This window comes from Parambassis ranga, chromosome 20, assembly GCF_900634625.1.
Source record: "Parambassis ranga chromosome 20, fParRan2.1, whole genome shotgun sequence".
Lineage (NCBI taxonomy): Eukaryota > Metazoa > Chordata > Actinopteri > Ambassidae > Parambassis > Parambassis ranga.
In genome coordinates this window covers 13029606-13317963 of record NC_041040.1, presented here as the reverse complement: position 1 = coordinate 13317963, position 288358 = coordinate 13029606, and the positions used below count along the sequence as shown (strand labels likewise).

Below are 288358 nucleotides of genomic sequence, written 5' to 3'. Positions count from 1 at the left end.
CACAGATGCTGAGCCAAGTGAGAGGAAAAAAAAAATCCTTCTGCAGCTCATCATTTTCATTGGCAGCTGGTGAACAAATTAAAGCAACGTGACGCAGGAGCACTTTTTCTCTCTGCTTTTTTTCCCCTGTGTCTCTCTCTCTCTCTCTCCTTTCCTGTTGCTGGTGCTTTCCTGCAAAAAAAAAAAAAAAAAAAAATCTTCTTGGAAGTGATGGACTTTTCAGGTGCTGGAATTGGTGGAAGGGATTTATCGCTCATGCGTGCTGCACAGCAAAGAGTTTCTCCTCTGTTCCACTCCGTCGTCCATACATTTGAGCTCCCACTCTCTGCTGCTGCACATCCTCAGTGTAATGAAGGTTGCACTGGGACAGAAAGTTGTCAAGAGTAAGAGGATAAATCATGACAGATTAGGTGAATATTGCTGCTTGAAGTGATCTTTTGCCTCTGAAAAGATGGATGACATGAGAATGGAGTAGAGAAGTGGTGCTACATGACCAAAGAACGCTGAGAAATATGGGCTATTCCATTTAGCCAGGAAATCTTTAGCACCCAGAACGCTCCTTTCTGTCTTAGCTATACGTTAAAATAGTGAATTAAAGGATTCATAGTACCGTAAATTCAAACTCAAATCATAGTGGCAGATAACAAACCCGGAAAGCATAATGTGCTAATGGGTCCTCACTAACGCTCTCTCTCCGTGTTCGGATGTCCGTTACACCCTGTTGGCTTTGTTTGTTTCTTCCTGCCCCCTACCCTTTCCTTGTCAGTGTGTGACCCCCAGCTTTCCTCTAACATTAATTGTGCTACTTTATCTCAAAGAAATGGGCAGTTACTCCACTGCCTGGTAAAAGGCAGCTATGCCTCATCTTCATGTACCTCAAATGTTTGTTTAATTAGCCCCTGAAGTCTTTGCAGACTACAGATACACCAAAGAAATGCAGAAGCACAGTTTGGTGTTGCATCAGTGCACCAGATGCAGCTTTTTAGGCTCCCTGTCAGACTTTGTTTGCATTTAACAGACAGAGTTTACTAGTTAAAACTGGGTTTTTTGTTGTAACAGAGGGAGTGTCAGATGTTTGTTATCTATTTTGACATAAATCACTCATACAGACATGTGCTTATCTTTGAGTGAACCATGGAAGTGCAGCGAAGGAGTCAAACTGACCTGCTTATGCATTTAATCACATATTTGTAAGATGTGTTCTCAGATTTATAACCTGAAACTGATAATTTTGTTGAACTGATTCCGTACCTTTTGAATTATAATGTGATTGTGTTTCCTTTTTTTTCCTGTTGTGGCTACACACCATCACCATCTGCTCAGTATTTTGACTCATCCTCTCATCTGGTATCAATAATCAGGCCACTCTCCAGCCAGCTCGGCCTGTCAGCCAAAGATCCGGATCGACACAGCGCTGAGATCCCCTCAGTTTTATAGCCACATTATAATCCATATCATCAGATTAGCTTAACGTACACCTGTTTCACAGCACTATCTTCATGTTTAATCAGCGGTCCAAGACTAAATAACAGAGTCAAAAGTTCAGTTTCATTGTGGAAGAGCTGGAAGCAGGGCTGAAAAGGATACTGTACTCCTACAGTGAGTCTCTCTCTCTCTCACACACACACAGACACACATAAACACACGCACAACTTCTTCACGTGCAGTCTACTCAAGGCCCCAGATGATATTCCCTCATTCTCAGAGCGCTGGTCCTTGTTTGCACAGTGAACCCAGTGACTTCTGGAGAGAGGTTGAAGCATTATTATCATATTATCACTGGAGTAATTAGGGCATTATTTGGGGCACATAGCTTCTCTAAAAGGGCTCGGGGTATGTTTTGAAAAGGCATTCTTTTTCAGACAGAGCATTTATTTACCTACAATATATTGTTCCAAGTTTCCCCCATGCTTTCCCCCCCTCTCCAGAGGCCTCTGAAACCTAGTGTTGATGCCAGGACAGCAGAGAGAATGAGGTGCAGTACTGAGCAAAAAGGCAAAGCAAGAAAGTAGGAACAGCACTATATAGGCAACAAGTGTTTCATTATGTTTGTGGATGGCCGAAGAATTCAAAACTCAGGAAGTGCAGGAAGGATTTGGGGTAAACAGAATTTGCATGCCTTTAAAGGCAGAGAGCATCGCAGTCAGCTGTCGTCCACCACACTGTTTTCTTTATTTAAAAGGAGAGTTTGACCTCAGGTACGGTGCACAGCGTACCGGCCTGCACAATTCAATAAGTAAGGATGGCTCCTCGCTTTGTCTGTGATTCCAGCAATCAAAGCACATGCTGTAGACTTCAGCTCAGCTGTGCACTCCACCCAAGGCTATTGTTACTGTGCAGGCAGAATCCACTGTGCACGGGAAAGTCACAGATCGACAGCATGTGGATGGATGGATGGAAAAGAGGTCTGAAGATCATGATATTTAGGAGCACTTTAAAAACGACATGGCCAGCAACAGATACTGTTTTTTCTCTAAAGGTTGACACTTAGATGTGACTTTGCTGCAAGTTAGATTTAGATAAGATCATCTTCTTCACTCTTCAGCTGCTAAGGTTCCCAGGCAACTGGGTTAGCATTACATGACAGGTGATGACACCAATACGAAATCCTCTGCAGGCCCAAAGCCCGGATGTAGTCACTTCCTGACTCCTAACATCTCATGGTTGCCTAGCAATGTCAAGGTGACTGATGAGACAACAACAAAAATGCACATAAGCCTATAAAAACACAAAATGCTCTTTTCATGTTTACATTTTTAAACAAATGAATTATGTTGTGTAATATTTTACTAGAAAGGCAGCTTGTGTTGATTCAGGCAGAGCTAGGATAGCACTTCCCTCCTGTTTCCAGTCATTCTGCTACACTGTTAGAACATCATATGAGGCTGGTATCTATCTGTCGGTATAACTTAATGTATACTACTTATTACCAAAAACAAACAACAAGCTTTTAGGTAGTATATTATTGACTTTTTGGAAGGCCGCTGTATCAGGGTTTCTTTAGGGTTGAGGGGCTGTGATGTCATGAGCTGGTTTTTGTTGGCAGAGGGGCAAAAAGAAATAGTGACATTTCAAGAGTGGTTTACATTGGTCAGGAGCCCAGGCTCTAACTTCAAGCTGTCCAGGCTGCTTTCTTCCACACACAGCTGTTAAACATTGTATCAGTGGGATATACAGTTACACAGCAAACACTGTATGTTTCACACAGTCTGCTGCTACCTTTACAGCGGGGATTGTTGACAGTGAAAAAACCTGCGGGTGAGAAAACTTCAACCCTGTGTCCCCGTCAGAAGTTCAGGAGTGGATTATTACTCCTCCCTTGTCCAAAAGAGTAACAAGCACAGTAATTAAGTCAATAAATATCAGGGTCTTCTGATCAAAGAGTGCCCTTCCGAGCTTCAATTTGATTCAAAATTAAATTCCTGCTGTGTTTAGACTGTATATATACCAAGGTGCTAATATAACATCAGCGATAAAGTGACCTCTAACTGAGCAGAGGTAGAAATGTAACTACAATACCAGAAGATCGCCCAGTTTAACCCGGAGCCACGGCCCATGTTTATAGAACAGTGACTTCCACAAACATGACCGTAGAGAATCTATTCCAGGCTGGATGTTTTTCCATGTTGTTGTCTAGATACAAGTCCGTCTGTTGTTTTAGTGCTCATTGGAATCTAAGGTGACTTTGTCCTCAGCCTCGGTCACAGGAAGGAAGCGCACTGTAAAGGCCGTAAAGGCAAGTAAAAGAGTAAACATCAAATGAGAGTGAGAGCAGCTGAGGTTTAGATTCAGCAGCATTTGAAGAACAATTTGCTGGATAATAAAGAGACAATCAGTCTCTTAACAAGTCGCTGCTCCGTCAGCTGTATACGAGGACCTGTAAAGCCGCTTCAGACAATCGTAACAAACATTATGTCGGCAGAACATACACAATTAAACACCTCTTTTCCTGTAGCCCTGTTTAGAGTGTGGGAAAAACCTGAGGGATTACTAGAAGGAGGAGGTGGGGTGTCTTTTTCTTGAGGAATAAGCTTGTGTATCTATTTTTGACATGTTACATTCCTTTGCCCCCAGATATTCTCACCCATCTATAAGACATTTACAGCCATCTTTGATGCTTAGGCCTTGTTAGACTGAACAGAGACGTGGCTGTGGTCACACACAGACATTTCTCAAGAGGTTCAGATGTCAGCAGAGAGAGAGACAGGCAAACATGAAAAATCCAGCAGGACCTAAAGTTAGAGCTTAGGCCTTTTTATGATGTATCTTTATGACAGCAGGTAACAAAAACTATCACCTGGGACTCATGAGTGAGCTGCCAAAACCAAAACAATCAATATGAAGTTTTCTGTTTTACAGTCAGCTCTATATCATTTTACAGTAGTCATGTTAACTAATATACAAACAAATATGTATTTTGCAAATATCCTAATTAGCTTTCTTGTTTGAGCAGACTGATAAAAATGAGTTGTGTATGCTAATATGAAGCTACCATATTAGCTACTTTACTGTGTTTGTTTTATCTGTCCAAAATCCAAAAATTAGAACCAATGCTAAGCTACGCTGTCTCCCATGTTCTGGCATGAGACTTATACCCCATTTATACTAAAGAAATCAATCTGGCTAGAGCGGGATTTGGGTTGTATCTGGATATACCCGGATAGTTTTTTCTGAGTAAACGTGAATCCGGATATATCCGGATTGATTTCAATCCACCTCGGAGGTGGATCTAGCCGGATTGGCTTACATCTGGCTCAGGTCTGAATGCAAATCCGGCTAGCGAATCCCGCTAGCGACGTGATACTTCCAGGTTCATGGGGACAGTGTGCGGGTCGCGTACAAAAGCCATGTGTAAACAACAAGATTTTAAATAGGTCTGAACGTATACAGCTTAAAGGATATCTGGATTCAATCTTACTCTAGCTGGATTGACTTTCTCCAGTGTGAACGGGGCCTAGGTAAATGCTAGCTTTATCGTTACAATATGCATAGAACATCTTGATGAATAAAGCAACAGGCAAATTTATCTTTAACTAAGAGACAAAGTCTGATGTTATAACTTGACTTCTTTTTCCAGGTATGTCTCGCTTTCAGTCATTCAATAGATTACCACCTAGTAAGAGGATTACCTTTGGATTACCTACACCACTGACAGTTACATGTCTTATGGCCGTGATGTATTCTTTTAAGTTATAAGGAGGTCCGGATTGTTCTGATAAGGTTCTGCTCAGGCTAGATGAGAGCAAAGAGAACAGTCTGATGCTGCCTGGTTCGTTGGCTGGGTCTGACTTTGGCTGGGCAGCCATAGAGTCAGTCTAGACAGCAGATGAGCTATGAGCTGGGCCCTGGCAGACAGGCCCTGTGGTTGGGACTCTCCTGGGCAGGGCAGGGCCTCTGGGACTCCTCTCCTGGACAGAAATAATGCATCCTCCTGGTAATTCTAAGGCGCACACATTCTAGCCTGTGATCCTAATAAGCTGCTGTATTATTGAAGAAACAGAAACAAACAAAAATCCACGTTCACTACTTCTTACAAGTACTAAATTGTAAAAATCAGTGTTGGTCAGGATTTATGATTAGACTAAAATTGTCAAAAATAGACCTGCTTATTATCAAAAGAACTTGGAGTTTGAGTCTCCAAATGTACAGTATGTGGGTGGTTTAAGACTTGATCCTTGCTTATTTGGCACCTGGTAAGAGCTTTGGTGTGGCTGCAGGCCTGCAGCTTGCAGAATTTGCGTCCAGAGTGCAGCGGTGACATCTGGTGAACTGTACCATTCATCGTTAAAGAATATGCAAAGTGTTATGCAGGATTATTTTTTATGACAGATTTTCTTCCTTGATCCTATTAGAGCTTGTTCAAGTAGCTACCTGCCAGCAAACCCGTGCAGCTAAGTACAATAACACCAGTGATACCATTGTTATACTCTCGGTTTCCCCCCTTCAAACGTCATTATTTTGGTTTATAAGGTGGTTCTGTGCTCTATATTTAAGTATGACATTCAACACTATGTCAGTAATGCCTGAATGTAATTATTTTAACCAGTTTGTAACGGGATGCATTGAGCTGGAAAAATAAAAAAAGGGGGGTTCAAAAAATAAGTATAATCTTTTCTTTGTTTTTTACAGTTCTTCCATTGTTGTTGCTCTCTGATTTTTGGCTTTGAGGATAAAAGAAATCTTAAGAAATCTGGAACTGAAGCCACAAAAGTCTAGGGAGAGTTCAGATGTCTGTGTCCTGAAACACTGGAACCCAAACAGTCTTCTCAACTCACATCTGATTAGTGAGTAATATGATATCATAAAAGAAACGTAAGATGTTAAATATCAGGCAGGCTTCTTGCGTATGTATTTATCTCGTTTGAGTGTGGCTCAATGACGTTGAATGAATAATCATCAATCCATCATTAGCGGGCTCTTGCCAAGGCCATATTTACGATGACATCAGTGTTTTTGTTGGATCCGGCTTATCAGTAAAGCTTGAGCTTTCTTGTGCTCTGTGTTCCATGGAAGTGATGGATTTTAAGTTAAGATGAAGCAAACTCTCTGTGGATTGCTGGGAGTCCCCTCTTTTGGCCCCTTGACTTCGTCATCCCAGCAGCTAACTTCTAGGTTTTCCCAGATTCTCCTAAGTCCAGTTCGGAGTGCTTCATACTTTACTGTGTATTTCCCAAAACCATAGCCAGAATCCACTCGTTATTTGGGGTCAAGGCTGGAGACACTATGGGGAAAAAAATGCCCATTTAGAGCCATAATTGTGGCTTTAGACTGGACACCCATTCTCAGACTGTTTTGGTCCTAACAAGGTGACCTCACATGTTTTGCTCCCTCCTCTCCCCCTTCCTTTTTTTTGTGAGGATTGAACCCACTGCGGCAGGTGGCATCCCTCGTAAGAATTTACAGCTTGGTTCTCCTGGTTCAGTGCAAACAAGCCGAGTTTTATGGGACAAATACTGCGAGGTCACGGTCCCCACAGTTTGATTGTACCATGACAGAGAAACATGGCTTCATTTACCCTGTGGTACCCGTCAGATGTTTTCAGAAATTTAGAATCGTTTTCCAGACAAGTTAACACAATGACATCACGGTAAACAGTCATGCCTGAACACACTCTTTATGTGTCCATTAGGTCATGGGTGTGAAGTGGGGGTTGTTGGTTGTCAGACACTTACAGAGATGGTCAGATGTGGTCGCCATTATCCTGTAACAACACTATGAGGTTGACATTTGTGGCCTTTACAACTGGATGGATTATAATGATACTTAGCATTCCTATAAAGACTTTGCTGTTCCTGTAACATTCATTCTATGGCACAACTTAGGCTATTTATATATTTCAATCAACCTTAGCTGTACCGTTTAGTGCCAGTCAACAAATGTCAGCATGCTGCCTTGTTAAAGCTACAGTGCAAAGCTTTTTGTGTCCTCCTTCAGGCAGGGAGAAGTGTTACACACTGCTGACATATACCCACAATGTGACATGGGGACTGTCTGTGGCTCAGCTCAATGGATAAGAACTTAGCTAAGATAGCTTTAACCAACAGAGGCAGTATAGTATGGTGCAGTATTTCAGTTCAAAATTGGGATGGCAAAAGCCTCATAGCATGACGCTTGACTCCTAATCCAATAAATAAATAAATACCAAATAGTCACACAGTAGTATTTTACAGTATAAATATTACTCACTGATAAAGTATGCAGAAGTCATTGTCATTGTTATGCAGCCCAAAAATTGATGGTTCCAAGTGAGAACGTAAATCTTTTAAAACTGATCACAGTTGTGTTGTTCTTCTGTTTTACACCTAATTAAATACGTTTCCAAAATAAACACACAGTTTGGTGATGACACTGTGTACAATGTTCATGATGATGAAGCCATATGTTATCTGCAGCAACAATGTGACTGTCCGTTTTTGGACAACAACAGAGTGTGTGCGGCGCAGACTTCTGTAAGGAGAGACCGAACATGTTGACAGCTTGTTAGTGTTGATGTAAGCGATGAGAGTTCATACAGTCATTTATTTCCCTTCCTCATAAAATAAAAATCAATCATCCTTTTCATTTGTCATTTTTGTGTAGACAGGCTCTTCCCAGTTCTGCTGTTTACATGAATACGAACTCGAGCAGACTATAATCAACATCCTTTTGAACCTCTCTGGTATTAATGAGCTCTGTCAAACTTTCATTCAAAACTAACATCATACAAGGAATGTTTTGTAATTCTATGCTTCTGAGTCTTTCCACATAGTAAACTTTTGTCTTTCTTTCCATAAACCTTTGACCTGTGCGGTGTAAATATGTGGGTGTGTGTCTGGCTGCTGTGGATTGTTGTGGTGGTTTTAACCTGCGTTGCATCAGTGAAATGTTTTGACTTCCTTTTTTCTGCTGGCTCTGGCTCTCACAATAATTCCAAATAGTTTCACACACTTTGGCTTATTTCTTAACAATTCCAAATCATTCTAATGTGGACGTATAGATTATCAGATGACTGACCCTTGCTCTGACATGTAGTATGTGTGGAAGTTACTTCACTTCCTATGATGCCTTTCCAGTTCATGCCCTATTTATTAGACTGGTGACTGATATTCTCCTGTTTTTCCCCGAAGTTCGTCATATCAGAAGAGAAGAAAACCTCAGCCAGGTTAGCATGAAGACCATCCAAAAGTCATCATTATTTTTGACGTCACTGTTGTGTAACTGATGGTCGCTCCTATAATCCAGTCCTGTACCTGACCTGAGCAGCGTGTGTGTGTGTAATGAATCACAGTTTTTGATGTTATTGGCAGCAGTTTTATGTTATCAGACTGTCATCTTATTCATATGGTATTACTAAAATATTGATTTGGACAACTTCAAGGTCATTACAGATATCAAGGCACACCACCCTGAAAAGGTTTTAATAGCACTTAGTGTCTCTTCCATAAAGCTGCGCTCCTTGCTGTGACAGAAATTGCTTGTTATCAACCAGGAAATTTGTCTGGGTCTTGGTAGGCCTAGGATTGGTCAGCCCTGGGCCAAAACAAATCCAACCAGCTGCTGGATTTCTGCTCTGGTTTGTTCAGCAGTGTGTATGTGTGCACCATGTATCCGAGCATCCCAAAGCCAATGCACATTTCCTGTCCCTGTTTCCTGTTGAATATCAAAGTGCTATAGAGACCCATCAAGAGATCCTGCCCAAGCTGCACAAGCAGTCAGTGTTCCCACAAGCTGCACATGGTTACAATTAACAGTGCCTTATTGATCTTGTTTTATTTCTTTTAAGTGGAGATCATCTCAAGATATAAGGCTGAACTGAGGCTACATAAGAAATGAAAATAAAGCAAACCTAAACTGCAGATATTTTGCTTTTCCTGGGATTCCAGGCAGAAGAAGCCAAAGAATTTGTAGTCCTTGGAGCAGCTGTGTGAACGTATTGAAAAACCTACAGCTGTCAGTTCAATGAAAATTAATTCACAGTGGTAGGATCCAGTGAAATATGAAATAGCCAGAGAATTCAAAGCCATGCTCATTTTTCACTGCACTAAATCAGACCATGTCTGTCATTTTTTATAACTAGTTTTTTTGTCCAAAAATGACAAAAAAAGATTTGATTACGTCGACAGATGTGAAAAAGTGATTCCACTTCAAACAGTCAGGATTATCCACGACTTACCCCGCAGCTCCCGCTGAGATCTGTCATGTCCACCGAAGCCCTGCCTCACCACACACGTCGAACCCTACGCCATTGGTAGCACGCCACCTACGTCATAACCTGATGTGGCACAGACCCCATGTCTGGGTTTAATCTGGGTGATCAATGGTTGCCAGTTGATAAATAATGTCTACAGACATACAGTGGTGCTGGATGAGGTGTTGGAATTCTGTCATTTAACATCTTTAGGTATTTAAAATTCACCATTGTTCCTACACACTTTGCACACTGCAGACATTTCTGTAAAAGCAGGTGTAACCGCAGAATGTATTAGCAGCCGCTAACTGCTACTGTAACAACAATGTGATTACTGCACCCTAATTTCTGGCCAAGTCTTCAGGCCTCTGCACTCTCCTAGTCGGGAGAAGAATCCCCAAAAGTGACATAAAGCCAAGCGGCAACCTTCGGGACTCAAACTTGAAGCCCATGCGGAAGTGTCAAAACTTGCATACTATGATAGGTTCCCTTCTAGTGTCAATTGTACAGGGGTAAATTTTTTTTAGAACTCACTTGTTTTAATTATATTCTGACTTAAAATTACGCATAATTCTGGGCATTGCTTGCGACAGGCAGTTGACATCACAGCGTGAGTTTCCTGCTTCCACGACCGCCAGCCCCCCTAAACTCCGCTCGTGCTCCCCCTCTTTGTCCATATTTGGAGTTTTGGCGGACGTAGCGCTGCCAACGTGGCGCTGCCAACATGGCGGCGGTCAGCACGTCCCGGAGCCTCCCACTGAGCCTTAAAACGGCTCTTCAGAAACAAACGGGTGACGTCACGAAGCTCTGTCCATAGTTTTTACTGTCAATGCATAAATCAGACCACCAGTGTACTTATTTACATGTTTGTCAGCATTATGTATTATTTTGTCCAAAAAAGGACTTCTGTATAATAACATGCTGACTCTACTAATCATGGAGTCAGCTTCGGGCAATCAAGGAACAGCAGTTTTTGGCTTCATTTCTCATCCCTGAAGGTTGCTGATCACAAGCATTGAGATGGACGATGCGACTCTGCCGCCATGCGTTGTACAAATTTGTCCTATCCACTAAGATGGAGGGGTGGGATTTATGACGAATACTGCAGTCATCCACCAGGGGGCCAGGATTTTCTGGCCTCAGTTTTTAAGGAACCTTAATGTTATCTATTTTTCTGTACAGTCTATGGCCACAGGTAGACCTCTTCATCTCAGACTTCAGAGTCTGGAAACAGGCGTTCAGCGTCAAACTGTGAACATACGTCATTCTCCAGACTGAAGTTCAAACATCCACAAGAGATGTAACAACAACCGACGGGAAAACTTCTGTCTCTCACTCCTTTGTTTTCATTTTAGCACACTGTTCACAAATGACTACAATTCCCATCGGCTAGCATTACACCTCCCCCTCTATGTCTATTGTTTTTACTGGATGGAGAAGAGTAGCGGTGTCCTTCGGCGGTATTTCTCAGCACTGTTTTAATGACAAACCTTTCTCTGCCCTCTGACCTGCACAGCTCAGTCCCCAGACACACAGTAGCAGAGTGATTCCAGATGGAGGAAGTCTGTGGTAAGAGAGGTGTCACTGTTTGAGCATCATCACCATAATTTCAACCCAGCTAATCCTAGTCAAACCAGCAACTGAATACCTTTGACTGGCGTCATGCTCCTACTTGCCTAAAGTTTCTATTTAAGCATAGCCATATTTCATTGAGACTCGTTTGATTGATACAGACTTGCAGACAATTGAGCCCATTAACCAAAACAGCACCAGGTGTTATATGTAAAAGAGCCAGTTTCCCTTTTCTTCCCTCCGATGCTTTATAGCTTCTGTAAAAGTCATTTCAATCAATATGCAGAGTGTGTTAAAGTCCACACTATCAAATGACTTCTCACCCAGTTACATTACCCTCTGTGCCAATAACACAGTCTCTGAACTTTCCTCAAAATTGCTCCAACAAGTGAGGATAGGCTAATGGTATAAACACAGCCATCAATAAGAAAAACAGGTGCTTTCTCAAACGTGCTCCATTCACATGTCAGGAGGATACACTTTGGCTGCCATGATGATCGCGGCCGGTCGGAGAAAGAGGTGGTCCCAACCCTGGTGACCTCAGGGAGGAAAGAGAGAGATTTCCAAAAAAACAATTCAGTCACCATAAAAATAAAAGACAAAAAAAAATGAACAGCGATCATTCAATCTGGAGCAGTCACTTCTTTCTCATTCTGTGTGTGTGCGTGTGTCCATGTTTGGCGGGAGAAATCACAGGGAATAGATTCTCTTTCTTGGACAGAGAAGCTGGCGGTGTCAACTGCTGTGAGGACACATATGCTCAAGAAATTATGTAATATTACCTACTCTTGAAATTCTACAATGAAATCAGTTGGCAGTATTGTCTTTTATTTTTTCAATGATTTTTTCTTAATGCATAAGACTCTTAAGTCACTGACATTTCCATGAATCAGACACCAGCTGGATCAGAGTTTTTTTCACTTCAGGGCAGGGTGACTTGGCTGGATCGGATACATGAGGAGTACTGTAGATTAATCAGCTTAGTGTGCGCTCAGCCTTCTTCATCCAGTGTGACAACAGGGGAAGGAAATAACAATATAATGTGAAACAGCAGCTACAGTAATTTTCCCTTACTTAGCCATGATAACATCACTGGACTGTGAATCATGTAGAAACTGTCGAATGCTTTATGTCACAAGAGACCCTGAACAATAGAAGAACACTACCAAACTTTACAGCCACAATTTGAGGGAACAAATTGCCAGATTTAATTTATTGTTGTTTAATTTATAGAGCATGTGGACACTAGATCACCCAATAGCCAAATAGCATGATGATCCTGGATAAACTGCACAAATACACGCAGAAGGGAATCATAAACTGTGCAAGAAGCACAGTCCATGGCTAACTGATGAGCATGCTATGCCCACAATCCATAGATATCATAGTTTCACATTCTATTCTGTAATTTGTAACATATAATAAAAGTCAAATCACATGTAGCAACAATTCATCCTGATGAATACATGAATGGTGGAACCAAATTTTATTACTGGTTATTATTAATTGCTCACAATGATACTCAGTCTTAGGAAATTCTGCAGCTGCACTCTACAAGAACACTTACTCATCATATTTGATCCCACAAACATGGTGCAAAAACTGTACTGAAAGTGCAGACAGCACAGCATGTAAACACAGGCCATAAATATCTCAATTTACCATTCAGCTGCATCCAAGTGGCATCTAAGTGGGAATCCACAGGCCGCTTCACTCTGTTTTAACTGGAGGATTTTGAGATTTGCTTGAAAACCTCTCCAGCTGGACACAGAGACAGCCTTTACACCAAAAACCACAAAGTGTGAAATGGATTATTTAATAAACCTCCTGGATAGATGCACCTCTATCGGGGACATTTTCAGAGACAGGGCTGCTGTATGGGAGTCAGAGTTTGACTAACAAAAGGTTTGGATTTGGTTTAAATTTCTCTCAATTGCAGCCTTTGGAAAGTTGAATTTTCTAAGAGTCCATTATTCTGGGATTGCAGCGATGTCTATCCAACAAAAGTAGTCAGTGATCTGACCTGCAGAAGAAGCTACTGACCTTGTCTTTTCTGTCACTTACATGTTGGCCAACTATACTCTCATAGCACTGAATGAAGTGAACAGTGTTAAGTAATACCACACTGTATGTTAATCATATGCATGATACTTATAACATGCTTGAAAGCTGACAAGCAACTACACAGTGTCAATAAAACCATAAACATCTGCTTTACGCTTCCATTTTTATAGATTAGGTACATAAGCTAAGCTAGCTGCCACCCTGTAATTACTTGACATGAACAGCCATAGATCTGTCTTTGGTTTAAACAGCCATTACACGTTAGCTTTTGTGTTGTTCTTCTCAGCTTTATTGCCATGCACTAGTGTCCATAGTATTTGGAAGGTCTGGAAATTCAAGGTTATGATCCAACAGCACTGAAACTAATATCTATCTTTCAAGTTTTAAGCCTAGAGCTTTTGGTTCATCTCTCCACAGCATGTGCAGTGTCAGTGACATGACCCATGTCATCAAGAACAGGCTAAGGAAACACATTCCTGGAACTCAACCACATGTGGGGGAAAAGCAGTGGGTGGTAGTGACGTAAAACACACTCAAAGAACATACTATTAAGACCCCCAAAACAACATTCCCTTCTTCTCTGCTTTCCCTCTTATCCGGGGCTGGCAGAATGGGCATATCAGGCTGCATTTCAAGCATAAAATAAGTATTACTAAATAGCAATAAATGAAAATCTGCACTGGCCTTTATTACATGATAAAAACATTAGTGTTCTCTTCTCTCCTATTCATTTAGCTCTGTCTGCTTTGTATGTTTCTGCATCTGCTTCAGTGAAGTGGCTCAGAAAAACAGAATGGACGTCACAGAGAGTATCACTGCTCACCTCAGTTCTGTGTCATTTCCAGTATACAGCACCACATGGTAGGAAACACGCTGCATCACCTTGACTGTTATAACCTTGTTGATTTGAAGAAGAAAAAACAAAACAAAACATAAAACAGATCATGTTTCTTTGTATTATTGTTGTTAACTGCAACAACAGCAACACAATGTTGAATAAATGGGCTTCTATTGAACCCAAGTGTGACCGTGACTGGCGCTTTAGCCAAATCTCTGATTCACATAATGCAATTCTGCCAGTGTTATTACAAAGAGCCATTAGAGAGATGACGTAGCCTGGCACAGAAAGTGCTGTAGTAAAAGGAAGGGCAATTCACAGCGGAGTTCACACACTCACACACACACAAGACACGTATACACGGACAGAGGAGAATGATGTTTGTTAAACAGACCTGTGAGGATTGTTGGCAAAAATCTCCCCAGCAGAGAAGCAGCGAATCACATATCAAATTTTGAATCTCCACAGAGTTAGCTTGTGAGCAACTTAACTGACAGATAGATAATCTAATCATCTGCATCCATCCATCCATTTTCTACTGCTTATCCGGGGCCGGGTCTCACTGGACACTTCTTCCAGCTCTTCTGGGGGAATCCCAAGGTGTTCCCAGGCCAGCCAAGAGACATAGTCTCTCCACCGCATCCTGGGTCTTCCCCGGGGTCTCCTCCCAGTGGGACACCTGCCCAGGGAGGCGTCCAGGAGGCATCCAAACCAAATGCCCGAGCCACCTCAGCTGACTCCTCTCGATGTGGAGGAGCCACCCTTCGAAGAAAGCTCATTTCGGCCGCTTTTATTCACTATCTAATCCCTTCTGTCATTCCCCAGAGCTCATGACCATAGGTGAGGGTAGGAACGTAGATTGACTGGTAAATCGAGAGCTTCGCCTTTTGGCTCCTTCTTCACCATGACAGACCGGTATAGCGACCGCATTACTGCAGAGGCTGCACCAATCCGCCTGTCAATCTCCCGCTCCATTTTTCCCTCACTCGTGAACGAGACCCCAAGATACACAAACTCCTCCGCTTGGGGCAGGAGCTCTCCTCCCACCCAGAGAGGACAAGCCACCTTTTTCCGGTCGAGAACCATGGCCTCAGACTTGGAGGTGCTGATTCGCACTCGGCTGCAAACTGTCCCAGTGTACACTGGAGGTCCTGGCTCGATGAAGCCAACAGGACAACATCATCTGCAAAAAGCAGAGATGAAATCCTGTGGTTCCTGAACCAGACCCTCTCCGGTACCTCGCTGCGCCTAGAAATTCTGTCCATAAAGATTATGAACAGAACCGGTGATAAAGGACAGCCCTGCCGGAGTCCTGTATGACCGGAGCAGGTCGGTATTGTAACCTTAATTAAAACATCATCTGTTCTTTCAACTCTCTGGCGGTGGTGACAGAAAGTAAGCAGACAAAACAAATCAGCCATGGTCCAAACAGAAAAAGGTTTAGTCCAAGAGACAGTCCTTTTTACAGCAGTCATCATTTGGAGACATTGTGCAGCATCATCCCATTGTTTTTAAAGAAGTGTTTAAAATATTTTCCAGTGGTCAGAGAAGCATGTAGATCTTCTTACATCATGAAGCCTCAGACTTTTAATTGAAATCCATTATGCTGAGATCAAAATGTGCGACCCCTCTGACCTCTTCAGTGGTAATGTGAATGCAGGAAGCATGCTGTTGCTGAAGATACAGTTATATTTACCCACTCACTTAGCCAGTATACTTGAGTGGAATGGAAATAAAATTATCCAGCACAATACATCATCCAACCCAAAATCAAAATACTGGTTACCCACGTTTTAGGCCAAATAAAGCTAAGCACAAATTTAATCGCCTGATATACAATCCCTCCCTTACCTCATTTCACCCTGTGGATGTTTCCTCATATAACAAGAGGCGGATTCCCCCTTTTGGACAAAATCAATGTCCAACTGTGTAGGTGTTTCCTTTTGTTTATGTGGAGTTTGACCTCAGTCAGATGGTGATGGAGTTTGTTTTGATTTGTTCTGCGTTTTCGGCCTCTACCTCTGGTCAGCCTGTCACTGCTGTCTAGGTGAGCTGTGTTTGGCCGGGGGACAGCGGTCACAGTCGGTGTTGGGGTGAGGCTCGTCTGGACAGGGCAGGGACAAGCAGCGGTCAAACACGGAATCTCTCTGCATGACCGAACTTTAAAGATAGAATGTGGGTGAGAGCGGTATGATAGTGGACACTCTGTCTGCCTGCAGGCTCACTTTGAAATATTTTTTTCTTCTGTGATCCAGTCTGTTGCATGTTCTGTATGACTACATCCAATCACACTGACACACATTGTGTACCGTATGTTCCAGACTATGTCGCATTTTTTTCATCCTTTGGCTGGGTATGCGACTTATACTCAGGTGTGAGTGACAGCCGCTAGAGGGTGCTTTAGGCTTGTCTACCTCGGAGTTGGGAGTTGGCGAAGTTGTTCAGAAGTGACACCGGGGATGAAGAATTCAATGGATTTAGTGATTTGGAGTGAGATGGAGAGTTTGATAAACTTGTTTTGTCATTTTCTTTATGCTATTGTTATCTGTATAACTGTTAATATGTTACATAAAGGACACCTATTGAGTTTGTTTTTATGCTTCATGACTATTATGGATTTTTTTGCTGGTGTGACTTGGTACTCCAGTGTGACCCATCGTCCAGAAAATATGGTAACTATTATAATATCTGACCATGTAATTTTTAAAGGACCCATCTGCATGATTTAGTGCCATCTAGAGGTGATGCTGCAACTTGCAACCAGGTGTCTCATCACTCATTCTCCCAGACACTCTATAGTGAGCAGTGTAAGAACACTGGCTGTGGCCCTTTACATTCCTGATGTTTGAGCCAGCATAGCTTTAAATAACTTTGCTACAGTGTTAATCCTTATTTTTTACATTTCCCTGCATGTTCCGTCTTTCACCGTCTTTGTGCCCTCTTGTCTTAAATGTGTAGCTGAGTGAAATGATGGATGAGATGAAGGACCACATGTTTGTGTAATCCTAAAGAGCAGCACGCACATTCCTACCTGAACAGACACACTCAGTGCAGCATTACATATGCTCAGACATGTGTTGTTGAAGGACGATAGAAATTGCTCCTCTCCAATTTACTCTCAGCAGCTGTGTTCTAGGTTATTACCTAAATAAATCCCATGCCTTACATTTTCCAAATATCATCCTGTTTGTTTAATTCCAGCGCAGGCAGTAATTCACACTCCACACAACAACACATCAGTGTGGAAGGTAAGATGACTCACAGGACTGAAATGCAGCATTTACAGTTTGTTGCTTTGAGTGCAGTTCCATATCAGTGCAAATGTTTGTTAGTACAGTGCTGCTATCCAAAGATGGACTCCTCACACCGAACCTCTAAAAGCATAAAGCCCACGGTGCAGCCTTGCAATGCTCATTTTGAATGCCATGGTAATAAAACAGAAGGAAAACATGGAAAAATAATTTTACTGACTGGAGAATTAAAGTCTCATTTCACCCTTTTATTTATTTAAATGCATTTATTCTGAACCCTTAAACATGAGAGAGGGACGAATGGAAACACTGCAGACTCTCTTCCCATATAGTTCATATCTCATAATGACAGTATCAGTTTAAAAGTCATCTGACAGTCACTTTCTACATCAGGGCCTATACAGTTTGAAGTACGCCATGCCTCCATCTGGCAGATAAGAATGGAGAGCTCAGCTTATTGTCTCTGGAGGAAAACAAAGCAGGACTATAAAAAATGGAAGATCTATAAAGAGTTTAATGTTGTGAGACCGCTGTGTCACATATAGGCAGAATGGGACACTTAAGGCTTTTTGTGTCTTTGGTGATCAGTAATGCCTCATTCTGTCACGTTGATACTCTTTTCCTTTCTTTTTCTTTGTGTCTTTATTTGTGTATTGACATGGATTTGGGGGGTTTGGTTTTGAATTTGTGTTCTCACTTCCTGTTTTATTTTGAAAGCATACACATGTGTATATCTTCCTGATTTAGCCCATGTCCTGCACCAGCAGTGTTCAATTATCCAATCACACAGCTTGGTATTTTAACATTGTGCGCTCAGTGTTCAAGCTTGTCAGCTTTTCTAAGATTAATGCTCATTGTATTTCTCTTTCTCCTGAAGTGTCATAGTTAGCCATTCATTTCCCAAGGTGTACTGAGACCTCCAAGCAATGGAGGGGGGGGGGGGGGGGGGGGGGGGGAGAGTCTCTCTCCACTTGGCTGGTGTTAATGGGTTCAGGCTACTCAGAGAAAACAGACCTTTCTAATCCTCCATGGATATGGCCATGTCAATAAAACCTTCTTCCATTTAATACCACTCTTTGTAACGGTGAAATACTGCTGAGATAGGCAGCCAAACGAGGAAGTTTAAAGGCCGTTTTATTTCCAGTCGAGGCAGCAATTCTACAGATTTTTTTTAAACAAGTCAACAGAATTAAAACAGGGCACAAATAAACAAAGTAGAGACTCTGTATAGATCTTTTTTTCACCCAGCCGATGCACTAACATTGAAATTTGCCACCACATTCACATAGAGAATAGAATCTCTTATTTGTTGGTGTGTCGTCGGACAATGCTTAAATAGACAGTTAGACAGTAGAGAAAGTGCTCGACACAGGACTGTAATAAAAAGAAAGTGCTGGTTTCCTGGGAGGCCGTTATGGCTTGCATTGCAGTCTCCTCTCTTCATTTCCTTTGAAATGTTTTGTTTTCTGCTCAAAATACTGCACCGTATACCTCCCGCTCTCCGCTCCTGGTCTAACCCGACAGACCTCCACTTCTTATGGGATATGTTGTATGGGAATATTTCAGTGGCTGCGAGCCAACGCCACCAAACATAATCAGTGGTGTTAATGGTATAACGTAAAATATGAGCTCCCTCGCTTGCGTCTGAATGCTGTGCGAGGCTCTGTGGATTGTTCGCCTTGAAACAAGTGTTTCTCATTAAGTGGAGTATTGTGCTTGGCAAGGAGGCCCCAAAAATCCTGCCAGTGCATAATCTGCTTTCCAGTGCCTGCTTAGAATACCATATATAGTTACACCTGTTATCCTGCTCACTCCTCACAGATAATCCACACAGTCAGCATGTTTTCATGTCTTTTGTTAAATTTTTACAAGTGTGCTATGCCTGATATCCTGAGAAACAAAGTGTTTCATGTGTGCATAGTTAATGGAACTGTGAGGCTGATCACAGATTGTTGTTTCTGCACAGTTTTAGAGCGTCGTCCCCAGTGACCTCTACATGTAGCCTTTTAGTGTTCTACTATTTGTTTCTGTCTTCGCTCTTGCATGGAATCAGACGGTTGGGTCTGTGTCCGTGTACCTTTGTTGGCCTTTTTTAATCTATTCTCAATGAGCAGAGGGCATATGTGGCTGTGTTTTTCTGTCAGGCTTCTCTGCAGCCACCTAAAGTTGAAAACCTCTGAACTGTTCAGAAAGGCTGTGGTGCCATATTATGAGTAAAACGCTTACATCCATTGATGACATATATATTTTTGTGTCCCACCTTGAGCTTGGGTTTGAAGTTTATTGAGTCTCTGTGTGCTCCCAGTAAAGCTTCTGTTCTGGCAGCCATCTTGAAAATTGCACATTGGTTTGTAACAGAGATGTGGAATTTGTGACACACTGACGAGAGTATTCCAGCTTTGACCCATCTCTGTAAATGGAATGTCTCTCTGAAGATAAGTGGATATTTAAAGGACTATACCATCAGTTCAAAGGTTGCAGGATCAAAAATAACTCAAAACAACACACACACACACACACACACACACACACACACACACACATATATATATATATATACACACACAGTGCAACACACCCTCTATTAAAATAGTTTCTTTTCCAACATTCATTGTCATGAATAATGGCTCTCTGTAAAAATACTTTTTGTAAGGCAACCCTGCTCCCACTCAGCTGATTTTAATCACTTCAGCTGCTGACTTGATTTTTCTGTGCAGCCATGATTTGAATTTTCCCTATTTGTACACCAACACAATAACACATCAACAAATCAGTCAGCTATTTGTTTCCAATATTTGTGTCCATCTTGCATATTCAGCAATAGCGTATCTGATTGGCCTCACTTGATTTAAATGAATGCAGCACTTAAAATTACAATAGTCCAGATTTCATCTTTTTCCTTCAGTGAAGGGAATACAGCCATTTCCTTAGAGATGAAAACCAAAGCACCATGTGGCTGTAACTTCACTGATGCTGATTACTGCACGTTCCAATCACAATGGGCACTAGTCCTGAGGGTCCGAGCATGAAAATATTATAATAAAATCACAAGATAATGTAATGTTTTGGAAATGTGCAGTGCTCTTTTTTAGATAATATCTATGTAATCTTCTCATATTGTTGCATGCTACTGGCATCCCTGTAGTCAAATGAAACTGTCAAGTTACATACAGTTAAATTATAAAGCCTTCAGAACATGAGGACATCTCATAGGAAGTTTCCACTGACTGTAAGTCAGTAAATACTGTAGATGTTCATTTCTGCTTTGATGTCCCAGCTTTCATCATCCCTGTGCCAAACACAGAGACAGTTAAACTTCATATCTCACTAAAAAAGCTGCAGAAGCATCAGGCTTCTCCACCTCCTGTCTTTCCTCTTCGACATGCTCCGAATTTCAGAATGTTCCACAGTTGAAGCCAACTGACTTATAGCTATTAACCGGACAGGACAAAACAGGGCTATAAATTTGACCTAAATATGTGTGAAAGGCAGGAAGCTGTGCAGACATCTTGCTGGTCACCTCCTCCACCTGTACACCCTCTTAGTCAGGGGAGAAGCAGGCTGCTGCTTCACATCTGCCAGAAAGATGCACCGTTGTGCCTCCAAATGCAGACCGGGCCTCCCTGAAACTGACAACACTCAATCTATCATATCTATTATGTCACTTTTGTGTGCATACATACACAAATCAGCCATTTTACCCAGCAAAGGTATATACTTGGTGATGGATGGATAAAACCCACTGTGGACTTTCACAGTGGGTTTGTGTTGCTTCGTGGTTCAATTGCTTACTGTAGTAAAGTGCTTCAATAACATCACTTGTTTTCCACTTCCACAACTGGTTAGGATTTGAAATGTTTGGGTGAAGTTGCAGGTTGTCGTTCTTCACTGTCATGGAAATGAATTGTGCCAGTCTACACAAAACAACACAGCTGCGCTGGAAATTTATATGTTTGAAATTTGTGCTGCCTGTCACAAAAAGGGAAAATATGTGTCACTGTGCACACAACAATCAGCCTGGACAGCCATCATAATTCTTTGTTTATTCTTTGAAAAGTCTTGTCTGTGTAGATTTGAATTGGATTTCCAGGGGGCATTACCAACAAACACAGACATCCAAAACAATGTGCAGTGTAGCAGGTATGCTATAAAAAATGATTAGCTATTCTGCCAAAAAAAAAAAAATGCCCATCGCATTTTAGATCAACAGTTACGAACACAGAGAGAATTTTTGCAAAGTGAGTTGGGATGGCTGTCCAGGCTACAAAACAATGATGATTTCACATCATGGAATGACAGTGGGTTAGATATTAACAAGTGTTTTTGATGGTGTTGCACACTAAAACTTGACAAATCAACAGTGTAGTAATGAACAGCTTGTTGCCATCTTCCTACATTGACTCACTATTCCATCTTGTGGTAAGGTGTGGTATTACACTAGTACAGGCTGGGTGGGTGGCAGTTCACCTTTGTCAATAACTGTGTGTGTGTGTTGATTTCCTGCCTGCAAGCTGGACGTGGTGCTCAAAGCTCTCAGGCTGGGCTTTGTATTTATGCCTGTCCATAATCCTTTGCGCAGCAGTTGGAACGACCTCCTCTAACCTTCTCTGAGAGAAACTCTGACATTCATCTGAGTCCAACTGATGCAGGACTGCTTTAACATTTTACACAAATGTAAAACCTCCTTCAAACTTTCCACACAGGTGAAAAAAAGTTCGAAAATAATTCACCTCTAATCCCTCCTGCGATCACTGCTTAATATTCATGGTTATGGCAAAGCCATCATACACAGAGATATTCATTAACACAATAAAATCTCGATGGCGTGTTTGCCTTGGCCACATCTGGCCATTCAAACAGAGATTTATAATGCGGCAGGTCCTCTCCAAACGGCGTTGGGTATCATCTCTCCTGCACAGTCGTGTTTATGCAGGCCAAGTTTAAATATTTGAGGAGCACATGTGGGGATGAATGGTGGCACAGGGTTTCATCATAAAGCTGTGAAGAGCGAGCCAGCGGGGGGTCATTTTAACAGTAGTGTCAACATCACCAGATCCCACCTCTGTCTACTCAGCAAACACTGTATCGCAGGCTGGTCGCTTTCTGGAAAGGCTAGGCGTTTTTTTTTCTCAGAACACCTTTTGATGGAGCCAACAGATTTTAGACATCTTCACTGGTTGGTGTCCAAAAATCACCATGGAGATAAAATAACAGCCATCTGATGCAACAGCGGTGACAGAACTGCTGCTGTACAAAGAGCGAAACAGCTGCTGCTCCGTTCACCAAGCTGCTCCGTCTTTGCCATGTCAGTCCTGTGTCTCCAGTCGCATTATGTAATGTCACTGTAGACTCTTGAGGAACAAATGGAGCTCATCATTTTCTCCAACAGAATCATGTGCACCATTGGTTTTGCAGATGTGATGGAGAATTCGATGATTATCACTGAAACACTGGTCATCTTTTCCTGATTGCTTAATTGCTCCTCTGGTTTGTATCATCATTTTCCTTCTACCCATGGCATTTCCTACGCTATCTCATCTTTCTCCTGCACCCTCACAGTCTTTGGATTGTCTGTGGAAGTTTCCAGTCCACACTGTTGCCGGGGGAAGCCGGGCCACATCAAGTACGCTGTCAGCTACTGCTGCGTGGGCTTCTGTTTACCCAGCCTGCCTGTCTGTGGACATCCAACGCAACACAAATCACCTCACTGTCCACCTGACTCACTTTCTGCACACAGAGTCAATCCAGGAAGAAACCCCCGCCCTCTGAGTTACATTTCTTTTTTTTGCTTCTATGCTCAGACACAGTCTTCGAGGTCAGTTACATCCTTGACCCCTCCCGTCTCACTTTCATCACCAAGCATCTTATTTCCATCCATCATTCTCAGCCGTCCATACACACTGTACCACAACCCCCCCTCTTTCTCTCTGTTTGTCTGTATGTCTGCTGGGGGTTTCCATGCAACTCTCCAAAACCTGCACCACCCCACCCAGTACTTGTGACGTAGATGCTCCCTACTGGGAAAAGTTCATGGAACTATGTAGGGAGCTGCAGATGCCCTGACACACAGTTGATTATTGTTTATTTGAATGGCAGCATACAGCTCTGTGTTAGTGGTCTGACTTGATGCCAGTCACTGTCTCTAGGGCACACCAGAGGAATTTAAAGATGCTCTAAATGGGAATACAAATAATCTACAGAGGTCTGGACTCTAATGCCACATCATCAAGGACGTCAGCCGCAGCGTGGAGTCTCATTTATCACACTGTGGTGTGCACTGCAGAGGCCTTGGTGCTGTTTGGACCTGGCTGCGGACAGACGCGTGACATTTGGGGGTCTGTTATAGCTAACACCCTTACCTGGAAGTCTGCTTCAGCCAGTCCCTCTGTTAACACAGCCATACAAGACCATTAAAGGCATCAGTGTGCTTCATATGAGGTACAAAGAATGCAGTGCAGACGGGGGTTCGCCAACCAGCATTCTTCACACGTGTTACAGATAATAAGACACCAACAAAATAATATTTGTATTTTCAAAATGCAAAAAAGCATAGTGAGGTCCCCTACTGTTTTTTATCGGCCCTATCAGTTGACCGTCTTGGCTGCTAGCAGGCAGCACAAGAGTTAAAATGACTGTTCTATCTGACCAGTGATGAATGTGAGCTTCTTTCTGTTTTCCAGTCTTAGGATTGACCTTTTAGGTCAGGTGAAAAAAGGCAAAGGATTCACTCCACCTTCACTTATGGCCACCATTAGGCTCCTTTCACTCCTCACATACCCCCCAACTGTTTTATCTTCCATGGTAAAGGATACATTTGGTGTATTACCTTCTTTCCATGCTGCTTTCTACAGACTGCTTTTTGGTGGCATGTTTGTCAGAGAAGGGGGAAAAACTGAATGTTTTGTAAACTCATTGAACTCATGTCAGGACTACGAGTTCACATAAGTGCTAAATTTGTTAAGAAAAACTGCAGATAAACAGGCTTTCCTCTCCTGCATACTGGTCTGTTTAAACTTGAAGGCATGCTTCAGCACAGAGCCCAGCTTGATTCATTGTTAAAAATGTATGTCTTACTGCTTCAGTGCTGAAAGGTTTGCAGATTTTTGTACGGTTGCCATCCATTTTTGGTTGGCCACATTTTTCATATTCTCCTCAAAGCGGGATCATTGGCATCACCTTCAGGCAAAATCACTTTAGCCATGTGTCCCCAAAAATACTTAACAGAGGTGTTTTCCAAGTCAGATCTAAAATCTGCACGTTGCAATTTGAAGGTGAGACACTTCCAACAGCCATAAACCTTCTTTTTTAGCTTTTAGTGTATTTAAGTGATGATTGATAGCTCAGGCTCAATGAGGAAACCATTTTTGTTTTTTGTTTTTTTTTAGTTTTTTCCTGGGAGCTATGGGTTTGGCAGAAAATGTTAGGTCTGTGATTCATATATTAATAAAAAACCAAGGAAGTGAGCTTTTATTCTAAATATTGGAAACATGTCCTTTACATGTATCTGTTAACTTATCAAACCCAGCTACTATACATTTCAGCCAGTGTTTAGATCCATATATTTTGTGCGGTGAGTGTCCGGCCGAGGCGCTGAGCACTGTTAAACCCGGCTGCTCCTGATAGTCATCATTGTTGTGAAGCACCTGGTTGGTTTTAAACAACTCGAATAGCGAGACGTCAGCACCAATCATCTGAAAGCAGGGTGATGGTGTCCAGCTTCCAACAGGAGGTTTATTTTGTCAGTTGGCTGAATCACTTTTGGCTGCAAATATCACTCTAATATGTAGCAGTCCCACAGCTCTGCACCACTTGAATGGAATCCACGTCATCCTGCATGCTGTAAATAAAGTTTTCAGAGAGTACAAGTAATTTGGAACATGCAGAAGTTTACAGAGTGTCCCCACTTCCCTCTCATAGCCCACAGAGATGAGTGTTGTTTGAGGAAACACTGCCCTCTAGTGGGGAATATGGATATTTCATTTCCTAACAATAATGCTCTTAAAGCTTAAATTTTATTATTTTTCTTTGACATGTTGTCAAGAGTAATAACATATCTTGTGAATGTATTTTCTTATCCCATAAAATCCTTTAAATCTTAATTTACGACTTCGACCCTTGTCCTTCAGAATAGCACCTGTGTGATACAACTCTTAAATAATGACATCATTTCGGTTTTGCTGTTTGCAGGAGTGTAATTTTTCCAGAGCTAACACACTGCTTTTGACATCTCGACTCACATGTGGCTTTATAGCACGTGTGAGGCATTTCAGCGACAGCTACACTACCCAGACCCGTGGACACTAGAAACAAAGGCCAGACTTTGCTGAAAGTTGTAAAACATGTCTGTTTTATGTGCGGTTAAACTCATGTGAAGAGGAAAAAAACAAAAAAAACGTAAATAAATAAATAAATAAATCAAAGCAGAACATATGTTAAATGTGCTGCCCTGGAGGTTCGGACGTTGACGACCGTCCAGATTCTTGGAAAAGTGAGCGTTTTGAATCTTGTTTATGTTTATGTGTTTGCTTATTACATGATGCTTGTGAATTTCAGGATTGCATTTGAATTAGAGGGAAAGTTGTTTTGGGAGCAGGTTTAATTTCAGACAGATGGTGGACTCATAGCATAGAGTCTTACATTTGCATAGAGCAAATCCATAGACATCTATTGCATTTTAACTGCAGGGCAGATAGGGACGTTCAGTACTGGTGCACTCGTTCACAGAAAGCAGACTGCAGGCTTCGAGTGTTCCTGTTTTTAATTTGCAAAACATGCAAATGTTGATGCCAATGAAAGAATAAATGAGAAGCACACATTATAGGCAATATATTCAGATTCTTGGAAACAACTGAAGTTTACTCTTTACTGATGGATCTGCACTGTTTTTAGTTATTCATGATCATGTCCGTGATCTAGTTGCATCTGATTGTATTCATGTCAGTGTTATGATTGGATCCTTATAGTTTCAGGGGAAGGGTGCATTTGTGTGCAGCCACATGGACTGTAACACAAGTTCAATGCTTTTCTCATAGATGCATATTTGCCAGATCAATCACACACTGTATAACATATACAATGTGACTATCAATGCAAAACATGCAAATACAGTAGTATGGTCCTTATGTTGATCATTTGGTGTAATGCAATGCAGCAGTTACAGTTTAAAGATGACTAATTGTGCATTTTGTGCAACCAGCAACACTAAAATTCTTTATGTTTTGTTAATATTTTTCTATGTACTTTAGCTCTTGACATTTGAATCCCTAACCACCTCATCTTCCTCAGCTGAAGGCAGTCATCCTCTTTTTCATGTAAAGAAAAGCGAGGTATGCAGCTCCACCCAGGATGCTGATCACCAGCGTCGCACCAACAATAACCGGCGCGTTCTTCCTGGCCACTCTGAACGCCACAGGAAGCAACGCGGAGATCAGGATGTTGTTGACGTGGCCCAACACTCTCCTAAAGGCCGGGCGCTCCACCACACGCATGTAGTACGTTTCCACGTTTACCCGGTTCCCATTACCCCAGTAGCGCTGGGAGAGACCGAGGAACTTCAGGCGGTGTAAAATGACAGCCAGAGAGACGTCGGCCATGCTGAAGAAGTCTCCACACAGCCAGGAGGGGCTGCCCTCCTCTGTGGGTGGAAGAGTAAGAGGATGTTCAAACTGCTCTTGTCTGCAAAAAGTAACTTGTTAGGATGAGTCACAGCTGGAGCTTTGCAACCTGACTGAAAATAATCTGTATGTCTGCCTGCAGTGGTTGCTGAGTGACAGGTGGTTACCTGGCGTTTCCTCCACCCTCCTCTGTAGCTCCGTCTCCACCTGGTCCATCACACTTTCCAGCTCATCCAGAAGCTTCTTCAGGTACTTCATGTTGTCATGGTCAAACAGCTTGGACTACAGAAGAACAGGTAAACTGCTGTTTATTACACTCATGTATGGATTGAATGATATGAATTTTCAGACTTTAATTTTATGCCTTTTTAGATTAATAAATATTTCACAAAGAAATATGCTACAACCCAAAAATCCACAGACTGAATTTACAAATAAAATGAGGAGCTGCAGTTCATATTCTGTAGTTTGCAGGATTTCACAAAATCAAACTTGGAGTGTAATTCATGTAATTTTACCCTGATTTTTGGTGCAAATTACATTAAATAAAACATTCAAACAACTTACTTTCAAGCGCCTCTGCTTAGCTATGTAAGCATCTTTAAGCTCTGGGTTCTGCTCAGCCAGCTTCTTCAGCTCAGACTGCGTGTTCCCAATCTGTGCTGTCACAACAAAAGCCAGAGTGAGCAAGAAAGATCTAAGATGAGCAGCAGCACCACTGTGTTAATGTCTTACTTTGTATGCATGTTGCAGCATATGCTGGTATGTGGGAGTCCACTGTGATCTCAGGGTGGAGGATGCAGCCATGGGTGTAGGCATCCATCTGTAGTGAGTCCAGCAGCTCTCTGTAGTGCTGCACTCTGTGATAGTATGTACTGCCTTCTTCAGGGACCAGCTTGGGAGTGCCCTCTAGAGACAAATAAGTCAGGAAGAAGAGAGAAAATGTTCATGTCCACCACCACGGGCCATGCAGAGTTCAGGAGGACTCTACCTACAACACTACTGAGGGTCTACAGGACTATGTTAGACACTAAGTGTCAAGGTAAACTGCTCCGTGCTTACCAGGTTGTCCCTCTTTTTAAGGTGATTCGTTGCAGAAAAAAAGCTTATATGCAAACCAAGAAGAAAATAAAAACAAATGAAATCATAGAAAAACGGATACATGTGAAAGACTAAAGAGTCCCTTTGTCTCACCATCATTGAAATTCTGCTCCAGATACTCCATGATCTGTGTTGGGTCACAGATGACGTTGTCATTGTGGACGAGGACCGGCACCTCACCAGCAGGATTCAAGTGCATGAACCACGGCTCGTTGTGCTCACTGAGTGGCAGGCTCACATCGTACTCCTCGCAGCTCAGACCTTTCTCTGCAATGGCCAGACGCACCTGGAAAAACAACAAGTGACAAGTGTCAGCAGAGATTAAAGCACAAGGGGTGACTGATAAGTTGGTTGCCTACGTGTGTGTGTGTGATTGTTTGAATGCTTGCACAGATGGGTAAATATCTAAAAGCATGATTCCTACAAATAAGAGATGTGTGCAGATGCATATGTTTTTTTTTCATGTGCAACTTTAGCATACTGCTAAACTGATTTTGGTTGTAAAGGGAGGGAATCTTACACTCTAGTCTGCTAGACCTGCATCTGAAGATTGTTTACATTGCTGAGTGATTGTCCATAATCTGACAAACACATACAACAGTTATACTTTACAGCTTTAGAGCATATAATGACAACATGATGCCTTCCTTAGGACAAAAACAAAACTCGTCTTGGTGCTGTAAAGTAAACAAACTGCTTAGTGTGGTTATTATGATGTGTACATTAGTTTGAATGGCTGGGATGGAGCTGTCAGCATCCACAGCAGCAGCAGCAGCATCAGCAGCCATATTTCACTGTCATCACGCCTCTGACAGGAGGGGAGCTGTCCACTGACCTGTGGTGCTGAAACGCACTCACCTTCTGGGAGTTGAAGGACTGCGTCCAGTGGTACAGCTTCAGTTTAGAGGGACTTCCTGTGGCTGCTGGGCCGCACTGCTGAGGCGCAGCTTCCTCTGAGTCCGTCTGAATAAGAGCTGCTTTCTCTTCTTGAGATTCAGAGCCGTTTTCCGACGCCATTTTATCTGTTAGTGATGATTTTAGGGGGGGACAAGTGAAGGCAGCGCACCGCATGACGGTGGAAAATAGACGCCCCCTGCTGGTCTGGAGTGGAACGAAATGTATTTGTTTTCATTCTGAGAACGGCACTGTGTAGTCACATGGTACAAGTCATTATTGTGTTGCCCCCCCCCATCTCTCTCTCCCTCTCTCTCTCTAGATGATTCCATTTCAGCCTACTATCACTACTCATCATCACATCAGTGAAAGGGCTCAATCATCCTCTTTCATGTAATAGTTGGAGTGCATTTTATTGCAAATGCATATGTTTTTTATTTGTTTGTTTGTTTGTTTTTGCTTGTAGCACAGTGTTTTATTTTGTATTTTCTCCTTAGCTGTGCAATGAACCCATTTGTGCAGCAGGGGGCGCTGTTGTCAGCAGTGTTGGTCTGCTCCAGGTTTATCATCAGCTCGTGTGGTCAAAAAGGTCACTAGTGTCAGTGAAGGTGATGATAATCATTACTTAGTTACCCCAAAAAAAGTGTGTTTAAAATTCATTATAAAGTGTTGACTCCATTATTATGATCAATGATCCTTTACAAATCAGCAGGGTCAATGTCAATCACATTTCTAAAATAGCACAATGTAAACCAAACCTGCAGCCAGTCATTTAGCTCTAATACATGGCAGCATCATACATTATCACCTCACAAAATAGGCCATAGAATACTATTATATAATAGGCAATGGCTGATCAGATTAACCAAATAAACTCACTGCTTATAATCACAGACCAATATAACTCCTGCTATTGTAATGTGGGAATTTACACCTGTGTGAACCGGGGCGCGCCTTTCAAATGTAAAGCGGACTTTGGCAGAGATGTGTCTTATGTTGGCGGCGCAGAGGCGTCCGGGCTCTTCACTGAGGGGGGGAGAAAGGAGAGTGGGAGGTCCCTGTGGCGTGACGTTGCGATTGGCCTTTCTTCAGCAGGGTCTCGATACCTCTCTCTCCCTCTGTGATCAGTGGGTGAGAGGGGGGAGACGAGCAACACACAGCGGAGAATCCGGCGTGCGCCTCCGGTAAATGACGCCCACCATTCATACCTTCACACTGACCATTACACATGCCTTTTCTATTACATGTCGGTGTCTGGAAGTGCCAATCCACTGTCCTCACCCTGTTTTTATTTTTTTCTTTGCTCCTGTAGTCATCATCTTGTTGGCTCATCCTTTTCAGCACACCACCACCGGTCCTGGATCCCCCCAACCTCGGTCCCGGAGACGCCTGAATCTGCAGCAGCGCACGATCTGCTTTATTTCCAGCCTATATCTGAATGACGGGCGGAAGGTTTGACTTCGACGACGGTGGCACTTACTGCGGGGGTTGGGAGGATGGCAAAGCCCACGGACACGGCATCTGCACCGGACCCAAGGGCCAAGGCGAGTACGCCGGGTCCTGGTCGCACGGCTTTGAGATAGTTGGGGTGTACACCTGGCCCAGCGGGAATACCTACAAGGGCTACTGGTCCCAGGGGAAGCGGCATGGGCTCGGTGTGGAGAATAAAGGAAAGTGGATGTACCGGGGAGAGTGGAGTCATGGTTTTAAGGGTCGATATGGCGTCCGGCAGAGCCACAACACACCTGCTAGATACGACGGTACCTGGAGCAACGGGCTGCAGGATGGATATGGGATCGAAACCTACGGAGACGGTGGTAAGAAACCAAATGTTGTGACTGTGTGTGTGTGTGTCGCTTTAACGGCTGTGACTGATGATGGTGTGTTATGTAGCTTTGTGTGTAGGATGCTCACTCTGAGGCTAATGGTAATACATCTCCATCTGATATGAGCTGAGTTGATGCTGAGATTGCGCACTGCGCATGGTGGTCAAGCCCATCAACATTTACCTCAGCAAAAAAAAAAACTGACACTGTGGTCTGGAACCGTGAAGGCTGAGCTGCTTTCTGTCGCTTTTACCAGGCACCTCTCTTATGGCAACTACCGGTTGCTCCTCATATGACAGTGGGAGGAGAGCGACCCCTCCTCAGTGGCACCATGCCCCCTGCTGAAGAAATCAAAGCAAATCAGTCAATTATAGCCGAACTATCACCTGCTTCTGTGTCATTTTCACATTTGAACATGGACGGCAGAGTTTGAAATGAATTTTGACTTGTTTAATACATGAGAAGGTGTTAACTTTGGTAACATGTTAAGTCATTCTGCACGTGTCCAGAGCTCACAGAGCAGGTGCATCTGTGGGGAGACAAGTGGATTTTCATACCCTAACAACTCATTATTGACAGGAATACATAAATACATCAGTCACTCTCATAGATTCTATGTGAAGTCGAATACAGCAAACAGTATGGTGGACTTCATTTGTGTTTTATGTAAAGTCCTGAGCTGACCTAACAAAACAAGTGCTTCAGCAGTACGTTAGTCCTTTCTCATTAAAAATTCTCCTTCTCTGGGTGATTTGCGAGCATCGCCGACCTTATGTTGCCGAGTAAATGCCTCACATATGATGGCTACAGAGGGCTGGGCTTTGGAAGTCAGCTGATCCCAGAGGATCTACAGAACATCTGGCCGTCTGACCCTGCAACATCCTGATAACTTGATCTGCAGGGTCACCAAATTGAACTGCAGCGCAGAGCCAGCCTGTTAATCTCACACTGTTTATCCATCTAAATTCCTGCCCGGGCTAGTATATCGTTTTCTGTTAGAATCTGACCATTATGGCTTATACTAATTGTATAGGTAAATGAGATTCGAGCCTTATTATTAAGATGAAGGTTTATAATGTGATGCTTTGAAGAAGCTACAGTAGGCCGGCTCGTCGGGCTCAGCAGCACCAAATGGGATTAATGAAGTATTCTTCTCATTATGTGACTCATAGCAATTCCCTGTCGTCAGAGGCAAACGGATGGTTGGTGAATGCGCCTACTGTCAGTGGGGGAGTTAGAGGCCGCCTGAAAATAGGCTCCTGGCTAAGTGATTCACATTCATCCCCAAGTGATCCTCAGTATCAGTGCCTTAATCAAATCTCTGTGATTGAGTTATCTATGCTCACAGTCCCAGATCTGAGTGGAAGGAGAGAAAACATTTCATTAGCTGACATACTCCTGCACCCCTACAGCAAGGCTCCTCTTTTGCTCCTATATGCAGTGCTGTTTTAAGGACTTAGTGCTGATACAGAGAATATCGGGCCAACAAAATGAAAAGTGTACAGCAGACAGAAGTGAGTGTAAGAATAGGCAAAAACTCGAGATGGGAAATCTGGCATGACTTAAAAGCTTCTGTACAACAAAATGAGCTTTAGAAGAGTTTTGAAAATGATCCCAGTGACTGTTTACACACAAGCAGCTTTCTCAGTGTGGTCTTGCTGCTTGAAAACATTGTAAATCCACCTCAGGTTGTACGGAAATAGAGGTCTAATTTAATAAATTGTGTCCTGCTTCCTGAGAGATTGAGAGAGAAACAGATCTGTGTTTGCAACAAGTACAGTAACAAGTAGATAAGTAGACTGTCCTACATTTAACGCAGCAATTGTGACATTTGCAACTACTAATCCATGTCTACCTGTTCCTCAGGTACCTATCAAGGCCAGTGGATGGGTGGAATGCGACACGGCTACGGCGTGCGTCAGAGCGTTCCTTATGGCATGGCCACTGTCATCCGCTCTCCACTGCGTACATCTTTGGCCTCCCTGCGCTCCGAGCAGAGCAACGGCACTGTGCTCCAAGACCTCTCCTCCCCCGCAGACACGCCGACAGGCACCCGTGGTGGCTTTGTCCTCAACTTCCACTCAGACAGTGAGGTGGTCACTGGCAAGAAGAAGGGCCTGTTCCGCCGGGGCTCGCTGTTCGGCAGCCTCCGACAGCTGCGCAAGTCTGACTCTAGGACCTCAATCTCCAGCAAGCGCAGCTCTGCGAGAAGTGACGCCACCATGAGCCGCATCAGTTCCAGTGATGCCAATTCAACCATATCCATCGGTGATGGCGAGCTGCCAGATGAGGACCTACCTCAGGAGGACCATGTGGATGCCACCACAACTGAGACCTACATGGGCGAGTGGAAGAATGACAAGCGTAATGGATTTGGTGTATCAGAGAGATCCAACGGGATGAAATATGAAGGAGAGTGGCTTAACAACAAGCGCCATGGTTACGGATGCACGGTTTTCCCAGATGCCACCAAAGAAGAAGGGAAGTACAAAAATAACGTGCTGGTGCGTGGAATAAGAAAGCAGTTGATTCCTCTTAAGAACCCCAAAACCAAAGAGAAGGTAGATCGGGCCGTGGAGGGGGCTCAGAGGGCCGCAGCCATTGCAAGGAGTAAAGTGGAAATAGCAGCTTCCAGGTACTGTGTGTGTGTGTGTGTCCATTCATGCTACTGTATGTGGGTGTGTACTGTGTAAACACAATAGGAGGCAGGGTGAACATCCTCAGACACGTATTTTCACCATTGCAGAGTCACACCAGTGGCCTGTTTGACAAATATCTGCTGCTCTGATTGAAGGCTCAGTCTCGTGTAAGTGAAGTCCCATGACAACAGGTCCGACCTTTATACATCATCAACAGTCAAGGCTTTTGTGTAGCCAGTGTGATCATCCCTGGAAAAGGTTCTGTTTCTATTCTCTGCCCATGTCTTTCATTCCCAGGGAGAGGGGTCAGGGATCTTATGTGTGTGTGTGTGTGTGTGAGTATGAGGGAGATATGTTTGTTCATGTGCGTGAGCTGTATAGCCATAGCTGCTCCAATGCCAAGTGCGTCTCGTGTGCCCAATAACGATACCTGCTCCCCCCTGCCAAGTATTGCTCTGATGTGGCATCTGCTCTTTAACAGGTGGATGAGACGTGACCTTTTCATTTAAAGCCTCCCTCCTACTGGGACACAGTTCAGGCTATGCAGCATCGCTTTGACATCCTCTGGTTTCATTGCATCAGGGAATTATTAAGACTGAGTGGATGTGTACAAGCTGTGAAAAGGTCTCCCCGTGCAATCGTGCATGTTTAGGTTTTTTTTTCTCCCCCTTAAGAGGTTGTACATGAGTTTGCATGTATGGAATCATCTACAGGTTATTCTATAACTCCAAAGCACTCAAACAGCTGTAGTGCAATCTTATTAATCTGTCAATCAAACAAGAAGACTCGTTAAAGAGGACCTATTATGCTTTCATGTGATTTCACGTATATGTTTAACATAATAATATCACCTGTACATGGGCAATATTTAAATGTATTTGTTATAATAATAGCACACAAATACACTAAAAATGCTATTATTCAAATTAGCACTCACTTAGGATATATTAGCACAAATATACAGAATGCCAAATCATGTTTTCAGTGATGTAAACTATATACACACACACACCTGTAACTATAAATCAGTGAGAGTGGGTCTTCTTCCACAGTGTCATGTAATCAAACACTGAAGGGTGTGCAGTGGGTTCTAAAATTAACACTATAAATCACACAATGGTCCTTTAAGATGATCTCAATTAATTATCAGGGACCCTGTCTACATGTCTACTAACGAGTCTAACCATGAAATAGATTCAATATTTTACATGAGATCACAAATATTAGTGGGTCACCTAAGTCTGTGTGGTTCATCCTCTTAGGACTAGGATCTGCAAATATTGGCAATTCATAAATACAGGTAAATAATAAAAAGGTATCTCCATGTTGAAGCCAGAGAGTCATAATTTTGTTCATTAATTCACTGTTTTTACTGAATGATTATGTATTTAATAACTTGAAATTCTTGATAACAATTGACAATACAGTAAAAGCAGACTCTATGAATAGCAGGCTTTATTATAATATCCAGACATTCTTTTAGAATACAGTAACTCCTTCCTGTGAGTGGGAAGATAAAACGCTTCATTCTGCAGATTTCAGGGATATAAGATTCACATTACATAAGGTGGATTTAGCATGTTTCATACTGAAGCTCTGCATACTGTTGTGCCACAGATAAGACCCAGGAAATTATGTGTCAGCAAAGACCTGTGATGTTAAGCTACGAGGAAAAAGAGCAAGAAAAGAAGAGAGAAGAGCCATCCGATCTTCTCTCTGGTTGTGCATTAGAGTAATAGTCACATGAGCTAATGTATGGTGCTGAAGCAACAACAGTAAAAGCATTCAAGCGGATGCAAAGTGTTTATGGCAGCAAACAAGGTCCCCTAAACTGAAGTAAGTGATCAGATTACTGGACGGTTGCGTCACGTGCAGCTAGAAATCCATCCTATTTTCTCCTGGCTGAAGTCAGAATGTCTTCTTTTTTGTTTTTAAGAGTGTGTTTTAAACAGCCAGAACAGCAGACTGTCACAGTTGTAAGCAGGTTATGTAAGTCTCATTATACAGTACAGCGCATGGCAAAAGATGCAATCGTATCGATCCAGCTCTAGTCACATGACTCCCTGACTTTGAATGTGGAGCGTACCCAGCGGATCCACAGGGGATAAGGAGGAGGGGGTGGGGTTGGTGCTAGCAGTGTAAAATGAAACAAGATGAGTGGATACATGTTGATAGAGAGGGGCAGTGAATGTGCTGAGCAAGTGGTTTCCCAAGAGTGAAGAGAAATGAATGACTATAAAGGCACAGAGAGGACACGCCCATCCCTCCCTCCCTGTGCACTACTGTACAGAAGAGCTCTCCCATCAGCCTCTGGGGTGGAGCTGATGACCTCATGCTCGTGATCAGCCCATCGATAGATAGTGTGATGCAGTGTGGAGTGGAGTTCAGTTGTTGTGCTACCCTTATCTGTGTAAAATAGCCCTCTCTTTCAGTTTGACCGTGTGTGTGTGCTGCTTTTTGTGGGTGTGTGTGTGTGTTTGTGTGAGGCCTGTGAGCTGAGATAAGTGTGTGTCACTGTGAAGTTTACAGAGTCAGGATGCTTCTCCCATAAATTGCTTCTCTTACAGATCAGAGTGGCTTTGTGTGTGAAGCACAACTATTGTTATGACCTCACAGAAACCACAGGATCATGAATACAGAAATACTCACTCTATAGTGTTAAGAATGGAGGAAAGCCCTGCTGTGCATCTCTTTGATTGCACTGTTTGCAAGTAAAAGGTTAATCAACTCCTTATATGCAGGATGAGTATTTATTAGTCGCTTTTTCTTCACTGCAATCAGCATAAATTCAGACTAATATCACATTTTATGCTTCTGCCAGTGAAATAGTTTACTATTGTTTACATTTTATTGAAAGTTGACTCTAGGTTTTCAAAATAAGGGAATAAATGTGTATATGTGTGACTTTTTCTGGAATCCAATTTATTATTAAGGAGCAGTAGATCGCTGGATGGACCAGGGGACCACTGGTGTATGGTTTGTTTTTAGCCTAGCATTCGTTGGGTGCTTTCTATACCAGCTGTTCTCTGATCAGAGCCATACCTGTTCATGCCAGTATACTACTGCAATTTACTTAATAATATAAGGAATTATTACACCTGCTTCTAGCATTCTGCTAATGTATGCTGGTTGCTGTTCAGATTACAAGTGAAGAGAAGAGGATCTTTCTCCATATAAATCTAAAAATGAGATCCCCCCCCCCTATTTTAAAATATAATGTAAAATGTCAAATGATTGTTGTAACTCTGTGAGCATGAGCCCTTTCTAATAGTATATCTCTCAAGCGCCCCCTATAGAAAAACATTCAGACAGTGAGACTCCTGGCTCTGATGCTTCTTCTTCACCTCTTTGAGGAAGCTGGTACACTAACCTATGAGCTTATCTGGCAGTATTATATCTGTGCTTTTGTCTTTTAACAAAAAAAAAGTCAAATTGCTCCTTTATATACAGTGTTATCTTTCTACGGGCACTGTTCTGCTGTCAGATGGCACAATGAATACTTTTTTGAAATCCCAGCCTCATAAAAAGATTCAAATATGACATGGTGTTCATATGAAAGTCCAAGATATAACCTGGGATTTGGTCACATGTCACTTTATATATAAAGTCAGTGAATTAACATTATATCATGTGAACTAATCAAATAAAGTGACCTGATCATATGTTAATGATATCAAACCCTCGTGAGTTAGTTAACATACAGAAACTGGTTAATCACCGAGTTGTGATTATTGATACCATGTCAAGAATTTCAGTAATGACCAAATAAATTTGATAAGGTTTGAATGTGTCAAGCAGCTGATGCTAAATAGAAAGTAGCGTAGCTGTACATATTAGCAGAGGAACATGTATACAGTTATCTATGTACTCCCTCATGCACACTCTTCTATCTATATGCATTCACTTAATCAGAGCCCAACTATCTCCACACACACTGCTAGACAAACACATACAGTCAGAGTACATGCAGTGTGTGCTACTCTGCTAGTGTGTCAGCAGTGAGTACTGCCTAAATAAGGCAAGGCATCAGTTGGCTTATCAGCACCAGCCAGGAATATATACCCGTCCTAACACTGATATAGCAACCCGCCATCTCACTCACACTATCATCTGTCCCACATGTGTGTGTGTGTGTGTGTGTGTGTCCATATAGGCTATAAACAGGGAGAACAGATTTAAAGAGAATAGGAGAAGCAGTTTGTCTGTCTGTTTGGGTGTGAGAGAGATAAGATAAGGTGGCTATCATTTTGGCAAAAGAACAGAGGGAGTGTGTGGAGTGTGTGCGGTGTGTTGGTTTCCAGGGGTGTTTGTTTATCACCTGCTGAGGGATGACCTCAGCCACTCACCACCTGCCCTTTTCGGACAGAGTCATAGATCAACATGTGAACACAATAATCCCAGCGTTCTGTACCTCGAGTAGGATCTTGGCCATGCCTCCCTTCGCTTCAGACAGGAGCGGCGGCGGCTTAGGTTCATGTCTTCTGCGGAGTTGATCTCGCCGCTAATGCCTACACTTATGCAGTTTTTACCAAGTGGCATTGCACACCTTTTAAAAGCATGCCAACTTTGTGTCTTGATGAAGTGACAACATGTACAGTAGCAAGGAGGCACGTAGCGTACAGTGAATCCGAGCAAAGCCCCGTCACACAGTATATTTATCCTCCCACATGTAGCTCGCTCCCTGTCTCATATTAATGTGTTTAACACAACACAAAACATTTGCTGACAGAGTGAAACACACACATACACACACACACACACACACACACATCTGTATAATGACCAATGTCATTACTAGCTATGAGAGCTATAAATAGTGCTGCTCATGCAATGGCACATGCATCATGAGGTAGCTGAGCAGTTTTCAAATGTCCTAATCAAATTACACCATGTAATGCAATCTGATTCTGTGCTTCACCACATTACCGTTATATGAAGTCATGGTTAGCAGACGTCAATGGAAGCAGTTAAAGGAGTGACAGAAGAGAGGACTTGCTGCTGGAAATTATCTCTGGATGTTTCAGACAGTCAACAACAAGTGATCAGCAAATATTCAAAACTGTAGATTCATGTTCTGGAATTTTCATTCAAAAATTTTATGACATTTAATAAAACAGTTCATCAGGTTGACGCCTGAAATTCAGTTTTAGCTTTGTGAGACTTTTTTTACCTTAAATTTAATTTTTAAATCATTATCATCTGTTAAATCAATTTATAGATTGATTACATCGAAATTCAAGCATTCAGGCTTGTGCGATTGGACTGTAGAGGCCTTTTCAAAGTGTACATGTAGAAAAAAAACAAGAGTGAGAGTTGAAAGCTATTTTTCTCCTCACTTCCTCCTTAATATTTTTCCTCCCTGGTGGGAGACAGTAGGAAGGCGTGAAAGAAGAATTTTGGCAGAGATCACTCCACAGCCTCCAGCAACAGGAGTTTGCACCACGAAGATACACTTTAACAAGAGGAGGAGGAGGAGGAAGAGGAGGAGGAGGTGGATGTGGAACAGTACATACAATATGTGTAAAATGAAGACCCGGATAGCTTTGTTCTGGAGTGGAGTAAAGGAGTGTGGGAAATGGGCTGGGAGTAAATGTGAGCGCAGCGCTGGGTGGCGATAGGATTGGGTTTCACCTACATGCCAAAGCGGTGCGGCTGTGGCTGTGGTTTGTAATCTCTGTGAGAATGGCACATATTTCTGCAGCTCCTTGAGAAAGACTGGGATGAGTCAGCCACACAGGCAGGCAGGCAGAAGGGTAGGGGAGTCATGTGGAGTACATGGCTTGTTGTAAAGAGGTTAACGCAGTGGTTCACCTGCAGTCATTAAAAATGTAAAAGTACTCCGTGTACAGCTGGTTTTACTCACTCTGTTTCCTCATGATGAATTTCTACAACACTGTATTGTTTCATTATTAATCAGCAAAAGGATGCACTTGACTACATGGTGCGTATATAATGAGGCTCAATGTAGTGTACTGTATCAGGCACGCTGATACGTTCCTGTTCTGAGGATTCCTCTGTGTGCGCTGATGTGAGTGAACAGCAATCCTCCTGAGCATTTACTAAGATATTATGTTAAGTCCCAGATGTACACATGTATAATTCCTGACACCTTTTAAGCTGTGTCTTTATTTATTGGCTCGTTCAAAAAGGTAGGATGAATGGCCGTTGAGGAATTACATTGCAAAATGACTTAAGGGTTCAGTGCAGGTTGACGTTGAGTGTGCTGTTTACAAGCCTGCATTGTCATGAGTAAACCTCAGAATAGTGTCCACAGCATGTAGACTGTGACGGTGTCTATTAATAGAAATGCACCGGAGAGGCTGAACATTAACTCCAAAATAACACTTCTACAAATGCTAAATGCTTCTTTATTGTATATCCCAGTATTAGCATTGGTATTTTTTCTCAACAGTTCAGTGTAACAAACTGTCCAGCACGGTATTCAGCCTCGTTTGATTGTTTACAAGCCTGCTCACATATGATTAATAATCAATACAACTCTGACCACAAACCAGGAAGCCTAAAGTCTCATCTCTTGACTAAACTTGCTGCAAATTTACATGGAGTTTAAACAGAGTCAACTCAGGGAAGCTGAGGCCTTCATCTTATTACTGAAATTAGGTGAACAACCAATCAACATCAAACATTCAAATGTACTTTTGTACAATGTAGCTTTTTAATAAATTCCCTCATGCTTTTTTGGTAATGTGTCCCTGTTAGAAAACAAAAAAGTCATTACCAGTTGTTTGTGTAATAAAATCTCATAAAATGACCATAATCTCAATTCCCCAAAGCTCAAAGTCTCATCCACCCACAGAGACTAGCAAATATTTACAAATATTCCACTCGGCAGATTAATGTTTCTGTCAGATTCATTAGTGGTTGCAGCTCTAGATTAAAATTCAGACTTTAAGACACTTGAAAATTCAGTTCGGCTGCAGGGAAGAAAGGCTCTGATGGTCAAATGTATTGAATGACGATTAAATATCAATAAAGCAACATTTAGCAATAATGTGTTGCACAGTAGATCTGCCATTTTAGTTTTTGTGAGTGAAGTAACTCTTAAAATCTGTGTGTGTGTACCTGCTTACCATGACCGAGTGTCTTTAACCTCTGGATACTGATGTGCCCCACTAAATCTGTTCAGCCACTGTGATTGGCTAGCTAGGCTGCTTTCACTCCAGATGTTCACGGATTGGATTATGGAATTATCACTTCAGTTGTTGAGTCAGAGTATTGCTTTTCCACACAGAATCTCCTCATGAAACATGCAGCTGCTCTTGTAATCACATGCAGAGGCGACGCTCCACGCGTGCACAGCCGTGTCCATGATGGAAGTATTCTAGCAGTTAGAAGGTGTGAATCTGTAATCGTCACCTTTTTCTATTATTCTCTTAGAATCCACGTGAAGATGCAGAAAGTGACCTGCATATCATTAGCTGCTGCACGACTGTGTGATTGTTTGTTTGTTTTATAATAGCTTCCTTTTTACATCAGTGCAGTTTTGTTGTTTACAGTCAATGAAATAGCCCTAACATGGAGATTTTTTCAGCTGTGAGCAGATGTAACCTAACACTAATGCTCCTTGTGGCTTTGCACTGAAAAGGAAATTGATGGTTGTGTGTATGTGTGTGTAAGTGCAGACAGTGGGGTGAATGGTGGCAGGAGATTGGAGAGAGAGAGAGAGAGAGAGAGAGAGAAAGAGAGCGAGCACAGACAATAATTAAAACTATTCCTTAAGCTCAAGTGGTTGCCAGGCAATGTGACCTTTACTCACACAGGTTCAGCCTCGGATGTTGAGTCTCGTAGTTAAATGAGACACACCATGGAGTGGCCATTGTGTGTCTGTGTGTGTTGTGTTTGTGTGGGATGCTTCCCTTTTTTTCCTCTGCTTTATAAACATTTACAGTATGTATTATTAATCAAATTTCCAAATCATTTTGTTGTGTGTGTGTGTGTGTGCGTGTGTGTGCATGTATGTGTGTGTGTGTGTGTGTGTGTGTTGTGTACGCATACGTTACAGTGGGCTGTACTGTGTGTTCATTTGCAAATTCATTAATACAGACCAGATGCCTGGTTGGACAGCTTGCTCAAGTGTCTCTGGTGGTTGCCATGGTTACTGCCTCACCGCTGTCATCATCGTGTCGACCATTTGTTGATTTTCTTTATAAAGTATCCGAGTGAAGAGGCGCTGTTAGTTTAACACTGTGTTAAATCATCCTTAGAGTACAGTGCAGCGTGGCGGCTTCAGATGGAGATGTACAATAGTTTGAGTAACCACTGTGAGGGTGTTTTAATGTTACAATAGCTGTTGCATCATTATTGTTGCAAGAGCATGGATGTCCTTTATTCACACTGAATCCCAGCAGGGCTCATTATGGTACATCTCAGCACTGTGATGTCCTTCCAGCTTCACGTGCAGGTGTGTGTGTGTGTGTTTGTAAATTAGAGCTAACATCTCATTTGCATGAGAGGTAGCTCATTTTTCTAAGGTGATGGTTAAGGGCTTTTGCATATGTGTGTTTTATCTTTGTGTAGTCAGATGACTTGACTTGCATGACAGGAGCTCTGTGTGTGTGTGTGTGTATAGGATTGGAAGGCTGTTCGTCACCACATTCCTTTGTATTTAATATAATCATAACTATTGCATGATCATAACTGGTTTAAGGGTCCCTCAGGGATGTTACTTTCCCTGCAGAGGAACCTTGAACATTTGAACATCACCGGCAACAGCTATGTGTTACGTGCATTAGTTGTAAGTTAAATTACTGTCTGTTGGTGAACTGAGTGCAGGTGCTGTGCAGGAGTCTTTCTTATCTTCATATATAAGTAGTTCTATGTCAGGTGTTTTTCAGTATGTACTTCTTGTTGGAAAGCTTCAGTCGGCCACAACAAAAACTGAATCCGTGGTCAAATCACTGTCTTCTCTGGGAGCGGTTTATCTGCCACCATTGCTCCTCCCTCCTCCCCCCTTCTTGTGTCATTAGCTGTATCAGCTGTGGCCATGTTTCACCAGCAGTGTTGACACAAAGAGTGCAGAGCTGAGGTCTGACTCCCTGCCACTGCCCTTCACCAAAACCAGAGGGATCATCTCAGTAAGGGATTCTGTGTCACACACCCCAGGACCCATATCAGCTTTCAGAGCGTAGCAGACCTTTAACATAACGATGCTGTCATGCATTTTTTTATTCACACTATGTTTTGAGAAATATACTACACGCTTATGCTCTCACATCCTCATGCAGTCTGTTAGTTGCTTGTATTTCTGGGTGAATGCCGGGCGAGGTCACAGTGGAGGGTTCAGTGCAGAGCTTGTGAATAGAGAACACCAGTGGGAGATTAGGTCTGTTTGTAATCCACAGTCAAAAATGTCAGCAGAGTTTGGGGATTTTTCCTGTTTAATCAAATCTGTTTCTACTCATTCTTCTTCTCAGAAATGAAGTCTGTGTTTGGTAACAGGTTTTTAGTCTGTCTCTATACAGCCAGTTCAGACACAGCATGAGGGGCACGTATGATAAATGCTGTGTCACTCTATGGTATATACATTATAAGTGACTGTTAAAAAAAAAAGAATGAAATGAATTAAAACCTGAACCCTCTGTACATCTCTGTCAGTTACAGACTTTAACCAATCAGATCTCAGATTGAACCTGTGACCTTCATGTACATATTGACCACAGGTTAATCTGATATGCAAATGGAACTGCATAAAAGTTACTACTATGCACATTAACAAGAAGAGCTATGTTAATATAAATCACAAAGTAAATAGTTATTTTCCAAAAAGTACAAATGTCACATAGAGTGCATCTGTAGAAGTTTCAGTTGTTTTTCTGTCTGCATCATGTCCTCTGTGTCCCTTCCTTGTACCATCTGACAGATCTGATTACGCACTCCTCCTCACTGTCCCCTGCACCCTTGTGCAGTGTTTAATATTGTATAGCATTTTCATATTGCCCAGCACTTGAACACCCACTGAACTACAAGTGCCGAAGCTTTCATAGTGTTTCTATGCTGCCGCAGTGCTTTGTGTTTGTATACCATGATGAACAAACCTTTCAGCCTTATAGGTGAAATGTGAAATATACAACAAAAAAAAGTAACAAAGATAACACAAACATAAAATGCTTTAAGTGTAATATTTCTCAGACATGACTGTATGGAAATATTCCATATACACATCAGCAAAGCTGTCTCCTCAGCTTAATATTAGCATATCTCATAGTACCAGCCACTCTGCCTCCCACCTCATTGGCTGTACCTATTGTCCCCTGACCAATGGAGCCCCTGTAATGTGAGCCCAGACTTCAGCCGAGGAATAATTCCTGAATAATTTCAGAGCCGGTTTTTAGCTAACCACTAATGGTGTTAGTCATGCTCGGGTAATCCTGAATTAGCACCAGCCAGGATTTCAATAGCAGGCCTGCGTGGATATATGTGCAGGGCCAGCTAAGTGCTAATTTGTGCAGACTGTCTGTGAGGCTGATTTAGACCTGGGGGATTGTTTGTGGAAGCAGTTTGTGCTAATGTATGATATCCTTTCATGAGCCAAATTTGTGCGCTCAGAGCAGGAGCATCGCTCGACGAGTCGTTGCTGTGTAGTAGTCCTTTTTCTTTGTTTAAACAAAGATTGTTTCTCAGATGTCACCACAGACAAGGCCGAGACTGATCATCTATTGTATACTGTACCAGTCAGCATTCCAGATACCAAGCTTGAAGTGAGGGGGGAGGGGAGGTGATGGAGAACAGAAAGATGAAGAAAAGAACGAGGGGAGGGCAGCACTTTGGAAGAAGTTTGGGGGGGGGGGGGGGGGGGGGCTCAGAACTGTGTCAGCATATGTGAGAGAGATTCCTCAAATAGGCCATAGCCTGGGGAGTCATGGACTGAAGCTTCACTCCAGGGAATGTGCACACACAGACGACAAAATCACACACAACAGGCGCACTACAATAATACAGAATACAGATGCACGCATACTGTATTCTGAGGGAGGCCGAGGTATGACAAACCTTAAAGTAGGATGCACCGTGCCGCATGGGAACTGTGGTTTGAAATTTAACCCTACAGTAAAATTAGAGAGGCTGAGATGCATACCTCAGCAGTTCAAAATACCCAGCAGTCTTCAGAGGGGCAATCTGTCTCTCTCTCTCTCTGACTGTCTTAGTCCTCTTCCCCCCTCTTATGCCATCTTCTCTACATTTTCCTGCTATCTTTCTTTCGCCTTCCTCCCCATCATCCTCAGTCTCGAACATACATTCCACAGAGACAAAGAGCATCCGCTACACTGGCTGCTAAACTGACTCAACACGTTTCACAGTATTCGTTTGTCACAGTAATGAAGCAGGCGTGGATCACACAGGGCCCTCATCAATACCATGTCTCTAATCCAAAACAGTTTTCCACCCTTCTGTGTGTTATTTTGCATTTCTGCCAACAGGTTTAAATACCTCGGTTTGTTAGGACCCATTCACAGACAGCAGCTCCTGCAGAGCCCAAAGCTAGACGTGAACAGGTGTTGTTTTATATTCAGGGGCAGATTGGCTTCAAGTAGGGAGGCTGCAGACTGTCTGACAAGTTAGAGAAACAAAAACTTTTTCAAAGGTCAGTTGCAAGTTTGCATTTTGTCGTTTACCCAGTTTTTGCCTCATCAAGGGACAAAGCATTTTAGATTTCTGTCCTGAAAAATGGTTTGAATGACTCACTTTCAACCTGTTCTATCAAGCACTTTGTCATGTTAAAATCAGGTTAAAATCTCACATTTTTCTATCATGAATAAACATGCTAATATTGCTCTTCTATGTCTTGAGATTTTGAGCTTTTTGATAAGCTATTGTTGCACTGTGCGCCCTCACCAGAAAGATATTCTGGTGAGGGCGCACAGTGCAACAATAGCAATATTAGGTCATCATCCTTCTAAGGTGAGGAAATAATAGACACCTGTAGCAGATGAAAGAAGAGCTTAGCATTGTAAAAATGTCTGAAAACTAACCCTAACCAAATGGTTTTGGTGCCTAAACGTTACCATGAAAGTTCATTCCAGTCTTCAGGTTGAAGCCTCTCTCTTGGTTTCTCTGTTTGTGGTCGTATTTTGTCTACTGCGCCCTTCTTTGTCATTTATATGAGGACGTATAAAAAATGACAGGTCAAACAGACTCTTCACTTTGGAGGCGATGCTTTTAGCTTAATTAAAAGTGTCTATATACGATAAGACACCAAGGCGTCCCTTCCGTCCCTTTCTTTCCACATGTCCATGTTTTCTCACCTTCCGTTTCACTCTTCTCCCGTCCCAGTGCTCTATCACACCTCTACTTCCATCATTCTCTGCCTGTCACCTCCCACCACCAGACATCCTGTCTGGGAACAGTCTGCATCACTTCCTCTGTCTGCCCGTGACTTCATGCCCACTCCGCTCTTAAGATCCTTTAGCTTCGCCATGGGCACGCTGTATACATTCATGACGCATTCATGCCTCCTTTCACTTGGCAACACATTTCACACATCTCAGAAATAGAAGTCTGTATGTCCTTCTGCTAGCATGTGTGTCTGCAGTATGCATGTCAGTGGTGTGATGTAACTGGAATGCTTTAATGTTTTTAACCATGAAGTAAGACCACTAAGCCTACTTTTAACACGCCAGTCAAATTCCTGTATCTTGGCAAGAAGCGAAGCTTTATGCGATACTGTTAGGAATTCTTGAATCTGAATTTTTATCAGCAGCTGCTGTGTCTCAGCCTCACTGTGTCCTTTGTCTGCGGGTGATGCAGGGACTTATTTCTGGGTCCTTCATGCATTTTAATATCTGACTGTCCCAGTCGTCAAAAACAGAACAGCCTTGGGGTCCAAGGACAGACAAGTAGTCTGAAATAGAGACATCTGTCCATTGGGGTCATTCTGACAGAAAGACAGTGGGGAGGGGATGTGTGTGTATGTGTGTGTGTGTGATGAATGTGTGTGTGCGTCAATAGCCAGATGAAGAGGGATCGAAAAGAAACAGCAGCATTGATTGAAAGCAAGAAGGGATGGGGAAATAAAGAGGGAGAGAAAGATGGATGATTGGGGTTAAGAAGGGCACCAGGCACAGCTGTCGATACTTACAGTAAGACTTTGACTGTCCATCTGAATCCTTTCATTTCTGGTTGCACTGTCATGCAGTGTTTGAGCTTCTGCTGTTCACACTGAAGGGACTGATCCAGAAGCTGTGATTGGTAGTTTTTAAATTGTTGCTTTATTTTTAAATGTTTTCAAGGCACCCTGGTGGAGACATCTTCCTTCCTCTGAACACACAGGTTGTCCTCTCGGTGCTGTAATGCTAAGCTCACATTGGCCTAAAACACATTGCTCTTCTCCCATTAGGTTTAAGAGCATTCTGCTATACAGACATGATTCTATATGATATAATGCATTCAAGAGCTTGAAACAGAACTGATGAAGCTGCTTTGAGGAGCAGTGAAATGTCTTCAAGTAATTCTAAAAATGAAACGTCATCAGAAAAACAATTTAATGATTTGAACTGTTGGGCATCTACAAAGTCCAGTTGCCTAGTTTCAAGCTGGATCATTGATCTTCATCAAGATATGATCACAAGATTAGTAAAGAGAGGGGGGGGGGCACAAGTGGGTGCCACAACAAATATAACATGTGTGTCTGTTTCCTCTGACTGCAACCATACCAAGTTCATCAATGTTGTTCTACTGTTTTTTATGTGTGTTTCCAGGACGGCCCATGCCAGAACAAAAAGTGAGGCCGCAGACCAGGCCGCCATCTCTGCTGTGCATGATTCTGAAATTGCGCGGGCGGTTGCTAGGGAGCTCTCACCTAACTTCTACCAACCAGGTAACCTTTGCCTTCACGCAGAACACATGTTTGTGTATTGTAAATCATCTTGCCTGCAGCTATCACACAGCCTGTGTGTGTTTTTTAAGGATCAGGACTGAGTAAAAAAAAAACACTTGGACTGCAGGTGCACTGAAGGGGTTGTGGGTGTCCGTCCCTTTAGTGAAATATGACACTTTTCAAATGGCTAAATTTGCCTGAGCATTTGCCTAGCTAAGCATGTGAGCATGGGAGACCAGGAGATGAAGTTGCACTCATGGCCACAGCAGGAGCTTGCAGGGGAGCAATTTCTACATTTTTAGTAGATTTCTAAAGTGCTAACTGAAATCAAATTGTGCCAAATGATCTCTCTGCGGTGTCTAAGATACATTGAAGTTAGCATGCTAATCAGCTAGCTGTGCACCATACACAAGTAATACACCAGATGGGCTAGTGAGTTCATGTTGCATTTGGTCTTCAATCAATCCAGCATGAGAGGAAGAAAAGAAAGTGTTTGTATCTAAACTGTCAGTCTGCTGCAGGGATCAGGCCTTTAATTCTCAGCATGGCTCAGCAACAACCGCTCTAAGATCTACCATCTCTGAGCAATTTAACAAAAACGAGTGCTTCTTTACACATTGCTCCTTTAACACCTCCCATATCCTTTTTTTTTTTAGATTCAGCATCCTTGAGCAACCACTTTGTCCATATTTTGGGGAACTGTGTAAACGCTGAGAGCATGGGTGTGAATAATGATGTTTGCACAGTTTTAGAGTTGTTTACACTGACTGTGTCTGTGTCAGTAATGAGCTTGTTCTGGGTGCACAAAAGCGTAGAGATCGGTGTTCTACCAGAGGTACTGAGGATGATTTGTAACACAACAATGGAGCTCTGTGTTTGTGCTGTAAGACAAAGCAGAGCCTGCTTGAAGCAGACTCCTGTGTCCTGGACGGAAGCCTTGTCTTTGCACTTTAAGGCCTCACACATACACACACACACACACACACACAAAAATCATAGCCGTGAAATATTTCTGTTTTTATGAGCAGGCCGTATAAAGCAGTTCTCATCTTTCTTCTGCTTGAAGGTTTAACAGGCACGTTGCCATACTATACAGCAGCTCACAGTGTAGGGTGTCAGCTCAACTCTGTTTAGTTCATTTACAAGGTAAGCTGAGTTTTACAAGCGATGCTCGACATATAATACTACATAAATAGCCAAGGTTGGAGTTGGTTTTGTTAAAAAGCCTGCGATGCATTTAGGGTCGAGGGTAAAACAGGAACATGTATTTCATTTTAATGTATTATTTGTGAGACAGCATATATGTCACGCACACGTTCTATTGATATTGTTTGACAATGCTAGAATAATTCGGGTGCAATGTCACAGAGTTTTTGTTTATTTATATTTACAATGTAAGATCTATACAATCCTCGCCCTGTTGCACTGGGCGCAATATATTTAGGCCTATGAGCTAGTGACCTTGGGTCCTTGCCAAAAGCTACCACAAAATAGTGGGTGACAAATAGATTGACAATGGGACTCATTCAAGCATGTCCCTTCAGTAAGCCACAGAAATGGCCAGCCCGGGCCAGAGACATCCTGTGGCTTGTTTGTGTTGTGGAAAACCGTGGTCATGCTTGGCAGGCTGGGTGATCTCTGAGTTCACAAGTCTGTGTGCGGAGCGTGTCCTTGCCTTATAAGTCAGATCATGAATGGGAGCGTGGCCGATGTCATAATAATGTGCAGCGCGGGGCAACATCTGAGCTGCAGCGTTTAAACATTCTGTTACGTAAGCGTGTAAGCCTAGCTGAAAGCCAGGCAGGCACCTGCAAATAGCCGAATGCAGTTTTCAGATATTCATTTATTTCTATTTTATAAAAAGATTTTTGTATTGTACAAGTCAGATTTTCAGTTTGTTGTCAGTACAGGGTTATGTTTGAGTGTAAGCAGTTGCCCCTATTCGCATCTTTGTGGCTAAATGACCAAAGTCAAAGTCAGTGTACAACCATCTGATCACATTGTCTATGAAGGTGTTATAGCAGATTAAAGTGCGTACAAGACATTAAAAGGAACGTGCTTGACTTTGCTTCCTGAATGTGTACCTCCACAGTGGAAATATTCTCACTCACACGCCTTAATAAACCCTCCCTGGAGGGGTAAACCCCTTGTTGTTTGTAATTGGCATTTCAGACTCATAGCAGATTATCGCTGAGATTGGGAGTGTGTACTTCAAAAGGGAAGAGAGGGTCACAGGGAACAGGACCCTGACCTCCATGATTGATTCACACACGGCACTCTGGAGGGGGGAGCAGTGGGGGTTAGTGAGGCGTGGCCTGTGGCGTGACGTTAATTGGGCTATATTTGGTTCCGATCTGTGCTCACTGGGGTCTAATGGAGACATAGCTGGAATCCTTATGCACTGAGAGGAGCTCCGTCCCATAGTCTCACCCCCCCACCCCCTCTCTCAGGGGCTCACACACAGCAGCTGTTCCTTCCTTCAGGGTTAGGGTGGGCTGATGGGTGAGAGGGGTCCAGCAGGGATCAGGCTCCACCCTGTTTGACACTGTCAAGGTGCACTTGGACCAGGTGGAGTCATAAAAGCCTGGACCTGTCAGGGCTGAAGAGCAGACGTGAGCAGGTGCTGCTGTATATTCATAGCAACAGATGCAGAGGAGGTTTTTTAGTTCATGTAAAGTTTAAAATAATGCTGAAACCTCTCATGACTTCCAAGCATACTGAATATAAACTACTAGGAGTCATTTGAAAAGTGAGATTGATTGGATGTTGCATTCATGTCATCCAGACTGTTTGCATGAAGCATGCCATGTCTCCTTCAATCACAGGTCAGTGTGTGTAAAGTCAGCTAAGTACAATAAAGGCTGACAAAGTCTCCATATAGAGGATGTGTATCACTGCATGGAGGTCTATGGGATTGACTTGCTGTGCGGTTTGTCTGTCTATGCTGGATCATAGGACCAGGATCGCTACATTACAAGTCATTTTCCCAGTGTGGATGGTTGTTATATTCAACCAGTAGTCACAAACAAAAGAGAATAGTGCAAACGTATGTGAGTGTGCGTCTGTGTGCACAATAGCAGTTCCCCTCTGCCCATCTGCCAGTGTGAGTAGGAGGAAGAAAGAGAAAATCTGAAAGGCTACAAATCCAGTTATGAATCTTGTAAAAGAACACACTGCACAGATCAGACTAACAAGCTGTGTATAACTTAATATATCAAAACTAAAATCTAACGGAATCTTCAAACAAAGAATGTCACTACCAGTTGGAAGACATGTTGTCATATTTGACATATAAACATTTAGGCCTCCAGTTTGCCTGTGGAAATGTGTATTTCTCTCCCTGTTAGCTGCTGTGTGTGTGTGTGAGAGAGAGAGGGAGAGAGAGGGAGAGAGAGGGAGAGAGAAGGCAGCAGCTAAGACCTGCCATCATTCAGGCAGCGACAACAGCCTCAGGTCAGCGTTTGATTGTCAGCTGTTTCAGGAAAAACAAGATCAAGTGGAAAAAATACACACTTCCTGTTTGATAATATACCCTTTAGACAGTGGATGTAAACTACTGTCCCCTGTGGACCTCTACTTGAACACAATGGCAACAGATGTAATAACAGAACATACTACATTCTGTCCACCACAGTGCACACACACACACACACACGCACACACACACACGGGTCTCAGTAAAGCTTTGCTCTTGTTACTCCTATTTATCTCATATTAAGGTCATGAGGGGTAGGCCGGGTCTTAAACAGCCGATCTGTTGTGTTTTGTGTGGGTTTATGATTATATGTGTCTGTGTGTGTGTGTTTGTGTGTCAGAGACAGCGTATGTGTGTGTTTTACTAAAAGTGCACTAGAGCAGAAAATGTGCTGTGGATTAACATGAACAGAAGTGACAACCTGCAGCTTAAACAAAAGCTCATATTCTAATAACCTCAACAAGACAATGCTGCTGCTGGAAGAAGAAGACAGCTGGATCAAAATACTGATGAAACGCACATCTCACATCAAATCTGTGCCCTATTTTAATGACCCTCTTAAGAAGGCTGCACGCTCAGCCCACTTGATCAATGCTCAGATGAAAGAAGCACAGAGTCATTTGGGTAATTGAGTCCATGTTCCAGCTGACCTGGCAGGATTCCTTGGTTCTGAGTACTTCTAATAAAACTTTACTTTCTTGTAAAGAGGATCTGGGCATGCTCAAACACAGCCACACAGCTGTAATATGTTGTGTGTGTGTGTGTGTGTGTGAATGCCTTCTAGTATGTTGAAACACAACAAAAACCTGCCTATTACCATGGCTGCAGACGCTGAGCGGACTGGCTGACTGTGAGGCCGGAGAACCATTCAGAAAATGCCTGGAACCCCTTACAGGAATCTGTCCCCAAACAAAGTGAAATTGCTCGGTCCCGCCCACGAAGCCCTAACTCTTAGCAGAGCCATGGTGTGAAATTAAGCTCGGCAGATATATATTAAGCCCCACAGATGTTCAAATGTCCCCCTGCCTCTTTGTAGAGGCTCTTATTGGTTTTGGCGGTTATGAAACAAATTAGGAATGCTACGCAGCTGAAAAATACTTTGAGGCTTATGAGTACTGAGGCCTGAAAAGATTCCACAATAATATGAGGTTATGGTATTGGAGGTCCCTTTTTGATATTTACATAATTGTTCCTAGAAGTTATGAGCGTTAAATCTGAAATCAAATTTGAACTTGTGTGTTTTTTTTCTTTAAATTATAACCACGGGATGCGAGGATCCTTTTCTGCTCACGCCATCTGATGTGCTTCAACAAAGCACCATTGTCCTCGTCTTAGTCACACTGACACCGTCTAATTTAGGCAAAGAGGAAAAAACATGCAAACAAAGAGCCTGATGTCTCTAATAAATATTAATTTCGCGCTGAACAAAGGGACAGATAAAGTGTCATTTTTAACAGCGTGCAAAATGCCGTTTACATTCAGATTAAAGCTTTATTATTACATCACATTAGGAGACATATAAAAGAGGCGATAGAAGCAGTAATATTATTACAGCCTCTGGAGTGATGCAGCTCCCACAGACCTAAAAGCACCATTGTTGCACCTTTCGGGTCATTATCTATACAGCCACGCTGACAACTGATGCGACGACAGGCTTTCCAGGAAAACAGCATACTGATAAATGACTAATAATGAAGACGAGCCTGCAGGGGAGGCTTCCTTTGTCAAATGGCATTTGTGACCCCGCATTAATCAGTCCATTACTATCTGTCTCACTCGCTTCCCCTGCAATGATTGCATATATAATGTTGATTCATGAATATTTCATTTGAAAGTTTTTACTATAGGCTTAAGGGCAGATAATGTTTAAATCTGAATGACAGGAGGGACTCTTCAGTCAAGCAAGAATGGACAGAATACTAAGTGTTCTCTGGTTTCTTAATCTGGGTTTTTGGACAGTGGCTAGGTCAGAAATGTCAGAATAGCAGATGGTTCGAGGGTTTGGTAATCTCCTGAGTTGTGATTGAACTATGTCTGAACTTTAATAGGACATTTCAGTATTGGCAGGTCTGTGTGTTAATAGATGCAGCAACTTTCATATGTAGTTATATACATTGTCTTGCTCTGCAATATTTACCAGTGTTAATAGAATTGCCTGAATCCTTGATGAAGCAAATAAATCCACAAGATTATGCCAATCCCAGATACCATTTGGCATAAAATTTGGGATTATTACCCTTGTCTAATGCTCAAAAATGTTTCCAAAAATGTCAAATTGTTGCTTTAAAGCACAATCAGACCATTCAGATAATCAATATTCCTTCAAATACACAATGAAAAAGTTGTAAACTAAACTAATTAGTAAGCAGAAAAGGCTCAAATCTGGTTTCTGGTTGTACTGTCATGTTTATGTGTCTTCTCTCTCACTGCCACAGGACCGGACTATGTAAAACAACAGTTAAAGGAGCCTGTGGAGATTAAAGAGGTCCCTGTGGAAAAGAAGGAAAGCTCACCGAAAGATTCTCCCCACTTTTACCGCAAAGGCACCACTCCTCCTCACTCTCCTGTGGTCAGTCCTAACGCCACACCTCCCCCCTCGCCTCACTCCAGTAAGAAGAAAGGTCAGCTCGCCAACAACACCAGCCGCAAAACCAGCAAAGAAGAAAAACCTTCTCGTAAGATAAGCAAAGAAGAAAAGATAAGTCATAAGACCAGCAAGGATGAGCGGGCTGTCAGGAAGCTGAGTAAAGAAGAAAGGCCGGCTGTCACCGATGGCCCCAAAAGTTCTCATGTGCACATCGAGGCTCCACCTAAACCTGCTAAAGGTCAGCAGCCCGTCCTGGCACCTGCTCCTCCCTCACAGCCTCCTGCAATTCCAGTCAACGGCCAGCTCCACTCCGAGTACCACAGTTACTATGTCAAAGCCCCGTCAAGGGTCCCTCCTCCACCAGACCCTGAGGAGGATGTAGAAGAAGAGCCCAGTGCCCTGGCCCTGGCACGGATGCCTCCACAACCTCCTAAATCCTTTACACCCACTCCTAAGCCAGCCCTCCTACGGGAGAGCAAGAGCGACCAGAAACTCAGGAAGCAGGATTCCCTAAAGCCAAAGAGCCTCGCAGACACAAAGAAAGCTAGCATGGAGATTGCAGAAAGCACGGAAGAAACAGTAAGTATCAGTGACAGAGAGGCTGTACGGCAAATTTAAAGTTATGTGGTAGCTAGTTGAGCACAGAGGGGAAGAATATTGTGTTTCCCTAGCTATTTACCCCTGCTCTATGCTAAGCTAAGCTAAGCTAACAAACTCCAGCCTTGACTCCACACCTATATCTGCCCAGGTAAGATGTCTGGTATCAATGTATGTGGGGTTCTGATTCATGCACCTTTTATGTAATATTGTCTTTTTTTCCTTCTTTATTTTTTGCAGGGTCCTAACTCAATCCTTGTTGCTATGGTAATGCTGTTGAATATTGGCCTTGCAATTATATTTGTCCATTTTTTGACATGATGATGCTGTTTCTCTGGTAAGTTCATTTTATCTATTGTTGTTTTTTTTTTTATTCATCCACAGACAATAAAATAAATGATCATGAATTATTGTGTTTCATCTCGCCTGTCTCATTGAGGGCACTGTTTAATCTCAACGTTCTGTTTTTATGTTGCAGTGCAACTATGGCAACCGGTACAGTTGCATCGCCAGCCTTGAAAAATGAAAATGGCGCCAGTGAGACACGGGGGCGGCCGTAGGTGTTTAGGAATCAGCATGACACCCAAAGAGAATCAGGAGGAAGGCATCACCACCAACCAACCTGTCACTGGCCTTCTTCAGGGCCAGCCCCGTGAATTAGCACACCTCTGGCTTCAATAAGAGCTGAGGTGAAAATGTCGTGTCTAGTGAGATATCAAAATATAAAAAAAAAAAGTTTAAAAATGCAAACAAACATACACAGTCTGGAAAAAAACAAAAAGAGAAGTAATTGAAACCCACACGTGTGCTGATCCAAGCACAGGCCTCTGTAGCCCACTGCCTTGGCAGAGATAGCGGTGGGCTGACGGAGCCTTGCTGGAAGAGTGTGGAGATGCACTTTTAGATGACGGGAGCAAACAGCTGCCTTTCTATTTTGCCATCTGACGTTTTGATGGGGAGATGTGAGCTCGACCTGAGGGTGCAGAGAGGAGGAGGGGGGAGGGGGTGAGGGTGAGGTGGGTTGGGCGGGTGGTGCAGCCACAGAGGGAGCGTGCTCGGGCGTTCGGAGCATTTTCTGGGGTTCACACCAACACTTGCAAGAGGAAACTGGGCACGGCCGTTGCCAGCAGTCAGTGCTAGCACGGTCACTAGCCAGTCTTACTCCGTTAACCCACACATCACTGCAGCTCTGTCAAGCTCCGTCCATTGTAAAATCAGGATACACTGCTTTGAAACACTCCCCGTGCATGGTACAGTTTGAACATTTTGTTTGTTTGTTTGTTTTTCTAATGTAGCTTTTCGTTCGTTGTTGTTCTCTGAATGTTGGTTACCTGCTGTCATACTTCTGGAAATCTTCTCTCAGAATGAGTAAATACATTAGTTTTCCCTTTTTATTTCAGTTTTACTCACTGAGCTGTAATTACACATCCATGTTACTGAAAGTGCAATATCTTTTCAAAAGCTTATAATATATATTTTGCCAAAAAAGCAAAAAAAAAACATAATAAACAATAATAATAATCCTATTTTCCATTTTCTTTTTGTCAAACTTGCATAACTTTAATATAGTGGGTTTTTTGAGAGAGATGGTGTTAATTGACAGCTGGCATTGTGATTAGAAAGGTGATTGATACTTTTAAAAGCCAGCGAGCTCTGTGAGAGGGAAGTAACAAATGTCTTATGTTATTTATGAAATCAGAAGGAAAATTATTTCGGTGTACACACACACCAGGACCGTTTTGCTTGAATTTTTTTCGTTTCTCACTCTATTTTTTTTTTTTTTTTTTTTTTTTTTTTTTTTTTTTGCTTTATTCGTTTCACTACACACCACTGAGATGCAAAAACGCGGTTCACGGACGCTGCTTGTGTAGGCCCGGCAGAGCTTTGCATGCTTGTGAGACTATAATGAGTCAGTCTTGTGTGGACAGTGGAAGTTTATTCAGGTTGAGGCCGTGAGGAATGATGTGGCTCCAGGGCGAAGGAGAGATGCCTTTAAAAAGTCTTTAACAGTAGTACTGTTTACCTCAGATGAGATGAGGAAAGGGTTTTAGGGGTGGGGGGTGGGGGGGTGGTTGGGGAGGGAGAGAGGAGGTGCCATCCTTGTCTTAACTTTGTTGTGGGGGGGGGGGGGTTCTCTTGACTGTTGTCATCACCTGAATCATGCTTTTTAACTTGCCTCATCGTAGCTGCTTGTAGTCTTTGTCGCAGGTATGGCATGAGTTTCTTTGATTTTCAAAGTGGTTATTTATATGGTGGACATTTCTTTGTCACCACTACCAAGATGAATTTATTTATTTGTTGTACAACTGATGTGTTTGTGAACATTGGTCACCATGAAATTTAAAAAAAAAAATAAAAAGGGCTTTAACATGTCCAGGTTTTCTTTTTCGCTGCAATTCTGTTATAAAGGTCATCCTTATTGACCTTTTTATATTGTTAATTATAAAATTATAAAATCAGCAGCACGTGACATTTAGACAATTCTTCAAATAGTTTGCAAAATGTCCTCATAAATACTGGAAGAAAAAACGAACTACTGAAATTTATCTGAATTTATGGTATCGACAATAAAAAGATGGAGAGCAGCGTTTAAACTGAACAGCCTGTTTATGGGATATTTTTTTGAAAATGCAACATTGCATGTTGGAGACATTTATATATATAGATTATTATATACTATTTGTAAGGATTTTTACAGAGCACAATCCAGAATCTGGTATGAGTTGGTATTTTTCTAACAATTTGCACACCTGTATTTTGACAATGAATATACCTTTGTTTGTAATTGGTAATGTAATGCACATATGATAATGTGTGACAGTGGAAAAAAAAAACATACTTTATTTCTAATTGGTTGTACTGTATGTACCATTTGGGGATGTGAAAGGCAGATGTACTTGTTTGAGTATTTTAGGAAATAACGAGGAACTGTGGGAGACTTTTGATATCTCAAGGTTCACGTTGCCCCACTGATTTGTGCAAAGTCTTTGGAGATGAAGTTATGTGTATAACAATAAAGATGTTATGCCTTGTTAAACAACTTTATACTCTCATCTGGTGTTTTCGAAATAAGACATATTTATCTTTTTTCTCTTTAGAAGTGGTTGCTGGGTTGCTTAGCATAACAGAAATCTCCAGCCTCTTTATAGGATTGCTGCTAACAGTGCCCGCTCCCTCTGGACCACTGGCATCCAGCGACGTTTGAAGATTGGAGTCCTGCTCCCTGCAGCAGGCTGAGGTTGTATAACTTACCCAACAGATCATCACATAGGTTTGTTTGTTGGGCGATTTCTATGCTAGATAAAAAAAAAAAACAACAGTACTGGCGCCCTGCTAAACACACTCACAGGCCCGACCTGTGGTGGCTAGTTGAACATGCTAACTCCACATGCAGGCAAATTTGCAACACAATACAAACTTGTTAGCATAGTGTCACAATTGAACATCATTTATGTTTTCAGCCAGATTTTGAAAGTAAACACACGCCCCTTTCTCTCGGAGTTCACCCCGAAGCCACGCCTCCCAACCATTCTGTGACTTCGGCGATCATGCACGTACCTCTCTGGTTCGCACAGAGCAGGAAGAGAGTGACAACCAGCCAACTATACGCGCAGGGGCGCCTCGTAGGATTGGCTGATGTTTTTAGCGTTTTATAGCTTTCAGAGATGATTCTTCGTTTTAAAGCGAAACTGCCGAACTAATTGGTTGCTATCGGATTGAAAACGAGAAGTTACACTAATTTAACAAAAAGTGCATCAGAATGAAATCTCCTATCCTACCTTCTCTTTACAATCCGATAGCAACCAATTAGTTCGGCAGTTTCGCTTTAAAACGAAGAATATCAATCATCTGTGGAAGCTATAAAACGTCAGCCAATCCTCCGGGACGACCCTGCGTGGAGTATTGGCTGGTTGTCACTCTCTTCCTGCTCTGCGTGCACCAGAGAGGTACGTGCATGTTGGCCGAAGTCACAGACCGCAGCTCGTCTTCAGGTAATGCGCATCCATGCGGTTGGGAGGCGTGGCTTCGGGGTGAGCTCCGAGAGAAAGGGGCGTGTGTTTACTTTCGAAATCTGGCTGACTCTCACTGAGTTTTCAAAATCTCCTACCCTACCTTTACCTTCTCATCACCTTTTTACAGTAGTCCTCTTTCAGTATTATGTCATATTAACTATATAATTACCATATCAACTCCACATTTTGAATTATGAGATTTTGGTATAAATGAGGGTTTCAGTGTGAACATTCACTGTGAATGCAACAAGCCCCAAAAATAAACACAACCCACAGACGGATTTCCATCAATAGATGGGAGGATTTCCACTTCGTCTTTATAAGAATAAATTTCTGTCTCATGTTCACTTCTAAGTATCTCCAAGCAACGGTGGCCTCATGTTGACCTTCTCATAATGAGATCCGGGGGGAAAAGACCAGGCACGGAATCAAAGTATCTTAGTCGGGGTCTCACATTATTGGCCTGCAGGTGCCCCAGTTTGTCTCGGGTCAGTTTGTACTGTTTCCACTGCTGATCAGCCGTGGATTAGTGTAGTGTTACGTCCAGCTTGCGGCACCTGGCTTCAGAATCAGCAACGCCACGTCGTGCCCTCAGCCGTGACACCGGGAGACAAACCTGCAGAGAGTTTTTCTAAATGGACGTTTTTCTAAAAATATCACGATAGCATCAAAGACTTTCTAGACTGACAGGCCATGTTGTTTGCCTGTCACAGAAATATTCTGGAGAGCATATATATTCCTGGCACTTAACCCCCTCCCCTCCATCCCCACCACCCCCCTCCCCTCCATCCCCTCCTATGTGAAGCTGAACTTGTCAGTAATAGTATAGAATATCTCTGTTACTATTCTAATGTGGTGCAGCAAGCTGGACAAGATTTGGTTGCACAAGCAGTCTTGGACAAATATAAACCAAAACCTTATAAGTGTATCCTTCCTTCTTAGAGGCCGTTTAACACATTCCAGTGACAGCTATCGTTCTGACCAGTAATCTTGTTTTAAATTCAGCAAAGATGTTGATGGATTTACCATCTAATGATTGGGGGGGGGGGGGGGGGGGGGGCACAGGAGCCAACAACAGACCAGACACTGACGTGTGTAGTTCAGTTTAGCTGGATGTGTTGAAAGCCGTCTGATGAACTTAGCAGCCATTTCATCCTGTTTATCAAGCTACGTTTAGCCAGCAGGAGGAGAACCTTAAGATATTTATCAATTATTACACAGTGAATAATAAAAACATACAAATATAAAACAGATTTCCAAATGATTCTCCTCATTCACGTATTAAATATTTTAGTTTAGTTCAGTTTGAATCAGTTGAAAAAAGTGAATTTAATACATGTAAACAATATTTTAGAGGGACTCCATAAACTGAGGCTAAGCTGCTTCCTGTCACTTTATATTATCCTCTATCAAAGTCATTTTTAAGTTAGGGTTTTTTTTGATAGAGGGTAATATAAAGTGTATAAATAATAGTGGCTTTTGACTGTATGTTAACACATATATTAACTTACAGTCAAAAGCCACTATTATTTATACACTGCTGAGTCTTAATACAGGTTGTTGTGAATTTAGGTGACATGTATTTTCAAGGAATAAATGAGTCGGCAGTATTTTTATGTGCTGTGTGACATGCTCTCTGGCTTATTTTCACTAATATGATAGCAAAAGTTTCTGGTGTGTATATTTAAAACTCTCTTGAGTGCGAGGCCTCCACCTTCTGAGTAAAATGGTTGCGCTTCTAAAATTGGATTAAGGCTCGTAAGCAGTGAGAGGGATATCAGTGGCCGGCGTTTTTTCAAAACTGTTGCTAAGACATCAGTATTAAGCAGATCCCCTTTCCATTCCTCGCATAGCTAGCCTAGCTTAGCATCACATCACAAACAGAAACAAATATAAAACTGTAAACCTGTCAATCTGTCATCTAAAGTAAACTATTATCCGAGTCTCATTATTTCAACATGCAGGACGTTTTTTTTTTTAAATCAAATCTATGCCAGTAAACACAAGACCGTCCCTGTGCTGTTTGTGTTTAGTGACATGTGAGTTATGGTTTTATCATAGATGTCTGTATGGTGACTCATTATAGTTCAAACAAGCAAGGTCTCAACATAATGCATTAGCCTCAAGCTATTCAAAGTAAATGGTTGTCACATCCACTTATCTCTGTGTTGAAGCTTTCATCCTGAGTGGAGTATGGGCTATAAAGTAACAGTGTTTACTCAGAAATAAGCAGGCGTGGATGCTTTGGAAGATTTTCCCCATCCATTATAGTCTCTTAATAGAGAGGTTATTAACATATGTTTTGTCTTATGGTTAGATTTGAACCAACTCTGTTAGTAATTTAATGACTGGATCATAATAATGCTGCTTCACTGTCGGCTCACTGTTACATCCAGGAGCATTTTTAATAAAGGAGGCAGCTCTTATGTCTCTGTGATAATAAACAGCTTGTTTACACAGTCATTTGTTTATCCAAGAAACAAATGACTCAACCACTGTGCATGAGTTTGAACAGATAATAATAAAATCATAAAATAACACTCTGTATTAGTCACAAGCTTATATCCATGAACACGTTATATTAAAACAATTAAAATTAGTCTATTAAAATAATTGTAATTTACTTGAAGATCTCTCCAACTAGCCACGTCAAGTTGCACATTGACAGGTGTGTGTGTGTGTGTGTGTCCAAGCTATCATCAAATGTTACTGTATGTGGTGTTGACATGTTGGCTGTAAAATGATCTATCATGTATAAAAGTGATTACCTTTCATTCAGTGCGGCGGTACAGCATGACATTGGTTGCTGCTGCCTCCCCCTGAGCAAAGGTTCATGGTATTAAGACCAACGTGAGAGTCACGGTCGGTGGATGTGAGTGGCTGCAGGCGAAAAAAAGGAGCAGTACGCTCAAATTCAATGTGACAACCCTTTACCCTCATTTCACTAAAGAAGTGCCCACAGACATTTCTCCCCCATCTTTCCCTGTCACTACTGTAATACTGACCTGGTTTCATTCAGGGCTTCACTACAACAGCCATTGTTGGTGAATATTGACATTTGACCGGATCAGTGGTATTGATGCTGGTGGTATTAAGAAGAGAGAAACGCTGGTTAAATGAAGGCATGTGACACTCGGCCATCCATGCAGTGAGAATCCATTTAGAGGTTTATGGCCTAAAACAGAGGGAGGCGATGCACATATATCACTGGCCACAAACTCATCAGTCTTCAGTGATGAATTGAATTAAATCCTGGTGTATCGTGTATCAACTCTAAATCTACTCATTTGCTATCCTGTAAGAGTGTAAACTGTGCTGAATGTGGCACATTTAAACACCTAAGAGCTCACTCCAACATTTAATTGGACTAACGAGCACAAAGATGGACAACAGCCTTTTCTAGCAACTTAACTGCATCCCGCCATCTCCAGAATGACACACAAGAAAGTGTGATATGAGAAAGCATAGAGGTGAGTTGTTAAAGGGATGGATGATATCACTTGGTATGACAAGAGTGCTGCTGCATGCATTGTGGTGTGTGTGTGTGTGTGTTTGTGTGTGTGTGTTAAGGATGTCATGTTCTAAGGGCCAGCAGCAGCTTCCCCAAAATAGAGCTGAGAGCAGCTGCAGCCGGGTGGGTCGTATCAGAGGGACATCAAAGAGGCTGCCGCCACCCGCCCGCTCTGATCATAAGCACTAATGGTGTAATGGGGGACTGGAAGGTCAGTGATTGTTTTTGGTAGTTGTGTATGCGTGTGTGTGTATGAGAGAGAGAGAGAGAGAGAGAGAGAGAGTCAACAAGCAACAGAGACTACTAGAACTTTCTGGAACACAAACTGACAGCATAGCTAAACCTGGTATTAATGTAAGACAAATACCAGGTCAGATGTCACCCCTGCATTCGTCTCCACTGACATCTGTGGTAGAAATAAACACAAACAATAAAACAAAGCAGACCAGAGATGTCTGTAAAAAATGTCCTCCTTTGTCCCACCTGTGAGTGTATCACAATATATCAAATAAGAAGGAACCAAAACTCCAAAACAACTTTCTGACTCTCTTGGACTCATTTAGAAAACGGCACGATTTACAGGCACACTCAGTGTTCTGCTCGTGGTGTTACAGCTCAAATGACTCTGCATCTATTTGGAAGCCTCAGATTTCAACAGTCATCACTTTTCCTGCATGAAAGAAGGATCAGGGCAAAGTCACATTCTGAGTCCGACCATGACTGCAGTATGTGCCTCCTTCCTCTCAGCCTGCTAGTGGACACTGCTGCACCTGTTTGACAAGTCTTTGTGAGCTGAAAAGCACGTCGTGTGCTGTGCTTTCTATTCTTTTAACACTACTCACACAGGTGAACTTCACTATGAGAGTAGAAATCTGCCCATTATGCTATTAAAACCTGAACTGATTACTTTTCACTGGACAGAATTTTGGAGATTGTTGTGCAGAGTGCATGTCTCTCTCTCTCTCTCTCTCTTTCTTGAATTCAGATTTATGGCCCTGCAAATGTTTCTGTCATGTCCAATCAGCACCTGCTCTCCCTTATCACAGCAAGAGACAGTCATGAAGGTTAAACTGAAACACATGCGCCCCCTATAGGATTAACAAGACAATGGTCTTCAGTCCGGTGTAAATTTGACAAGTCATAGTTGCCTCGTTATTAAATTTAGACAAATACCCCCAATCTCAACAATATTACAACAAAAGTAAAATTTGGAGATAGGTTTGTGTAAGTTAGTGGAATTAAATATTTATCATTCAGATATTGTATCTGTTTTGCATTACTTTTTATTTTTTTTATTTCGCAGTTTTGGTTATACTATCAAAAAGATTATTTAAAATATCGAAATATACCCTGCCTGAAAATCAGTTAATTGAAATAATAATAATAATAAAAAAACATGTACACGATGTACAAAAAGACAGATAAATATAAAGGGAACCACTGTTGCCTGCAAGTGAAGCTACGGAAGTCTTTTTTCTGCGGACTGCTGTTCGCACAAACTGGTTCCGGTTAACATTCAGGTTGCTAACGTTAACCGAAATACAATCTCTACTACACATTCAGCGACACGGTGGTAAGAAATATTGTTATGTGTCAATTACACGTTATTGTTAGTTATCGTGTCTTTGTCTGATTACCACTGTACGTGTTACGCAGTGAACGACCATTGAAAAATGTTTTTTGAATTGTTTTTTGATAGAGTTAGCACGCTAACTAGCGCTAGCTAGCGTAGACAGCTGCCGACTCACTTCAAAACGTTTGTTAAAATGAAACGCTTTGTCTATTGATACCGTGTACTTTGACTTAGATGGGCTGAGAGAGTTTACAGATAAAAGTATTTAGATTTGTTATAACGATTGCTACATGCGACAGATGACTACTTACTTAATGTAGCGTAAAGTGATGTGATGTTTGTCAAAAAAACTCCTAGGAATTAGGCCTAGCATGCGTCAACGTCAGTTTATTCAATATGATATTGTTTTAACAAACAACCAAACTTTATTTCATGTTTTGGAGTGTTTTTTGTGTGGTTTATCTAAGATAAGCATTTCATAGAAGTGATTTTTTATGTCTCGATATTCCCTTTCAGGATTAAAAGAAACACCAGGTCACGATGGGTAAGTGACCTAATATTAGTGTACTAATAAACATAATATTTGTTTCTTTGTCGAGTCATGTCTTCTAGTCAGAATGTGTATATATGCTGTATATGTGCCTAAATAGGTATCCTTCTTTTGTAATAAAATTGCTAATTATTGCAGTACTGGAGCATTTGACCTAACACCTGTTTGAGATTGTCAGTTTGTTCTGATTCACAGATAGTGAGGAGAGAACCTATGGTGGCTGTGAGGGGCCAGATGCCATGTATGTGAAGCTGATCTCTTCAGATGGCCATGAATTCATAGTGAAAAGAGAACACGCCTTGACATCTGGGACTATCAAAGCTATGTTAAGCGGGCCAGGTGAGGATTAAGACAAAATACTTTCCAAGAAACCGATTTTTGTGTTCTGTGTTTGTTTTGTTGTAAAGATAAAAAATAAAGCTCAGCAAATTTACTATGGTAGGTAGCAATGCATCGAGTTTTTGTAAGCATATTTAGCAACACTATTTTTTCTTTTTAGCAGCTGTCAAAAAGACAGTTTGGTATTAGTTCAAGGTTTTTCCCTCCCTCGATTGCTGCATTGCTGTCATTCTTTACACAAGTTGGAACATTTGTCCGGACCTACACACTTGACAGGAGACATGATACATTTAGACATGAACAGGAAAGACTGCATTTTAAAGGAAAGCTGCAGCTCTAAGAGTTACTGCAGTTTTAGAGGTAATCGGCAGCAAGAATGCTCATTGCTCAGGAACTTTAGGCGGCAGTGTTTTAGGGGCTGATGGAATGTCTGTGTACAAGTGTTTTTTATTTATGAATATACAGTGTTTTGGTTGTACTGTGGTGAGCTTCACTGGCTTACATCTGGATAGGCAGGAACTTAAGTCTTTAACTATTTAATCAAGGTGGCATTATATATTTAGATAGGTAAACTCTGCTTGACCAGCTGGTGGCACCATGCTCCTTTATTTTTTACTTCCTATTAAACATGGACTATGTAACTTTTTACTGAGCTCATGACTGTTAATAAGTTTTTAATACCTGTTTTTGTACAATAATTATTTCTAGTCATTGTGTTTTTTGTAAGTTTCAATTTGATGGACACTGACTTCAACACTCTATTAACAGGACAATTTGCAGAGAATGAAACCAATGAAGTGAACTTCAGGGAGATCCCATCTCATGTCCTGTCCAAGGTCTGCATGTATTTCACCTACAAGGTCCGTTATACCAACAGCTCCACAGAAATACCTGAATTCCCTATCGCTCCTGAGATTGCATTGGAACTGCTCATGGCTGCAAACTTTCTGGATTGCTAAAATTACAAAGATGATGTAAAAGCTTCAAACATTTTTTAGAATTTTTTTTTTGAATATTTAACTTGTTTTTCCATTTACTTCATATGACATGTAAAAGGATGTTTTTTTTTTTTGCTCCACTTTGTTTTTTCGTAGTTTCATTATTATTAAAGTTACATTTTAATATAATAAATAAGGATAAGGTTGGCAAGAATGTGAGAAATGTGCCCCATATGTTAAGTCATCTTTCCTCACCTCCCTCTGAATAAAAATCTATTTGGTGAGCTCTTTATTTCTAGTTGCTGCCTTATTTAGCCTAAATGTCCCTTTCACAATAAACCTTTTTGATGTGTTTTAGTCTAGCTTAATTAAACATTAAATAATTAGAGGACAACAAAGAAGATGGAAACAGTACAATACAACACATTATTTTTCACATCTCTAGTTAGACATAAAAAATGGGGATACTGTACAAACACTTCTGTTTGTAACGATGGAAGCAAATTAATTAAAGTGCTGTAACAGTCTTATTATGCATTTGACCATATCCTGTACCTTTGGACGTCCCAGAGAGATGTGGTGATGTATAACTGTCCAACCAGAGCATCTTGGACTAAACATGTAAACTTTGGGTTTAAATGTGAATTTAAGGAACCTGTGAAATTGATCTTTTATGCTCACACAGTACCTATTGTTTGTCACTTGATTAAGCAAAGGTGGATGAAATCTCTTAACATTCTTTGATGACATGCTTGTAATGTGTGTATACTATGATTTCATCCACCTCCACAAGTATCCAATGCTGAAAAGGTGCCGTGGAGTGTGTTTTACATAAGAAATGAAGGGCACAGTACATTTCAGGTGCATGCTGATTTGAATTATTTATGCCCTTGAAATCAATCACATCATGCAGTGTTCATTTCTAAATAAAAGCTGATTTGAACATGGATGTCTTGGTAATTTCTTTTTTTTTTTTTTTAGCATTTCCTGCATGATACATTGCTTTTATAATGCCTGGGTTTAATGTGGAGTCTCTTTTAAGCTAATGTCTGACTGCTTGTGTGAACCATGTGAGAAACATTCATTAGGGAGAATGGTCAAAGTACAGTGCAGACAAATGTTCCTTCAGACAGATTGGTGATGCTACCTAAAAGCCAATGAGAAGGTATAAAGTTTTAAATATTCTTCTGCTAAGAAGCTATTTTTATTAGTTACACATTTATTAGTTATTATTACACATAATTACAGTGAGTAGCAACGGCAATCAAACTATATACTATATACTACTTTATATTTTATCATAGTCAGTTTTAAAGTCGCTAAAAACACTACATAACTAAGGGGCGGCTTAGATTTTGTGCTGGTACGGTGCACGTTGATCGCTTTCTTCTGTCAAAACAACTTCTCCAGTCACGTGACTCTCTGACGTACAGTCCTCCACTCTGCGCTGATGCAGGGGGGTTTCCATCATGGCGTCGATGCAGGTAAGAATACAATTGACAACGGACGAATATTTATAATTTACCGCACCGCCAGCCTGCTTTTTGTCGGCAGTTTATTGACCACTTCATTTACGTACACATATGTTTCCATAGTAACAGTGACACTGAAGTTAAAGGGGTGACATTTATCCTAAACTGCTCAGGTTTAGCGCTTGCTCTTTGGTAGCAACACAACTAGCCCCATCATCATCAACAGCAAATCAAGGCTAGCACAGAAACTAGCTTCCTAGAACTACAGGTAGATAGCTGTGCTTTGTATTTTCTTCGCGAAAAAAACATGGATGATTATTCAAGGAGTACGTTGTCATGAGAGTTGAAATTTATTGCGATATTTTAATGTGTGTTCGCTGCCGTTGTGGCCGACGTTCACCACAACCAGCTAACGAGACAGTGCGCAGATCGAGCAGAACAGTTTCCTCCTGGGCTGAACAGGTGCATCGTTGTCATAAAAATACTGTAGATGTGTCGACTCCTTTTTAAAATATTATGAAGCGCGTTAGCTTCATAAATTAATGTATTTAGCGAAGTGGGTTTGTTGCTTACTTTTAACACATACCGGTGTCAAATCGTTTGTTTTGGGTGGAGTTTTAATGTGAATGTTGAAGGATATCCACGTTGTCAAATGCTAAAAACTCAGATATTTACTGTGGTTCGGTTATGTAAACATCTATATGACAAAATATCTGTATGTCATCTAATGTACTTGCTTTTTAAAAATTATGGTATATTGTCATGCTGTATTCAGCATTTTTGCTGGTGGCACAAACCAAAACACATTTTCTTCAACAGAAAAGGCTACAAAAGGAATTATTAGCCCTGCAAAATGATCCACCCCCAGGAATGACGCTCAACGAAAAAAGTGTACAGAACACCATCACACAGTAAGTGCTTTACTTAATATGATTCATTGGTTTCTCAGTAATCACAAGGGCCTTAGCACCTACATCTACAGTGATTGCAGAAGAAGGTCTACATCTAAACAAATGCCATGTACGGCTTTGTAAAATGTCATGGTTCATTACTAGGAGGAGGCATTGTTGTGGTGAGCCTGGCTGGTCCCACACATGTAATAAAGGTTGCTGTTGCAATAGCTGTGGCTGGAGGTAAGGCACAAAGCCTCAGCAGCGAATAGTGAGGAGGAATTGGGGTCATGGATTGGCAGCTCTGGCCCCTTACTGGAGTGTCTCTAATGCATAGTGTCACTGTTCATCCTTATAAATTATTTAATGGTTGGCATGCTGGAGTTGTGCTAAGGTAGCAAGTAAGAGAGGCTACTTAGCTGACCTTTCTGTGTGCTTGTCTTGGTTGTCTTAAAACCTAACAAACACTGTCAAACTATGTCTGATGGGCAGAGAGGATGAGTTGAGCTGTGGGTCAGTAAATTTGAGACAAATTTGTGACTTTGACCCACAACATTGACTTTGAAAGTTACTAACTTGTTTTTCTGTTCAGGATATCTTTCAATGTCACTGCTAATGCTGTTTTAAAAAGGCACTACATGTTACAGTGGTTGTGGTTATTTTAAGAAAATCAAAATGTACTATTATAAGATTACAATCAGTTGAATGTTCCTTTGTCAAGCTTCCCAACCTGTTTAGCTGGCTTCTGTGAACACTGCACATCCACATCCTTTGAGATGGTATGTGTGGGTGTGCCTTTTTGTGTTCATCTCTGAGGTTGAAAGCTCCACCCATACCTGGTTTGGGTTTCTGACATGGTGATTGACAGTATGACATATTTACGTGCATCCTGGTTGTAGATAAGTAAGATGCAACCAGCCTGTTCTTGCTTCACTTTGAAGCTAAGCTTATTTAAACATGGTGAGAAAACTGGCGACAATGTTGCTCATGTGACGGTGATAAGGTGACAACATGTTTTTAGTTTTCATAGCTTGTGTTGATATAGTACACTGTCTCTCTGTGCTGCCTATTAGATTACAATGCCTTTGAGTTGGCTATATGATAGTGCAGGTGGCTTTGCTTGACGGTAATGAGTCACCTATTGCAGACAAGGAAACCACTGCTCTAAAACACAGTTGAGTCTCTAATATGAACTCAGTTTGTCCTTTTCCCCCCACTTTCGTTAAATGGCTCAGTGTTATTTTTGTGAACTGGATCATATAATCACCAGGCTATGGGGAATTTGAGCACGTTGAGCATGATGTCCTTGGAGTCCTCTGCTGTATTCAGCATGGGTTGCATCAGGTGTAGCTCAGGCATCATGTACACTGACAGCACCTCCTTCTAGAAACATTGAGCTCTGTTCTGAGACTCTGACCAGTAGACTTTTCAAGGGTGACATTGTAAGGAGGACTGACCTCATATGTAGGTCTGAATTATCATGTGCCTCCAGGCTAGATTTGAAAGAGACACAAGACTATAAACCCGGATAACAGCCACAAGTCTCTTCGGTGTCCTATCTGCTCTGCTTGCATGAAAAAAAAATTAGGCCAAAGATTGCGATGCTGCCATCGCTGTCCCTTTTTCTTCTCTTCTGAGGTTTCTGCCATGAGTAGGCAATCCCATAAATGTTCTACATTGGACTTAGCTTTGTTTGCTTGTGAAGCTTTATTTTTTCATTGGAGGTATAAAGAGAATAGAAATGGAGGAGTGTCCTTCACCCCAAAAACCCAAGCCTCTGTAACATCTGAGGATTGAGTTGCTACCAGCCCAGTCAGCAGACCTTTGTAGCCAGGGTACAAAAGCGAAAATAGATTTTGCCCAGTAGATCAATAGAGTATCACATTATTACTAAACCACTGTCATAACCCAGCTGAATATTGAATGTCACTGGAATGAGTCAGACTAAAAGCTTTTGATTACACACTTACAGCAGAATTGGCACCTCATATTGTGTATGATTCCTTTTAAATGATAATAAGATGCAATTCTCTGCTTGTCTGTAGCTAATGTACTCCAAAATAATGACAGTGAACCATTAAAACTCATTGTTTAAAAAGGTTATAGTATAGCCACAATGAATGTCCGTTACCCACTCCAAAATCCAGAGAACACAATGTTAACTGTAAAAACAAGCATTTTATAGCTTAAAACAAAAGCCTTTACAGAAGGCTTAGTGTACTAAAGGTGGTGTTAAACATGATATCATGTAGACGCGACATGTGGTTCATCATCTTAGAGATCATTTTACAACGGTGTTACTGTGCTGAATTTACATGAAATGAACACCTATTTAGTCTTTACGTACTGCAATGCTTGTTTTTTCATTCAAACTTTATTAAAAAAAATACCCTTATTTCTAGTAAAGTGTTGATTACATTTAAACCAGAATAGATACACACAGAAGTTCTAGAAAACTAATGGCAGAAAATGGCAGAACAGTCAGTGTTATCACATAACAACACCTGTGACCCTAAAAATACGGCATCTGACGATAAACATTTTTTGTAGATCTTAGGGCACCACCTGTGTGTTTAGTTAACTTGTGTTTACCTTTTTCTGGCTTTTTTGTGTTCATTTTGTTTGTGTGAAATGCTTAACAATTTTATATTGTGCCTTTTTTAGGTGGATTGTAGATATGGAGGGAGCACCTGGCACACTGTATGAAGGGGAGAAGTTTCAGCTGCTTTTCAAATTTAGTAGTCGATATCCTTTTGACTCACCTCAGGTAAGCTAAGATGCCTCTATTATATTGTGTGTGGGGGTGGATAAATGTGAGGCATTTTGAAGCATGTGTCTTGTCCTCAGGTGGAAAAAACTAAGTAAATAGAGTGGTTAACAACACGGAGCCATATGCATTGGAGGTCCTTTGCACAGAGGTGTCCCCTTTCCAAAGAAAATCATGAATCGTATTTATCCAGTGTCTGGATGCCTGTAATAATCACATGAAACACTGTGGCTCTGCAGTTGTTAGTGGAATAAGTCTTTGCTCGGAAATGCTGAAGCCTGGACTCACTGAGTGATACCAGTACAGATGTCCCACTGAAGCCATGTTTGATGGGATTAGTTTAACACAACAGTCTTGTTTCACTGATCAGGAGCCTGCCCACCTAAAAATAGATAATGAGTCAGTGTAGAGAAAATTAGATAAACTGAGCTACTTAGCGGCTGGCCTCTCGATAAGAAGGACAGACTGACAGAGTTGTCTGCTGTTGGACTCTGCTTGGGGCCTCTAGAGGAACTTCAGTAGCAGCTGCTGCAGTGCATTACTCCATTATACATCTCAGTCATAGATGTTTGCTGTTACATTGTCCTCTATTAGTACTTTAGTTTGTTTGGTGGCTGTTGTATCATTTCATTTTGCTTTGAGTGTATTCCTGGCTGCAGATTGTGTCAATGTGTTTGAGAATATTTTAGACTTTGTTCATACTGCCAGTCCAAGTTTTTTTGACATGTACAGATTGATTTCAGAAAGTTTGTACAGCAAAAAACACACAAGCAAATTGGATGCAGACATGTGCAGGTGGTTTGAAATTGACTGATTGATTTTTTGCTGATAAGTTAAGATGTTCCTGCCTGTTCAAATCAGAAGTGTCTTTTCCAGTGGCTTACAGTGTGATTCTCATTGTGCTCCAGAGTGAAGGCAGTGCTGAGCAGAAACCATGTTGCCACAAGTAGAGAGCCATGAAGGACAACTACCGTAGTTAGAACAGCTGGTGGACAGATGGCAAAATACATTGCCTGCTGCTGACACTAAGGGTTGGCTTAAAGGAACCACCTGGAGTAAGGCAATTTATTAAGAGACATCACATGTCAGTGTAGTTATGTAGTAACCATGGCCTACATGGTTACCACAACAAGCCATGTGGAAATGCTGATGATGCAGGACACATGTCCCACACACAAATCTCACAAACAGCAGCCCTGAAGATCTAATAATTCGACTGACCTGAAGTCTGGAAGAACTTCTTTAGAACTAGTATTTGTCTCACAGTTATGGACTAATATTCATGAAGACAGCCGAAAGGGGGTGTATAGAGGCAGTATAGAGGGAGACTTTGGCATATGTGCAGGCATATGAGTATGGATTTGAAATTATGTCCACAACACATACTACAATACAAGATAAGACTGATCTGCACACCAGTCAAATCATTCTGGCACAATGTTACTTTCAATTACTCTCTTGGGCTAGCACATCTGACTCTGTTTACCAGGACACGTATTCAGCAACCTAAAAAACCCTTTGCCCTGTAAAATGTCAGGTAGCAGAAGGTATGAAAATACGAGTAGATGCAGTGTAATAGTGAGACAGAAGAACAGCATGTTTGAGAATAATACTAACAGGTCTTTCTGTTCATATCTGTAACACTCGTCCTATCACCTCTCTTCAGCCCCATGATATGGAGCCTGCACTCTCCTGTGAGGCCCTGTCCGGTGCCAGACTGGCTCAACCAATTGTTACCCTTCATCACCCATACCCCTCCTCTCTACTTTAGCACTCCAGTCTTTAAGTTCTATTCTTCTCACACTTCCTGTATCTCACCGTATAGCCCTCACACACTCACACACCATAATGATGGCTAATACTGCCCTGTACTTTTAATAGAAGTTGCCTGCTTTATTTTAAAACACGTCTCCTTTCGTAGTCTCCCATATCCATGCTGCCTTCCCCTCTCTCACCTCATCCTGGCCCCTCTGTCCTAATCCCAGAGCCTCATGTCGCTGTAGAGGAGAGCTAAGCCTGAGCTTATGCAGCAAGTCTCATTATTTTCAGTTATTAATGAAAAACCTCAATTTTTTTCAGACAATTACTTCCCCAAGTTGTGTCTGTATACATGTACATGTGTTACATGACTTTAAATGGATTACCTGAGTAAAGACTAACTTATTTGTCTTCTTTTCACGTGTGCAGGTCATGTTCACAGGAGAGAATATACCTGTCCACCCACATGTGTATAGCAACGGTCACATCTGTCTGTCTATTCTAACGGAAGATTGGTCGCCAGCCCTCTCAGTGCAATCAGTTTGTCTTAGCATTATCAGCATGTTGTCCAGCTGCAAAGAAAAGGTAACACTTCACTTATTCTAGGAGGTAAAGTTGGAGATGGGAGTTGATGTTAATGATAAACTTGCTCAACCTCAATGCTGTTTTCTGCAGAGACGACCGCCTGATAACTCCTTTTATGTAAGAACGTGTAACAAAAATCCAAAGAAAACAAAATGGTGGTATCATGGTGAGTACTTTCAACCCTTAGTTTTTTTCAGTTTGAGGACAAAATTACAGTAATTGACTGTAATTCAAAAGATTTCTAAAGTTTTGTTTTGTTTTGTTTTCATTCACAGATGATACATGCTAATGTACAAACTTTGTAATAAAAACCCCTGGAGTCCTACTGACCTACATAAAGCACTTTTTAATCAGTCTTTGAACTCTGACCTTTGACTGGAACAATGGACACCATGCGCTGGAGGCTCCTGACTGCATCCCCCTGGTGGGCAGTTGGCTGCATGTTTTAGTCGGTTGTAACATAGAAAAATAACGGAAGGTTTAGATGCACCCGAGATGGATCGTTATTTTATTTTATTTTATTTTATTTTATTTTATTTTATTTTTTGCAAAAAGGTCGTAATGCAGCGAGCAAGAAAGCAGGATGTGTAGTGAGATAATTAAAATTCCTGATTATTATTGTTACTTTTTTGTTTGTGTGTGGGTGCATTTTTAGGTCCTCGTGTTGTGCAATAATAACTGATGGATGCATGCTTGGGCCTACAAAGAGAAATCCAAATCTAATTGTCTTCTGGAAGGGATCTAACCATCAAAACCCCAAGAAATGCTTCATCTGTTTTTTTATTATTATTATTATTATTATTATGATTATATGCACTGTGAAAGTATCTAGCTTACAAAGGCACTATTGTTAGTACCTTATTCCCAAATTGCAGATGTACTGTAAGCAGTCCTCCACTTACCTGTCAGGTTTACGTTTGTATCCAGAGTACACACAGTTTTTTTTTTAACTTCCAACTTGAGACCTGGTTGCAGTTCTTCCTGCTGTTGGACAGAATGGCGGTACAGATGGGAATAAAACAGATGATAATAGAGAATAGTCATGTGATGACCTCGGCGTACATCTCCTCATACAGTTGGGCTGAACTGTTGTGTTCACTAGTCCAGCCTTTAAGATGTACAGCAGCCTCTCTTCCATTTAAAGAATGTCTGTAAGAGAACATCGTTGCATGATTCATTTTTATTTGTATGTTTTTTTTTAATTTCATGCTTTAATCTTCTAAAATGTTTGATTTTAAATGTCTTTTTTGTACTCTTTCAACTAGCTGATACTTTGAAAAGGGGGTTGTTATGATGGGTCAGTATGTTTTGGATTTTCTTTTGTATCTGTCATGCTATTTAATTTAAAACTTGGTTTTATCTCCAGAACAGCAATGAATGATAACAAGGAGAGTCTTTCTAGAAAGATGAGGCTTTTTTGTGATTCCCCCTGGTCAGAGTTTTTGGCTCAGGTACTTTTTTCAATAAAGAGATCACCTCTAAAAAGAAACCTATCAGATATTTTGAATTTAACTATATTTTCACCAAAAGAGACTGTTATGTTGTAAAACTTATAACATGTCTGAAACTATTGTACATAAGTCTTTAAATTGTTGGATGATGTGAAAGCAGAGGATGCATTTACTTTATTAGCAGAATGATAACAGGAGTGCTTTATTTCATTGGAAATTAGTTAGGAAATTAGCATCTTTTGCCAATTAGGATATGTACAGTCAGCAACAAACATGTGCGTTTGGTTTAAAAAGAAAGTTTAGTAGTTCTACAGTGGGGGTGCATGCAATTTTAAACCCTACTTTTTCTTATTGGCATCAAGCATTGTGACAAGTTTCAGTCTTTCCATAATTTATTTGGTTTATTGGATGGATATTACAAAGCTCACCTCCTGACTTAATCACTCCATTCCTAAAGAAAATGTTTATCGCCATCCAGTCAGAGATACTTGAATTTTCCATCTTGGGTTGTTTGTTTTTTTTTTTTTTGGGTCTAGCTGATTTTCTTGAATGATCTTGAGTGAATGTGATGCTACTCTATACTGTAGAGGAGATTACCACAGCACACCACTATCTCAAAAACTATATTGATAACTTAAAAACACCTATTTAACCAATGATCTTTTTATTATTAGCTTCGTTGTAAGAGGTCATGTTGGCTGTCGCTGTGCTGTGAGGAAAAAGACTATCGGACTGAAGTTATTGTGTAAATGCAGTCACAACAGCATCCGTGCAGAGACAAAAGGCCTCCACCAAGCAGGCAGTAGACCAGTGAGATTTGAAAAACTTGCGAGTGAATATGTTAGTAGGGTTTGGATGTTTTTCTTTCTTTTCTTTTTTTTTTTAAGGTTGCATTTGTTTTCCTTTTCAATGTGGTTTGAACTATTAGCTTGCAGGGTGTTGTGAGTGATAAACACTAATGAGGGTGTGTTATTTATTATTGAGATTTTTGTTCTGGGATGTGCAAGCTCCATGTAATAGGTGCCTGTTCATTTTCATAATCAATAATAAAAGCAAAGATTCACTTTTATTCAAAAGTATCCCTTTGTTTTGCATGTTAGACATTTCTTGCCAAGTCAGAAAAAGCATACATGTCTGATGGACACGGTTATGGCAGCATAATGCATCAATATGTTAAAATCTGATATATTTTCACTAATGAAAAAAAATGCATGACTTCTCATAGCCTCAGTAACACAAGAAAAAGTGGTTTGGTGGCACCATCTATTGGTCACTTCACAATAATACGTACCAGTGCATGAGGATCCACAACTCTTTTGACCATTCTTCTTATTAATAAATGCAAAATGTTTCATTGCATGTTATGCGAGCCTTTCCAGAGTTATAGCCATCTGTTATAATTCCACCACAGGCACTGTGTGAATTCTTGCACGAGGAGCTCACTGAAAGATATTGAGGTTTGTGGGACACAGTCTTAAAGATCTCTTATTAAAAAGCTCTTCAGTAATGGCTATAAACACCCTGCTATAGCAGTAACTTGTCAAGTTTAATTGACAGGTGTGTGTAAAAATTCATAATACAAAAATTATAAAAATCAACTGACAACATACAGAATGTGTTTAAAATGCATGTAACTTTTGTTTTACATTTTTTTAACACAACAAAACATAAGAAAATGTGTGAAAATGTTCATTTTGGTTCTGAATCAAAAGTTACACTGTAAGCTCTGAGGAAGCAACCCGGACCGAACCATTCTGATAACGGCGGGGGTGCCTGATTCACCCAGAATTCACCTAAAACTGACAAGCGCTGACACGGTAGCGATATGTAGTATTTAGCGGTGATACAACATAAACACAACAGAAACGTTATGTATGAAATAATAGACGCACCAATTACCAGTCTCTAATAGGACGTGATTTTATGATTTACCCAGACAATTAACATAGTCTGTTCCCTCTTCCATCCAGTTCTCTTTAGTGTTTGCCAATGTTGGAGGTGTAACTGGGGTCTGGCCCTGGACAAAGGTAAAAAATACCCTAAAATATTTGTCCCTTTGTTGCCTGATAGTCTACGAATAGTTCGTCATGCTGTCGCCAGTCTGTCTATGATATTAGAGTGGACTGAAACCCCCCAGACTTTCGTGAAGGATGGGGCCGTATGGAGATGCTAGCAAGAGGGGTGCTCGGCCGATCAGCCATGATGAGCTTCAACCGGCTAAACTAGCGCAACTGGGGGGTGGCTACAGAGTATATATTCATCAGGGGAAATCACAGTGACATATGCATGACAGCATGCATGCTTGCCCATTCTGTTGAAGTGTTTTTAGCAGCTGACATTAGAAGGAAACGCCGTTTTCTTGTTGGCAACGTTAGCTTCCTGGCTAAGCTGGGCACAGTCGAAGCTGTGAATGTAGGTTCAGGGGTTGCAGACAACCCTGTAGCTGTGCCAGTCAACCCTGCCTGCACACCGGCTTCATAGTCGACTTTCTGTAAAAAGAGTGCCATGCACGTAGGTGGCTGATTAACACTGTTTTTTTGTGTATGGCGCTGTCGGGCAACCCAGGAAAAAAGCAGTAGAGATTGTGACCCCGAGAACCTCACAGACACTGATGATGCACCGGCGGTATGAACGGGAACATGTCAATGCATGCAGTGAGTTACAGTAACGTACCACAGTGCAAAAAAACTGCATTGTCCCATTTTGCAGACAGTACTGTTGTTTGCACTTGTTCAACCGTAGCCCTGAACTGTAAGGACAGGTGACACCTGTAACCATGATTGGAGGACTAAGACCATGAATGATACCTAAAACCTGGTTCAGTTTGGTGTGTCATTTAAAGTAAGAGTCACTCATTTTGTCAGTTTTTCATTGCTTCGACTGTTCCAGGTGCAACGCCAGCATTTCATGAAGTGTCCAAGGGCAAGAAACAGAATTTCTCCACACGCCAGGGGTTTCAGTTCTGTGCCTGACCTTTTGCTCAGACCTCTGTGGGGCTGTAAAAAGAATTTTTCCTCATTTCCCCTTTTGTGCCTGCCACATATTAATGTTTGGCAAGGTGCTGAAATACAGTTTGTACCTTTTTAATTGAGTTCTTACAATTATCTACCTAGTCTGCATCCTCAGGTTGATGCAGAGCACATGGTTAAGTATTGTGTTGCTTAAATTTGCATAGCCACAGGCTGTGTGCAGTTATATTCACTAAAATATTGCATGCACCCTTAAAACATGACTGCATAGTTGGATACACATCGTTGTTTGCTTGAAAGGTCAATGTGCCTCTCTTTACTCCCAAATAAAAATGAGATTGAACTTCCATTGTCTGGTTCAGGCTGCTATCACAGGATTCTTCCTTTTTCCGGGGAGTTTGGCAGCAGTAACGTGAGCAAAGCTCCTTCAAATAAAGGTTCATTGTCTGGGTGTATTAGCTGCCAGTGGATCAGAATGTGAGATAGGCCTAGTGCTGCTCAGTTTGAGGTCTGTTCTCTGGGCTTAGCCCACACGAATGTGTCAGATGACAGTGAAGAGTTTTTAAATTGTGCAAAATGAGTGTGGTTTGCATGTGTACGTTTGATTTGATTTCTGCTCTCCCTTTCTTCCTCTTTTGTATTTATTTATTTATTTTTGTCAAACCGCTCTGTCAGGGTATTTCTAGCAAACTTCAAAGTTATTAATTGTGGTCTCTCTTTTCAGGAATAGAGCATGGCTCAAGTGAAAGTACAGACCTCAGCGCCCCTGGCTGGTCCTGGCCTCTCCCCTGGAGTTACCCCGACGGCCATGGCCAGCTCAGGATCCCTAGGTCTGCAGCCCTCCGTCAACGGCACAGGCCCGGCCCCCACACCCGCCTGCCCTGCTCCTGCAGCCGGATATGGGGACGCCCCTGTGTGTGCCACACCGCCAGGTAGGGCACCGATATGACTCTATGGACATTTTTGCAGATTAAATGTACATATTTTTTTTAGATGTTTTTACTGCAACGACTTGTTCAGTCCTTTTTTGTTGTTTCTCTTGAGTTTGCTTTTGTAACTGATGCTGTCTTTGGAAAAGAGGTTCACCCCTCAATGAACTTCCAAATGTTAGTAAGTTTTAATAAGTGAATGTTATTTTATGCTACATGCTTACATTTTCTACTTTATTATTTAAACTGGTTGCATATTGATTATATTAATTGTTATAGTTTATTTAAGATCAGTTTCATGACTATTAGTTATAGGGTGGAATCTCAGTCTCCAGACACTAAGGTCCATGTTTTTTTGGGACAAAACAAAACATGCCTGAGCACTTATCCTTAATCCTTAATTGATTCTGTCTGTCAGTAGTCTCTTGATCACATGTGTTATATTGCGTTTTTTGGACAGTAAATCCAGACAGGCTTATTAAAAAAAACTTCACGTTTCATTGCTTAATATAATCATATAATGTGATATTTTAAGACATGATACTAATTCATGCTTATGGTTTTAGTTATCATGATTTTATGTGTTCTTTTTTTAGGCACGCCCCAGGAGAACATGGCAAACCCTAAAGAGAAAACTCCAATGTGTTTGGTGAATGAGTTAGCCCGTTTCAACAGGATCCAACCACAGTACAAGCTCCTCAATGAGAGAGGTCCTGCACATGCTAAGGTGAGGTGTTTGGACATAACAGTAATCTAAACATGTGGAGAAGAAAATATTGGAATGGTATGGAGTTAATATCATAAATCTGTGTAGTAGTTTATGGTTATTTAGGGTAAAATATACACTGCATATGTATGTAAGTATATAAAGTATATGTCTGACTTCTGCCATATGGGCTCTAGAGGGATTTTGGTTAAAAACGTAGTTGCCCTTGGGTAATCTTTTCCCTCTGGGTGTCACTGTTCCAGATCTTCACAGTGCAGCTGACTCTTGGGGAGCAGGTGTGGGAAGCAGAGGGCACCAGCATTAAAAAGGCCCAGCACTCCACAGCTGCCAAAGCACTGGCTGAGAGTGTCCTTCCCAGGCCAGCACCCCGCTCCCCTAAAGTTGACGTCAACAGCAACCCAGGTATTGTACTAATCAACTGGCCACAGACAGGAATCGGCCACTTTTCACCGTGCTGATTGTGCATGCATGTGCTGTTTCTGTGTTGGAGTTGGATACATACAGTGTGACACTGTGTGACACAAAAAATATCATCTTACTTTCATGCATTATAGCTTATGCTAGTTATAAATTTCTAAAGCCATGTGCAGTATTGAAATACAGGCAGTTTTGCCTTTTTTTGCTTTGGGAGGGAATATACATGGCTTTTGAAATGTGATTTTTGTTAATGGAATAATTCAGTGCTTTGCAGCTGCAGGAGTTCAGCCCCAGGCAGCACTCTCAAGCCACATGATAATTTTAAATAGTTTCTGTTCATAACAAAGCAGATCCTTCCATGAAATCTGAAGGGCAGGGCAAGATATGTTGTATCTCTGGGCAAAATAATACCATGTAGGCTTGTCTTACCTTCTTTGCCCTCTGCGGCGTTGTAGTAATGAAGGAAGCTCTTAATGAGATTAAGAAAGTCCTGTGATAGGTTGTGCAACATCAGTAGGGAGCTGAGGGATTAGTGGTGCATGCATCAGGCAGGTAAGCATGCCTGACAAATTTTGGGCTGTAAAGCTGACATTCTCAGCTTTACACAGTGTATGTTATTGGAGTGTACAGTACGCCTTGTGCAGCCAATTTCTGCAATGTGTATGCAGTGTATACTATAAAACTGAGGCAAAACCCTGTTATTGTTGTAATTTGTATTAATTTCTGTGTTTGCATCCTCACCCATACAGGCAGTATAACACCCACAGTGGAGCTGAATGGTCTGGCCATGAAGAGAGGGGAACCAGCCATCTACAGGCCTTTGGATCCCAAGCCTATGCCCAACTACAGAGCTAATTACAACTTCAGAGGGATGTTTAACCAAAGGTGAGGACCTAAAACCGAACATTACCAGTTACTTCAAATGTGTGACATCATTGGCTGATTGTTTCAGGTATGGAGGGTGAGGTACAGTGATTGTGAATGACTTTAAAACTGTTGACCGTTGTGTGGCAGGATATCGATTATGTGAGAATGCAGCTGTCTCTCTTCACACTGGAAACTCAAAAAACCTTGAACATTTCTTTTATACACCACAAACAATCTTTTATGATAGTGATAACAACAAATCTTTTCACAGGCAGGTAACATCCTTTCTTCTCAACATAAATTGCAGCACAGCACACAATGATGAGATATGCTTGCAGGTTATTTTCTAACAGATTTATTTTTTCCACTCCTACTTTAAAAAAACAGAGAGACTTGTGTTCCTGAACTTGTCAGCTTTGTAAAAGCTTATTTTTAAGAGGTTGAGAGATGGTGGCTTAGTTCAGAGTGGCTAATGCGCAGAGGATGACATGATCTTTTGAGATTCATCCAGCTTAGCGTGGATGTGGTCTTGATATATTTTAGATGACCTCAAACAGCACTGTTTCTTTGATCCCAAAGGCTCAAATGTGTGTCAGACATGGCTCTCCACTCCATATGTTTTCTAAACTAATGAATGTGGTGCCCTCTTGGGTTCCATTTGCACTCAGTCTCTGTCAACTTTCTCTTTTTTTGTTTTTTTTATCTTTGCTGGAGCCATCCAACCATTTCCAAAACTCCATAAAAATGCCACAGAGGTGCAATTAATGATCCTCTCTCCCTCAGTGTAGGAATGTGGTTTAGCTCTGGCTTTTGGCTGCCACCAAACCCAGGTATACTCTAGCACTCACAGCGAGGAGTGAGCAAGATGACGTTTTTAGGTCTGCATAGACAGGAACATAATTCATCAAGCAGTGTAGAAAAAAATACAGTGTAAAGCTTTCTGTGTTTTTGGACAGGCATAAATAGTTATGATGTAGTTTTATTCTACTACCTTATCCTTCCAATTTTGCTGAGATGTCTATTTTATCACAGTAATGTCTGGCATTTATTTGTATATATAAATATTTTTTAAATATTGCGGAGAGTGGTATACAGTGTGTTGTACTTCTAAGTTGACTTATTTCAGGGAGCATACTGTTCTGAAACATGGCAGTGCTCATAATGCCAGTATTCATGTGGATTTCAGGACAGCTCATGAGTACCCCCAGATGGCAGTGTTTCCTTCTTTTAGAGATGTTATAACAGTCCTTTCTAAAGGTGACTGAGCACCCATTTTGTAACCTGTAAGTTAGAAATGTGGTGGTTTTATACTGGTCATTTTAGATATGGATGTCTTGTCTTAAATGTCAGGGATTTAATTACAAAGCGTTAATTATTCTAGGCAGTAAATATTGCAAAATGTGACAGAAAAGATGTACTGTCTGTTTTCTTTTCACATAAACTTTGGCTCATTAAGCTCCCTCGGTAAAGTATTCTGATGCCAAATGTGTGCAATTCATTTTTAAAAAGGGGATGCTTTGCCAGCAGAAGTCAGTGATTCAGTTGCAGTGTTGGGTAACTAAGTGTAGTCAGCAGACAGTCTAGCATCTGGCTCACATCTTCCACTATTTGATCCATGCAGGAACAAACAGGGGGGTGAAAGATGAATGTCTTTGGGGTAGTGGAGAGAATCTGTTTTCCAGCATCTGTCTGTCAATGTCATATGTCACAGTGATGAGTTTCTAAGAGACAGGCTGTTCCTCATGGTCTGTTTTGTTTTCTTATGCCACATTGTAAAGGAGGTGGAGAGGAGGGGGCTTAGAGTATGTGTCTGAAACATAAAAGACATATATCATCCCAAGGTCACTTATGTTTTCATGAGGTCTCTTTTTTCAGTTAGTCGAACCCGGATTAATGAAAGTGAGACCTTCTGAATATGAATTCTTTTAATCAGATGACTAACTATGTGGCAGAGTGACAGGCCATATCCACAATCGGTCACCTTAATGATGCTGCAGGGAAACGAAGGTTTCCACATGCCCATGTCCTTACCTATTATGATGAATAAGAGTGATCCAGAGTCATGTTGATGGAAAATCTGACCATTAAGAGGGCAGCCTGGCTCTGATCCATCAGCGCTCTAATCACCCACAAGACCAGTATTGATTCATTCAGAAAGTGCTCTGATGTGGAAATGCAGCGATAATATGAAATATGCATTTATCAGCGTCTTAATGAATCTTATTTATGGTGAAGGACCTGTGCATAATTCCTTACCATCCAAGTACATGTTTAAATCAGGGATTCATCTCCGCAGGCGTGACCACATTATTGTTCATGCACAATATTCAGTCAGTGACTGAGCTGCTGTAAATGTGTGGACATTCATCCAAAATTATTAAGGAGAAGAAAAAGAGAAAATTGTTGTTATCAAGAAATCTGGTTACATCAACCCTCTTTGTGGACAATCCCTTACTCCTGTGTTATCATTGGAGCACCTGATTCCAATGAGTCATACTGGGCTCCTCCAGTTTATCCACGGCGCTCCCAGCTTTCCTCCTGCTGCTCCTATCTCAGGGGGGCGGGGGCGCCTGCATCCTGCATTCTGTCAGAGTTGGAATTTGGATAGGACTTTCCCTGATAGAGCAAAGCTGAGCAGTCTGAAGCCGCCCACCTCCTCCCAGCCCTCATTTGGTTATGACAGTAACATTATGTCAGCTGGAAGAACAGTGGGCTGAATGACTGGGGGTGCTTTGCTCTGTGACATTTCCTTATGTGATGGTGTTCAGATATCGAGGTGGCCGTTAGTGCTTTCTCTGCAGGAAGCAGAGAGGAAGAATGGCTCACCTGTGCTGCAGTGAATCAGCATCTTTTATACGTTGTATTGATGAGGCTGTGATTCTATCCCGAGTTTATAGAACTCTTTGTTTTGTATACAGTATGTGTATACCTGCACCCCATGGTTTTCCTTGTAATGACGATCCCACCTTAAATTACTATTGAACATTTTCTGCTGTGTTTCAGTGCCATTGTTCTTAATGACCTTGTTTGCAGCTGTTTTCAATAGAATTGCTTCAATAAAACAACTCCACTCTACCTGTCCTATACAAGGAGCCAGCCAAATAGTGAGTATAGCTGGTGAATATTAGCAGATCAAGTGAAGAGTAAATACTGGACACCTCTTGTTTAATGGTAAAGGTAGCTTAGTCTCTGTTGGATTGCAAAATGGGAAAATGTTTGTGTTGCTAACATTAATGGGTTAAATGCATTATAGTTGTCTTGCCTTTTAGCTGCAATATATGGCAGTGTCCTTGTAAAAACGTTGACATACTTACACACGCCTTGATGAATTGTGTCTGTACGCATGTGCACTGTGTGTGTGCTATAATGGACGAATACTCTTCTCATGCCTTCAGGAAACATCATACATCAAAGATTCCAAGAGCACACTCAGATACAGGTGTAGATTGTCGTCAGCATCTCTCATTGGGCCATCCTGGCCCACTGAAAATCTACCCATGAGTGCTTTTCTATATTCAACATTTCCTCTCATCTCTTCCTGTGTGGAGGTATTAGATCTCCTCTGAGGTCCTCTTCACATTCATTTCTTTCCCCTCACTCACTTTCTCCCGCTCAGGTTTTTTTTATATATACCACACTGGCCTGTTGGGCTTTACAATCTCATATGGCTTAATCGGGACACTGTGTACTCTTTCGTTTACTCAGGCATTCCACAGATATGGTTTTTCTTATCCATCCCATCATCACAGCTGCCCAGAACCAAAGGGAGCTGCCAAAGCCCACAAGGTAGAGGCTCCAGATAATATAGCTTTTTATTGCATTGCTTTTTTTGAACATACACATATTTGTGTAGATCACTAAATCAGATGCTTTTCCTTAGTGCATAAATCATCATGGTGGACATGCCAGAACAAAGGATAATATGTCCTAATTGTACAAATGGGTGTAAACTCATAAAGCAGTGTTTTATTGAAGGGGGTGGAGGAGTAGAAAACAGGTCCAACATAAACAAATGCTTGGAATGATTTGTGCTCAACAGAGTCAGTGACATAGAAGTCTAGTCTCTCCTTTCATCTCTTCTCCTCTGAGTGGAGTTCTGTGTTTGCGTATCCCTGTGTGTTCTCCTCTCCTCTTTTGCCTTGATGCACTGAATTTAGGAGTGGACATGAGAACACTGGGTACAAGACAGGTTATATCAGAGGAAGCACCTTTCGTAACGCTGCCTAATGCTTAGTCAGATGACTAAGTACCGGTAGACTTCTTGAATCCTGTCTCAGGAAATTGGACACTTTTGTTGGTTTGATACTCAAGTCTTACCTCCTTTGTAGACAGGCCGTGCCATTGCCAAAGTTGATGTTTTTGACTGCGTGTGGAGAAACTTTTAGGTTGCTCTTTTATTATGGCTGTAGACACCAGTGCTGCTTGACACACATCATACCATCTGCACCCATTGTTGGTGTGGATCATTGCGTATTGATGGAGCACACACCACTGGCGTACTTTCCAGTGTTGTTGTGCATCCACTTTGCAGAACAGCAGCAAAAACACAGGGGAGTTTCTGCAAAAACAGATTCTAAAGATTTTAACCACATTTTGAACTCAGTCCACATCGCAATCACCAGTCACTGTGCTGATGTTGGATGCGGCACTGGAATATGTGACGAGTAATGCAGGAATATTGCAAATCTATTACATATTTATACTTGGTTCACTTTGGTTTGACTCAAACCAGCAGTAGACACGCAGTTGGAATATGCATAGAGTTCTTTTAGGACCTGTCATCTTGCATCATGATTATTTTCTGCAGCGCGGGGAAAGTCAAAACAAAGTTGGTTCTGTTAAGTGATGCGGCATTTCTTCTTTGGTGGTCCTACCAGCTGAGAGCTCGGGAGGAAGTAGTTTAATCAGGGCACCCATCTGTGTTTTACATCCTGTATAGTAATTGGCACTGCGCTTCTTTCTCAGCCTTAGAAAACCACACTTTCAGAATTCCGAATGAATTCAGTAAGATTAGACACAGTTAGGGATGCTCACTGATAGTAAAATAGTGAATAGTAAAAGAACCTGTTCTTTAGTATGTAGATGTAAGAAAAGAAAGCAACTGAAAAATCATCTGCAGGCATAATGGTTTGCACAGCTCAGAACAATATGGCCACAAGTAATTTGTGTTTTTCTTTTCAGAAAACTGCACAAGAGAAGCAATTAGTTTTTCCCTCTTAATGACAATGAACATAAAACAGCAGGTCACGATGTAATATTCTTAATGAGGACAGAAGGCTCTGATTTTAGACTGATCCTCAGCCAGCCATTCCTCTCAGTCAGCCAAGTCTTAACAGTTGGCACTAAAAGGGCATAGGGGTTAAGACTTTTTTTTGGCCATGTCACATAAATGCACACATGCTGCACTTGGATCACACACATTGGCAAGTTCTGTATTACTCACCGATACGTTTCTGTGCCTAAAAATTATTCACGCGATGCCTGTTTTCAGTCAGATAATTATAGAATAGACTATTTTCCAGTGGTTGATTTTATTACTACCCTAATGAAGGCAAGCCTTGTTTTTTGATCCCAGCCCATTAGTATTTTTTTGTAGCATGTTACCTGTCATATAGTACTATAAGAAACAATATTTGATGGCACTTTGCAATAAAGTCCGACAGGAGAGTGGGCAGGAGATCTGCTTAAGGTTGTGAGTTGTCATGAGCCAGGCATGGAGGGAGGGCCGCACTGATTACAGAGCTTTGCACAAAGAAAGCTTTAATCTCATGTAGAAAATTAAAACCACAACAAACAGTAAAAACAATGATTGCTGTCAGTTTGGACATTTTAATTAAAATAAGTTATGAAACCTTTGTTTTATGCACTGTGCCTGTTGACGGTAAAGGCAGTGTTATGAGTAGTCCACGAGAGACACCAGCTGTCAGCAGTACATTGCACTGGAGGATTATGAGGGAGTATATAGATTGTTCCCATGGTGAAGTATAATGAAAAGCTACAAAATGTAAACTCTGATCATAAAGAGGTACATTTTGTTTTAAATATGGGAGTAGTATTCGTTCTTTAGAGGGCTTTACTGTTGTTTTAGTCTCATGGATATAGAGTGTTCTTGTCTCTGGTGACAGTGCTGCGGTATAGCATAGTGAGTGGCTGGTTTAGCTATGCAATTTCAACGTGCCACAGGGCCTAGGCCTTCAGACCTGTGTGTTTCCTGATGCCACTGGATGTTGTAAGTGGTGTACAAGGAAGCAGAGGTGAAGCAGAGTCTGTTCTCATCTAAAAACAAACCCTAGTGGTCGCTACTCTTGCTCTCTGTGTTTGCTTTCCTAGAGCTTCAGCTCTATGTATAATGCATTGACTGTTTGTCCATCAACATGATTGACAACATGGTTAGAATAATAGGCTATATATTAGAAAATAGCTCTCTGGACAGCCCCACTGAAGTGTCACCACAAGATTTATATAATAACGTCTCCAACACTGATGGTTTGACATCAGACAAGCTGTTTAAATTCTTCCTTTCACAGTGAATGAGTGTATCTCTGTGTCACAGTTGCCTTAGGGGACATGTGATTGAATAACACCGATTGTGGCTTCTCCGAGACCGCTGCAGGTCTCACACACACAGTTACTCTTTATCCTGTTTGAATGTCTTGTTTGCACTCAAAAACACATCAAAAGGCATAAACGATTTTAGGCAACATTTTCAGAAACCACAAAGTGTGTTTTTCTTCTTTCTTTCTTCTATATACAGTCTCATTTTTGCAGTTTAAATACATTAATTGTTACACATGTTGCATTTTTACAATAGTGTGTAAAGCACTATTGACACTGTAAAGCCTGACCGTATGACTGGCAGTCAGTAGCCCATAAAAAGCATGTACAAGGCAGCATTGTTGTGCCTTTAGATGAATTCTTCTTCAAGGCATTACAGTGTGATCTCAGTGTGAGCACAGGCAACATTTTTCTCACACAACTCTTTGATACTCCCAAAAACACACATAGCTGTAAATATTGCATTGTTGTTGTGTACAAATTCAATTCATATACATAAAGACATTTGTTTCTTTTTATGTTTTATGTACAGGGGCTACAAAAAAACATTCTTAACGAGCAATTAGGGCCAATGAAATAAACCAGTACTCCACCATCCCATTTTGTCTGCCTCTCCCATGTGGATTTGGGGTTTGTAACCTCAGGCAGGGTCCAAAGAACTTTGAATACACCCCCCAGCACCATGACAGTCGATGTTTTGAACATTGTGTTTACTTGACTACGTGAGCTGTTTTCTCACACCACTATGTATTTTCTACATGAGCAATTGCGTGAGGCTGAAGGGAAGGAGAGCAATCAATGATGGACACAGGGAATGAAGTATGGAAGTTGGGAGGGAGAGAAAACAAGTAAAGGTCTGGCAGGAGATTGGAAGAAAGTGCAGCTGGTGGAGGAGTAAGCCTGTCCAAGTTTTTGTATTTTTTTCCCCCCCCCAGATCTGTGTCACCCTGTTGCTCCCAGCACAGTCCCGTCCCCTTTACGAGGCTCTGTGTGTGTGTAACTTCGTAATTCATACATACAGCTATTTATGTTAACATGTGTGGCCTCTAGATGTCTTGGTGGTCAAGCTCAGGAATGGCCAGTATACTCCCAAATTCATGTGCTGTTATTTGTCTGTGTGGTTGGCCCACTTTTTACTTTTTGTTGTTCTTTTCTGTAGCGAAGTCCATATTTTTTTCATCCTATGCTGAAGAGATAGCTGGGGCGAAATGACAATCCTCAATTGTTTGCCTTTTATTAGATTTATTTTTTTTAAATATAACACCAATAATTGTGGTAACCCATTTGTTGAAAATGAAATTCACAACCCTTACATGAAGGTAACTGCATATGGCCAAGCTCTCCCAAAACAGACTTAGTTATTTGTTATTTGCTTATTGATTCGGGTCCATATTGAATTGAGTGCATCACCAAATTTCTGCTGATTTGTCAGTTTCATGTTATAACTGTCAACCACTTCCCAGAGGTGGTCTGTTGGATTCAAATGTGGCCAGATGGGACAGAAGGCTTGTGTAGTTAATATTACACTGATCTGTGTGCTACTAGGTGTTCTTTCTTGTATATTACAGATTCCCCGCATGTTGCAGCAAAGGTTTTTATCCTTTTTTTTATTATTATTTCTCTTTTTATTTGTTTTTTATTTTTGCTGATGTACGACAGTGCTGCTAAACTGAATTTCTGTCTTTTTACAGAGCAATGACAATAAAATCTCTGTTATAGGGCAAGCATGATGCTCAGATTGGCAGTGGCATTCAAACCTTAACTGATTGGTATCTTCAGATTTCCGTTATTGGCTGATGCGGCTGCAAAGTGTGCTTATCTCAGTGGCCTTTTTGTTCAGCTTAAATCAATTTCTTCTGACTTCCATTCAGCACCGTGTTTCAATCTGTACAGCTGCTATTTTTTCATTTTTCAGCCTGTCTGGTGTCACTTAAAATCACATTTTCCCCTGAAATACCATTTTGATGCAAAATTTATTGCAACTTTTTGTTCTTTCTTTGCAGATGTTATGCATTGTGTTGCATTGCATTGCTGCCATAAAAGATGTTAGTATAATTGCAAGAATAAACGGGTGTTCTGCTATTTCTTGGTAACTACTCTAGGGTTCAAAATGACACATTAATCATGTGGAAATTGTTGTACCCTTCCACCTCTTTCCTAGGCTATTGTCAAAGCTTGTTGTGCTGCTCTCCTTTAATCAAAGTTTATTGATTTGTATGAAAAACAGCTATATATAAGAACCCATCGATGGAGGTCATCTGAAAAAGATCATGTCATGACAAACTCAAAGCCTCTTGCAGTAAATATATGGAAAAATATGCAAGAAAATATTTATTCTATATTTGCTTATTCAATAGGTTCACAGGCCCATTCATACAACAAGCACTTACACACGAAATAATGTTGTTGTGCTACATTTCTAAATCAATTTCATGTACATGGATGACGCAAGTTGATCAAATGATTTGTTCTCACCTTTGTACCTCTGAAAATCAGGCATTCGTTGAACCATGGAACTGTTTTCTCATGGCACAGCAGGGCATCTATGTCACATGGTAATTATGTACCTGCGTACATATCTTATTGACAACAAGCCTATGTGAACATGACATTAATTGTGTTTGAGAGTACCGTAAATATTCATATGATCTACCTGATATCATTTGTGATAGGTGAAAGACGACATGATCACATAAGAGACCCCTTGCATGCAGCGTCCAAATGATCAAAAGGTGGGGATGTATCAATAATTAAGGTGCACAACATCACTGTTTTGACGTAGTTATTCAAGTTAAATTATGAATATAGAAAATAGGTTTTTCAGCACCAGTCAATCAGACAAAGCTGAATACTGCTTAATTGTCATTTATCAGCTGCATCTTGAAAAACACTACTGCTCAAAGAACATGTAATATGGTGTCTAAATGCCAGTTGCTTTGCCTGTTATATGGTCACACCACAAAAACTGAACAATGACCTGGTAGACTAGATGGATTTGTCCCTTTGCCCAACCCTGCTTGGTACAAAGGCTCACTGAGGGGAACGTGGTCCAGTCATACAGAAGTGTTAAGTTGTGGCTGTCTATGCTACAATAATTGTAAATATGCTGCATAATATTAAAAAGGTCAAGGTAGGATATTAGAAATGAGCTACTCGCTTTAGCCTCAAGTGTAACATAAGAAGTAAGAAGAGAACAACTGTTTTTTACTACACAGGCTTTGGAAAGGAAATAGTTTTTCATGCCACTGAAGAAAATAGTTTCCAGCTGAAATGTCACCCTGTCATTTATAGTAATAATTGCAATACCAAATCTCCCATTTCCCAGTAGTACTGTGTGTGGGCTTGGAAATTTGACGGTGTCTATCTCTTTGTGTGTTCATGCATGAGTCTTGAATGATTAAGATGAAATGGTAACCTTCACTATCATGGCCCACATTAAAGAGAGCTGCAGGGAAGGTTCTGTCTTCAAAGTCAAATTCATTGCTCACTGCTAATTGTTGATGAGTTATCATTTGATTGAGTCACTCTCGTCCTTCAGTCATACCAGATACACATACACACAGTGTCATCACACAAACACTGTGGTGTTTTTTTAAAAAGTTATTTTTCCCACTGCCTTTAAGCTGTCTTCTTCACACCATCAGCAGGTAGTCCTGGTCCAGTTCCCTGTCTGTAGTAATAAAAAGAATAATAAAAACTTAAAAATAATAAACTAATAACACGGGACAGGCAGTACTTTTTTGCCTGTGCTTTTTGTACTGGCCTGGGGAACATTAATTTGATTTCCCTTTTTTTTTTGTCTGTGATTTTCATGTGTGCGCTCGTCTGTGTGTTCTTGGCTTACTTGCTTGTGTGTAAGCCACTACTTTCCCACGTTGTAGAGTCGGGTCTCCCACAGGCCTCCCTCCACGTCCCTCTCTTTCTCTTCTCTCCTTCTTTTCTTTCCTTTTTCCTGTCTCTTTCATTCTCCCTCCTCTTATTCTCTTTTTATCCTTCTCTCTCCCTTACTCTCTGCACCTGTACTCGGCGCTCCAGCCCCAGCTGCTCCCACCTCGGCTCAGTGCTGTTGGCTGGAGCCCATGTTGCACTTGGCATGTCCTCTGAGACCCTGGGGCCACACTTGACGTGCAAGGGCCAGGCAGGCCCCCGCCCAGGGAAGACTCCTGTGGCCAGGAGTTGAGAGCCTGCGAATGAGAGGAGGGTTGTGGGCTGGAGAAGGAACCGCTGGAATTCTGGAAGTAATACGCTGACTCACTGTTAGGCCTGCTGAGCAAGACAATGAGGAAAGGCTTGGCAAGAGAAGGATCGAAAAATGACAGATGTGCTGTAAAGAGATCTTTTGTAATAGTTACTGTTAGTGCGTTTCTGTAAGAAAATTCCAAAAATGTTAAGACTTAGCTGTCAGTGTGAGCAACACTGCTTTTGCCACAGTAAAATCTGACAGCTGGCGATATTGCAGTAAATAATTACACACCCATATACCGAATAACCCTAGCAACGTGGTACTCGGTTGGTAATCTGTGGCTGCTACATAAAGTGTAGAGTGCTTCTGTCATTTGTTGCAGTCTTGTCAAAAATACCTTAAATGTAGACATGTTTTTTGTGCTGTTACATGGACATGTAGTTAAATCACTTGTTAATTATCATCAGCAATAAAGTTTGCACTTACATTGACTGAGACATCTTGACAAGTCGTGAAATTTGAGGCTCACATTCATGCTCCCCTGGGGGTGGATTATGGTAACTTTGGGGATCTGACTTTTCATCTAGTGTCACCTTTGGGTGGAAATATGGTGTATTACCAAAAACCAATGACAGTTGTAGTGTAGTGTAGGCAGCTGTAGTGGAAACATGATCATGCTAACATGCTAAATGAATATGGTAAAAAGTTTAATATTGTGATGCATGTTGTCATTGTATTTAGTTAGCATGGCGACTTTAGAGTTAGCGGCAAGAATTGCATGGTTCTACACTATTGGAGACAGTAGACTGCTTGTAGTATGTAACTGCCTTCGCATCAGTGTATATGCAGCAGATGACTTGTTGGGTTAAGTTGGTATCCCTGCTACATATAATGATGTGCACATGTGCAGTTTGTTGCAAAAAATACTGCAAAATGCACACTGTCCTACATTTTTAAGTTTCTTGGGTTCCCCAAATTCCCACACGCACTCAATCAAGTATTAGCTTGGTTACACTGCCAAGTAGGATGTTGTGGTGTAGAAATGTATACTCAGAGAAAATGGATAGCTGTATATCTGCTGTGATTTGCTTCAGCATGTAGTGAAATAAACTTCACCATACGAACTTCATTTTTTCATTAAAGTGCCAAACATGAAATGATTTAGAACAGTTGGGAACCAGACTCCATTCAGACTCTGTTCAAGACATATTTCCAGAAGTCTGAGCTGCTGCTATCCATTTGTGTCGACCACATATGGTGGCTGTACGTCCATGTGAATATAAGAGTATATTGGCAGAGAGTAAAGTGGACAGGGAGGCGGATATTAAAAACATTGGATTTCTCTCTTCCCTTATTAGTTTTCCCACTATTTCTCTTTCCTCGTCCTTAGTCCAGCAGACATTCTCAGCCCTTCGCCTACTGACCCAGGAGGGGGTATCGCACACGCAGACCTCTAAATCTGCTCGGTGACAGCTCAGTCCGGCTCTGTCAGGACCCAAAGAAAGAGAGCGTAATCTATGTTTGGGGCAAGAAGAAAGAGCAGAGGATATATGTCCCTGTGCTTTGTTTTGCATCCCTGAGCTGAGGCTCAATAGCAAGGCATTACTCAAGTGGTTGGCCAACAGGCCATTGTGTAGTAATTGACCCTGATGAAGTGGTGGGTCTTTAATTTGGGAACGGTGTAAACGGTTTAAATTGATAACTTGGCTCATATTGTTAGAGCCTCCTCCTTCCGATGTTTTTCATTCTCTAATAACCTCTCAGTCCTGATGTGGTATATGTTATGGTAAAAGGAATTCTGATAAACATTCCTTTCTCCTTTTGCTTGGCTTATTCTAGGTACCATTATCCTGTTCCTAAGATCTTCTATGTGCAGCTGTCTGTGGGGAGTCATGAGTTTATTGGTGAGGGACGGACCCGCCAAGCTGCCAGACACAACGCTGCCATGAAGGCCCTGCAAGCCCTGCGCAATGAACCTATCCCTGAACGGCCACCACAGGTACAAACACACATACCAACCACTGTCTGAAATGTTTTTTTTTTTCATAGATGGGTGGATAAAAAAAATCCACTGAACCAAACATTTTAACAAAGAAATAAAATGCATTTTTATGTCACATAAACACACATATACACATGTGTGTATATATACACAAATATATGTACAAGTTTCAGTACATTTTAGTGATACAATAGCGATTGTGTTAAATGAAAACAGTATAAGAGGAGGACAGTGCATGTGAAGCAACTAAACTAAATGTAATGGAGACTTTCTTTCTAAAGGGTTTAGGTGCTGAGGCTGCAGCCATTCTGCTTCGTATTCATGCTGGTGTGCCGAACGGGCTGAAATTCACATAGAGGGTACTTGCAGGATTGTCCACTATAAATAAGTGTGAATGGAGCTAAACTGCCTAAATAAAACATTAATTACAATACAGTACTATTATAATACTGTACAATAGAAGTCCTGTGAACTGTCATTTAATGGGATTTAATGGAAACATATATATATATATATATATATATATATAAAGCCAGTGATTTCAATATTTGGTGTCTTATATGGTGAAATGTCCTGATACTACTTAAAATTGGTCATTATTACAATGGTTATGTTTACCAAGCACCTGTTGCTTAAGTAATGATGTGATTACATTTATATTAGTCAATAAAACTTTACAGCAGTGTAATCTGTGAACACCTAACCACACCTCCCCCAATCTTGTTTTTCTGTTTTTGCAACCACATCCCTTCAGTTCATTTGTCACCTTGCTTTCACCCCAGACGACTGCACCCCCCACCCCTCCCTATTACACCTGAAAACTCTTCCCTTAATGAAAAGCATGGAGGATTTTACTGCTATCAACAGGATGCTTCTAAAGTGTGTTATGCAGTTTTATTGCTGTTACCAAGATGGATGTGTATCCAGCTTTCATCAGATTGAATCTAAATCCACCTCAGCTCTAATTACTGTAATGCCCTGCAATCTCCATAGTTTTAGTTTGCACCTGGCATGGTTGTATGTTCTGTTCGCTGTGTCTTTTTTTGGCCCCTTTCTTTCTACCTACATCCAATGTCATTGTACCTTTCCAGAGTTTCCCTCAGGCATAGCTGTTAACTGTTGTTATCATCTCCCACCGGAAATCAAATTACCCCATATCCTCAGCGGCTGGCATTGCTGATGGTTATTCAAAACGCTTTGGCTCCTCTCACTTGCCTGTCTTGCTGTCTTGTGGCGTCGGCCTCCATAAATGAGCTCTTTGTCTGGTGTTGCTTCTGAGTCTTGATTTACAAATTGAGGCACATTGTGTCTACAGTATATGTCTGTCATTCTGTCTCTGCACGAGTGTGTGTGTGTGTTCCTACATGTATAAGTGTGAGGACGGCCCTCCGGCTAAAAGTGTTTCTTTCACCGTGGACTATCAAACCTTCATTTTGAGGAAGACCACAGGTAGATATCTGTGACGCTGTAATTAGAGTGTTTATACGCACGTAGAGCAGCAACATGTACCCCCAGGGATCACAAAACACCTGCAATTTTATACGGATACAGGCAATAAAGATTAAATACTGAAACTGTTGACTCCCTTCTAAATGCCTGCCAGTGGGTGTAGGTGGTGCTGACACTATTAAATTATAATACATGATGTTCAACAAGGCCTTTTTCAGTCCTGGAAAAAACAGATTGTTATCTCACAATCAGTGGCCGGAGTATTTATGAGGGTTTCTGAGAGAAAATTTACATGCTCAGGGCATGGCTGGTGTGAAGAACGATATATTTAGAACTGTGAGAACAGTTTTTCTCTTAGTTGTAGAGAGTTATGTTGTTCCATGCACTGGGAGCCCTTCTTTTCCGGTCCTTTCATCTAGTGTGCTTTTCCCTTTGGAAATCCATCGAGCATGATCTTGAATGTGAAAGTGAATCACTCCCTCAGGGTGTCTGTTAATATCCTTAAGAGCTATATGGGTTATTATACTTTCCCCAGGACTCTCTGTCCAGTACATCTATAAGTAGAAGTGTTATCAAAGTCACATTTAGCCCTCTATTTGTCTTTGTCGCAGGAAGGTTGCTGATCTGCTTGGTCATTCTATTTTGCAAATGAATGCACACCCACTGACACATGCAAGCGCCTGGCCCTCGGTGGCTTGTTAAGGCTGCCTTGAAAGCAGATTCATGCTATTAATCACTCAAAATGAGGATGCACAGAGAAAATGTATCCATGAATTCATTAGTTAAGTTAAAAAAAGGTTGGAAGATAAATGGATGGAGCCACTATGCACTGAGTTCCTCATGTTTATGCAATGAATGGACCAGTCTATATTTGATGTCCCCACCTGTTGCTACCAAATGGCAGCCTCCAGGTCTAAATGGAATCCATGTGGAAGTGGCAAGAACTGCAGTGTAAAATGTAAAATGTCCAACTTTACAGCAGAAAGAAATACAGCTTGGAACAAAAAAAGGTTTTGGTTTTTATTGATAAGCCTCTTTTTGTGATAACACACACAAAAGAAATAATTATATGAAAGCTCACATTTTTTTATAATTATGGCAGTGACTGCTTTGAGTGGAAAAGTTTCTAAAACTTAAGAGTCACAGATACATGGTTTTTGATTCAGTGCAGTAGGTCCAATGTGACTGCTTCCTGTAAAATTCAAGACAACTCATTGTATTAATCATATATGGTATCAGGTCACACAATATGAGGCAGGGGAAGGGAAAGAGCCCCAAGGGAAAGACCACATTCATTCAGACTTAATCAGACAAAGAGCTGGACACGAGGAGATAAAGATCAAGACAGCACGATGCATTCCCATACACAACTGGCAGCAAAAAGCCCCTTGTTTGTATGGCTGATCATATGATCTCTATGGTGTTCACTAGGTTTCTTTATCAGCAGATGGGACTGTCATGACCTACTGCATGAGTTCCATTCAGATGTGAATAGTAACCACATTTAGAATTCCTGGAGGTTTTCTTTTATCATTGTAATCTGTCTGATCTAACTGAAAAAAACTAGCTTAAAGCTTAAACCTGAGTCATCTGATGCTGTGTATGCAAAAAGTATCAAAGAGAAGAATGTTGGGGTGTTTTTGATAAAAATGTTGTCAGGCCTGTCTGGAAAATGAACATGATTATCCCAGCAAAATCTGTTGTAACATTCCAGTCCTAATCTTTTCCTTTCTTTGCAGTATGAGCCCAGTTTGAGGAGAACACAGTTCTTGATGCTTACAAATAATAAGTCTTGAAATGATAATTATGGTTCAGTCATTCTGAAATTTATTGGAACACACCCTTAAGAGACCTTCCTGTGCAGACAGAGGACCACCAGTCAGTCCTTAACCCATATCAGATAAGGACTGTGTTCAGAAAAACAGATAAGCGTCTTCTTGCAGCAAGTTGGCCGACATCCACGGTCTTGGTGTACTTTGGAAATGTTTCTGTGCCATAATTTTGGAGTCATAGTGTAGTTTTGTTCATAAGACATAATCAAAAACTATTTATTTCAGGCTTGCCAGCCTCTCTGTCTGTGTAACTGTATGTGAAAGTGAGAGAAATATTAAAGTGTAATTGTAATTCTAGCTACTGAAAAGAATGACTGTGTGAAACATTTTTCTTGTGGTCTTTATTTTACAGAGCTCAGAGCAAAAAGCAGAGACTGAAGAAGGCACTGATGCCAGCAAATCTGAGATCAGCCTGGTCTATGAGATTGCCCTCAAGAGGAACATGTCCGTCAATTTCGAGGTAAAAAGAATACACATTCATATAAGTCTGGCCATGATGATACTACTGCTGCTGTGTATTGTAACTCATACAGAATGAATAGAGAATGAGGCCACACACAGAGCATATATGTAGTTATGTCATAATGGTATCACAGAGGAAGCAGAAGGAGTTACACTGATAATCCTGTAATGAACTGTATGAGCAGATTTCCCAGCTTTGCCTCATTGTACATCCGTACAATCAGTTATCTTCATAAAATATGTGAACAGGACATGGCAGACTACTATCTCTTACAGCTTGTGGGAATTTTTGTGGGAATTCTTTTGGTGTTAATTTCCTTTTCTTTCTGGACTTGACGCAGTTCAGCGGAATGGCTTCAGTGGCGTGGTCCTGTTCTGACTGATGACTCAGTCATTAAATATCATCAGGGACTGCAAGATTAGCTTCTTTGGTAATCATATAAAGTCCTAAATATCTTGTGTGTGAGAACATTTAATCTGCATTCAGTGTCATAACCAGTATAGGTTTGTAATGATAAGCTGCTAAAGATGAGTCTTCTTACATTCATGATGTAATCAATACTTTTCTTCAGCTGCTTATTATAAGTACTAAATCAGCTCTATTTCAGTGCATTACCTCCAAAGGGCCTTTAGTTGTTGTTTAGTTTTCGGACTAAACTAACTTAAAGCAGGACTTTTACGTATAAACCAATGTCCCGATGCAGTGAAGCTAGTACCAAGTGAGTTCTCAAAATCTGGGTTCTGTGGTGGCATTCCTATGCTGAGAAAACATGAAATAAACTCTGGGATGTAGGCTGTTGCATAATCAAAGTGGACAGATTACTGATTTCTCTCAGTTGATCTCTTAAGTCTGAACTGAGCACTGCCCCGTGGACAGTCCTTTTGTTGAGTGAAGCAGCTTTCCATATTTAGTGCTTAAGCACAGTGGCTTTGGTATTCACTTTAGCTGTATTCTCATCTTTTCTGATTTTCTTTTTTAAAATAATAAATTCATCCTCTTGTTTGCTTAAGACCAAGAGGTAATTTCATTATTGAGCAACTTGAGCAGGGGCTGTTCATTCTGTGGATGTAGCCCACCTGTGGCATTTTACATCTGTGGGAAACCTTAGAGCATGTCTGATAGAAACAGGGAAACTTAGCTGGGATTTTCCTTTCCACATCAGTCCAGTTTAATGCCCAAGCACGTAGAGGAAATGAATCTTAAGCTACCTCTGTATTGGCTTGAAAGTTCAGATATGATTATTTCTGTTTGGATGGAACATATTCCTGTTCTCAGATGCCTCTGGGAAATGCCTGGGTAACCTTTAAAACTCTAAAACAAAGAGGGTTAAGTTCTTTGCTCACAGTTTTAGTTTTGCCTCAAAAGGTTCCTCTGAACATCACATGGAATCCTACCCCTACTTTTGAAAGTGCAAGCACTGCAAGAACTCCACTGCCCTTCACTTTTCTAAGCCCATGAAGTCTAACGTGTCCTTATATGACCTACTGGTTCCGTCCTCTTTGGCTTTCCCCATATCTCAGCTGACTCATCCAATATTCTCTCCTTCATCTCCCCCTCTTCTTCTCCACTCAGCAAGGTGCCAAAAACAAGGAAGGCTCAGTTTACACTGTGTGCCCCCTCCCTTCCTCCACAGAATCCCTCCCTTCCACCTCTACTTCCATCACTCCCAAAAATCACACACGGGGCAGCTGAGTGTGAAGGCTGGCGGGGGGGGGGGGGGGGGGGGGGGGGGGGGGGGGGGGGGGGGGGGGGGTTAGGGTTAGGCAGATTTGGCTGAAAGGAAATGAAGACAGGGAGGGAGGTAAGGGAGGTAAACTTTTTCACCGTGTTGACTTTGCTTGTTAATAAGAGTTTACACTACACTAGAAACATTGTCAAATCCTCCCTTTTAAAGCCCTTCCTTCTCTGTCTTTGTTCAGAAACACATTTGTTCATCAGAGCATGACATGGCTATCCTTCCTGGAACCACTTTTAATAATTTCAGCCAGCTAAATGATGAGATTTTTATCTGTTATGTCTTTGTCACTCTCAGCAATTACGTCGCTTTCATTCTCAGTCCCTCCAAAGAGGAAGCTGGGAACAGAGGATTTTAAAGGCAGAACACAGGCACATGTTTCCTAAGGGTCTCTCTGTTACATACTGTCAGCCTGGAGACAGACACACTGCTGTCTGAGCTGTAAATCAGTAACTACGGTACTCTCCTTGTGCTTTCTCTCACACTGTGACAATGAACAGTAGCTGAAGTTGTAAATAGATGTCATTATTCTAAATAAGATGGAAAGAGTGCAGACAATATTCTTATTTAATCTTCTGTTGAAAAATAAAATAAAGTGGCTTCAAATGGCAAACAGTCATATGTTTACCTGCATTGTAGCCCTAGGAGAAGTTCACACTGTGTGTCACATCTGATGTCACAAATGCATTTTGCTGCTTTATGTTTTATTATATTTATTATACATTTATTAACATATAATATTATGTTTTATATTTATCACTTTCAACCCTGAATGAGTGATGTCTGAGCACTGATTGGACTGAGGCCGAGGAAATTTGGGGCTGAGATAGCAAAGTCACAGAAGTTACCAGTGGAATATGGGTAAAAATCACATCAATGCTGATAAGAGCTGGAGCCAGTGAATACCCATGATACACGCAGAATTATTTGTCCCTGGAGTCTTGTTCACTTTCCCATTGCAGACAAAAGCCAGATGTTAGTCGGTGTTGGGGGTATTTTTGGCGTCAGTATCAACAGTAATAAGAGTGCCTTTGTCTAGAATGTCTTTTTGTAAAGAAGGGCACGGTACAAGGTGACCTGTTACCACTATATTATTCTGTGTTTATTTAAGAGGGTTTGCTTGTGCTTGTAACAAGTCCTACCTGTTGTGTAATCTAATGGCAGATTGTTTTAAATGAGTTGCCAGTTAAAGTCTGCTGCAGGTCCTGGATGGCTGCCTAGCCTGAGTTAAGACATTTCATCCTAATTCAGAAGTTAATACACCTGGTCACTACAACGTTGGACTTTTTTTTCTGTTTTGGAAGGACGGTTGGCATGGAGAGGAGGTGGAAAATCAATCCTTCCCTTCTCCTGGCATGTCATACCTTTCTGCCCCCCTCATACTCCTGATTTGTCTCCAGCAGATTCACTTTCATCATCAGTCGTTGCGTGCTTTCACACTGCCACTATCCTGTGGCAGGAGACCAAGTGTGAATTACATGTCTCTATAGGTTTCTTTTTTGCCCATTGGGTCCATTACATTCTAACTCTTTAGACAAAGTTTGGCTCTGTCTCTTTTCCTGCAATGTCACATCCCCTTTACCGTGTCTTCTTTGATGCTCTGAGAAGAAATGGAACACTCCCACACCTCCAGTCACAGCTGACACACATGCACGCACAGTTACACATTCATGCATCCTACACAAAACCATAATGGTCATCTCTCATGTGAACGCCTTTCACAGCAGCCATGTTTTCACATCATCTCATCCCTGTCCTCATTGGGGCATGAAATTACCCGTGAGTCATTGCTAGTTAGTGTCTGCTTTCCCATCCCTCTGCTACGATGAGGGTCGCCGCCACCCTGAGAGCCAGTTGGCTCATTTAATCCCCCCGTCAGGCAATATCAAACAGATGTCAGCATCAAAGAGGAACCAATCTATAAATCACAGCTTGTGTGTTGGATTGGAGGCTCCTTTTCCAAGGAGGACACAAGAGAAGAGGGTCCGGGCCAAGAACCACCCATCTTACAAGAAACAGTTTCCCTCAGGGCTTGTCCATCCACCACTCATCACAAAAGAGCCTTTCTTCCCTCTACCAGTCCCCACCATTGTCCTACCCTGCTCTCATAGCCTCCTCTTCTAGAGTACCTGAGTTCTCGCATGCACAGATCCTCAGACTGCTCAGGGTATTAATGTCTCAGAAGAGAAGGCCTCATGTTTAAAAAAGAAGAGATGAAGAGACAAGAAGAGAAGGGGATTGGGGAAAAAAAAATCAACATTGAATTACCGAAAGGTTTCCTGTGTACAACCTGATCCCTGTCATTAGGCAGGAGACGGGTGTGTTTGTGTGTTTGTTTGCATGTATGTGTGCGTGTAAATGAGTGGAAGTGCTGAAATCCCATCGGTGTGGTGTAGATCCCGTGTCGTCTGCCAGCAGACTGACTGCAGCTCGTCTGCCGCCATCCCGGGCCAAGTGTATGTGACATTGTGCGTACGGATATACGCTTTATCTCAAAGTCTTTGTTGACCATACAATATACCTGTACAGTTCACACCTGATTTCTTTCCTATTGTTGTGAACTGTTTTCATATCAGAGCAACAATTGTCTGCCACTTAGTGTGCAGGTTCCTAGCATGATACCTTTAAAACAGCAGTCAGGAAAAGAAGCAGACAACATCGTTATGGTCATTATTTTATTTTTTATTTTACCCAGTCTTTGGGGATAACCAAAATAATCAAAATATTTTGTTGGAATTTTTAAATGAATTGTATAGAAGTAGAATTTTTTTTTTTTGCTTTTTTACTATTTTTTGGGAAATATGTGGCTGCATCTGGTTAGGTGCACAAAAACAGAATCCGCCTCTCAGCACCTATACTCTAATTTATGTTATACCTCATTTGTTTTTTTCCATACAAAAACCAAAGTGTAAAATTGCCAGTTTGCTGTTTATGGGAGGTTTATGTGCCAGACTATTACTTGGCCAGAACCAATAACTTCCTGGAGTCTCTGCTCGTTGCCTGACAACTAAACAATGACATATAACAGAAGTTCTGCTTAGAATCAACTCATGGACAGCACCATCACACGATACACATCTCAGACACTCACACACTATGATGGAGAATTTTTCCTGTAACTTTTATTTATCCTTCTTTGGTATGTGTTTGAAAAATGGGCTTTTATGTGAATCTAGTCTTTGTGACAGTGGTCTTTATCCATTCATTGCCATCTTGATAAAAACACTTACACATGTCCTCTGTGACAAAGAGAGAAAGAATATTTAGTGCCTGATGAGGAGCCACAGAACCAAGGCTTCATGTCCTGCACACCCTATTATTCACTGCAGCAGCATCAGAGTTGTGTGCCTGCTAGTGTATGACCAAATCCTCTTTAAATTGTCTCAAATCTCCTTCCAAGTGACATAATCTTCACCGTGCAGCAGCCCAGTGATGTGCGGTTACTGTCAACAACACACAAAGATTCAAAACCAGGATGCATTCAGTCCCATTGAATGTTGTAATGTATGAAAAGCTGCCATGTAACATTTCCTCTTTGTGGAGATGAGCAAGACCAGAGCAGGTCTCCTGGGTGGAAGCGAGTTTGGCTGACAACTCGGGCAGCATGTGCTCCAAAGATTGCCTGCAACACACATCCGTACATACTTTGTCCTTAAACTGATTGTGCAGGAACGCTGACAGGCTAACGGGTTAACATTGACAGCAAACACAGGGCTAGTGTCAGACATGGCCAGAATCCCACTTGATGTTACTTGATGAGGATGAGATGTCACAAGAAATAAACCTTTAACTACTGTGTCTACATTATATATGTTTCTGCAAAGTTTTTGACTATGTGAGTTTATGGGCATGGCTCTGATCTATTTATTCCTGTATATTTAATATAAATAATATTTATTATATAGGCAGCTGTCTTGTTCCTTATTTGTTAAATTCAGCATTTAAGCATTTGTTTGCAGAGTTAAAAGGGTATATGCACACATTATCCTTTGTTTTCAAGCAGGTCTGGCATTAGTCTGCATTGATGTGTGAAGTATCTGAAGAATGTTCAAGGTTCCACTTATCAGTTTAATCTGCTCTATCGGTCAGTGGGTTCAAATTAACTGTTTCTAGATTGCATCTGATTGCAACAATTTGTGCTGTCTGCACCATGAATTAAGCTCAAATGGAGAGAAGCTGGAGAGCGTGGGAGGGAGGTTAAGAAAATCCAAAACACACACACACACACAGCCGCTACAGTACAGCTACAGGGAGAATGGCATTGTCTGCATTAGCTGAACATGTACTTCTCGACTCAGTAAGTGTGTGTAACCTAAATCTTCCTCCAGTATGTTTTCCTATATAATGTTTGGGAGAACCCCACCTGCTACACACACACACGCTCACACACTGTTCTCGGACTTCACAGGAAGTAGATGTGATTGCAGAAGCATGACCTAACGCCAGCCGGTGTTTGTTTTAGGTCTCCCAGGTGACCAGAGGCTAGAGGAAGGAAACTGAGCCTTCATCACTAGAGACTGTCATCTAGGAACATGTTACGCTTCATATGTGCGTGTTTGTACGTCAGTGTGTTTTGTGTATGGATAACACACGCGCATATGGGCGGGTAGCAGTATGACCATTGAGAGCAGATGTTTTGGACCACCTGGTGTAACAGCTCACAGCATACGCCACCCACACTCCTTCATACATATCATGTGACAAAAACACTTATTTATTCGCACATCATGTTTAATTTCATGTTTTGTTTTGTGGTCTTTCTTCAGGTGTTGAAGGAGAGTGGCCCCCCACACATGAAAAGCTTCCTAACTCGTGTCACCGTGGGGGAGTTCTCTGCAGAGGGCGAGGGCAACAGCAAAAAGCTGTCAAAAAAGCGTGCTGCGCTGTCTATCCTACAGGATCTGAAGAAGCTGCCCTTCATACCCACTGTGGAGAAACCTAAAACACACTACAAGAAACGTACTAAGACCATCCTCAAGGTACCACAGCCCAGATGGGGATGGAGTTTTCATTTGTATTATAACCCTGATACTAAAAAACAAAAGTTAATCATAGATTTGTGATCATTAGAATTGATCATCCCTTTCTGCTCTTAGACAGGACCGGACTATGGCCAGGGCATGAATCCAATCAGCCGTCTAGCCCAGATCCAGCAGGCCAAAAAAGAGAAGGAGCCCGAATACCTGCTGCTTTCTGAGAGAGGGATGCCCCGTCGTAGGGAGTTCATCATGCAGGTAAACAGAGGTCACGTTCAACATTCTCATCAGTTTCCTGTCTTGTAAAATATGCTGCTTCGAGGGGGAAAATAGTTCCCAGACAGGGATTTTTAGCTTATTTGGTTTAAATGAGTGGGATTAAAAGGGCTATACATGCTTAGGAAGAAAAGAAGATTAACCATTATCTGCAGAATCATGGTCTGCTGCTTAGATCAAAGGATGCTGGATGAAAAACATGGAAGGTGCTTGTTGGGACACAGAAGAGAGAATTATTTTTTGGTGGACGGGCTTGTTATGTCTTTTCCTTTTCTGAACCACTAAGCAGGTTGAAGAGATATCCACAACACAGCTTTAGCTTGGAAACAAGTGCATGTTATTAAATTATATTAGAGATCTATAATTAAATATTCTTTTTTTTACACTGTTGAGATTTTGTTCCTTTTTTCTCCTTCTCACCAACCATGCAGTCCCACCTTCTCTACCCCTTCAAATGTTCTGTTTATTAGACAATATTTCATTGATTCTGTTAAAGCTCAGAATACATGAACATCCATCTTTACAGCCCTGGTTTCCTCGGGGGAGCAGCCATGTCTTTTTTACTATTAAAGTTCGGGTTGTCTTTATTGCTGGTAAAGTGCTGCTTTCAGTACCACTGGAAGATATAAGAATGCGGTTGTGTAGTAAAGAGCCAGTATCCATAACAGAACAAAATTTCGTGGTCCTACAACAGCAGCAACCTTTACCCCCTAACTACGTTAAGGATGATTCACTGTTTATCACTAATCCAGTAAACAGAGCAAGGCCTTTGTATGGAGGAGGAATCTCATCAGATAACACAGTTTCCTTATTCAGGGATGTTTGGTGTATTTGAGGCCATGCACAAAAACCCTGTTGTTACTATTTTACAAGAAAAAAGACTGCTGTGTCTGCAAGTTATTGTGGACCTGTCAATTCGCCTGCTATGTGGTTTAGACTTGGTACAAGCTTCAAAAAGTATACATCGTGAGTGTAAGGTGGGTGTCGGATGATTTCCCATCAAAATTTGCGTAACAAAGCTTGTGTCTGCTGAGTGCGGTTAGCGGTGAAAGAGGGTGCGCCGGTTCTGCTTGCCGGGCGCTTTTCCGCGATTTTCTTGGCCAGTTTTCTCAAAACGCCTTCATAATATGCAGCTGTAATTGTTCTCTTATCCTCAAGGAGGTCAACCAGCAATATCCCCTCTGCATCCAAGAAAACAGTGGCCATCGCCTTCCCTCTTGAACGCTCCGCTTTTGCCTTGACTGGCCTACTTTGACCCCTGGGCAGCTTCTATTGAGTTTTGTCCTCGGGACTGTACTGGAGGAGCCTTGTTTCATCCCTGGTAACTTTTTTCTGCAGAAAAGCTTCAGGGTCTTAATCCCACTTGTTTAAAATTTCCATAGAAAGGAGTTCCCTTGTTTGCTGCTGATTTGGGCGCAACATCTCTAGGACCCATCGAGCAGAAAGCTTGCTCATCCCCAAACTCTTCACCAGAATTGTGTGTGGGTCACCAAAAAAGAGCGTCAGTGATTTGGCCGCTCTTCCTCCTTAGTTTCACCATAAGTTTGTCCTGGCCTCAATTTTGATGAGGCCATGTTGCTCCAGCGGTTGCTAACTTCCGACTCTCTGACTTTCTGTAATCTGTTAATAAAGTTTGTATCTCTCTGGAAGGGGGTTGCTTGAATCCACATTAATCATGATGTGCTGTGCTAAAATGTACACATTACTAATTTAAAGTGTTGTTTAATATTTGATGGTACAGAGATCACCATAATAGAAACATGACTCATAATGATTGGAGTGTGTATAAAGAGTCACTCCCAATCAGCATTTTTTTGTTTGTTTTACCATTGTTTCCTGAATGAGACCAACAGTTAACAAAGCTGCCATAGCCTGGTCAGTTTCAGGTTATACACTACAATTTAACTGCAGTCCTTCGCTCTTCCTGTATGTCTCTCTATGTCTGTCTCTCTCAGTCAAACTCTCCTTCTTTGTCTCTTTTTCCGTAATCCTCTTCTTTCATACGTAGAACAGAGCTTCTCTTAGCATCAGGCAGTAATTCAGCCTCAAACCTATTCTCCATGCCTCTTTGATACACACATTAGGCTCTGTGAGTGTGTGTGTTCTTTTGTGCAGTCCACTCACTCTTCTAAAATTTCCTCATTGTCTCCCTTGGTAAGCAGCAGGGCTCAAATGAGTCTCTGTTTTCGCATCTTTTGTCTGATCCCATCACATAGTTACAGAAAAGGCTCTGCCTTGTGTCAAACGCATTCAAGCAGACGTTCATCTTTTGAAAATTAATAAGAGCAATTGTGTTTGTTTTAGTGATTTGGTCTTTTATTAAAGCTTTCCTTCCCATTGAATGTTGTGGCCTTCTTGATGCTTTTAGACGAGTGCTTAGAAAGCATGTCAGACCACTTTGAGTAAGTGCACTGAGGGCCTGGCTGTTCACAGGCTTTGGCTCCCACAGTGTTATTTGTACAGTGTAATTGTCTGTTTGGATAACATAACGACGTCTGATATTCTCTTGGAAATTTCTGCTTACATTCTGTGCAGACAGATTTAATGTTTTGGGATTACTGAAAAACAAACACTTATTCTTGTGCCATGTAGGTTTGTGTGGTGGACTGTGAGTGTTTACAGCTGAAAGTGAATGAAACTGTGAAACTCCATTAAATATGGTCATCTTCAGCGAGTAATTTATTGTCACTACAACAAGCTGTATCTGTGCAGCCACAATTCAGCTCTTCTAAAAATCTTTAACTGTGTGTTTGCACGTCCAGGTGAAGGTGAATAACGAGGTTGCCACGGGAACAGGACCCAACAAGAAGGTGGCCAAGCGGAATGCAGCTGAGGCGATGCTACTACAGCTGGGATACAAGGCCTCCACAGTCACTCAGAGCCCCACCGAGGTACAAATTGTACTTTACCGCGGCTTATGCCACCATATTTATATTTCACATCCAGTTTATATATACATGCCTCCCACTCTGTTATGATGTATAACTGTTTATTTATTTGAGTGCTGATCAGTATAAGCACAGGAAGTTTCTTTTTCTACTGCTGTCATTACTTTAGTACTGAGGACCGCCGCTTATGATGCATTATCATTCATGTGCATTTTTATATTGCATGTAGATGCATGGTAAACTGAGAAATCTGTTGAAAGGGACAATATTCTTTATTCATATACAAACATGCTGATAGTAATGTGGTTAATCAGCCATTGTGAATTAGAAAACAATAACATATTTAATTACAACACAGTAAACTATTAAACTATTTCTGGTTTTATGGTAGGGAGAACGAATGCATGTTCAAACAGCTGATACATACACTATATAATTACTTACTACACTGGACATAGATCCATACCAAGTAGGTCACTGTAGGTTATGTAATTGAGTGTTTCTGAGAGAATTGGATTCTATTCGTGGAGCTCTAGCTCACAGAGGGTTAGCGTTGAGTCACTCAAACACACACACACACACACTGGCCACTTTTCTCCTCCTCTTGCCCTACATCGATTTCCTTCCGACCCTCTATTGCTTCTGTAGTGGTTGAAGCTTGAAAATATTTGAAATGATCAATTAATCATGCTTTGGGCCAGTGTTGAGCTTTCCCCTGTAAGTGTACTTAAGTTCTTGGTGATAACCATTCATGAATTCCAGATTGATCATATTCAAGAAATCAGCCAGCAGATGGTCCTTTATCAATGAGTTTGTGAGACAGTGAGGGTTGGTGGATGTACACATGTTAATCAGTTGTGGATGGAGTCACTCTCTTTGATACATAAAATAAATTAATTTATAAAATTTACTTCAGCAGTTCACCCAAATACCAAAGTATGTAAGGGAATCTGACACATTTAAGGCATTTTCATGGGTGCTGGAAATATCTTTCCTATGAACGCAGACACACATTCAGATGTATATTTAGGCATGTTATCAGCAGTAGGACTCTTATGCCTGCATTAAGAAGTGTGCGCACCGCCATTATTTGGTCTCATCTCTAAAGCCCCATGCAGAATTACTGATGCTCAGTCGATTTATCAGAAATCCCAGTGCTGCTGACCTGTTACGTAAGCTGTCCAGCTCCTCTGAACTGAGTATGTTTAGCAATCAACCATTGATCACCTCATTGGGTTTGTAACTCAAGGGAGCAGAATCAGATAGAGATGTTACATAACTGGGATCTCTGTAGAATGTTAATTGTTCCCCAGACAGCTCATTAGTTAGATATGTGATGCTGCATATATATATTATTCAGGCAACCAGTCCATATAGCAAAAGGATAGCAAAGCATTGTTCTCATTGAAGTAATGTGAAGCTGACTTATATTCTCCAAAGAAACCACAGCCCGGAACACACACACACTGGATATGCCCAGGTTGCAGGGGTTGACAAAGAAAATGTCAAATTATGCAAACACATTATTGAATTTCAGCTTGAGTCCTTGCTTGTTTCATTTGCTGGCCTCGTAAACTGCTGTGTTTTGTTGTCTAGGGTTGCAGATAAATGAGAGTCTGCTGATCTGGAAGCTAATTTTTGCGGAGAGTTCACAGCCCTTCTTTTACACGTTTTCAACTCAAGGCAAAATATTTAGCCAGAACGATGTTAGTGGATGACACATGTGCATAGGTCTGACAATCTGAAGCATCTCTATAAGAATTAGTTGACCAGCCACTTTAAACAAAGATCCTCTGACAACGTCAGGCTTTCCCTCCCTTCTATGGGAGCCCATGTGCAGCACATTCCCACTGTGGGTAATCTGTGCAGGGGTGTGAAGAGACTGTAGGGGTGCGCTTGTTTACAGCCATGTCATCTCAGCTGTCACACACATCAAAAATGATTTGTTTCTGTTTCACACATGTTTGTGGCTGCATGTGTTTGTGCAGATAGACACACATACCACAGCAAAAGCATCACATTTAATAAAAGCTTTTTTAGCTGCTAAACATTGACAACCCCCCTGTAATTAAGTAGCAGGCCTAAAGAGACACTAGGCTCCTTAAGCATCCCCTCCTGTGAGCGCTTGTCTCTTTGTGGAGCAAACAGTAGGAAGGAACTTGTCTGACATGCGTGAAGAAGCTGCCTGTTCAAGAATCTACATCTCTCTTACCTCCCCGTTCTCCCCCTCTCTCCACATCACTACAGATGGACAACAAAGGCTGGAATGGACAAAAGGCGTCTTTTACCGAAGCGACAAGTAACAGTGAGTATCGGCACGTCTCCCTGTGTCTCTTTCCATTTCCTTCTCCTCCTCCTCGGCGGTTTTCCATCACTCCCTCCATCCCGCAGGTGGTTTTAGCCACCGAGATGGCCCGGCGTTTAATCTCTGTGACTGGTCAATGGGCTTCTGACTGTCAGCTTAATTGGCCGTGCGTCCTCGTGGGGAGCCTGCGAATTCAGGCTCATTCACACAGGCTTACAGGGCCAGCACACAGAGGCCCTCCGGGGAGTCCCCCGCTGCCTTCCTGTGCAAAAAACATAGCCTTTCACTCAGGATTAACACACAAGCACACAGACGTGCAGATGCACACGCACACACACACACACACACACACACACATAATCCTACACAGCGAGAGAGAGAGAGAGTATATGATGTGGCAGGGTTTATGATGATATGAAATGAGGATTTATAGAAGGGAAGATATCTGCATGTGTTTGCCACATGCCAACAGTAGACAGAATAAGGAGAGCTTATTACAAGTACAGAAACTTTCTACTAGTCTGGAGTTCTATCTAGTGCTCATCTTTTCCCATCATATGTGAACATATTTATGAATTGCACTTTGGTTCTCGATTAGACATAGCTGCAGCTGCATGGGAGGGTTTGGTCATATTTTTGTGCCTTTCACAGGCACAAACTTTGAACAAAAAGTTTATTTGGGTGACTATACTACCATACCTCTATTATATAAAACCTGCACAAAGGCTGCATGTAAATATGTGAACCAAATGTGAAGAAGGCACTTTGAAAGACAGCCCTCTTAGTCATAATCTTATTATTATCTTACTGCTTACAGACATTCAACCATAGAGAAACACAAAAAATGTAATGACAATATTTATGCAAGAATTTACATGGGAATGTTACGGCCTTAGGGGACAGTTTATTTGTAGAGAAGGGCAGGACTCTAAGGACTTTTAACTGAAGAGCATAAGGATGCATTTTTTATGAAACAGCTGGTCTCCATCAGCTGTATCTGTTGTTAAGTTGGCTGTCTTGTCTGTAATCAAAATAAAAACATTCTCTCACTTCTGCCTTTACATCGGCTATTTCAAGTCTTTATAGTCTATTTTTTCTTGGTGTCCAGTGGCAGCACTGGTAAACTTCTAAGAGTTCCACATGCTGCAGGAGTATGAGTGAAGTAGTTTTTATTACAGGTGAAACAGTGCCAGTCATGCAAAGAATTTGTTGCAGATTTCCAGGCGTTGTAACATCTGATCTGGATTTGTTTTGATGTCCCACATCGACAAAAGGAGATGCAGCAAGCAGTTTTACTCCAGATAGCACACAGTAAATGCCAGCAGCCTGATAAAGAGCAGCATAGGAGACAAATGAGGAGTCTGTGAGATGTCAAGCAGCAGTGTGGAAAACAAACGGATAGCCTTATTAGATTCAAATGTGCTGTCGTCACTTGGGTCTAATGGAGGCTTTTGGCAGAGCCGCTGTGCTCTGACACGGGGTGTCCAGCTTCACTCTAGAGAGAAGAATGGATGTGATGTTTCAGCCCGCTCATGTTGAACTGTACAAAAACTGGAAAGAGTAATCCCATGGATTTGTTGTGTTGTGCTCGGTTCTGATTGAGACCCGATCCAGAATCCAGATGCGAACTGAGCCTTTCCACTCGTGTCTGTGATTTGGTCCAATTTTGGTCCAAAAAGATGTATCATCTGAATGGTGTTTGTAGATGAATGATTGTTCTCTTGGGTAAACTATTTTGGTGGTTGTGGTTTCTATGGTAGCCCAAGCTCAAGGCATTGCCCAATACCACCAGAGTAGAGCCTCTTGGGGAAACAAAGTCTTCCTTATTTGGTGACTATTCCTATTGTTGGCTTGAAGTGTGCCTTTGGTCCGGTGCCATTCCCACTTAGTTTATCTCACACTCAGCATGCGGCTTAACTATCTGCTAATTAGCTCTTTAAAATTGCTCAAACCGCACAACACTCACACGACGCTAATGTCTGAATAATGTTTATTGCATAAACACCATTTACAACTCATTCAAACAGATACAGCTGGTCTCAGTTTTCCATGTCTGTGTGTGTGGCTGTGATTTGCTGAATGGAAGATGTTTCTGGTTTGTCCTCTTTGTTTTGATTGACTATGCAGTTTATTGAATAGAAGTGAGAATAACACTGAAGCAACACCAATAGCAAAAGATGTGTGTTTTCTTAAAGAAGTTGTTTACGATGAAGCTGTTGACTGAGATTAAAATTTATGTTTACAGGTTAACACAGATAATACATTATAATTCATAATATTTAAGTCTTTGTTGTTTTTGATCAGTATGTTTTGTGAATTATTTCATGTGTTATAATGATAACACATTAAATTCTGTTTGAATTCACTCATGTTGAGCAGTCATTGCAGCAAACACTAACCTGATGCACCAGATGGTTTGTTACACAGATCCATCTGGGAAGTTTTCCATGGAAACCGTTTGGAAACAACAGGCACTTTATAAAATAAAAAATGTTTGGGAGGTGATTGGATGAAGCATCTGTCTTATCAAGTCATGGACTAACTAACCAGTTCCATCACTTCACTCTTGTCACCAATACTAGCGCTGATTGGTGCGAACCACCTTTGGACACAGCTTCAAGTCTGGCAAGATGTACATGAATCCAGAGATGAAGATAAAGTGGACTTCTCAGGAAATTTAGCCCTGCTCCCAGGTCCTGCTTTGACCTTATGGCTGCATTCAGCACCGTTGTTCTTAACATCTTACTCAATCGTTTATACACTCACATTGGAATTAGAGACTTGGCTGTATAGTGGTTGAAATGCTCTTATCTCTGACAGGCCATTTGTCTGTTGTAACTTGACTTCCTCTTTTATAATAATCTAATATATTTTATTTGTCGAAAACGAGAAGCCTTTTTTATTCTTGGGACCCTGTGCAACATAGCTAGCCATGATTTCCACTTTCAATTATTAAAGTATCACTGCAGCTGTCAGGGTTGCTAGGTGACAAGAGTTGCACAGTGTGACAGGTGGTGATGCTAAAAAGAAATCGGTCATAGACCAGACCCTTTACATTAAAATGTTCTGCTCGACTTAGACGGTCCACAGAGGCCGCACCTTGTAGTAGTTTTCTTATAGATCAGCTAGTTATGTCTAAGTTATGGTTCTGTAACAAACCCCCCAAAAAAGGAAGGAATGCTTAGGTCATCAGAAAGAGCAGCTTCCTTAGTCTAGACTCGCTAATAGAGTGCTTAACTAACTCACCCCCCTTCTGGACCCCGCTGGACATTAATTCTACAAAATGTAAGAACGGTGGTATATGGATGGACACAGATGATTTTTTTTATCCTGTTTGAGTTGGATCCTGGATTACACATATCATATCTGCCAAAAGATTATTTTGCAGATGAAAGTTTGTTGCAGAGCTGTCGGAAAATAAGTCAAAATATATGATTAGAAAGACTGCAGACCCGAATTTAGTTGAACTGCCATAGACAGATAGAAGAACAATGTTTGTGTCAGTGATGTGAATTGTGTGTGAATGAGCCTGAATTCTCTCCATAGACTGCCATTGGGGTCCTTCAGATAGGGTGTGAGCTGTTTTTTTATATATATAGTCAAATATATATATATATATATATATATATATATATATATATATATATATATATATATATATATATATATATATATATATATATGGATATTTTTTTACTTCTGGAGGGCTCTTGGTGACGGATGCATGTAACGCTGTTTGGCTAAAATTTCTGCTCAGTTGGACGTCTATAGGCAGGTGACAAGCAGCGGACAGACTATAAATCCAGCTTTAACACAGTGTGTCAATCCTTCTTTCAACTTTTATTCTTCTCTCTGATTCATTTCTTTTCCACACTTCCTTTAGACATCGCCATGTGTGACAGCCATAATTCTAGGCTGTTTTACACATTTTCCCCTGATTTATTTCTGCACTAAAGACGTTTGAAAACACTGTGAACTCGTTGTCACTCATTGTGAATTTATGTCCACTGTGGTGACAAAAAAAAAATACAGAAGCCTTCAGGATCTCCTGTAAAATAATCCAGGCTAATGAAAGGCTAAAAGGTGTTGTGTATTGAAAATGGGTTAGTTGTGTTTTTATTGTTGCTTGTACTCTTTGGTAGCCCAAGGAAACATACAGAGGGATTTCATCACGTTGTTGTCACTGACATACAAAAGAGCATTTCTACGTTATGTAAGGGCATGATGGAGAAAGTAGGTAAATGTGTCAAGGGCTGTTGCTCTGTCTTTCTGTTCTTCCTCTTTCACACACCTCAGGCACCCATGACTTTCATTGTATGCTTCATGTGTGTAAGTGTCCTTTGCCCTGTGTAAGCTGTGGAAGGCATTGCTACAACAAACAGGGTGGCTTAGAGACAGGAAGGGAGTGTAAAAGAGAGCAGAAGAAAAAGAAGTAAGAAGAGAGTGATTTTTCTTTTCTTTTATTCCCATGGGCATTGCCGCAGGGCTTTTCACTTGAGTTGCCACATTTCATTTCCTGCTGTTCATATGTGTGTGTGAGTGTGTCTGTGCATTGTGTGCATGTGTGAACTATGTGAAGGTCTTGCTCCACAGAGGTGATTTATAGCGGCGGGCTCTGGCCCTATCTGTTTTCGATCAGTCTCATGCTTGGCTCTGGCTTCCCTCCAGTGCTCCCCTGGCCCACCGGACACCGAGTCTGGGTGGGACCCCTCCGAAACTGCCTGGAACTCGCACCACAAACACACACACACACCCTCTCTCTTTCATTCCCCACTTCTCATGCCTCATTCTGCTTCTCCTCGTCCTCTCCCCTTGCTCTCACTTTATGTACACAATTTCACAATCGGTTTCCAACATCACGCACAAACACACTCCGTCACTCTTACTTATTCACTCTCACTGTCTCTCTTCCTTTGTCTCACTCTTGCTCATTCTTGCTCTCACGCTCTTGCTTACCATCTGACACCAGCTTCAAGTGCTCAATCACATGCAAACATCCTCACATGCAGTCACACAAACTCACATGGATCACATTGCCTGCCCCCCTTTTTCAATACTCTTTGTCCACTGCTGATGTCATGTTGGCTAACACCTTTCATTTTTTATGATGCTACATTCAGAATGCACAGGCCTGCAAGTTTTACTTGTGTAAATTTAAATTAAAGTTGTCATTGTGATTGGGAGGGGGGAGAAATCCTAGCTGTTGTGTCATTGCTGGCAAGTGGCAGTTTGTTGTAGTAATAAGCCTTGGATTTCTTTGCAGTTTCTTTCAGATTTTATTTATTTATTTATTTTTTTAACTCTTTGGACAGGAATGCAAACTCCTTTGTTCATAATGGGAAATACTGTCAGCAGATTCCCACAAACCTTAAACCAGTGTAAGCTGCAAGTGTGCATAACTCCCCCGTCTGTTGTATGTGTGTGTCTTATGTGTGATGGTAAATGTTAAGTCAAACAGGAAGTGGCCTGTCAGTCATGCGCTCACTCCAGCGCTTTCTCCCAGCTGTTGGTCCATATGCACACACAAACAAGCCCACAGACGTACGCACAGACACACAGACAGCTGCTCTTCCTGTCTCTGGTGACCTTGGCTGGGCTTAGAGGCTCCGCATGGGTTTCACATCCACCCATCTCCACCTCCTCTTCCATCTGAGCTGGCTCCCAGCTCATCCTTCTTTCCCTTTACATCTCTGCTTCTTCTGCTTCTCTCGCCACAAAAGTATTGAACCCCGCCCTGTTGGTGTTTCCTCCTTCCACCTGTCACAACCATTTCAGGTCAGTGAGTCCAGGAAGCCAGCACAAATGAATTAAATTTATCCAAATGGTCTGGATTGGGACATAGTCTTGGCGCGCTGTTGTGCTCAGCTGGCTATAACCACAGCATGTCTGGATTGTGCTGTGTTCTGTTTTAGAAAAGCTGGTCAGACAACAAAGTAGCTTCAGCCTATTGGATCCAAGTGACTCGGGATGTTTCTTCGAGCCACTGAAATATTCTCAGAAGAACCTTGATCCGAGACCGAAGCAGCTTCCAGGTTCTGTTGCATCTATATTTGAAGAGACGTCATAAGTGGAGCAGGATGCCGGTTAGCTGACGGTGCTGTTTCCCATCAGAGATGAAGTCATAGACACTCTGTTGATACTGGTAGATGCTCTGTTTGTGTCTCTGTGTTTGTATTTGAAAGAGAGAAAGAAAGAAAGAGGCTGTGTGTGCTTCCCAGCAGACACTTTGATAGAGCTTGGACCTGCCAAACCACAAGAAACTGTCAAGTGCGTTTGGTGATGGAATGCCAGTTTGGGAAAACACACTAACACACACAAATGGAAACAGTTAGGCACACGCATGCACAAACACACCCTGGCAATGTTTCAAAGTTAGCAACTGAGTAATGAAGGTGTACATATAACTTCATCACTTAATAATTAGAACTGTTTAAGTCTCTTCACGCTTCCCAATACCATAAAGTTGCCTCTTCCTTTTCCTATTAAAATCCATCTAATCTATTACACAATTTTTGTATTCTGTTTTTCACCTTTGGGCATGTACTTGATTTCTAATTGTTTTCTTTCTTCTTCTACCTATCATCCCCTCCAGCCCAGAAGGGTCTACTTCACCTCAGCCCTGACGTCTATCAGGAGATGGAGGCCAGTAGAAAGCAGGGAGGCAGTGCTTCTGGTCCTGGAGGCAACAACGGGAGCTCAGTCAATTACATGTCATCCAAAGAGATAGGACCCTGCTCTGCACCGCTGCCCCCAGGGCATCCTCCTTACTACAGTGGCTCATCGTCATCTCCCAGCCCAACTGCCTCCATGGCTAGAGAGCTGCTGCTAAATGGTCAGTCACCCCCAGCCGATGCCTCACTGCCTATGAAGGGAAAAAACCTGGCCTGTGGCGTCTCAGTGCAGCCAGCACAGCAGCTGGACTACCTGGCGCGCATCCAGGGCTTCCAGGTAGGATGTCACACTAGGTACTTATTCAGAACTTCTATCACATCCTGCCTTATAACATAGCTGATGGTTAGCAGGCATTATTAGCTACATCAAAGCAAAGTATCACACGATTAATCAATCACCTGCTGAGCATTTTTTCTTTTAGATATTAGGTGATGTTTACATATGTTATCACTACTGTCGAAATGGCGACCGCTGAGCTCATTTTTTTCTCTTGAGAGGTGGCTGCCAAATCAGGTGAACAGGCCAGGTATTAAACAAATATAAATCCACATTTCTGCAGAGCTGCACAACAGTTTAGTTTAATTACCCAAAACAGAAAATAACACAAACATTATTGACGCTTTGTACAATCTCTGCAAATGCATGTTATGCAGGCCACAAACTTACCAGTCATCACTTACAATTCAGTTTTGCACATGGCACTTGTTTATGCCTGGTAAAATCCCCATTACAGAGGCCTCAGGGCTGATGCAGTTGTTTCCAATTTCCACATTTATTCCACTTTTGGAATGTGGGCTTCCCATTTAACTAGCATCAATTAGGTCATAAAAGTCATCATTTAAAAAAAAAAGAAAAGAAAAAAGGTGCTGACACTAAGCGGTACAATCATACAGCGTGACAGGACAGATGTTAATATGATCATGCATATGTACCCCCTTACTTCCTTGATTTTGTCTGTTGTGATACCTGCTCAGGTTATATGAGGTTAGAGTTGGGCACAGTGGTACTGACAATCACCAAAAAAATAATTCACCGTTCTCCAGCTGTACTTGTGGACTGGTGTGTGGAGTGTAGAGTTTAGTGCAGCTTTGATAACACACTATCCGTTTTCTTGCTTCGGAAATCATTGGCAGGATGTAGGTTTAGAGCTGGAACTAAACTTCACAGGTGTTTCTGTCAGTACAGAACAGTGTTGGACACACACACACACAGACATACACTTTCTCTTACCACTCTGTGTCTGTGTTGGGGGGACAGGGAGACAACCCGGTGTCTGTTGTAATCTGTACCGGCTGATCAGCTGCACATACCACGCCACTGATACCAGCGCCTGTTCATTTAAGCTGCAGATGCTTTTTATCAGTTTGAGCGAAAACATTTTATCTTAACCTGCTGAGGGTTCCTTTGAAAGGCCTTTGTTATTGCTCTGAGCCTTCCTGTGTGTGTGTAACCTGAGAGAGCTCTGCTGCCTGGCCAAGCCCAAACACACTTGTACATATGCGTGCACACACACACTCACACACACAGCAGGTTCTGTTTAGTGGAAATGGAATTGGGCAAAGCCTGTCGGTAAGGTTTAAGTCATTGTTGTTCCCAGACTTTTCAAACTATTGCCCATTTCACTTACTTATAAATATAGTTTTTTGCATTTGTATTTATCCATAAGTTTCAGTGAAATATATGCAGAAACGTGCTTTGGTATACTCACATATTTTCATGTGCTTTTGTGTGTTCTTAAGTGAAGAATTCAGGCTGTAATTGAGACATGCGGACAATATGTGTTCCATTGAGGGGATGTTTCATATCATGTGGGTTTGTAATGAGAACCCCTGGTTGCTTACACAGCCATGTTCAGCAGGCTTATGTATTCTTATGTGTTTTTGAGGGACAAATCACCACAGATTTCAAATGTTTTTGCCAAAATATGCACTTGTCTGCTTTTTCCACTGGTCACGTAATGTGCTGCTTCGCGTTGAGGCGGCTTTCTTCCGACCACACTCGACAACAAACGAGCGCTCAGATCCACCATAAGATGTTTTTGTAGTAATTTGATAATAATCTCCTGGTCTGATTAGTAACTTTGTTTTTGTAATGTAATTGTGTTATCCAAGTGAGCGGATTACAGTGACCGCCCAACACTGGATTAAAGCAACTAAGCAAGCACTGAGGACATTCTCATAGTGTCTGTTTCATCCATCCAGCCCCACAGACAAAGGCCCGGGCCTACCTGCTAAGCCCTTCTTTTGATTTGATTGGAAAATAGCCTCTAGTGGAAGCTCTGACTGGATAAGCAACAGTGGGTTGTACTCATGCCAGCTTGGAGCAAGGATGCTGGCACTTATTCCAGTGTGTTTGTGTATGTGTGTGTGTGTGTGTATTTGCTATTAATTTGGCTAGCGTGTTGTTGGCACGGCGGGTATGTGAGCTGGAAGTAGGGCAGAAACAAAAAAGCAGGAGGTAATAGACAACACATGGACCAAGGATGGAGTACTGAGTAAGAATCACATAACAGATTCTCCCTATTTCTCATTGTCCTTGTACATTTTCTCCTTGTGTTCTGTGATGGATTGTTACCATTCAGTTTAGGGCTTTTTGCTTTTCCATCTTATTCTTAATCCTTCCTAAAAAAAAAAAAAAAAAAAAAAACCTTCTTATTTCTTCCTCTGTTCACGTAGTTTGGGAGATGTTGAAGGTTTTGACCCCGGCATTGCAGTCACCAGCTGCCCATTTATCCTGCCATCACATTGCTTAATAGAGCCATCACAGACTGCCACCGCTTTGTATTATTAACTGTTACCTCATTTAGAAACGAGCGGGGAACTTTTTTATAGAAGATCATTGATTGATGGAAATCTAATTATTTTTTTTTTCTTCCCATCACTTCCAAATGAAGCCACATCTGGACTAAGACAAATCCACTGCTTTAGACCTGATTGATTCCGTCTCATGCCTTCATACATATTTACATGAATTTTATTTTAAAACACCAATAATCAGTTGTTTGTCAAAGGCAGCTTTTCTTTTTCTGTCTGACAGTTTGAGAGACTAGAAGAAAATAATAAGAACTTTGAAATGGGGGGACAATAGTGTAGATTAATTATCAAATGTTGCCCTTTATTTATTGATTACGTAATTTATCATGTTTGGATCAATATCGAATGTAGACTGTGGTATTAGATGAGTCAAAGCCAGAAAACTGACAAAGAAGTGTACAAAACTGTAAAGAATAATGTGGGTTTCATCTTTTGTGGTACATAATATAATTAAAAGCTTCAGAGCATCAAAAGTAATCTTTGAACTTAAGGGAAAAGGTCAAAAAACAAAATGGAGCGGCTGTGATGTTCGTGTCCTCTGGCAGCGCTGAAGTTAATATGGACACATTTCTGCAGTGTAACTCACCGCATGGGCTCCAAACCCCCTCAGTTTATAGCTGAATCTACAAACACATACAGCTGTACCAGGGACATCAGATTATATTAAAATGATTGACAGTGAGTTTTATTGTTCGTTGATTAAACTTTTTATTTGTAAGTGAAAGAATTATTCGCTTCTCTATAATTGATGACATTCTGGTTTCTTGTCTTTCTCCAAATCACATTGGCCTTGTTTTGCCCTAGGTGCTCAAAACAATGAGACGCGGCACAGTGCAGTACAGTACTGTAATACTATAAGCCATATTCTTAAGTAACTGGCAGGTACAGTGAATGAGGCACCTTTTTCAAGCTGGAATTAGAAGTTACACCCCTCCTGAGGTTGTGTTCTGGTTTTGCAATGGAAAATATGACCAAACCACTTTGTGTATTGTAGCATAGATTTTATGCAGCCTGTAGAGTTTTGATGACCTGCATAAAACAAAACCTGATAGATTATTTTGTATTTCTCTCATGTGAAGTGTGGAGAAAGTGATTTCTCAATCATGAGCTCAGGGACTTGCAAATGTGCTCAGGGTTAGAAGTTAAAATGTAGTGACACGGGACATTGCAAACTCGAAGAAACAATGTCCTCTTGCACACTATGGACACAGATTAGCATACTGTACTGTCCTGTCTTGAGGTTGTGTCTAGAGGAGGTGGTATCTCCTGTATCTCTCAGTTCTGTCCAAAGCAATAACCCAGCAGAGATATCAATCAGTTGAGTTATTTTATCTAGTCACGGCAGGCTTAACTTGGGAGATGGATTTGGAGGAAAGGGAGGGACGTGCACGTTGCTGTGCTGGAATCAGAACTTTTGTGTTGGAAATCCCATGTTAATGAAAACACTATCCTTGGCGGGTGGCTGGTGTTGATATCCATTCAGCGCGGTTCCCAGGATTTCTCACACTTTCACATTGTTTGTTCTTCTCTCTCTCCGCTTCCTTCTTTGGCTGTGTAGAAAAACCACTTCAAATAGTGCCGTCTACACCTTGCACCCTGCCTGGCAGTTCCATTTTTTTTTCATCTTTCTTCTGCTCCTTCTCTGATATCCTTTCCACTGCACTCTCTGTATCAACATCAAACGCCTGATCTGGTACAAACGTTCAAAGACTCCAACAGTTTGTTTCCAACCTCTTTGTCATCATCTCATTCCTCTACTCTGTGTTTACTCTGGGATTTGCGTTAGAAAATACATTTTGGGATGGCTAATCCCAACACGTTTGATTTCTGCGGCGGGGTGATGGCTTCCAGCTGCGCTCTGCGGCATATTTGTGTGAAGAGCGATCTTCGAAAACAAGTTTTGTCGGTGGTATAAATCAGACCACTAATGCTGTGCTGGCTCGGCGCACAGTCTCTTTGCTTACATGGTGGCCCTCTGCGTGCGTGTCGGTGCGTATGCCTGTGTCTGTGTGCGTTTGGCAAAACTGAGTGATGATGTTTTTACACCACAATCAAGCCCATTTGCAAACCTTTAAATCAAATACCCTCAAGTGCCAGCACAGCATATTGCAAATTTGAATATGCAGCATAATCACTTCTCACTTGCCTTTGTTCTTTCGTATTTTGATAGTATTGATCATATTTCATGTCATTCTCAACACTAGGCAGTGAAAGTAGTTGTGTGCCAGCACAGTCTCAGCGTGGGGAGATGAAGGGCGTGTTAACCTGGCACTTTGTTTGGAATCCAAAACAATTCACTTCATTATCTCCACACAAGTTGCCGTTCTCAGTAAATCCTCTGGCCTGCATTCTCCCTCCAGTCTGAACCTCTTCTCCACAAAGTGAGCTCCAAGTGTTCTGATGACAATTTAATGGTGGAAAATAATAAACAAAATATCCTTTTGTTTTGTTTTCTGTATCCAAGTCTCACCGGACATTTGACCACAGCGGTCAGAGAACAATACAATGTTATGATATCAATGTCTTGTATTTTGTTTTCCTACTGAAGTATATTTTGGAATAATAGTCAAGGTTTTGTGCTGTGAAAATATAAATAAGCAGTTTACATCAAATTTTGAAAATGTTAAGTTTTGAGAACTATTCTACCTATTGTTAAATATCAATACCAAGCTACAAAAAAAAGCCAAAAATGCAATTATCTCTATCTTCACATTAGCTACAGTGCTACAAGACTCGGAGCAGACATAGTTTGCTTCTTAAATTAATGAAAGTAGTATAAATGTTTTGACTGGAAAACACTGAACCATTTTCCTAAATTGCAGTTTATGTAGCATTATTTCCACTGCACAAAAAAAACCCCAGTAAAACTCACTTTGTTTTGGGGTGTTGTTAACCACAAAGACTTACTGTTTGTGCAGCTTGGACTGAAGTACAAGACAATAATATACTGTAACCCCAGACTCTTCATATATATGCATAAGTTTGTAGACATGCTAGCTCAGCTTAGAAAGGTTCAAAAGTGATTTTGGAAGAGTAACCATTGTGTGACCTGTGGTCGGGGTGACCTTGACTGACTGCTTTTTCAGGTCACTCGTCTATTTTTAACCTGCTCCTGTAGAAAGTCTGTTTTGTGAAATCAAAGAATGTAGTAGTTACAATACAAACTGTCTGCGTCTTCCCTTCTTAGGACTTCTCTCTCTTTGATTCAGGCAAAGTGCACTTAAAGTTTTAAGAGTAGCAGCTTTGTTTGCCCTCTGCCTCCTTCCATTACTACGAGTGAAAGGTATATTAACAGTGTGCTTCAAACACTCTTGACCCCCGAGGTCCCCACTCAAGCGGCTTAGTGTGGACCTCTAATTGGTTCTCACCAACAATGACAGTGTTCCTCAGTTAAGTGGGCTTGTTTATTATTGGAAAGTCAACGTTATTTGACTATGCACCGCCTGCACTCAGTCACAGTGTGGAGATGTGCTCTTTCTGCAGCACTGCTTTGGTTGTGTGGTATTAGGAAGCAGATAAAATAACACACCTATGTGTTTGTTTTTGTTACTTTGACACAGTCCTCATATTATTATGAGTCTTTTGCATATGTATTTTTTAGTGTTTGTGTGCCCCATTAATTGCAGCCTTGTATTTGTAGGTGGGAACATGTTTGTGCGTTTAGCATACTTTTAGAGCACGGTTGCACAAGCGCTGATTGTGATTGCTCTTTAGTTTGTGCATGTTCATGTTTGTTCGAATAAAGAGGAGCATTGGAAGAGGAGCCATCCTGCTCTAGAAGCCAGATGTCAGAGGTCGTTCCACATTAGTGCCGCCGATCAATCGCAGGCCTTGCGTAACTCTCCTGCTTCTTTGTCTCTGAAGGAAGTGGATTAGAGGCTGTTTTCTGTGATGGGACCTGGGATGATTAGTTGGGCCTGTTTAGAATGCATGCACTCACAGATGCATGCAAACATGCACTCAAAACAGACGGGCTGGATGGGAGAATAGACTATTTGTTTTCAAGATGCTCGTTATTTTGGTTTCCGCCAAATCATCACAAATGAGTTGATTCCATAACGTTCTTTGATGCTGGCAGATTGGGCAAATTTCTTTCCTGCCTGCAGGTCAGAGTCGCTGCTAAATCCTCAGAGTAATCAGGCACTTTGACTATTTTATCAAAAAGCCACCAACAGGGAAGAACCTCTAGGCTGTGTCTGGTGACCTGCCAAGTTTAAACCAGAATCCGGCTGGTGAATGGAGTACGTCATGTTTGCTTACAAAGTCCAATATCTCATGCAGAGGAGGAAGAGGGAAGAGGAAAAAGAAAGAAAAACTGGAGTTAGGAGATTATTAAGCTCATTCAGATTGTTTGTCTGGCAGCCATTAAAGTGTCTGCACCACATTCTGTGGATGTCCACTGAACAGTTGTTGTAATGTTCAAAGGAGGTAAACCAGAAAAGAAGCTGGTGTCCTCATAATAATAATAAGTAATTACATTTACTATTACTTATTAGTGTTAAACACAATGCTGTGGTTGCACAAGCTTTAACTTGTGTAAGGGACCTCCTGACCTCTGACCCTTAGAATTACTCTACTTTGTAATTGGGTGCTTCCTGCAGCTGAACACACACACACACTTGTGCAATTATTCTCACAGACAATAGGAAAAGTTTGGAATTATAAGAAATGTGATACTGCTCTACAGCAAGAGAACACCTATTTCCTCAAGCACCGTTGAAGGGCCTCGGCTTCAGCTGGAGCCGAGCGGAGTGCCCGCTGATCGGACAGCAAGATTACTCTGCTGTACATCACAGGGCTTCACACTGTCTAAATGAACCAGCAAAGATTCACACACACGTACAAAGATTCATATCTTCACACACTTCAAGTATAAACACACAGTACATACTTCTTCACGCACACACGCAGCTTGAACTCTCAAGATTTATGGCTGAAGCTGTATTTTCAGCTTGTTCATATGTTTAAAACTTTCTGACAGAGGGTGACTGCAAGGTCTTACAAGTATTAAAGGGTTATAAATCAAAGTAGAGAAAATGAATGCATTTAAAATTCAAATAAGATGTGCTGATTGGAGCAGTAGCCATTAAATACCTGTAAATACGGCAGACATCTTGAGCCACAGCATCCAACAACTGAGATAAGTGTAAAGTAGAAGTTATTAAGAACTGACTTTAAATGTTGGCAGTCACTGGTAAGTCTTATTTTACATAGAGACTAAATTTATGCATATGCTGCCTACAATTCATGTTACCAAGCTGCCCTGCAGTATTCTCACCCCTTAAAAGTACCTCTCTCTGTCTCTCTTTCTTTTTCCATCGCCTTAATGTTGAAGCCTCGAGAATTTATTAAAGATTAACTTGTCAAGGAAGGCTTTTTCCATGGTTCTCTTTACTGCATTCATCATTCATACACATTACAGATTGCATTCCACAATTTATCACTGTGGGCCCATCTCTTCACCAACAGGTGTGTACACACTATGCACGCCAGCATGTAGGCATACACTGCCTGTAACATCACACGATTGTTCATATCTTAGTAGGCACATATTTATATCTGTGTGTGTTTGTGCACGTTAGGCAGACTTCCATGTGTAAAGCCGGCTGTGCATAACTCATTCACAGACACACACACACACCTCTCACTCTGGAAGCTTTCAGTCACAGATCGTATACAGCCGCTCTGGTGTGCATACACACCAGTCCAGCATGTATAGCCACTAAATTATGGGCTAGATAAGATCAGACCTTGATCCAGTGCAGAGAGTTTGCACACAAAGAAAAATACTCTTGATTTAATAGTAATAACTGAAAAGCTCACAAATGCAGAAGCAGCATTTTTTATTATGTCTGATTCACTCAAGCAGTTTGAAGTGCACTTTCTTTTTGCTCTAAAACCTTCAAGCTCAGTCTTAGTTTTTCCATACCTGCTGGCTGACTTTTTTCTTGTACCTTATTGAAGTGTCATGCCACTTTGAATGAGGGATGTCCTGTTGCGTTCCTCCTCGCCCCTTTGTCTGTCTGCATCAGACAGATATTTCTCTTCTTTCACTTCTCATGGTTATTTTTTTTCTATTCATTAAGATGCCTGCAGCTGTCCTGGGCATAAGTAGGCCAGGCAAACACATGCACTTTATACAGATATATTCATGCAAATACATAAAGAGAGAGCCAAGGAGAAGTAGGGCAGACAGGCAGGCAGTGTTACCGAAAGCCTTTACGTCTCAGGAGCAGACTGTCCTGGAGGAGCGTCATGTCATAACAGCCCTGATTGCACAGCATTTAGGAATGCCTGCAGAGTTAACCTCTCAATGATGAAGGGTCGCCAGCTATGTGATCACTACCCCCTTGGATGCCTCCTTGCAAACCACACATGAACACCCTTACATTCATTCCCCTCCACTGCTATCCCTGTATGGTGTGGTGTAATTGTCCACAAATGGTCTGTGGTGGCAATTAGTCATGCAAGATTTACTCTCCAGCCAACCAATTCCAAAAATACAAGATCATATCCCACTGAAAGATTAAGATGTTTCAGTTCCCCTGTGTGTTGTGAGTTGACTTACTTAGTGTCTGTGCGCCCCTTTCCAGGTGCAGTACAGCGATGCGCAGAGTGGCAAGGATTTTGTGACCTATCTGACTCTCTCCCCTGTGCAAATGACTTTCCACGGCACCGGGAGCACCCTCCAAGCAAGCCATGACCAGGTATGTGTGTGGATGTACTGCGTATCCAGCACAGTGAGTATGAGTGTAAAAGTTGAATGTTACCAAAAGTGTCATAGATGTATTGTTTTTTTAATCAGTGAAACACAGAAAGCAGAAAAGTATTTAGTGTGCCTATGGTGCACTGCTGCAGTAATTTGCTTGTCAAAGAAAGGGGGCGCTCTTTGTGCTTCTTAGAGTTAGTTCAGTGTATTACTGGTACTCCGGCTATTTGCATGTATGTGGCTGTTCCATGACGTTGGTTGCCACTTCTTTGTGTGGACAGTGAGACGTTGTACACTTGATTTCAACTGTTTTGTGTTGCCTCGTCGACCTCACTAGTACAGCAGATATTAGCCTTTGAGTCCACAGATCTGGTGTGTTTGTAGAGAAAGACGTCATCTTTGTACAGAGTTAGGGATTCTTTGGCATCATGATTATCTGCTCGCGAACAACCTTACATTACTAGATTGTTTCATATGTCTATAGATAAATCTAACAGTGATTTAATTTTAGCGCCCTCTGCTGGATGACAACATTTCAAACTTTTTGTTGCGCTTATAGTGTAGGTCATTGCAGTTCAGACACTGACTTTTTCCACATTTAATCATTGTCTAATTTCAAATTTTGGGAAAACACTTTTCAAACACTTCTGGATAGAGAATATCAACTTTTTTCTCAGCTGATGTTCATGTTAAGTTTGATGTTTTTCCCTTTTTTCGTGTAATAACTACAACCGGGGCTGCTCTTTGTTTTTATTGTTTGTTTTGTTTTTAACTGCACACTCTGATGCCATAACCCAGTTACGGCCAATTATAACAGACACGCTCAATATTTACATTGTGCTTGTCCAGGTGCAGTCAAGTGTAGCATGCACTGTATACATTGTTGTATGTAGGGCATATTGTGATGAGACTTTGACAGGAGTCTGATCCTCTTCATAACAGAGAGGCCTCACCTCTTTATTAGAGGCGTCAATTACCAGAGCATCAGGACTTCCCAGGATTAAAAAACATTCGTCGGTTCACCATGATTTTCAATCCATCAAAGTAATCCCCATCCCGACTTCTGATGGAGTATCTCCACAACTTGTGGCGGACCCCTCATTCTTTCTCCCTCCCTCTCCGGTTTTCTCACTCACTCTCTCTCGCGTTCTCTCCGTATTCAGAAGGAGGCTCTTTGTCTTGTGTTGCCCAAGCAGAAAACCAGTTGCTTATATTCTATCATCTAAACATAGGACGCCCCTTTGTTCAGCGGTCTTCAAAGCTTTAATAAAGGGCCGGCTCAGCCCCGAATGGGACAGCTGACAGGGGGCTAGTGTCGCCACCGCTAACTGAGAGCCAAGCCAATATAGGCCAGGCAGGCCTGCGTCCTTGGGACCTGTTGTTGCCAGAAGCACTGGGGCATGACCGACTGTTAGAGAAGGCCTTTCTTTTTCTCTTCTCAGTACAGTGAGTAGTATGACCACAAAGGGAGCACCTAACAATAAGAGGTCACCAATAGCAGACCCTCAAACCCCAACACTTGAACAGTCCAGAAGGCGTCACACATTTGGTGGACAGTGGCAGAGATTACGCCAGCTCTGAGGATGGGCTTGCCGTTGACATACTAATAATGCTCTCAGGAATACCTGTAAGTCATTATAATGAGTTTTTCACATCTGCTGGCATTCAAAATGCACAATACAGATCAATGTGTTGTCAAAAAAATAGTTCCATGTGTTTCCCTTGCTACATGTGTTAGCCCTGGCACCAACTCACACAAACGCCCAATGTGTAGTTTAATCTCTGCAATTAGACATTGTAAATCTGATGAGATCGAACAGGGAAACTCTTCACTAAGAGCTGATAAAACCTTTCCTGGAGCCTGGATCTGTTGCTGCACACACACACACACAATTAACACAGTAACACGTGGAGACCCCAGTCAGTTTTATTGTGCATCTCTCTGGGAATTTCCTGCAGCATTATCTACACCCTCATGGAGGTTTATGTCAGGCAGACCTGAGCAAATGATAGAGATCAGCAGCCAAAGGAAATCCTCTCTGCCCATGATGTATAAAATAAAGATGTGCCAGATATAGACACCAGTTATGAATGAGTTTGCAAACACATAAAAAAGACAGTAGTCACTGAACAGGGATTTCAGACATTACTCTGCTCCTTTAGAAAGGTGTGTCCTAGAGGTGAGAGTCACAGTCAGGGGTTTCGTTTTGTCATCAAATATATTATTGTTTTATGTAAATAAACTAACTGCTGGAAAAAGAACTACAACTCGAACAAAGAACAAAACCTTTGTCATAATTTTTAAGCATCAGCAAAAGACTATTATCTGATCACTTAGTGATCTTACTGTAAATAATGCTTGAAGTGACCACTTTGTTGTTTTAGTTTCAAACTAAAAGAGACATGTGTCGCTCCTTAGTCTTTGCTGTCAGGCGTGCACCTCTTTGTGAACATTTGTTTAATGTCAGTGGGAAGTCTGGACACAGTAATCGGAAGAGTGTACTTTTATATCACTGGATGGAATGTGATTTTGGAAGGGTGATTAATTAAATGCTTGTAAAAGATACCGACTGATAGTAAAATCTTTAAATAGCTTTTTATAGCTTCAATGACAGAGAGCAGGGGTGTTATCTTTGTCATTTTTTACCTGGTCTGCTCTTCATCCACAGAAGCACCTTCTGTACATATGTACATGAGCTCAGGGCTTAAGTGCCATAATGCTAGGCTGTGTGCAGACATTCCTCAAGGGTCTGAATGTATGAGATATAACACTGCACGCTCTTCCTGAACTCATGTGTCGTTTACACGATGCCATCTGCCAAACACATGTGAGCCCATAGGCTGCTATGTTAGCTAAAACTAGCCTGGAGCTAAAGATGCCAGTCAGCATATTTCCAACTTTATATCTTTGTTAAGACACTTCAGGCACACTATATTAAAAATGCACCACTGACAACCTTTTGATCAAACAGATGCACAGTAAAGACATACATCACAAGTTACTTCATGACCGCAGACTTCCAGCACTCAAAGTCAAATCCATTTTTCTCAATTAAATCCACAATGGATAGGTCTGTTAGCAGGCTAACTCACAGGACATTGTACTGAGATATATTAAGACATTTACTAGACTGAACTACTTGCTGTTCAGACAGACTGATTTCTGTGTTTGTTCCGCAGAGCTGAAATAACTATCTGGCAGTCCCTCTGTGGCGGCAGTGGGACACCGGGGGGCCAAGGCCCACTGAGCTGTGTGTGAGGTGTCGCTGGTCCAACATGATTGGCCTGCAATCGAAGATGACAGGGTGACTGTTGTATGCCACCAGACTCTTGTGCGTGTGTTTGGGTGTGTGTGGAGTTGCTTTGCGTGCAGTAATGTCCTCAGCTGAGCCACCCTGGGTCCTAGGGGCCTGTCTCCCGGATTGTCAGCTGTGGCTGCTTCGGTTTCCTGCAGCAAGAGCACTTTTTGGCTGATTTGATGTGACATGTTGATCATAGTGTATCAGGATTAAAATGTGTTGTAGACATGCTTTCAGGTAATGAGGGCCGCTCTTCTGGATTATTTTCCTCTTGGATGTTGGACCAGGTTGTCTGTAGGTTGTTATCTAGCTGTTTCCTTTAACTTGTCTATAAACAGGATTTATTTACTGAGGTAGCACTATGAGTGTCCTTGAAAAAAGAAAAAAAAAAGCTTTTCCCAAGGCTGATTCTTACCTTACCAAAACACCATTTGGTCACATGCCTGCTGCTTTCTTGACTGTTTTGTTATCTTACACCAGATACACAAACACATGCAGATAACCATGCCCTCGGGTTATATAAACCTCTCTACACAAACGTAATATTGAAAAGTGCTGCTAAAATTAATTGGACATATGACCTTGTCCTGGTGTGTGAATTTCTGCTCCGAGCAGAGGTGCTCTGTTAAAGAATGAAGCAACAAGGCTGCGGGTAGTGGATAATGTGCACCGATAGTGAGGAGTGCACCTTCTTGCTTTAATTTGTTTGGCTGGAAATGCGGTAAAAGTGGGTTTATAACTGATGTATGGTTGTCACAAAGGGATTTGGAGAAAATACAAAAGTGTGGCCTCAGAAGCCTTTGGCTGATTTTAGCTTTGCATATCCCAGCACGCTGACATAGCACCTGCACAGGGGGCAGTCTCATTCACTTAGGTAGGTTTAAAGGCCACTCTATAGAAGGTCGTTTTTGTGAGTATGGGAAGCGTACTGGCAGATAGAAAAGACTGATGCATGGTGTGGTGACTGCTGGGATGGTCTTCAGAGATCCCCCATGAAGCTCAGGGGAACAGCAGGAGAAGGAGCTGCTGAGGGGCGGAGGTTGTACAAGCCTTGTGTTTGAAGTCTTCCTCCCCGACTGGAGCGCAGACGTTACCACAGGCTGGGCTCCTCTCAGGGGGTCCCACTGGAGTGTTACCCAACCAGGCCGGCAGCTGTCGGACAGCTTCTTCTCCCTGCTTATCTGTCATGTCTGTCTCCTCTTTATGTGCCGGTGTTGTGTAACCAAACATGCCACCTGGACGTATCCTAAATCACTAACCGCAGACCTGATCGGCATCTACGCAGCTCTGATGGTTTGAATGAACATTGAGTGCACATTTTGAAGTGAATAACTGCATCTTTTTAAAATGTTTATACATCCGTTTTTGAACCAAAGACATAAACTGTTGCATGATCGGCATATTAATGAGTGGCTGTTGGCACATGGCGCATCCTGTCAGGATTTAAATAGGTGCTTTTGTCCCTGGTTTCCACTGAACATCATGCTCAGATGAAAATGTGGGTCAAAACAGAACATGCCAACAGCTTGAAAAGACACAATAAATATTTGGCTGATATCAAGTCACAGCTGAGTGTAATGATCCAGAAATTTGGCTTGAAGGGGCATTCATCTGTTGCCTCAATGAGCTGACCCCACCCAAGAACTCAACAACTAGAAATGTAAGCACTGCAAAAAAAAAATGATCGTGCCAATAATTTAATTGCAGGAAAATGAAGCAGTTGTAAATCATTGTTTTTGAACAGGCAGAATATTGTTAAAATGTTTCATGATGACCCACACAGTAACCACGAGAATGACACCATTCACGGTCAAATTAGGGCATTTATGCATAGCGCTCCCCATCGCTACCCTGTTCCCGCCCTAAAAAGAGTTGAAGTGAAGCACCCACAGAGCTATCCATCACCTCCGCCTGTCTACCCACAAGCCCTCCTCAGGAAACACCTTTCAGACCAGGAGATTAGAGTGTGACGGGAGAGGAGAAGAGCAGTGAAAGAATGATGGAGGAGGAGAGAGAGGAGGGCAGGCTGGAGAAAAACAGAGAAGAACTGAAGAGAAATTGATTAAGATGGCTCAGAAAAGATGAAAAATGGGAGATAAAAGTGACTTCTCATTAGTTCCCCCCCCTGCTCACCAGAGGAAGCGGTTATCAGTAGGGACAGAATAAACATGAACTTGCCCATTAGGGGAGCTGTTGATAGCTTCAAGTGGCCCGTTTGGAACATTAGCATGTCTATTAAGAGCTGACATGGTGTGGAACTGAACACACACACTCGCATATGTGGTCTCACAACTCACAATGTTATATAAGAGATATGCAACAAAGTAGGTGAAGCTAATGTGTTGTCTAACATAAGAAATATGCCATGCTCCTTGCTTGATTAGACATTAAAAGGTTAACTAGTAAAATTCAGTGCAGTTGTAATATACATAAAATGCCTGCCTCTGCTTTTTAGGCTGTTGGCATCTGTTTGTAAAGTATGTACTAAAAGTTACCTGACACTTTTTTAGTTGGCAGAGATGTGTGAAATTGTCAGTCAAATATACAGTGAGCAGAGTGGATAGTGTTACCGTACCTGCCAGTTTAGACAGAATTCCATTACCTGGAGTGTCTTAAAGCTGAATTTGATACACTGTTAAGGATAAAAACATCCACGCCATATCTACTGCTGGTTATACTGATGCTTGTATGTAGTTTTTTATTTTTAATTTGTATGAATTTTTGGTTTTGTGAAGGACAAAAGTGAATAGAGGGAAAGATAGGAAGTCTGATTTCCATCAATTTGTGTACCAATGAACTGCTCTGCCTTGTTGTTGTTTACATACCTGCCAGACCAGTGGGATTGCTTTAAAGCAACCAGAGGTGCTACATTCATTATCACGTCTATGCTAAGAGAAGCAAGATGTTTTGGCAGTGGCCTTGCAGCCCACGGTGCTGTTAGGCCCGGCGTGTGATTTCCCACACACACAAATTTGGTGTGGATAAAGGGTCTGTAAACCAATCACACTTTCATTCACTCGTCACCTCTGTGGGAGGTGTGAGCCCAGGTCCGGGCTGCTAAATCGTTACCTGCGGCTCTTTGTAGCATCTTTGCCTCATTAACTTAATGTCATTTGATACTGAATGATAGTTCGCCTTGCTGAAAAGGTCCCTGAGATAAGGGTTGCGTTTTTTTTTTTCTCCTCTGAAGGTCCCAGTGAAGATGTGTGAGATGTGTCACCTGTGGGGAAAAAAACACATTTTCTAACACCAACACAATTAAAATTTCACTCTGGAAAGGTTAACATTTATACTTTGTTTCATTATCAGCATTATGCAAACTGTTTTATGTCTCCTCTTGTCCTTATATACAAACCAAACAGGAAGGAGTTCATTAGTAATGAATATTCCTCTATTTGAGCCCAGTTTGGGAATTATCCAGTTGACACACAGCTGTGACGTTTTGTGTGTGTAGGTCTACCTCGTCTCCTGATCTGCTGCTCCCCGGGCCAGCTTCTTACGACATAGATACAAACCGAGCACCACAAACTGACTCTGATGCTGTCAGTCCTGTCCCACTCTTGGAGAGCTGCTCAGCATATCAAACCTCTATTGCACAACTCTCCCAGGAAATCCTTAAATTTGATATCTGACACACGTCTTGTGGCTAAAATCTTCGAAGAATTAATCATCACAGGAGCACTCCAAAAGCAAATCACACATTGACAGTAATTGCAGGCGTACATGTTTACCTCACAGGCATAAAAACAACCACGCATATAGGCCAAACACAATGATCTGTATTGTTGGTTGTAATTACTCTCTTTTGTTGTTTTCCTGACTTGATGAAATCAGATCTTCCAGATGCTTAGATGCTATTTGTTTATAAAAGTTGTTTTTGATTTCTGTCGTTCACACAGTATATGAAATAACAGACTTTGCTGACAGCTTCATTGCTGTACAAGAACAGGCTCCTCCTGCCTCATACAGGAACTATAAGTGATTTTTTTTTAAACCCTGTCTGAGGGCATAAGACAAACAACAACGATGAGACTGCGTCTTCGGGAGTTGTACCCTGAATGAGGCAGGTAACTGTGAATCAGGTCGTTAACGTCCCACAGTGGGATCGGTGCTCTCTTGGCTGTGTAGTGAGTTATGGAGATGAGCGTAGCGACTGGGGAATGTTTTTCTGTCTGTCTGAGCCCCACCACACTCACCTCCCTCTCATCTGGATGTTAACACATTCTCAGGCCTCAAACAGCAGACATTTTGAAACACTCAAAACAACAGTCACATCGGGGGTTAACACCAGTTACGACTAAGGTGTCATATACTCCTGCAGTTTAACATAACAGTTGTGTGTGTGTGTGTCTGCCTGTCTCATAACAGTATCTTCATGATCTTCTAAATCCCCTCTGTAAATAAAGTCACAAGTGGCAGCTTGTGTTCTGTTTTATATGTAAATGCAACTTTGCATTTAAAGAGATAAGGGAAGATAAAGTAAACCACACTTTCACTACGTAAATGTGAATGAGGAGAAAATGCAGGGGTAAGTGGAACAGGAGGTGCATCTCATTTTTTAAGGGAGATTACCTCTCTTTTTGCTTGTCTTAACAAACAGGCAGGCCTGTCCTCTCCTGTTGAACATGGCCACTATCTCAGGCTCAGAGGCCGATGAGTATCTGATGATACAGCAGATTAAACCACACTGTAAATACACAAAGTTACAGATAAACCCTGACGCAGACACCTATTTAATGTAGAAAAAAAAGGTGTGGGAGGTGAAGCTTTGATCATCCAACATGTATGCGGGTACACCTACAACCAGCAGCCAGTTAACCGAACTATCTCCCAGCCTCGCGATGACAAGATTCGAAGGATAAAAGTATGTATTTGTTCTAAACTATAGAACAGGAGACTGTGATGAAAGCATTTTCAGCAGACCACGTGTGTTCTGTCTCATGATGGAAGGGGAATTGGGCAGACAAATAAATTTGGCCTTATGGTACAGCCGAGACCTGTGACTTCTCTCCTCACACTGCAGCAAGAGCCCACGTTGTGTAGCTTCAGAAATTAAGTTTTATTGCTGTTTTTAATTTGTAGTTTAACTGAATCATATTATGTTTTTATCTTTATTAGTTTATAATCCTACACTTATTACAGCCAAAATAAGTAATCAGCAAACAGGATGCTTTGTTCACTGGGACTTGTGGTGTACTGTTTGATGTCAACCTGCTCCAAAAACACTTTTTGTGACTTTAACACAATATTTTAAGTTAATTAATAAACTTCAGAGGTGTTGTGCTCTCTCTCTCTCTCCAAGTAGTTGTGCTAAGCTAAGCTAACCCCTGGTTCCAACTAAAGTAAACCTCTGATATGTCAGTGGGTTTTGTTGATTACATAGAGTTGTATTTGTTTTCTCTTTTTTTCATTATATGCCCCCGGAGTGTATTTATGTGTCTGTGAGTTTGGAGATGATGTGCAGAAAGACATTCATTCATTCATTGAGGAAAGCAGTCATTTTACGTCCATATGTAACTCATCTGGCTTTGTTATGAAAGCATCCATCAGAAGGAAACCACAGAAAGCCATTATCTCAAAGATACATCTGTAGAATGCAGCCCGCTGCTCACCATGAATGGAGGGACATTGTTTTGATTGCACGCTATAGATGCATGTGTAGTAGAGGCAGGCGTTTTTTTTTTTTACATTTACCAATACACACGTCATGTTTGAGTGATGCGGTAATGCGTCCTCACTGGTGTGATTTATTGTAGGTGCCTTTAAAAAAGAGGTTTAATGCAGCACAGTTACTAAATAAACATTTGTTTTAGAGGCCCCCTTTCCCTCAGAGACATCTTCTCTATTCCTAATTTCCCTCCCTACCCAAAGTCTTTCTCCCTCTGTCTGTCCGTCTTCCTCCCTCACACCGACTCCCACATACAGATCTCCCCTGTGCCCACTGAGTAAACGTGGAACCGTGTGAGCCTTCAGAAGGACTTTGAAATGAGACATGGCTAGGACATCAGAGGACTCTGACACTCTCAATGAAGCCTGCTTGATTTATAAGAGAGCTGGGAGCAGCGGTGGTGGTGGTGGTGGTGGTGGTGGTGGTGCGGTGTTTCCAGAGGCACACAAGGCCACAAGGTCCTCCATTAGTACCTTGACCCCTGTTTCATGGGACCAACCACTGCATAGGAGCAGAGGGAGTAGAAGAATAGAGGGATGGATGGATGGTGGACATGAGGAGGAGGAGGAGGGGGGGGGGGCTTTTCTTTTTCTACCGTAGAGAGTCTGTTATTTACATTTCCACCACAGAGGAGGCAGCAGAAATGAGAAACTCTACCTCGATCATTTGTCAGCGGCCTGCTGTGCCCCGGCTCTAACGTCTGTTGGTTGTACCTGATCCCTCAGTCAGACCTGTTTTAGCCCCCCCCCAGACCCCCCACCCCCACCCCCCACCCCCTTTTTACGATTCCCCTCACTGTTTTACTGTGCACTATCTAATTAGCTGTGTCTTAATCACATGTTAAAACACAGCACTGCCCTGGTGTTTACTGTCTGTTTGCTGTGCTGTAAAATGTGTGAAGTTGCTTGTAAAAAAAGAAAAAAAGAAAAGAAAACAGCTGGTAGATGATTGAGTACTCACTTTCCTGTTAGTAGATAAAATGAGAGCATCACTGACAATTCATGGATTTTGGCTTTTGTGATGGTCTAAATGTGCAAATAGCATCTTATGGTGAAGTTACTTCAGTCTGAGAAAATTTCAACATTTTTGTATCTCTTCATTAACCTCACGTTGTGACATACATTTCCATTTGCTTCCCTTTGAAGAAGATCGTGTCATATTGCTTTTATTCTGCATGCGAGGCCCACCTTGTCAATCTGTGTTAGCTCATTACGTCAGCCGCCTACAGTTTGCAGACGTAATCCATAACATGCCTTTGTTCCTGTACAGATTGTTTCCTGTTTGTGACATGTCCGTCGACTTTAGGCTAACTTTATAATGGCATTATGCTATGATTTTTAAAACCATATGCTTTCTCGTTTTACCCCCATTGCTTTCCATCTTTGGTTAGTTAGAGTGGCCCCCCCGACTTATTCGTCAGAAACCCGGTTCGGTTGGAGCAGTGTTACCCTGCCTAAGCATATTGGAATTTATTGTTTTCTGTAAACATGCCTTATAGATAATCTGTCTCTGCAGTACACACCGCCAGTTGCCATAGGAACATTGTAAGGTTTTCATAACACTTCAGGGGCTCAGGCACAAGCGGGTCTCCATCGCTCCTGTCACACAGTGAGTTGCGGACCCACTCAGTATTTGTTGGGATTTTGGTGTAAGATGAAAACGTCTGTCCACGTCTTATAGGCCCAGCGAGCATGCTGGGTAATGAGAAACACTCACAGGCTGTGTGGGGATCCGTTGCAAATTATAAAACGCTGCAACAGGTTTTACAGGCGGGTCCCTTGTGTGTACTAGGTGATTAAAACACATAAAAGGAGCAGAGGGAGCTGCAAGGAGGAAGAGACAAGAGGAAGGAGGTGTAAAACGCTGTCTGACTGCGCGTCCTCTCTTGTTACCGGATGTCTTTGTCCACCAGACATCTATTCTCATACACACAAAAATATAAAAGGCTCATGATGGAGGAGTTGAGAATTATTGCATGCAGCTGTAAGCGTCTTCCCTACCCTTTATCTTAACCCTTTGGTATACAACATCCCAAAATATTCTCTTTTTTTGCCCTTTGACACCTGTAAGCCTCTCCTTTAAATCTTGTCACCCTTTTTGTTGCTTTAAAGTTATTATCAGATGAGCTGATGAGTTGAAACAGTGCACAAATATCTCTGACTTTCTTTTTTTTTCTCAAACTGAAGCTGAAGACAACCAGCAGCTGCTGTCTTTATGATGGAAGGAGGTTTTATGTGAAGTGAAGTTACTGCCCAGATGACTCATCTCCCCATGTTTAATACAAACAGTATTTTAGCTTCCAACAGTTGCTCAACCTTGAAGAAATAATTGGATTATAATTTTAATGGGAGGGCTGATAACAGCCACCCTCATTAGAGATTAATTTTTGTCCACTGCTGTGTCGTTGCTAAAATAATTGTGGTCAAATGAGGGAAGCACTTAAGGCCTTGGATCCTACCTCTGTTATGAGCTGCTCTTGCATCCATGCTCTTTTCTTTTGGTTGTGCAGCAACCATCGCATTTGCATCCCCACCCAGGCTCTGCTTGTACCAGTGCCCACTTTAACTAGGCTGAGCACTTCATCACCAAGTAAACAGTTTGTCATTTTTGAATGCGGGACAGTGAAAATTGGCAGGAACAGAGAAGTTACAGGGATCATGTGGTCAGTCTTTTACACAGACAGAAAAATGGAAAGGAAAGGCAGATTAGCAAGCAGAAAAGAGAGAAATGGGACGCCCCTCGGGGCCGATCGTTATCTCTATGCCGATAAGAGAGCGAGTGCCTGAAGGATGGCTTTTCTTCCCCCTGCTTTTTCTACCTCCCCCAGGGCAATTTGAGTCCAATTGTTCAGGATTATAGAACCTTCTCCCTCTGGCATAGAATCTCTGCAGGTGGAGATGGAGTGATGTAGCACTGCTTTGAAGTCATCGGGGAAACCCGAAGAGGACAGTCACATGCTGTGTTCCAAATCTCCCAAAAAGACATCTTACAAACTTTCCAACTTCCCAGCATCTTCAAGACTTCTGAATAATCTTCAGACAGATGAAGCAACACTATTCTCTTTTTATGTCTTCTGTACAAGTTTATCAGGACATAGCTAATCTGAGCTTCATGGATGACTCATTAAGGGATATTCCACACAGATTATGTCTCAGCACAGGGAGGTGTCTCTCTACAAAAACTCAAGGGCCCTACTTTTTTTTTTTTTTTGGGGGGGGGGGGGCTCAGCTTAGTCAGTGGTTGTGTTGGTGAGTCACTGGTCTTGAGGCTGTTCTTCTCTTCATACCCACTATCTTCACAGACAGGAGTCCCATCACTAATGCATTCCTCATGCTCTATATGTCATCTTAGGCTGTATTTAGTCACTGACTCATCAGCAGCCTTGGGATAACTTGGAAATATTCAACATAGACAAATGTAGGGCCCCCTCCCCACGTAACTTCCTGAATGAAAATGCGTCATTGTCTCCATTCTACATGGAAAAGAGAAAGTGTCTGACTTTCTCGTCACTTTTGGCCTAGATTGTTTTGTGGTGTGAAGGCAAAGTGCTGATAAAAGCACAGATGCAGGAGCACAACAGTACAGACCAGTTACTTTCTTATCTGTTGTTTTCTGCCCTAAATTTCAGTTTAAGTCATTTTGATGATTACAGCAGAGATCATTTTCCAGCTGTTTGTGCATGAAATGACACATGTCTAAAACTTAACACTTCAAGTCATGTTTGCTGACAAACACACTAATAAACACTAACAATCTACTCATTTCTGGTTATAGCCACATTCTACTCTTTATAAAGGCTTCCAGTGCCAGATTTCATTTATGAAGTCTTATGGTTTGGCTTGTTGACACAGTTACTTCCTGGTGAATTCGCTCAGTGTTATCACAGAGGTTGTGTGTATCTGTTTATCCTCCGAGATGCTTTGCTGATAAGGCAGAAGTATGGTATGCTGAGGTGCTTCTGCCCCTCGCCCTCTGCCCATATGTTTTGTATTACGCCCTAGGAGGTGCCATGCTCAGCAGCTCGGTTGTGGGAGGGGATAAAGCAGGCCTCTCCAGCCCAAATGACGCATGACATGGCGCTGCGCCCCGGGCCCTTATTTATGGCTTCCCATGTCAGCAAAGGCTTGCTCCCCTGGGGAGCCCCACAGCCGTTACCCACTAACTTAACTCAGCCAGGCTTCAACGCTCTTATCATGCCTGGGAGACGCACAAAAAGAAAACACTATCCACTGTAGGAATTCTGATCACCATTATGTGGAAGCGCATGACCAAGATGTGTGTATAAATCAGATCGAATTCCTCATAGAGAAGTTTATTTAGCTGTTAACATTCACAGTTGCTACACTGTTGCACAAGAAGTGAACCGGGCCACATGAAGTGCTACTTCAGAGGAATTAACGTCATGTCAGGCTACAGCTATGCCACTGCCAGGCACACACTGTCTCTTTTATCCATGTCTCTGATGTGGAAGAGGATGTGAAATCTGGAGACGGAGTGAGGAAGAGATTTGTTGAGAGGATCTGAATACATTTTCTCTGTAGTTACTCAAGAATCCATGTACATATCGCACCATATTAACAAATAGACACATACACTGCCAGTACTTGTGCACACACAGGTGTTCTCCACGAGCTGTGCGGGAATATTCTAGTGATCTGTGTCCAGGGTTTTGATGTGGGTACAGGGAACAGGAAAGAATTTAGTGGAATTGAAAGCCAAGGGATGAGAAGACGCTAAATAGCTGATGGGAGAAGAGAGAAAAAATAATTTAATGATATCAGAAAAAGTTTTGACATGAAGGCATGGTAGTAACAACAGGGTTAACACGGGACAAAAAGATGGCTGGGATTTTCTTTTCCCTGGTATCTCATATTTCTTTCTGCTTTGAGGAGTGACTGCAAAAGAGAGAGCACTGTCAAGGTTTTATGTGGCCTTTTGAAAACAGAACAAGCCCTCTCCAGAACAATATATCCAGCCTCAGAACTTCTCCAACAACAGGGCACTCATTTTTCCAACTTCCCAGGTCCAGCCTGTAAAACACCCTGTTTGAAATCTACTCTGGCCATTGTTTAGTCTACTGGTTGTCCCTTAGATCATCTTCATCAGCAGCTGTCCTGCATCCCCTTCATGTTCTGAGCGTCTCCGCCTCGCTGCGGCTGAGAACGAGCCGCTCAAACATTAATCAGACTCTTTCAAGCAATATTAGGATCTGATGGTGAGCGTGTGTTTTTTTGCAGAATAAAGAGGATGAATGGTTTTTGTGCAGTTGAACAAACAAAAGCAAGCAGTTTGGGTTACAACCCATCCACCCAAGCGTCATCTCAAGTTCTTACAAGAAACTGAAGTGTTTGCGAAACAATGCTGTGGTTTGTATAACGGTGGTATAGTGGTGATTGGAAGAAGTGGGGAAGTGTGTCTTGCTTATTATGGTTCCTGTAAAAGCCCTAATAAAAAACTGAAGGAAATGGTAAATACCCTCAGCAGTAACACCGTGTTTCCTTTAAATGGTTACTTACAACTTGTTTTTTCATCTCAGCTGCACATTTAATGCACCTGCAGTAAGATGGACTCTAATCCTCCCTGGATGTCCAAACTCATGACTTAGACCGGGATGTAGGATCAAAGCGATGATGGGAGGCTGCCACTGATGCTCTTGGCCTGGACCTAAGATTAGGAAGGAGTTTGATTATTCTAGCTCAGCTTTGCAAAGCCAAGAAAAGCCCTGGGAATCAGTTCTGCTTGGTCAAGAAGGGAATACCACACTGTATTTTTCAGTCTGGGTCACTGGGTTAAACCCTAAGTTGGTGTCTGGACTTTCATGTGGTCTCCAGCAGGTCAGGGGCAGGGTCCTATCTGATAAACTCAATAGAGTGGGCAAACTAGGTTTACTTTTTCTTCTGTGATTCTGAAGATTTGCTGATGTGCTGATGGTCTTCACCTTGTTGGAACTTTTCTGTTGCCCTTAAAGATGAAGCGATTAAGATCGAAGGAATGAATCCTTGTCTCTCTCTGGTTCCTTTCCCACCAAACTTTTTTCTGTTCTATTTCTGGCCTGACATTCTCTTGTCTCCTGTCCTTGTCCTCCCAAATGACTTTATTACTTCCCTATATAACCCAGTAGTCCAACAGTGAGAGTTGATACAGGGGTCTGATTTGTCAGGGTCAAAGTGATCCCATGATCCATCAGATCCGTCAGACTGATGCCGCAGACTCCAGAGGGATTGGGCCTTTGTTTGGCTAAGCCGCTGATGGAAGCGAAGCCTCTGTCAGGGAAGCCATTAAGAACGCAGCAGGCCCAGAAAAATGAGCCGCCCTTGTCATTCCGCATCAGGAGCTCGGCCATGGTTGCAGAGCCTCCCCTAGACCCGTCACATGGATGGATGAGTTCACGTGTGAAGTGGCTGTGGGGGGCTTCAGGCTGGCTACCAGTCTTGGATTGATGGCGAGTGCTGGATTGTTATCTAAAGTTGAGACAAAGAAAGAGGATAGGTGAAGAGAGAGTGATTAGACTGTGTGAATGGTGTCGGTGAGCAGATGAGAAGACGATACGTCGATACATTCTATTGAATGCAAGAATACTATGCGTAGTGATTTTGTAACAAAATAATCACCGGACAGTGCAGGCTTCTAACACCAACAACGCATAAAAAAAAGGTGTGAGAGAGAAAGAACGCCAAGGTTCAACGTGTCTTTCGAGTACATTGTTCAGTTCTTCATGCCCTCATTACACAAACTGTGCCATCTTAATATGTTGATTGAACCACAGCAAACACTTAGTGTTCTTCCCATTTAGGTGAAAACAGATATGTGCATACATTGGTATACATACAAAAATTCAATGTTGTGCATGTCCAGGATGGCCGTCCTTGCTTTCTTGCCAAGGCTACAAACACCTTTGCCTTAATGTGGTCAGCCATCACATTCAGCAAACTTTTTTCTTCTTCCATTACCGGCTTGGCTCATTGTACTTTTTTAAAATTAAAAAGCTCTTCCTCTCGTCTTTTTTATCGAACTCTCTCACAGCATCCTCCATGCACGGCCCACCTCTTGCTCTCTCTTTGTTCCATGACAGAGATGGAACACCTCCACCTTGCGTTTCTCGGCCTCAGACTAAACATACTCTTCTAGTGTTGATGCATCAGTGTAGCGGCTGCCTCTAACGATGGCCAACTTATCACATTAGAAAAATAATGATTTCACTGGCAGCCATTCCCACAGATAGGCCCAGTATTTGTATTAGGCTTTGTGTCCTTCGCTGAGCTGCAGGGCCCTTATGCCTGCCTGTCGTATATCAGCGGCGCTGCCACTGTCAGGCCTCTGATTTATGGCTGTTTATCTCCAGCCCCTACCCCACCACTACCACCTTCCAACCCCCCCACTCCAACAGATGGTCCCTGGGTATTTACTTAGGGAGTGACGGGCTCCAAACCAATTAAATAAATACAACAAACAAAAGTTTTATGAAGAAGTTGGTTGTGTTTACAGTTTATTAGAAGAAAGCTGGATATGTCATACCTGTTTGCTTATCAGGTGTGATTCTGCTAATGTGTCTTTGATTAATCTACTTCAGATTACCTTCTTATCTTAATCACTTTTTCCACCTCAGTATGTGGACAACCCCGGCTCTCGTGAGACAACATGTTACAGAAAGTCCCTTGGTGTGATTTATGTTTATTAACAGTGCAATTGTGAAAACATTCCTTCACCTGTCATGTTCTACAGGGTTGTCACCTTAAATCTCTACAAGTATATTCAGCCTCTAAATTTCGCTGGCTGTCAGATCTTCACAGAGAAAAAAAAACACATTGCACCATAAATTGTCTGTTACAGACTTCGAGGGGCTTCGGTTGATTTCTGGGTCTCTGGAGAACGGGCTTAAGTAATAACCCAACAGTATCAATTTTTCAAAATCAGTCCTTCTGTTATTGTCACTGAATTCTTTTTTTTTCTCTAAATTTGATGGATACAAACCAGATTTTGACCCTTGCACCTGTCAGTCATAAATTACAATTCCTGGTTTATGTTACTCATAGTCTGAAGTTAAAGGCTCTGAAAATGATTTTGGACTTAAGCACGCAGATAATAGTTTGTAACATCCTCCTGTGCACATCACATTCCATAAAGACACATTGATATGGCACGCAGTGGGATTCATATTTTCTCAGAATTAAGTATGATAAAGGCTTCCTCTCATGCTTAAGCAAAAAATCTGTATTCGCACGGAGACGTCTCTGTGCGTCCGTCCGCCAGGCCGATATCCTCATTAGGAAAATGGTTAATTTGTCAGTGTCATGTAGCTGATATGACTAATAAGAGGAAGGAGCAGAGTGATGTTGGTGGGCTTCATAATGAGGTAAAGTCAGCCAGTCGTCACATCTCACTCATCTGGTGAGCAGAATCACTTAAGCCTTATCTCCACTCTGATTAACCAGTGACAGAGGGTAACAGATCTGAGGAAGACCTGGCCACTGCCAACCAGATGTGTACAGAAAAATGAATAAAATAAAAATGCATGTTTCCTATGGTTGGTAAGTAAGTGTAAGGAATACTCTTAGATGAGTCAGCATTTGTTTTTTTCATTGAGTACCAGTGTATACCAAAGATATACTATTGCAGCTACAACATGATGATGATGAACTGGAAATAGGAAAGGTTAAAAATGATACGTTAGTTATTACATATGAAACATCCTAAAAACGGTTCTGCTTTTAAAGGACAGATGTGTCATCCCTCTGATAAGGCAGAAGCCTGGTGTTGAGTCATTAAGGATTCAGATTCTTGCGTAAACTCTAATATCAAAGGTAACTCTGGAGTTTCTCATACTCTATCTAGCAGAGCACAGTAAAATGGTGAAAGTGTCTGGCACACTTTTCACCAAGAAGCTTTTAGTAGTGATGTCAGACCACACTCGCACTGAATTTTCTGGACAATTATCTGCTCTGTTCACACATAGGCTTAAAGGTATAATACACCTTTTACTCTAGGGAGCTGACTGAAGCAGCATCTACAGCATCATGTTGTGTGTTAAGGACATTTTGCACAGACACCACATATTGGTGGGTACAGAGCCTCACACACACCCACTGACCTTTGCATAGATTAGGCGCGAACCCAGCTCATGTGTGGCCTCCTCTATACTGACCAGCACCAGAAGAGATTATGACTTGGATACAGAACTACAAATGTATTGCTGTAGAACAGATTACTTCCTCAGGCAGATGCCACCAGTTCCCTGATGTGATGGTTGTTGTAGAAGTATGAAAGACTCTGCCCACACTGACAGAAACAGAGGAGTCAATGCATAGAATGAAGCACGGCCGAACGTGCCAACTGCTTCAGATCTGATACGTCTCATCTTTTAAGACACTTGTTATTGTCTTGCAGGCCAACTTTACGTAATGTGTGTGTATGTGTTTATAACACCTCCTGGCTCCCACACGTTGTATACATTATGACAGCAGCACAGACTCTTCCCATATCACCAGCAGCCCTTCTAGCTGGCACAGACAGGCAGGCAGGCCATGAGCAGGAAGGAAATGACATCATGGGATTCTTGATCCAAGCTTGAAAATGTAGATAGCATATAGTTTTTTAATGACATCGTGTGGGATTGCTGCACATGGCTGGTTGTGATTATGAACTGGCTAAATATTCTCTCGAACATGTGAGGCTGAGAGGTGCAATTTTTGCTTTTAGAGTTTCTCTTCTCAACCACAAATTGAGCATAATTAAGTCATTACACAATTAGCAATAAAAATGCTACATGCACTCTCGCTGCTATCCAGTGTGGCCGCACAGATTCTCTGTGGTGTGTTATGATTTATAAGTATTTCAGGCCAGCAGCTGTTTGTTTAGCTGCGGTCACCATGAATACACATGTCACTCAGATTGACTTAGGAAAATGCAGAGCAGCCAAAACATAAAGTGGAAATGTTAACCTAATAACACTAGATAAACAGTCCGAGGAGAGAAGCCAAAGACAACAGAGAGTGAAAGGAAAGTGTCCTGCTGGCATCAGGTTTCCCAGAGTAAGTGTTATTTGAAAAGCAGCTGAAGGGTGACACTCACTCTCTTCCCACCCAATCTCCCACTCTCCCTCCCTCTTCACTCACTCGACCATCTGTTGTTCCCTCTCTTCTCAGGCTGCTCTAAGTGCCTTGAAACAGCTGTCAGAACAGGGACTGGACCCGGTGGATGGCCCCATCAAGGTACAGTAAGACGTGGATTTCACCACACTCAGGTGGACTCTACAATGACTCTTAGATGTGTGTGTGTGTGTGTGCCTCAAGCTTATTGCAAATCCTCATCCCTGCAGGCTACCCCCATCATCAGCTCCATCCCCACCCACACACACACACACACGTCCAGCAGTTCCGCTCGACATTTTTCTTCCATAGGAAAGCAGTGGTAGGCGTATATATTTACATGCACTACGCTCCTGTCAGTGCCTGATACTTTGCATGATGGCTATCACCGCCAAAGCTCAAGTCATGACAGACATGAGGGCTTTCTCCACGTGCCTTCCCTCCCTTTCCCTTCACTCCCTATCTCCTCCACAACAAGGAAGTGAGGGAAGGAAGGACCGGAGTGGAGAATCCAGTAGGAAAGTAGAAATGCCGTGGGGGCTTTGAAACCAGGGAGGAAATCACTGTCAAACATTTCTAGAGTATTTTCATAGTAGGTGTGCCCTGGGAAAAAAAATTAGGCAGGGCTGCTTTCACGGAGCTCTTCAGAGCAAAAGAGGAAAGGAACAAAGAGAGGAAGAAGGAGCGCAGTGTTAGAGCAGCTTCATTTACGTCAGAGATGAGGGGCAAATGTGGCAGCAATTACACTTTCACCTGAGCAGTTAATCAGTCATCCCTCGCTCGGTCTTCCCCTCATGGTCTCTGAGACTCATTAACTCACCCATACTTTGCGCTTGGCTATTAGTTTGGTTTCATATGATGAGAAGGCCGTCATATACATCTTTTTATTTTACTGTCAGAGACGGTGCTCAACATCATGATGATTTTCCTTAACAAACATTATGCTATTAGCTACTTAGCCAGATACTACATCGCCCTCGTTCTTTATTTTTATGAGAGTGTTGAGCTGCATTACTGCCCCCTGCTGTAAAATGATCTTCTTAAACATCACGGTTATCGTCCGCGCTGTCAAAAAGGCACTTGTGTATCGTTCTCTGCATGGTCGGACATGATTCTCTGCCTCTGCCGTCCTTCAAATGACACTTAACAGGAGTTCCGGCTGATCAGTTAGTGTGAAACAGATTGAGGTCAAGGACTTTTCAAGTGTTCTTGAGTCATAGTTGCAGCACTTTCGGTCTGTCTGGAAGCTTTCCTTTTACAGGAATCATCGTAGTGAGTTCTGGTATCTTCAGAGAAGCACGGATAACAGATTGACTAGAACAGGAATGTTTATCGCTCAGACAAAATCCCCCTCTAACACAGGTTTCATTTGTCTTTTTTCAGACCAGTGAACCATGTGGGAGGGAGGACGGACATTAAACAGACTAACTCAGGCACCACCACTCAGGTCTGCAAGGATTCAAAGGCTGTCGTCTAGGAGCTGACAACCCCACCACCCCTCACCCACCTCCCCTCTTCTTTCCCTATCCTTCAGCATACGCGACCCTGACAAACCCTCCCACACTGTCCCCCACCACCCACGCTCCTCCACTTACCTACCCCGACTCTCCCCAACCCCACGATTGCCACTGTATCCTGTAAAACCTGTCAACATGCAATAGGGTGGATGTGCACCGAGAAATGACCGACTAAAAACACCATTACCTGAGTCTATGTGAAGACAACGCTATCTTAACACGTTTATTGATGATTTCAGTCCAAAATTTAGAGGACAAAGTAAATAAAAGACACAAACTAACGAGATAAATGCATGGTACTGTAAGAAATCAAGGGAAACCCAAAGTGATACACTGCATAGACAATATATTCCCTTTGGATAAATGTTGGTATGGTTAAAACAAATATGTACATCATGCCATTGAAATTCAAAAGAAACATTCTATGGGGAGAAACCAACTTGCATACAGTAGCTTCCTTTTTTCGGGGTATTATGTTTCTTTTTTTTTTGTTTTGTTTTTTTTTCTTTTGTTATTTTATTAATCTAACAATGCTTGAGTACTGTATTTAAAATTAACCAATGCCAGTGCTGTGAAAGTTGTAGTTGTTGTCTTCATATATAGTCACCCAGCTTACCTTGTATGCTGAAATTTAAAAAAAAAAAAAAAAAAGAGTTCATCTATCTATATGGATGTGTATGACTTTGCAAGAGTATCATATTCTGATAAATAACACAGAAAAAGTTTTTTTTTCATGTGGACAAAATGGACAAAACTGGTGTTAGCAGTAATCAAGTAGAAGTGTTGACCGCCCAGCAGGGAAGGTTGGAGACAAACCTTTCATTTCCTGCAGGGAGGGTCTACCTGTCCTCTTTTAACTTGACCCCACACTGGCATAGCATCACTGGAGCATCACCTGAGGCAATGGGGGCCACCACAGCTGTTGTAGTTTTTAACCCAGAAAAAAAGTGGCTACATATTTGTTTTTGCACACATCCTCTAATGCCAGTAAGTCCAGAGAGTTTTTTTAGGGGCTGCATGTCCCCTAATGAAATAAAAAAGTCCTCTCCATTCCAGTGATTTTGTGTCAGTGGACCCCCCCCCTCCCACAGTTTTGTCGATCACATCTACACCCATTGTGTGTGTTGTATTGACCCGCCAAGGCATCAACTGGGTGCTTTTAATGCCTGCGTCCTGGAGTGCACCTTTTTTTGGTTGGAGGGAGCCTGCGGACTTGATCTGCAGACCCCCTCCCTGAAGGGCCACTCTGGATCACTTTGTCCACTGACATTGAGGATGTGTCTTCTTCTTCGCTGTGAGTGCAATGTGTAATAAGGCTGTTTCTGTTACTGAAATGCAGTAAAAACACCTCAGTTCATGTGGAAAACAGGTCTGTGTCTGTTCTTCTCCTAGCAGCTGTACCTCCCCAACTGTTTTGACAGTTTTATCTTAGCATAAAAAAAATCCACCTTTTCTCACTTCTTCTATGAGCATAAGCTGGATTAAAAATTGCTCTGAAGGATGTAAGAAATGGCAAATGCTGTAGCATCTGCTCCTGTAGATCACCACAATGAAAGAAGCAGTTTAAAAGCTTCAGAAATAAAAGCTCATTGCGCTAAAAATAGGTTTATGTATATTTAATTTATTGATTTATGCACCTATTAAACCACTAATAAGCTAATTAGCTCATGTAAGTGATATTTTAGAAGTCTGTCTTCATTTCTACGACTTTATGTGAAGGCTGTCTAAGCACAGGATTTATCTAAAGCCTTGATCTTACATGTTTGGTCTCAGGTTATTCTGTATGTTATCACTAAAATGTGTTTGTTGTGGGCTGGAGTCAAACAGTGTTAGCTGACATGAATCCCTGACGTTAATCTCACTACAGTAGTAGCCAAACAAGCCGCTTTGACTGATGTTCCGGTTACAGGACAATTCATTTTTTTAGTACTGTCAACAGCTTTCCCTCTTTCTATATGTGTTTTTGATCTTGGGCCACAGTTTTAAACTACGGTATATTATAACCTGCATGGGAGTGTTGCAGTTCCCCCTGTGGCCTCTGGGGGCTTAAAATTTTACAACAGAAATAGATGTTTGCAGCCTGGTCTCTAGGAAAATTTTTATATAACTCACTCAATGTTATTATTATATAAAAAATTTTGCAGGCAGGTCCTGACATACAGACAAGTATGTGTGCATAAGCAGACACATCATGCTGCGGACTACGATGTTGTCGACATGGCGACGGTCAGAGCCTCCCACAGGCACTCAAAAAAAGCTCGCCATGAACCACAGTTGTCCATAGTTATGGATAAACTATTGTAACCACTCATTATGCAACTTCGCTACTGCACTAATGAGCTAGTATACTTCCCAAATTTGCCAGCATGCAGTTCAGTCAACACAGTGGGTGTTACTCAGCTTTTGCTACCACTAATTTTAATCAAGGACAAAATGTCATTTTTTTATGTTTTGAAGGAAGTTAAATAGTTTTACCTGAAACTTTTCTTTTCAGCCATCTGCACTTCTGGTGAATTTCTGCTGCAGACTAACTATCCTGAGGTAGTTCCTCATAGTGAAGGCCATAGTTCCTAGTAGTGACCTGTAATGTTTAACTTGATGACTCTCAGCTGGACTGTGAGCACTGTGGTAGTGTGCACCTTATATACTGCACCATTTAATTGCACGTAGCTCCACCACCTGTGCCGTCCTCCAGGACGCCAACCAAACCCACTCTTGTTCGGTCACCATTACCGAGATGAACGGGCTAATTCAACCTCACTGAATAATACACTCAGCTGGCAGCTACATCTGCTAGCCACTGAGGAGCATCAAAGCTGTTTGCATACATTAGCAGCATTCATTCCACGGGCTTGTTCAGGTAACGGTAGACCAGCTTGAGGACACGTTAGACCCAAGATGGATGGCCCTGCTCTGACCAGCCAATATGGAAGGTGAACCTCATTGCCAAAAATAGAACAAAATCAATGGGACTGTGGAGCTTGTCTGTGGCGCGCAAAAGCAAATGCCAGAGCCATTGATTTTTCCATCTGAATTATGTGCCATCAACCCTACTGAAGTCCTCTTAATTAGAGCAGTATTAACAGGAGGATAAAAGAGTGAGGGGAATCCTATAGATGGTGATGGATGTCCAGGTAACCACTCATGCCAAAACCCTAATAGTTGTCTGGCTTTTGTGTGTGTGTGTGTACACACATAAAGGCCTAACAGTAGCTGGAAGTGGCTGCACTTGGTGCTGATTGCTTCTGTACACAGAGGGATTGAAACTGTCAGTAGAACTCTCCCTCATATTAGAACTAATCTGCCGCTGAGCAACTTTATCCAGGCCCGATTAGTCACGGCAGAGGAGCGCTGCGTGCTGCTTTACTGTAGCTCCGCCGTCTCCGAGGCTTCCCCGAATTGCACGGAGGCGGTTGAAGAGGAAGTCTAGAGCACAAATAAATTCCCTGCCACTGACAAAGGATCCGATTTGTTCTTTTGGGGAGACACTTGTGAGGTGTTTCAAGGTTTTTGAATGTGCTTGTCGCTGCTACATAAAGAGCACTGAAGGAGGAGAAGGAAAAAATCTGAGGAGTCTTAGCTAAGTTGTGCTTTAAGCCCTTAGACTGGGCCTCATAATTTTGGTGTTATTTCTGAAGGGTTTCAAATACAGATACTGACATGTTTTGTTTTGTTAGATGTAGAACTCATAAGAAAGTGTCTTCCCACAAACAAACAGTTTAAAATCTTAAATCGTTTAAATGTATTTCCCGTGTGCCTTGTGTAACTCTCAGTTGTAGGACATGTGAAGTTAGAAGGGCTCAAAAACTGCCCGAAATCTTCTGCAAATGCGAAGACGTGACCTGAAAAGGTCAACACCAGCCCTGCACACAAACAACTCAGCATGTGAGTCCGTATGTAGCTCATGACATCTTAATGTGATTTTGTGCTGACACCAATTAGGAAATTAAAACTTTTTTTTTCCCCCAGGGGAAGTAAAAGTTCAAGTGTAATGATCCTGCAAGACATACATACAGGGAAGGGTTTGCATCCTCTTTTTTTTGGTTACATAAAAACAAAAATAAAAAAAAATCACATGCTTAGTAGTGCTGTTTACTCTAACCTTTATTAGCCAACACCCATATCTGAAGGCTGCCTGACTCACTGTGTGGCACAATGTGGGAGCACAGCGACACCGATACTGCTCAAAGGAGTAGTGGTGAAGAGAAGAAAAGGGGATGGGTGGGTGTCATCTGAACAATAGAAACTGTGTCCAAGAAAGTACATCAGCATTGCAGAAGATCCTCTTTCCTGTCACTCACTGCAGTTATTCACAGAATTCCTCTGGTGTTTTTCTGCTGAATAACAGCTTCATATCAACTGCGGCTAATGATGGCAGTTTAAGTCACAGCCTTACAGGCGAGAATGTGGGCGGAGGAAAAAAAAAAAACTCCCTTAATGTCAGAGAGTAAGAACACACGGTCATAATAATCTAAATCACTTTATTAATTTAAGTTAGGTAGAGACACTAAACATTGGAACCACATTTGCTCTGCTATGGAGCAGTCTTCAGAATATTACAAAAAAAAGAGGCTTATGTCATACTGTCAAAAAAAAAAATGGCAAAAATTAAGAGGTAGAGAATTTAGGCTCATCACCGTGACTGAAGGGATGATGCCTGTTGGAATGTAGTTGAAATTCAAAAACAAAACTTTTGTCATCCAAAAAAAAAAAAGTATATAAAATATTCATACATCAAATATGGCGGAGACAGTTATTCTGGAGATATTCACAACATTTAAACATACATTTCACTTTTAACTGGACAATAGTATTAACTTTTGGTGCGGGGGAAAAGAAATTATGGCATTTTTTTTTTTGTACATTTTCTCCCCTCAACCACACATCAGTGTCGGGACACCTGGAGGTATGCTGGGTTCTTTTTTTTTCTTATTTTTTTTTAACAGATACATTTACATAATCAACACCACCTCTGGATTTTGCTCTCTCTTAAGCAGTACATTCTGAGTGTGCCACACATGCTAATTTCATCCCAGGACACCGACCTCACACCCCCCTCCCCCTCTCCTCCCCCCCCTGCACCTTTCACTATGAGACCTGACAGAAAATGACAGGACCTTCTTTACAAATCAGCCACAATCTGGCCATTAAGACGTCCCATTCGGAACGCATACGCCACCTTCTTTATTCAACATATGCTACATGTCTCTAAACGTATAAAAGCTTTTATTGTGAAAATCAGAATCAGAGCTGGGGGAAAAAGAGCCTCTGTGTGGGGGAGACATTGGGTAATGCTGTGTTAACCTTTCTACACGGAGAATGCTGGCAGTGTAGAGGAGAAAAAAAAATATTACAGTGCATGTCTACAAAAAATAAAATAAAAGTGAACAAAACAAGATTACTGTTTGTACAGTAACATACTGTATATTTCCACAATGACACTAGATAAGGCTGGTGACTACATTACGTAAATAGTTAATTACTGGATACCTTTTTTTCTGTATGATTTCAAAACTAGTGACATGGTATAGATGATTTTTTTAAACAAACTTTAAAAAAAAAAAAGACAAAACAAGTCAAATAAATCCTTTGTGTAGTACACAGCTTTCTTTGTTCCAGAGGAACAATATGGTAAACCTTTGCATTTGCTCAATGCAAGTGCACCAGTCTAGATTCAGTCTTCTCTTCATTCCATCACCTTCCTCGTTTTCATCCTCAGTGGTTGTTTCCTCGTTCTTGAAGGTCTATAAGCCCCTGTTCGTGCTGCGAGCGGCACCCCCTAGATTCCGTTCTTTGCCTCATTGTTGTTCATGGCCTCCTTCCTCTGAGCTAGGAATGGATACATGCACTTGTCGGCGCCGAGGAACCGGTACATGCACACGATGGCCTCGAAGGGCAGGATGCTGCAGGAAAAAAACAAAAAACAGACAGACGGAGATCAAGATTAGTGACGCAGGGTGGCTCCTGAGCAGTTGAACAGAGAGGTGGACGCAGCTCACCTTTTCATGAAGTTAACCATGTAGACGATGCGAGGTGTGCAGATCATGGGCTGGTCGGTGAGGATGGCCCTCATGGCCTGTTTCACGCAGAACTCGGGCTTCAGAGGAGGCAGAAAAGGCTCGATCTCCTTCCTGACAAGAAACAGGACAAAACTAGATGTCAGGCTGAAGCAGAAATGAAAGACGTGTTGAAGGATCTGTTTATAAGATTTTAAGTCTAACAGCTGATTTATGGAATGTGTTGCTAACCAGGTAGCTGTGTGTAATACCACTATACACCACAAGATGGGATCGTGAACCAGTTCGTATTTAGTCTGGCCTAAGAGGGACAGCTGGTTTTAGCCTAGCCTCCTTACACATGGTTTAGGACGTCTCCTCAAGTCGAGCATTGATAGATTATGTATTCAGCAGATTACGTTTGGTTGTTGGATAATCGGAAATGCAGTAACTTTAGTTTTGGCCAAGAACAAAAGTGACGACTTGTTCCTTACAGTGGAACAGTAAAGCTCATACCACCTGCCGACTGTAACCATCAAACAAAGTGAGGACTATTACAGCAGCCTGCTGGGAGGAGGAGGAGGAGGTGAGGGGGGGTGACTTTAGCCCAGGTGCACCTGTTGGTGAGCTTTTCCCCTGGGAAAGCAGAGTAGCCCTCTTTGTGTAAGTACAGTGTCGGCCTATGGAATCCAACTGACTTTATACGAACTGCAGCACAACACAAACCATCAGCTGCTGCTTTGAAGTTCAGCGTGGTGTTTTATATAGTGAAGATTACAGCCGATAAACTCATCCCAGGTGCAAAGTACTGCACGTAAATACAAAAACAAAAGGCCGGCTAACCTTATCCTGCAGCCTTTGAACATTCCCGTGTCGACCAGGTAAGGGCACACCAGAGTCATGTTGATGCCATCCTTCTCTGAGGCCTTCAGCTCATGGCTCAGTGACTCGTGGAACCCAATGGCACCGAACTTACTGGCGCAGTAATCCTGTGGGAATGAAGAGAGAACAGGTTAGCCCTGTAAACCCCCGCCCGCTGCCCAAAGAACATTATCAAACATGCCCCGCGGACACAGAGGGCTCTGCTTGCTGTTAATGATACAGCCACAAAAACCTGAGCGAGCCTGTCCGCCGTTCTACGGTTTCATTAGCATTCTTCTCCTGTGCATCAGGAGACTGCACAGCTTGGCGGGAAGGTTTTGATGTGGTTCGCAGTGGAAATAATCTTTTGAAAAACACGCTTGGGCAAACACAGATGCATGTCGATAAACACAGGGAGGATAAAGGGATTTGACTGTGCCCACATGACAGACGAGGGCTTGAAGCAAACGCGCACATCCAGGAACTTCCAGGAAGCGTAATTGCTGCAAATAAATCGACCACACTTCAGCTGAATTATTATGGATGAACGCCTGAACAAAAGCAAACGCACAGCTTTGAAAACAGACATGGTTACACTAATCTCAGCCCATGGGATAAATGAGAACTGTGTTCTTTAAAATATCAAAATAAAACCTTCTCCGAGGGCTACCGGTTGTGGTTATGCAGATGAATGGCCCCCCTGCTAAATATTTTAGTGTGCATTACAATAACAAAAAACTATAGGAAGGGAAACCATATCCATTGAAAGCTGCTGTGGTCTGAATACTGAGTGTTGTTCACAAAGCCGTGATGAAGATGTCTCTGTCCCTTGGGGAGCTGTCAGCTCATTCTGGCCCCAGGGCCAGGGCCCAATAGGGGCCTCACACCCCCACTGCTGCAGATAGAGGAATCTATAAGAGGCTCCCAATGCTCATCTGTGTTCCTTAATTTAACGGGTGGAGGGACGACTAGAGGAAGAGGGGGCCGAACCTCCCCCGTCTCAGTGTGCTAGCTGGCACAGCTGACGGCTCTGGAGAAAAGGCACTGGTTTTGGATGGTGGGAACGATGGGATGTGTATGTGTTGTTGTGTATGATACTAACCTCCACTCCAGCTGTGCTGAATAAACCCAGGGAGCTGGCAACCGTCACAATGTGACCATGATTCAGCTCCAGCATCTTGGGGAGAAACGCCTTGGTGGTCTGCGGGGAAGGACAGAAGAGACAGAAGGGCAAAGAGAAAAAAGAGGAAGGTTAGTTCACTTGTGCAGTTTGTCTGTGCCAAAGCTCTTTGATCCTCTCTGCCTCCCCCCCCCTCTCTGTTCCTCTCCCTCTTCTCCATGGTGATGCAGACAGAAGCGTCTGAATGAGAATTCATAACAGGCAAAAAAAATAAAATAAATTAGACTGAGCATCGGAGGTGCAGCATTTAGAAGTAGAAAAGTTTGTCCTTTGTGAATCAGATGTTCAAGTGTTTTCAGCCAACAATCAAGAATGTGCCGTGTGTTAGATTGCCTTGTCCTTTTCCCACACAGATCTGGTGCCTTCCACTAAAGAGTTGGTGACAACACCAATCGCAGGCCTCCGTTCACTCAACACTCCCTGACAATACAATTCAGCCTCTCATCTACCTGCGCGGCTTCGCGCCCTGCCCGAGCTGCAGTCGGCGCAACGATCCGTGAGATGAAAGAGTTTAACCGGAGGGCCACGTGAGAGCCGGAGCTGGAGTCATGGAGGTGGTGAGAAGTGCAACACAAGACACGTTGATTAATCTATAGATCTGCTCCTGGTTCTGCCTTGGACTCAGCATGAGCCAATCAGCAGGTGTGACATGTGACAGCGATGATAGGAACTGACCAATCACTCTCCCACTAGGAGGTCTGCAAACAACCAGCAGGCCTTTTGTTTAGGAGCAGAGCTGAATCTATTCAAGTCAGATGTGTGCTACCATAGTGAGGAACAATGCACTCTTAAAATGTTAGAGAGGAACCTTTATGACACTTCTGTCTATAAAGGGATCAATCAATGCCAGTTTACTGCAGCCTTCTGCTCGTTTTGTCAGTAATTTGAGTGCACATTTATTGAGACATTTTAAAGGTTGGTACAGTATGTAAACTTGGCCACAGTAATGATTCAGCCTCCTTTGTAAACATTAGCTGGAGGGGAGCACAGAGCCAAGAGGAGCATGGTACCAGGCAGCACAGCCATGAAAGCAGTGCTACACGAGGAAAAGCCTCATTAAAACTGCATCCAGAGATTTACCGCATCAGACCTACTGACTTCTGCTCTAATCTCTGTACTTAGATGTGTTGATTAGTGAGGTAAATGAAACTGGAAGTGGAGTCTATACAGAGAAAGGCTGTATATGGATGACTTCATCGTGTTGGAGTGTGTTCCACAGCCAGGTATAACTGATCTGACTGGGCTCCAAACATCTGCACTTTTCCAGGACATAAATTTTCAGGTTGCTGCAATATTCAACTCATCAAATGATGGGGCCCCAAAAAGAGGGAGAGCGAGAGGGAGGGCGAGAGCAAGAGCGCGCAAAGGCCTGGGCAAAAGCTGAGAAAGGCCTCTGCGAGCCAGAATGGCAGTGGACGGGGGGGAGAGGGAGGGAGTTGCGTGCAAATGAAGCATTAACTTAAGATATGCCCATACCTGACTCCAGCCAAGGTTTCCTCACTCTAACAGCAACTTTCAGAGAGCAGGGAATGACTTGATCTGGCACTACACTCGACAAACCCAAGCCAACACTCTGATACAAACTGGACTATTTTGCTGAGTGGCTTGAAAAATAAGTGTAAATGATGAGGGGTGAGGCAGACCCACTCCCCCCCATCCTCAGATGGAGGATGGGTCTAAACGTGACCGTCTCTCTCTCTCTCTCTCTCTCTCTCCCGCCCTCCCGTGATCGTCCTGCTTCTCATGGCAGCTCTGGCATGTGGGTATGACCCCCACTGACCTCTCAGACACAAAATGTGTGAAGGCAACCAGAGGCTCGTGTCTTACATCAGAGCCGCCGTAATTGGGTCTCAACGCTCCCTTGTTCCGCTAAATTACCCGCTGACACAGCCGGGCCTCCTTGGCCTATGCGAGGGTGCCCTGCCCGCTGCACCCCCTAATTGGTGCGTGCCCCCAGGAGCATTTAAGCCACACAAAGCTTGCAGCTGGGGTGTCAGGCTGCATTAGTGCAAGCGCCTGACCAACAGGAATATGAACAAAATATTGGCGTTTGCGTAGGACCAGATGGCCATTTAATTGGGCTGACTTCTCCCTTGACGAGAGAGCGAGAGAGAGAGAGAGAGAGACGGAGCAAGAGCGAGTGGCCTGAGCTGAAGCACTCGTCTCATCCTACAGCAGATCGTGGAATTTGAGTGGGTTGGGTTGATTTTGAGTGGTCATCAGGGCTTATTGATGAACACTGCTCAAGATGCGGTGAGAAACCCCCCCCCCCACCCACCCACCCTCCCACCCTCAAGCCGGTTGTACAAATGGAATCTAATTTACCTACAAACCAATTGTCCAGGAAGGGATTCATTAGAATCATGACCAAAGAATGAGTCACATTTTACAGCTTAAGCATCAATCTTAGGTAAATTTAAAAAAAATAATGATTTTTTTTGAGTCAGAATTTATTGTAGTATTAGATGTTAGATTAGTCTTTTTCCCTTTTTGACTCTTTTCTTCTCTTATTTTTGGCAGTAATATTGGTGGTTTGACCCCTGACCTCTCCAGCCAAGGCCATGGGCTCTCCCTATGGCTGCGAGTGCCTTGATAGCAAGAAGCACACATTGCTTAAGTACCCTCATTCTCAGTCAGACAAGAGGAGGACAAAGGAAAATCCTAACGCACTAATTCATATACTTTATAAAGTAATGATTGATCAGCAGACTAATGCACCGCGACGATCATTACTTGCAGTCATAATTCATTAGACGCAGACATGATCAGGTACATGCGCAATGAGAGCTAAACATGGGAGTATTCACGGCGGCTTCACTGAGGGGGTACAGGTGCACCAGGCCTGAGGAGGGGCCCATATAAAACCAGTCAAGTAGGACCCTTCTGCCTGGCTGCTTCCTTTCTCTGGCTACAGAAGGAATGCGGCCTGCGGAACTTGGCTCCTGTCGCCTGGCATCTTGTCAAGCTGATCCACAGACAAGAAACCAATTGTCAGATAAAGTGGGTCAGCAGCAGCTTACCATTACCCTCTCGCCTTGCCTGTGGATGGGATGGCACTGCCTTCCTTCCCCTTTTTTTTTTTTTTGTATTCGCCTATGCTCTTTTCCCGCCATGTCACTTCCCGAGTGCTCTGCGTGCCATCGCGCAACAGAGAGGTACGAGTTCCACAACAGGAACTGCTCACAAACCACCTGTTGGATAACCAGCTCAAGATGCTGAGGATGATTTCCTTTTGTGTCATTCCCTAAAACACACACACACACACACACACACACTCTAATCCTGAAACTCCTGTAACAACTGTGCACACACTGCTATCACAGCATGACTAAAAACTGAACCGCAAACACCACAAACCACCAGCTGGACTAATCAAAGCATCATCAGACAAATTCAATGTGATGACCCCCTGCCTCATAAAAACCTAAAGGGAGCAAAGGATTGAATCATTGCTGTTAATGTGTGTGTGTGTGTGTGTGTGTGTGTGCGTGGCAGAGCTGGATGAACAGAGCTGGCCTCCATGACTCCCATGCAGCTGCACCCACTGCCTCCAAATCAGGTTGGGAGGAGTCAGAGGGGCCTATGGAAGGAGGAGAGAAGAAGTGTGGGGTCTGCCAGACACACACACACACACAATTACAATGCATTTCCTGCTCACGTCTCCATCCCTGTCTTATTCCCAATGCACTACACAACAGATGAGAAATTAAGTTACACATTTTTTTTTTTTTTAAATCATCTGGTCTGGGCCTCCCCTTGTCTTCGTTTACTCTCTGTTGTGTTTTGCTCTTGAAAAAAAACAGGAAATTTTAGTTAGTGTTTAGGGTTAAGGCACAACACAAATCGAGTAAGATAAAATGTCACAGAAACACACCCCACTCTTTTTGTATCAACTATGCTGAATCCATGTAAACCTGCTTCTATAAATTGACAAGATCTGAACGAGCCTCTCTTCAGATTTTAAATACAAACCCTCCCTTTTATAATATCCCTTTATTGTTCAATAAAAGCATGTTCTTCAATAAACAAACCACAGCTTAAAAACCTTTCATGGCCGGGCCCTAAACTGAGTCACACACCACAAATAAAGCCATTTTAAAAACCTGTTGTCCCGAAAGAAAAACACAAAAATCAAAAGGTTTGTGTAAAGCACCACCTGCGCTCAGTGAGTAACTGTACCATGTTTGTAAGAGAGGAAAAGTGGACAGGTCCCTGTTAGTCTAAGCTCTATTCATCTAGCTTGTGTCACTAATGAACCACATCCTCCATTCTTGCCGTCGCCATTCATTAAAGCCTTCTTTCATCTGCCCCCCACCACCACCAACACCACCCGTAAAGAAACCACGCTCTCCATAGAACACAGACCTCTACTAAGAAACCCAAATCTCACCACCCAACCGCTGGATGCTGACTCCAAGTCCTGGATGTAAAGATGGAGATAGCCAGTCGAGAGAGGCGCATGAATGGCTGAATGGAGCATTGATTTAAAGGAGGAAATACACAACCTGTCTGACTGACAACACAAGAGATTTGCATGCTCAATTAGGGAGCTGAGCTTCAAATCGCTGCGGTTTCAATGAGAATTCAGTCCCGGGAGCCAAAGTCTCAAATGAACATCTGCCTCTCATGACACACTGCTTAACATAATGTGACAAATGCAATCACGAAATGGTCAATTCAGAGGGAACACATTCCCAATTCTTTTGATTTAATGCATTGTCACACACCCTCAGAGGCGTGCAATGCAATCGGTTGTCATTAGGGGTATTTGAGGCTGGAGAAGAAGGCCCTAGACGCTGCGCATCCATTTGTTAAAAATCAGTAAGGCTCTTAAATGAATTTCTCAATACCATGGCAGCCTGCAAACACAATTACCCCACACCTATAAAACACACACAAAAGCAGGGATGGCTGCTCCAACGCTGCAGCTTATGCTTATCTGACATGCAACACATTCCCTCCTTCAAGTCCACGTAGCCTTTCAGATAAGTCGTCACGCTGAAAAAGGCGTAAGGAACAGAGCCAGAGTAAAAAAAAAATGTGATACACAACAAATCACCAGCTGCCAACAAAATGTGGTGAGCTGATCCAAGACAGATCCAGAAGCCTGTTCCCATCACGCACGCGTGCAGATCTGCACAGCAGAAAGCAGGCGAGAAGGCATACCTCAGGGATCATCATAGCACAGGCAAGATTTACAAAAGCCAAAACCGTGACGTTCCTCTGGCAGAATGAAACTAAGTGTGGATGAAATCTGAACATGCAAGGCAACAGCTTATGGTCATACATTCTCATTCCTGCAGGCACCTTTCATTCTTGAGTTTGGCACACACACAAGGAGAAGATTATGAATAGGCATGCGAGTCAGAGTGGAAACATTCCTGTGAACCTGGCATCACAGTAAACACATTAGATAACACTGGAGACTGAGGCAGACACGTCAAAGCATCACATTGTAAAGTCACATCACAGCTCGTGCATCAGCTTACCCAGAAGTGTGCGTGACAGTTCACCACCATGGTGCGTTCGATCAGCTCGTCAGGGCACTCCAGAAGGTGGTGACCGGAGACGACGCCGGCGTTGTTGATGAGTATGTCCACCTCTCCCACCTCTCGACGCACCTTCTCGGCTGTGGAATACACGCTCTCGCGCTTTCCCACATCACACACATAAGTGTACACCTGTGGCTGGAAAGGAGGGACCTCCTCTACACCTCCAACAGGTCCTGCAGTGGGGGGGAGAAGGAAACAGAAAGTGATCAATGAAAGTTTTGCTCCGCGGGATGGTGCGGATCCTGATGGTTATTATAATAAATTCAATGAAAGAGCATATTTGCGGGTGAATGCGTTTTTTTCGCACACTTGGGGAAACAATTTTAGAAACAAATATTTAAAACCTCTAAATTCAGCGAGGCTTTGGACACATGTCCACTGCACATGTGCCGTTTGGTCACGGTTTCACTCCTATACTGTGTGCTTAAAAGTTAAGCGGAGTCAAACACATTCGAACAGACGCGCTCACCGTGCGTAAAACCTGATTAAACCCCAATTGCTGCATAGAAGGCAGACTTACCGTCTTTGGTTATGGGAGTGTCCAGATCATGGTAAATCTGCCGCACCATCTCCGCCGTTTCCTCGTTGCTTTGGCTGTTTATGTCCCATAAGACCAGTATGGCTCGTCTCCGGGCGAACTCCTTGGCGAAAAGCCGCCCGAGGCCGCTTCCAGCGCCGGTGATCACGCACACCTGTCCCGCCACGCTCTTCTCCTTGGGTCGCACAACCCATTTAGCCCCGGCGGTCAAAAAAGCCCAGAGCACCTTCAAAATGACCACGAAGAATTCCGCGATAATTATCATCATTTTGGCCAAAAAAAAGCTTTCTATCAATTCAAATAAGCAGCGGAAGACGCGCGGGGAATGTTTTCCTCCTTGCAACTTGTCTGCAGCAGATATGTAAAGCTACACCGACTAAACTTGTCTCACAGTGCAGGATGGAAACGCTAATGCAGAGAGTGGTGGGAAACAGCCACAATTTATGAGTGAAGAGACAGTTCAGATGCTGCTCAGTCAGAGTCCGGTTGCCGTGAGTTATGAGCAGCTACAATGAACTGTGCCTCCTACTTCCTCTGCTGCTCCTCCACTCATCTCATTCTCAGCCGCGTCTCACACGCTATTTATTCAGTCCACCCATCAAAGCTGGACCCAATAGGAGTGAGACTTGAGCGCCTGTCAGGATTAAGTGCCAATTCCATACGCAACACTCACATGTGAGGTAACCTAAAAGATTTTAACACTAATCTGTTGCATTTTTTCCCCTCCTCAATTAAATTACCAGTGAAAAAGTGTAAACTGCTGAAATGTAATGTAAAAGCTTAAACATAAATTAATTAATTAAAAAAATGATTGTGTAATCATTAGAATTAGATAATAAATAACTAATTATATAAATAAATAGTTTATATCAGCAGTTTATATCATATTCTGATTAAGATTTACTGCTTCATGACCACGTCTTAATCCTAATTTTAGATCCAGATATAATTCAGATTAGGGTTTTTAAATTCAAATTAATAGTATATATATAGTGAGATGCAGATTTCAAAGCCACGTATCAGGCCACTTCTCCAGGTCAGAGTCCGTCCATACATGGAGCAAGCAAAGGCAGATTATTCCTCACGGGATATCTCCATTTTCTATAATCTGAGCAATTATGACACAAATCAATTCAAATGAAACTATAAGACTCAAATATAGACATGATATAGACTATAAGATCTGCTGGCAGTGATCTTCTGTGATCTGCAGGCGGAAAGTGGATCGATATGCTACCCACAGAAAAACGTAAAAACAACAGGCTGGACAATGGGCTGATGTTTCTATGAGCTACAGATTAAATTGTGTTTCTTCTTATATTTAGGGTGATTAATTGTATCAAACTAAATATGGCCTACTGGCGCGGGACGCCACATGAACAACAGGTATGCACGTCCATGGTGCATTCAGTGTTTTGTTTGCAGCCTTTAATGTAGCTTACATGTCTACCTTGTGCAACCACTGCCAGCCGCAACCCTTTAGAGGTGTTGGTCTCGTCTTAGTGGGCGGGGCAAACAGCTTATCAAAGAGTCTTTAGGGGTTTATGTAGCCTAGAAAAACAAGAAGATAGCATTCAGTTGAATTTCTTTTTCTTTCAGACAAAAATATTTAGATTCACCAAATAGCCAGTGAAACTCAAACCCTGCATGTTTTTATGTATTTATTTTCTTCCAGAGAGCAATAAATTATTGATGGCTGCTTGTGGGTTGTTTAGCTCCCATTGCACTAATGGTGGATATTTAACCGAACTATTTGCAAAATATTTTGGGAAAACACCAAAATACTCGCAAATCTATGAATGGGCCCCAGATGTTCTTCCAACACATTGGAATGATCTGAGTCTACATCAGATTATTTCTTGTTTTCATAACTCTGCTTACTAATATATTGCCTTTGTTTTGCCCTCAGAGATAGTTGGTACTTTTTCTCCACTTGCTGAGATCCAGCATTCAGCGGAAAAGCAAAGTGGAACTTTGCTCTTGCAGTCAAACGCGTCTACTTCAAAACGCAATGTTTGCTCCATCTGCCGGCTCGTAGTGGGTATGACATGCACCTGTAGTCTTAAACCGGAAGTAGAAACAATAATCATTTTATATTATCATTAATAATTATATTGCACAAAAACATGCAGACACAACATTTCAATATGAATCTATTCAAGAATATATATTTAAATGTTTTCTGGCCTTTTAATGCTTGTTGTGTTTTGCATTATCCAAATAATAATAATAATAATAATAACGTGGAGATATAATTTAAACTTAGCGGCAATTTTCTTTCCTTCTGCAACGCCAAAGGAGACTAAGTCGTTTTTTTCAATTTCTAAAAATACAAAAGTAGTTAAAAGAGAAATTTATCAGTCAGGCACCTGGAAGGACACTCCGTAGAGGTCCTAAAATCCTTTAACGCGCACATGCGCAAAAGTAAAATTCTCTTTCTCGGTGATCACAATGGCGGACGCAGAGTGAGTGTTTTGCTCTGTATAAAAATCTAACCGCATCCAGTGTTTAAATAGTCATCTGTGGTGATTTTGTTGCATATAAAAGCAGTTTACCCTATATACACCAAGATAACTGCAGTATTGTTCAAGATTGCGATTTATTCTCGTTGTTATAGTCACTTTTTTGGAGATTGTGTATTCTTATAGCCGAGTGCAACATGGCTGTCTTGAGCTTCCATGCACATTTAAAAAAGCTAGTTTGGTGCTTTAAGATTATAACGGAGAGAGACCAGTAATTTAGACGTGTCGTTATTAAGAAACATTTAATATAAAATACGGTATTGTTCAATGGAATATCATTTTGTATGAGAGCCGGCAAATGACAGGTTAGCAAGCTAGCAGCCATCAGCTACCGGTGATGCGGAGACTTTTCAGTATAGCAAGTTAGTTATGTGATCCCTGTAGATTTTATCAACTTAATCGGTCTTAATTTTTCTAACATTTAACAGAAAAAAGGTTCCGTCAGTCCCTGAGAGCCTTTTGAAAAGGCGAAAGGCCTTCGCCGCCATGAAGGCCATGCGCATCAAGAAGTTGCTGGCCGACAAAAAGGTAAGTTCTATGCTTGTATAGAGTAAATGTTTGCCTGTGTGTAGTTGAACGTATGGGTGGGTCCTTGAGTTGCCCTAACCATGTGTTTGTGTAATCTTCAGGTCCGCAAAGTGACCAGGAAACTGATCTACAAGAGGGCTGAGAAGTACCACCAGGAGTACAGGCAGCTGTACCGGCGTGAGATCCGCCTGGCCCGTATGGCTCGTAAAGCAGGAAACTACTATGTGCCCGCTGAGCCCAAACTGGCCTTTGTTGTCAGGATCAGAGGGTGAGTAGTACTCTCTATGTGGAATCAGAAGTTTGTCCTGTCAGTATATTTACATGGATTTCTAGACGTAACAATACATGATGAACCTCAAGGCTTTACAGGTTCTTGTTTTCTGCCTATTGTTATTTCCCCTGTGTGGCTTCAGTTTGGATGTACATAAGCAGAATCCAGCTGTTCTGTAGGTAGTGGTGTATGGGTGTCTTTCAAGTCGTCATGTTACACTCCTTCATAATTTCTGCGTTCGGTTATGCAGTAATCCATGTAAATATTCTTGATCTGGAAATATTGAGTGGTTTATGATGTATGCTCTTTCCCCGACTTATCGACTGTGGTGATACAGATTTATAACATAAGCCAATTTTTTTCTGAAACCACTATCAATTACTATCATCCAAAACTGTGTCCTGAGGACTATTTGATTGTTAATCAAATTGTTATTGTTTTTCAGTATCAATGGCGTCAGCCCCAAGGTGCGCAAAGTTCTGCAGCTGCTCCGTCTGCGACAGATCTTCAATGGTGTGTTTGTCAAGCTGAATAAGGCTTCAATCAACATGCTGAGGATTGCCGAGCCCTACATTGCTTGGGGGTAAGATTGATATGATGTGTGTGTGATTGGGAATTGGGCATTGTGCAGATGTTGTGTCTGGAATGTGGTTAATGATGCTGAACTTTTTTCCCCATCTTATCGACTATGGTGAATACTGACTGAAACTAAGCCAGTTTTGTCTGAAACCACATTCCAAAACACTTTCTTGTAGAACACCAGTTGCTCAGCAGTGATTTGCAACTTTACCTTCAAAAGCTTAACTTTTGATGTGAATTTATGCATTGGAGACACATGTTAGTCACTGCAAAAAAAGCTGGTTGACTTGTGATGAATAGATGCTTGAGGAAGCAGAGCTTTGAGCTAGAGTTTCTTTTAAGTAAATGATCAAGACAATTTTTGCCTTAAAACCTAGTACTGCTCTGAATGTGAACATTGCTTTGTATAAAAGTGCCATCTTAGAACTCAAGTGCTTTGTTGTTACTTACATGTAGTTGGCTGGACTTTTCTGCATGTTCTGGTGTTAGAACTTATATTCAACATGAGGTGCTTGATTGTTTTTAACCTAGTCTTGTCACAGAAGGCTTCTGTATTGCTTTGGTGTTGTAGCTTTTGTGAGTGTGACCTAGTGTGTCACATGCTTTCATCGGTTGATTTGATCTAATTTCATATTCTCTGACAATCGGTTTCCACAGATACCCCAACCTGAAGTCTGTGCGCGAGCTCATCTACAAGCGTGGCCATGGCAGGATGAGGAAACAGCGTATTGCCCTCACAGACAACGCTCTTGTGGAGAAGGCTCTTGGTATGTAAAGCACTCATCATTTATTGTTAGATCAAGGCCCAGCACTTAACGTGGTTAATGATGCACACTTTTTTCCCCGTCTTATCGACTGTGGTGAGAAAAAAACAAACTAGCCAGTTGTGTCTGAAACCACAAACCAGTCCAATATGACTTAAATAGGAGACATAGATAACCTTTTGAATTTTACGACGACTAGGTTGTGAATCTTTGAATCACAGCAAATGGAAAGAAAATGTGAAGTTTTTCACAGACAGCAGTCACATGGAGAATTTAAAAACAAAAGTGCTTAACTCAATGATTCACGAGTCATCATCTGATGCAACAAAAGAATATTTATTAACCTGTTTTGCATAATTGCTTGGTATTGGTGGACTAACTTGTCTGAACAGTGCATATCAGTATATTTCTTTACTTGACTTGACACTAATGGTGTCTCACAGCTTGACCTAAACTTTCAGATTTGTAAACTAGAAGCACTTTCGAGAGTATTAGGAAACAGTGTTTGACTCAGGCTCATGATATATAAAGTTTCTAATGTTAGAAAAACATCCTTTATATAATATAGAAATATAAATAGCTGCTAAAATCTTGCCTCTGGTTAAATGTATTTAAGCCATTGCCTTTTTTTATCCACAGGCAAATATGGCATCATCTGTGTTGAGGACCTCATCCACGAGATTTACACAGTTGGAAAGAACTTCAAGCCTGCCAACAACTTCCTGTGGCCCTTCAAGCTGTCGTCACCCCGCGGCGGCATGAACAAGAAGACCACACACTTTGTGGAGGGAGGAGATGCTGGCAACAGGGAGGATCAGATCAACAGGCTGATCAGGAGGATGAACTGAAGTAAGTGGTGAGTGGGAGGAACATATAAAGCAGGCATCACTCATGAGATGTGGTTAATGATGCATATTCTTTTTTCCCCATCTTATCGACTATGGTGAAAACCAGCTAATATATTAAGCCAATTATATCTGAAACCACATCTTAGTCCTTAATGTGATGCTGTTTCAAATAACCTTTAAATGCATCTTGTGATGTGTGTTAACAGATTTTTCTTTTTCAACTTTTTCAGATTTTCAAAGGACTCATGATGTACAATAAAAATTTGGAAAGAAAACTCTTGTCTTGTGATGTGTGTCACAATCTCTGATGTATATGTCATGTAACCTTATTCACTTGTTAGCAGCAGGGTCTGCATCTTTCTAAAGTGTTGACATTGGCTTAATAAAATCACAAGTGATGAAAATATGCACATAATTAGTGAAATAGCTCTACATACATACAAAGCCTAAACGAAGTGATGTTTTAGATGTAAAACAAAAGATTAAAAACCCAAAGTTCAACTTGAGAAAATGACCTGTCAATAGTGGTAACAATGTGACGTCTGTCATATAAAGCCAAGTGTGACTAGCTTCTGGAGCACCGCTGCTGGCATTGGTGAATCCTGTTTCCATGGTGACGCGTTCACTTACCAGTCTCGGTGCGCTGCAGCCTAGCGGATTGTCTCAGGGAGAAAATTATCTTGAACCGTTATGATGATCAGACACGGTGTGCGGGTACACTAAGGTGATGTGTGACGCGGGTGTTTCTGCAACATGATGACTTACCCAGTAAACACGTCGCTTCCAGCCGCCAGGGCTTTAATTCTGGAGGGAGGCTCGAGTTGCAGCCAGCGCGGCCTTGATGCGGCTGAATATCCGCCACCCTTCAGGAACCTGAGGATGGGAGCAGGTGGAGGACAAGCCGCAGCTTTCAGGCAAAATCGAATGAGATTTCCTGTCATACAGCAACTGAGCCGTGAGTAAGCGTGCTCCATAAATTCAGCTCAGCTAGCATAGCGGCCTGTCAAATGACAAGTGTTTGTTGTAGAGTGCAGGGACGGGAAAGCGTTTCAGAACGTCATAGCCGGAGGGTAAGACGTCTGAATGTGTTTACAGCAAGGAGCTGCAAATATAACGTTATTGTGCAGTAAAGTGGCGTGAACAGTAGCACATATACAGCCACTGTTTCCCATAAAATGCGCATTCATGGGGTTCCAGCGTTGTGCAGCGAGCTTTACAAACAGCCAGCCTGCATTGGACCCTGCTGTGGAAGCACATCTGTGCCACAAAATGAAGTAATCACAACCTTATAGTTATGACTTTGTATCCCATAATTAAGAAAGGACACATCATGTCATGATAATCCTGGATTGATTACTCTAATATTTTATTGTCCTATAATGATGACATAATCATTATTGTAAAAGCAAGACAAAGTTTGTGAATGTCTCATTCCAGTATTTACATGTCATGCAGGCTGTATGTTTGGGCATGGATCCAAAAAGGCAATCATGGCGCGCACTCAGTCATCTATCTAGGTCACACATGCAGCAGCATAAAGATTTGCATCCAATTTGGGTCAGTAACAGAAACAGAGAGGGTGGATGTTGGATAGATGTAAAATATTCCTCTTATGTTCCTGCAGGATGCCTAACGTGACCAAAGATGACAGACTGGAACCAGAGAACAGTTACATAGAGGACATCTCCGGGAGACACTTCCTGTTTGACAAAAACTGTAAGAATGAAGAAAAGATGTGTTAGATTCTGTTTTCTCACCTCAGTTTGTGGCTTTTTTGCACCTTATTGCCACTAGGTGGAGCTGTCCTCGTGCATAATAGGAGCATGTCCCATATTAGTGTAACATCAGACAGATGAGAGCAACTTCTCTTTATGAATATTCCTTTGCTTTATGTTGTCTACATGTCACGTTTTTAGGTGTAAAGTTAGAGAGAACCAGAACTGTGATCCCTCCGCTGCCAAGAGACTACCATGTGCGGAGGCCTGCTAACTTGCATCCCTTCGGCCTGTCCAGGGAGCTTTCCCACAGCCATGCAGGACGGCCCTTCACCCTGGGGTAACCAGTGGATTAATGTCACTCAGCCCTCTAACTGTAGCTGTAGCTCTTCACAGCATATTTCTGGAGACAGTTGCACAGATTACAGTAATTATACTGAGCCATCGTCTCACATATGACAAATTACAAGAATGTGAACAAAGAAAACAGCAGCCAGATACAATTATTATTTTGACACATGCAATTTATCTGTCACTGACAGGAGATTTGGAGCTGATTGCTTTTAATGTGGATTTATTAGAGGTAAAAGTGAAGCATGGATAATATGTATCACCCCTAATCCTGCATTTGTGGGAACAGATTAAAATCAGACTTGTACATGTCCAATGTGTTTGTTTTCGTCTGTCCTCCAGTTACCCTGCAAAATATGAAGCTAACACCTGTGCAGCCATCCTCTTTCCCTCTGCGTTTGTCCTCAATGGGAGCAGCCCCTTTACAGTTGAGAACTGCAAGCTTAACAGGTACCTTTTCTATATATATATATATATATAACCTGTGACCAAAGCAGTCAATAGTTGTGTCAGACCTGTGTCATCTCTGCTGTCCCTCTGTTCTGCAGGCCTAAGGTGAACTATCCAACATACAACCCGCTGACTGTTAAAGACAATCAGAAAAGTGAGTTATGATGCACACGGTTTGTTCGTTCTCAGGTATTTGTTGAGGGTCAGAGCAAATGAGGAGTTGCATCCAATCAACTGGAACCTTTGAGGCCCAGCATATCCCAGGATTCTTTGCACCTTTAGACTAATGGCCCAAGAGTAAACCTTTGAATGCAAATATCTACTGCAGGCAAATAGGAAGTCTACTTCCTACAACTATAGACCATCCCATTTAGCAAACCTGAGGTCTATGAAGCACAGACCTGGGGATGCAGCCCCTCATAGCTACTGTCTGTGTACGAGTGTTTATGACAGTGATTTATAGGCCACAAGCAGCTCATTGTTATGGATTTTCTTTCTACAAATGCCTCATTACTGTCAGTTCATGGGTGTCCTGTGAGGACGCTGTCATAATGTCTCTCTCTTGTTAGTGTAGAGCACCTCTAACATCTGTTTCTCGTGCCGTCTAGGCCAGTCCTATCCAGACCCAATGGTCGGAGCCTCCTGCTCTTTTATCCACAGGATATCTGCACTGTCCTCCTTGGAGGGAGAGACGGTAAAACAGGAGAAGCTCAAAAAAATGAGGAGACCTAAAAAACCTCCATCCTGACAATCACTTCCTTCTCAGCCACACTGGTCGAGGATCAACACTTCAGAGTCTGTGCCAACGCCGACAGGACAGTATAAACCCTTTGGTGCACCCTGTTCCTTTCAGTGGCTTCTTCTAACTGCTTGTTTGTCCTCGGTGATATTAGTTGCCTGCTTAACATGGCTGCTCGTTACATTTTGGGATTCCTGACCTGATTTCTTCCTCGTTAGTGATTTCACGAAGCATCGACTCTGGTAACAACAATAAGTGCTGTTGGAGAATATTAAATACGTTCAGTCTGTAGTTTTACACTTCACATCTGCATGAGGAGAACTTTTAATTCTATCCTAATGGCTTACAATGCTGTTATGTAATACTGCCATATCACACTCTGTATTACCAGTACGCTGCAGACGCTCATCACGTCTGAAATATTTCTGTACATATTAAATAGTCTAGCAAAAACCATGATTGTGCCTTGTTAAATGTCTTCCTGAAATAACAATAAATTTATTTTTTGTTATTTTATTGTGTAGATCACGTTCTTTACATATCGACCACCAGATGAAACACGGTCTGCATTCCATATCTACCAAACTGTGCCTCCAGATGTCAGAATGTGGTGTTTTCCCACATCACACATTGTTTTGCTGCAGTTACGGAGGGCAGCTCACGTGTCTGAATGCTCTTGTTCATTGTTGTTTGACAAAGACAGCAGTCATGGCAACTGTTTTTGTTCATTATTCACTGTTATTTGAAGATGTAGCAGCTGGAGTTTTCAGTTGTCTAGCAAAAAAAAAAAAAGTCAATATATTTCATGTGGATAATTATGGATATGAAACCTAAAATAAACTTTATTTTGAAAGGTTCGACCTCCATATTGGAAACTCTGTCTATAAATGTTTAAGACGTCTTAGATGAAGTGTTGCGTTGGTTGTTCCGCTTAATCTCTGATTGTGTGTTATCGCGCCACGGCAGCTCCTCTCAGTTTTACCCGGGACTAATCAGAATGGCGCTGGGAAACAGAGCCAAGATGGCCGCATTGCTGTCATCTGAAGGGTGATAGTGTCCTGCAGTCTGTCACTGAGTAGAGGCCGGCAGATCAAGGCTTCTTGATGACCTGAAAGACTTTCAAGTGAGACATCATTGTTTAATTATTTCTCCGTCTGATTAGAGGACAGTCACCAGACAGGATGTTGGTCACTGTGCCATTGTGAAACTGTGTAATTTCAGAGCCACCTATTAAATACAAATGAGATGTTGTCAAACGTCAGGCTCTGTTTGTGTCCCTCCCTCCCTCTGGATCGTGAGGTGTGCATTTCAGGGACACACAGTGACCTAGAAACACAGAGCCATCCCCTTAGTCTTGCTAAGTGAAGGGGCTGTATTCACGCTCAAACGGAGCCCGGGTCTCCCTGTTCTTGCAGGGATTTTACCATCCCTTTCAAGTGTAGTGAAACAAAATGACCTGGAACAAACAGTCAACAATGAGGTCTTTAATAAGAGCTGTTCTGGGGCCTGCCCACAAGTGGTTTATCGTTTCACTGTAGTTCCACAGAAATCTTTGGGACAGTACACAGACCGAAAGTACAGCTCAAGCTTTTAATCAAATCCTCCTGAAGGATTGGAGGAATGAAATTAATGCAAACGTTTCTTTATGTGTCACTGAAGGATAGGTCAACCAGCGCTGCTGTGAGGCAGGTTGTGTTTCTGTTTCACCTGACTTGATGTAGTGCCAGTTGACTCTATCAGCAGGGATCAGAGAATGTAGCCTGTGTGCCAAATTATAACTGTGCCAACGCCTCTAATCAAAAATGCCCTAAATATGTTTGGGTCAGTGTGAGGGGGGGAATGAGCCAGCTTGGTTCTGGGGACAAAGTCCACTGCTTTGTTACAGTTAAAATGGGTTCTTTGGTTTGCCAGTGCGTGGCCTGGAATGACGTCCCAGAGGAACGCAGTTTGTTTACATCTGTCAGGAGCATTGTTGTAGCATTTCTGAACGCATGAGAAACATTTTGGAGAACAGGTTTGTTTGTTTTCTTGCATCTCTGTCAAATCCTCCCACCACCACCACCTCCACCTCTACAGCTCCCTAATTAACATGTTATGTCTATTTTGTTGTTGCTAATCAGCACAAAACACACAAGTGTAAAAGCAGCAACTGTTCTGAGCGGCTGCATTACAGGAAGTTACTTGTAAAGATTTACATTTTCTATACTGATGCTATTTTGAGAGGACGCTGACAACATGCACTATGAGACCCTGAAGAGGGTGAAAAAAATGCTGCACTACATAATTTATACAAGATTCACAGCCATTTAAAGTGCTGATGTTCATGCAAAGTGTTGGGATAAATTGAATTTGTTTCCTTCAGTCAGCCAAATGTTGATGTTCATATTTCCAGCAAGTGCGTTTTGATTTCCTGTCAAAATTCACATTTCCCCTTGTGCTAAGCTAACTGACTTCTAACTGCAACCTTTGTGCAATTGGACATCAATGTTCTCATCAAACTCTGAAGAAAACAAAAAAGCTTAACTATTTCCAAAATAAATAAAATAAATATGTCTTCCTTTAGTGTTTATCATGTGAGCAGTATCTTCTATTTGCTTAGAAATGGACATAAAAGACTCTCAGTCAGCCCACAAACATTCTTCCTTCTTCCATAACTCATACATTCAGTTGTTTAACCAGTTTGGGCTCTTTAAAAAAACTTGTTAAAACATCCTAGAAGATGGTTACACAGTGATCAAATGATAAAACAAACAAACTGCATGTGTCCACAGAAACCCCGGGCCCACTTGTAATCTATGTGTCTGTGTGTATTTGACTGGGGCAGACTGAGGTCAAATCTTTGTTTTTTGCCAGCACAGCTGAGGCCCAAAACTATGTCAAATGTGGCCACAGATATTCTCCAGGTTCATTCTCTAGATTTCTCGGTCCGATGGAAAAATCAAGATAATTTTTTTTTATCATTTCACAGTGTTTGCATGCATGTTTTTACAGCTGCCAGGTGTAGAGGGTTTGTTCTTATCATGAATCTATCCTAACCTTCTGGAGATTGGACACATTTTCCAACAGTATGGAAACAAAAATCCATGAGATGATTTCCAGTCCTTGACGTTTGCATTTGATGATATTTATATACCGTGCCCTTGGCAGAGCAACACACACACACTTTAGTCTAGGGGCCTAACCTTTCCACCGCACTATGACATTTCACAATATGATTTATGAAATCCACCATGATAGATGCGCCCTGTCTACAAGTCATTATCATTACCTGAAGTTTCATCTCTCTCAGAGAGCAGGGGGTCAGTCCCACTTCCCACCCACACACACCTTGACTCATGTGCCTGCCGCCACTAATGTCCGCATTGATTTACATACATATGGAACTATATGCCAAGAGAGGTGACTGATGAGGGGACAATTATCAGTGATGATGTCAGGTTCGGGCAGGAGAAAAACTTTCATCAATATCACTGTCTTTGTTGTCATTACATTGGCGATGCTCCAGGGCCGGCCAGCCAGCAGAGCCGCTGCTGTCAGGGTGCCATCAGTCCCCTCTGCTGCTGGAGTCGTGGAGAAGTGCGTTATCATCCATTAACTCTGCGGCGGTAATGACCTGTAATGAATGAAGCATCATTACAAGGATGTACTAGGTGTCGTATCATAATAGGCGCTGTTGTGAAGAGCGAGACTCACTGAGGGTCAAGATGTAAGTCACACCGCACTATACATGTAAATACAAGGGGTGATTGATAAGTCTGTGGCCTGAGGGAATTAAACTCGCTGGTATTTCACCACCATTTTGACAGTGATGATGGTGTCTTCATCGCTAGAGGTCAAATATGCAGAGGTGGGATCCAAATGCTCCACAACAACTAGACTAAGGACAGGAGGAGGAAAATCAGTGTCAGTATTTTCCACCTGGATTCACCTGTTTATCATCACTTATCTTTTCCACAAAATTAATCTGTAATCTTTCAAGTCAAACAGCCAGCCTCTCAACTGAATAAATAATGACTCATGCACCTTACAGTGTGTGACATAGGCGGGAACATCAATTACAGGGAATCAGATAAAATGCCAGCGCATGGATAAATGGAGTAAATACTGAAACTCAGTCAAACAAATGTACAGACAGAAACTATAAATTCAGAGGAGAATAGACAAAGGTTTCCATTCATGAGAGAGTAGCACAACAGGAAGAAACTGCTTAGTCTGTCTAACTCTTTAATTAAATGTTTTGTTGCCATGTTAAACACCGAGGTCTTGGTGTCTTTGCAGTCTGGGTGTTATCTTATCAGAGTGGATATCATCAGTCTATCTTTACAACAGGTGGTGAGATGAAAAGGTGAATTTTAGCATTGGTCAACAAACGTTTTGAAACTAGAGCAACACAGGTCAGGCGTTGCCATGGCGACAGCCACAGTTTGCATTCCCCATATAGACGTGATGGAGCTAGGATTCACCCTGCTGTCTCCTTGACGCCCAGTGCAAGAAGCAGAGGCACGCACCCTCTCATTCCTAACAAAATCCAATCAGTCTCTCTCTCTCTCTCTCTCATAATAAACTTGTGTGTGTGTGTGTGTGTGTGTGTGTTCATGTTATTGGCATGTCTCTGACATAGCGACTTGTAACACTGTTTGAAGACCAATTACAGTTCACCATCTGGAGACACATTAACATGGACTTAATCTGTTTTCCTTGCTGCTCACATACACTAAGAAGACTTGAACAGGGTGTGTGACTGCAGGGCGGCTGATTGTCTTTGACAAGTAAGGGCAGGAGGTCCAGGGTTGGAAGCCTGTCAGGTTTAAAACACACATGCTGTGTGATGTGCTGAAGCCATAGCAAACTGACACAGTCTTGCATCTGTGGAAAGATCATATCAAACACTGTAACTGTACTGTTTATATGTGTGTGTGTGTGTGTAGTCTTAGTAGACTATAGTATATATTCTAATGAGAACGCATACACTAACAAGCCTGTCTGAGGTCAGCCTTGTTCAGGCCCCTCAAACCTACATATACACTCATCCAGACACGTGTTTCTTTAGTGATGCCTCCACTGCTGATGATTATGGTGAAGATGAAGCCTATTACTGTCGCTTGACCTGCCTGCTCCATAGCAAGAAGCAGAATCAAAGAGACCCCCCTCTGCTCTCTGCGAGCTTATTTTTCACGACAGCAAAGTATCCAGATTATTTCTCATAATGCAGGCCAGTGCTCCCTGCAGAGGCCTCATTTGTTTCCCATGAGATGGATGAAGATTGGCTCAAAGAAAAGCTCTGAGGCTCGTCTGCACCCTAATCTGTTATTTTGTTTGGTTTTGTTTGTTTTTGTCGAAAATTCCTGTATGTTGAGAAAGCTTGAATTCTTTCTGTTTTCTGTTTTTGTGCCGTATGAAGTGAAAGTCAGACGTCACGTGTTGATCCTTTTTTCTTGTGTTATGATCCTATGAAAATATCATGTTTAGAGTCTGGTGTTTTCCTGTCATTTTCATGATCCATGTTTTTAATTAGTTTGGTTACTTTTATTTTGAACCATCCACCCTCTTGTGTTAGCTTAGTTTTATTTCCTGTTTATGTGTCAGAGTGTCCTTGTGTTTTTTGCATTCACTGATTTATTTTGCTTTCCTTGTTCGTTTGACTTCCTCGTTTGTGATTGGCTGCCCTGTCCTCATTGTTTCCACCTGTGTCTCTTTACCTGCTCTATTTAGGGCATGTGCTTCCTCAGTGTCTCTGTTTGCCTAGCCTGTCTCTGTGTCCCTGCATGTCCCCAGCCTGGTTTCCTACTTATTCATCTCTGGTTTGTTTCAGTTTTTTTGAGTTGTGTACTTTGTTTATTATCTCATTGTCCTGCATGTTGTCCTGGACTCACTCCTTAACATGTAAACTGAATTGATGGGACTTCTGGCACATAGTGGAGCTCACAGATGACTCCTGATGGAAAAGTTTGAAGCAGTTCTTGTTTTGAAGACCTTGTTTGTATGTTAAATATGAACCTACAGGCAGGAGATTGCTAGCCCAGATTAGCATCAGACTGAAAACGGGAGGAAAAAGCTGAGCTCTAAATCAGTCCTCCAGCCTCTGATGCTGATTAATGCTTTTTATCAGCTAAATGTAAAAGGGCACATTTTGGACTTGATGTGGGTTTGTGTGCCAGACTATCTCTTGGGTGCAGTGACTGAACAGTCTTATACTCTCTAATTAGGATAGATGTGTTTTCCCCCATTTGAACAGCCAGTTTATTTTCAGTCTGTGTACAGTCCAACAACCAACCTGCCTGATAAGCTAACCAAACTTGGCCTGGTGCTGGGATGCCAGTGACAGGGGAAAGGGAGGTTGTTAGAATAAAAAAAGCATCTTTGACATATCATAGCTGTTATGTCTTCATTCTGATCAACACGTTAAATGTTTTGAACCACAGTCTTACAAATTGCCTCTTTAAATGTGTGATTTCTGCTAGATCCCTGTAACCTGAAAGGGGAGAGGTGAGGGGTGGCTTTGGTACGCTGTGAGCCTTGTAGCACAATTGATTGGAGACCTGCCAAATGAGAACATTCCTCCCTTTCTGTTGGTACTCAGAGAATCTGTGGTGACAGAGGGCTGCTGGGTCAGACTGGCATCAGGGTCACAGTTATTCTGAAGGGAGATGGTGAAGGAAACGCAACAGGTAGACAAGAATAATCAAGGTAAGAGTCATGAGAGTGAAAGGAAAGAGGGAAAACACACACCAAAGTCAGCGGCTCACCCCTCCCCTGTCCTCATTGTCTCCTCCCGAGTGTGATCAACTAGAGGGAGGTGCTCAGCTGGGAGAGACACACCAGCTCTGAGGAAAGAGGCATGCACACACAACATAGGGGTGTGATCAGAGCTGGAATAGGGTGTTTTGTACTGTAGACCTGTTTGCTGGAGGGAAAGTGAAGGGTTGGACACAGGAGACGGACACAGGAATTCCAGGTCACAAGGGCTCCTGTGGCGGAGCTCAGTCTTGGCTGAGCTGGGCTGATATACCTTCCTCTCCAGAGTTGGAGTAAACACATTAAGAAGACGTGAGTGAAATCACAAATTGGGGCAGCCAGAGTTGTACTTCAGGGGTCGAATTCTGGCCTGACCCCCTGCTCTTCTCGTGATGAGATCCTCTGCTGAGTTTGCCTGGTGGCTGCTGGTGGTTTCTACTCTTGGAAAGAACCACTTCTTGGTGAGTGGGGGTTGTTCAGGGAGGTGCTGCCGGGGCAGGGATATAAGCTGTTTGACCACCGACTGGAGGATGGACCGTGTGTACGGGACGTGCTACTGCGACGAGGGTTGCGTCAGGACCAAGGACTGCTGCTTCGACTACTTCACAGAGTGCCCAGGTGAGTGATGAAGCGCTCTGAGTCAATCAGAGAGGAGTAACCTTAACTTTATGATACCAGGATGAGATAACCTAAAGCTCTTCTCAAGATAGATTATCTCCCCAATGCATCAGACAGAAGATAAAGATATGCTTATCACAGACAGACCGAGCAGGAAAGGATGCATTCCACATTTTCCCATACATGTGAATCCTCTCTCTCTTCTACATCTGTTTTTCTTCTGCCCTACCTGAGACATCACCTCCCCACCGAATCGCCCAGGCAGTTCTGCACCTAACCCTGTTTCAGCGCCTGGACTGGCCCACATAATAGAATTAGTACAAATATTTGAAGAATGTGATTCTGTCAATCAGTTGTAGCAATTACAGTTCCAGTCAAACAAGCCAAGCGTACCTAACGTAGGCTGGTAGTCAACTAAATCTGAATGCTTAATACATCAAAGGCTGGACATGAAGCACAGAGAGAGCGACTAGAAAAGAGAAATCACAGGACTTTATCATTGAATGGTTGGCACTCACTTAAGCCAGGCAGGAAACACTAATTCTACAAGTCACATTCACTGCTTCATTGATCTAAAGTTATTTCCTGGATATTTAGCTCCATTACACTGCTTCACAGGAATATTATAATTATGCCGTCACACAGTGATGTTAAAGGAGTCTGTGTTTGATACAACAGAGCACATCCTGTAAGAATGCTTCTCCCACACTGTGCAGCTCTGGAGTGTGCTCTGAGCGACTGGAGCTTTTGGAGCGGCTGTGCCAAACCCTGCCAGCCTTCAGTGCGAGTGCGTGTCCGGCACGTAGAGCGGCAGCCCGGGAACAGCGGCGAGCCCTGTCCCATCCTGGAGCAACGAGCCGGCTGCAGGGAGTACAGAGACCACCAGGGCCAGCAATGTGGACTCCTCTCAGGTACACAAACACATGCCTTATTAGTTTGATTGCCATGGCAATCAAACTCTTGTTCTTCTACGTCTTTATTATTAGTTTGATTGCCGTTGCTAGGCAATCAAACTCTTGTTCTTCTACGTCTTTATTAGTTTGATTGCCGTTGCTAGGCAATCAAACTCTTGTTCTTCTACGTCTTTATTATTATTATTAGTTTGATTGCCGTTGCTAGGCAATCAAACTCTTGTTCTTCTACGTCTTTATTATTAGTTTGATTGCAGAGCAATCAAACTTTAGTTCTTCTACTTCTTTATTTTTATTATTATTATATTTTCTTCCGTACACTTTTTGGCTCAGCGTATCTTGGGCATACTTTGTGCTATTGAAACCGTTCAAATGTCAAAATGTTCAGCTTATTGAGGACATGATGGGTCAACTTTTAGTTTTCTTCAGCTATTTATAGTTTTTAAAATATTAAGCATTTTATAAAATTAATTTAACATTGAAGTCTATGAGAGATTTTTCAACTTTTAAAAGCTTTCAGCGTTGGCATACTTTCAGCTACAGAAACCATTCAAAGATCAAAATGTTCAGCTTTTTCAGGTCTTTTCAGCTATTACTTTTCAGAGTTCAGCTATTTATAGTTTTTAAAATATTAAGCGTTTTATAAAATTAATTTAACATTGAAGTCTATGAGAGAGCCCTTCAGAGTCTTCAACTTTTAAAAGTTTTCAGCGCCTGCATACTTTCAGCTACAGAAACCATTCAAAGATCAAAATGTTCAGCTTCTTCTGCTCTTTTCAGCTATTACTTTTCAGAGTTCTCCTGTTTCTAGTTTTCAAATGGTTAACAGTTTTATACCAAGTGGTTTTGAGGTCTCCTCTGAGTTTAACATTAGTGTGTATTGCGTGGAGACTTCAAAGGCAGAGTGGGTGATGTCATCGCTTAGAGTGCGGGAGGGAAAAAAATTAAACCAGTTTCTGCGTTTCTATCCTGCTACTATGTCTGCACCTTTTATCTGACAGGGATAATTTGTCCACCAGTTCGAAGGAAAAATGGTTTGGGTTCTGATGGTGTCACTCTTAAAACTCAACACCAAACAGTTTTGCCTGTAGATCGAGCTGTTCGGGGGGAGTGCCGGTCATTCTTCCATTAAGACATAATGTAAAACCAAAAACAGAGAAGCAGAGCTGCCATATTTTCTAACTCGCCGCCATCTCCACATCTTCGACATCCCAGACATAAAAATCGTACCAGTTGTAGAGCAACTTCTTGGAATTCTGACGGTGTTCTTATTTTTTGTCTAAAGTCTTCGGTTTGGAGACACCGAGGCGTTGTTCGGAGGGTGCAACCCCCATTAAAATACATGGGATCTGCCTGAGAGGAGTAAAAGGAGAACCACACAGGTGTCTTAAAGAGGGCTTAATTAGGCAGGCAGGGCTGTTACCATGGTGACAGGCTGACACACAGAACTGGCATACAAAGCAGCCATATTTGTAGTCTTTATCCATCATTACGCATGATATGTGCCATATTCATTGCTATGGAGCTGTTTGCTACATATCTACATCAAAATCATTTAGTCTCCCTAAGCCTCAGCTATTATTCCAAGATCAGACAATTCACCTGCTGTTCAAAGCAATTATTCAGCTCCTATTCAGATTAATTCAGCTGTTTTATGACTGCTTCAGATATTATTTAGATTAATTCAGCTGTTACATGCAGATTTCTTATTCTCAAAGAGTTCAAAGCAATCGTTCAAATAAGCGTTCAAAGCAATGCTTCAGCTTCTGCAATCAAACTTGCATTTTCTTCAGGAAATGCTTTTTCTAGTTATTATTAGTTTGATTGCCGTTGCTAGGCAATCAAACTCTTGTTATTCTACGTCTTTATTATTATTAGTTTGATTGCTGCAAAGCAATCAAACTCTTGTTCTTCTACGTCTTTATTATTATTATTATTATTATTATTATTATTCTTCCGTACGTTTTTTGGCTCAGCATATCTTCAGAATGCATGGGCCGATTCAAACCATTCAAACATCAAAAGATTCAGCTCATTCAGGACATTCCCGGAAACCTTCAATAATAATTACAAATATTATAATATTAAAAATATTAAACATTTTCCACCCTCAAATTAACATTGGAGTCAATGGGAGAGCCCTTCAAACCATGCATTTTGCAAAATGCTACTGCTCCTACAAATATTAAGTTAGAGAAACCATTCGAGGCTTAAAATACTTCCAATGTCTTGGTCTTCAAAAGTTGTATTCAGAATTTGGAAGTTCAGCTCCGTCTTCAAATGATAGGGGATTAAAGATGAAGTGGTTTTTGAGGTCTCTTCTGAGTTTAACATTAGTGTGTATTGCGTGGAATGTTGGGAGCTAGAGTGGGTGAGTCATCGCTCAGAGTGCGGGAGGGAAAAAAATTAAACCAGTTTCTGCGTTTCTATCCTGCTGTCATGTCTGCACCTTTTATCTGACAGGGATAATTTGGCCACCAGTTCGAAGGAAAAATGGTCTGGGTTCTGTTGGTGTCGGTCTTAAAACTCAACACCAAACAGTTTTGCCTGTAGATCGAGCTGTTCGGGGAGAGTGCCGGTCATTCCTCCATTAAGACATAATGTAAAACCAAAAACAGTGAAGCAGAGCTGCCATATTTTCTAACTCGCCGCCATCTCCACATCTTCGACATCCCAGACATAAAAATCGTACCAGTTGTAGAGCAACTTCTTGGGATTCTGACGGTGTTCTTATTTTTTGTCTAAAGTCTTCGGTTTGGAGAATATGAGACGTTGTTCGGAGGGTGGTTTTACATAGGAAATGCATTAGGAGGGGGAAAGAGAGCTGCAGTTAGGGGCAGCTCATAAACATTCCGGTTGCCATGGATGCAGGCAGGCAGGCAGGCAGGCAGGGCCGTTACCATGGTGACATGCTGACACACTAGAAGCATACAAAGCAGCCATATTTGTAGTCTTTATCAGACTTTAAGCATTATATCTGTCATATTGATCATCCTTCAGCTGTATACTACTTTTCCACATTCAAATCACACAGCCTGAGCTTCTTATAGTCTTATGGTATTATTCCACCCTCAGACCTTTCATATGGTATATTCACAGGCTATTCTTTAAGGTCATGACTTCATACTGTTCTTGTCTTCAGCTGTTTCTCTTTCATATCTTCATAATATTAAAACATTTTCTACTTTTCCAGATAAGAGCTTCATCTTTCTAAATTCTTAACTGTGTTTCAGCAAATTAAGTTCAGATTGCAGATTCTCCAGCAATTCAGAGCAATCGTTCACATCAGCGTTCAAAGCAATGCTTCAGCTGCGGCAATCAAACTTGCATTTTCTTCAGGAAATGCTTTTCTAGTTAGTTTGATTGCTGCAAAGCAATCAAACTCTTGTTCTTCTACGTCTTTATTATTATTATTATTATTATTATTATTATTCTTCCGTACGTTTTTGGCTCAGCATATCTTCAGAATGCATGGGCCGATTCAAACCATTCAAACATCAAAAGATTCAGCTCATTCAGGACATTCCCGGAAACCTTCAATAATAATTACAAATATTATAATATTAAAAATATTAAACATTTTCCACCCTCAAATTAACATTGGAGTCAATGGGAGAGCCCTTCAAACCATGCATTTTGCAAAATGCTACTGCTCCTACAAATATTAAGTTAGAGAAACCATTCGAGGCTTAAAATACTTCCAATGTCTTGGTCTTCAAAAGTTGTATTCAGAATTTGGAAGTTCAGCTCCGTCTTCAAATGATAGGGGATTAAAGATGAAGTGGTTTTTGAGGTCTCTTCTGAGTTTAACATTAGTGTGTATTGCGTGGAATGTTGGGAGCTAGAGTGGGTGAGTCATCGCTCAGAGTGCGGGAGGGAAAAAAATTAAACCAGTTTCTGCGTTTCTATCCTGCTGTCATGTCTGCACCTTTTATCTGACAGGGATAATTTGGCCACCAGTTCGAAGGAAAAATGGTCTGGGTTCTGTTGGTGTCGGTCTTAAAACTCAACACCAAACAGTTTTGCCTGTAGATCGAGCTGTTCGGGGAGAGTGCCGGTCATTCCTCCATTAAGACATAATGTAAAACCAAAAACAGTGAAGCAGAGCTGCCATATTTTCTAACTCGCCGCCATCTCCACATCTTCGACATCCCAGACATAAAAATCGTACCAGTTGTAGAGCAACTTCTTGGGATTCTGACGGTGTTCTTATTTTTTGTCTAAAGTCTTCGGTTTGGAGAATATGAGACGTTGTTCGGAGGGTGGTTTTACATAGGAAATGCATTAGGAGGGGGAAAGAGAGCTGCAGTTAGGGGCAGCTCATAAACATTCCGGTTGCCATGGATGCAGGCAGGCAGGCAGGCAGGCAGGGCCGTTACCATGGTGACATGCTGACACACTAGAAGCATACAAAGCAGCCATATTTGTAGTCTTTATCAGACTTTAAGCATTATATCTGTCATATTGATTATCCTTCAGCTGTATACTACTTTTCCACATTCAAATCACACAGCCTGAGCTTCTTATAGTCTTATGGTATTATTCCACCCTCAGACCTTTCATATGGTATATTCACAGGCTATTCTTTAAGGTCGTGACTTCATACTGTTCTTGTCTTCAGCTGTTTCTCTTTCATATCTTCATAATATTAAAACATTTTCTACTTTTCCAAATAAAAGCTTCATCTTTCTAAATTCTTAACTGTGTTTCAGCAAATTAAGTTCAGATTGCAGATTCTCCAGCAATTCAGAGCAATCGTTCACATCAGCGTTCAAAGCAATGCTTCAGCTGCGGCAATCAAACTTGCATTTTCTTCAGGAAATGCTTTTCTAGTTATTATTATTATTATTATTATTCTTCCGTACGTTTTTTGGCTCAGCATATCTTCAGAATGCATGGGCCGATTCAAACCATTCAAACATCAAAAGATTCAGCTCATTAAGGACATTCCCGGAAACCTTCAATAATAATTACAAATATTATAATATTAAAAATATTAAACATTTTCCACCCTCAAATTAACATTGCAGTCAATGGGAGAGCCCTTCAAACCATGCATTTTGCAAAATGCTACTGCTCCTACAAATATTAAGTTAGAGAAACCATTCGAGGCTTAAAATACTTCCAACGTCTTGGTCTTCAAAAGTTGTATTCAGAATTTGGAAGTTCAGCTCCGTCTTCAAATGATAGGGGATTAAAGATGAAGTGGTTTTTGAGGTCTCTTCTGAGTTTAACATTAGTGTGTATTGCGTGGAATGTTGGGAGCTAGAGTGGGTGAGTCATCGCTCAGAGTGCGGGAGGGAAAAAAATTAAACCAGTTTCTGCGTTTCTATCCTGCTGTCACGTCTGCACCTTTTATCTGACAGGGATAATTTGGCCACCAGTTCGAAGGAAAAATGGTCTGGGTTCTGTTGGTGTCGGTCTTAAAACTCAACACCAAACAGTTTTGCCTGTAGATCGAGCTGTTCGGGGAGAGTGCCGGTCATTCCTCCATTAAGACATAATGTAAAACCAAAAACAGAGAAGCAGAGCTGCCATATTTTCTAACTCGCCGCCATCTCCACATCTTCGACATCCCAGACATAAAAATCGTACCAGTTGTAGAGCAACTTCTTGGGATTCTGACGGTGTTCTTATTTTTTGTGTAAAGTCTTCGGTTTGGAGAATATGAGACGTTGTTCGGAGGGTGGTTTTACATAGGAAATGCATTAGGAGGGGGAAAGATAGAGCTGCAGTTAGGGGCAGCTGATAAACATTCCGGTTGCCATGGATGCAGGCAGGCAGGCAGGCAGGCAGGGCCGTTACCATGGTGACAGACTGACTCACTAGAAGCATACAAAGCAGCCATATTTGTAGTCTTTATCAGACTTTAAGCATTATATCTGTCATATTGATCATCCTTCAGCTGTATACTACTTTTCCACATTCAAATCACACAGCCTGAGCTTCTTATAGTCTTATGGTATTATTCCACCCTCAGACCTTTCATATGGTATATTCACAGGCTATTCTTTAAGGTCGTGACTTCATACTGTTCTTGTCTTCAGCTGTTTCTCTTTCATATCTTCATAATATTAAAACATTTTCTACTTTTCCAGATAAGAGCTTCATCTTTCTAAATTCTTAACTGTGTTTCAGCAAATTAAGTTCAGATTGCAGATTCTCCAGCAATTCAGAGCAATCGTTCACATCAGCATTCAAAGCAATGCTTCAGCTGCGGCAATCAAACTTGCATTTTCTTCAGGAAATGCTTTTCTAGTTATTATTATTATTATTCTTCCGTACGTTTTTTGGCTCAGCATATCTTCAGAATGCATGGGCCGATTCAAACCATTCAAACATCAAAAGATTCAGCTCATTAAGGACATTCCCGGAAACCTTCAATAATAATTACAAATATTATAATATTAAAAATATTTAACATTTTCCACCCTCAAATTAACATTGGAGTCAATGGGAGAGCCCTTCAAACCATGCATTTTGCAAAATGCTACTGCTCCTACAAATATTAAGTTAGAGAAACCATTCGAGGCTTAAAATACTTCCAACGTCTTGGTCTTCAAAAGTTGTATTCAGAATTTGGAAGTTCAGCTCCGTCTTCAAATGACAGGGGATTAAAGATGAAGTGGTTTTTGAGGTCTCTTCTGAGTTTAACATTAGTGTGTATTGCGTGGAATGTTGGGAGCTAGAGTGGGTGAGTCATCGCTCAGAGTGCGGGAGGGAAAAAAATTAAACCAGTTTCTGCGTTTCTATCCTGCTGTCACGTCTGCACCTTTTATCTGACAGGGATAATTTGGCCACCAGTTCGAAGGAAAAATGGTCTGGGTTCTGTTGGTGTCGGTCTTAAAACTCAACACCAAACAGTTTTGCCTGTAGATCGAGCTGTTCGGGGAGAGTGCCGGTCATTCCTCCATTAAGACATAATGTAAAACCAAAAACAGAGAAGCAGAGCTGCCATATTTTCTAACTCGCCGCCATCTCCACATCTTCGACATCCCAGACATAAAAATCGTACCAGTTGTAGAGCAACTTCTTGGGATTCTGACGGTGTTCTTATTTTTTGTCTAAAGTCTTCGGTTTGGAGAATATGAGACGTTGTTCGGAGGGTGGTTTTACATAGGAAATGCATTAGGAGGGGGAAAGAGAGCTGCAGTTAGGGGAAGCTGATAAACATTCCGGTTGCCATGGATGCAGGCAGGCAGGCAGGCAGGCAGGGCCGTTACCATGGTGACAGACTGACTCACTAGAAGCATACAAAGCAGCCATATTTGTAGTCTTTATCAGACTTTAAGCATTATATCTGTCATATTGATCATCCTTCAGCTGTATACTACTTTTCCACATTCAAATCACACAGCCTGAGCTTCTTATAGTCTTATGGTATTATTCCACCCTCAGACCTTTCATATGGTATATTCACAGGCTATTCTTTAAGGTCGTGACTTCATACTGTTCTTGTCTCCAGCTGTTTCTCTTTCATATCTTCATAATATTAAAACATTTTCTACTTTTCCAGATAAGAGCTTCATCTTTCTAAATTCTTAACTGTGTTTCAGCAAATTAAGTTCAGATTGCAGATTCTCCAGCAATTCAGAGCAATCGTTCACATCAGCGTTCAAAGCAATGCTTCAGCTGCGGCAATCAAACTTGCATTTTCTTCAGGAAATGCTTTTCTAGTTAGTTTGATTGCCATGGCAATCAAACTCTTGTTCTTCTACGTCTTTATTAGTTTGATTGCCATGGCAATCAAACTCTTGTTCTTCTACGTCTTTATTAGTTTGATTGCAGAGCAATCAAACTTTAGTTCTTCTACTTCTTTATTTTTATTATATTTTCTTCCGTACACTTTTTGGCTCAGCGTATCTTGGGCATACTTTGTGCTATTGAAACCGTTCAAATGTCAAAATGTTCAGCTTATTGAGGACATGATGGGTCAACTTTTAGTTTTTTTCAGCTATTTATAGTTTTTAAAATATTAAGCGTTTTATAAAATTAATTTAACATTGAAGTCTATGAGAGATTTTTCAACTTTTAAAAGCTTTCAGCGTTGGCATACTTTCAGCTACAGAAACCATTCAAAGATCAAAATGTTCAGCTTTTTCAGGTCTTTTCAGCTATTACTTTTCAGAGTTCAGCTATTTATAGTTTTTAAAATATTAAGCGTTTTATAAAATTAATTTAACATTGAAGTCTATGAGAGAGCCCTTCAGAGTCTTCAACTTTTAAAAGTTTTCAGCGCCTGCATACTTTCAGCTACAGAAACCATTCAAAGATCAAAATGTTCAGCTTCTTCTGCTCTTTTCAGCTATTACTTTTCAGAGTTCTCCTGTTTCTAGTTTTCAAATGGTTAACAGTTTTATACCAAGTGGTTTTGAGGTCTCCTCTGAGTTTAACATTAGTGTGTATTGCGTGGAGACTTCAAAGGCAGAGTGGGTGATGTCATCGCTTAGAGTGCGGGAGGGAAAAAAATTAAACCAGTTTCTGCATTTCTATCCTGCTGCTATGTCTGCACCTTTTATCTGACAGGGATAATTTGTCCACCAGTTCGAAGGAAAAATGGTCTGGGTTCTGATGGTGTCACTCTTAAAACTCAACACCAAACAGTTTTGCCTGTAAATTGAGCTGTTCGGGGGGAGTGCCGGTCATTCTTCCATTAAGACATAATGTAAAACCAAAAACAGAGAAGCAGAGCTGCCATATTTTCTAACTCGCCGTCATCTCCACATCTTCGACATCCCAGACATAAAAATCGTACCAGTTGTAGAGCAACTTCTTGGAATTCTGACGGTGTTCTTATTTTTTGTCTAAAGTCTTCGGTTTGGAGACACCGAGGCGTTGTTCGGAGGGTGCAACCCCCATTAAAATACATGGGATCTGCCTGAGAGGAGTAAAAGGAGAACCACACAGGTGTCTTAAAGAGGGCTTAATTAGGCAGGCAGGGCTGTTACCATGGTGACAGGCTGACACACAGAACTGGCATACAAAGCAGCCATATTTGTAGTCTTTATCCATCATTACGCATGATATGTGCCATATTCATTGCTATGGAGCTGTTTGCTACATATCTACATCAAAATCATTTAGTCTCCCTAAGCCTCAGCTATTATTCCAAGATCAGACAATTCATCTGCTGTTCAAAGCAATTATTCAGCTCCTGTTCAGATTAATTCAGCTGTTTTATGACTGCTTCAGATATTATTTAGATTAATTCAGCTGTTACATGCAGATTTCTTATTCTCAAAGAGTTCAAAGCAATCGTTCAAATAAGCGTTCAAAGCAATGCTTCAGCTTCTGCAATCAAACTTGCATTTTCTTCAGGAAATGCTTTTTCTAGTTATTATTATTATTATTATTATTCTTCCGTACGTTTTTTGGCTCAGCATATCTTCAGAATGCATGGGCCGATTCAAACCATTCAAACATCAAAAGATTCAGCTCATTAAGGACATTCCCGGAAACCTTCAATAATAATTACAAATATTATAATATTAAAAATATTTAATATTTTCCACCCTCAAATTAACATTGGAGTCAATGGGAGAGCCCTTCAAACCATGCATTTTGCAAAATGCTACTGCTCCTACAAATATTAAGTTAGAGAAACCATTCGAGGCTTAAAATACTTCCAACGTCTTGGTCTTCAAAAGTTGTATTCAGAATTTGGAAGTTCAGCTCCGTCTTCAAATGCCAGGGGATTAAAGATGAAGTGGTTTTTGAGGTCTCTTCTGAGTTTAACATTAGTGTGTATTGCGTGGAATGTTGGGAGCTAGAGTGGGTGAGTCATCGCTCAGAGTGCGGGAGGGAAAAAAATTAAACCAGTTTCTGCGTTTCTATCCTGCTGTCACGTCTGCACCTTTTATCTGACAGGGATAATTTGGCCACCAGTTCGAAGGAAAAATGGTCTGGGTTCTGTTGGTGTCGGTCTTAAAACTCAACACCAAACAGTTTTGCCTGTAGATCGAGCTGTTCGGGGAGAGTGCCGGTCATTCCTCCATTAAGACATAATGTAAAACCAAAAACAGAGAAGCAGAGCTGCCATATTTTCTAACTCGCCGCCATCTCCACATCTTCGACATCCCAGACATAAAAATCGTACCAGTTGTAGAGCAACTTCTTGGGATTCTGACGGTGTTCTTATTTTTTGTCTAAAGTCTTCGGTTTGGAGAATATGAGACGTTGTTCGGAGGGTGGTTTTACATAGGAAATGCATTAGGAGGGGGAAAGAGAGCTGCAGTTAGGGGCAGCTGATAAACATTCCGGTTGCCATGGATGCAGGCAGGCAGGCAGGCAGGCAGGGCCGTTACCATGGTGACAGACTGACTCACTAGAAGCATACAAAGCAGCCATATTTGTAGTCTTTATCAGACTTTAAGCATTATATCTGTCATATTGATCATCCTTCAGCTGTATACTACTTTTCCACATTCAAATCACACAGCCTGAGCTTCTTATAGTCTTATGGTATTATTCCACCCTCAGACCTTTCATATGGTATATTCACAGGCTATTCTTTAAGGTCGTGACTTCATACTGTTCTTGTCTTCAGCTGTTTCTCTTTCATATCTTCATAATATTAAAACATTTTCTACTTTTCCAGATAAGAGCTTCATCTTTCTAAATTCTTAACTGTGTTTCAGCAAATTAAGTTCAGATTGCAGATTCTCCAGCAATTCAGAGCAATCGTTCACATCAGCATTCAAAGCAATGCTTCAGCTGCGGCAATCAAACTTGCATTTTCTTCAGGAAATGCTTTTCTAGTTATTATTAGTTTGATTGCTGCAAAGCAATCAAACTATTGTTATTCTACGTCTTTATTATTCTTATTATTATTCTTCCGTACGTTTTTTGGCTCAGCATATCTTCAGAATGCATGGGCCGATTCAAACCATTCAAACATCAAAAGATTCAGCTCATTAAGGACATTCCCGGAAACCTTCAATAATAATTACAAATATTATAATATTAAAAATATTAAACATTTTCCACCCTCAAATTAACATTGGAGTCAATGGGAGAGCCCTTCAAACCATGCATTTTGCAAAATGCTACTGCTCCTACAAATATTAAGTTAGAGAAACCATTCGAGGCTTAAAATACTTCCAACGTCTTGGTCTTCAAAAGTTGTATTCAGAATTTGGAAGTTCAGCTCCGTCTTCAAATGATAGGGGATTAAAGATGAAGTGGTTTTTGAGGTCTCTTCTGAGTTTAACATTAGTGTGTATTGCGTGGAATGTTGGGAGCTAGAGTGGGTGAGTCATCGCTCAGAGTGCGGGAGGGAAAAAAATTAAACCAGTTTCTGCGTTTCTATCCTGCTGTCACGTCTGCACCTTTTGTCTGACAGGGATAATTTGGCCACCAGTTCGAAGGAAAAATGGTCTGGGTTCTGTTGGTGTCGGTCTTAAAACTCAACACCAAACAGTTTTGCCTGTAGATCGAGCTGTTCGGGGAGAGTGCCGGTCATTCCTCCATTAAGACATAATGTAAAACCAAAAACAGAGAAGCAGAGCTGCCATATTTTCTAACTCGCCGCCATCTCCACATCTTCGACATCCCAGACATAAAAATCGTACCAGTTGTAGAGCAACTTCTTGGGATTCTGACGGTGTTCTTATTTTTCGTCTAAAGTCTTCGGTTTGGAGAATATGAGACGTTGTTCGGAGGGTGGTTTTACATAGGAAATGCATTAGGAGGGGGAAAGAGAGCTGCAGTTAGGGGCAGCTGATAAACATTCCGGTTGCCATGGATACAGGCAGGCAGGCAGGCAGGCAGGGCTGTTACCATGGTGACATGCTGACACACTAGAAGCATACAAAGCGGCCATATTTGTAGTCTTTATCAGACTTTAAGCATTATATCTGTCATATTGATCATCCTTCAGCTGTATACTACTTTTCCACATTCAAATCACACAGCCTGAGCTTCTTATAGTCTTATGGTATTATTCCACCCTCAGACCTTTCATATGGTATATTCACAGGCTATTCTTTAAGGTCGTGACTTCATACTGTTCTTGTCTTCAGCTGTTTCTCTTTCATATCTTCATAATATTAAAACATTTTCTACTTTTCCAGATAAGAGCTTCATCTTTCTAAATTCTTAACTGTGTTTCTGCAAATTAAGTTCAGATTGCAGATTCTCCAGCAATTCAGAGCAATCGTTCACATCAGCATTCAAAGCAATGCTTCAGCTGCGGCAATCAAACTTGCATTTTCTTCAGGAAATGCTTTTCTAGTTATTATTATTATTATTCTTCCGTACGTTTTTTGGCTCAGCATATCTTCAGAATGCATGGGCCGATTCAAACCATTCAAACATCAAAAGATTCAGCTCATTCAGGACATTCCCGGAAACCTTCAATAATAATTAGTTTGATTGCTGCAAAGCAATCAAACTATTGTTATTCTACGTCTTTATTATTCTTATTATTATTCTTCCGTACGTTTTTTGGCTCAGCATATCTTCAGAATGCATGGGCCGATTCAAACCATTCAAACATCAAAAGATTCAGCTCATGCAGGACATTCCCGGAAACCTTCAATAATAATTACAAATATTATAATATTAAAAATATTAAACATTTTCCACCCTCAAATTAACATTGGAGTCAATGGGAGAGCCCTTCAAACCATGCATTTTGCAAAATGCTACTGCTCCTACAAATATTAAGTTAGAGAAACCATTCGAGGCTTAAAATACTTCCAACGTCTTGGTCTTCAAAAGTTGTATTCAGAATTTGGAAGTTCAGCTCCGTCTTCAAATGATAGGGGATTAAAGATGAAGTGGTTTTTGAGGTCTCTTCTCAGTTTAACATTAGTGTGTATTGCGTGGAATGTTGGGAGCTAGAGTGGGTGAGTCATCGCTCAGAGTGCGGGAGGGAAAAAAATTAAACCAGTTTCTGCGTTTCTATCCTGCTGTCACGTCTGCACCTTTTATCTGACAGGGATAATTTGGCCACCAGTTCGAAGGAAAAATGGTCTGGGTTCTGTTGGTGTCGGTCTTAAAACTCAACACCAAACAGTTTTGCCTGTAGATCGAGCTGTTCGGGGAGAGTGCCGGTCATTCCTCCATTAAGACATAATGTAAAACCAAAAACAGAGAAGCAGAGCTGCCATATTTTCTAACTCGCCGCCATCTCCACATCTTCGACATCCCAGACATAAAAATCGTACCAGTTGTAGAGCAACTTCTTGGGATTCTGACGGTGTTCTTATTTTTCGTCTAAAGTCTTCGGTTTGGAGAATATGAGACGTTGTTCGGAGGGTGGTTTTACATAGGAAATGCATTAGGAGGGGGAAAGAGAGCTGCGGTTAGGGGCAGCTGATAAACATTCCGGTTGCCATGGATGCAGGCAGGCAGGCAGGCAGGCAGGGCTGTTACCATGGTGACATGCTGACACACTAGAAGCATACAAAGCGGCCACATTTGTAGTCTTTATCAGACTTTAAGCATTATATCTGTCATATTGATCATCCTTCAGCTGTATACTACTTTTCCACATTCAAATCACACAGCCTGAGCTTCTTATAGTCTTATGGTATTATTCCACCCTCAGACCTTTCATATGGTATATTCACAGGCTATTCTTTAAGGTCGTGACTTCATACTGTTCTTGTCTTCAGCTGTTTCTCTTTCATATCTTCATAATATTAAAACATTTTCTACTTTTCCAGATAAGAGCTTCATCTTTCTAAATTCTTAACTGTGTTTCAGCAAATTAAGTTCAGATTGCAGATTCTCCAGCAATTCAGAGCAATCACTCACATCAGCGTTCAAAGCAATGCTTCAGCTGCGGCAATCAAACTTGCATTTTCTTCAGGAAATGCTTTTCTAGTTAGTTTGATTGCTGCAAAGCAATCAAACTATTGTTATTCTACGTCTTTATTATTCTTATTATTATTCTTCCGTACGTTTTTTGGCTCAGCATATCTTCAGAATGCATGGGCCGATTCAAACCATTCAAACATCAAAAGATTCAGCTCATGCAGGACATTCCCGGAAACCTTCAATAATAATTACAAATATTATAATATTAAAAATATTAAACATTTTCCACCCTCAAATTAACATTGGAGTCAATGGGAGAGCCCTTCAAACCATGCATTTTGCAAAATGCTACTGCTCCTACAAATATTAAGTTAGAGAAACCATTCGAGGCTTAAAATACTTCCAACGTCTTGGTCTTCAAAAGTTGTATTCAGAATTTGGAAGTTCAGCTCCGTCTTCAAATGACAGGGGATTAAAGATGAAGTGGTTTTTGAGGTCTCTTCTGAGTTTAACATTAGTGTGTATTGCGTGGAATGTTGGGAGCTAGAGTGGGTGAGTCATCGCTCAGAGTGCGGGAGGGAAAAAAATTAAACCAGTTTCTGCGTTTCTATCCTGCTGTCACGTCTGCACCTTTTATCTGACAGGGATAATTTGGCCACCAGTTCGAAGGAAAAATGGTCTGGGTTCTGTTGGTGTCGGTCTTAAAACTCAACACCAAACAGTTTTGCCTGTAGATCGAGCTGTTCGGGGAGAGTGCCGGTCATTCCTCCATTAAGACATAATGTAAAACCAAAAACAGAGAAGCAGAGCTGCCATATTTTCTAACTCGCCGCCATCTCCACATCTTCGACATCCCAGACATAAAAATCGTACCAGTTGTAGAGCAACTTCTTGGGATTCTGACGGTGTTCTTATTTTTCGTCTAAAGTCTTCGGTTTGGAGAATATGAGACGTTGTTCGGAGGGTGGTTTTACATAGGAAATGCATTAGGAGGGGGAAAGAGAGCTGCAGTTAGGGGCAGCTGATAAACATTCCGGTTGCCATGGATGCAGGCAGGCAGGCAGGCAGGCAGGGCTGTTACCATGGTGACATGCTGACACACTAGAAGCATACAAAGCGGCCATATTTGTAGTCTTTATCAGACTTTAAGCATTATATCTGTCATATTGATCATCCTTCAGCTGTATACTACTTTTCCACATTCAAATCACACAGCCTGAGCTTCTTATAGTCTTATGGTATTATTCCACCCTCAGACCTTTCATATGGTATATTCACAGGCTATTCTTTAAGGTCGTGACTTCATACTGTTCTTGTCTTCAGCTGTTTCTCTTTCATATCTTCATAATATTAAAACATTTTCTACTTTTCCAGATAAGAGCTTCATCTTTCTAAATTCTTAACTGTGTTTCAGCAAATTAAGTTCAGATTGCAGATTCTCCAGCAATTCAGAGCAATCACTCACATCAGCGTTCAAAGCAATGCTTCAGCTGCGGCAATCAAACTTGCATTTTCTTCAGGAAATGCTTTTCTAGTTACAAATATTATAATATTAAAAATATTAAACATTTTCCACCCTCAAATTAACATTGGAGTCAATGGGAGAGCCCTTCAAACCATGCATTTTGCAAAATGCTACTGCTCCTACAAATATTAAGTTAGAGAAACCATTCAAGGCTTAAAATACTTCCAACGTCTTGGTCTTCAAAAGTTGTATTCAGAATTTGGAAGTTCAGCTCCGTCTTCAAATGCCAGGGGATTAAAGATGAAGTGGTTTTTGAGGTCTCTTCTGAGTTTAACATTAGTGTGTATTGCGTGGAATGTTGGGAGCTAGAGTGGGTGAGTCATCGCTCAGAGTGCGGGAGGGAAAAAAATTAAACCAGTTTCTGCGTTTCTATCCTGCTGTCACGTCTGCACCTTTTATCTGACAGGGATAATTTGGCCACCAGTTCGAAGGAAAAATGGTCTGGGTTCTGTTGGTGTCGGTCTTAAAACTCAACACCAAACAGTTTTGCCTGTAGATCGAGCTGTTCGGGGAGAGTGCCGGTCATTCCTCCATTAAGACATAATGTAAAACCAAAAACAGAGAAGCAGAGCTGCCATATTTTCTAACTCGCCGCCATCTCCACATCTTCGACATCCCAGACATAAAAATCGTACCAGTTGTAGAGCAACTTCTTGGGATTCTGACGGTGTTCTTATTTTTCGTCTAAAGTCTTCGGTTTGGAGAATATGAGACGTTGTTCGGAGGGTGGTTTTACATAGGAAATGCATTAGGAGGGGGAAAGAGAGCTGCAGTTAGGGGCAGCTGATAAACATTCCGGTTGCCATGGATGCAGGCAGGCAGGCAGGCAGGCAGGGCTGTTACCATGGTGACATGCTGACACACTAGAAGCATACAAAGCGGCCATATTTGTAGTCTTTATCAGACTTTAAGCATTATATCTGTCATATTGATCATCCTTCAGCTGTATACTACTTTTCCACATTCAAATCACACAGCCTGAGCTTCTTATAGTCTTATGGTATTATTCCACCCTCAGACCTTTCATATGGTATATTCACAGGCTATTCTTTAAGGTCGTGACTTCATACTGTTCTTGTCTTCAGCTGTTTCTCTTTCATATCTTCATAATATTAAAACATTTTCTACTTTTCCAGATAAGAGCTTCATCTTTCTAAATTCTTAACTGTGTTTCAGCAAATTAAGTTCAGATTGCAGATTCTCCAGCAATTCAGAGCAATCGTTCACATCAGCATTCAAAGCAATGCTTCAGCTGCGGCAATCAAACTTGCATTTTCTTCAGGAAATGCTTTTCTAGTTATTAGTTTGATTGCTGCAAAGCAATCAAACTCTTGTTCTTCTACGTCTTTATTATTATTATTATTATTATTATTATTCTTCCGTACGTTTTTTGGCTCAGCATATCTTCAGAATGCATGGGCCGATTCAAACCATTCAAACATCAAAAGATTCAGCTCATTCAGGACATTCCCGGAAACCTTCAATAATAATTACAAATATTATAATATTAAAAATATTAAACATTTTCCACCCTCAAATTAACATTGGAGTCAATGGGAGAGCCCTTCAAACCATGCATTTTGCAAAATGCTACTGCTCCTACAAATATTAAGTTAGAGAAACCATTCGAGGCTTAAAATACTTCCAACGTCTTGGTCTTCAAAAGTTGTATTCAGAATTTGGAAGTTCAGCTCCGTCTTCAAATGATAGGGGATTAAAGATGAAGTGGTTTTTGAGGTCTCTTCTGAGTTTAACATTAGTGTGTATTGCGTGGAATGTTGGGAGCTAGAGTGGGTGAGTCATCGCTCAGAGTGCGGGAGGGAAAAAAATTAAACCAGTTTCTGCGTTTCTATCCTGCTGTCACGTCTGCACCTTTTATCTGACAGGGATAATTTGGCCACCAGTTCGAAGGAAAAATGGTCTGGGTTCTGTTGGTGTCAGTCTTAAAACTCAACACCAAACCATTTTGCCCTGAAGGCCAGCTGTTCAGGGAGAGTGCCGGTCATTCCTCCATTAAGACATAATGTAAAACCAAAAACAGAGAAGCAGAGCTGCCATATTTTCTAACTCGCCGCCATCTCCACATCTTCGACATCCCAGACATAAAAATCGTACCAGTTGTAGAGCAACTTCTTGGGATTCTGACGGTGTTCTTATTTTTTGTCTAAAGTCTTCGGTTTGGAGAATATGAGACGTTGTTCGGAGGGTGGTTTTACATAGGAAATGCATTAGGAGGGGGAAAGAGAGCTGCAGTTAGGGGCAGCTCATAAACATTCCGGTTGCCATGGATGCAGGCAGGCAGGCAGGCAGGCAGGGCCGTTACCATGGTGACAGACTGACACATTAGAAGCATACAAAGCAGCCATATTTGTAGTCTTTATCAGACTTTAAGCATTATATCTGTCATATTGATCATCCTTCAGCTGTATACTACTTTTCCACATTCAAATCACACAGCCTGAGCTTCTTATAGTCTTATGGTATTATTCCACCCTCAGACCTTTCATATGGTATATTCACAGGCTATTCTTTAAGGTCGTGACTTCATACTGTTCTTGTCTTCAGCTGTTTCTCTTTCATATCTTCATAATATTAAAACATTTTCTGCTTTTCCAGATAAGAGCTTCATCTTTCTAAATTCTTAACTGTGTTTCAGCAAATTAAGTTCAGATTGCAGATTCTCCAGCAATTCAGAGCAATCGTTCACATCAGCGTTCAAAGCAATGCTTCAGCTGCGGCAATCAAACTTGCATTTTCTTCAGGAAATGCTTTTCTAGTTAGTTTGATTGCCGTTGCTAGGCAATCAAACTCTTGTTCTTCTACGTCTTTATTATTATTATTATTATTATTATTCTTCCGTACGTTTTTTGGCTCAGCATATCTTCAGAATGCATGGGCCGATTCAAACCATTCAAACATCAAAAGATTCAGCTCATTAAGGACATTCCCGGAAACCTTCAATAATAATTACAAATATTATAATATTAAAAATATTTAATATTTTCCACCCTCAAATTAACATTGGAGTCAATGGGAGAGCCCTTCAAACCATGCATTTTGCAAAATGCTACTGCTCCTACAAATATTAAGTTAGAGAAACCATTCGAGGCTTAAAATACTTCCAACGTCTTGGTCTTCAAAAGTTGTATTCAGAATTTGGAAGTTCAGCTCCGTCTTCAAATGCCAGGGGATTAAAGATGAAGTGGTTTTTGAGGTCTCTTCTGAGTTTAACATTAGTGTGTATTGCGTGGAATGTTGGGAGCTAGAGTGGGTGAGTCATCGCTCAGAGTGCGGGAGGGAAAAAAATTAAACCAGTTTCTGCGTTTCTATCCTGCTGTCGCGTCTGCACCTTTTATCTGACAGGGATAATTTGGCCACCAGTTCGAAGGAAAAATGGTCTGGGTTCTGTTGGTGTCGGTCTTAAAACTCAACACCAAACAGTTTTGCCTGTAGATCGAGCTGTTCGGGGAGAGTGCCGGTCATTCCTCCATTAAGACATAATGTAAAACCAAAAACAGAGAAGCAGAGCTGCCATATTTTCTAACTCGCCGCCATCTCCACATCTTTGACATCCCAGACATAAAAATCGTACCAGTTGTAGAGCAACTTCTTGGGATTCTGACGGTGTTCTTATTTTTCGTCTAAAGTCTTCGGTTTGGAGAATATGAGACGTTGTTCGGAGGGTGGTTTTACATAGGAAATGCATTAGGAGGGGGAAAGAGAGCTGCAGTTAGGGGCAGCTCATAAACATTCCGGTTGCCATGGATGCAGGCAGGCAGGCAGGCAGGCAGGGCTGTTACCATGGTGACAGACTGACTCACTAGAAGCATACAAAGCGGCCATATTTGTAGTCTTTATCAGACTTTAAGCATTATATCTGTCACATTGATCATCCTTCAGCTGTATACTACTTTTCCACATTCAAATCACACAGCCTGAGCTTCTTATAGTCTTATGGTATTATTCCACCCTCAGACCTTTCATATGGTATATTCACAGGCTATTCTTTAAGGTCGTGACTTCATACTGTTCTTGTCTTCAGCTGTTTCTCTTTCATATCTTCATATTATTAAAACATTTTCTACTTTTCCAGATAAGAGCTTCATCTTTCTAAATTCTTAACTGTGTTTCAGCAAATTAAGTTCAGATTGCAGTTTCTCCAGCAATTCAGAGCAATCGTTCACATCAGCATTCAAAGCAATGCTTCAGCTGCGGCAATCAAACTTGCATTTTCTTCAGGAAATGCTTTTCTAGTTATTATTATTATTATTATTCTTCCGTACGTTTTTTGGCTCAGCATATCTTCAGAATGCATGGGCCGATTCAAACCATTCAAACATCAAAAGATTCAGCTCATGCAGGACATTCCCGGAAACCTTCAATAATAATTACAAATATTATAATATTAAAAATATTAAACATTTTCCACCCTCAAATTAACATTGGAGTCAATGGGAGAGCCCTTCAAACCATGCATTTTGCAAAATGCTACTGCTCCTACAAATATTAAGTTAGAGAAACCATTCGAGGCTTAAAATACTTCCAATGTCTTGGTCTTCAAAAGTTGTATTCAGAATTTGGAAGTTCAGCTCCGTCTTCAAATGCCAGGGGATTAAAGATGAAGTGGTTTTTGAGGTCTCTTCTGAGTTTAACATTAGTGTGTATTGCGTGGAATGTTGGGAGCTAGAGTGGGTGAGTCATCGCTCAGAGTGCGGGAGGGAAAAAAATTAAACCAGTTTCTGCGTTTCTATCCTGCTGTCACGTCTGCACCTTTTATCTGACAGGGATAATTTGGCCACCAGTTCGAAGGAAAAATGGTCTGGGTTCTGTTGGTGTCGGTCTTAAAACTCAACACCAAACAGTTTTGCCTGTAGATCGAGCTGTTCGGGGAGAGTGCCGGTCATTCCTCCATTAAGACATAATGTAAAACCAAAAACAGAGAAGCAGAGCTGCCATATTTTCTAACTCGCCGCCATCTCCACATCTTCAACATCCCAGACATAAAAATCGTACCAGTTGTAGAGCAACTTCTTGGGATTCTGACGGTGTTCTTATTTTCCGTCTAAAGTCTTCGGTTTGGAGAATATGAGACGTTGTTCGGAGGGTGGTTTTACATAGGAAATGCATTAGGAGGGGGAAAGAGAGCTGCAGTTAGGGGCAGCTGATAAACATTCCGGTTGCCATGGATGCAGGCAGGCAGGCAGGCAGGCAGGGCTGTTACCATGGTGACATGCTGACACACTAGAAGCATACAAAGCGGCCATATTTGTAGTCTTTATCAGACTTTAAGCATTATATCTGTCATATTGATCATCCTTCAGCTGTATACTACTTTTCCACATTCAAATCACACAGCCTGAGCTTCTTATAGTCTTATGGTATTATTCCACCCTCAGACCTTTCATATGGTATATTCACAGGCTATTCTTTAAGGTTGTGACTTCATACTGTTCTTGTCTTCAGCTGTTTCTCTTTCATATCTTCATAATATTAAAACATTTTCTACTTTTCCAGATAAGAGCTTCATCTTTCTAAATTCTTAACTGTGTTTCAGCAAATTAAGTTCAGATTGCAGATTCTCCAGCAATTCAGAGCAATCGTTCACATCAGCGTTCAACGCAATGCTTCAGCTGCGGCAATCAAACTTGCATTTTCTTCAGGAAATGCTTTTCTAGTTATTATTATTATTATTATTATTATTATTATTCTTCCGTACGTTTTTTGGCTCAGCATATCTTCAGAATGCATGGGCCGATTCAAACCATTCAAACATCAAAAGATTCAGCTCATTAAGGACATTCCCGGAAACCTTCAATAATAATTACAAATATTATAATATTAAAAATATTAAACATTTTCCACCCTCAAATTAACATTGGAGTCAATGGGAGAGCCCTTCAAACCATGCATTTTGCAAAATGCTACTGCTCCTACAAATATTAAGTTAGAGAAACCATTCGAGGCTTAAAATACTTCCAACATCTTGGTCTTCAAAAGTTGTATTCAGAATTTGGAAGTTCAGCTCCGTCTTCAAATGACAGGGGATTAAAGATGAAGTGGTTTTTGAGGTCTCTTCTGAGTTTAACATTAGTGTGTATTGCGTGGAATGTTGGGAGCTAGAGTGGGTGAGTCATCGCTCAGAGTGCGGGAGGGAAAAAAATTAAACCAGTTTCTGCGTTTCTATCCTGCTGTCACGTCTGCACCTTTTATCTGACAGGGATAATTTGGCCACCAGTTCGAAGGAAAAATGGTCTGGGTTCTGTTGGTGTCAGTCTTAAAACTCAACACCAAACCATTTTGCCCTGAAGGCCAGCTGTTCGGGGAGAGTGCCGGTCATTCCTCCATTAAGACATAATGTAAAACCAAAAACAGAGAAGCAGAGCTGCCATATTTTCTAACTCGCCGCCATCTCCACATCTTCGACATCCCAGACATAAAAATCGTACCAGTTGTAGAGCAACTTCTTGGGATTCTGACGGTGTTCTTATTTTTCGTCTAAAGTCTTCGGTTTGGAGAATATGAGACGTTGTTCGGAGGGTGGTTTTACATAGGAAATGCATTAGGAGGGGGAAAGAGAGCTGCAGTTAGGGGCAGCTGATAAACATTCCGGTTGCCATGGATGCAGGCAGGCAGGCAGGCAGGCAGGCAGGGCCGTTACCATGGTGACATGCTGACACACTAGAAGCATACAAAGCGGCCATATTTGTAGTCTTTATCAGACTTTAAGCATTATATCTGTCATATTGATCATCCTTCAGCTGTATACTACTTTTCCACATTCAAATCACACAGCCTGAGCTTCTTATAGTCTTATGGTATTATTCCACCCTCAGACCTTTCATATGGTATATTCACAGGCTATTCTTTAAGGTCGTGACTTCATACTGTTCTTGTCTTCAGCTGTTTCTCTTTCATATCTTCATAATATTAAAACATTTTCTACTTTTCCAGATAAGAGCTTCATCTTTCTAAATTCTTAACTGTGTTTCAGCAAATTAAGTTCAGATTGCAGATTCTCCAGCAATTCAGAGCAATCGTTCACATCAGCATTCAAAGCAATGCTTCAGCTACGGCAATCAAACTTGCATTTTCTTCAGGAAATGCTTTTCTAGTTAGTTTGATTGCCATGGCAATCAAACTCTTGTTCTTCTACGTCTTTATTAGTTTGATTGCCATGGCAATCAAACTCTTGTTCTTCTACGTCTTTATTATTATTATTATTATTCTTCCGTACGTTTTTTGGCTCAGCATATCTTCAGAATGCATGGGCCGATTCAAACCATTCAAACATCAAAAGATTCAGCTCATTAAGGACATTCCCGGAAACCTTCAATAATAATTACAAATATTATAATATTAAAAATATTAAACATTTTCCACCCTCAAATTAACATTGGAGTCAATGGGAGAGCCCTTCAAACCATGCATTTTGCAAAATGCTACTGCTCCTACAAATATTAAGTTAGAGAAACCATTCGAGGCTTAAAATACTTCCAACGTCTTGGTCTTCAAAAGTTGTATTCAGAATTTGGAAGTTCAGCTCCGTCTTCAAATGACAGGGGATTAAAGATGAAGTGGTTTTTGAGGTCTCTTCTGAGTTTAACATTAGTGTGTATTGCGTGGAATGTTGGGAGCTAGAGTGGGTGAGTCATCGCTCAGAGTGCGGGAGGGAAAAAAATTAAACCAGTTTCTGCGTTTCTATCCTGCTGCCATGTCTGCACCTTTTGTCTGACAGGGATAATTTGGCCACCAGTTCGAAGGAAAAATGGTCTGGGTTCTGTTGGTGTCGGTCTTAAAACTCAACACCAAACAGTTTTGCCTGTAGATCGAGCTGTTCGGGGAGAGTGCCGGTCATTCCTCCATTAAGACATAATGTAAAACCAAAAACAGAGAAGCAGAGCTGCCATATTTTCTAACTCGCCGCCATCTCCACATCTTCGACATCCCAGACATAAAAATCGTACCAGGTGTAGAGCAACTTCTTGGGATTCTGACGGTGTTCTTATTTTTTGTCTAAAGTCTTCGGTTTGGAGAATATGAGACGTTGTTCGGAGGGTGGTTTTACATAGGAAATGCATTAGGAGGGGGAAAGAGAGCTGCAGTTAGGGGCAGCTGATAAACATTCCGGTTGCCATGGATGCAGGCAGGCAGGCAGGCAGGCAGGGCCGTTACCATGGTGACATGCTGACACACTAGAAGCATACAAAGCGGCCATATTTGTAGTCTTTATCAGACTTTAAGCATTATATCTGTCATATTGATCATCCTTCAGCTGTATACTACTTTTCCACATTCAAATCACACAGCCTGAGCTTCTTATAGTCTTATGGTATTATTCCACCCTCAGACCTTTCATATGGTATATTCACAGAATATTCTTTAAGGTCGTGACTTCATACTGTTCTTGTCTTCAGCTGTTTCTCTTTCATATCTTCATAATATTAAAACATTTTCTACTTTTCCAGATTAGAGCTTCATCTTTCTAAATTCTTAACTGTGTTTCAGCAAATTAAGTTCAGATTGCAGATTCTCCAGCAATTCAGAGCAATCGTTCACATCAGCATTCAAAGCAATGCTTCAGCTGCGGCAATCAAACTTGCATTTTCTTCAGGAAATGCTTTTCTAGTTATTATTATTATTATTATTCTTCCGTACGTTTTTTGGCTCAGCATATCTTCAGAATGCATGGGCCGATTCAAACCATTCAAACATCAAAAGATTCAGCTCATTAAGGACATTCCCGGAAACCTTCAATAATAATTACAAATATTATAATATTAAAAATATTAAACATTTTCCACCCTCAAATTAACATTGGAGTCAATGGGAGAGCCCTTCAAACCATGCATTTTGCAAAATGCTACTGCTCCTACAAACATTAAGTTAGAGAAACCATTTGAGGCTTAAAATACTTCCAACGTCTTGGTCTTCAAAAGTTGTATTCAGAATTTGGAAGTTCAGCTCCGTCTTCAAATGCCAGGGGATTAAAGATGAAGTGGTTTTTGAGGTCTCTTCTGAGTTTAACATTAGTGTGTATTGCGTGGAATGTTGGGAGCTAGAGTGGGTGAGTCATCGCTCAGAGTGCGGGAGGGAAAAAAATTAAACCAGTTTCTGCGTTTCTATCCTGCTGTCACGTCTGCACCTTTTATCTGACAGGGATAATTTGGCCACCAGTTCGAAGGAAAAATGGTCTGGGTTCTGTTGGTGTCAGTCTTAAAACTCAACACCAAACCATTTTGCCCTGAAGGCCAGCTGTTCGGGGAGAGTGCCGGTCATTCCTCCATTAAGACATAATGTAAAACCAAAAACAGAGAAGCAGAGCTGCCATATTTTCTAACTCGCCGCCATCTCCACATCTTCGACATCCCAGACATAAAAATCGTACCAGTTGTAGAGCAACTTCTTGGGATTCTGACGGTGTTCTTATTTTTTGTCTAAAGTCTTCGGTTTGGAGAATATGAGACGTTGTTCGGAGGGTGGTTTTACATAGGAAATGCATTAGGAGGGGGAAAGTGAGCTGCAGTTAGGGGCAGCTGATAAACATTCCGGTTGCCATGGATGCAGGCAGGCAGGCAGGCAGGCAGGCAGGGCCGTTACCATGGTGACAGACTGACTCACTAGAAGCATACAAAGCGGCCATATTTGTAGTCTTTATCAGACTTTAAGCATTATATCTGTCATATTGATCATCCTTCAGCTGTATACTACTTTTCCACATTCAAATCACACAGCCTGAGCTTCGTATAGTCTTATGGTATTATTCCACCCTCAGACCTTTCATATGGTATATTCACAGGCTATTCTTTAAGGTCGTGACTTCATACTGTTCTTGTCTTCAGCTGTTTCTCTTTCATATCTTCATAATATTAAAACATTTTCTACTTTTCCAGATAAGAGCTTCATCTTTCTAAATTCTTAACTGTGTTTCAGCAAATTAAGTTCAGATTGCAGATTCTCCAGCAATTCAGAGCAATCGTTCACATCAGCATTCAAAGCAATGCTTCAGCTGCGGCAATCAAACTTGCATTTTCTTCAGGAAATGCTTTTCTAGTTATTATTATTCTTCCGTACGTTTTTTGGCTCAGCATATCTTCAGAATGCATGGGCCGATTCAAACCATTCAAACATCAAAAGATTCAGCTCATGCAGGACATTCCCGGAAACCTTCAATATTAATTACAAATATTATAATATTAAAAATATTAAACATTTTCCACCCTCAAATTAACATTGGAGTCAATGGGAGAGCCCTTCAAACCATGCCTTTTGCAAAATGCTACTGCTCCTACAAATATTAAGTTAGAGAAACCATTCGAGGCTTAAAATACTTCCAACGTCTTGGTCTTCAAAAGTTGTATTCAGAATTTGGAAGTTCAGCTCCGTCTTCAAATAACAGGGGATTAAAGATGAAGTGGTTTTTGAGGTCTCTTCTGAGTTTAACATTAGTGTGTATTGCGTGGAATGTTGGGAGCTAGAGTGGGTGAGTCATCGCTCAGAGTGCGGGAGGGAAAAAAATTAAACCAGTTTCTGCGTTTCTATCCTGCTGTCACGTCTGCACCTTTTGTCTGACAGGGATAATTTGGCCACCAGTTCGAAGGAAAAATGGTCTGGGTTCTGTTGGTGTCGGTCTTAAAACTCAACACCAAACAGTTTTGCCTGTAGATCGAGCTGTTTGGGGAGAGTGCCGGTCATTCCTCCATTAAGACATAATGTAAAACCAAAAACAGAGAAGCAGAGCTGCCATATTTTCTAACTCGCCGCCATCTCCACATCTTCGACATCCCAGACATAAAAATCGTACCAGTTGTAGAGCAACTTCTTGGGATTCTGACGGTGTTCTTATTTTTTGTCTAAAGTCTTCGGTTTGGAGAATATGAGACGTTGTTCGGAGGGTGGTTTTACATAGGAAATGCATTAGGAGGGGGAAAGAGAGCTGCAGTTAGGGGCAGCTCATAAACATTCCGGTTGCCATGGATGCAGGCAGGCAGGCAGGCAGGCAGGGCTGTTACCATGGTGACATGCTGACACACTAGAAGCATACAAAGCAGCCATATTTGTAGTCTTTATCAGACTTTAAGCATTATATCTGTCATATTGATCATCCTTCAGCTGTATACTACTTTTCCACATTCAAATCACACAGCCTGAGCTTCTTATAGTCTTATGGTATTATTCCACCCTCAGACCTTTCATATGGTATATTCACAGGCTATTCTTTAAGGTCGTGACTTCATACTGTTCTTGTCTTCAGCTGTTTCTCTTTCATATCTTCATAATATTAAAACATTTTCTACTTTTCCAGATAAGAGCTTCATCTTTCTAAATTCTTAACTGTGTTTCAGCAAATTAAGTTCAGATTGCAGTTTCTCCAGCAATTCAGAGCAATCGTTCACATCAGCATTCAAAGCAATGCTTCAGCTGCGGCAATCAAACTTGCATTTTCTTCAGGAAATGCTTTTCTAGTTAAATCTGTAAGTGTTTTTATTCTGAGATGTACTGAACTGGTTTCTCCCATGAGGTCCTGCATTCATCACCAGCATGGAGTTTGGCAAGAGAAGGCCCAAACATGGCAGCTATGGAAACCCCCTAGAGCCTGGGTAGGTTTCATATCATGCTCTTATAGAGCCCCTGAAACTATGACACATGACTTCAAGAGTTGAAAAGTTCATGATTGACATCAGGAGTGTAAATCTCATTTTTGTGTTATGCTGTGTAACCCACACCAATTTTGAAAAAAGATAACAGCCCAACGTTTTCTCCGTCTGCATGAGGTGTTTGCCCACCTGGCCGTCTGTCTACAGAACAGTAAATAAAGCAATGCTGAGAGACTACCCACAATCCTTTGAAATAAAATACAGGACTGCCACATTAAAAAAGTACATGAACAAAAGGTCTTGGTGACAGTCAGTGAGGTATTATGTGCAGCTTCCATTCAATAATTATTAGCCCTGGTTGATGGTGTCCTCCTGTTATATGCATTCTGTGTTTACTTTGGTCTGCTTCCAGGTTCTGTGTGGAATTCACACTGGAGTCGCGCACACAGTACTGCACAGTGGAGAATCGGCCACACACACACTGGATGCGCTACATAACAGAAGGCTTTAAAGTGTGTGTGGCATGTGAGCCTCCTGCCATGCGAAACAATAGTGGCAGCTGCCAAGGAGACGGTCAGGAATCAGACAAGTATGAAGTTATGAAACTTTTTTTTTTTTAAAGTGATGTTAAGACATGACACCAGTTAAAAACAACCACACATTTGCTGTGTAACTGTCTTGCAGAGAAGCTGTGCTCCACTGGCAGGCAGTGGGGAACCCTCGGTGCAGTGGGACATGGAAGAAGGTCCAGAAAACACAGCAGTGCTCCTGCCCACCACAACACAGCTTTGTCTTCATCTGACCCACAAAAAGCTTTGAGGATCTGAAGTCAAACAAAAACATTTTACAGCCTACTCGGTGGGTCTGCTGCCTCACCACCAAAAGCTTCCATCGCTCAAGGAAATGAGACTTGAGAATGATGGTACAAAGTTCCTTAATACGGTACACATTAATTTTTAAGTATCTTGCATTCACAGCAATATACAGATTGTATTACAGTGAGTGTTTCTTGTATACAAATCACCCATCAGAACAGATTTTCTATATTTTTATTTTAACACTGTACTGTTTATTTCAGTTTCTTACAAAGATATTACAAATTCCTCTTATTCATAGCAATGCCAAATAACTGAAGTGACATTCTGTTTTATTCCATATTAACCGATACCCTGTACAAAAAGGAAAAGCAGGATTTAATATGAAAATGTTGTCATTGTTTCTAGAGTGCCCTCTAGTGGCAGATCATTTTAGTGCAATTAAAATTATTTACAGGAAACATACACAGGCTGGGAGGGGAGCTCTCAGTCTTTAGTTGACCATATTTCCCTTCTTTAGAACTCTCCAGCGGTCTTTGAGCATGACACCAGTACGTCCTTCAAAGTCATAATCCAATAATATGCGAGACCAATTCCCCTGGCCGTGACGGTCCACACCCTTTATGAGATATTGGTCCAGCTGCTGTGTCCATTTCTAAAAGTAAAGCTTAAACTCAGAAAACAAAACTGGGCAACGCTTCATTAATTCCTTTGATTAGAGCTCAATTACATTTCAGTACCTGAGGTCGCTTTCTTCGTTGTACATTGGAGGTGTCCATTGATGTCTTGGGTGTTATCTGAGATACCAGCTCTGATGGTGTGAGGTTTAAAGTATCGTTACACCAGATAAAAGAGGCAGAGAGAAGAAACGGGCAGAGAAAAAATACAACGTACCATCTCTGGAGAGTCGCTTGACAGAAATATAAGCCTTCTTGCAGCCATCAGGTATCCAAACGTCAGCAGTTTTAGTTGAGAGCAGTTTCCGTTTTGTTCTGTAGACGTGTTACACACAGTGTGACAAAGTTATTTCTTTCCCTACATGTGCAATGAATCCATCTTGCCAATAGTTTGATAGCTTAAAGACAAAATCATTTCTACTTACCTAAAACATGCAGTGCTCTGCTTCTGCCTGTATGAATATGCAGCATAATGTTAATGACAATAAAAAGAAGGAATTTTAATGAAACAGCAGAGGAATACAAATATTATTTCTTACTTCTGATCCTCCTCTGTTGATTTACTGGCTGACAGAGAGCCTTTTTGTGGCACCATCTCCTTCAAATCTTCAGTGCTCTGTGACGACTGGACTATCTTTGTAGCTGCCTGACAGATGGAGACAAGACATTTACATTAGCTTCTGTGTCTAAATAACCTTCCCACAACTAACTTCACGTTACGATAATGTGATAGCACAACTAATGAGCCCTGTCATTTCAATACCCTTATAAGTCTCACCTTCCAGAGGTCATATGCTTTTGTATAAATCATTTGTGCAACTTCCCTGAATAAGCATTGTCCTTGTGACTTTTGAATGTAGGAGTTTGCCCTTCCAACTTATTTGATGACAAATTGTCAATTAACTATGACAGATAATGTCAGATCAGCACCTCCAGTTGGTCAGCACCCATTACTCAAATGGACAATATCTGTATACAAGACTAAAAAAGATTTACAACCTTTTGCCCAATCTTTTTCTTAAAAACAAATATAGTAGTCTTGGGTGTTGCTAAGGCCAGGATGTAGAGAGGATGTAGAGAGGATGCAGCTGCAAGATGGCTGCATGTGGGGAAGCAAGCATTAAACCGACCAAAGAAAACAAATTACATGTGCAGACAGTGTCCATCTGTCTGCAGTACCCTACAACTGGTTGAAATACATTAGGTTCATTTTCTATACCTTAAAAAGGAAATCTGAAGGATTCTTCTCCAAGTAAGCCTCCAGGTAGGACTGGATTGTCTCCAGCAGGCGTGTGAAGCTGAAGCTCATGAGGAATGGGTGGTAAGTCTCCTTCTGTGCCACTACTGTGGTGAGCTTAATTCCCACATTCTGTTTAAAAACATTAAGCATTAAAACCAAACGTCTTAGGCCACCAAATATTCCTGAATTGATCCTGTGGTTTTGAAAGGAACAGAAAGGATGATAAACATACTGACCCGTGGGGAATTATGGTTATCCATAAACCACTTGAGGGCAGAGGATGCTAAGGATGTTTGGCCTTTCTCCAAGCAGACAGCTACAGACTAAAGAAAAAAACCTTTGTTACACCTTTGAACTGCTTCGAAGCATCAATACCTAGAGCAGACAGACAGAATTAGTCTGTGCTGTAGAAAGGAAGTCTGTTGGGTTACCTGGACAAACAAAAGAATGATGATGTTTTTGAACAAACTCTCATCCGCCACAGTGTGTTCCAGGTCTGACCATATGTTAGCAGCTGACATTAGAGGCATCACAGAGTCATCTTCTTCAAACAGGACATCTGAAGAAACGCACAACGTGGTAAAAATGGCCGGTAACAGCTTTGGTTAGTCAGTACACTTGTGAGTAGTTGCTATCTTACTTAATCAGTGATACTGGCTAGTTTGCAGTTATTCTAAAAAAAAAGATATTGCAGATTATATCAGTTTCTGTGGGAATGTCTGCAATAAGTTAAACAGAAGCACCCAGTGCACATGTATGATAATGTATGGAAATGTAGAGAGGGAGATCTAATTCAGGTCCAGCCTGCAGCAACTTACCCAGCTGCTTTCCATGCATGACTCTTGCCAGGAAGGCACAGATCATTTTTTTCTCATGATGGAGGTTTTCGTTAAGAGATGGAGTCTTTAAGATGGCTGAGGGAGAAAAACACAAAGAAAGGTTCACAAAACGGCATCGTAAAAAAAGCTGTATGAGAAATTCATAATTTCATAATGATGCGGTTAAAGTAACTACGGAATTACTTTGTGTATTAATGTCGCTACACGGGCCTGTTTCAGAGGAGCACACTCCTAATTAGAGAGGGTGGCACACCTGTGTTTTCAGGTAAACTACGACTTCAGGATTCAGTTCTTTGTTACATTACTTATTTGGTATTAACTTAATTATCATTGTCCCATTTGGTAACCAAGTAACTGTTAGTGTTAAACTCTCCTTCACCCCGGGGCAAAAACCGTGGACTATACCCTGATATCTGTGGACTCGACAGAGATACTGCGTGGATAACATCACCTGAGACATTAACGTTTGGTGAGTTACTAATAATTTGTTATATTGATAAATAACTTACCTTCGTAAGTCGATAACGTTTCGTTAAACTCCTCGAGTTTTCCTTCATTGAAACGCCGACAAAGACTGACAAACATAAAGTCCAACATCCATTCGGTGGCCACATCGGTAATATGGGGGAAACTAACGTTTTCATTGAAAATTTGCGCATATGAAGCGCTTTTATCGGTTTCGTCTGGATCCATAGTTGTGTTTACCTTTTGTCTTCCCTTTTCGAAGGTTTCCTCTCCTTTGTAAGTAGTTCGATTTCCGCGTTCCCGCGCGCTTTGGTGCCTGTTTCATTGTTAGAGCTGCGCCCCCTGCCGTCTGGGAGGAGTTATACTTCATACAGCCTTCATTCAGATATCAGAACATGACCATATATATCTTTGATAGAAAAAGTTTTTTTTCTGAGCAAGAAGTTCACAAAATTATATTATGTTGTTAACTTGAATTTATAGAATTCCCCAAAATGCTGCCGAATGTAGATGGATTCATAGATTTAGAAAAACCCCTATGTGTGTATTTTAGTTTTGTGAGAGGTGTTTATGTTCAGTATCAACGTTTTGCAGTATAAATATGGACTTTTCCTCCTGTGATGAATCATTTATCAGCCAAGAACTCAGCAGTTTGCCTGATTGTCTGCACTTTTGTATGCTTACTTTACTTGATGCTTTTGTATTGTGTTATGTATTGATCCTCACTAAGATGGGATGTGGCCGTGAAACATCAGAACAGCAGACACAAACAGACGAGTTATATACACATTTATTTGTTATTCTGCATATGCTAATAGACGTAATGGGGAACAATGCTCTACAGAAATGTTGACATACGTGTACCATAACAAAGTGTTCTGTGGTCACATAATTGTTCAGACTACTACATGCATACAAAGATGATGCTTTGTACAGAAACAGTCTGTAGCTCAGAATGCATCTAATGATAATGTTCTCTCAAAAACCAAACAGAAAGAAAACTGTAGGCAGAATATACAGAGACATTACAACAAACAATGTTGCTTGATGTGTTTTTTATGGAGCAAGGTTCGATAAGCACACATGAGTGACATGGACAGTACCCATTCTCTCAGAGAAAATAAAGACACAACATTTCACCTCTGTACACCATCACAGATGAATATGCCATCTATGTGAGACAGTAAGACAGAGCACGGTCCTTTTCTCCGTCAGCTTGCAGAATTAATTTCACTGTCCATACAAACTTCATCCCAGAGGGGGGATGCACAGTAGCTAATCAATCCAGATCCCTTGTTTCTCTACCTTACCTGTCAAAATGAAGGATTACTCAAGGCTAACACTGAGACATGATCACTACAAACAAGGGATGAAGGAAAATCCAAACATACGGGTTCAGAGTAAAAGAGAGTCACCAATCCTTCCCTTTATGAAGACAAAAAAAAGCGACGAATAAAAAAAATCATTCCCAAACAACAACCACCACTGACTCCCAGTTTCCAATGAGGTCATTTAACAAAGATAACTCGATGAGGTCTCACATAAATCTCTGAATACTGAGTCAGATTATGCTACTTTGGGCTTACGAGTATGTACATAGACAATAAAATAATAATCATGGACCACAACTTGATATGATGTAATCATTTTGGAGGACATCTTGTCTTATTCTTATTTCGTATCGCTGTTCCTGAGGGCATACCATGGGTGGTGAGGTTAGAGCCTGTGAAGCTGCAGGGATCGGAGCAAATGGTCAGATGGATCGGGGGGGGGTCTCTTTCTCTTCGTCTCCCTTTTAAACAGTCAAACGTCTTTGTTTGTGCTCCTTCCCGCCTTGTTGAAGACTGATGTGGGTGGATACTGAATGTGGTTACACAGATTACCCAGGAAAGGAGGGAGAAATATTGCGGCTCCTTACTCTGGGGGAGCCAAGACATCAATGTGGATTTTGACAACATCACTGTTTGAAAAAGTACAGAAGTAACATCAGCTGTTAAAGAAAAAACAGATAATCTATCCAATCAGAACATCAGAGAGTTATAGAAAACCTGAGAACTCAATAACATTACTTGTATCTATTACATAAAGACCTGATTTCTCCTATAAAATTAGAATTTTCTGTACAGTGCTATATGAACAAAGCAAAATGACTTGCTACCTTCTCATAATGTTATGAAAAGGCACGCATCATTTCAACCACCATATATGGCAGGAAACTGTGGTCGTGCTCCATTTTGGTTTAGAAAAAATAGAATCATTCTTAATTCACAAAAACATAAAACCCTTTGTTTGTGGCCACATAAATTAGATCATGTTAGATTTTTTTATGTAAATCTAACAGCAATATATATAAAAGGCCCTGGTGGTAAATTTGGATCCCTTTTCCCGCACATAATCAAATTTGAGGTCCATTGATACACTGACAGAGCTTTGTCAGCCATAGTATATGAAAAAGTAAAAGTCAAATTATCACTTGCATTGAGACTCTGGTAGTTGTAATACTGGTTTGCCTCATATTAAAGATATAACATTTGAAAAATACAAGTAATTTCTGCCTGTACACTTACAAATTCCCATAGACATAAAATAAAGTGCCACAATTCTTGGCCTGCATAGATTGCAGTATGCGGTATTGCACATTCCACACCTTTCTGTGAAACAAACAAACAAACAAACAAACAAAATACATGATAAGAATAATCATAAGAAAAACAACTAAGAATTCACCCATGTTCTTCCTGTCATCACTACACCTCACACTCAGCCAAGTGTCATGCTGAAACGGTACAAACAAATATTCCAGCAACAAATTGGAATCAAAGGCAACATACAAACAGATCATTTCAGTCAGTGTGTAAAACAAAAGCGAGACGAGAGAGAGAGAGAGAGAGAGACAAAACTCCTTTGGGTTTTAAGTTTGACTGAAAATAGTTTTGTTCACAATAAAACACAATAAATTACAGTCCAAGACACCACAGATATACAAAAAAATGCCTTAAACGTATCAGCAGGATCGGATACAGTCGCAGTAGTATGGAACAAATGTGAACAAGGGTGCTGAGGAGCAGACAATGAACACGATGCAGGTAAACAAACCATAAGGAAATAAACTACTGTCATTACACGTGTTATCACCATATATGTTATGATGCAGCTGAGATACATGAAAGCTTGTCAGTGTGCTTGGTCCATTGATATCAGGAGGAATATTATGGTAGTCTATCCTTTTAGAATCTATGATGCATATATGTATCAATGACCAGATCTACTGTGCTGAATTGATAAATAGTCTGTTTTATGGAATCTTACTTGCCTATTGTAGATTTTTTTTTCTACAACCAATCTACTTATTTTATTCTTAAAACTACTTTTAGATGTGTATATATCTGAAGTCAGAGAGTAAATAAGATTCTTTCCTGTGATTTGGATGGAATAAGAAGGCTGAACATCTTAAATCTAAACTGCATGACAAATAGTTTCAGTAGCCGTAGATTCTCGTTACACATTTGGCAACTAACAGGTGTATGCGCTTTAGAGGAATCGAGTTGTCCTTCTTGCCTGTCACTAATTGAAGGATTGAAGATCGTAGGCTCACACTGAAAGCTGTTATGACAACCAAAAGCAATAACAGTACAGTATCGTACTTATCGTTTTTCACAACAAGAAGGAAAAAAAAAACATTACACGGTCGTCATGGGAACACTTTGCATTTCCACAAAAGGTAATGATATGTTTTTTTAATAGGTCGCTACGATGCAACACCCGCTCTGAGGGCTGTCAGACCCCTCCTCCTTTTTTTTCACATTACAAACAGCTGTACCTTCAGTGACAGTCTGCCGTTGCCATCCTGTGCATTGTCATTGCCTTAGATGTCCTAGTATTTACAGTGGAGCGCTTTCAGCAAACTAAGCACCGTAAAATATCTTCTTTTTTTTTAATGCATGCTTTTTTACACATAAGTCCCACTGTGCATTTCCTTCTTTTGCTAGAAAAGGTGGCTGTCTTTATGTACATTATGGGAGGACCTGTTGTTTAGTAGGTGTTAAGTAGATGATATCCCCGTTTCTCCAGAGCCTCCTCGTTGTTTCCAAAGTCATTCACCAGTCTGCACAAAGCACTGCAGTTTCTTTTTCAGCAATACACAACACAAGAGACTTGTCATGCCATGCAAAAATATCTTTCATTATAACTTGCACCCTTTCTTCCTGTTCTCTGAGATTATAGTGGGTCTATTGTCCCTCAAAGCTCCCTGTACATTCACATGCTGGTTTCACAGGTAGGAGAGAGGCTGCCATCCCCGGGTATCAGGTGGATATCGGTTGTAAACATGTGGTTCTCTACTTTGTGTCCACTTTGGTTGCTGTCAGCCTTAACCTCCTCGCCTGACCCAACCACACCTTGGGTGCAATTTTGTGCTGCTGTCTTGGGCGACAAGGGTGCCACTGTGGCGCCCGCCACATCCATCAGATGCTTCTCCTCGTGGTTCTCTGTGGACTGGTCCTCGTCACCAGGCGGGGTGTCTACCACCAGCCTCTTAGGAGACAAGGAGCAGATGTCTTCTGCCATGACTGGGAGCAGTTCAGCCGAACTTGGGATGAGCGGTGACATCTCTCCCTCTGGGGACTCATCTTCAAGGATGCTAGAGCTTATGTCTCCAGGAGAGGTAGTGCTGGGTGGTGTCAAAGGACCTTCAGCAGAAGTTTTGAAGTTGACCTTCAATCCTTTTATTTTTAGAGGGTTATTCCTTTGTGGAGAGCCCTGGATGTTCTCCACAACACTGTTAAAGCTGTCCCCTTCTTCTATATGGAGCTCTGTTCCATCACCCGGGTTGACGGATTCATAGAGACCATCTTTGAGTTGGATGCCAGGAGAGGTCTGGTCATCAATCATTCTAAGTTGGTTGAGATCGAGAGGGGGCGGCACTCTGGAGTGTCTGATCTGACATGGCTCAGCATCTTCCTCGCCTGAGGTGAAGTCTGCTGAACAGCTGGCAAAGTTATCTGGCGAGGGGGGCTGGACTTCCTTCATCTCCAGTTCCACCTCCTCTTTTAATGTAAAATCTGGACTGTGAGATTTCTTCGGTGAGGCCGGGGCAGTCACAGTTGTGCTCAGGGTGCTCATGGAGCTTGTAGTGTTGAGGTTGGTGAAGGACTGTGACTTGGTCATCTGGTTGTACATCTCCTCCAGTTTCTGAACATTAAGGTGCTGTGGGGTTCTGTTTGTCTGCTGCGGACTTCCAGTGGTGGTGATGGTTATACGGTGGGGCGAGCTTTGCGATACAGAGTCAGCATTTCTTTTATCTGGTGATTTTAGATTTGTTTCTGAGGTGGCATGCCTTGTTGAGCTACCCCAGCGGCTTGGGGACAGGTGGTTGTCAAGGGAGGTTTTGTCATCTCCTTTCTCTACCACCACATCCATCAGTTCCATGCTGCGAGCAAAGGCATCCTTCAGGTTCATTGACACAATGCTGCCATTCCTCTTCGCTCTCTCTAGTGCCTCCCTCCTCTTGATGGCTTTCTCCTGCCTCTTCTGCTCCTTGTAAAACTCAGAGAAGTTGTTGACAATGATGGGGATCGGTAGGGCAATGACAAGCACTCCTGCAATGCAGCAAAGTCCACCCACGATCTTTCCAAGTAAAGTCTGTGGGTAAATGTCCCCATAGCCCACGGTGGTCATTGTAATGGTGGCCCACCAGAATGAGGCAGGGATACTGGTGAATTTGGTGGCATCTTCATCCTTCTCAGCAAAGAAAACTAAGCTGGAAAATATCATGATGCCCATGGCAAGAAATAAAATAAGAAGCCCCAGTTCATTGTAGCTCCTTCTCAGAGTAAACCCTAGAGACTGGAGCCCTGTGGAGTGCCTGGCTAACTTCAGGATCCTCAATATTCTCATGATCCTGAATATCTGCACCACTCTGCGTACATTTTGAAACTGCAGCACGCTCTTGTTGGACTCTGTTAGGAAGATGGTGACATAGTAGGGCAGGATGGCCAGCAAGTCAATGACATTCAGAGGGCCTTTGAAGAACTTCCACTTGTTAGGAGCAGAGAGGAAGCGAAGGAGGTACTCCATGGTGAACCAGGCGATGCACACGGCCTCCACGTGAGCCAGTTGGGGGTTGTCATTGGCCTGGCCAAACTCATCTATGACCTGAAGCTCCGGTAATGTGTTGAGAGAGAGGGCGATGGTGGAGAGGACGATAAACAGTATTGATATGATGGCGAGAATCTAAAAGAAAGCACAGAGACGGAAAAAAAGTTTAATGACATAGAAATGAATTGGGTGCGTGTGTAAAAAAAATAAATCATATATAAATTGTTGAGTCAAGATAACAATTTGTCATTTTATCAGTTGTTTGTGGCAGACGGGGGATGTGCTGAATAATCAGAGGTGTCAGGATTGAGACACAAAAAAAGATGCATAAAGGCTGAGTGTGGTGTAAATGATATAAATCTAATGGAGTGTCTGTATTTGCTTAAAAGACACAGTGGGCGTGTTCCTGAATATAAATGAGTACTCCATCATGCCTAATAAAAACATGCCACAGAGTTACATAAGGACATTGTAGGGTAGCAAGGTAGTGTGAAATGGATGGAAGGCCCCAGTGAGTGATTCAGCCTTTGAATGAATACAGCATTGCAGGAGAGATTACTAAGAAGAACATTTATATTAGGCAAATTTAAATTAGGCCAAAAATCTGTTCTGGAAATAGATGAGTGTGATGGTGTGTGAGTGCATAGCTGTGTGTGTGTGAAATCTGTTCTCCACCAGATAAATAAAAGAATTTGGCTCCTTTTTGCCAACAATTCTCTCTACCTGTCATAAAATAAAAATATTTGTTGCTTTTGAAGTAAACTGCACAGCAAAGTTCTGAAAATGTTCCATCTGCCTTCTGTTCAGTAGGATGGATAAGAACATCCTGCGTAATCCCATGAGGTCAGCACAGCATGAGGCTGCGTTTCAACTGTGGCTCTTTACCTTGACTGAGTTTTATTGACCTCATTTGCTTAAATATGCCCTCAGGTACTTAAGTTTGATATGTTTTAAAACAAATGTGAGCAAAAAAAATGACGATGTTGTTCCTAAAACGCCTCAATTCTCTACCCACATAGGTAAAATGATCTTACACAAAATACAGCACAAACTCAACTGAGATCCGGTGCATAGAAAAATTAGCATTCTTCAGCGCAAAGTCCTCTATGACCTGAGCAATATAAAACCTATTAAAATCTAATGAGCAAAGATTGAAGAGTCTCAGTGAAGATAGAAAAACAAAGCAGCCTGAATACTAATCACAAACTGCATTAAGTTGCAGAACACAATGATGATGTTACATAAATTTACCCTGTGCAGTCTGGAGAGACTGACTGTATCTCCTCTGAGGGTTCATTAATTTAGCAAATATAAAACTCAAGGATTTTGCAGGGTTTAAGGGTCAGCTACTGACATAATAGGTTAGTGACACAGACAAGTATAAATGCCTGCAGTAGTTTTAGATAAAAGAGGATTTGTTCTATTAAGTGAGGAAAACGTCAGAGTGCAAGCTGACGTCATTGCTTATCAGAGGAAGCCTTACCGCCCAATGAATGCCGGTGCTGATTAGGTTAAACCCATTAGCGGCTAAGTGAGCCAACCTGGGCAGGCCTGGTATGGAGAGACCGTGGATTTGCACTGGCATGAACTTTCTGCTGAGCAACCCCACTTGAGCGGAGGACTTTTGTTTGGGTTAATCTTCCTGAACCCAAACAAGGTAGTGAGAACATGAGATAATGACTCAGGATTTCTGGCAGTAAATAGAGAGGTGAAATCCTGCCGCTCTAGAGGAGCAACATGGAAAAAGGTCACAAATACCAGCACCTACTCACACATGAACACCGTTCAACACTTTCCTAGAATAATGGTTGAAGTTTTGGGACGTCTTTGTTGCATAGCTTAACAGACACAGAAGCATGCAGTGTAGTGTAAAGGGGATTTATTGAAATTCAGGCAAAAGGTAACTCATTCTTCTGAGGTCAGCGTTTCTTTATTTAGACTCACATTAAATGCCTCAGAGGAGACAGTTAATCTTCCTTCTGTTCCACACTTTAAAACTAAACAGCTGAATGAATGGACACGTGGGCATGCACACAAACACACTCAAAGACAGAGTGATTAATGTTTTCACTGACCCACACTTCTGCGGTCTAACTGTCACACACAGCCAGTGCTCATGGACGCCACAAATGGCATTTACAGCGTGGGGATGAGCAGCCCTGAGGTGGATTGCGTTAACCTACTGTAATTGAGTGTGTGTAATTAAGAAGATCAGTTACTTGGATTCAGTCTTCTCGCCCCCTGATTTGCATGTGCAGTTGCATAAAATATAGCATCGCATGCCGTGAGAGGTGGATTAAATAAGAGGAAATTAGTGCGGTAAGGCCAGCTGACCTGGAAGCAATCCGGAGGACGAAGCCAAACAGAGACAGGAAATGAAACTAAACTGTACACTTTCTAATCTCAAACTAATCTCTGACCAGCAGTTCAAAGACTGAAACAACAGAGATTAAAATGTCACCTGATCATTTTACTGACCTGATCAATGGTGCCTGCTGACCACATGTCTAGATAAACGTGCACTGCACTGGAATATTTCATTTTAAAAACTAAAATTATGGAACACAATAAGTCTAATTCACATATTTAAATTATTTTCAATTAAATGTAAAATGATCAACCAAACTCTTTTACTAAATTTAACCACCCTTTTTTTTATGTCTTTCCTAGTCTCTGGGACGGATCATGGCCAGGTCACAGTCACGCCAGTCATGAGACTTTATTGGCTTAGGCGGCAGGGACATGTCTGACATGCTTTGTTGCTCGTTGTTCGTTGCCTGTGGATGTTCTGTTTAGCATGACTGTGCCGAAGAGCTGCTGAGATTTGCAGAGAGATAAACGACAGACCAAATTTTGGAATGTGGCATGTGTAATTTTTACCCATAAAAAAATATGTGCACTAATTTACATGTAAAATGGGTACATTCAAAGGAGAGGTGGCTCCGTCCTTCACGAGTCAGCTCTAAAAAAATACAGTGGTTTAGGCAAATATCTCCTATGCGTGCAGAATAAATGTCAGCCACCAGCACCCACTTCCACCCCTCATTTCAGTCTGCAGTTGTTTTTAAAGTAGTATTAGATCCTCTCGGCAACACAGGTAGGAAGTCTGAAGTTGGTCCAGAAGAAAAAACACACAGGAGTCATAGAGTTAAAAGCTCTCTTCATCTCTCCTCTGAGCCGCTCTTGATTTCCATCTTTAGCCACCTGTCATTTCAACCACCACTCTTGAAATTGTGAAAATCACCTTCCTCTTTTAGTTCCCACAAGAAGCAGTCAATAGAGGCTCTAACTCCTATCTAAATGCCTTGTCATCAGGGGCAGGCCTGTGGTCACACAGTTACACCTAAAGGCTTGGTTTCCTTACTTTGAAGACGGAAAGATGTTGTGAGCAAGAGGGAAAAAACCTGTGCATGCCTGCGGCCCATCTGCCAGCTTGGGTGGATACTATTGATTCTGTACACATCACATTATGGACACTGAGCCAAGCCCAGTGAGCCCCTATTGATATCCCAGCTCAGAGCTCTTAGGACCATGATCCACCTCCAAGCTCTCCACTGACCCCTCCCCTCCTCCCACTAGTGTCATCAATTTGTGCTGGACAAGTTGAGCCATTCCTCAGGTATGATAATTTTTTGCTGCGGAATCAATCTAGGCGATTATGGCTATGGTAATGCGGATTGATTCTCGGACTTGTGTGGTATTTCATCATCTGGGATCTCTGTGTCTCCTCCGGTGTGTTGGGTTGCACAAGGTAGCACAGCTTTGTGCATTAATTAAAACAAATGTGTTAATGCAACGCATTACTAACCCAAGAATACATGTGCCAGTGGCCAATTCCTGCTTCAGATTATTCAATGATTATCCAGACCATTGACTCCATATGTTAGAAATGGGTGCAGACAAATAGACAAGGTGTGACCACTAAATTCTGTTAGTGAGCCATTACCAACCGTTAATGATGGCACTGAACAAATATAACATAATTAAGGAACTTGGCTTACTTACTATCAGCAGAATTTATAAGGGAAGGATAGTTGGAGTATGACTAGAATACTCAAACCCTTAGAGAGACCCAACATTAATCAACAACAAACGAGGGGAGACCCCCACCTTGCCAGCACCGCTCTGTCAAGTCTTTGCTGGTTGAGTGCCTTTACTATGGCCGATGTCCAAACACTTCACAAGAGAGGGAGAGAGAGAGAGAAGGAGGGAGACAGAATGGCATGGTGATACTTGGTAGCCATCAACTGTGGTGCTCCACAGATCCAGCAGGTTCAAAAGGTTTGGAGAACTGCCACAGTCATTACGATTTGGGCCCCTATTCTAAAGCCATTAGTCTGCAGACAAGATAATTGAGTTCATAAAGCACTAGAGAAAAAATCGACAATCTGATCCAATGAAATCCCTGAAATCTGAAATATGTTCCAAACCCTTTGTTACAACTTTGCAACAAAATCTGATTAAAAGAAAGTACGCCAGTGTCCATCTGGTGGACGACTGCTGGAAACTCCAGAGGGAGCTAGGTGCATGATAATGAGTATTTCTAGAATAACTATTGAGCTGGTTATATGCCTTTGACAGCTCTCTGTGCAGTCTTGGGATATGTCCTATCTGTCTTGGAGTAATGCAGCATCATCATACTGTGTCACTTACAATTTAATTTGTCATCAGTCAGTGAGTCTATTTATCAGGAGAAGGGACTCACACGATGTGATTAATGTCACAATTTCAGTTGACAAAAGATCAACTCAATATTTTTCTGGTTGATTTGTAAAGATTAGCGTATAACAGGCCCCCTGACCCTTTTTCATAGTCCACCTTGTTTACCAGAAAACAGAGGCCATCACAGGCCCTGTGCACCTGCCCTGTCTTAGGATGTTCAGTCTCTTCCATCAACTCTTGTTGGAAGTACTAGATCGAAGTTCCATCCATGGTTACAAATTGCTAAAAAAAATCACTCCGACTCAAAAATGCCCCTCATTATCCTGGCTTGCATGGATGCATGCAGCCGTAGAAAGCAGGCTGTTTTAGTCTCTGGTACATGGTGAGGGTGTGAGCTTCACTCAGCAGCACAAAAAATAGTTGAGTGGGCTGAGTATGAGAGGAGCCTTAATCAATAAGCTGCTTGAGGGCCATCTACACCTTTGTTATTGCAGAGCTAGACTTCATTTTTAACCACTATATGACATGTGAAAAAAATATAGAAAGACCTAATAAATAAATGATAAAATCTAAATTTAAATGACCCTTCTACATTATTGAGCAGTGTCCCTCTGCCATCCGCTGCTATTCCCTGCATGGCTACAAATGCTTTCTTTTATCTCCTCACTAAACTCCATTGTGTCCCCTTTTCTTCCCATTCTTGTAAAACATGCTGTTCCTCCTCCTTGAAGCCCTTTCACGTCTTTCCAGACTTTCTTTATACTATTTGTTTGTGTGTTACTTTCTCTCTTTTGTACAGCCAGGCAGGAAAGCAGGCTAGTATGAAATATTAATAGCATTTGTTCATCCGTCGGGCCAGTATAGTCGCACAAACACGCCTGCACAGAACACGCAACACAGTTGCCGTGTTTCAGCATGTAGTGCTCTATTACAGCTTGAGTGACATGCCCATGATTAGCTGATTGAAATGTACATACATAGAAAATCACGTATTAGCTGACACGGTGTGCTGATAATTCCTCCATTGGTGTTTGTTCAAATGACACATTACCCGAATCCAATTAAGACTGTTTCTAATTCACTGCAATAACACAGAGAAGGAAATATAAACAGCATATGAATCCCTGAGAGCGGGCACACTGCTTAGAGAAGAGTCTCTCTGATGCTGCAGTCTGCTGGTATCAAAGACACAGCAAACCTCTGGTTTACAAGACAACTTTTCCAAAGTTTTTCCAAAGCTTTAACCCCCCCGTGTAAGGAGCTGTGTGCAGTGAGGTGCCTCCTCACACAACATTTCCTCAAACTGAAGTTCCCCATTCAAGACAGCTGAGTTATTTTTTCCACTAGTTTTCAATTATTAAGACTTTAATTTCACACAATTATGCTCGTACTGACAGGAAGTGTGAGCTACCGGCTTAACACACTTTCCTGTACATCCCAGCTCCACTCAAACTCTTGCCACATCTACACGGAGAGGTCGTTTTCGTTTCAAAAAACAAGTTCAGTGGTTGGTTTTTTTATCGGAGTGAATGCGTGCGGGTTAAGGGAGAGGCGGGGCTATGGCGTCATCATTTCAGAAAAGTTGCGTGTTGTGCGCAAACACGAAAACATGTAATGGCGGTTTGAAATCCAAAACGCCGGATCTGTCTGGATCAAATGCCTATACTATAAAAAACTGATGCACTTGTATCCATGTGGATATGACCTCCAACTCTTTGGTTGTATTTGGATTAACCAGGAGTTAGACTCAGGCACTTCCAAAATGGCGATGGCTTGAGCCTCCCACACAGATTCATACCTGCTCTTTAGAAAGTTCTTCAGTCCTTATTTACAGACTATGCTAGCTCCAGGACACCAACTGAGCATGTGCTAGAAATGCTTTTTGAAGATGATTGCGTGTAAAGGCCTGCTGCTATTCTGCATTAGTACGATTATGGTGAAAAGCAGAGGAGAACTTGGATAAAGTAAGGAAGAGAATGTTTTTTTGTGTGAAATACACAGTCCTGTGCAAGCAAACATCTGCTTTAAGCTAGAAACTAGAACACTGTAGAAAAAGAATATCCCTTATGGTAGCATTTTGGATCCAAAACAGAGAATGTGCTTGTCCTTATATTTAGCTATTGATATTGGCATTATGCAATTCTTAAGTATTTTTAAATTACTGCTACTCGCTATGTTAATGTTTCTGTTAATAAACAGAAAGACCAGTGATGGGTTCAGTGACACCCAGTAACGCTGACAAGTGTAGTTTTATTTTGTGAGCTTCCACAGAATAAATCTGCTATAACATTTTACAGCAGCACTTCAAGTATTTAATGTCATAGCTTGGCAATTCCAGGACCTTTAGAGAAATTTAACAATCATCAATCAAATATATTGATGAATTTATTTAAAGATCTCCATGCACAGACTGAAATAGATACCTAATGCTCGGTCCATGCTGCTGTGCATCCTGTAGCATAGCCTGATGCTGCTGTTATCAGATTTCTACACCCAGATAGTCTTTAGGACAGATACGGTGGCAGCTGCAAAACGTCAACCTCTTTAAAACAAAGATACACACAGTATGGTGGTGCTATATCCGTCGTCGACTCAGCAGTTTTCTGAATTAATCGTTGGCTGTAAACGTGGTTCCCTGTGAGACCAGGCCTCCCAGGAAGGACAGGTGAGGATAGTCACGAACAATGTGCCACAAAGAATTTACACACTAAATTGTAGTGTTGTGTGGTTTAGTGAGATCACTTTGAGCTCTTTCACTTGAAATGGTATACTGTGCAGCCCAGCTCTCTCTGTCACACACACAATTGCCCTCTTAGCCACTTTACAGCCAATCATGGCCCGTGACTTTCACAACACAAATGTCATGTCAGATAAAGAATTCTGTAGGGAGGCAAACCTGGCAGTCTGAGAGCTGGTTGTACTCAGGCAGGCACAAAGCTGGGTCTGTGCTATATGTAAACTTTAGACAGAAGCTGAATTCATTTATGAAACGATTTTAATCCATAACAAATTTAAAACCTGCAGTAATAAACAAAAGATACGGCTTCTGCAGGAAGAAAATTCAATAACATTTAATTCCACTGGTGTTATGAGATAGATGAAAGTCCGCTTGTTTCTTCTTTATCTTGTATTACTTTGTTGCTGTAATGGCTGAGGCAGTGCCTTACCATAACAACCAATCTCCTTAATGATGATGAAGATGTAAATATTTACATCAGAACTCAATATAAACAGTGTGCGGTGGAAAAAGTCTGCTGTAGGTGCATGTGATTCTGCATTGGACTTCTGCAGGAAGCTTTCAGCCCTTATGGCGTAACAACATTATTAACCCATGTGCACACATCCTCCCACCCCCACCTCACAGGACAACAGAAGGCAGACAAGAGATACAGCTCCACAGTACTCATGCACATCATGCACATGTGTACACAAGGGCTTCTACAGTAGAAAGAGTAGAAATTATGCAAATTCATTTCACCACATCTGCATGTGCAAAAACTGCCTTTTTAAGAGGCACCAAAAGCTGTAATACTAGAGCAAAACAACATAATTACAGCAGATAGCTTTCTTAATAATTTCAGTCATTTTTCAGCTCAGTAGTTCTGTTTTCCTGAAGGGGTTTCTGCGTCTTTCGTGTGTGACAGAGAGCGCCGTCAGCAGGGCTAAGTATAATTATCGCTAAATGTGCTAGCCCCTGCGCCTGAGTGGTGTGATCACTGTGTTAATCACACTGGCCGAGGCTCCATAATCTACATTTCCTCAAGCCACAGACCAGAGAAAAGTAGTTAGAAACAAACACGCAGCATGTCAACGGTTAATATTCATGATGATGCGCTGACTGAGCGCTGCAAATACCTTGCAGGGAGCTTTGGCTGTTCCAGAGCTCGCCTGTGTGTATGTAGGTAACAACACAGAAAGGGTCTCTGACTAAATATTTAAATAAATGTAACACTCTCTGGTTACAAGCTTGGTTTCAGTTGCTGGAGTGTAACATCTACAAGCAGGAGGACCCATTCATTTATTCTAATAGTAAACTTTGCTACAGTAGAATTCATATTTTATTAAAGTCTTTTATTTAATCCTGCAATTTTTGTATCAAAGTAGGTCATTAACAAGTTAGCTGGTCATGCTAACAGTGGGCTTATGTTGCAAAATATTATAATATAGATAATTCTATCTAAAGTCATCAAGTAGGGATCTGTAGAGCCATTGTGTACTGTGGCCATCTTTAATGTATGTACAGTACCGCTTCACAGACTTGGCACATTAAATTCTATTTATATTAATGAGAAAACAGGAGGGGGTGTGATTATGGGTTGAATGACACTCAATAATGCTGACCAGTGTAGCTTTATAGGTCACAATGTAGCACAGCACTCAGGTAAACTGAAACATTTATGAGCTGACACACAATCAGAATTATTAACTTTAAATGTAAGGGGTGCACTTCCTGCACCCAACCTCGAAAGACATTTAGCAGCTCTCCTTCCCAATCAAATGTATTGATGAAGTTATTTAAAGATCTGATAGGATCCTTGAGCCCCATGCACAGACTGAAATAGATACCTAATGCTTGGTCCATGCTGCCGTGCATCATGTAATACAGCCTGATGCTGCTGTTATCAGATTTCTACACCCAGTATAGTCTCCAACAGCTTTTAAAAAACAAGAGATACACACAGCATGGTGGTGCTATTTCTGTTGTCGACTCAGCAGTTTTGAGAATTAATCGTTGGCTGTAAAAGTGGTTCCCTGTGAGACCAGGACTCATAGGAAGGACAGGTGAGGAAAGTCACGAACAATGAATTTAATACAAAGAACCAACAGTTCCTGGTGACAGTCTTGGTGAGCTCTTTGTACCAATCTATGTTGCAGTTTCCATCTGACTCTCTTTGTCCTTTCTCTGTTACAATTGCCCTATTAGCTCCTTTGCAGCCATCATGGTCTGTGACTTTCCCACCACAAAGAAAAACCGTCTCCATTGGCCTCTACATGCTTTCCTGTTTCACCCAACCCACTGCCCAAGTTGCTCTCCCTGTATGTGTGTCTGTGCTTAATTGCCATAGTCTACCAATGATTCTCACAACAACCTACACAGTCTATGGTTGTAAGGGCAAACAAAGTCAGGTCAGGCCCCACTGTGGTGGAGAGAGGGTCGTCCCATTACTCCAGCTGCAGACTTTCACCTTTTTGGGCTTTTTGTTTTTGTGTCCTGGACCGACAACTGTTTTTTCCACATCAGTTTTAGTTTGAAGTCACAACTTAATGTCCTGCTCGACAACAGATCTTACATTCACTTTTTTTTTTTTTTACAAGAAGTGTATATAGGAGCTGCTCAGATAGATTTGTCCCATGGCCTCTCTCAATGCATAGTCACCAGTTGTTTTTAGTTGCCCGTAGTCACGCTCTGCTGTTGTTTTCATGGTGAGGAGGGGGCAGCTTAATTGCGAGAGTGGAGGCAGGTGTTAGAAAATTGCCGATGCAGTCACTTGTATAATCAAGACATCCAGCTCTGCCTCTTCCACACATAACATTAGTGGAAACAATGCTTCAAACTAAATTCTAACCTTGCTCCTGTGATGAAGACTTGTGTCCTTGCTGCTTGGACCTTTTTCCTGACACATTTTCCTGTCTTTTCGAGCTCTTTGCCGTTGCCCCGTACTCCTCGTCCTGTCCCCCCACTATCTTTCATTGTTTTTTACAACAAACTCCACCATCACCCTTCACAAAACAACTCTTAGGGCTTAATGTAAAAGACATTGAATAGGCAGTCAGAGATGAACTTGGCAGTGCAAGAGGATGATGGACTATAGCTGAGCAAAATACAAAGCTGTATTCTTTATATGCAGCCAAAATTACAAAGATATGGGAGGAGAATTCATTTACAAAATAACACCTGCAGTAATAAACAACAGATACCACTTCTAGTGAGAGAAAATTCAATGAAATGAATGAATTCCACTACCAGTAAAATATGTAACAACCTGCCATAGGCGAGCCGGACAGAGCTGAAAGTTGGCTTGTTTCTCTATCTTCTGTTTCCATTTTATACTGTGTGTGTGTGTGTGTATATATATCCCAGCTGTGTGTGTGTTTAAATAATGTTCTTTGCCTGCTGAGCAGACATGGAAAAACAGATCTGTGCGTATGTGCGTATGTTAGTGTGTGTGCATATCTGGGGAGAACAAGCCTTCGGCCCTTATGGCATGACAGCATTATTAACCTATGTGCCTCTGACAAGAGAACAGAAGGCAGACCAGAGATAGAGCCAGTACCCTCCACAGGGTACACACAGATGCACATTTACATGCACACAAGGACTGCTACTATACACATACTGTATATGTAAATTCCACATCTGCACATGTGCTAATTTAACTGCATCTGCATGCACAAAAGGTTATTTAAAAAATATCCACCAGTGGAAAACAACATCATTACAACAGATAACTTTCTCAATGCTTTGAGTAATTTTCAGCTTGTGTGTCCTTATGTGTGACAGAGAAAGAGCTGGAGAGCACAGTCAGCAGGGTATAAGTATAATTATCGCTAAGCATGCTAGCTCCTGCTCCTGAGTGATGATCACAGTGTTAATCACACTGGCCGAGGCTCCATAATCAACAGACCAGAGGAAAGAGTTAGAAACAAACACTCAGCCTGTCAGTGGTTAATATTTATAATGATGCGCTGACTGAGCGCTGCAAATATCTTGCAGGGAGGTTTAGTTGTTCCAGAGCTCGCCTGTGTGTATGCAGATAACAACATGGGAAGGATCTCTTACAAGCCCCTATGCTCCCCTCTACCTCTGAGTCTCCTGATAACATCATCTATCTGAGGTTGGAAGCTGAGGGCGGATGGAAAGGTGGTGGTGTAGTGGTGGTGAAGATGCATAATGTGTTTGTGTGGTGTTTTCCCGAGATTTACTCAGATGAAGAATTCTCTCCTGTCACCTCTCCTGGGTGCTTGTCCTTAACAGATAAGCCTGGGAGAACCTCACAGGAAAAACTCACTCTTTTCCACACCTCCCACACACACACACACTCGCACACACTCATACATACAGTACAAATGCTTGTAAAAGGCCTTTCCTCCTCATACTCAGTCTTTTGCAGAAGCGCTCACTCTGACATCCAGCTGCACTCAGCAGGCTCCTATGGCCCTCAGCACTACACTCTCACATGGAGCACAGAATCCCCCCTTTCCTCTTTCTCTCTCTCTCTCTCTCTCTCTCTCTCCCTCTCTCCCTCCTTCCCTTCTCATCTCATACCTCTATCTGTTATCCTCAATGACTACACATCACCTTACTGTCTGAGTCAAACTGTGTAACCATGGAAACGTCTCTCAGCACTACTAATGCAAGTTGAGTAAGGCAGCTTTGTGACTTAAACATTGTTTTTTTCCTGTGATGCTGAGCCTTTTTACCATTCTGAGCGAACCACAGAAGCCCTTTGAGCAGCAAGATGACAGATTTCAGGGTAAAGAGAGGTTACTTGGTGCATTGGAATTCACAGCAAAAAGTTGTCAGCCTCTGTGAACGCTATCACGAATGCCAAAAACATGAGAGCATTTGGAGTTCCAAGTAAAACTGTTGTTTAAAGTGGTACAGTTAGAAATATTTTAGGCTGGTGCATGCTGATGCCTGGGAGTATTACTCACTGATCTGCAAATGACCTCAAATACACTGGAGGGGCTGCTGTTAGGCTGATTAGCCAACTCATGAGTGCCTCTGACCACAAGGGGGAGCTCCTCCTCCCTCTGGAACTGAATTCATGCAAGTGAACTTTTTTTGTTGCAAGGAGGTTAGAAGAAAGTTTCAAAACAAGTTTTAATCTGTGCCATAGATAACACTGACCGACTGTTTAACTTTCAAATTGCACACTTATGATTTCTCTTCTCTTCTATATTCTATTAATGCTCAGAGGGGGGGAGATGTGTTAATCCTGTGGCTATTGGCTATTTATATCCTTCACACAGAAACTGAAAAGCATACTTTCTGCCCCTCTTGTCTCTCATTAGGGACTGCAAAAGACTACTGGTCACCAAGGAGCCAGCTAATCCTAATCAAGTATAAAGATGAAAGACTAAAGCACAACCCTTGAGCCCTGTAGTGGCCCTCCCCTTCATTTATATTCCACAACAACATGCAGCATGCACCTTAACGTCATCACTTCAAACTGTGGTCTGTTTGGCCTCCGACGTGCACACTGTCAGTCTCAATTGTACCTCTTAGACAGTCAAGTTATGTGTTGGCAGTGCAAAACTCTAGTGTTTTGCCTGATTTATTGTTATTCAACCTTACTTCCAAGGACAGACCAGAACCTCCATCACTGTCTGTTTTTAACTCCATGCAAACGCACAAAATCACAGACACATGTATGCACACACATTCTCGCTTTTATATCTTTTTCCGTCCGTCCTCAGGGAAACTGGGGTGAATATGAACCAAGTTCTGTTTACCACAAGTTAACTGACAACATGGTTTTCTTTCTAATGAGATTCGCCCTGATGATGTTTTGCATGAATATATTCATGAGTGACACGAGAGGAGAAACACAGGCAGGCGCAAAAGCAGCCGAGTAAAGGAATAAAACACTGAACACGACAGGCAGGAAGCTCAACAAACAAAAAGCCAGCCAAAGAAAAACTCATTAATAAATAAAATGGGGAATAAAAGCCTAAACACTTTTGATTAAATTATTCTGCCGATCTCTGAATTGATATATATACAGAGGTATGATTCATACTGTAATTTCAGTTTGGCCCTCTTCATCCCAATTACCACACAACACCTCGACATTGCTGTCTGCTTCTGGTAAAAGGAGAGAAGCTCATCTACCGTGGTGTCAATAACATATCGACGCTCGTCTCTGTAACCATAGAAACTTGTGAATGGAATCCCCAGTTCTCAAATCTGAAAGGCAGGCATCAGAGCAAGAAAAAAATCTTTCAACATTACAGATTTATTATCCTATTTTTTGCTACTAAAAGTTTATAACACACACCTGCAGTACATCTACACCTAAGAGTGATTTCTGCAATTATCTCAGCCGGGGTAACCCCCTTACACAAAGCAACACATGCTGCTCTCTCCCTCGCAATGTGCCATGATGTTTACTTTAGTAATGACTCATGCTGGATCATAGTCGGTGGTTGTCAGCAACAAAAAGAACAGCCAACAGACCACAATAGAAATGTGACATTGAAAAAAAAGCAGTATGAATGACTGAGCAATTGAGCTCAGTGCTGCTTCATGGCAGAGGCAAGCAGGGAGCGCTGATAAGGGAGCTGTAATAACAGACAGAGTTTCACAGCCTTTGTTCCACGGCAAATGAGAGTGATGATCACCAGGCTTGGGAGCGGCGCTGGCCGACTGTTTCCATGGCGTTAGAATGAGGAATGCCTGTGTGTATGCGTACATCTGAGTAGGTGGCAGCGTGGGTTGGGGTGGAGGCTAAGGGTATTATTGATAGGTTGCCTGTCCTTGAGAAGGCCAGATTGGGACGCCTCCTCTCTTCACAGGAGATTTCCTTTAATTAATCCAAATGAGGACACACTTGCAATCCACACAAGTGCACACATATAAACACAGGCACACACACACGCACAGATAACTGCAGGCAACACCAGAGCAGTGAGGCAGACAAAGTTTAGGTCTGTGAGAAACAGATGTTAGTCTGAAATTCACACAATAACATAAATTGGCAGATATTCGATGGTGTGAGTAAGAGTTTGGCAGTGAGGGTGTGCTGTGATACAGGAGTGCTTTAAAGCTAAATCACAAAGCTAAAATGCTAATGCTAAATATCTCGCCCACCATCTTATGCAGTGTCCCAGATCAGACACATAATGTGCAGCACTGCATTATTACTCAATAACTGGACAAATAATATTATGTAGTTGATCCTACATAAGAGAAATGGTGTTCAACAAAGATTATTATTATTATCAGAATACAAACAGAAATTAAAAGATGATTTTATAGATGATTTGATTTGATTTGATTTCATTTTCTTATTTCTCATCAATGACTTTCTTCATCACTGGCAAACATATTAGCATGTGACTAACTGGCCATGCAGCCCATGGGCTTCAGCCTGTGGTAATCAGCACAGCTGCGTCAGAGCAGGTATAAGATGATCAAATCTGTGTTTATAAGACGATAAGCCCCCACTATGTTTACGCAAAGTGTTTCCATGCTGGTGGAGGGAAACAGCTTGGTGTGTGTCAGATTATTTAGTCTATCTATTCCCTCCTCGTGTGAGGGGAAAGAGTGAGTAACGCACTTACAACCTCTTTATGGGGCATCTCCTCTTTCTGGGTTGCACCAACACATAGATGGAGAATTCTCAACACTTCAGATGATTCTTTTGCACTGCATGGGTTAAGCACACTGCTGCACAGCTATTACAGCCCAGTGTGTGGGATGACGGTGGGAGATGAGAGAATTAGAGGGTTGAGGATACACGAACAGACACAGCAAGAGACAAAAATTACAGCCAAACATTTGATGATAATAATATTGTTAACAGCCCCCAGGGCTGATTCTCTTGCAGATGCACAATTCGGAATGCATTAAAAATTCACATGGAGTGGTTTAGTCAGAAGCGGTTCCAGCCCTCGAGCAGACGACCCATTTTAAACCTACATGTTGGCAAACATTTGAACTGAATGTGCAAAGCACCAAGGCTGACGGCTGACCTTTGAACTACTCATGTAGTAATACTATCATTAATCATTAATACTATCATACATTTCTCACATATATAACAATCAACTTAACCATTTGTCAGCCAGAACAAAAGCCCTGACATTGTCTCTATTTTGACATGAATCAATGTAATCATTGTATTACAAAGCAGCATTTGCAGTGTAATACTCCTGCATACAGCTCTTATTAAGAGCAGAAAACATGTTGAGAAATTAGCACAAAACCACAACATCAATAATGATCTGTGCTCATGATGCAGCAGTGACACAGCAGGAGGATAAGTGGCATATTGTGTTCACACCAAAATCCAATGAAGAGTGAACAAACAATTAAACACTGAGACACTGGCATTCTTGGATATAATCCTATTACAGAGAGAGCTACTGTGCTACATTAGTGTCCTTTGAAGTGGATCAGCTGTAAAACCAAGAATTCAGTATATTAACCTGGGAGGGAAGAACATTTGTTGCACGGTTCTGCTTGAATCAGAATCACACCCCACAGAAAAGGAGGGCAGTCAGACGGAATATAACCTGTAGATGATGCTGAGAGAATGAGAGCAGCAAATGAGCTCCACTCAGGCTACCTCTGATGCTGCCAGCATGAGAGCCTAATGCAATCAGGAGTCAGCATGACCCTGGTACAGGCCCAAAAATGGCCTAAAATATGTGAGGCGAGTTGGTACTTTCCGATCATCCGGGCATCTTCTTTCCTTCTTTGTCACTGCTGAAACACTTCCTACAGTCTGTGAATCAAGTGGCCACTTCTAGTTGATGTCTGGTATGAAGAGATGTGGTGCGTGATATCACAAAGCACAAATCTATCAGGTGATAATATTTCCTGTTGATGGAACAATGCACTGCCAGGACGTCGCTATTAATCACTGTTATTATACAGAGTAATAAAATGCAAACACCGATACCTTGTAGGGACCTGTGATGTTTTTAAAAGGCTAATAACTCTTGTGAACCACAGGGAGAAAACACAATAAAACTGCTTAATGTGGGATATGATGTAAATGATATCTTGATTAGGAAGAAGCCTGGAGCTGTAAGCTAAAGAAAATCTCTGCAGACCGAATCTTACCTTCTAAATCTTTGAGCCTTTTTTTTATATTTTTATTCTCCTAATGCATATCTTAAACATCTTTTCTATGGTTTTTTGATGATGCAGAGATGTATTCTTATGAAATATACGTGTTGGATTTTCATTCAGGGTCCAGACTGCTGTGAAACCAGAGTTAGGCATTCTTTAAAAACACTCATGAAAAGTTTATTAATGGTTAAGATTAGTGAAGTGGTATATATAATTTATAACTGGGATTTCAGTTCTTACTGAGCATGTGAAAAAGTTACGGAATTATTAGTAAGAGCTTTTGGACTTTCCGGCTGCCTGTAATTGGCCTGGTTTTTGAAACTTTTATTTTCTACCCAAACTCTGCAAATCTGAGAGAGGAACGCTACAACACCTCTCACTGCGATGCCGTTTTAGTTGCCTAAGCTGCGAAGGTCAAAATAATTGGCTCTGCCTTATTTGGTGTAACTGATCCTTTTTTCTTTTTCGCTTTGTTGCCTCAGCTGATAAACAATTAATTAAAATACTTCCGTCCAAATGGCAGTGGAGGTCTTCCTCCTTCTACTAATTTAAGCCAAGATACAACAACATAAGTCCTCTCGGTTTTGCCCTGCTAGTGATGCACATCGAGCTAACGCCTCACTGAGTGATTCTTCGCTGAGCAAACAAACAGAAGCACTCACCACAACTCTTACACGACTGATATGCTTGAGGCAAATCTTAGGAAAAACAAGGCTCTCTTTCTCTCTCAGACACACTAGAACATAATAATGCACAATAAAATGAGTGTAAACCTCTGCTGCTGGCTTACAAGGTTGAATACTCTTACATGCTGAGGAGTGAGAAACAGCAAAAGTGCAATGTAACAAACAAAATATCTTCACAATATTTCTTATAGGATCTGACACAGTCTGGCATTATTGTCCAGTATTTACCACTATGTTGTATAAAAGGCATCAAAGACATCATCTAACTGAGAAAGAAATATGTAAATATGTTACACTATCCTCATTTGAACCTCGCTTTTACACCTTTCTCCTGAAGCTGGGCTGATGAATGTAAATGAGGAACTTGCAGCTTTTAGTGACTGGCCCATTAGCAACCAGTAATAATGAGGAGCATTAGAAGGCTCATACTTCCTGTGTTGACCTCCCCCGACTGTTTGGCCTCCTCACGCTGTACAATTTATGGCACTAAAACGGACGGCCAGGGCACACCATACACTCAGAAAATCCCACAATCAATGTCAAATATTGATTCTTTTTCATTAAGTCCGGTCACAATCCCTCTCAGTGTGCGGCTTTTACTCTGAAAATCCTGTTTGAAATTTTCTTCAGAATTAATGGGGATTGGTTTGTAGGCACGTAAACTGTGAGATGTGTTTGAAATAGTGGATTTAGGAAGTATGAAAGCTCAGGTGAGCCACGGGGATTACTGGTGCAGTAATGAAGTTTAATCCTGCTTTAAGATAAGATCTTATTTAAGTCCCTCTCTGTTTCTAACTTTGCATCTACAGCATCATTCTGTCCAGTGAAGAAGATTCACTGGCTGGCCTGTGATATGACACCAACACAAATGACATGGTTGTGCACTTGTAGCATGTAAATATGATATTCCTCTAGGGATCCAGCATATCACTGTGCTTATGTGTCTGAGTGTCTGCATGTCGTTCCTGTGCATCTGAATGATAAATAATGATGTCATTGCTGGCATCAGTAGCTCCTTCTTGACAAACAGGAACAGTGGATCCCATGGCTGCCAGCACTTGTGGCTAAAATAGGCTTGGGGACAGCAGACCACTGTCTGATGTCACTGGTGGTCTGAGAACAGTTGCCACATGGACAACAGTGGCTTTAACCTTGGCACCCAGACTGCATTTCATTCCAGCGATGCATTCCCATTGACCTATCCTTTGTCCATCTCGTTCAGTGTTACAGGGAAACTCACATGCTCTTGTTTGTCACCCTGGACCCCCCCTTCACCCCCCACCGTTGACGCTTCCCATTGTTTTCCTCGGCTGTGAACCGATGAACTACTGGATTGCTAAAACCCAAATAAAAGAAAAAAAACGACTTAACCTTTGTTCTTAGGCCACTAATAATCCAATACATGGGCCAACATATCCAATTCAGTAAATACAACTTTACCCTTTAAGAAACAACTACAGCCATCAAGGATGATGCAGGGCAGAAGTGCCGTAAATAGAAACTCCTCCCTACACCAGACCGCACTGCTCAGTTTGACCTTTGTGGTCACACCTTCATGTGATTCAAAGACCTGAGCCTCTGACAGGTAGCCCTCCGATAACACCAGAAAGGAACTGTACCCTCTTCTGAATACTGATAGCTTTACTCCATCATCGCCAAAGAATTAACAGTTTTCTCTGAGGGAAAACACATCTGCATGCAGATTAGGAGTAATCACAGCCGGTGAGCAAACTCCCTAATGATATGTGCCACAGTCAAGTTTATACCCACGAACAAGGCAGATATTGATGAGAGTAAGCGGCACCTCTCATATGCTGCATTGCGCTGGAGCATGTGGCTTCACTGTGGGCTGCTGGATAAACAAGCAATATTCTTTTTCCTCTTATGTCTGTGTGATGATGTGTGAGGCAGCGCTGGCAAATGAGGCAAGAACACAGAACATGTGGCTGCCTTAGGGGCTAAGGGGGTTGTAGCATTTTAGGCACTTAAATGCCTCTATATTCTGTGCGGGTGCAAAAAAACACACAAATAAGCATGCAAGCTTCAACACTAAAAATATGCTGAAACATTCATTTCTTCTGCTATGTTTTTTTCTAATTAGGAAATTTGTTCTTTCATCATCTTTAAAGATCTTTCGGTTAACCCCTGTGGACCTTTAGAAGACCAGACACTGACTATCAGAGACAAATGACCAATTAAAATAGAATATGTGACACAGATTGGCGAAGCAGTTCTTTCCTCAATAATCAATCTCTCTTAATAATTAATTTGAATTCTTCGCTCTTAATGGATATGTGGGCATATAATGCTGATACCTCTGTAAAGAAAGTGTTACAAACACCCTCCGCTCACTTTATTTGGAGTCGCCTGTTCTGGGTCAGCACTTTGGACAGGTTGGCTATTTACAGCAATGTAGAGGTTCAAAGTCTTTTCATGCATCCCAAAGGGAGGCTGTGGAGGGAAGTGGAAGACTGACCGACGTGCACGAGAGAAATATTTAAAAAGGACGATGCGCTGTCTATTTACCTGTAAATATATTTGTCCCGTATGGAGCGAACACCTGCCGATTGACCCATAACAACACAAATGGCAGGAGGCACCTCTGTGTGAAAGTGTCTTGCGAGTCATGATGAGACAGGCTCACGTGTATCTGAGGAAGTGTGTAAAAATATCTCTTGCCACTCCCTCCCTTTCATGACTAATGAACTCTCCTTAAACACACGCCTTTAAAACCACTTTTTCTTACTTTATTTTAGATCCACCTTCTTGTTAAATTTCAGAGAATCCAGCTGCATGACCAAATATTTACTAATACAGATTCTCATGTGTGAACTCTGTGTGTGTGTGTGTGTGTGTGTGTGAGGAGTGGGGAGCCACACATTGCCACAAAATACTGCAGATGGAAGCACATGTGGGAGGACTATGGAATCTCCCCCAAGAGTCTCTGCCGCAATCATGCCATATTTGGTGCTTCTGAGTATCGTTGTCAGTCAAGCCAAGTTTCAAGTACAGTGTGTACATGCAGTGGACCTCGGATAAAAGGCCTTTCCAAATTATTCTGGTGTTTCTTTTACCCTGCTTGGGTTACTCACACGTTTGTATTTACAGTATCTGTATTATTCACATGAGCCAGATGTTCAAAGATTGCCTTAAAAAATGTCTTTTGCTGTAAGCCTCTGTGAGTATTTCCACCCATTTGGCACCTAAAACACAACAAAGTCAGCTCAAACAAACCATAACAACCCTTGTGTGTTATTAAACCAGCCTCAGTTGTAAATAATATGCCAGTCCAAGCATGCTGGCCCTCCTGAAAGAGCCACTGTCCTCCTGCTCCAGGCGTTCTGTCGCCTGGCTTATGATCCCTGACCAGAAATAAGCACAATACTCTACTTTATCATCTACACTTCTCAAGACACACACACACATATCCACACACTCATCTCTCACTGTTTTTCTCTTGTGAGTGTAGGAGCACAAGTTAGTGTGTGTGTGTGTGTGTGTGTGTGTGTGTGTGTGTGTGTGTGTGTGTGTACACTGCAGCTCATCCTGCCTGCTGCTCTCTCCACTGATCTGCAGCAGCGTTGGTGGGGCCGCCTACACACCTTCCTCATCATCAGTTGCATCCTGACTCCTCTAAAGTTGTAAGTCCTGTGAGTGAGTCCATTACTAATGCCAACATTTTGCCACAGTAAGCCTTCACAGTGGATGTTTGGAGGGTTGAGAGTAACTTGACATCAGGGGAAACTGTTCCATTTTTAGATACTTGCATAGTCACAGGCCATCGCCGCTTCTCAGGATGTATCATTTCACATGGAGATACATCAACAGTGGAAGTACAGCCTATAACAGGAAATACAGACTGTTCTCATACAACAAGCATCCAGAGATGGTGAACTGCTGTTGCTGTGGGTTATAGCAGCCTGTTAAAAAACATAAAAATGAAAGGGGAACAAGCACAGGAGGACAGATCCTGACACAGACATATCACCTCTGCAGTGATGCATGGAGCAGTCCCAGGGAACCTCCTCTTAACTTCCCTCAACCCTCAATGAAGACAAAAAGAAATCCCCTCTGAATAACACTGCGTCTGTTTCCCTCCTATCCTTTACTCCTCCTTCCCTTTTCTTTGAAGAGTCCACCTTTAACCCAACAACAAGAAGAGGATCCATTGTTTTCCTCCCTCTTCCGCCACACCTGTCACTGTTCGTGTGTACAAAAAAGCCTCAGTGATGGGGAGATTGCTGCCTTTCATTTGTCTAGCCCACTGCACTGCTTACTGTGAAGCTGTAATTAGTGTCAAGAACAAATTTGTTGGTGCTAATAAGGCTGCAAGCTGTGGTGCTAGCAAGCACAACATGGCAACACACAGAGTGGAGGGACCAGATGTAGCTGTACGGCTGGCTGATAGATAGGTGGAGGCTGCAGGGCTAGAATTTGAGCAAGTGTCCTGCAGTTTCTAAGCCTTGGTGGCAACAACAATGGCGGTGTTGGTCTGATGGTCGTAATCAGTTGGTCTACTGAAATATCTCTGGTAGCATGTTTGTGTGTTGGAGCTATGCATAGTTTTGTTGTAGTTTATCGCTGTTTACTGGAGCGTCACAGACTGAAAGTTTCCTTTACTCAATCCTTTACTCTGTGTATCTGATAAGCTACGCAGACAAACATCTATACAATCAGCCTTTAGCATTGCTCAGGCTGCCAGTACATATCCACATTTTATCCACATTGATTTCACACCACATAGAAAAATCGGATCCAAACTGTTAGGATTCTGTGTTTCTTGATTTGTTTTCTGTTTAGTTTTCATTCCTGCCCTGAGTCTGTGATCTGTGTGTTTGCAGCTGTGTCTTGTGTTTCCTGTTTTATTTTGAAAGTCCATGTTTCCCCTTGTGTTCCTGTGTGTTTTACTTCCTTGTGTTTCCCGCCTTTAGGATTGCTTGCCCCACCCTGATGTGTCTCACCTGTGTCTTGTTACCCTTCTGTATTTAAGTCCTGTGCTCCCCTTTGTTCTTGTTAGTCCGTCCGTGTATCCATGCCATGTTCCTGTGTGTGTTCCCTTCCTCCCTTTTGGATCTCCTTTAGGTTTGGTTTGTTTTTTACTGTTGGTTCTTGGTGATTTAGTTAGTTGTTTTTTACTCCTTTCATTTGTACTTTGTGTTCTGGGATTTTATGTTTTTGACCCGTTTTGGCTTCATTAAAAGCTCTCTTTTAGTTCACCTCAGCCTCAGTGTCTGCATTTGGGTCCAAACTCCCCCCATAACATAACAGAACGGACTAACCATAAATGGACCCAGCAGACTGTGTTTCAGCCTGGAAAGCTATTAAAAGACAATGGAGATTCCTCCAAGCAGAGGTGGACGAGGTGGACTCCTTAATTCCTCCCCCTCAAGACAATCAGGAGATCCGGCAATGGGTCTCCTACCGGATTTCTGTTTTACAGTTGCTGGGGGACCTATGCAGTGAAAAGGAGAGACTGTCTACAAAGATAGTTGACACGTTGGAGGCTAAGCCTTGGCTAATTGACCTGCTCCTACCTGCGTATGAGGAGATGGAGAGGTTCCCCACGCCAGTGGCCCCAATGCTTCCCCCCTGGCTCACCCAGCCTGTACTCAAATCAGCCGGTCCATCCCTTCCTGCTCCGGCTCCAGCTGCAGTCTCCGTCTCCTCATCCCCTGACCCTGTCGAGGTTTACCCCTCGTCCTCAACGAAGGCAGTTGGATTACCGTCCTCATGGGTTTCTGCAGCAGCTGGTAGTCTGACATCTTCATGTCCACCAGTTCACTCCTCCCTGTCTGTTCCTGCTCCAGCTGAATTCTCCGCCACCTCTTCCCCTGACCCTGTTGAGGCTCCCTCCTCGTCTTCAGCGGAGCCAGCTGGACTCCCTTCCCCGCCTGTCCCAGTGTCAGCTGGTGGGCTGACGTCTACGCCATTGCCAGCTGAACTCCTCCCGTTAGTTCCTGTGCCAGCCGGTGATCCTGAGCCTTCTATGGAGCCGGTTGGGTCTGCACTGTGTGTTCCTGTGTCAACTGGTGATCCGACATCCTCGCCATTACCAGCATCTCCTGCATCTCCAGCCTTGGTCTCCGTCTCCTCATCTCCTGATCCCACGGGGGCTCGCCCCCCAATCTCTATGGAGCCAACTGGACTTCCTCCTTCATGGGTTTCTGCAGAGGTTGGTAGCCTCACATCTTCGCCCGCGCCAGCTGTTCCAGTTCCTGCTCCAGCTGCTGTCTCTGCCTCCTTATCCCCTTGCCCTGCCGAGGCTCACCCCTCGTCTTCAGCGGAGCCAGCTGGACTCCCCTCACGTATTCCTGCGCCAGCTGATGGTCTGATGCCTGCTCGTCCCTCCCTGTCTGTTCCAGTTCCTGCTATGGCCCCCGCCTCCTCTTTCCCTGAGCCCGCTAGGGCTCTCCCCCCATCGTCTGCGGAGCCAGCTAAACCCCCTTCCTCATGTGTTCCTGCTCCTGAGCTAGCTGGTGGACCAGAGGCTAGCCTGATGCTGTTTGGACTCCACGTGTCACCACCTGTTTCAGAGGCTTCCAGTGCTGCCTTGAGTGGAGTTCCTGCTGAGGTACTGGAGTTTGTATATCTTGGGACAGTGGTGGCTCTGACTGTAACTCTGGGGGTTGCCAGTTTGGATTATGGGGGGGCTCCATCACAGCCACTATGGGCTGCCTGCTCAGACTCTGGGGAACCTTCTCACTTCAATCCTGATGGACCCTCTGTTCTGGTGACCTGCCCTGACCCTGGTGTTTCACCGCTCCCGAGTTGCAGACCCGACGCCGGTGGCCCTTCGCCTCTGGCCTCCAGTGCCGTTGCTGGTGGTCCTCCCTCGTCCCTGGTTTCCTGTCCGGACCCCGGAGGGTCCTCGTCCCTGGTTTCCTGTCCGGACCCTGGAGGGTCTTCGGTTCTGGTTTCCTGTCCGGACCCTGGAGGGTCCTCGGCTCTGGTCTCCTGCCTGGACCCTGGAGGGCCCTCCTCCTCTCTGCCGGCCTTCTGCCCTGACCCTGGTGGGCCAGCCTCCTCGTCTCTGCCGGCCTTCTGCCCTGACCCTGGAGGGCCAGCCTCCTCGTCTCTGCCGGCCTTCTGCCCTGACCCTGGAGGGCCAGCCTCCTCGTCTCCACTGGTCTTCTGCCCGGACCCAGGAGGGTCTGCTGCCTCGTCTTCGCTGGTGTTCTGCCCGGACCCTGGAGGGTCCGCGTCTCCATCTCTGGTGGTCTTCCGCCCGGACCCCGGAGGGTTCAGATCTCTGTCCCTGCTGGTCTTCCGCCCGGACCCTGGAGGGTCCGCATCTCCATCGCTGGTGGTCTTCCGCCCGGACCCAGGAGGGTCCGCATCTCCATCGCTGGTGGTCTTCCGCCCGGACCCAGGAGGGTCCGCGTCTCCATCTCTGGTGGTCTTCCGCCCGGACCCCGGAGGGTTCAGATCTCTGTCCCTGCTGGTCTTTCGCCCGGACCCTGGAGGGTTCACCTCCCTGTCCCTGCTGGTCTTCTGACCAGACCCTGGAGGGCCCATGACTCTGCCTCTACTTTTGCCCTTCTCCCTGCCTCTGTTGGGCTTCTGCCGGGACCCAGAGAGTCCCAGGCCCCTGACTGTTTTGGCCCCCTGGCCGTTTTTTGACTCTGTGGTCTCACAGTGGCCACTTTGAACTTCGTTTCCCTCTTCCTGAACTTCTGCCCGTTGGGTCCCCTTTTGTTTGAACTCTGATCCTTGTGGTTTTGTTTTGATCCCTCCTCCGGACCTCCCCCCTCCCTCCCGGCTCAGCTGTGACTTTTGTTCTTTTTTCCCTGGGACGTCTGGGATCCGTCCCTTGAAGGGGGGGTACTGTTAGGATTCTGTGTTTCTTGATTTGTTTTCTGTTTAGTTTTCATTCCTGCCCTGAGTCTGTGATCTGTGTGTTTGCAGCTGTGTCTTGTGTTTCCTGTTTTATTTTGAAAGTCCATGTTTCCCCTTGTGTTCCTGTGTGTTTTACTTCCTTGTGTTTCCCGCCTTTAGGATTGCTTGCCCCACCCTGATGTGTCTCACCTGTGTCTTGTTACCCTTCTGTATTTAAGTCCTGTGCTCCCCTTTGTTCTTGTTAGTCCGTCCGTGTATCCATGCCATGTTCCTGTGTGTGTTCCCTTCCTCCCTTTTGGATCTCCTTTAGGTTTGGTTTGTTTTTTACTGTTGGTTCTTGGTGATTTAGTTAGTTGTTTTTTACTCCTTTCATTTGTACTTTGTGTTCTGGGATTTTATGTTTTTGACCCGTTTTGGCTTCATTAAAAGCTCTCTTTTAGTTCACCTCAGCCTCAGTGTCTGCATTTGGGTCCAAACTCCCCCCATAACATAACACAAACCACGTTAAAAGGTACTTTGAAATCTGATTCCAATCACATTTCTCAGTCCGGGTGCTCTGGCCACTCAAACCCTTTTTCAACATGTCCTCTCTTTTATGCACAATAACAATGTCCACTGTGATATATTCCATTTCTCAAGCTTAAATAGGCCAGAGCAGCCAGTATGTCCTACAGATGTGGTGTAAAATGTGACTGGCCTGCCACCTAAAGAAAGCCTCAGCTGTGTGAGCTTCTGATTGTACAATGACAGACTCTAAACGTTTAAGCTTTTCATATAATGTGTCAAAAAGCTGTGTAAGAACATCTAGAGTAGGTTGGATGTTTTAATTTCACATAAAAAGCAACAACAATGATGACAAGCACTGACACAAAAGCATGTCTGATTCACTTGATTTAAGATTACACTGTGACGCAGCAAAGAAAGCCTTGATGAAAAGATTTATGTACACTGAGATTTTCTCTAATCCATACAGTGATCCCCGATGAGAATGCATCACACAGGCCGGCTGAAGCCAGACCATGTTAATGGAAACCCTACCAGGAGAATTTTTCCTCATAAAATTATTTCCTATAAGCCATAATAGCTGAATCAATCATTTCCATTTGCAATGAGGGCAAAAATAAATAAAAAATGAAATACAGGATTAATCCATCTCTTTTTAAAGTTAAGCTCCTTCAACTCGAGATGCTCTTTTCATGCCCATCAATAGGCTCTTCACTGTGAAAATACATCCACCATTATTTGCAGCAAAAGCGATACCAATGTTACACCTAGGCCGTCTCACAGACACACATTATCAAAGGGAGTATATTACTGCAGCATATTCAGACAGAGATAATCCATATACGGTGAGCTCTCAGCAGACATATGCCCGAGGAAACTCCATTTCATACACCTATCATAGTTTTATTGCTTATGAAAGAAGAACTAAAATCCTCCTCTGTAGACAGAGATATTAGGGAAGCTGCTGTGCGATCGGCTGAAGAGAGGTTGGTGCATCTCAGCTCACCTTCTTATTTGGAAAACGAGCATAAGTGATACTTTAAAACAAAGCTAAACAATTCAATTAAAGTGCGTCTGCTCACTGAATATTAGATTTGATTGTCTATTCTTTCTGCTTCCCTTCATCCTACTCACCTCTCCCTCCCTATCTGATGTCCCTGTCAGCTCTGTCCACCTGAAATAAAGTTAGTTTGTTTATCAGATATTGGACAGCTGGCCAGCGTTGATTAGAGGTCTATAGAACAATTGCTTTTTTTTCTTTCTCTGGAATACAAATTGAGATCTAGATTACACTCTGAAGACCCCTCCCCTGGCAATGGTGTCCCCTAAGAGACCACTACTGTTTTTTAAAGTGCTTCACAGTGGAATATAATGAGCGTGGAAGGTTGGAACTTTGACACACAATGTGGCTCATCATCTGGTATTCATCATTACACGGACAATTTTAGTTTCCGCTCACTGATTAAAGTCTGAGATTATCTTTGAAAGGTGAGGAAATGAACTCTTGCTCCATTGTGGTTAATTGGACGGCTGAGTCTTTTGGCTACCGAGAAAAAGGACAAAGCGAAGCACAGTTACACAGAAAAAAAGGATATATTTGGTGCCTTTAAATTACATATCTGTGAATAAATGTACTGTTTCAATTGAAAAGTAAAAGAAACTGAGCGACTATAAATGTATCTATAGTGAGGGTGGGACTCAGCATGGGGGTCAAAAATGGCAGCGAAGCTTGTTGCTGATGAATTGTTTTCTTGGCTTATTATCTTAATGATCTTATTCTAGTATGTTCAGGATTTAATACATTTCGTTCCTGCATTTAAAGCCTGATCGACGCTAACGTAAATAAAGTTCATAGCAACATGCTGTTAACTCCTTTAAAATGTCCATAATGTATCATAATGCTGCACGGTGCTTTCTCATCGTCCACCATGAGCTCGTCTCTTTGAGTTATATGCACACATGGCACATTGTAAACCAGACACAATGGTGCCAGGGCACATAGTGCAAACATTAATTTCCTTCACACCTTATAAGGCATTAAAGATTTGTTAGCATATAAAAGTCATTTTAAGGTACTGGTTTGCAGCTTGGTTTGTTTCAAAACAACTAATTTAATATAAATATACTGTAATACATATGAAGCGTATGAGGACAGTATAAAAGCCAAATAAGGAGAAGGATTCAGTGTTTATTATATTGAGCTAAAGGTCAGGAAATAATTTATTTATTTACAGCTTTATATATCTTTGGTAAGCCTTAGGTTTTTCTAGGGCACACTGAGCATTACCGGCGTCACTGGTGAGTTTATTTGTAACCCCATGAAACCAGATGGCTAGTGTAGATAGAAAAAGAAAGAAACATAAGAAAAGATTTAGACAAGGTGGCTGAAAGGGCAGAAAAGATTAAGCAGAGGTCTGGTAGCGGTATGTAACAACATGGACAGCGATGAAGTTCTGATTTCTTTTTTTTTTTTTTCACTCTTCATTCCTCTCGTCTATTTATTTCTCTGACCTGTGACCCGCTGCAGTCTCTCCAACATCTGCCCACAGGGAAGCTAAGCAGATTAATTGAAAGATTTGGATTTCTCTTCGTTTAGCTTGCCTGAATGACTCCCAAGACTTTCTCCTTTCTCTCCTTCAACACAAGCTCCCGCTCAAAATTGCGCGACCTTTTCCTCACACCGCCGCCTTGAGCTATACCCGTATCACTGCTCATGCTGAGATGAAGAAACCCAAAAATACTGTCAGAGGATTGTTTATAGCAACAAATCCCACTGCAGATTTGGAAGTCCTCCTCTGCCGCTACGCTCAGAGTGGAGAATTATGTTTATCGGTTATAGAGCAGATAAAAACAAGCTGGCAGGAGAAATTACAGGCCTGTGTGTCTGGGTGTGTGAGATGAGGACACAATGGGGTAAATAAAAAATATCAGTCACCCGGGACATAAAGTTATGATCAATCCTCTGTAGATTTCCACACTGTTGATGTGCTGATGAGATTTTGTACCACAGTGGCACTGATCCTGTACAAAGTGGTTACATTGGGGTTATTAGAGAATGACACTTTTCATATCTAAATGCTTTTTAGGACTGCACACACACACACACACAGGTCGTCCAATGAGACTGGAGGACGCAGTTCTTAGGAAGCATTCCTGCTTTCTGTGCTGTGATATTCCCAGACAGCGAGGTGATGGGTTTCGAGGACATGCATGAATTACAGCAGAGGTATAGATGGAAAAACTGGGGAACAGGGGAATATAGAGGGAGTGGAGGAAATCATAGACGTAGGTACAACTTGTAATCTTGACTTTTGAAGGTGAACCTTCAAGGTAGCTATTACTGGCTCAGGGCACTTGGACTCTATTCTCACAGCAGGAATCAGTGTGCACACACATGCATGTCTGCATAGACTATACACACGTATACAAAACTTTCCACTTTCCATGAAAAGGTCAAGTTACTTGCTGCCGGTTTGGAGTCAATTGATTGTCATTCGTCCGACATTAAAGCGCTTAGACTAAAATTTGCTGATTAAGTGAAGAACAGTTTCAAAGAATGTCAAATGTTATGGTTTATAAAAATGACATTTTGCCGAAAATCACCATTTCATACCATATTAACAGAGCTGAATCTCCTAAAAATGTCAACTGAGACAAATCCAGCTCATCTAACTTAAAGTGCCCTAATTTGATAGGCCTATGTCCTGTGCGAGCCAATGACTGAGCAGATAATTGCATTACCAAAAAGTATGTATGTATGAACACACACACACACAATAAACCTCAGCTACGAAAATTCTCTTACAATAAACATCCTGCACAAAAATGAAACCCTGCATGACGCACATGTACAGACACACACACCATCCCAGGGGTGCCATAATGAGACCGCCTGATTTAGTGTATTGATCAGCCGTTGTAGGCTACAGAGGGTCCTTGGAGAGCATGGCATCACATAAAAGACAACATTACGGCTTATCAGCTGGGGCCAAACACAAGGTGACCTTTACTTTACTGCTGCGTGGTCCAGCCTGTTACAATTAGTTGCATCAGTAGAGAGATAAGTGTGTGTTTTCCGTGTGTGTAGGCAGTTTACATGAAGATGTAAATGTCAAAAGGTCCAGCTTCAACATTAGCAAGATAACATAACACCTAAATTAATCTTTAAATATTCTATATATATATTGCACATCTTGATCCGCCTTCTGTGTAGAAAACAGTGTAAACACCCACGCACAGTTTGAACATCCCAGCACAGCACCGCGCCGAACCTCCAATCACACACACAGGCTGGGAGCCGCTTGTCCATTCAACATCTTTGTACTACAAACAGCATAAAGTAGCATGATCAGCCTCCCAGCTGCAGGAGGCACTGAACACTTTTGCTTTGCACCCTCGACTCTTGTTATTCCAAATGACCATATGGGCTCATGCATAATTATGTAAACTTTTTTTTGAATTTATCACTACCGCAAAGCAATCTTGCTCCTCTGCTCTCCCACCGACTGAGGAACAGAGTCGGCACAGAACAAGATGTTTCCCATAACTTTTCCTGTGTGCGTCACTCTGAATAAATTTAATTCCAGGCAAAAGAGTAGCACAGAAAGAAAAGAATCACGGATAGAAATATAATCCCTCTTGTGTCATTTATCCCTGCATATCCAGTGACTGACACGGCCGTTTCCAGATGAAAGGAAATATGGCAAGGGGAAGTGTATCTCTCTCCTTGACCGATACTGTGACAGGAGATGTGCACCGCTTTATAATGCCTCCTGAGGAAATGACAGATCCTTAGGGTCATAAGGAGGCAATATTTTGTCAGGGGGCTACAGTGATGATTCAATGCTGAATGCAACATTCTTTGGCTTTTGTCTAATCCAACTATTAAAGACAAATCTGTGTACTGTGCTGCACAGACTTAACATGCTAACCAGTGCTGCCCCGTGCCATTGTGGAATAACACTATGTGCAGTGTTATCCCTCAGCTAAACTAACCAGCTACTGACCCCATCATCATATATGATGGATTGATATAAGAGGAGGTTTTTATTAACTTTCATTGTCTAAGTTTTATATTAACATAAGGTCTTAAAATTCAACATAAAACTTATCAAACTTTAATATGTACCGAACAGTAATACTGCAGCAAAAAAAAAAAAAGGAAGGACATTGTGGTAAATGGAAACGCTAAAGCTACAATATAACTATTGATAGAACGGGTAGAATGCAACACATTACATGTAAGTCTTTATCATTTACTTTCTTATTCATTTGTTTTTTTTTTTCCAGAAAAGTTTTCCATTTCCTTATTTTGCCAGAGGGCTTGATTAAACTTTAATCTAATCTAATCTAACTAGTGGTGAGAAATACAAGATATTCCTTCAACTTTCATCCATCTTCATTTTCCAAACCTTTCAATTATTTATGGGTTGTAGAGTGCAGAGCAACAGTAATGCAGGCTCATTTCTTAAAAAGGAGCCACAGGTTCGAACATTAGCACACATCCACGACCTCACTATGTGTAAGGTACGTGCATGACCGCAATTTATTTATTCGAGGCCTTTACAATAATCACAACACAATGGTGAACTGATTCAATTAATAAGGATTCTAATATTAACCCCACCCACCTACAATGGAATGATAAGACTGCAGGCTCCCTTTAGCCCAACCAGCTGGAGTCTGAATGATGGTGTACTAGGGACTGGGGGGGTGGGGGGGGGGCACACACGTTTGGAGTGCCTCTGTCCTCCACATTAAGAGACCAGCACTCCTTGCCAAAAACCAAAGAATGCCATGATCGATGCTGCCACAGCTATTCCAGGAACAGTGACGATGGGGGGTGTATTGAATTTTCCACATTTTGATCCAAGAGAGGTGATACTATCGGAGAGAAAAAGCAGTATTTCCCAGGGAGCCCTTTTTTTCTGTGCTTTTTAAAAACAGCCATGCTGCTGTACGCCGGGACACGACCGCCTGGATTCTAATGACATCACATAAAATAACCTGACCCAATGTCTCGGTGACATGGTGCTGACATCACCACTTTTCAATACTACCTACTTAAAATAACTCACATTAATGCTGTAGGAGTCATTATGAACTCTTGGAGTGTGTAGGTGTGTGTGGTGCATGTGTGTGGCATTTTGTAGCACTATAAGACTGATTCTCCTCCCTCTTTTCTCCTTTAATGAGGTGACCATGGTTACGGTTTTCTGCAGCCCCTCAGTGCATGAGGATGGATAACGTGTCCATAGCAGAGCAGTATAATCTATCCTACCTTATGAACTGGTGGATATAGTTGGACATTACAGCCTGTAAGGATGACCAAGTGTCTGGAATATGGGCTTTGACAGTCATATTTCTTTATGTAGTCAACTTTCTATTGCCTTTTCCTATATCATGCTGCTGGCTTGGTCTGTGCTGCTATGAGGCAATCTTTTCTGATAGGCCGTAACACTTTCTCCTTACACCTTTACCTCTTTGATGAGCTTGAGAGAGAGGAATGTGAAATACACGTATTATGTTTGTCAATTCTGCAGGTACGACAATCACATCTCTTGTTTCCTGCACAATATACATCATCAACACCAACATAGTTGTCATTGCAGAACAAGAGAAGGCGATGTAAAGCTTTTAGTAGTATTCTGTATCATTTTACACACTTCAACCCTTCATATTTCAAGTTACTACTAAGCCTACATTTAGCTACTGAGTTACATTATGAGTTTGACCTGAAACTCGAGACATCTCAGTGTTTGCGGCTTTCTAAATTGTGTCTTTTGAGTCAGCACAATTTAATGGAAGTATGAAATATCAGTGCTGTGCCCTTCAGTTGTAAAAAAATTACATGATAAATGTTAAACTGAGATTCACACAAACAGAGGACAGATATAACCAAAGGAAGTGAATGTCAACAAAGTCACATAGGTCTTTTCTGAGATATTTGTCTTATTTTATTTTATGGTGCTTCATCAAGATTCTGAATTAGGTAAATTTTTAATAACTATAGATAAATACTGTAAGAAAACTCAAAGAGATCAAGAGACCTCATACACCTCATCACCTCATCGTTCAACCAGTTAATGTGAGCTTCTGTCCTGGGAGTGGCTGCTCTGAGCTTTATAGGAACTGGCAACGACTTGCTGTGTTGATTTTACAGGGAGTCATTTGACTCAGTCTTGATTCAGAAATATAGCTTTTAATGGAAAAAACATACACTGCCCACATTACACTGTAATACAGTTATCATTACACTGTGATGATAATGGCCATAAATACAGATTACAGCTTTACTGTTACTCCCAAGACAGTACTTCTTTACCTGCATGTATCTCTCAGCATTTAACCCATGAGGCTCCATCTTGTTTAGAGGGACTTTATTCTTTACATTACCATGAAACTCGCCATTTGGCACCGCTTTGTTCCAGTTTAAATCAAAAGTGACAGGTTATAAATATTACACACCCAACCAGCTATATAAATAGCCTAAATAGAGTGAGCAGACACAGCTATGGCTCCTCATGCCAGCTTGATTTACATAAAGCGCTGCATTAAACCATCATGTTTAATGATGATGTGCTTGTCAAAGACAGCTTAAGACATGAAAGGAAGATTAACATTAGTTCTGACTGAGGAAAACACACAATTCCTGTTCAAAACACAACTTTGAAGTTGGCTGGATAAAGGCAGCAGAGGCACATTTTTGTCGGCTTGTGGGTGTTCAACACAAAGAGGGAGACTGCTGGTGGCCTGCCTGCCTGCCTATAAGAACGCCTTGCAGGTTGCAGCTCTCTGATACCGTATGATCCTACAGAGAAGTGTGTGTCTGTCGCTGTTTACTCAGAAGTGTCATTTCAAAGATGTCACCATTGCCTGTGGAAACCCAGTCAGTGACAGGGAACGATAAGAAGACTGCAGGACGGCAGATAGTCGCAGAGTTAGCAGTAAAGAACCTCAGAGGTGAAATCAAGCCTCAGGCCAAACGGTACATGACAACCTAGGAGGTGGAGGCAGGTCAGACTGTCATGGCTGCAAGATAGTGATTAAGAAGAGACAGTCAGCAGTATGTAAATGGGATTAGATGAGTGCTTTCTTTACAGTACTGTGGAGGTGAAGAGGAAGCAGAGTGTGTGTGGGCACAAAGAAAACAAAGAAAACTTTTTGTTCTTATAGTCAAAGTTTTTGTTCATAGAGACAAAGTGTATACAAGCCATATTTGTGTTTTTGTTTACATTCTGCTCACCTTTGCATGGTCAGACTTGGACTCAGATTTGGACCTGCTATCGGAGTATAGGGTTTCCTGCTGTGTGAATGGGGCAGCTTGCTATGACAGAATGTCCCGTTTCAGGCAGAGCATTTTAAGCGTTTCGTGCATCATTTTACAGCATTAAATGAAGTAAATATAGAAGCGTGAGTGCTGACAGGACAATAAAATTACATGTTTCAACTGCTGTCACATAACTGTCAATACTGTTGTGTTGACACTGAAATAAAAGTGAATGGTCCAACTAATGGTCCAGCTAATATTCTAGGATAGATAACTTAATTTAAAACTCACTGTTCTCTCAACGGTTAGCTCTCTGAAGACATAAGGAAATAACTTGGCACAAAATACTGCAGCGTTCCAGCTGAATTCTCTTGTAACAATTGTTTATTTTAAGTTAAAGCACAGCGATGCACAGCAAGACACATACCAGGGAAGGCCACCTCACCCTCCTCCAAACTTTTCGTCGCCAGCGTTTTGTCCAACTTATGTTCCACCAAATTGAAAGATAAATAATTAAACTGATTATTAGGATTTAGTCAATGAGTTTAAACGTTGGCGAGTTTCCCCTGGCTTCCCACACTGCCACTCTCATTAAAACACTGCCACAGCGCTTTGATGTGAAGGAGCAGCGGGAACGTCATGCTGTCAGCACCAGTGCACACACGCACGCGTGCACGCGCACACACACACATTTCCAAACCAAAATTAACGAGGTAAGAATGCCAGCTTAAGGCTCACTTGGGATAAATCCATGTATACATGAAGCAAAGCTGAGGAAATTCAATCTGTTGTCCTAACCTTTGCTGTCAAAGCTAATGCAGGCGTCTGTTTCATTTGTGATCACTGGCCATTGGAGCTTTTAGCTGTTACAGCTTCCGTCATCCCATCAGTTCACTACAGTGTAGGGGAGAGGATCTTTCCTTCAGTCATACATCTTATCGTAAAAATTGTGAAATATTGATGGTTTCAATCTGACTGACTATTAAAGCACCAAAAAGAGAAAGGAGCAAGAAAAAAGATAAAACAACCTGCCTGTCCTTCATTTTCAGGACTGCAGTTCAAGCACACTCGAGGTCAGTTATTTAAGTGCCATGTTGTAAGAAGTCAACAAGTCCATCATCGATTTGCTCTGCAAGAGTACAAGTGGTCAGCAGAAGTGAATCCCATAGTCACGGGGTTGCTCTGAAAAAATAATAGTAAAAAAAAATCCGATTTGTGAAATACAACGAGAAAAACAGAAAGACGTATGTCATTTTCTGTCAAGTAATCAGTTTTAGATCCACATGAACTACAATATATATGAAAGAAGCTTAATGTGCAGCATCTTTTACAACATAAGTTTTATTGTCAAATAGAGGCTGATGTTTTTTTTTTCTCATTAATAAAATGGTAAAGCCACTAAGACAATAAGAGTTTGGTAGATGAATACAACTAAATCGAAGCCATGCAGGTCAAACACAGCTATGAGTCTATAAGAAGCTTAAGGTATTGTTGAAATGTTTACATGAGAAAGCTTTAATTTCTGGGAAGCTTTCCACAAACATCTGCCCACACCCGGCAAGTTGGAACAGCTAAGCCAGCTGCTTAATGTACTCACATGTGCAATGACTCCCAACATACACACACAAACACACACACATTGCTGATCAGCTTTGCGTACAATTCACAACCACTACTATAAAATTTCCACCTCATATTTTTTATATCCTGCTCCAGGGACGCTCTCTATAGACCCTCCGACAACACAGGCATGGCTGTTACGCAATGGACATTTCATGGTCCTATACACTCTACTGTGGAAACAAACTGCTACATCTTCCACTCTTAGGAAATCAATGGTCCCTTGGGTTCATTTCACCAATCACCTTCATTTTGCCCTCCTTACACTTCCCCTCCCTGCTGCTGGGGAAGGGGGGGGAGAAAAAAAAAATCCCGCGCCACCAAGCGTATCTATGGATATGTATGCATGGCAACAGTTGCCTGGAGCTACCAAAGCTAAGAATAACTTGATTTTGGAGCAAGGGCTGGAGAAAAATCATTCACAAGAAACCTTTGCAGTTCCAGTTAATGAGTCCCCTGCTCTTGTGCACACAATTAATTTTAATGTGATGCAGTCCTTTCAATTTGCATAATGATCCCTTCACAACAAAATTAATAACAATGATGCAGAGAATCAATCACCCCTAATTACGATATCAGGAAGTAATTTGACTCCTTATTTTTCATATAAATATCCTAACTGTGATGCAGGAGGTGGGAGCAGTTTAGGGGTGAGGGCAAAGGAAAGCTTCATTTCACAGTGCAAATCTTGAGAGTTTACACATCCTAACATTGTTACAGTAATGAACGCAAGCACACAAACACAAGCCCGACCCTGCACTTGTATGCGTATACACACAAATATATACACACACACAGCTGTCAAGAAGTCACTGTGGCCTGCAGTCGGTAAATACGGTACACGACCATGGCAACAGCTAAATGCCACAGCACAAGTGGAGCACATTTTACCCACTGGGACCTCACACCACAAATCCAACTAAATGCCAAAAGAATATTCTAATAAAATATCTCATAACTCTCTGGGAAGTAAAACAAACACCCTTGTCCTTTTCAGCTGTCTTTAACGAATCTAGGTTGTGAGAAAATCGATTCTGGAGCGAGCAAATTGAGACTATAAGAAGATTTGACTGTACTAAACATGCTGAACATTCAACAGCTACATTTACTGTAAACTAATATGTGAGGAAAAACATAAATCCCTGTGAGCGTCGATGGCGTTGACCTTTAACCATCTGTCTCTTTCTCTGCCCTTCTTTCCCCTCCGCCCCCTCTTCTCCTACATCTTTCTTGCCCATGCCAGCGTATCCGCCCCCCATATGACCAGCTGCTGATGCTCACTGAAGGTCTGTGTGACCGTAGCTTGTGTCTACCAGTCTGAACAAACGTGGACACAATGCCATTTACCTGGCTCTCCTTGTACGCCTGTGCTGCTATCATTAGCATGTACCTCTGTACCCCTCTCTCCTCACCGCTCCCTCTCACTCTGTCACCCACCTGGGAGCGACAATTAGGGAAGCATTAGACTGGTGAGCCAAACCGCCTCCCTCCGTGACCTCCCCCATGGGGACGAAAAGAGAAAGGAGAGCTGAAAATCTGCCAGCTGCACCACAAGGCTGTAACCTCAAGAAAGAAAGAAAATAGACACTTAGATTGTCCGATCGTCAGAGCACATCCACAGTGGAAGGTCAGAGCGGGAAGTCAAAGGGTGAAATACTTTACAGCAGCTTCGGTCTATCTGACCTCGCTTGTCTGTGAGTACACCAGCTGCAGCGGACCTGACCACTGACTCACCTGTCTCGCTTTTTGTTGTTGTTGTTATTTATGTCTTTACTCTCAGGCATTCTGGTTTTTGCAAAGCCATGAAATGACGAAAAGACTAAAAGAACAATGTGATGGAAATGATTGAAAATCTTCCTACAAGCCTCATTAGTCAGTTTAAATGTACGCTGTAAAAATACACCTTCACATTTGTATCCATTCTATTAAAACCTGACAAGACAAATGAGTTCTTTTTCCAAATAGTCATTCCACCTTATGTACACAGAGAAGAGAGCACCTCACTAAACCGCACACTCATGATCGGGCTGCATTCACTCTCACAGTACAATATTGAAACAGTTAACAGTGCATGCTGGGAGATTTCCCTCCACCATATGTGGATGTTACAATGTACACTCATGCATATATGTAGGAAGTTGATGAAAAATGCAGGGTTTACACAGAAGAATTCCTAGTCAGCAGCATTCAGTGAAGTAAGCTCCGTATGATAAAAGAACATTTTTGCAGCATCTCCATTTAAAAGCCACATTATACAAGTTTACCTTATGAACACTAACCTGTGGTAGAAAGAATGGCGCCTCACCCAGTCACACTCTGCTCTGAATGCCTATTCTGGCACTATAACCTGAACAGATGCAACATTGGACAACAGTACCTCCTCAAACCACTAACCACTGTCATAGTAATAGAAGACATTAGTATTGGCAAACGGCCAAAGAGGACACTTAAGCGTTGCTACAGGAATGTATTTGGACCAGGGGCTCCATGGTCTTGACTGACTTGCTACACACACACATACAGCAAAACATGTCCTTTATTATTGTTTGAAGGATCAGACATAGCAACCATTAGAGTACGAAACCTTTTCTGCCGGCTAGATTCACTAATAGAACAACATCGCCACAGGAGGCAATATCAGGAGCACCAGTGCATGTCATGTCAACATGACAGCTGTTTTTGCTCCTTGAAATTAAACACTGCTTTGACTTGTATCAAAACACACATATCTAACTCTAACATTCCATAAATCCTTTTGTATTGATCTCTGGACTATGTGTCTTAAATTTGGAAGTGCAATGTATCCTGTCAGGTGCGAAACTACTTTCTATTCCACAGCTGAATGTGGCTGCGAGGCTCATTTCCTTTCTCTGCATGGCTCAGCCCTCTATTATTTGTGCAGGATTTGAGCGTCATCAAAAGATAATTACCGGAGAAAGATTTTCTGTCGACCCTTTGCTGTCTTTTCATTCCCCAGAGGAGGCTGTGACCCACAGGGGTTTCCCTCCGCTGCTAGCTTTAATTCCTTAGTGCTATTAGTTGACTGATTTATGACAGGAGCTCATCAGCTGCACAGATTGTTATTATTGTTTACGTAACTCGTCACATCATCGACAATCTTAAACGACTTGTGTAACCCTCAGTAGTCATGCATGTGACTCACCACTGCCATGTCTTTCCTGAGGTGTGAGGCGCACGTAGTCCTATACATAAACATGAGCTCTTGCCTAGCCATGTGCACACACATCCCACCACCAACAGCTTTCACACCCTCTCCAAGGAAAGGAAGAAGTCTAATTTTTTCTGTTTTGGAAAACACTCAAATGCCCCCTGACTTTGTGTTGACTGTGTTTAAGTTTGAGAGTAGGTAACGAAGACACAAATCAGAAATAAAGAGGAATCTGAAGACAAGTAAGAGTGAAAACAGACAGCTAAAGGGAGGAGAGTAGAGGAGGAACAGTGGAGAGCAGATAGAAGAGTAGAAGAGTGGGTACAGTAAAAGCTCTCCTCTGGTTGGCACCCTGCCAGCCTCTGGACAGAGATGCAGCTTGCTGCTCTCCGCCCACTGACCGCCTCCTCATCTGAACGTTCACTCTGCATTAAGGGCCCCAATCAAATATTCATTCTCCAAAACCAGCACTTATATAACCAATACAACGAGTGTGTCTCCACAGTGACCTGACTGAATAGAACAATGTGTTACACCGAGCGCGGAGCAAACAACCATCCGTGCAGCAAGCGAAGGGTCAGCGGCTCAGGCCCACTCAGAACAGAACAGCTTTGCCTGTAGAGCTAATTAATGAATAGCTTATTTCAAAGAGGCTGTGTTCATGAAACTGAGAAGTGTGCAAACATGGACAGAACGATGCTTTTATTTGCTTTGATAACGAGAGAAAAACAACTCTAAATAAATGATGAGGAGACTGAGAGGGGAGCGTTATTTACACTAAGAATGGAGGAGAATGTCTGTCACAAACCAAAATGGTTTTTTTTTACCAAAACCCATTGTGTCTACTTATTGTCAGCCCATCCTCACTTTTCTCACTTGCTTTGTTGTATATGTTTTTCTTATTTTTAACCAAACCAAAGCACAAAACCTCTCTACAGTACGAAAGCTTCACAGCAAAGAGTGGAAGTCTAGGAAACAACTAAATAGCGTCCACACAAAAGGAGGAGGAGGCTCACAGGCTTTGTCACCTTGCTTCTTTAACTATATAGACTGATTTAATCTTATCACCATCCCAATAATGACAACAAGGGCAGGACTCATCAGGGATTCAACTCTTTCCAACTGAGGGGCCATCACGTATTGTCACCATGGAAACTGGCCTTATCAGCAAACACCACTTGAACGTCTTTGTTTTTTTGTGAATTGGCTCAGTTCTTTTCAAGGATTTGACCTGCACGGTGATGTGACCTCAGCAGAGAAAGAACTAATCCAGCACACAGCCACAGAAACCAGGAAAAACAATGCTTTTATCAAATTGATGCCAACATTGTGAAAGCATGATGATAATTCTTTATATATGGTACTGAACATAGGCTACAGACACACAACACTCCAAACAGATTCCAGCTTTAAACTGAACTAATCTGGTCACATTGTGCATGTATGGTTACCTGGAGAGAAAACCTGTGACTTTGGTTTAATTCACAGCCTGTTTTTCATTCATTCTCACAGTTCTGGCTGCTCTTGGGGAGATGTGCTGTGACGGCCACTGCAGCAGGAGGAACCTGCAGCTGATGGAGAACTTGAGAGGTTGTTTATGTGCTCGTACACCAACATCACAGAGCCTGGAGAGCGCAATGAGGACAATCTTAAAGTTGACATTAAGTCCATCTGCATGGACGGAGACTCACAGTAGAGCTGAATCATGCACTGAAGAGCACTACGACAGTGACCTGGTCTTCAGGTAGGCTTAGCTTTTACTCTTATTATAACACACTTCTGTATCTTTACCCCAACATCCACTCATCTATTATATAACATTGTGTAGTCTGGTTGGCTTTTGTTTGTTTGTTTGTTTGATCAGTTCGATGAGAAATGTCATAAGGGAGCTGTGCATTTGGTGCCAGCTGCTAAATGTATGTCATCATCATGATACTTCCTTCAAACCCGACTTAGAATATGAATCAAACCTGTTTACAGCAGTTCTGACTTTTATGTTACATTAGACTCCAGGAAGTGGATGGAATAGAATGCCTACCATCATAACCTGTGGTGTGGGGGTTGGAGGGGGAAGCCAAAGTCTCCACTGTTAAGTGGTCAGTAATGGCAAAGTAATTCAATCCGAGTGGGTTTTTCTCTTTCCACTCAAAACTTCCGGTACAATCCCTTCCTTGTTATGTGGGTGGGCAGCTTTCCGGAAAACACACCAAGACATCTTAGTGGCTCTGCCAACAAGCCAATAATGCAATGGCAATTATAATATGATTATGGCTCCAGTTGTTCTTTAATTGAATTGGGTTACTGGCGTAGAGAGCTGCGAGAACAAAGCATATAGACCACAGCTTCATCTTAAAGAATGAAGCGCGCCGGGCAGAGTTTTCGTCCCATCGGAACACAAGATTAAAGCTGTGTAGGATGAAGCATGGGAGGAGGAAGGAGGAGGCAGACATTGAGGGAAACTCCAGCTTTAAGGGGAAACAGAAGCATTTCTTTGTTCTTAGACTCTTGAAAGGTCATAATAATTCTTCTTTCACTTTACTTTTTTTCTCCTGCATAAATCACACTTTGCACAAATCACCTGTGCCTCTGGAACGCAGGCAGTGGTTTTTTGCTTTTTACTTTGGTAGCTGCTGCTGAATGTGGAGCAGGTTGTAACTATGGCACAGGTTAGTTTTGGGTTGTGTATGACATGTCATTAAGATATGAACTTCTTTGTTGTAAAAGGGTGTAAGTGTTGAGTGTCAAACAGTGGAGGTCGTATGTGTGGGCTTGTTATAGTTCATGGTTCATGGGTCACATGCGGTTGTCATAGGAGAAGGTGGCAGAATGTCACCCCAGTACTGACACTTCCAGCTCACTGAGTGGAACCATCCTGCAAATCTCCAAGAAGTGGTAGGGTGTCAAAGTCAGTGCCAAGAAGCATGCTGCCCACATAACAACAATGCATAGCTTCCACTGGTGAGGTTTAGGGGACAACTGAGCTCAGCTCACCTTTCCTTTGGCTTCTATAATTGGAGACAGACTCATCTTTGGATACACAGGAAGGAGATACAGACTTTTTAATGGATGAAGTTGCTGCTAGTAAGCCAGAGGTTTCTTTATTGTGCCAAACCTTTATTGAACCAAACAAAACACACTAAGTCTTAAAGAGTGCTTAAAAAATGATGTAGCGTCTCTCTTTTGCAACTTTACCCTCATAAAAGTGCTAATGTGTTGTGTGCCCTGGGTTCTGTCTTCATACTGCTCCCTGTCACACACATTAGCTCTTTCCCACTATCGCTTTATTTCTTGCTTTGCAAAAAATGTAATGATGATGTAAGAAACACTGCCATGACCCACACATGCATACAGTTCACACACCATCCCATTTAAATGGATTAACCTCAAACACTTGGTGAACAGGCGACACTGACACGTTGAACAACATCTCTGAGCCCATTAAACACACACATGCAGAGATAAATCAAAGAGTGTGTCCTTCTGTACAAATGTAATGATGTTATGAATTATGGATGTCCTGCACCATTACCTAAAGGTGGAAAATAGCATGTATGCTGTATCACATAAGGTGGCAGAGAATTCCTCGTTAAGTGTGTGTTTAGTACAGTATGTAGATGTATGCTGTCTTTGAATGAAGGCTATAGAGTGTGCAGGTGGATGACTTTGTCATGCTGTGTGCTGCTTTACGTCAAGGCTCAGTAAAGTGACAGATAGGCCGGATGCCAGCAGCCATTCACTTATTAACTGTCTTTGTTGTCTTTTCCAGGAGGGCACTCTGACAGTACACATAAAAGACATGATGAACTTGAAGGCGGCACGCTTCACTGCCCCTGCCTCAACTCTAGAGTCTTAGGGTCTCGTGTTTGTGCATAAAAGAACATCATAACATTTCCCCTTTTATAAGCTCATGAAAGCATCTTTGACAACAGAATGATATGAGCACTGCAGTGTCATAACTGTAAGTTTAAGCAGTACTTAGCATTGTAGCATGGTTACTCCGAGGCAATAACCTGTTAAATTTATTTGTGCATGTATTTACACCTGTGTTAGGACAGCTTAGTTCTATCAATTAATATTATCTGGGGATCTTTGTAGAAGTCACCTGTGATCTTAATAGACCATTATAGATCTTTATAGGCTAAAAACATACCTACCAAATACAAATACTAATGTCTGTGAGGACATCAGTCCAGTGTGAATGACTGTGATTTTTTGGGGCGTTTTCGTATTGTTTCTTTGCATCTTATGAAGGCCACAGTGGCAGTTAAAAATGTTTGGATCCATTTGACTGAAAATACAGCATTGAACCCCTGTTCATAGAAAGACCAGGCTCAAATTATAAAAGATAATGAAATGAGCAGCATCTGATAAGCAACTATTTCCCATTCGTTTCCATGTGCTGCTCGGCTGCTGTTGGTGTCATATGTGCAAAGCTCTGCTGTTCTTCTACGTGTGTTTAGTGTATTTTGACTGAGACAGTGTTCTGTTGGATGAGGAAGGCCACAAGTGGTGAGAAAGCTTTCTGTGGTAATGTGTGCTGTGATCTCTAAGAGCTTTTACCATCTCCGTTTCCCAGAACAGACTTAAGGGATGCTTCAACAATAATTAGCCACTTCCTCCCAGAGTTCATCATTAATGTCTGCAAAAACATTTTGCCCAATGACGGCATAGAATCTGATGCTGATGCTTTAATGTGATTGCATTTTTCACATTAAAAAGTATAGAAAAAAAATCAGATTTTGGAAGAGACTGCACTACACTGTAAGTTGTATAAACAATGTTAAGTTCTACCATAAAAGCAAATCGATACATATATTCAGAAGATGATTTATGAATGCAGGCAGTCACAGGGAGTGTGCCAGAGTCCATGCACGCTGCATGGGTTTGGATAAAGAGCCATGAATCATTTTCACATGGTAAAAGCCATGGATAAATCATCATTGGCTTACACTGAGTCACATGCTGGTGCTGGCCACTAGACTGGATCTGCAAATTGCCACGGAGACGGACAATGGTGCTGTGTTATGATGATGGCTTGCTTCTCTAACTTACTGAAATGGATCTCATCATAGGACACAGACAAACTCTCTGTCTCAGTTAACAGATCCTTTCACGCAGTGTCACACCTGCTGCGCTGTGTGTTGAATGGACTGGTGCATCCTATATGTCAGACTATGACAACACACACACACACACACACACACCTTGAGTGTGGATAAAAGGAAAGTCATCAAGTCCTTGACAGCTGCAAAAATAATTTTCCCCACAGACGTCCACACACACACTTCCATGCTCAGTGTCCGTCCCATCCTGATAGGCATCGTCAGTGATAATGGCCTTGTTAATGAAGTGAGACGTGCTTGAGACCAGCGGCTGATGCAGCTGATGGTTATCAGTGGGTGGAGCCGTCAGTGGTGCAGTAATAAAGTCAATATTTCCTGAGACACACTACTGGGACAGGGATGAGCCTCACTGTGTAGCCGCACATTATCTCACTCTTTGTACTCCATGTGTGGTTTTTGATGTCTCCGCTTGTGTAAAGTGACAATCCTGTCAGATGATGACCTAATGGGCATATGGTGCATATGTGTGTTCTCATGAGCATCTATAAAAAGCCTTCAAACTGTGCCGCAATACAACAGATCCCGCGCTGCTCCCTGCAATCAGCAACAAAGCATCATTCAGCTGCACACGTTAATGATGGCTTTCATGTAGAGTACAGCAAATTACAACTTTCAATTGTAATAGAAGATCACAGCAGGGCCTCTTGACCATTAGTAAGCCTGCCAAACACACATCACGCACATTTAACTCCCATCTTTGAGAAACCACCATATAGAGCATGTTACCTCTGTTAACAGCCAGCAATTTGATGGTATAAGTGCAGGCAATGTTCTATAATGCCTTGGTTATTTCAACTCCGTATTGAACCCCATTACGTCTCTTCACCTCTCATTCACTGGCAGAATTGCTAATAGCGCTGGACCTCAGAAACTGTTGACGGGCCTTTATCGTAAAAAGTCAATCAGTGCATTCATTAGAAGCAGGTTATGGGCAGATATCCAAAAAAAAAAAATCACCTCACGCACTTGTATCCAGCGATGAAACCCTTCAGGTGTGTAAGAGTGTCATATAATCAGCTCGCGTTAAATTAGTCCAAGGCTAATGTCACCCCAATCTCAACAGGGTGGCTAATTACTGTCATCCTTTCATTCCCTTCCCCCACCTCCCGGAGATGAGAGGTCACAGAGCAGGTCAAGAGAGGCGGTCAATGTCTCCTCTCCAGAGATGTTCTTCTACTAAACAACAAAGTCCAAGAAGCTCAATTCATTATCCTAAACTATGGATCAGTTGGTCCATGTCTGTTGTACTTGTCTTAAAATGGGAGGACTGCGTGTAATTTATCTGGTTCAATACATCAGACATGCATCGATCTCTCAATCTCTGCTTTTCAAGGTGACTGACAGCCGTTGCTGCTCACACACTCCTTCCAATCAATCACAAATGCTTCAAGCATTATGCCCATTATGTGTCATCCAAAAAGAAGCAACGACACATCATTCCCCAAATGCTGCGCCGTCTCTTTCAGAACGAGCACAGAGGATTCAGTGAGGAGGTATGGAAGAGGGGGTTAGGATGAAGACAGGGTAAAAGAAGGAGATGTGCACACCCACATTAAGCTCCCATTAATCAAAGTCCTGTCCTGCACGCCTCATGTGACAAATGAAACAGAATAATGGTTTCTGTGAGGAGCAAAATACAGGATACAGCAGCGCTCATGCGGTAACGATTCCCCCGTCCTTCCTCCAGACCCGGATATCAAATTAATACCAGCTATAGGAGCCTGCTTAGAGTCCGGCCCTTTGCCACACCAGACTTTCTTAATGGATAAGGCAACTGTATCAAGTGTGTGACAGAATTTCTATGAAGTCATTTACCAATTTTCTCCTCTAATCTTCCTTCACTGATGACTGCATTTGCTCCCCAAACACAAGTAAATTGTAGAGCATAATGATGATAACAAATCGCTGATCACAGGCACCTGACTTCTCCAGAGAGGGCTGCAACATGAAACTATTACAGCTGAGACACAGGCTGTTCTTCATTTCATTGCGCATTGAGTTGTACGAAGTCTCAGGAGTCACATAGTGGATTTCAGCAGTAATGATGCTTCACCCTGAGGCAAGAAGCAAACAAAAAAAATCCACACCAAAGTGAGGATTGCTTTGAAATGCTGCTCATCTCAGACTGAGCAGAGATGTAACAGCAGGTACAGACCTGCAAGATGATGAACTTGCATCAACTTACTGGGTAAAAGTGAAAAACATGTTTTCTACTCCAGCTGTATCTGAATTTTATTATTTAGAAAGCAGGTCAAACAGGCAAATCATCAGGTCACGGTGATGGGCGGTGCCTGTTAAAGACATTGGATCCAACCAATTAGTGCAGAAGCTCATCTATCACTAGGCTGTCTATCACTATCTAACTACTAGGCTCAGTGTTTTAGACACATGGATTAGGATTATAATTTTTATTTATTACTGACTGAATCTATGTGACAGGAGCATTTTTACAAATTCCAATCTTTGGTGTGTCCGTCCTCTACCTGCACAGGGTATTCTAAGGAGACAAGGGGAAAAAAGTAATTCATTCACACACTACACAAAGAATAACACATTTGCAGTCTCTCCGTGTATCATATCCAGCTGCTCAGCACCACATCAAACCCCTCCTTTTGTTCATAATTGATGGTGTGCAGCACCGTGGGACCTAAGGAAGAGGAGGATACAATACCATCTCATTGCTTGCTTAAAACATGAGGATGATGCAGTCTCTGTGTTTGGACTAGTGCAGTGGGAAGGCTAAGGAGGTGGGGGGGAGAGGAACTGTTTACAGATTGGCAAAAGTGAGGGATATTACTGTGGTCTCACACATAGATCAAGCTCCTGGTTCTGCTCATTTGTGAGGTCTTTAGACAAACTGTTGGAATATTGTGAGGTTTGATGAGGTGAGAAGACACACATGTGTGTCTGTTTGCTATGGTGGATGAACATAAAAGAGAAAGATCAGATGGATATGTGCTTATATCACAAGCCTCCTCTGTGTGGAGGTGTGGGTTTACATATATCTGTGCACATCTTTGTGTGTCTGTAATATAGAGTTATTGTTCTCTCCGAAGTAAATACAAGAGAAGGGAATAATCTAGGAGAGATTGCTTTTCAAACCGCCAACACCATCGCACTGAAAACAGGTTAATACTCCCAGTCGGGTGGAGCATAAAAGAAGGGCAAAGCTCTCTTTTATTTTTCTCTCTTGTCGCTCTTGTTATTTGGACAGGCTCACAAAAAAAGAAAAACAACCCAATAATGAGCCACGATGATGTTGCAAATGTCACCAAGTAAACACTGTGCACATCCCTCTGAGTGCTTCCTCGCACTCCCACAGAAGTCCATTAGCTTGTCATTCCGTTTCTTTACAGTCATTCAGCTTTTGCACATGGCCCGTGGCAGTGTGGAGCAGCTTGCTCCACATGAATAACAATATCTGATTATTCAGAGAGAAGCCAAGTGACTCAGCTGTCTCTACTGTATTCTATCACCTCATATTTTCCTTTCTTTCCTTTTCTTTCTTTCTCCTTTCTGTTTTATTATTTTATCTGGCAGGTTATGGCTCACATCGTTCATTCCTCAGCATTGTCTCGCTCTCTTCCCCCCGTCACTTCTTTGTGTGTGTACAGTCTCTTGTGATGCAGAAAGACTAAGTTTGCCAATGGCCATGTTGGCTTGCTGTTGTGTAGGCGGGATCACAGAAGGATGAGGGGGAGTCTGCCACATTCATAGGACAGGTAGAGTGCAGGAAAGTCAGTTCCTGCTGTCGAGACATAAAAATAAAGCCTGGGACAGAGCGCCCACAGGGACATCCTTGTCTGTTTCCACCTTAGAATATACTTAACCTCCAGCTGGATATATTTAGACCAAATGGCCATGTTCTTTTTTTCTCCTCATATTTCTGCTTTACACTATGAATAGCTGACTAAACAATGCCATCCTGCAATGAGTTAAGTATGGATTTTAGCACCTTATGCAGAGCCTGGACAGACCATGGTGAAGTTATCCATTTTTATAAATACAGTATTTTTTATTTATAAACGCTCAGCGTGCCCTCTCTTTATTGTTTCCATATTTTAAACATCCTGCATTTAAAACTGATCAAATATGCATAAACTGCTGTTTTGCATTGTAGACACCTTTTTAATGAACAATTACTATTTGTGCCAACCGGGGTAAAAAATGCAGCTTGCAGTGTTTTGCTAGTTGCATGCAAATTAGCAGCAGTAGGAAATATTTGTTTTGTTTTAGCAATAACTTGTGATAGTGATAATTACTATATTTAACAATTCATTTTCATTTTTTTTTTTCACATGGACACCAGAATTACAAGGACAGCTGTAGTTCTGATTCTGATTGGATGACAACAGTCCTGTCTCTACTCTCAGCAGCATGGTAGATTAGCTGATAAAATGTTGCATTGTCTTTGCTATTGCCAATATTCCCACATTACCCGGGTAAGCACATAGTGTACACAGAGTACTACATGTAAATGTACTAACAGAAGTATTAATATTATGACGTGGTAGCTATACAGAAAATAATTGGCAGTTTAAAACTGGTATGACTGGAAGAAAAAAAAGTGACTAATAGCATCAAATACACAATTTGTCAAGTAAATATTTTGAGTGCAAACAAAGAAAAACAAAAAAAAGATTTACTGCCAGGCATGTCAATAAATCAGCAGGGAGCAGAGTCAGGTGGTCTTCACCCAGAAATGGAACTGTTAGAAACCCCCGCCCTTTCTCCTAACCAGCAGGCACAAAAGCAGGATCCATTTAAATAAACTGACAGAGCAGACAGTTGCCCAACCCTGCAGTCACGGTTTCTATGAGGTAGTTCTCTTTGATAAGGAAATAAGTGCCAGAGAACTCCAAAGAGCCGTCCGAGTCAGCCCGTTTCAGATTGTAGAGTGCACCTGAACAATAAAAGGTGGGCCGCTCATCGGAGCCAAATACATCAAAAGACCTCTGTCCTCTGCTTTTGCCTTTCATTGCCACATTTTTCTCCCTTCTCCCCTCCCTCACTTTCCTTTATCTAAGGACTAACTTCACCCTCTCGTTTCTCGTTTCCCTTCATCAGGCAGTTTTTTCCACTGATGAAATAGAAGCCCATCCCCTCCCTGTCAAATATTGTGAAGTAGAACTTCTTCATTAGCATAAATGCAAGGACAGATAATCCCCCTTACCCTTTCAATGCAAACACGCCCTCTGTCCATTTCTACCTCAATGCCTGCTTTCCCATAAGCCCCTTTTAACATGCAGTGTCTTTCATTTCACCTCCTCTGAAGCAGGAGACCTGCCGACCTGAAACATAAAGCTTTAATTGTGGTGATGGAGCACTGCCCTGTGATGATAGGGGCCACAGGAATCACTGTTGCAGCAGGGTCATCGTGTTATTAGCAAATGAGGAGATGCAGGGGCGCTGATAGCACAGGAACAGAGACGCAGGTGTGCACCGTGCTCCTATTTAGAGCTAACAGCCGCTGAGTCAGGATGTGTGTAATTAATAAAGGTATGCTAACAGAGCGATCTTGCTCTTCTAAATGTTTTCCTCCAATTCTGTGTCTTGAGGGTCTGTTTGATAATTACCCTGCTAATGAGAGTAAGGGAAGGGGCACCCGATTAAATCAGTCCAGATAACAAGGGTTAAGTGAATTGTAAAGACCAAAAAGTCCTTCTGAATTCCTCTGACGCCCTAATTATTACTCACCAAATCCCAGATCATGATCTCTACTGTCGCCACTGTCTCCAATGCAAACGATGACAGTGAGACCAACATGAGAATTAGGACCTATCTAGAGGTATCAAATGTCATACAGCCACAACAGATCCAATATGTTCACTGCAGCCTAGATGAAATTTGAAATGTGATATACAGGACACATACAGCCTTCTGCTGTGAAGGATACCTTTGGTGAATAACCGTGCTTCTAAAGATGATCTATAATCTATGACTGTCACTCATGGATCAAGACCAGCTGGCTGAAATCAGTAGCAATGCGATTCCATCGCCAAAAGCCATCAATAATGGAGAAGACCAGAAAGATGAGACGAGTAGACAAGGTAGTTCTGTTGCATTAACCATGAGAGGGTTTCCCTCCTTTGTCTTCCAAAAGCTTACTTTTCATAGGAAACTCGACCAAAAAAGAACAGATGGAAATCAATCTGGGTAAAAACACGCAGCAGGTGCTCTGGCTTCGTCGAAGGGCCAGGGATTGATCGGAAATGGAGGAGAAGCCGTGGGCACACACCAAGGTCTGGGCCAGTGGCCAGAAAGCCCACAGCTGCACAGTTGCCACTGTCCCGGCCAGAGTTGTGTCAAGGCGCCTCCATCTTGTGCTCAGTGTGTCTAACACGCTTGATCTGCCAAGTGCTCCTTTTAATTAACTACACCATACAGCTGCATAATTACTCCTCTAACCTCCCCTAATCAGCCGCTCACTGGTGCATACCATATTTTTCTGCCCTTGTTCCTTGTTCATTACCTGCTCAGCCCTAATGCAAAAACCAAGAGACAACCCACGTTTCACTGTTTAGGAAACAAGGAAAGAGCACAGGCTATGCTAATGACGGCACTACTTTTGATAAGTTTGGCACAAACTCTTGAGTATTGAGATGGAGGCAAACACCAGTGTTTACAAAATGGTAGTGTCTGAGAGGTGGTTACAAGCTGCACACTGTGTTCCACACTTGCTTCTGTTTGGATGTATTCACCAGCTTGTGCATGTTTTGTCTCTATAATCACGCAGCTGTATCGCAGTAAGGGGAAGAGACATAATTGTATGCTTTCTTTTGCATTCAGCCCAATCCAGTGTGAAGTGTGAAGTATCCACTGTTGTCTTGGTTACATCTTCCTCCTTGTCTTTTCTGCCTCTATAAATAACACTGAGGGATCTGAACTCAGAGGAAGCCCCCAGTGGTATGAGTCAACTGTTGGAACATAGCGTGAAGCATCAAGTAGCAAAAATGAATGGCAAAGTGTTAAAAATGACATTTGAAACCACGTGAGTATGACGCTGGCATAAAAAAGTGTGTTAAGATTAGGAAGAGAGGTAGGACATAAGAGATTAACAGCACAATCTGTCACTGTATCAATAATGAGGCCTGTGTGTATTAAAGAGCAAACACACAAAGCAACATGACACAATGGCATGTGATTTCCATGCTTGTGGTAGCATGACCTTCTCTTAAGCCTGTGCATGAGCAATCTGACACTGGAACAGGGCCTATGTGGATTCCAGTGTGTTGCTGTTGATCCAGGATTTAGATTAGAATTTTAACTGCGTTTTGTATAGGGTTCCACTGCTGATGGTTGAATGTGTTGCACAGAAAACGCACCTGTTTTCATTGGTCAGTTGGTATAGTTACAGATGTAAGGCGACAAATCCGATCGCAATGAAACAATCGTTTTACTTGTTGAAGGTTTACAGCTCCATATTCAGTTTTGTAGTAACATATATTCAAAAATAGGCAAAGAGGTGGAGCCAACACAGGCGGGTAACACCTAAGCAGACCACTAGCTACCTGTCATTTAACATATTCTTGCCCCAGCTCTGAGTATTGATATATTTTAGTATTGAGTATTGATATTTAATGCATTTATTTCTGCTGTAAAGTGGCATTTTAACATGTAGGCCTGTAAGGATTTGCTCACTTTTGTAGCCACCCTCAAGTGGCCATTTCAGAAACTGCAGTTTTCAGTGTCACACATATTTTTGTGTTATCTTCATTTTACAGTGAAAAAAAAAAAAAACGTATTTTATCCCACTACCATTTGCCAAGTTACAGCATTATAACATACACAAAGTCAATGTTATTTTTCAAAATCAAAGTCTCCTATCATTTTAGTGGACAGATATTTCTTAGCAGGGCTTTTATTGTGAAAGAGATATCACTGACTGGGTGAAAGCTGATTAACTAACTGATTTATGAAAGCAATATTACTAAATATCATGCATGCTGTATGTTGCATGCTAATTTAAATTTCAAAGCAGCTGTATCAGCTATTTTGCTGTACATGCTTGGACAGAGTGTAATCTGAGCACACACATGCATGTGCCTGCAGGTAGAACTCCACAGAAGTAAAGAGGTGTTTTTAATCCTCAACAGCTCTACGTGGCTCACATGCATGTAGGAAATCATTGTTCTCCCCCTGCGCCATGTAAAACATGTAAAAAGCAGTGATGCCTAAACCACAGTGGTCCCTGCATCCTGCAGATAGGCTGCTGCTCCCATCATTCCCTCTGAGGGTTGTTACTGCTTGTCTGCGATGGGTGGGTGATGTCACTGATGCTTTCCGGTGCGCTGCTCTTGTAATGGAGTCAATTTAGCTCCACACTGAGCCATTTCTGTCCAGCCTTACCCCATGAAGGACACATTAAGTCCCCCTCCCACCCACCACCACCTCCACCACCTTCCATCCCACCATCTCTTGCTTTCTTCTCTCATCTTTCTCTTCCACTTCCTGCTGCAATCTCTGTGCCTCTTCTCTTTTATGTCTTGCTCCCCACATTTACATTTTGTTTTCTGTGCTACAGTTCATCAGCCTGTCCCACCTCTCCACCACCCCACCTTTTCTGCACTCCAATAAATCCCCTCCACCCATCTAGAATATGGCCCTGCATGAACATGATTACATTAAAGTCAAATAAAAACTGCAGCAAAAAGTCTTGATTGAATGCTAATCAGTGCAATGTGAGTATAGTGATAGGGTTTACACCACGCTCACACACAGACAGAAACTCATACACATAACAACCACAGTCAGAAAGTAAAGTAAACATCACTCTCACTGGGTTGCTCTGTTTCTTGGAAGCGGCTGTGTGGGAGTGCGTAGTGTTTAAACGCCCCACTATCTGAGGCGAGCACTCCCGCTGCCTCCTTTGAAGCTGCTTCAACTTCAACCTCAGACAAGTTTCACATTCTCTCTGAACACTTTTTAGCAAAACTCTGTTTTAACCAGAAGCATAAACACAAGTCTCCATCCATTAATAAACACTTACACCAACCTCCAGCTGCCCCCCGCCTCCCCTCCCCATGACTACACAAAAAAAGGGATTAAGTTATCAAGATGATACAGTGATATTCACACAGTTCTGTATTTGATTTGTCCCTGTAAAAAGAGGGACTTTAAATAGGCCATTCTGTGTTTAGGCCAGATTAGTACCAGCACACGCATGGCTCACTTGCTAATTTGCCTAAATTGCCTTACCCGGTGGCATCAGATTAGGTGGTGTGGTGACTTGCACTTTTGCTGCATTTATTTTTGCCATTCAGGGTTCATTCAGAGGGAAAAGGGACACACACAACCCACAGAGACACTTTAAAAATATAAGTAAAACTTCAGGTTTATGTCACCCTCACCTTTGTTAGTGTCCTCTACAATAGTGAGGTAAAAAATCAGGGCTGATTTCTCTCCTAAATAAAGGAGCAAGGGACAAATAGATGTCAGATAAAGAGGAAAACAGAAGAAGAAAATGAATGGCAAATATCAGATATAATAGACCTCTGCCCCACATTCCAGATTATAGTGATATGTAGACAGCTCGGTGTCCCAAACTGAACCTGACACACTGACTTGGGCCTGTGCCTCTGTTTGTGCCTGTTACCACTGTACATTATGCCCTGTCACACTCTCTGCCAGGTCAGCTAAATGCAAATGCAAACAGAGACATGAAGCACAACCTAAGCTCCGAGCGTCAAAATAAGAGAGGGCCACAAGGCCATGAGGGCCAGTCAGGTGAAAAAGAGTTCACACGAAGAGGAAGAGACTGCAAGGTGGGAAATGCAGCAAGGGGGGGAATCACAAGTTGTACACTTCAAGGTTGTTAAACATTTACCTCATTTTGCAGTAAGAGTGGGGTGGGGGCTAGGAGGGGGGTTCAATGTTTTAACCACAGCAGTATTTCATTTGACAGCAATATTGATGAAACTCTTAGAATGAACCTAACATCAAATAAATTGAGTTAGGAAATTATTTAGGCGCCATCGATTGTGCTTCAGTACTGTGTTTTTCCACCATGTTCAGTCCCACATGTGGCCTAGCAACAAACACTCACACGGTGCTGCACCTGAACACAGAGATAGGTGTAGTAGTATTGTTGGTCTATGGCTTAAAACATGCTGTTTTCAATATGAAGGTTCTTAAATTGTGAGATGGCTACTAACTAATGTTAAAGGAGTACCTGTGCATCCAGAGTCTGAGAGAGTGTTAAACTACAACGTGAGACATCTCACTGTGGGAGCTGAGCTGTAAGCAGAAGGATAGCAGACGAGGTCGGAAGTTATCAGTAAAATCTTGTAATAGAAGACACCCTCCCTGTTATGGTCACAAAGTCACAACCTTAACCACAGTTTCATCCCTGTGAAGCTGAGTCTACCCCGCTGCCTCATAATAGGCTTTTATCCCTCCAACTGCTGCAGTCTGTTCCTATGACACAGTGTGCCTCACCTGCCTCTGGCTGTGGTATTTCCCTGCTCTTGCTGTATCTTTTATTTTTTATTTATTTATTTTCTTCTTTGTTTCTGTCTGCAAGCACTTTGTTGCAATTCAAGTAAATGTGTATCAATATTTCATATCAGAGTACATCCTCTTGGCTACCTCATTCCACTGGTGATAGGAACGAGTGCTCTGTCAGAGCACAGAGCAGATATCTGTGGCTGATAGAGATCAGAGATTTCATTGTCATACTATTGGAGCTGAGTGATTTAAAAAAAAAAAAAATCTCCATGCTTTCTGCAGAGCACACATGATGCTGCCCATGCAATGTTCTACATGGCTGGCTACAGTGTGCTGCATTTGCACTTCTACACAGTCATGCATATATGCGTACTACACACACATGCATGGAGCGTACACTAATGTAATTTGCAGGCTGTGTACAGCACGTCTTTCAGCACCGATAGAAGGGTTCCTACGTATCTTCTGTTACTGCAGGCTGATACAAGCTGATGTGTGGACAAACATGCATGTAGTCACACGTTGTCACACATGCATGAATACTACGATTCTTATACCACATGTACACATGAGTTTCCTAAAATATGCATCTGGTAGTGCAGAAATTGTAGTCATGTCAGTGATGGGTAATAAAAGGTAGGCTAACAGTGCCTATGAAATCAGACATGATTTGATATCCATCCATCTTCTGAAGCCACTTATCCTGTAGTTGTACAGGGTCTCTGGGGGCTGTTGGTTTGATATGTCTTATATTATGTCACATGTGTGCCAACATTTGACCAACCAATGACAGAAAATTACAGAAAATATTAGCGACACATTCTGCATTCACAGGCATGTCACTTATTGCCAATCTGACCAAGAAAATGGCGGAGAAGCTCGTCTGTTTGCAGTTTTTGCAAAAGGTCATCCATGTCGTTTTGGAAGTCTTTGGTAATCAACCTACCTTTTAACAAGGGTGTGTTTGGTCATGTGGCCCATAACTGTAGCTTGTTTAAAAAATAGTAAATCCTTTTTTTTTCTGCCCTCCCCCTCCTCTCATATTGTTGAGCCTGGAGACAGTGAAGCCAATCTCTCCAGATTAGGCTGTGAACCTCAGCAATCCAAAGCGTCCCTCAGTAACTGCAACCCTCCCCCAGTAAGCCTTTGCTTTGCAATCTATTAGACAAGCCAAATAGACAACCGTTTTAATGAGCCCGCCTTTGGCCCTGTTTAGCCTTAATCTGATATCTGTCAGCAATGCTAATTGATTCCACATCATCATGAGCGTGTGGCTGTTGCAATGACAGACAGGCAGGACGTTGCTGCTGACACTATATAATACAGCTCTTAATTTCTGTCCTTAGACTTGGTGGTGTCGTCAGAGGGGATTAGGGTGGCAGCACATCAGATTGGGGGTGTGTCTGCATGTCAGACAGACAGGAGGCTGGATTTATACCTCTCTACACCAGAGTTAATCCTTGCAAGAAGACAGACTTGGCTTTTCAATTAGGAGAGAGTAATTTGTGGAATTCTTTGTGTTCAGCGAGACATATTGCTTCGCCATGATTAAACTGGTACACCTCTTTAACACAGCAAAATGGTAAACATTTTTAAATTAATATTTATTAGACTTTTAAACTATTAAACATAAACACCATTCCTCTGACACAACTTTCCACTGGCAACGTGTGTGCTGTTTGTCCAGAGACATTCCTCTAACTCTGAGCCGTATATCTGAGGGTAACCTCACACATATATGTGGAGAAATGAAACAAAGACAATACATGTTTAATGTTATATAAATCAACACGGCACATTAAACACAGATAAACGTTGATGAATATTTGAGCAAGAAATGACTTTTTGTTTTTGTATTACAAACATTTCTGTGGATATAGATGTATGCACTTGTACTTGAAACTATCTTTAAAACATAAAATGACAGTCACTATATGCTATAGTTAAAAAGCCATTGCAAGAACACAATATGCTTAGTGTGCATTATTAAATTCAGGTTTATTGTGCACATTAGTTTATCTTTCCACTGATTCACAATATGTATCCTCTGCAACACACAGGACTAACTAAACAGATAAAAGACAGTCATGTTAAAAAAACAAGTAAAGAAAGTAAATAAAAGTACTGGACAGGACCTGCAGAAATAATACTCAGAGAAGTAACTATGCCAGCAGGACGCCGTCTAATATGCATACTCTGCCAAAAGGTCACCCTGGAGCTACATCCACATTGTCCTGCCTGAATTTAATAATAAAAACTGGAGTTTCATCAGCTGTGACATGTGAAGAAAGGGAATAAATACATATTGAAGTAATAACAGATATGCGTCATGCATTCAAGGGTGGATGAATCACTGCCTTACCTGATTTAATGCCTCACATTATAATCCGCATTAGCCTCTCTCTATTCATAATGTATGTTTAAATCAGACCTCCTAATCTCTCCTCATATTCTAGCAAACTATGCAGTGAAGAGAAGATCGAGGTTTTCAGGTTTTACTCTCCGGATGATAACAGACTGTTGTTTACTCTTGTCCATGTGTTGTAACGTGATGGAGTCGGCAGCTTTGTTGGTATATTTAGAGGCTAGGATTGCCTTACATCTGCCTTTAAGTACTGCAAGTGTTAAGCATTTGAAGCTTTATGGTGTCTATCTGTACCATAAAAATGACTTTTACAGCAGCATTATAAGCAGGTATTATGTGTAAAACTTGCACTTATAGACAAACCAACACTAGAAACGTGACAAAGGCCAACACTCCTTTGCCTTGTATCAACAGTCATCCATCAGCATTAGTATTGTTATTACCTTATTCATTACCTTGGAACAGGAGGCAAAAGCTAAGGATGCTTCTGAGTCTTAGGTGCCCTTTGGATACTGTCACGCTACTTAAGGGGGATTTATTGCAAAACAAATATACTTTAAAAATCTTTATTTGGGCCAGAGCCAGAAACGGCGGCCAGCGCCACTGAGTCTGAGTACAAGGCAGAAATCACACTTACGGGAGGAGCCCTCTTTATACACACCAAATGTATTTCAAACATATCTATGGCATTCTCATTAAATTCTCACATTCCCCTCTGTTCACCAGCAGGTGATTTTTGGTCCATTAACATACAATGTGCATAATTCATGACCACCTACCAGCCAATCAAACGTTACCTAATGAATAATGTAAATGTCCTTACACCACATCTTTACCTATGGTGATTGCTGCGGCTGTATGTATTTAAAGTATGGATTCAAAATGGGAAGTGGAAGAGCAGCTACTTTTATTGGATTCTGTCAAGTTTTATCAGGTGCTAGCTTGGCTTTAGCATCACTTACCAATATTAGAGGAAAAGTCGGCTCCAAAATTAAACATCAAGACATTTTAGCTGCCCACAGCACACTTTCAACAATCTGCCTTTCTAGCGATCCAGCTTCATGAGTTATGTATGCACTCAGCGTGAGACTGGATGAGGGGTGGGCTCATGCTATACTTTCCTAGCATATTTGATTGGACCATTTGGTGTTATGTAGCTGAAAAATATTCACATACAGGAGATATAATTTACTAGTTTCACAGCACTGCAGGAGGGAGCCCACCATCAGCTTCATCCATCCTAAAGCTCATTTTTCTTATTATTTTTTTTTATTCCAGTGCTTGTGAGGGGAATCAAGCACCCTTTGGGAGTTGGGGTGAAGGATTGCAGGACACAAAAGTAAGACAAAGGGCAGAGAAAACGAGGTAAACATTTCACATTAAAAGGTAAAAAAAGAAAAATCAGCCTAACCGCAGGCCACTAGAGGGGAGATGCAGAGATGCTGTAAAAAGTAGCAGCAGATTCAGATATCAGAATGATAAAAAACAACTGTTTTTCACACACATGTAACAGACAACTGGACTACTCCAGTGCAGGAAACAAGACATGACACACATCAACACACGCCTGCTGTGGATTCCCCAAACAATCACCTGTTCTGTCCACACATGGATTCAGTCAGTTATTACACAGACTTTGCGTTTGAGAGCTGGCAGGATAAAGTCTGTTTAATGTCTGGTCCATATGATTGGGAGGTCTGCACATACAGCTCCTCCGGGTGATGTCTAGAAAAGTTCAGAGCTGCAGTGCATGTGTGAAAGCAGCTATAAATACATATTACAGTGAGCACTAGAGCGAAGGGAGTGAAACAGCAAATATCAGAAACACACCAGAGTGCAAACGCACCAGCACACGTGAATTGCCACTGATGCTTCTTGGCTGAAATAAAATGAGACAGGTAGGCCCCTCAGCACACCGGTCAATACCTGAGAGTCGCTCTATCGATTGGCAAGGCTTCAACCAAATGTCAACACTCAAAAGACCAAAATCTTCCCTGATCCTGCAGTGACGGAGGATCATTCATGACCTGGCAACACTAAAAAAAAAAAATAACAAAAATAAAAAGCAAAAATCTGCACTGTGATGCCTTTTTAACAGGTTAGTGAGATCAACATCTGCACTGAGTAAATTAAAGGCAATGTGACCTTTCAGGTGTGTTAGTTACTGATCCTTTGGCCCGCTGCCTGGCTTCCTGACACTGACACAGGTCACATGGTGCACGTCTGTGTCCCTGTGTGCCCTCCAAGCCAAGTCAAGTCCCTTCCTGCAGTTGTCAGTAAGCAGTTTACAGTCACACTGGTGAGCTCCAGGGCTGTATCAATGTGGCTTGTCACCTCGCCTGACTAAACACACAGATGGACAGTTCCACTTGAAGGAGCATTTACTGTTTTCATGAATGGCTTGGGGACGGCATTGTCTTGTACAGTTCACACACACTGACTGGACAGAACCAAGTGGTGCTCTCTGAGGCAGAAAAATGTCCTGAAATGGCCACCCAGGGCTGGCTCCAAAAGTGAGTTAGTCCCCATAGACTTCCATGTTAACAGTCTGGCATGAAGACTGTTGTGGTCAGATTAATTCTGATTTGAGTGACAGGTCAATGATTGGTGTCTGTTTTTGCTTAGATTTTTGCTTGGATGGCACATAGAGATGTAAACAGTTCTCTCAGCCCTATTGCCCTGCCTTGGGCAAAATTTGCTATTTACATAAATTCTTATGAGATCTCTGAGTATGCGAATAAAAAAGGTATAATGAACTTTTTGAAGAAGGAACGTCAGATCATTTAAAGTTTATTCAAGCTTTTTGAAGCAAGGCAAAATTACTGCGGTCAGCAATGAGGCACTCCTGTGACTCACAAAAGATGCGGGAAGCCCACATACACACAAGAAAGAGCAAGAGATATAATAATTTCTTCTGTCATTTCCTGGGGTGTGGGGAGACAGCAAACAGCTGGCAGCACTGCCCACAGTGATGCCAACAACACGATGACACAAAGGGGGGAAAAAAAAGAAAAGTGAGAAAGAGTGAAAGACGGTATATGGAGAAGAAGGCGGTCCAATGGAGGCGCTAAAATAGGAAGAAGAGAGGAAAGCTATAAAAAGGAGGAGGTGGTGTTGATTAGATGTGGCTGCCCAATCACAATAGCTTCTGGTCCGTCACCCAGTATCCATGAGGCAACGGCTAAGTGGCTCCAGCCGTTTTTTTTTTTTTACTTCCCACTGATCTGCCCTGTCTGTTTCTTTTCTCTTTTTATAAGTCTGCTGAGGCTCCTTCATAGAGCACAGATTTTTAATTAATCTTTTCTACCCTGCAAAAGCCCAGGCCCTCACTTTCTTCTGCTGCTGATGCTCTGGAGACCCTGCGATTGGTCTGGAGAGCCAGAAGAAACACATAGACGCCATTCCTCTTCTTCACATAAGCCAATTTGACTGCTCTGTTCTCTCTCCAGAGGAGAAATAATTATTACATCTTGGTGCCATTAAAGTGAAAGGTATTTCATGCTCATGATATCTCAGCATCTGCAGCGCTGTGAAGAATCGACTGAGCTCATGTAAACGCTGCACTATAGGAAATTATTTCAGTGTCAGTGAAAACTATTACTGCATTTCTTACAAATGATACAAACAGATAATTATCAAAGAAGATCATGCAATTTTGCGGGCTTGCTATGCTCCGTGCTGCTAATGCAGAGTAAAAGCCTTTCCCTTAGATTTGCATGGGGTTGCTTGTGGGGGCTGAGGTACCAGCTGCTCTGCCTCTCACACAGCCTGTATAGAGATGAATTGCTCCCTAGGTGTCGATAAGTCACCATGGCACACCACGGTCACCATGGAAACTATGCAAACACAGCATTTCTGAAGAAACAAGTAAACTGAAGTTGATTACACATTCCTATTTCTAATTCAAGAGCCAGTAAGGGCTTCCTCGGTTTGAGAGGACTGAAAGAAGGAAATCCCTTTTGTTTGTGAAGATTCTCAACAAAAGGACAGACAGATATTGTACCAACAAGCTGCAGGTCACCACAGTGGTAGCACCATGGATGTGGAGACACCGGTCCAGTGGTCAGCAAAACACTTTTACTGACCCGCAGGTGATTAATCATAAAGATGATTGATAAAGAGCTAACACCACAATGAATACCAATGCACTCTCATGTCACGGCTCCCAAGATGGAATGGCAGGCAGGATCACAACTCGGCTTCCACCCCTCTGTGAGGAAATGAAGTCAGAAATGTGGAGGGAATAGGAAGCAGAGAGATGAAAGGGGGCACAGGAGTTATAATAGGAAATGGAGGATTGTAGGGCGAAGGTGATAAAAAAAAAAACCGAATGTACAGGCAGGCTGGCAGAGGAATATTGAAATAAAGATGGCATGGAGCGAGTGGAGGAGACAACACTCGCTGTGTGTGGAACCTGCAGACAGCTGGCTCAGCAGTTTTTCAAATGCTTTCAGATAAGGAGGTGTGTGTGTGTCGCATATAAGCACACCTGCATGTGTGCCATGCTCACTGAGGGCATAATGTGTGTATTATTGTATGTCTGTGCAGAGACGTGGAAGACTGGCTGTGAGTGGAGTGTGTGTCTGAGTGTGAAGGGGGACTACTGAAGCACGTAATAGAGACCTGGTGTTCATAGCGTTTAGAATGATGACTCTCTTCCAGTCCCTGTCCTCTCTCGATCTCCCTGTCTCTCTCTCTTTTTTTTGTTGACCTGATGCCTTTAGGGAGGCTGCAACAGACAGGTTAGGCAAACTTTGTAAGAGGCAGAGGTGGTGGCGAAAACAAGCACAAGGGGGACAAGAGAGGAGAAGAGGAAGGGAGAAGGAGGAAGGAACACATTAGCCTCTTATCCAGGGTGTCACTCAAGCTTGGCAGTACCAGCCAGCGGTGCTGCTCGCTGCTGGTCCACATTCAGCCACTCCCAGCCTTCAGTGGACATTATGTCTCCTTTTTATCACAGGCAGATCAGGGGCTTTTGGCCAGTTTACATCTTCAGAGTGAACAGGCATAATATGTGCAACTGATATGTGGTAGGGCACGGACAATGAATAATTCTTGCTTAAAGCTCTCATCAAGGCTTTATATTAACAATAGACTACATGAGCACAAAGAGTTGTCAACGGATTACTGCTGGTTACAGATGTTTTTGACCAAAGACATCATTATACATATTCTTATAATTTTCAGTAATCTCTCTCTTCCAACAAAAAACAGCTATTCTAAAGTTAAAGTACAAGCGAAGGCTCAACAAACGATTGATTGATCAGCCATTTATCATGAGGGAATGACAGTATTTCCTGTGTTATTTGAGGTAGAAACGTCACTGGACACGATGTGTGCATCATTTCTTTCACCATTCTCTCATCTTTTATCATTTCAAACTGGCAAATTAATAGATATTAGTCATAATCTGCTGTTGTAATCATGATAAAACTGTTCAGTTGAGGGTTTATTCTGGGGAAAACAGTTTTACTTATGAGACAACAGCCATCATCTCCTCACACCATCTGGCCACTCATTAGCTTTGGCTTGTATTGCCGTGTTGTTTATGCTTTGTGCTGAGGAGGGTTTTCCTTGCTCTGCTGAAATCCTTCTGTGTCCACTCCTGCCTGTTGTTCTCTCTTTCTCTTTTCTCTTACTTAAAATGTGTGGATAGCACAGCAGGGATTAGTCATGCCTCATGATTTTCACTAAATGATGCCTTCATTCATGAATCACTACGTGCATGGTCAAGTGCAATAAGCCAGTGAGGTCTTCTTGGGGATGCAATAGTCACTGAGCTGAGAAGAAATAAAAAAAAAAGGAAGATGTGTGTTTTTACATATACTCTGAAAGCATTTCTGTACATCCTGATTTTATCACTGCGGACCGATTTAAAGGGTCAGCAGCACTTTTGAACAACCTATTGCGGCTCGCATCAAATGCTCCCTTTCAACCCCAAGGGTGAGACTCACAGATACAAAGCTTTAGCTTGATCAATAAAGATCTAAAGTGTCCTAACCTTCCCTTCATTTTAAATAACTCCCCCTCCCAGATCCCAGTGTTGTAAAACCACAAATGAGATATACTCCCCCTCTTAACACTGGGAGATAATCTGGAACATTAAAAATTGCTTTTGTGTGATGAACTGTTGATTTAATGCCTCCCCTCGTGTAGTGGTCCACCAGCACTATCAGCTAAGCTCAAACAGTGTAAACTCACTAAATTTAAAGTAAACAAACTAGCTGGAAGACATGAGTTCATGGCTTTTACCATAATTTTATGTCACATACTGTTCAACTAATACAATAACCGTGGTAAACATGCAATGCTGTTGTTAGGAAAGTTGATATTTGCTGCTTAGTAACATAACTATAAATTTAAACAGCGCTAACACAAGTGGAAGGAGCTCTGTCCACTGCTTATAAAGCTAGTGCATATCTATCCATATCTGGATACTATTGTTCTATATAGTGAGTAAATATCAGAAAAAAACGTGATGACAACATGTTTTATAGAAAACAATGGAAGACAGAGCCCCAAAAAAAGGAAAAAAAGCACAAGTATTAAAAGGCAACAGGAGGTTATTGCTACTGTTTGCGGATGAAACAAGAGTGCACTTAGAAAAAGGCTGGAATTGCTGCTTGTTAGTGCTGGTGCCCGTACAAAGTTCTCATTATCCTTTCAGCACCAGCGTTTTACAACAACCCTTTGTGATCTGAAACAAACCATCACTGGACTGATATGATAATCCTTATGTTACAAGTAACTTGTAAGACAGAAACGTGGTGGATGGAGGATAAAGGTGGAACATTCAGATGATAAATGCTTCTGCCTCTTCCCATGCAGGGACTATAAGAACTCATGTCACCTATAATCTAGGAGGTTCTCTCTTATCTGATTATGATTGCGGGGTAAAGAGGATTTAGGTGCTGGTGCCTAAATGCTAGGCCGTACTGATTAGAGGCCTGATGGAAGGCTTATGTAACTAGGAGGAGGAATAGGGTGCTCCACCTAAATGACAAACTCTGCCCCCGCCATAGATCCTAATGACTCAGCTAAAGGCTAAGACAATGTAGAGCAATAGCAGACTCACAGTTTGGAGTGACTGCATCAGTGTGAGAGAAAGAGGCGGCCTTATAAATATGGCTGGACATAGATTTCAGGAGTAAAATGTCCTCACACATAAACAGAGGAATAGGTTGATTGCCATTTAATCCCAAAATGACATATAAGGTTGCTGGGGAGAAGTAATAGGCTATAAAAGACAGTAGGTGGATGGTAATAACCATATTAAAGATTTTCCCCCTGACCTGCCATTCACGCCCTGTAAAACAAACCCTCTGTAACATCCCCGCAGGTTTCCTGAAGCAAGGCAAGGCAGAGTTTAAGTGCTTTACAGAGAACAATAAAATCACAGAATAAAAAGGAACATTTTAAAAAATAAACTGAGTGTTTGAGCAGACCTCAGGTATTCAGGACGTTTGTTCCACAGGTGAGGGGCGATATAACTCAATCCTGGTCCTCACCCTGGGTACACACAGCAGGCCTGTCCCTGATGATCTCAGGGGTCTGGGTGCTTCATAGGGAACCAATAAGGTCATGATGTATTTTGATCCACCAGTATTCAGTGCTTTGTAAACCAAGAGTAAAATTTTTAAATGTATCCTTGGACTCACAGGAAGGCAGTGCAGTGATTTGAGGACCGGTGTGATGTGGTCCACTTTCCTGGCATTACTCAGAACTCTAGCAGCAGCATTTTGGACCAGCTGCAGCTGCCTGATTGATTTTTTGTTAAGACCTGTGAGGATGCCATTACAATATTCTAGCCTACTGAAAATGAATGCATGGATACGTTTCCCTGTGTCTTGTTTGGACAGAAAACTCTTGATCCTAGCAATGTTTTTCAGCTGGTATTAGGCAGACTTCTGCTTTGTCTGCATTGAGCTGGAGAGAGTTCTGGCACATCCCCTCATTGATTTGTCGAGTGCACTTACTTAGTGAGTGTAAGGGACTGTAGTCATGTGATAGTATAGTGAAGTAAGGCTAATTATGAAACACTATAAGCTCAATATCATTTGAAGGAACACCTCATATAAAAATCCACCCCTGGCTGTCCACCCGGCTGTAAACATGCATCCAAACCTTTGGAGCCAGCCTAGTGGTCATTAGAGGAACTGCAGTCTTTGGCTTGTCTGTGGTGGCTTTATTTCACAGTGTTAGAGGTTTATGCTTAGTGACATCATTACTTTGTCACTTGACTGTAATTTCTGCAGTAAAATGTCTTGGTCAGGTTTAAACACGATTCAGTAAATATAAACTACTGAGGATGGAGACTTCTGAAGTACCTAAAATCTATAAACCAAACAAAGAGATCTTCCTCCTCAGTTCCCATTGAAGACTGGCCACAATACATATAGATGCAACATAATGATAATGAATAGCAGGTAGTGGACCTGCTGCTTGATCTGACCTGAGGGCACACGCTGTGGAAAACATTTGACTTAATGCTGACTAAAGGCATTTGGCTCATTTTCCCTTTCCCTACCTCCCTCTCATCTTTGACTCAGCTATTATCAGAAACTACATCAATGTACACACAAGGCCGAACACTGTTGCTGTAAAAGCCTGGAAGGAAACAGATGGATGGAGAGTAGTAAGAGGCTGTCTGCAGCGATCTGAAATAACAGGCAGCACCACGCGCGACAGAGTTTAAAAAAAAAATCTAATTGGATTTGCTTTTCACACTTTAAGCTATGTATTGAAATTGTCACGTCTCTATTCCATACATGGCTCAATAAAGGAGCCAAAGGAAAAAAAAAACATTAAGACTGTATATTGTGCTGCATTGAGACATATTTGAGATGCGTCTTACAGTACCTCATTATGCTACAGCTTCCTCATATTGTGTCATCAGCAGTGTCTGGGGTGGACTGACTTTGGCTGCTTCTGAGCGTGGGAGGACCAAACAGCACACAGCCCCACTGCTTACCATTTCCACTAGCTAGACTAGCTTATTAGATAAAAGGGGGAGAGTAATGGTGCGCATCCACATTAGGAGCAAGCATTGGGCTGGACATAGCTGGTGTGTGTGTGTGGCTGGGCAGGGAGGAGGGTGGAGGGTGGGTTTGGGAGGAAGGAGGGAGGGAGGGAGGGAGAAAACCCAACCCAATGTCTGGCACGAAGAAACATTGATCTCTTTAAAATGCTCTGAATCCTCTGCCATTATTTTCTGGGGCTGCCTATTCTGAATGGACTCCAAAGAAAACCTAAAAGGCAACTCTCTCTCAGAGGCACCAGTGTATTAAGGCTGTAATATTTTATATCACATTGTTAATGTTCTGAGAGGACTGCATGACACAAATCAAGTTAAAAGAAAAAAAAATGCAACTCTTGCACACTATACCATTAACACTGAGGACTGTAGGCATCCATGTTGCAACTAATGGCATTAATTTATGATAGCAGGAACACACAGCATGACTCATATGTTAATGATGAAGCTCTTACTAAATCACTGGCTGTGTAGCAAACATTTGGTAAGGTCCTGATATTTATTACACACTTTCTGCATAGCGCTGTGTTTATCTGCACACGAAAACAAATTCATCTGAGGCATCTAATCACATTTCCCGTCTCACTGACAAAAGACACTTCAAGTGGAAAAACACAGGCAGGTTACAAACGGCATTTACACATTACACACGCCAAGATCGGTCTTTGCGGGGTGGATGATTGGTAAAATGCATTTAACACTCAAGCAACGCAGGCTTCCTGGTGCGAGCTCGTGCTAATTGTATTTGCAGTAAAACTACACCTGTCGTTGTAAACAAAACAAAAAAAGGTCAGGGCAGGACAAACCCTTCTGGCTGAACATCAAGTAAAACACGTTTTTAAATAATTGAAATTATAGTCTGTACCAAGGAAACTATTTCCAGAATGTGGTTGTCACTTGAATCCCAAAAATACAACAAGGAATCTCATCTTCATGTGCGTGCCTGTTCTTTGCTTTTCCCCACAACTGTTTATCTGATCTAACTGGTGGGTGTTTTGCTGGAGTCATTTGGATAAGCGCTCATCATATTTTGGCTATGCTTTCACAAGACAAGGCATGCAGCTGTTAGGGGGGCCTCCGAGGGCCAACACACTTTACTCTACATCAAAGACCACAGCCTCTGTGCTTTTAACAACAATAGATAAGTCAACCCATCGCTGCCTTATATGAGACAGTTTTTTCTGTCTGTAGTAATATTCAACTGCCAGGCCATGTATTTTATCGCCATGGTGATCATGTCAAACCAAGTTACTAATATCAGTCCGTTCTGTCTGTATTATTTATCAGTTCCTGCCTGAATTAACATTAACTCTACATGAAGGAACCACTGAGCACATAACTGTAGGGAAGCTAGCTTTGCTTAAGGATGCCATTAGAAAGACACCATAGACACACATCAAGGTGTGCAACAGCACAAAACATCAGTTCTTCTACTTTGGATCCATGTAGAAATCTTTGTTTTTACTCTCTCTACTTGCTTCCAGGTTGTGCCAGTGTTTTCCATCACTTGCCAGTTGTTGTTGTTGTCTCTTCTTTGCCATATTCAGTTACTAGTTAGCATAAAGGCTCTATAGCTGCTGAGATACATTATTAATGAAATGCATTTAATCAATTTCCATCCATCCATCCATCATCTGAACCCACTTTGGGTCACAGGGTTTAATCCATCAGTGACCCAAAACAAAACAAAAAAACATGTGTGTTGGAAATTCAACACCTTCAGGTGCAGTTTTCCTGCAGTTACAGTACGGGCTTGGAAGACCTCGTGACACGTGCGTCTCACTTTTCCTCAGTGGACTCTCACTTGTGAGAAAGCAAGCACCTGATAGGAGTAGTCAATGCACAACAACATCCTGCTTGTGACACAGTGGGGCACTGAACCAAAAGTCACACAGCCACAGAGAGAAGCTACTGCATTAGCCAGTGTCCCCTTTGTTTTGACCATATCATTCATAATTCATCAGGAAAGGTTTGCAAAGATCCAGCTCAGCATCCTGAGGCGTAACTTACATGACTGCATCTCTTACATCACTCTCTCTCTCTCTCTCTCAGGGCTTTCCTCTGTCACAGTGCTTTCCTCTTCCTCCCGTCCTTAACTTGTGGCTTTCTCTGAACATCTCTCCAGTGCTTTTTGCAGCCGCTTCTGGTTTTCTATTTTGCCCGTACTCTCAGAGAATGTGCTGCTGCTAGCGCTGATGAATGAAATCCTAGCTTGATTGACCCAGCTGAAAAGGTCAATCCTCTCATGCTTATAACCTTTATTTAAGAGCAGAGTGGACCATAGGTGGCTTAAAGCAGGATAATGGGCTCAAACGTCTCTGCCTGCATGCAGGTTGAAGTCAAAAGGAGTAGGATACTGTATGTCTATGCCAGAAAGATGCTGACAAAGAGTTCAGGTAGATTTTTTATGAAAGCACATGGCTGCACACCGGACGAGTAATGGCATTTCCTCAGTCAAGGGCTTTCAGATCTCAGTGCACGATGTGTGTTCCATAAAAGGCTTCCTTGACTGTGTGTATTTCCAAATGCACGCTCAGCTGTGGGTACGTCAGGCTTCCCCCATGCGAGAGTGTACAGGTCAGCAATACAGAGATGTGTCTAGAGAATAAGGGACCGTGGTGGTGAGTAAATCACTTTAAATATCACCCACTGTATCAAATTACTCCAGTGCTGTCACCTGGGTTTGCCTTAAATTAGACATTGGCAGCCTCCTTATAATTGATTCATGTGATATACAGCTTCCCTATGAAGGATGAATGTAGTTATCAAGCTGAGGCAGGATCCTTGTCAATCACAAATCACTACTTTGTTCTGGGAAAATAAGCCATACGGAAAGATAAGTAAGTAAAAAAATAAAAACAAACACCTTAAGCATTCAGTGTATCTTTGCATATTTTCTGCAATTTTAAACTTGAGTGCTGCTTTACAATTTTAACTGTGGTTGATTTTCCAAACTCTCCCTGAAACGTCCTCAGAAAAATCGCAAGAGCTCTAGGGGATGATGTTGCTGCGGTCACACACACACACACACACACACACACACACACACACACACACACACAGGTGCCCATGTTTATGACCCTCTGACATGGAATATAATCCTGACCAGCCTTGCCCTGCACTGCTGGATGATGCGATCAGGATACTGGAGACGCAACGTAAATGACCAGTGATTGGATTTCATTAAGGTTGACCTACCTAATTGAGGACTGAGTCAGAGTGGGGATGGTGGAAGGAGGAAGAGGAGGTGGAGGTAATTTGGACGGAGACAATCTTGACTTTGCTGTACTATGTACAAAGCTGTTTTTATTATAGCTGGAGAAGCACAGGTGACGACCTCTATCACACTTAATACATGTACCCAAAGTAAGCTGTACACCTGCAAACACTTTCAACTGAGTCACAGCAATGCCAAGAGAGAACCACAAGTCACAGCTGCATTACACAAACTGACAGATCGCTAAGACTGCACCTTTCTCTACATGTTCCTTAACAACTGTTGCTACTGAGACGATCGGCCCTGATGAATGTGTCTTTGGGAGTAGGCTTTGATGAGCATGCCTGTAATGTGCTATGATGCAGGCAGTGTGATCAGCTTTGAACAGGAAATGTGAGATGGAGGTGGTGTGATCACACTTCCCATTTTGGATCCCTACCTTAGCAGCCACAGAGGAGCTGGGCTTCTCCAGGAGATCCCACAGTTTCTTCCTCTTTTCTGGGCAGCAGGTGTTATCGAACTCTCCCTCTCCCTCCCGCTCCCTCAGTGTCTCTGCCTCCCTTCGCAGCTCCTCATTCATCTGCTCTTTTTTCTGGTGATAACGGGCCTGGCAGCAGGATTCCAGGTAGATCTCATCAATGCCCCAGTAGTCTAACTCCTGGCCGAATGAGAGAGCGCACATCTCCTCCATCATGTGTAGCTTGCCCGTGCGGTAAAAGTTCAGGATGGAGGTGAAGGCGCCCGGGTGCCTGTCGAAGAAATACTCGTTCTCGTTCAGGCTGTAATCATCGCAGACTTCCATCAGGGACTCATGGGTGTTGCACTCTCGCAGCTTGCCAAGCCGGGTCCTGGGTAGCCGGTCAAGGGTCCGCCACAGGACCTCGTGGTTCAGACCCCCTACATTAAGGCGGACTCTGCGGGAGCGGGCTTTGGTTCGGATGATGTCGATGGGCTCAGGGGGCAGCGAGGAAGCAGTTCGGGAATTGGTAGGCTTAAGCCCAGCCGATGCAAGCTTCTCGGCCATGGTGATGGGAGGGAGACCTCTGGCAGGATATTATAATGAAGTGGAAAAAGGAAATTTGGAAAAAAAAAATGTTTATGTTGGATCCTCTTTAGGCAAGTCCCTCCATGGCTGTGAAAACAAAAGAAAGACTCGGTGAGATGATTGAGTGGCACATCAGTTAAATCAGAATTATTGTGCAACTTTCAAAATGATGGAAAATAAAGCTGCTCTCATCAAATTCTGTACAACAGTCACCCTTTACCTACAATTGTCAGTCAAAAATAGTAGCAGCTGTTTATCGACCTCTTTCATCACATTTCTAAGTGTTAGGCAGGATCAATGATTTTTATTTTAACGGTCAATATGGCTGCTTTGCTCTGCACTCCACTACAACACTGTTACATTGTAGTGAGGCAGTGAACTCCCGCTGTAGCACCACTTTCTGTGCAGCTCCATTGCTCAAAAGAAGTCTTGAAATTCATTCATGTATTATGTGTGGCGGCTTTTTCTTGGAGTTGTATTTAACTTGTCATTATGAAGTCAGAATAGCAAAATCTGTGCACATAACAACAGCTATTAATAGGTTTTTATTTGATTAAAATGTCATTTATATTACAAAATAAACATTTTAAAACATGTAAAAGCCAGTTTTATGGGTATTTTTAAACAAAAATGTTCCTCTTTTGTTACAGAATGGACAGATGCGCCTGGATGCAACAGTTTTGAGTTACATCTGTCTTGGATAATTTGGATCACGATTTTGCCCTGAGCAGCCAAAATTACTATCCAAAAGGAAGTAGTAGTGAGTAGGTAAGAAAGAATGGGAGGCAGCCTCGCACTCATAATCTATACATTCAACATACTGCCAACATTTAAATTAACATTTAAAATAAAAACACTGCAGCAAACCTGTTACACTATTTTGTGTTCAAAAAGATTCTGATGCCTTCACAATCCACCACCTACATTTGATCAGTCCACACAATCTGTACAGGCAGCGCACACACTCGGTTTACTCTCTTTAAAGTAGTGTGAAAATAAGGAAATATTCTTGCAGTCTCACCTTGCCGCGATAAACCACCTTTTGCATGCAAACTCCTCTTGTTCCTTAGGGAGCAGAGGATGAAAAAAGGGAGCCGGGATGCCCCTTTAGTCAAGCGGCTACGACTGAAGGGAGCACTCCGCGGACGCCGCGCAGAGAACGCGCGTCCCACATTTTGTTGAAAACGAGTCCGTAACAACAGAAGAAAAAGAAAAACGTTAATGTCCTCCTCTAAAGATGATCACCAAAGGAAAGAGAAGCAGTGCCGTTTAGCCATCTGAGGGGAAAAAAATAAATAAAGAGTCCTGCGCCTTCATCCAAAAAAAAAGCGTGTGAAGACAGGCTCAGTGAATCACTGTGGCTGCAGACGTCGAGCGCGTAAAAGGGAACGGGAAGGAACGGGATAAGCGAACTGCGGAGTGTCCCGCTGTACACTACATAAGGAGGAGCAGAGGGGCGCACACGGGCTGCACCACATCCTAGAGGTGGAACTCAAACGGAACAGAGGGAAACCGGCTCGATCCATTAAGGGATGTTTGAAATGCGGTTAAAGAGAGAAACATGTTTGTTTTGTAAAAGGGAAACATAAAGAAAGATATAACATCAGTGAATAATACTCTTTTAGTGGAGCGTTCAGACTTTTAATGCTGAAAGGAGTTTCCAAAAAAAAACTGACTACTCAAAAACGCACAACAAATTGCTTCCACTCACTCTCACACAGGTAAAACTGCTTTCACCTTAAAGGTAACAAATAACCCAACCTCCAAACAGCCAGTAACCTTATCTGCAGAAGACAAGAAGATAGCTTGACCCCTTTCTCTGACCACTTGAGAGAGCCCTGCATTAGCTGATTCAACCCAAACAAACACATCTTAATCCAGTCTCACATATCAATATATAGGCTGCTGATCTCCAGACTCCACGGTCTGAAATGAATAAATGCAGATGTTACATTTAGTGTTCTTCATGATCCCCCTGATGGTTGCTCTTCTCCTCTCTGTCAGTTCATATGAATGGATACTCAGCGCTGCAATGATAGTTCCCCGCAGAGCTTACATATGTGTCAGTTAAACTCCCCTTAGCTAAGCACTTTTGCAGAAATTTGATTACACACTGCATATGTGTAATTGATTTCCCTGCCATGTTCCTTCCTTCCAGTGACAAGTGATCAATAATGCTGCATTGACTAAACCGAGCTTTTGTGGGCATTTATGTTACATCTTAACTGCACTGTTGTTTGAAGGTCAGCGGCTCTGGAGCTCTGCAGGTCTCTGGAGATGTGCAGATTCACAGATATATATCTGGTCACATGTCAATCACATGTCGCCTGAGTTGTATGTGACATCAGCACTGTATAGCTGTCAATCACATAAGCTGTGGAAGCTGTGAAAATGTTTACCACCCAGATAAAGATAGCCTTTCCCTCTGAATGCCTCTGTGACATCAATAAGACAGCATTCAGGTGTGGCATGGTGAAGCACATCCCTGACCTCTCATTGACAGACATAAAATATTCTCCTGTTGACAGCAAAACTGCAGATGACACCATTGTTAATTACTTAGCGTACAGAGAAATGATGAAGGCTAATTGACTGTGTCCCCTTTCATAAATTATTATTATCAAAGTGGCAGCCAATCAGCTCTCCTGTGAGTCAGGATGTGTGAGGTGGTTCAGCAGCGATCCAGAATAATCAGCAGAATAGGAACTGTGCACATGTTGGAGTAATGTAACACTCGCTCGCAGCTCTAACACCACCTGCGTGCACTTAAGGGAGTTGAAGGCAGCCTGCATCCCACCATGTGGGTGGAATAACTCTGCTTTCCAGCATGATATCTATAATTATTAAGTTTCCAGTGAGTTACACAGACTATAAAATGTTTTTTTTTTGTCTCCTGGAGGGTGTTTGTAGAGATGAGGATGTGCAGTTTATTTTTTTTTTTTTATTTTAATTCCTGTGTATTATGTGGGCATGTGTGCTTGTGTGGGTTGTTGCCGTAGCAACCGAAATTGTAGCATCATGCTGAAGAAACACTTTGGGCCATGGAGCCAGATAGGCTTCTAGCGCGGCTGCTCTGTGTGACTGAATGATTGAATCAGCTTGTTTGGTCAATTAACCTTTGCTGTCCCTATTTATCAGAATGCATTACACAGTCCGACAATGATGACGTCTGTACGATGGGTGATTGATAAGTCCGTGGCCTTAGGTAGAGAGACATAAAATAAACAAGCCTTTATTTATAAGTCACTTATCTATGAGGACACAAGGAGGTTTTTCCTTCTTACACTTCTGTGTCAATGCAATTGTCCTCGACCAAGGTTAACTTCTTGAGCACAATTACTGGATTCGACACATCAAGGCAGATCTTCAGGCATTTTTTTGAGCATCATGGACAACAACTGATGTGGCTTGGGTCCAACACATCCAACCAGAGTCCAGCTCACAAGTCCATTGTGGAGATGGATTTCAAACTTGCCAAACACCTGCTGTGTTCATTGTTTTTGGCCTTTCACACTGCTACCTCTATCCTAGTGGTCAGTGTGTTGACAGTGAGGATGTCATCACTGCTATGTAACTTCAGATACAGAAGAAGGGATACACATGCTCCATGACTGCTGGTCAAGTGTGTCCAAGGTTGGATTTTTTTAAAAAAAAAAGGAAAAATGACCACGCAAAGTCTTTTATAACTTGTATCTTTTATCAAAAGAGAAACCCAACCTCTCCCTGTGTGTGTATTTCCATCAATCTCACCAATCCCACCGCAAAAAGAGTTGACTGACTCCACCGGCTGCTTCATCCCTGAGCTGTCACTGCCTGCTGTATTTTCCTTTTTCAATTTGTCATAAAACGTGTCCTTTCCATCATCCAAACAACACCGCGGACACACTCACACCCCACAGCTTCTGCTTCTGACGCTGTCAGCACATAAGAGACACATCATCATCCATTCAGCACACACTCATCGGAGGAGCTCTGCACAACCAAACTATTCTGAGGAGCTCTGAAAGAATTAGTTGGTGTGTTGTAGGATAAAAGGGTAGACAAGAAATGTCACCTTGCATGTAAGATGGGACAGAGAGGAAATCTGGATGCTGGAATTGGAACTGTGAAATTCTGCAGAAGGTAAAGTGAAAGAGTACAAAGTCACATTAAACTACACTAATAAGCATTCAGTCAGTGGAACACATTTCTATTATTAGAGAGCAGCTACAGACGTGAATACAAAGTTAGAAAAAATGCATTTCCCACTGTGCTTCTCTGCTGTGTAGACGTCATTTACTGTTCTGTGAACTTCAAAGTGAGTGAGCTTGAAGGGATTTTACAGTAAGAATGCCACTATACAGTACTGTGTGTACAATGTCTGTGTGTGTGGTTGTGCCTGTGTGTGTTTCACAGTGTGTGCGTTTTTGTCAATAAGTGGGAGGAAACAAGCCATAGCAGCAGCCTGTTTATTCTCATTGGCTATTTTTAGCAGTTGGCCATGTCAAGGTCCGCACACAACCTCCCACCCACCCACAGTGGGCAGCAGTGGCCTTCAATGTAATGGTCTGCTGTAGACTCGGGTCATTAATCTATGTCACGTCTTCATTCATCCCACAAAACACACCTGTTCGTCTCTGATGCTGCCAACAACACCTAGTGTGTCAAAAATACACACACAGCACAATGCTTTGGTATTTGTTTGTACAAAACACAGCTATAGTACGCAGGGTGTCCCGAGGGTTTAGCGAGCTAAGTCTGTACCATGTAACCATGCGACTTTTAAATCCAACAGAAAACCTCTGCAGTCTGTCGCCTCTCTCTCTATCTCCCTGTGTTTGTTGTCACTCCCTACAGCCATCAATCACAGAGCGGGAACAATCTTTAAAAAAGAAAACAACACATGTCCACGATGCTCTGACCACAGCGTGCTCTCTCTGCTGCTGTTGCTGTTAGCTGCAGACAAACAAACATGATTGATTACCACTCCATCCTGCTGGTTATGTTTGCATAATAGATCCAGGGCCATGGATCACTAATTGAATAGGTGTTGTTTTGTTTTTATATTATTATTGGGATCTCTGCTGCAATCGTTGGTCAATTTCTCTCTCTCATGCAGTCATGTTGTCCAACAGAGCGAAGCAAAGCAAGCAAACAAGGGAACGCACATACTCTGCTTTGACTCCTCAGCATCATTGTTTACCAAATACAGGATGTCACATCATTTACAGCACCGCTTCAGTGTAACCTCCAAAATTTCAGGAGTTTGCAGCATTCTCATCAGC

General features: G+C 42.0%; 11 protein-coding genes and 3 non-coding genes across 17 annotated transcripts; 10 read left to right on the top strand and 4 right to left on the bottom strand.

Moving 5' to 3' along the window:
• Window positions 1-26238: 26238 nt before the first annotated feature.
• Window positions 26239-29130, bottom strand: gdap1 (ganglioside induced differentiation associated protein 1). Its single transcript, XM_028433252.1, has 6 exons — window positions 28966-29130; window positions 28201-28393; window positions 27742-27915; window positions 27574-27668; window positions 27174-27288; window positions 26239-27026 (listed from the first exon to the last, which is right to left on the bottom strand). The coding sequence occupies exons 1-6, from the start codon at window positions 29122-29124 to the stop codon at window positions 26674-26676; spliced, it is 1089 nt and encodes a 362-aa protein (XP_028289053.1). The 5' UTR covers window positions 29125-29130; the 3' UTR covers window positions 26239-26673.
• Window positions 29131-30031: 901 nt separating this feature from the next.
• jph1a (junctophilin 1a) lies at window positions 30032-55480 on the top strand. Of its 2 annotated transcripts, none has more exons than XM_028433118.1 (7): window positions 30032-30185; window positions 30314-30818; window positions 32694-33462; window positions 47182-47300; window positions 53211-53941; window positions 54200-54296; window positions 54438-55480. In XM_028433118.1, exons 2-6 carry the CDS (start codon window positions 30440-30442, stop codon window positions 54278-54280), a joined length of 2079 nt encoding a protein of 692 aa, XP_028288919.1. In that variant the 5' UTR covers window positions 30032-30185; window positions 30314-30439; the 3' UTR covers window positions 54281-54296; window positions 54438-55480. The 2 variants fall into 2 exon arrangements, with proteins under 2 accessions (XP_028288919.1, XP_028288920.1); XM_028433119.1 differs by having other exon boundaries at window positions 30061-30185; window positions 30343-30818.
• Window positions 55481-62922: 7442 nt separating this feature from the next.
• eloca (elongin C paralog a) lies at window positions 62923-65826 on the top strand. Its single transcript, XM_028432960.1, has 4 exons — window positions 62923-63056; window positions 63573-63600; window positions 63802-63945; window positions 64714-65826. Exons 2-4 carry the CDS (start codon window positions 63597-63599, stop codon window positions 64902-64904), a joined length of 339 nt encoding a protein of 112 aa, XP_028288761.1. The 5' UTR covers window positions 62923-63056; window positions 63573-63596; the 3' UTR covers window positions 64905-65826.
• Window positions 65827-66296: 470 nt separating this feature from the next.
• On the top strand, window positions 66297-74875 carry ube2wb (ubiquitin conjugating enzyme E2 Wb). The gene is made up of 6 exons (XM_028432622.1): window positions 66297-66367; window positions 67175-67266; window positions 69910-70012; window positions 72200-72355; window positions 72446-72521; window positions 72631-74875. The coding sequence occupies exons 1-6, from the start codon at window positions 66353-66355 to the stop codon at window positions 72642-72644; spliced, it is 456 nt and encodes a 151-aa protein (XP_028288423.1). The 5' UTR covers window positions 66297-66352; the 3' UTR covers window positions 72645-74875.
• An 890-nt stretch (window positions 74876-75765) lies between these two features.
• stau2 (staufen double-stranded RNA binding protein 2) lies at window positions 75766-146532 on the top strand. The gene is made up of 15 exons (XM_028432621.1): window positions 75766-75833; window positions 77500-77707; window positions 78301-78431; window positions 78674-78833; window positions 79598-79733; window positions 92293-92452; window positions 96089-96196; window positions 102701-102913; window positions 103031-103168; window positions 105949-106077; window positions 108322-108379; window positions 114972-115327; window positions 124458-124571; window positions 143683-143748; window positions 145009-146532. Exons 2-15 carry the CDS (start codon window positions 77509-77511, stop codon window positions 145042-145044), a joined length of 2004 nt encoding a protein of 667 aa, XP_028288422.1. The 5' UTR covers window positions 75766-75833; window positions 77500-77508; the 3' UTR covers window positions 145045-146532.
• Window positions 146533-149606: 3074 nt separating this feature from the next.
• On the bottom strand, window positions 149607-159812 carry rdh10a (retinol dehydrogenase 10a). The gene is made up of 6 exons (XM_028432952.1): window positions 159252-159812; window positions 158669-158904; window positions 153102-153200; window positions 151982-152127; window positions 151142-151273; window positions 149607-151045 (listed from the first exon to the last, which is right to left on the bottom strand). Exons 1-6 carry the CDS (start codon window positions 159535-159537, stop codon window positions 150922-150924), a joined length of 1023 nt encoding a protein of 340 aa, XP_028288753.1. The 5' UTR covers window positions 159538-159812; the 3' UTR covers window positions 149607-150921.
• Window positions 159813-161699: 1887 nt separating this feature from the next.
• Window positions 161700-165056, top strand: rpl7 (ribosomal protein L7). Of its 2 annotated transcripts, none has more exons than XM_028432954.1 (7): window positions 161700-161734; window positions 162220-162319; window positions 162421-162587; window positions 163036-163173; window positions 163827-163936; window positions 164573-164782; window positions 165012-165056. In XM_028432954.1, exons 1-6 carry the CDS (start codon window positions 161721-161723, stop codon window positions 164779-164781), a joined length of 738 nt encoding a protein of 245 aa, XP_028288755.1. In that variant the 5' UTR covers window positions 161700-161720; the 3' UTR covers window position 164782; window positions 165012-165056. The 2 variants fall into 2 exon arrangements, with proteins under 2 accessions (XP_028288755.1, XP_028288754.1); XM_028432953.1 differs by having other exon boundaries at window positions 164573-164789.
• Window positions 163235-163326, top strand: LOC114453653 (small nucleolar SNORD12/SNORD106). Its single transcript, XR_003672469.1, has one exon. It is a non-coding gene; the product is annotated as a small nucleolar SNORD12/SNORD106 (small nucleolar RNA).
• Window positions 163987-164069, top strand: LOC114453647 (small nucleolar SNORD12/SNORD106). Its single transcript, XR_003672463.1, has one exon. It is a non-coding gene; the product is annotated as a small nucleolar SNORD12/SNORD106 (small nucleolar RNA).
• On the top strand, window positions 164829-164923 carry LOC114453654 (small nucleolar SNORD12/SNORD106). The gene has a single exon (XR_003672470.1). It is a non-coding gene; the product is annotated as a small nucleolar SNORD12/SNORD106 (small nucleolar RNA).
• Window positions 165057-165475: 419 nt separating the features above from the next.
• On the top strand, window positions 165476-168045 carry c20h8orf89 (chromosome 20 C8orf89 homolog). Its single transcript, XM_028433539.1, has 6 exons — window positions 165476-165740; window positions 166406-166497; window positions 166698-166836; window positions 167190-167297; window positions 167396-167451; window positions 167906-168045. Exons 1-6 carry the CDS (start codon window positions 165535-165537, stop codon window positions 168043-168045), a joined length of 741 nt encoding a protein of 246 aa, XP_028289340.1. The 5' UTR covers window positions 165476-165534.
• Window positions 168046-174868: 6823 nt separating this feature from the next.
• Window positions 174869-204310, top strand: sbspon (somatomedin B and thrombospondin type 1 domain containing). Its single transcript, XM_028433260.1, has 5 exons — window positions 174869-175389; window positions 176106-176300; window positions 203108-203186; window positions 203596-203772; window positions 203868-204310. Exons 1-5 carry the CDS (start codon window positions 175164-175166, stop codon window positions 203983-203985), a joined length of 795 nt encoding a protein of 264 aa, XP_028289061.1. The 5' UTR covers window positions 174869-175163; the 3' UTR covers window positions 203986-204310.
• On the bottom strand, window positions 204219-207499 carry terf1 (telomeric repeat binding factor (NIMA-interacting) 1). Of its 2 annotated transcripts, XM_028433259.1 has the most exons (11): window positions 207264-207499; window positions 206734-206829; window positions 206347-206474; window positions 206152-206238; window positions 205895-206044; window positions 205215-205321; window positions 205101-205127; window positions 204893-204990; window positions 204739-204809; window positions 204465-204653; window positions 204219-204352 (listed from the first exon to the last, which is right to left on the bottom strand). In XM_028433259.1, exons 1-10 carry the CDS (start codon window positions 207445-207447, stop codon window positions 204492-204494), a joined length of 1110 nt encoding a protein of 369 aa, XP_028289060.1. In that variant the 5' UTR covers window positions 207448-207499; the 3' UTR covers window positions 204219-204352; window positions 204465-204491. The 2 variants fall into 2 exon arrangements, with proteins under 2 accessions (XP_028289060.1, XP_028289059.1); XM_028433258.1 differs by having other exon boundaries at window positions 204219-204653.
• A 721-nt stretch (window positions 207500-208220) lies between these two features.
• kcnb2b (potassium voltage-gated channel subfamily B member 2b) lies at window positions 208221-284393 on the bottom strand. Its single transcript, XM_028433257.1, has 3 exons — window positions 284116-284393; window positions 282489-283181; window positions 208221-213450 (listed from the first exon to the last, which is right to left on the bottom strand). Exons 2-3 carry the CDS (start codon window positions 283071-283073, stop codon window positions 211477-211479), a joined length of 2559 nt encoding a protein of 852 aa, XP_028289058.1. The 5' UTR covers window positions 283074-283181; window positions 284116-284393; the 3' UTR covers window positions 208221-211476.
• Window positions 284394-288358: the final 3965 nt, after the last annotated feature.

What these genes read in the sequence shown, in the direction of transcription:
- gdap1 (XM_028433252.1), bottom strand. Translation starts at nt 29,124, where the DNA reads ATGGCGTCGGAAAACGGCTCTGAATCTCAAGAAGAGAAAGCAGCTCTT. An exon ending in AGTCCTTCAACTCCCAGAAG is followed by an intron (nt 28,394 to 28,965) that starts GTGAGTGCGTTT and finishes TTGTTTTTCCAG; the next exon opens with GTGCGTCTGGCCATTGCAGA. An exon ending in CTAAGCAGAGGCGCTTGAAA is followed by an intron (nt 27,289 to 27,573) that starts GTAAGTTGTTTG and finishes GTTCTTCTGTAG; the next exon opens with TCCAAGCTGTTTGACCATGA.
- jph1a (XM_028433118.1), top strand. Translation starts at nt 30,440, where the DNA reads ATGACGGGCGGAAGGTTTGACTTCGACGACGGTGGCACTTACTGCGGG. An exon ending in GTGGAAATAGCAGCTTCCAG is followed by an intron (nt 33,463 to 47,181) that starts GTACTGTGTGTG and finishes GTGTGTTTCCAG; the next exon opens with GACGGCCCATGCCAGAACAA. An exon ending in CAGAAAGCACGGAAGAAACA is followed by an intron (nt 53,942 to 54,199) that starts GTAAGTATCAGT and finishes TATTTTTTGCAG; the next exon opens with GGTCCTAACTCAATCCTTGT.
- eloca (XM_028432960.1), top strand. An exon ending in AGCTATGTTAAGCGGGCCAG is followed by an intron (nt 63,946 to 64,713) that starts GTGAGGATTAAG and finishes CTCTATTAACAG; the next exon opens with GACAATTTGCAGAGAATGAA.
- ube2wb (XM_028432622.1), top strand. An exon ending in ATCCTTTTGACTCACCTCAG is followed by an intron (nt 70,013 to 72,199) that starts GTAAGCTAAGAT and finishes TCACGTGTGCAG; the next exon opens with GTCATGTTCACAGGAGAGAA. An exon ending in TGTCCAGCTGCAAAGAAAAG is followed by an intron (nt 72,356 to 72,445) that starts GTAACACTTCAC and finishes TGTTTTCTGCAG; the next exon opens with AGACGACCGCCTGATAACTC.
- stau2 (XM_028432621.1), top strand. Translation starts at nt 77,509, where the DNA reads ATGGCTCAAGTGAAAGTACAGACCTCAGCGCCCCTGGCTGGTCCTGGC. An exon ending in TGTGTGTGCCACACCGCCAG is followed by an intron (nt 77,708 to 78,300) that starts GTAGGGCACCGA and finishes TTCTTTTTTTAG; the next exon opens with GCACGCCCCAGGAGAACATG. An exon ending in CGGTGGATGGCCCCATCAAG is followed by an intron (nt 143,749 to 145,008) that starts GTACAGTAAGAC and finishes GTCTTTTTTCAG; the next exon opens with ACCAGTGAACCATGTGGGAG.
- rdh10a (XM_028432952.1), bottom strand. Translation starts at nt 159,537, where the DNA reads ATGATGATAATTATCGCGGAATTCTTCGTGGTCATTTTGAAGGTGCTC. An exon ending in CACTCCCATAACCAAAGACG is followed by an intron (nt 158,905 to 159,251) that starts GTAAGTCTGCCT and finishes CCCCCACTGCAG; the next exon opens with GACCTGTTGGAGGTGTAGAG. An exon ending in TCAGCACAGCTGGAGTGGAG is followed by an intron (nt 152,128 to 153,101) that starts GTTAGTATCATA and finishes TCATTCCCACAG; the next exon opens with GATTACTGCGCCAGTAAGTT.
- rpl7 (XM_028432954.1), top strand. An exon ending in AGTTGCTGGCCGACAAAAAG is followed by an intron (nt 162,320 to 162,420) that starts GTAAGTTCTATG and finishes TGTAATCTTCAG; the next exon opens with GTCCGCAAAGTGACCAGGAA. An exon ending in TTTGTTGTCAGGATCAGAGG is followed by an intron (nt 162,588 to 163,035) that starts GTGAGTAGTACT and finishes ATTGTTTTTCAG; the next exon opens with TATCAATGGCGTCAGCCCCA.
- c20h8orf89 (XM_028433539.1), top strand. Translation starts at nt 165,535, where the DNA reads ATGATGACTTACCCAGTAAACACGTCGCTTCCAGCCGCCAGGGCTTTA. An exon ending in GAGAACTGCAAGCTTAACAG is followed by an intron (nt 167,298 to 167,395) that starts GTACCTTTTCTA and finishes TCTGTTCTGCAG; the next exon opens with GCCTAAGGTGAACTATCCAA. An exon ending in TGTTAAAGACAATCAGAAAA is followed by an intron (nt 167,452 to 167,905) that starts GTGAGTTATGAT and finishes CGTGCCGTCTAG; the next exon opens with GCCAGTCCTATCCAGACCCA.
- sbspon (XM_028433260.1), top strand. Translation starts at nt 175,164, where the DNA reads ATGAGATCCTCTGCTGAGTTTGCCTGGTGGCTGCTGGTGGTTTCTACT. An exon ending in CTACTTCACAGAGTGCCCAG is followed by an intron (nt 175,390 to 176,105) that starts GTGAGTGATGAA and finishes CACACTGTGCAG; the next exon opens with CTCTGGAGTGTGCTCTGAGC. An exon ending in GACGGTCAGGAATCAGACAA is followed by an intron (nt 203,773 to 203,867) that starts GTATGAAGTTAT and finishes ACTGTCTTGCAG; the next exon opens with AGAAGCTGTGCTCCACTGGC.
- terf1 (XM_028433258.1), bottom strand. Translation starts at nt 207,447, where the DNA reads ATGGATCCAGACGAAACCGATAAAAGCGCTTCATATGCGCAAATTTTC. An exon ending in ATAACCATAATTCCCCACGG is followed by an intron (nt 206,045 to 206,151) that starts GTCAGTATGTTT and finishes GTTTTTAAACAG; the next exon opens with AATGTGGGAATTAAGCTCAC. An exon ending in TCAACAGAGGAGGATCAGAA is followed by an intron (nt 205,128 to 205,214) that starts GTAAGAAATAAT and finishes ATATTCATACAG; the next exon opens with GCAGAAGCAGAGCACTGCAT.
- kcnb2b (XM_028433257.1), bottom strand. Translation starts at nt 283,073, where the DNA reads ATGGCCGAGAAGCTTGCATCGGCTGGGCTTAAGCCTACCAATTCCCGA. An exon ending in GCTCCTCTGTGGCTGCTAAG is followed by an intron (nt 213,451 to 282,488) that starts GTAGGGATCCAA and finishes GCTTTCTTTTAG; the next exon opens with ATTCTCGCCATCATATCAAT.